Source organism: Aquarana catesbeiana, linkage group LG01 (genome assembly GCF_042186555.1).
Source record: "Aquarana catesbeiana isolate 2022-GZ linkage group LG01, ASM4218655v1, whole genome shotgun sequence".
NCBI classification, from domain to species: Eukaryota; Metazoa; Chordata; class Amphibia; order Anura; family Ranidae; genus Aquarana; species Aquarana catesbeiana.
Genome location: NC_133324.1, coordinates 241,675,082 through 241,927,380, shown reverse-complemented (window position 1 = coordinate 241,927,380; position 252,299 = coordinate 241,675,082). Strand labels below are relative to the sequence as shown.

General features: G+C 43.5%; 3 protein-coding genes and 1 long non-coding RNA gene across 7 annotated transcripts in view; 3 read left to right on the top strand and 1 right to left on the bottom strand.

Annotated features, from left to right (window-relative positions):
* The first annotated feature begins 35,920 nt into the window (after nucleotides 1-35,920).
* Nucleotides 35,921-108,096, top strand: MORN3 (MORN repeat containing 3). The gene is made up of 6 exons (XM_073626690.1): nucleotides 35,921-36,224; nucleotides 44,736-44,891; nucleotides 49,801-49,958; nucleotides 57,503-57,662; nucleotides 66,200-66,384; nucleotides 104,026-108,096. The coding sequence occupies exons 1-6, from the start codon at nucleotides 36,143-36,145 to the stop codon at nucleotides 104,089-104,091; spliced, it is 807 nt and encodes a 268-aa protein (XP_073482791.1). The 5' UTR covers nucleotides 35,921-36,142; the 3' UTR covers nucleotides 104,092-108,096.
* Nucleotides 54,310-54,852, top strand: LOC141127461 (uncharacterized). The gene is made up of 2 exons (XR_012241560.1): nucleotides 54,310-54,448; nucleotides 54,533-54,852. It is a non-coding gene; the product is annotated as an uncharacterized lncRNA (long non-coding RNA).
* LOC141140003 (calcium release-activated calcium channel protein 1-like) lies at nucleotides 107,845-164,692 on the bottom strand. The gene is made up of 2 exons (XM_073626706.1): nucleotides 164,358-164,692; nucleotides 107,845-112,910 (listed from the first exon to the last, which is right to left on the bottom strand). Exons 1-2 carry the CDS (start codon nucleotides 164,583-164,585, stop codon nucleotides 112,362-112,364), a joined length of 777 nt encoding a protein of 258 aa, XP_073482807.1. The 5' UTR covers nucleotides 164,586-164,692; the 3' UTR covers nucleotides 107,845-112,361.
* A 31,643-nt stretch (nucleotides 164,693-196,335) lies between these two features.
* Nucleotides 196,336-252,299, top strand: part of KDM2B (lysine demethylase 2B) — a 209,119-nt gene continuing 153,155 nt past the window's right edge. Inside the window, exons 1-6 of one of the 4 annotated variants that reach the window (XM_073626678.1) lie at nucleotides 196,336-196,366; nucleotides 210,587-210,731; nucleotides 218,534-218,612; nucleotides 218,883-218,929; nucleotides 223,679-223,857; nucleotides 226,256-226,362. In XM_073626678.1, the coding sequence (XP_073482779.1) occupies nucleotides 210,719-210,731; nucleotides 218,534-218,612; nucleotides 218,883-218,929; nucleotides 223,679-223,857; nucleotides 226,256-226,362 (425 nt within the window). In that variant the 5' untranslated portion in view covers nucleotides 196,336-196,366; nucleotides 210,587-210,718. Of the gene's footprint in view, nucleotides 196,367-201,330; nucleotides 201,757-210,586; nucleotides 210,732-218,533; nucleotides 218,613-218,882; nucleotides 218,930-223,678; nucleotides 223,858-226,255; nucleotides 226,363-252,299 lie in introns of those variants that run through there. The other 3 variants (XM_073626654.1, XM_073626645.1, XM_073626661.1) reach the window with 3 other exon arrangements.

The following is a 252,299-nucleotide window of genomic DNA, read 5'->3' as shown; positions in this document are numbered from 1 at the left end:
AAAAAATTTACAAAAAGTTGTCACTACATGATATATTGCTCACACAGGCCATGGGCATATGTGGAATTGCACCACAAAATATATTCAGCTGCTTCTCCTGAGTATGGGGATACCACATGTGTGGGACTTTTTGGGAGCCTAGCTGCATACAGGGCCCCAAAAACCAATCACCGTCTTCAGGATTTCTAAGATTCTAAATTTTTGATTCACTCCTCACTACCTATCACAGTTTCGAAGGCCATAAAATGCCAAGATAGCACAACAACCCCCCCCCCCCCAAATGACCCCATTTTGGAAATTAGACACCCCAAGCTATTTGCTGAGAGGCATGGTGAGTATTTTGCAGCTCTCATTAGTTTTTGAAAATGAAGAAAGACAAGAAAAAATTTTTTTTTTTCTTTTTTCAATCTTCAAAACTTTCTGACAAAAAGTGAGGTCTGCAAAATACTCACCATACCTCTCAGCAAATAGCTTGGGGTGTCTACTTTCCAAAATGGGGTCATTTGGGGGGGGGTGTGGGTTGTGCCACCTGGGCATTCCATGGCCTCCGAAACTGTGATAAGCAGTGAAGAGTGAAATCAAAAATTTACACCCTTAGATATCCTGAAGGCGGTTCTTGGTTTTCGGGGTCCCATACGTGGCTAGGCTCCCAAAAAGTCTCACACATGTGGTATCCCCGTACTCAGGAGAGGGAACAGAATGTATTTTGGGGTGTAATTTCACATATTCCCATGGCATGTTTGAGCAATATATCATTTAGTGACAACTTTGTGCAAAAAAAAAAAAAAAAATTGTCTTTTTCCCACAACTTGTGTCACAATATAAAATATTCCATGGACTCGACATGCCTCTCAGCAAATAGCTTGGGGTGTCTACTTTCCAAAATGGGGTAATTTGGGGGGGGGGGGTTTGAACTGTCCTGGCATTTTATGCACAACATTTAGAAGCTTATGTCACACATCACCCACTCTTCTAACCACTTGAAGGCAAAGCCCTTTCTGACACTTTTTGTTTACATGAAAAAAATTTTTTTTTTTTTTTGCAAGAAAATTACTTTGAACCCCCAAACATTATATATTTTTTTAAAGCAAATGCCCTACAGATTAAAATGGTGGGTGTTTAATTTTCTTTTTTCACACAGTATTTGCGCAGCGAAAAAAAACACACTTTTTAAAATTTTAAGGCACTAAAACACACTATATTGCCCAAATGTTTGATGAAATAAAAAAAAGATGATCTTAGGCTGAGTACATGGATACCAAACATGACATGCTTTAAAATTGCGCACAAATGTGCAGTGGCGACAAACTAAATACATTTTTAAAAGCCTTTACAGGTTACCACTTTAGATTTACAGAGGAGGTCTACTGCTAAAATTACTGCCCTCGATCTGACCTTCGCGGTGATACCTCACATGCATGGTGCAATTGCTGTTTACATTTGACGCCAGACCGATGCTTATTTTTTTGCTTTTTTATCTTTTTAAACTGTTCCTTTCATTTTTTTTTTTAAATCATTTTTATTGTTATCTCAGGGAATGTAAATATCCCCTATGATAGCAATAGGTAGTGACAGGTACTCTTTTTTGATAAAAATGGGGGTATATTAGACCCTAGATCTCTCCTCTGCCCTCAAAGCATCTGACCACACCAAGATTGGTGTGATAAAATGCTTTCCCAATTTCCAAATGGTGCTGTTTACATCCAGCGAGATCTAAGTCATGAAATGCTTGTAGCTTCCGGTTTCTTAGGCCATAGAGATGTTTGGAGCCATTCTGGTCTCTGATCAGCTCTATGGTCAGCTGGCTGAATCACCGGCTGCATTCTCAGGTTCCCTGTTGGGACAGGAGAGCCAGAGAAAAACATGGGAGACAGTGTGGGGGGGGGGGGGCATTCCCTCCCACTGCTTGTAAAAGCAGTCTAGAGGCCAATTAGCTGCTAGGATTGCTTTTACATGAAAGCCAACCGCTGGCTGAAAAGAATGATACCAAGATGATACCTAAACCTGCAGGCATCATTCTGGTATAACCACTCAAAGTCCAGCAACATACCAGTACGTTGCTGGTCCTTGTTGGGCATATATTGTACACTTTTTTTGTTCATGCAGCCTGTGGGCTGAATGAAAAAAAGAGATTGATCGGTGGGTATGCCCACCATTAGAAAACAATCCTTCATCCACCCACTTCTAATGATGGGCATACATGCACAGTTTATATATGCCAAAGCATGGGGGCATCCGCCCCAAAAGGTAGGAGCAAATCGCTCCTCCGTCCCTGCTGCCCCCATGCTTTGACATATATGCTCTTTTTTTTAACTGTGGTGGTGAAATCACCTCCTACAGCGCTGGAGTCACGGCTTTATGTATCGTGGGAGCAAACGCTGTTGCTGTCCAGATAAATAAATCCGCACTGCAACTGAATGGCATACCTGCTAAGCAAATGATGGTTAACAATAAAACAAAGTAACATTACAGTATAACAGTAAGACTTACCATACCTGCCAAGCAAATAAAAAAAAAAAAAACATAGTGAAAAATAAAACATTTAATGCAACCTGTGCCTAAAATATATATATGCCGAAGCATGGGGGCATCCTCCCGCATAAGGTAGGAGCAAATCGCTCCTCCGCCCTCTGCTGCCCCCATGCTTTGGCATATATGCTGAAGTATGTAACTGTGGTGGTGAAATTACCTCCGACAGTGCTGGAGTCGCGGCTTTATGTATCGTGGGAGCAAACGCTGTTGCTGTCAAGATAAATAAATCCGCGCTGCAGCTGAATTGCGTACCTGAAAACAAAAAAGTGGTTAACAATAAAACACAGTAAACAGTAAAGTTTAAAAAAATTGCATATCTGAAAAGCAAACATGGTAGAACATAATAACAATAAAACATTGCAGAATAGAATAAAGTAAAAAAGAGCAGAACAATAGAGAGAGAATAGAAAGAGAGAGAACAATAAAACAACTATTTTTGTTTTTTTTATTTTATATATTTTTTTTTTGTCTTTTTTTTTTTACTTTTTTTTTGTAACTATAACTTTTGTAACTGGTACCAGGTTCGGGTCTCTCAAAATGCGATGGTATCTTGGGAGACCCTGTGTTAGTGTGCCTAGTCTGTGCAGTGCTGTACCCTACGCTAATACTCAACTAGTGAATGGTAGTGTTCAAAACATTCACCAATGCAAAGACCAGGATTGTCAGGACGGGAGGGATAATAATAGCGGGTGTCACGCCTATATCCGTGCTTGCTGCAGACACGACATCTTCTTTGGGGGGCTCGTTGGGTAGGGGTACTCAGGAGGACATACGGAAAATGCCTCTCATGCAGCCGGCTTACTGCATTTGGTTGGGGAAGGTGAGGTGGAGCACCGTCTGGAAACAGAAGGGCTCTGACGATCTCTTCCTGGAATTTAAGGAAGGATCCAGTCCGTCCTGAAGCTCTGTACATGAGCATTCAGCAAAGCCAATTGAAATAAATAGACACTTTTTTGTACCAGCGTCTGGCCTTACAGGCAACTAGGTACAGCACCAACAAATGGTCGTTGAGGTCCACCCCTCCCATGTTAAGGTTATATTCGTGGACACAGAGGGGTTTCTCCACAACACCAGTCGCCGTAGGAATTTGGAAAGTCGTGTCTGCATGAAGGGAGGCAAGAACGAAAACATTCTTATAACCCCTCCACTTCATAGCGAGCAAATTATTACACTTGAAGCAGGCTCTCTCCCCCAGCCTAAGACGGGAATCTACAAGCCGCTGGGGAAAGCACCGGCGATTAGGTCGCACGGTGCCACATGCTCCAATCTGATGATCAAAAAGGTGACTAAAAAGTGGCACGCTCGTGTAATAATTGTCCACGTACAAGTGGTACCCCTTTCCGAATAAGGGTGACACTAAGTCCCACACAATCTTGTCAGCGCTTCCTATGTAGTCAGGGCAGTTTGTCGGCTCTACGTGACTATCTTTGCCCTCGTAAACCATAAAACTACATGTATAGCCTGTGGCCCTGTCACAGAGCTTATACATCTTGACCCCGTATCTGGCACGCTTGCTGGGAAGGTACTGTTTGAATGACAAGTGGCCAGAAAACTTAATCAGGGACTCATCAACGCAGACAACTTGATGGGGAGTAAACAAGTCTGCAAAACGTTGGTTGAAGTGGTTTACGAGGGGCTGAATTTTGTAGAGCCGATCGTATCCATGGTCTCCACGAGGACGACAGAGTTCATTGTTGTTGAAGTGCATGAACCGCAAAATCTGCTCGTATCGAACCCTGGTCATGGAGGCAGAGAACAAGGGCATATGGTGAATTGGGTTAGTGGACCAATATGACCGCAACTCTTTTTAGTTATGCCCATGTTGAGGGAAAGGCCCAGAAAGATCTTAAATTCAGAAACCGTAATTGGTTTCCAATCTCTGGCAAGGGAGGACTGGGGAATAGTGGCGATGTGTTGACTAGCGTACAAATTGCTTTGGTCCACAATAGATCTATAGAGATCTTTGGTGAAAAACAGCGAATAAAAATTAAGTGACGTAAAATCAACTGTTTTATACCTGAATGCCGGGTTGGCCAGTGAATGGGGGAAGTACGGGTGCTGCAGAAGTGGTGGATTCCCATTTAGGATTGGCGAATGCAGCAGGAAGGGCACTATGGGCACCACGGGTCTGTGTACATCTTCTTGGTGGCAGCGGGACACTACTTGTGCTTGCCACCTCACCAGCTTGAACTGCACTTATGGGACTCGTCACGTCACCAAGTGTTACTGCAGTGCTGGATGTACGACCAGGGTGTACTAGGCCGCTGGTGCTTGCCAGTTCACCAGAAGAAATAGCGGCGCTAGTACTGCTCTGCTCCATACGAGGGACCTGTGATTCTTGCACCTCAACAACAGCAGAAGAATATCAGGGTCTGGTACGCCTGACCTTGGCAGGGACCACAACTCCGTCGTCAGAGCCATCTGTCATGGAGCCGCTGCTGTCTACAGGTTCGTATTCTGAGCCTGAATCTGACAGATGAGTGACTTCCTCTTCACTATCTGTCATGCTCAGAAACGTGTAGGCCTCTTCACTAGTGTACCTTCGATTTGCCATTTTGGGCTCTAAATTTAGTGGTACACTAGTGAGACTCACCGGTAAAACAGCTCCTGACTATTAGCGACAGTATCAAAACGCTACCAAAAAAACTGTTAGCGATCGCAGGGATCAGGCCTGACTCTGCGAATGCTGCAGTTATGTGTGTTTATTGTTTTGTAAGTGACAGTGATCGATCGATACTGCACTTGGGTGGGCTGGGCAGGGCTGGGTGGAGGGGCAAAACGCAGGTGCTAGCAAGTATCTGGGCTGATCCCGCTAACACTGCGTTTTTGGGAACCCTAAACTGCTGGGGACGCTAGTATAGATCTGATCGGATTAGATATTGATCCGTTCAGATACTATACCACTAAGGGAGGTGTATGCTGCGTGCGTGGGTGTTAGCGGTACTGGCGCTAACCTGACGCTGCCTGGGGCGACGCAGACCCTATCTGACCCTAAAACCTAACTTATATCACCGCCGGGCGATCAGGGGGTTAAACCTTTATTAGGTAATAAACAGCGGGTGCCCTGAAACTATAAAAAATAAACTAACTAACCAGCGTCACCCATAACAGTTATACGGTGATCACTGGTGAAAGGGTTACTAGGGGGCAATCAGGGGGTTAAAACCTTTATTAGGTAGTATATGGGGGTCCCTGACGCTATAAAAAGCTGACGGCGAACCTATATACTTACCTCCCTAACTAGCGTCACCAGTGAAACTAATACAGCAATCAGAAAAACGATCGCTTAGTGACACTGGCGAAGGGGGGTGATCAAGCGGTTAACCTTTATGGGGGGGGGGGTTAGGGGGGTATCCTAGACCTAAAGGGGGCTAACCCTAACTGCCCTACCACTTATAACTAGAGGTCGACCGATATGGGTTTTTCTCTGGCCGATGCCGATGCCGATATTTAGAAATCGCAGTGGCCGATATGTGATGCCGAATTTTTTGGGCCGATATATTTGGCCGATTTTTTTTTTTCCTTTCTTTTTTCCCTTCATCTCATAAAATCTAACAGTTAGACCCCTTTCACACTGGGGCGTTTTTCAGGCGCTTTTTGGGCTAAAAATAGCGCCTGTAAAGTGCCTGTAAAACGGCTCCCCTGCAGTCTCAGTGTGATATCCCGAGTGCTTTCACACTGAGGCGATGCGCTGGCAGGATGTAAAAAAAAGTCCTGCAAACGGCATCTTTGGAGCGGTGTATACCGCTGCTCCACCACTCCTGCCCATTGAAATGAATGCGCACCGCTGCCGAAGCGCCTGCAAAGCGTTTTGGCAGCGGCGCTTCAGGGGCGCATTTAACCCCTTCCTCGGCCGCTAGCTGGGTTATAAGCGCCCCGCTAGCAACCGAATAGCGCCTCTAAAATGACGGTAAAGCGCCGCTAAAACTAGCAGCGTTTTACCATCAACGCATGCCCGCTCTAGTGTGAAAGCAGCCTTAAGTAATACAGAATTTTTTTTTCATTTAAACATTAAACAAAACAAACCTTCAATCAGTTCACTTGTATGTATAATTTAGAAAAAAAAAAAAAAAAAAAAAATATCTTAAATAATAAATACACAAAAACAGGTAATCAAAACTTTTGGACGAAAAAAAATGGGCTAACGTTACTGCTTAGGTTTTTTTTTTTAATTCATTACTGTATTTTTTTTTTTTTAAATTGCGTTTGAAAGACCGCTGCGCAAATACCGTGTGACATAAAATATTGCAACAATCACCATTTTATTCCCTAGGGTCTCTGCTAAAAAAATATATATAATGTTTGGGGGTTCTAAGTGATTTTCTAGCAGAAAATACAGGATTTTTACTTGTAAGCAACAAGTGTCAGAAAAGATTTAGTCTTTAAATGGTTAAACTGAGAGCTTCTACACACAGAGTTCAGTCTATTGATAAAAAGAACCTGAAAGATACAATGTATCTTCTTATCAGACTTGGCAGGCTGCCCAGAGGAGGAGAGAATCCTCTCCACAGATAACTTAAAGGGGTTGTAAAGTTAATTTTTTTTTTTTTTTTAAATAACAAACATGTTATACTTACCTTCACTGTGCAGCTCGTTCTGCACAGAGTGGCCCCGAACCTGGTCTTCTGGGGTCCCTCGGCGGCTGTTTCAGCTCCTCCCCGCAAGCATTTACCACCTTAATGCGAGCTCCCTCGCACGGCGGCTATAGCCACTCGCTGTATCACTCGGCCCCGCCCCCCGGCGCGCCGCGTCATCGGATGTGATTGACAGCAGCGCGAGCCAATGGCTGCGCTGCTTTCAATCCATCCACTGCAGCCAATCAGCGACCAGGCTGAGCTGCAATGAAGATGACGAGGACGAGCAGCGAAGATTTGAGGCGTCAGGTAAGTAAAACGGGGGGGCTGGGGGCGGCGGTACTGTCAAAAGTTTTTTCACCTTAATGCATAGAATGCATTAAGGTGAAAACATTTTTACCTTTACAACCCCTTTAAGGAAACTTGCATTAACTTCTATTACAGAAGTCATTTGCAAGTCGCGGCTGAAGTTATAATCGGCCTTTTTTATCAGCACAATCGGCCAATGCCGATTAAGTAAAAAACGCCAAATATCGGCCGATATATCGGCCGGCCGATATATCGGTCGACCTCTACTTATAACTGTCACAAACTGACACCAATGCAATAATCAGAAAAAAAACAAAAAACTGCTATTGGTGTCACTGTGACAGGGGGTACAGGGCGGTGATTGGGGGGTGATACGTGTGCCTAGAGTGTTCTACTGTTAGTGTGGTGTTTGGTGCACTTACTTGATGTCTTCTCTCCTCGGCGCCGGAACGGAAAAGACCGACTCGAGGAGAGTTGACATCACTTCCTCTGCCGCTGTTTACACTTCAGAGGCAGAATGTCATTGGCTGGGAGCGATCGCGAGGGGGTGGCCACGAATGGATGGCCTCCCCCCACCTCTGATCGCTCGGGGAAAGATGCCAACTGCCTCGGGCACCGGGGGGGGTCCAATCAGACCCCCCGCCCGCGGGAGGCAAATAACGTACCCATACGTTACTTTGCCTGCCCGTGCCTTTCTGCTGCAGTATATCTGCGTGAGGTGGTCGGCAAGTGGTTAACCACTTCAATGCTGGGCGCTTTTACCCCTTTCCTGCCCAGGCCAATTTTCAGCGCTGTCACACTTTAAATGAAAATTGTGTTGTCATGCAACACTGTACTTATATGAAATAGAGCTTTCTTTTGGTGGTATTTAATCACCTCTGGGATTTTTTCTTTTTTTTTTGCTAAATAAACAAAAAATAAACAAAAATTTTGAAAAAAAAAAGGGTTTTTCTTTGTTTCTGTTATAAAATTTTGCAAATAAATAATCTTTCTTCGTAAGTTTAGGCCAAACTGTATTCTGCTATTATTTCTTTGGTAAAAAAATAACCCAGATCAGTGTTTATTATTTAGTCTGTAGGAAAGTTATAGAGTCTAAAAACTATGGTATATATCTGAAAATTGATCAATCCTGATGTATTGACGACTTATCTCATTTTCTGAGGCCCCAAAAATGGCAGGACAGTAAAAAATATTCCCCAAATTACTCTTTTTTTGTAAAGTAGACAGTCCAAGGTATTTAGTAAGAGGCATGGTGAGTTTTTTGAAGTTGTAGTTGGAAAATAAAGGAATTAAAAAAAAAAAAAATGTTATATACGGTCATCAGCGCAGTACAGCGTCACCATGTAACTGGTGTGGTGGTGATCAGGGGTACTGACTAGTGACAGTGTGACAGTATGTAAAAAAAATAAATAAATAAAGTGCATATTTAAAAAAAAAAAAAAAGTTTACTTTTTTTTTTTTTTTTTTTTTTACAAATTTTGTTTTTAATATACTATGACCAGAGCAATAGTGTTACCATAATAACATTGTACTACTTTTTTTACACACTGATTGCTTATACCAGTGAATTTAACTGTTATAAGCAACCGTGTTTACGGAATGAAATGGATTAACCACTTGACAACTGGGGACTTAAACCCCCCTCATGACCAGACCAATTTTCAGCTTTCAGCGCTCTCACACTTTGATTGACAATTACTCAGTCATGTAATACTGTACCCAAATGAATTTTTTGTCCTTTTTTCATACAATTAGAGCTTTCTTTTGGGGGTATTTGATCACCTCTGAGTTTTTTATTTTTTTGCGCTATAAATGAAAAAAATTTTGATGACACTGATGACACTGATGTGGCACTGATGACAGATGGCACTAATACGTGGCACTGATGACATGTGACACTGATACATGGCACTGATAACAGATGGCATGTGACACTGACAGGTGGCACTGATGACAGATGGCACTAATATGTGGCACTGAAGACAGATGGCACTAATATGTGACACTGATGACAGATGGCACTAATACGTGACACTGATGACAGATGGCAGTGGGGACAGATGATAGTGACGTCACTTTTTTTTCGTTTTTTTTTTTACTCACCGCTGCAGCGGTTAGCTCTCCCTCCTCACACGCTGTTTACATATGAGATTATCTCTCTTTGGCACCGCCAATCTCGCAGAAAACGGCCACTATGATTGGCCGTTTTCAGCGATCTGTGTCCAAGGGACACGGCCAGCACAGAACTTCTCCGATGCGCGCCCGTGGGAGCGCGCATCGCGGAAGTAAACAGGTGGACGTCCAGGGACAGCCTCCCAGCAATTAGCGTCCCCACTGCAGCCGTCTTTTGGCTATAGCGCGGGCGCGAAGACGTTAATTCAGTGTTTACTATTGTGGTTAGCAGTGACTGGCTACAGGTAATCACATGGTACAGATAGACTGTGATTAGCCCCATCTGTACCATGTGATCACTGTGACAGAGAGCAACACAATAGTACACAACAGATAGCATGAATGAAAGCCATCTATTGTGTACAACTGTCATGTGATCTGCTGTGATAGCGGCCAGTACACTGATCGGCCATCTGCTATGTCTGGTGGACACAGCAGGTGACAGATCAAGCTGCTTTGCAGCCCGTGGAGCACATACGACGTGTGTTCTGGGGAGGACATCATACCCCCTGTCATTTTTCTATATGCCGGTTGCGAACTGTTTAAACTGAGAAGATGTACAATTTTAAGAAAAAGTAAGGTCATTTTGAAATTATTTGCAGCAAAACGTCTCAAAAAAGTTGGCACAGGGCCATGTTTACCACGGTGAAGCATTCCTTCTTCTTTTAACAGCACACTGTAAACATTTGGGAACTGAGAACAGTTGCTGGAGTTTTGGGAGAGGAATGTTGTCCCATTCTTGCCTGATATAGGAGTCTAACTGCTCAACAGTCCTGGGCCTTCTTTGTCATATTTTTTGTTCTAAGATGTGCCAAATATTTTTAATGGTGAAAGGTCTGGACTGCAGGCAGGCCAGTTAAGCACCCAGACTCTTCGCCTATGAATCCATGCTGTTGTCAGTCATGCAGTATGTGGTTTAGCATTGACCTGATGAAATATGCAATGCTTTCCCTGAAATAGACGTTGTCTGGATGGGGGCATATGCTGCTCTAAAACCTGGATATACAGTATTTTTTAGCATTGATGGTGCCTTTCCAGATGTGCAATTATGCTCATTCCACATACACCAGCATCAACATACCTCACAACTTTTTTGAGATGGGAACGAGGGACACCTATTAGCAAAGGTATGTAGGAATAGGACATAACCCTTGGCACACCACAACTATTTCTTTATACTGGATTTTAAAATTTACAAAAGCAGCAATTTAGAAATACGATGAAAAGTTTAGCACTGGGAAACACATTTTGAAAGAAAAATAGTGTATTTTATATACAGCTATATAGATCAGACCAAAATGAGGGACAAATGAGCAGGAAAGAGGGTTAGAGGGACTTTGTTTCAAATTAGGGACAGTCCCTCAAAAATCAGGGACAATTGGGAGCTATGCCATCAGAGATGCAGTTTTCAGTTTGTCTAACCACAGAACAGTTTTCCACTTTGCAACAGACCATTTTAACCCTTTCATGACCAAGCCCATTTCTGACATTTGTTGCTTGCAAGTTAAAATCTGTATTTCCTGGCCCACCTCATGTCAGCACACAACGTGTTAACACCTCCTCCGAAGCCCCACATGACCACCTGTATCTAGCTCAATAAAAGACACCCCCTCCCCCAACTAGGATGTTCTTCTTTTTTGGTTTGCTCCAGACCACCTGTTGATAAGTCATTAGTTTGCTGCAGCCCCCCGCCGAACCTACCCCCTCCATGTTCAGCCTCTCATGGAGTTGGAAGACCCTGAATGCTGAAGGTAAATCTTTCTAAAAACTGGGTGTCTTGTGCCAAGGCCGTGGCCAAATTATGCTTAAACAGCATTGATATTGTACAGGTGTGGTATTATAAGAGCTCTGCAATGTCATCATTGCCTCTCCCTTTGGTTTTTTCCCTGTCTTTTTATATGCAGCACACCACACTGCTCTTCTGGCTTTATTGTCAGTCTGAGAGCGGCTGTGAATGGTGTCACAGAGTGTGGGGAGATGGGTAGCACAAGATGGGAACCGCCAGACTAGGGTTGCCACCTTTTCTTTAAGCCAAACCCGAACACTTAGTAATGCAGTGCACATAGCGTGCTGCAGCAAAATGTAGGTGTGGCCAAATTGCTTTTGCTAACATCATCACCCTGCCCCCCAGTGATGCCGAACCTGCTGCCAGATAGCTGCCCGCAGCTCCCGGATGGCAACAGATTTGTGTGTGACTATCTTGGTTACTTGGGGAGCCACAGCCCAGTCTAAATAATGTGTCCGGGTTTCAGGTGGACTGAAACCCGGACACATGACTCAAAACCCGGACTGTCCAGGTGAATCCCGGACAGGTGGCAACCCTACGCCAGACACCATGCAATGGTGTAAATGATTTTGGAGGTCTGCAGTTGGGACGGCTTCTCTCCCTCTCTGCAGTCCTGCCAGGTAAAGGATTTACCTCAGATTCTGACTGAGTCTCCTGCCTATCTTTGGATGTGCTGCCCTGGCTCCCTTGCTATGCTGTGTACTTCTGTGGGTTTGACAGACGGGTTTTTGTCTCAGACTCTGTGTCTGCTGCCTGAAGCTCACCTGCTGATGCTTTAAAGTGAGTGGATGAAGGCAGATGGGTCTTAAGGGTTCCATGTTTTTTGGTGAGAGGTAATATGCTTTTCTCCATATATTTTGTGCAAATATGAGCTTGCCACACCTGTTAGTGGCACAGATTAACAAAGGTAGGAGGGGGCGACGTGGGACATGGTTCTTAACCACTTCCCGCCCAGTCAATAGCATATTGACGTCCGGGAAGTGGTTGAGTTATCCTGACTGGACGTCATATGACGTCCAGCAGGATAACATGCCGGCGCGTGCCCGCGGGAGCGCGCTGCGCGGCGATCGGCGGCGGCGCGTGTCCCTCGGACAATTCTATTGGCTGTTTACCCCGTGATCGGCTGTGTCAAAGTCACAGCCGATAACCTGTCACAATAAACTCGGCGGCGCGCTCCCTGCGCGCCGCCGAAGGCATCCAGAGTAGTGATCGAGGAAGGCGAGTGTCCCTTGGACACAGCGCTTCCCCGATCGGTAAACAGCCAATGAAATTGGCTGTTTACCAGGTGACCGGCTGTGTCCAATCACAGCCTGTCACAAATGTAAACAAAAAAGTTGCTGTTACTATCTGATCCCTGCTCTCTCCTCACACACCGATCGTGAGAGGAGAGAGCAGGGATCAGTGAGTTATTCAGTGTCTGTCTGACAATACTGTTTGTACTGTACTTTGCACAACACGGCCCCCCCCAATAAAGAGGACCTGTCAATCAGCCCATCTGTCAATCAGCCCATCTGTCAATCAGCCCATCTGTCATTCAGCCCATCTGTCATTCAGCCCATCTGTCATTCAGCCCATCTGTCACAGGCCCACCGCCATCGGTACCGCCACACAGGCTACCAGTACCGCCATCGGTACCACCACCAGTAACGCCACTAGTACCCACTACCAGTATCGCCACTAGTGCCGCCATCGGTACCACCACCACCCATACCACCGTCAGTACCGCCATCGGTACCACCACCTGTACTGCCATCACCACCTGTACCGCCACCACCACCCGTACCGCCATTGGTAGCACCACCACCTGTACCGCCACCACCACCTGTACCGCCATCGGTACCACCACCACCCGTACCGCCACCGGTACTGCCACCACCACCGGTACCACAATCACCACCTGTACCGCCACCACCACCTGTACCGCCATCGGTACCACCACCACCCGTACCGCCACCACCACCACCCGTACCTCCATCGGTACCACCACCCATACCGCCATCTGTACCACCACACAGGCCCGCCAATAAGAATTGCCATAATGTCCCAAAGGCTTTACACACCTGAGGAGGCATATGAGATTCTTACCATGTCGGATGATGGGAGCAGCGGGGAGCTCACATCATCTGGTTCGGAATACGAGCCAGTGGAGGATAGTGGATCAGAGTCCGAGTCCGCGGAGGAAACCGTCCCTCCCAAAAGATTGAGATCAGGACCAAGATCAGGAGATCTGCCCATCACCAGCAGCGCCAGACCCCAGGAAGAGGAAGAGGAGCCCAGTACAAACACTGGAATTACCACCAGCAGCGCCAGACCCCAAGAAGAGGAAGAGGAGCCCAGTACAAGCACTGGAATTACCCGCCCAACCTGAAGAACCCCGCCCCAGTCCTACCTTCCCGATGCCCTGGCAAACCCCTTATGGTTGCCTGCCAACTCAGGACTTGCTATCATCCCCCCTTTCACCGCGCAGCCAGGTGTACAGCCCGACACTACGAATTTTTCTGAATTCGATTATTTTTCTTTATTTTTCCCCCAAGATTTTCTGCAGAATATGGTGGATCAAACTAATTTATATGCATCCCAATTTATTGCTGCCAACCCCAATTCTTCCTACGCCCGCATGTTCCAGTGGCGATGTGTCACACTGGATGAATTTCAACTGTTTTTGGCCTAACTTTTAATATGGGGCTTACAAGAAAGAATGAAGCCCATGCATATTGGTCCACCCACCCCATCCAACACATGCCCATATATTCCGCTGTCATGTCCAGGACAAGATACGACATGATTATGCATTTTCTCCACTTCAGTGACAATTCCCAGTGCCCTCCCCGAGATTATCCCAGCCATGACAAATTGTTCAAGATACGCCCCCTAATCAATTCCTTTTCCCAGCGATTCAAAGAAGTTTTCATCCCAGACCAAAAAATTTGTGTGGACGAGTCCCTCATACATTTCACTGGCCGACTGCACTTCAAGCAGTATATACCAAGCAAGAGATCCAGGTATGGGGTGAAGTTAAATAAATTATGCGATCGAGCCACTGGATATATCTTCACATTCCGGATCTACGAAGGCAAAGATTCCCAGCTCCAGCCCCATGATTGCCCCACATATATTGGAACCAGTGGGAAAATTGTCTGGGAGCTGGCATACCCCCTATTCGACAAAGGATACCATTTATATGTCGACAACTACTATACCAGCCTGCCCCTTTTTCGTCACCTTTATAATAAAAAAACCCCGGCTTGTGGTACCTTAAAAAAAAAAAACGTAAGGGATTCCCACGAAATCTGTTGGCAAAAAAATTAAGAAAGGGAGAATCGGCATTCATGAGGAATGAGGAGGTGTTGGCCATGAAGTGGAGGGACAAGAAAGATGTCCACATGCTCTCTACCATCCACAATGACACCGTGGTGGAGATCCAAAGAAGACGCGGCCCCATTGTAAAGCCCGAATGTGTCCACGACTACAATATGTATATGGGGGGGGTGGATTTAAACGATCAGATGCTACAGCCCTACTTATCAAACAGAAAGTCCCGTTACTGGTACAAGAAAGTTGCCTTTCACCTTTTTCACATGGCCCTTTTTAATTTGTTTGTCTGCTACCAAAAAGCAACTCAAAACCAACAAGTCACCTACCTCAAGTATTTTGAATCGATCGTCACTGCCCTCATTTACCAACAAGGTCCCGCCCCAGGAAGCATTCGCTCGGATGCTGTGAGTAGACTTCACGAGCAACACCTTCCCTATAGCATTCCCCCCACAGAATCTGGAAGAAGACGCCAAAAGAAATGCCGTGTATGCAGCAGAGGAGGAGTAAGAAGAGATTCCAGCTATTATTGTCCCCAATGTCCCTCCCAACCTGGCCTGTGCATCGGAGATTGCTTCAGAAATTATCATGCATTCATCCAATATTAGTTCCCTGTATTATTACCAGACTGCCATTTCCCCATTTGCCTGCTACCATGTTAATTAACTGACCCTGGCCTGTTTACTGACGATGTCTTTGCTTGCCGTTTCTGCACGTTTCTGACTTGCATGTGTACCAACCTCAGCCTGTTTACCGACGATGCCTCTGCCTGCCGATTTAAACCACGTTTCTGACTTGCACGTGTACCAACCTCAGCCTGTTTACCGACGATGCCTCTGCCTGCCGATTTAAACCACGTTTCTGACTTCCACGTGTACCGACCTTGGCCTGTTAATCGACCATGTTTTTGCCTGCCACTTGGACTGATCTTTTGGCCATCTACTTTAGTACACAGGGGTCTCACATATGTGAGGGGCTTCAGAATAGCGTTCTGAGTAGAGAAAACCAGTTTTTCGTTTTCTGTGCTCCCAGAACAGGGTCTGGTTGCCCGGAGGCTTCAAAGCGATTTGGGTGGGAGAAGCCTCTACCCCTGTCCCCCTGGCCCTAAGCTTGATGTTCCTTTCTGCTGCCTGGACCAATACTTTGGCTGTGCTGACCATATTGCTGCCTGTAAAGACCCATGACATTATGGACCATGTTTCTTCCTGCTGTTTGGACTAATACTTTGGCTGTGTTGACCATATATCTGCCTGCTGCCTCTACTGACTTTGGACAGTATTTCTGCCGGGACACCTCTGCCTGCTACCTGGACCTGTGCTCTGGCTGTGCTGACAGTATCTCTGCCTGTATGAACTATGGACAGTATTCCTGCCTGCTGCCTGGATGATTGCTTTTGCTGTCGCTGACCTCATTCCTGCCTGCTGCCTGGACTGATGCTCTCCTCTGTGGACCACTGCACTTCTAAAACCACAGGTAATCTTTTGTTATTTGGTATGTACCTGCTATGTGTTAGAAATATGAAGGGCCTGCAAAAATGTGATCGGTAGTCAGAAAATGATATGTGTAATTAATGCTGCTAGAATGCCTGGAGGTGCTACTTGGATTTTGGGCCTCTGTATGTGGCCAGGCTGTGTAAAAGTCTCAAACATGTGGTATCGCCATACTCAGGAGGAGTAGCAGAATGTATTTTGGGGTGTCATTTTTGCTATGTACATGCTATGCATTATAAATATCTTATAAATGGACAACTTTGTGTAAAAAAAAAATGCATTTTCATTTTTTTTCCACATTTTCCAAAAACTTCTGGAAAAAAATGAACCGTTCAAAAGACTCATTATGCCTCATAGATTATACGTTGGGGTGTGTGCTTTCCAAAATGGGGTCATTTTGTGGACAATTCAATTGTCCTGGTGCTCCAGCGCCTTCAAAAGTGTAATAGGTGGTTGAGAAAGGATATGTGCAATTTATGCTTGTAGAACGCCTGAAAGTGCTACTTCAGTGTTGGCCCTTTGTATGTGGCCAGGCTGTGTAAAAGTCTCACACATGTGGTATCGCTATACTCAGGAGGAGTAGCAGAATGTATTTTGGGGTGTAGTTGCAATTATGCATATGCTGCGTGAGAGAAATAACCTGTTAATATGACCAGTTTGTGTAAAAAAAAAAAAAAAAAAAAAAAAAATTTAATTTTCCCAAGAATTGTGGGAAAAAATTACAGCTTCAAAAAACTCCCCATGCCTCTTAGTAAATACATTGGACTGTCTACTTTCCAAAAAGGGGTAATTTGGGGGGTATTTGTACTTTCCTGGCTTGTTAGTGTCTCAAGAAATGAGATAGGCCTTCAGGTGAGATAGTACATCAGTTGTGATCAATTTTCAGTGATTGGCACCATAGTTTGTAGACTCTATAACTTTCACAAAGACCAAATAATATACATTAATTTGGGTTATTTTTACCAAAGATATGTAGCAGTATACATTTTGGCACAAATTTATGAAGAAAAATGACTTGTTTGCAAAATTTTACAATAGAAACTAAAAAAAAGTACGTTTTTTTCAAAATTATCGCTGTTTTTTTGCTTATATCGCAAAAAATGAAAAACCCAGCGGTGATTAAATACCACCAAAAGAAAGCTCTATTTGTGAGAAGAAAATGATAAACATTTTGTTTGGATACAGTGTAGCATGACTGAGTAATTTTCATTCAAAGTGTGAGAGCGCTGAAAGCTGAAAATTGGTCTGGGCGGGAAGGTGCATAAGTGCCTGGTATTGAAGTGGTTAAGAGTGTCCAAGGAAAATATGCAAATTGAGGTGTTTTGCATTATTTTAGGAGCAGAAACCCTAAACGCAAACGCTCCAAAAAACATAAGACCCGCCAACGATCACAGGATGACGACACCTAACAGGTTGTCACATTCATTAAGCATGTGGTCAATACACTCTAAAGGAGTTGTTTCCACTTACCCTGTGAATGGACAGAATCCAGGAAATTGGCACATGCGTTTTATGCCAGCATGATAGAAGATGCCTTGCCAAGCTCAGGGTGCATTTTGGGCCTGCATGCAGTCTGCAGTGGCAGAGCAATGAAACAGGTTGCCTCACAAGTAGAGTTGCCACCTCATCCCTTTAAAACCGAACACATATTGATTACACAGGTTCTGTGGCTGATTAAGGTGATAATTAAACTCACTTGGTGCCTTATCTGCACTAAATTAGTCTCAGAACCTGTGTAATTCATATGTGTTTGGGTTTAAAGGGATGAGGTGGCAACTCTACTCACAAGCATGTGGCTGTGCAAAATTTTATGGCCTCTTAGGGCGGCTATAGCAGAAAGTATGCTGAAAATATCCACGCGACAAGCAACACCCATAACGGTAGAGCGTGAATCTTTTCCTATTGTGGCAGAGCGTAAATCGCTCACGATGGAGGATGGTCTTTTCCCATAGTGGCAGGGCGTAAATCGCTCACGATGGAGGATGGTCTTTTCCCATAGTGGCAGGGCGTAAATCGCTCACGATAGAGGATGGTCTTTTCCCATAGTGGCAGGGCGTAAATCGCTCACGATGGAGGATGGTCTTTTCCCATAGTGGCAGGGCGAAAATCGCTTGTTAATGAAGGATGACCCAGACCTTGTCAGAAGACAGATTTACAGTAACAGGTTCTCTGAACTTTATCCAAATAGGATGGCTGATGTATGTTTATGCACTGCACTTCCAGGGGTGGATTCCGCCGTCTAGTGTCTGGGACAGCAAGTGTCTTTGCCTTTTTATAACTTGGTTGTCTTCAGAGATCCTATGGATGAGAAAGTGGACTTGTTCACACCAGATGCAGTCCAGTGCGTTTTTTATTCTGCATCAAGAACGCATGGACAGTGTCTAGCTTTGATTCCAATTACTTAGTTCACATCAGTACAGCACATTCTAGTGAAGTCAACAAAATAGAATGTTGCATTGTTTCTATATGGAACACATCTGGAAAGTGTCAAAATGCACTGAGAATACATCAAAAACACTCAAGCAGAAACACATCTGGAATATAGAAATTGTGGTGATCTGGCCATCAGACTTGCACAGAATGTATACAGTGACAGATTTTGCCTGCCAATCAACAACAGAGTTAACTTCACTATATAAACTTCAGAAATGGTATTACATTCAACACAGGAAACTACAAGATTTGGCATAGTTTCTGGAAAGAGTGGAACCTAGCAACTGACTTTTGGTCGATGCTTTTAATAGACCTAGTACAAGCGCTGGCACACTCAGTCACTGCTATGAGGCCATTATGGTTATGCCACTGGAGGGCAGTGGTAACTTCTACACAAGCCTTTGACATTTCCTATAATGGGAGGTTATTGTTTGGCCAAACACCTGAACAATGCTAATGACAGGAGGAAAAGTCTGGACGGTGGCCACAGACTAGTAAGAGGAAGCCGCCATCCTTCAATCAAGCCTACTGAACTTCAGAGGGTGCAGGACGCCAAACCCTTATAGGACAGGCTACAGATTTAAAGCAGGAGTCCGGCGAAAAATTATTTTTTTTAGATGTCAGCAGCTGCAAATACTGCAGCCGCTGACTTTTAAAATAAGGTCACTCACCTGTCCCGGGGTCCAGAGATGTCGGCACCCGAGACCGAACCGTCCTTCGGTCCTCGGGTGCTGCCGCCGCCATTCTCAGTGAGGGAATCGGGAAGTGAAGCGTTGCGGCTTCACTTCCCGGTTCCCTACTGCGCATGCGCGAGTCACGCTGCGCGTTCTCAATGGTCCCCGCTATCTCCTGGGACCTGTGTCTTTCCCAGGAGACAGCGGGGGAGTGCGGGAGGGGGCGTGACTCCCACGGGAGTCTATTCCCGGAAGTGGGTGCAGATACCTGTATTATACAGGTATCTGCACCCCCCTCCCCCCTGAAAGGTGGCAATTGTGACACCGGAGGGGGGGGAGGAATCCGATGAGCGGAAGTTCCACTTTTGGGTGGAACTCAGCTTTAACAGATCACAGTGGAGGTGTTTCAAAGTTACTTAGGGGAGGTGTCTCAAAGTTACTTTTGACATGAAATCAAGTCCAGAGCAAGCTGCTAAGATGGCTTGAAAGTCTTTTGAAGGTGCGTCCAACCAGTCTCTTCCAGTTGGGACCAGGGGGCCTGAGTGAAATTGATGGTTGCAGCTGCCATCTGGAGGGTTTGGACGACAATCATCAAAGACCAGTGGGCCCAGAAGACAGGTGGGAGTACAATGGAGAATTCCAAAGTTGACCATTGAATTCCTTTAATTTATGTTCAACAGATCTCAGAAGAGAAAAAATGTTTGCAAGATTTTTATACTGCTACAAGGCCATCATGCATGATGCCGGAAACATAGAATCATCTGTAGGCCTTTCTCCCCAGTTTTTCTAGTACTTAAGGCAGGAGACTTCTGGCCTGTTTCAGTTTGAAGGAATCTAATGTGCTCATACACGCCAAGAGGTTTAAGATGGAGTCCATGCAGACAGTCACAGTGACAGTTCAGCAGGAGAACCAATTGGTATCAATCGACCGGCCGACTCATACTGCCATGTACTGACCAATGCCGAGCACCAGAGCCGTGTGAGATTTGTGGTGGCAAGATGTCAGTTCCAGTTCAGGTGTCTGCCTTTTACAGAATTTGCACAGCCCCAGGAATCTTTTTGAAAATCTTGTTGGAAGTGGTGGCACCTTGGGCCAGGTGGCACACAAAGGCGTTTTCAAGTTGCCTTCTTTAACCTATGAGCTGGGCTGTCTATGAATCAGAAAATCTTTGTGCCTATACAAATTCAACAAGAACTGGAATTTTGAACATCGGCACTGTGCTTCTTTGGGAGGCATGCCTCTCAGCCCAGGAGATGGGCAAGGCCATTGGAACGCTGTGAAACGCAGACTCCCCAAGTATGGAAGGAAGCCCTTTTCTAGCATTGCAAGCCTCTCAGGATCTTCCAGGGGGCTGAGTAAGGTTGACAACAAGACTGTAGTAGCCTGCATTGCCTGACAAGAGGGCACAAAGTCTTTTCTTGTTACATCTTGCAAAGAAACTTTTTGTGGGGCAGAGAACCACTTAGTCAGTTAAGGTTGGTCTTCTTGCCAGGGAAGCAAAATCAAATTATTTGTTCGGTAGAATATCTTTTTTTCTACAAGTGCCTCATACCAATATTGGCCCTATGGGGCATACTGGCAGTAGTTCTCAGGGAGACTTCACTGAACATGCAGCTTTTGATATTTGGAACAGGATACCAATGTGAAGACTCCGTCATACAAGATACATTCACAGCGCCTTGGAATTTTCTGTCTGATCTTTTGTCTCTGGCCGAATGAAATATATTATGGCAAGATCGCAGATGGGTGCAAAAGCCAGCGACCAGATGCTTCTTCCAGATGACAATCTATATATGACCTTGAGGGATATCCTTGTTCCCTCTGTGGGACTTGGGCTTGGTTCTGGGGGCAACCCGTTGCACTAATAGGTTTCATTTCCATTGAAGTACCTCACGGTAAAACTAGTTCTCCTGACAGCAACTACTTCAGACAGAAGGATGTTGAAGATTGCAAAACCTTGCTGCAAGGGCCCTTTTGTGTCTTTTCTTTTTTACAAGAGATAGGGATACCATGTCTATTTCCAAAGTTCAATTTTTTAAAGTGGTATCCAGTTTCCAGAAAAATTTGGAAGTAGTCCCTCTGAGTTTCACACAGGAGTCACTGAGTGCACAGCAGGAAGACTTCAGTTTTCTTACACAGGGTCGAGTACTTGTACTTAGTCAAAAGAGGAAAGTGTACAATCCTTTTCATTTAGCCATCAGGCCCTCAAGAGTCATCCACTCTTGGGTTACCAGCATAGCTCCCGACTATCCCTGATTTGGAACAATGCCCCTATTTCCTCGTTTGTCCCTCATTTTGGTCTGATCTATATAGATGTCTATAAAATGCACTTTTTATCTATCAAAGTGTTTTCCAGCACTAAACCTTTAATCCAATTGCTGCATTTGTAAATTTCAAAAGCCAATATAAAGGAATAATAGTGGGGGAAAAAAAAGCACTTGTGGGTTTAACCAATCCTTCTTTTTTTTTTTTTTTTTTTTTTTAAGGGGGTGTGGCAAGGGGTGTCTCCTATGCCTGCATACTTTTGTTGATAGGTGACCCTCATTCCCATCTCAAAAAGTTGGGAGGTATGGTTACCAGGGTGATTAGATTGGCATGCAGGAAGTACGCTTTTTTGCTCTGAAACCTTTGCAAGCCTATTTGACTAGAGGGGTGGCAGCCTTTGGGACAGTTATCCCAGGATTGCTTGGAAGATATAGGTAAGGATTAGCTTGAAGGTCTGCTGCTACCTTCATTCAACCTTACAAGCTAAATATGCGACCAGCAGGTTTTGGGACAAGAGAGATCAATTCTTTCTGGCTTTAGCAGGTTTTCTTTGATTGTCAGTGTCTCTTTTCATTTGTTCTCTCCCGCCCTATATTAGCTTTGGTATATCCCGTTGTGTGCTGATGTGAGGTGGGCCAGGAAAAGGGAAAATTGTTATCAAATTCTTACCGTAATTTTCCTTTCCTGGCCTATTCTCACGTCTGCACAGTACTCCCACCCTGGTAGCCTGTGGCAGGCTAATTTATCGAACATCCTAGTTGGGGGGAGGGGCTGTCTTTTATTGAGCTAGATACAGGTGGTCATGTGGGGCTCTGGAGGAGGTGTTAACTCGTTGTGTGCTGACGTGAGGATGGGCCAGGAACGGAAAATTACAGTAAGTAATTGTTAACAATTTTCCCTTTTTTTTTGCTAGAAAATTATTTAGAACCCCCAAACATTAAATATATTTTTAGCAGAGAATCTAAAGAATGGCGATCGTTGCAATCTTTTATGTCCCACTGTATTTGCGCAGCAGTCTTTCAAACGCAATTATTTAGGAAAAAATACACTTTCATGAATTAAAAAAATACTAAACAATAAAGTCAGTCCATTTGTTTTGAATAGTGTAAAGGATGATGTTACACCGAGTAAATGGATACATGTCATGCTTTGAAATTGCGCACACTTGTGGAATGGCGACAAACTATAGTACCTAAAAAATCTCCATAGGCGGCGCTTAAAAAAGAGGTCTAGAGCTAGAATTATTGCTCTCGCTCTGACGATCATGGTGATGCCTCACATGTGTGATTTGAACACCGCGAGTTTGCGGGGACGGGGGGGCACTTTAAAAATTAAATTTTTTTTTTTTTCATTGTCACTTTAGAAAAAAAAAAAAAATTGATCACTTTTATTGCTGACCCCAAATCCCTCATTTTGCACTTCAAAGTATTCAGATCGCCAAAAACAACGATTCTGAATACTGTAATTTTTTTTTTAAAATGGCGCCATTGGCAGCTGAGTAAACTGGAAGTGACGTCGCTACAGTGTTTACACAAAGGAGACTGGAAGAGCCGACCGCCCGCTCTAAAGAACGGTACCGGGATGATGCATGCATGTATCATCCTGGCATAACCCCTTAAAGCCAAGGCCGCATATGTGTGTACGGTCGGCGCTAAGGGGTTAAATAAGCTTTGGCACAGAGACGGTGGCATTTCTGGATCATGTTCAGATATGGCTTCTTCTTTACATGATGTAACATGCATTTTTGGATTGCACGGTGAACTTTGTTTATGGACAGTGATTTTTGGAACTATTTCTGAACCCATGCAGTGATGTCCATCACAGAATCATGACTGTTTTTAATGCAGTGGCATCTCAGGGCCCAAAGAACATGGGCATCAGTACTGTGTTTCAGCCAGGGCATTTTTTGAGCCGGAACATAGCAGAGCAGAGTTCTACCAACTGTGATCCTCAGTTCCCCTCTCACCACTGTCACTAATACAGAAAATACAGAATACTGAGTTTACAAGTGACAGCTTGTGTACCATCAGCTCCCACAGGTAGACCCCTAAACTCTGCACTCTGTGTGTAGCGCACCTCCCCTTCCTCCTCTAGGCTAACAGACTGGTCTGGAGACTGCACTGTCCACTGTTAACTCTTTCCTATGAAGACCAGAAGTTCAGAGAAGCAGCACTGAGAGCAGGGGACAGCAGCACTAAAAGATGTAAACTACTTTGAACACAGAGTTTGCTGGTGAATGTTTATTTTTTTGTGCCCAATGTGTTAAGTTAAAATGCAGGGAGGGTTTAATGCTGCTCCATTTCTGAGAATTGGTCCCCCAATGGAGTTGCCACCTCATCCCTTTAAACCCGAACACATATGAATTACACAGGTTCTGTGGCTGATTAAGGTGGTAATTAAACTCGTTGCCTTATCTGCATTTAATTAGCCTCAGAACCTGTGTAATTCATATGTGTTCGGGTTTAAAGGGGTGAGGTGGCAACCCCCTCCCCCAAGCCCACCGCTTTGCAGAGAACAAATCACTTGAAGTCCATTGAGAAACCAACACATCCGGGAGTGTTGATCTCTGGAGTCCTGCACTGGTTCCTCCTACTGACTTCCACGTCATTACTCTCTCCCACAGGTACATGGAAGTCAACGGGAGGAACTAGTGAAAGCTGTAGGGTAGCATGGAAAATCAACACCCCAAAAATGTTGGTTTTCTAGTGGACTTCAAGTGACCAGTTCTCTGCAATGCAGTAGCATTGACCACGGAAGACAATAGGAAATTAAGTATGTTAACCCTTCATTACATGTCTTTAAAATTATTGTGACAGAGTGTCTTTAAATCAGATCCTCACTCATTTAAATTATCTTCCTCTCACCTCACTTCTACCCCTCCCCCATCCCCTTTTTATATAATCGCACCCAGTTTTATTTTATAGGAAAAGTTAATACCTATAAATTGTGTTTTATAGAGTGGAGTAGTCCTCCACTTCCTGATTTCTTGCCTAGGTAAGGATAACGCAGGATCGCCCATGCTGCCTCTAGGGATGTCCATGTCACACGTCCCAGGAGGCAGAGCTTCAGTGGGGAGCACTTTCCCACTACAAGATACCCATAACAACTACGAAAACAAAACTTTATGACACGGATCTTCAAACTATGGCCCTCCAGCTGTTGCAGAACTACACATCCCATGAGGCATTGTAAAACTCTGACATTCACAGACATGACTAGGCATGATAGGAATTGTAGTTCCTGAACAACTGGAGGGTCATAGTTTTGAAGACCCCTGCTTTATGATATTCATAACATGAATTGATTTAGCTGCTTGACGACCAGCCGCCATAATTTTACTGCGGCAGGTCTGCATGATCCCACGAGCCGTCGTAGCAATACGTCGGCTCGTGGGATCGGGATATCGGGGGTGCCGATGCTTGTGGCTGACGGTCGCAATGACCGCCGGGCACGAGAGGCAGAACACGGAAGTGTGAGTGTGTGTGTGTAAACACACAAATCCCTGTTCTGTGAGTGACAGATTGTGTGTTCCTATTAGCTAGGAACCACGCTCCTTCACTTCCTCTAGTCAGTCCCCTCCCCCTTCAGTTAGAAACACGTTGCAGGGAACACAGTTAACCCCTTGATCGCCCCCCTAGTGTTAACCCCTTCCCTGCCAGTGACATTTTTACAGTAATCAGTGCATTTTTATAGCACTGATCGCTGTATAAATGCCAATGGTCCCAAAATTGTGTCAAGTGTCCGCCATAATGTCGCAGTCCCGATAAAAATCGCAGATCGCTGCCATTACTAGTAAAAAAAAAATAAATAAATGCTATAAATCTATCGCCTATTTTGTAGACACTATAACTTTTGCGCAAACCAATCAATATACGCTTATTGCGATTTTTACCAAAAATATGTAGAAGAATACATATCAGCCTAAACTGAGAAAAAAATTAGCTTTTTTTTTTAAAAAAAATATTTATTATAGCAAAAAGTACAAAATATTGTGTTTTTTTTTTTTTTTTTAATTGTCGCTATTTTTTGTTTATAGCGCAAAAAAAACAAAAAAAAACGGTGAGTTGATCAAATACCACCAAAAGAAGGCTCTTTTTGTGAAAAAAAAAAAAAGACGTCGATTTTGTTTGGGTGCAGCTTCGCACGACCACGCAATTGTCAGTTAAATCGACGCAGTGCCAAATCGCAATAAATGACCCGGTCATTCAGCAGCCAAATCTTCCAAAGACTATGACTATAAAACTAAATCAGAATGTGACCTCATAATTAAATGAGAGCTAACAAGCACTTTCCAAGAGGTCTATTTACAAAAGCTGGGAAAGGCCATTTTCCCACCTATATTTATGCGGCTTGCAGGAGTTTTTTTCTTCTCCTGCCAGCGCACCGCTTCAGTGTGAAAGCCCTCGGGCTTTCACACTGAACAAACAGTAGAAGCTGTTTTGGGTCGGTTTGCAGGCGGTATTTTTAGCGCAATAACGCCTGCAAACGTGGAGGATTGCAGAAAAAGTAGTGCTTGCACTACTTTTAGCAAATCACTGCAACAAATCGCTTGTTATTGTGGTGCCATGCGATTGGTGCGAACAAATACACAGTTTTTGCAATCTACATGTGGGGCATTGTTAGCTATACATTGGCACTAGCATGCAGATCGTAAGTGCGTAAGATCAGTTTGAAATGCTTCTGAAAGCTTTCAAAATTAATTTACTTTTGACCTGTTTTATTGCTTGCCGACCAGCCACCGCAGTTACACTGCGGCAGGTTGGCTTAGCTGCGCAAGTCATATCGGTACTGTGGTCCCTTTTAAAGGCTATAGCAGGCTCTCATGTCGCCGGAGCCGATGCGCATGTCCGCCGGCCACCTGCGATTGCTCCACAGAGAGCCAGAATGGGGATCTGTCAATGTAAACAAACAGATCCCCATTTTGTCAGGGGAGTAGAGCATAATCTCTCTCCGTGGCTGAAGTGGTTAAATGGGTTTTTCATTCCTATATGGGAAAGTAAAGCCCGCTTGAAGCAAAAAAAAAAAAAGCCCGTAGCCACAGGTCCTAACAGTTGCCACTGGATATTGTTGCTGCTTTATAGTGGCATGTTGATGTACAAATCTCCTAAAATTTCTAATCTTATTCTGATAAAATGTTGGGAAATTTGGGATGTTAGGACATTTTTTGGAAGTGATGGATAGGGTAAGTGTGCTGATACAGGGGTTGCATTCAAGTTAGAGCCCTTGCACACTGGGGCGGGTGGCGGCGTCGGCAGTAAAACGCCGCTATTAGCGGCGTTTTACCGTCGGTATGCGGCCGCTAGCGGGGCGGTTTTACCCCCCGCTAGCGGCCGAGAAAGGGTTAAATACCACCGCAAAGCACCTCTGCAGAGGCGCTTTGCCGGCGGTATAGCCGCGCCGTCCCATTGATTTCAATGGGCAGGAGCGGTAAAGGAGCGGTATACATACCGCTCCTTCACCGCTCCGAAGATGCTGCTGGCAGGACTTTTTTTACCGTCCTGCCAGCGCATCGCTCCAGTGTGCAAGCCCTCGGGGCTTGCACACTGGAATGAAAGTAGCGGCACTTTCGGGGCGGTTTGCAGGCGCTATTATTAGCGCAATAGCGCCTGCAAACCGCCCCAGTGTGCAAGGGCTCTTAGGGGGAGCCATGTGCTCCCTATATCCAAAAGCACTTATTTTAACCATGGCTCCAAGCTGTGTGGGAGGGGAGTAAGTGGAAGGTATGTATCTCCTCTACTCCAAAGCAAATGTTATTTTGCCCTGAATGGGTAAAGTACAGGCCAGGTCACTTTAAAGTAGGGAGGTAGAAAGTGTAAAGGTTACATTTTAGGATTATGGGCAAATAAAAGATCTCTTTCTAAAAACACTGGATATTCAAGTTTTTTTTTTTTATTTTTAGGTAGGGGGAGTGCTTTTGGTTGGCTATAAAATCAAATTGGCCAATCAACAAATTTATTTCCATGCCAGAACAGTCTGACCACTGGGGCTACTATAATAGACTGTAGTAGCATTAGCTACATACAGTAAGTAGCACTGTGTTCCAGCAGCAGTATGAGACACTTCCTCTCTTTAGCCGTGTTGGAAATTGTGACATCATATTCCTACCTCTCCACCTCAGCCAATCAGAGGAAGCCTTGTATACAATGATAGAAATTGTAGCTCCAGCACACGGCCTGTGATTGACAGCCTCAGCTCTGCTCCTGTGTGCTGTATGAAGGGGATGTGTCCCTTCCCTCCAGTCTGCTCTCCTCACTGAGCTCTGCAGAATGTAATTTCAGCTCTCCACCCCCTGCTTTCTGAAAGCTCACGCAAGCTGCATAAATTCTGGACTTTGAACGGATATAGAGAAGAGAAGATGGCAGATAAACAGGTACAATTTATATAGAAGAATTCTGTATACAACCTGAGGCCAGTCACTTCACTGCATATATGAAAGAGTTTATAATTTATTAACCACTTCAGCCCTGGAATGTTTTACCCCCTTCCTGACCAGAGCACTTTTTACAATTTGGCACTGCATCGTTTTAACTGGTAATTGCGCGGTCATGCAATGTTGTACCCAAACAAAAATTTGCGTCCTTTTTTTCCCACAAATAGAGCTTGGGCTCTGTTTTCAGGGCCGAATTCGGGCATAGATTCATTCCTGAAACGGGGAACAGGGATGCACAGTGCTCCTGTGCGATTCGAGGCCGGTTCCAGTGTGAACCCGGCTTGAAAGTGCGGGTAAACTTTCAAGAAAGGGCAAGTCCAGTTTAATGTGACAAACTACTAATGGTGCCCCCTAGGGGTTAATTTACGGATATCTATTTAAAGCACAACTATAAGAAAAAAAGGAAGCTTTCAATTTGTGCATAAACTGCAAAGTCACAGGTGCATGGCATGTTAAGTGACAATATAATCCTTCTACTTTCTAAAGAGATAAAGGTAACAATCACAGTGCTTGATCCAAAACAAAATTGCTGTTAAATCAGCAAATGATATTACCTTCAGGATGTGAAATTGCCTCAGCAGCCTGCGAGGTCTGGACAGTAGACCAAAGGGCCTACAGTCCAAAACGTTGCTGCCCACAAAGCACTTTGGTGTACAGAGCTGTACATCGGGGGGGGGGTTACGTTTCATTATATTACACTATTCTTTTTTTTTTTTTTTTATATTATTACCTTGAAGTGTACAGTGTGACACTACATTTATGTCACTGCACACATGATGCATAATGTTGCACAGCTCTGGAATGCAGTAACACACCGCATTCTGGTCTAAACATGACGCATAAAAATGTTTTCTGTCCCAGAGATGAGAAAAGAGGTAATCACCCACTGTGATGGAAATTCTTCTCTTAGCAGGTGTCCCCATTTGAACACCCCCCCCCCACATCTTTTTCTAGGGACCCCTACAATTTGGGATTTTCCATCACTGTCTTTCTTGGTCAAAGAGGTCACTAGTACAAATAGAAGGGGAAACAGGCCACAATAACAACTGGACAGGCGATCTAACTCTTCTCTACTCTATGCAAATTTTAAAGTACATAACTCCCAACTGTCCCTGATTTGGAGCAATGTCCCTCTGTCCCTCTTTCCTCCTCATTTGTCCCTCATTTTGGTCTGATCCATATAGTTGTATATAAAATGCACTTTTTATCTTTCAAAAAGTGTTTCCCAGTGAAAAAACTTTCATCCAATTTCTAAATTGCTGCATTTGTACTTTTACATTTTAAAAGCCAATATAAAGGAATAGTAGTGGTAAAAAAAAGTCCTTGTGAATTCAATCCTTTTTTTTTTTTTTTTTTTGGTTAATTCTCCTTTAAGGGGGTGTGTCCTATGCCTACATACATTTGTTAGTAGGTGTCCATCATTCCCATCTCAAAATGTTGGGAGGTATGAAAGTAGAACTTTAGTCAAAAAATGAAGTGGTTGCGATCTTTCCTGAGCCTGGACTGGCTCTGCGATGGCAACCAACAGCAGGCTTTAGCCCACTGTCAGCTGAAACCAAGTCACAGGAGTGCAGAATGCTCTGTGATCCACAGGAAAAGTACAGCAAACAAGCTTTGGCTGTACTTCTCCTTTTAACCGCTTGCTGATCAGCCGCCGCAGTTATACTGCGGCAAGGTGGCTCAGCTGCGGAAATCGCCGTAGGTGTAGGTCGGTTTGTGCACTAACTTCTGTGGGCACGTGGCCAGCGGGGGGAGCCAATCAGCGGGTCCGGCTGACTCTATGTCCGCCGGCGATCGTTCCCCGTGGAGACAGAATGGGAATCTACCGAAGTAAACAAGGCAGATCTCCGTTCTGACAGGGGATTACACCGAAATCTTGTCTTAATGCTATGCAGAAAGACAGATTTGTGTGTTGTCCCAGGCAGCCCATCCCCCATACAGTTAGTAAACACCCAGGGAACACAGTTAACCCCTTGATCACCCGTGTTAACCCCTTCCCTTCCAGTGTCATTAGTACAATGTCAGTGCATATTTTTAGCACTGATTACTGTAATAATGTCACTGGTTCCCAAAAAAGTGTCAAATGTCAGTTAGGTGTCCGATCCGTTTGCCGCAATGTCGCAGTCCCACTAAAAATCACTGATCGCCACCATTACTAGAAAAAAAAAATAATAAAAATGCCATGAAACTATCCCCTATTTTGTAGATGCTATAACTTTTGTGCAAACCAATCAATATACGCTTATTGGTGTTTTTTTGTCAAAAATATGTAGCAGAATACATATTGGCCTCTAAATTGATGAAGAAATTTTTTTTTTAATTTCTTTATTGGGTATGTTTTTATAGCAGAAAATAAAAATTATTATTTTGTTTTCAAAATTGACAGTCTTTTTTTGTTTATAGCGCAAAAAATAAAAACCGCAGAGGTGATCAAATGCCACTAAAAGAAAGCTCTATTTGTGGGAAAAAAAAGGACACAATTTTATTTGGGTACAGCGTCACACGACCGTGCAGTTGTCAATTAAACTAACGCAGAGCTGTATCGCAAAAATGGCCTGGTCAGGAAGGGGGTAAATCTGCATCACTACTATGCTGGCGTTGAACGGATCAAGTTGGTTCCTTATTCCACATTTTATGGAGTTGTAAAAATCTGACCAGTTTCTGGAACTCGATATCCATCTTTATTGCCTCTCACAGGCAACTTGTTAAAACTATCACCTGCTATGGCCCTTTTAGGTATCAACCTTGACACTTTCCCATTTCAATACAGAATATTAGTGGCGAATATTCTTATAGCGGCTAGACTTACCATAACGAAAATGTTGAAATCAATTGCGGCCCCTAACCTGTGTGATGTTATTCTTAGAGTCAACACCCAGGCGAACTATGAATTACTGTTAGCACTTAAAAATGATAACGTAATTTACTTTAACCACTTGACAACTGGGCACTTAAACCCCCTTCCTAACCAGACCAATTTTCAGCTTTTGGTGCTCTCACATTTTGAATGACAATTACTCAGTCATGCAACACTGTATCTTTATGAAATTTTTGTCCTTTTTTTCACACAAATAGAGCTTTCTTTTGGTGGTATTTAATCACTGCTGGTTTCTTTATTTTTTGCGCCATAAAAGAAAAAAGACCGAAAAATCTGTAAAAAAATACATTTTTCTTCATTACTGTTATAATATTTTGCAAATTAGTAATTTTTCTTCATATATTTTGGCCAAAATTTATACCGCTACATATCTTTGGTAAAAATAACCCAAATCGGTGGATATTATTTGGTCTTTTTGAAAGTTATAGAGTCCAAAAGCTATGGTGCGAATATCTGAAAATTGATCACACCTGAATTACTGACGGCCTATCTAATTTCTTGAGACCCTAACATGCCAGAAAAGTACAAATACCCCCCAAATGACCCCTTTTTGGAAAGAAGACATTCCAAGGTATTTAGAAAGATGCATGGTGAGTTTTTTGAAGTTGTCATTTTTTCCCACAATTCTTTGCAAAATCAAGGTTTTTTTTTTTACTTTTTTTTTTTTCCACAAAATTGTCATATTAGCAGGGTATTTCTCACAGACCGCATATGCATACCACAAATTACACCCCAAAACACATTCTGCTATTACTCCTGAGTACGGTGATACCACATGTGTGAGACTTTTACACAGCGTGGCCACATACAGAGGCCCAACATGCAGGGGAGCACCTTCAGGCGTTCTGGAGCACCCAGGCCAATTCTGACATTTCTCTCCTACATGTAAAAATCATCATTTATTAGCTAGAAAATTACTTAGAACCCCAAAACATTATATATGTTTTTTTAGCAAAGACCCTAGAGAATACAATGGCGGTCGTTGCAACTTTTTATCTCGCACAGTATTTGCGCAGCAATTTTTTTAACGCGTTTTTTTTGGAAAAAAAACTGTTTTGTGCTTTACAAAAACCAAAATAATAAAATTAGCCCAATGTTTTTGCATAATGTGAAAGATGAAGTTACGCCGAGTAAATAGATACCCAACATGTCACCCTTCAAAATTGCACGCGCTTGTGGAATGGCGCCAAACTTTGCTATTTAAAAATCCCCATAGGCGACGCCTTAAAATTTTTTACTGGTTACATGTTTTGAGTTACAGAGGAGGTCTAGGGCCAAAATTATTGCTCTCGCTCTACCGATCGCAGCGATACCTCACATGTGTGGTTTGAACACCGTTTTCATATGTGGGCGGGACTTACGTATGCGTTCGCTTCTGCATGCGAGCACACAGAGACAGGGGCGCTTTAAAAATTTTTTTTTTTTTTTATTGTTCATTTTACTTTATTTTAGTTTGATGCTTTTTTCCCAAAAAAAAAAATTTTTGACCACTTTTATTTCTATTACAAGGAATATAAACATCCTTGTAATAGGAATATGGCATGACAGGTCCTCTTTACAGTGATATATGGGGTCAATAAGACCCCACATCTCACCTCTAGGCTGGGAAGCCTGAAATTAAAAAAAAAAAAAAAAAGATCCTGGCTTCGATCGTAGCGGTGAGTCGGTAGAAGCACCGCAAGGCGGCGGGAAGGGGGGACGTCCCCTCTCGCCTCCCGTAAGAACGATCAAGCAGTGGAACAGCTGCTATGATCGTTCTCATGGTGTAGGGAATCGCCGGCTGAAAAAGCTGATATCTGAATGATGCCTGTAGCTGCAACCATCATTCAGATATCTCCGCACAAAGTCAAGGACGTTGTATGACGGCGGGCGGGCGGGAAGTGGTTAAAACGCTTTTTTTTTTTTTTAACACAAAGTTGTCCATTTATACAATATTTCTACCACATAACATGTACATACCAAAAATGACACCCCAAAATAGATTCTCCTGCTCCTCCTGAGTACGGCGATACCCCATGTGTGAGACTTCCACAGCCTGGCCACATACAGAGGGCGAGTACAGCTGAGCATGGCTCAGCATGGCAGGGTATGGCGGGGTATTGCGGAGTATGGCGGGGTATGGCAGGGTATGGCGGGGTATGGCGGGGTATGGCGGGGTATGGCGGGGTATGGCGGGGTATGGCAGGGGCATGGCAGAGTATGGCGGGGGCATGGCAGAGTATGGCGGGGGCATGGCAGAGTATGGCGGGGGGCATTGCAGAGTATTGTGGGGGCATTGCAGAGTATTGTGGGGGCATTGCAGAGTATTGCACAGCATTGCAGAGTATTGTGGGGGCATTGCAGAGTATTGCACAGCATTGCAGAGTATTGTGGGGGCATTGCAGAGTATTGCACAGCATTGCAGAGTATTGTGGGGGCATTGCAGAGTATTGCACAGCATTGCAGAGTATTGTGAGGGTATTGCAGAGTATTGCAGAGTATTGTGGGGGTATTGCAGAGTATTGTGGGGGTATTGCAGAGTATTGTGGGGGTAATGCAGAGTATTGCACAGCATTGCAGTAGTGAGGGATGGCTGAGCATGGATGGATGGATGGATGGATGTCTCTGTGCAGCGCTGTGGGCACTACACATACAGCCCACAGCGCTGCAGACATCCATCCATCCCCCTCCCCGCTCACTGTGTACCGATCGGTACACAGGAGGGGAGGAGAGGAACCGGCGTCATCAGATGACGCCGGTCTGTTTACATGTGATCCCGCCGTCATTTGACGGCTCGATCACATGGTAAACGGCCGCGATCAGCGGCCATTTACCGGGATCCGTGATGCGCCGGGTCCCCTGGACCCGGCGGTCACGGATGTGTTCGGGTGCGCGCCCCAGGGGGCGCGCAAGAGGGGAATTCTGGGAGGACGTCATAGTACGTCCACCCAGAGTTATCCAACCGCCCTGCAGCCGTCATTCGGCTATGGGCCGGTTGGTAAGTGGTTAAGAAGCACTGGCATGTATGGATCATACATCCTAAAGCAGTGATGGCGAACCTTGGCACCCCAGATGTTTTGGAACTACATTTCCCATGATGCTCATGCACTCTGGAGTGTAGTTGGGCATCATGGGAAATGTAGTTCCAAAACATCTGGGGTGCCAAGGTTTGCCATCACTGTCCTAAAGCATCTACGGTACTAAGACTTGTACACTCAGTTTTAACTACCACTAGGTAGCCTGTTGGTATCACTTATTCCTTGTAGAGACTTATGCTGCTTTAATTTCCTGATTGGTTTGACTCGCTAGAATACATTGATTTACTAGACGACATCCTGTTCTCTCTTTTGTTTATTCATGTTAGAATAGACCTGTTCAGTTTGCTCCCCTAGGGGTAATTAGGTTTATTCTTGGAGGTTTACTAGCTAGAAACTGAATTTAAAGATATGAATTTGAGGGATTATTCACGATTATTATACTGATTAATGTACCATATATACCCAAATATATATAAATATATAACACCTAATTTTACCACAAAAAACTGGGAAAACGTATTGACTTGAGTATAAGCCTAGGGTGAGAAATGCGCATCTACTGTAAGTGGAAAAGAGGGTCAACAATGCCCATTTGCAGCCATAGGTCCCCCGAACTTCAAACTCAGTATTTAAGGGTTCCTAGATGCCCCCTAGCTGCAGATAAAATTTGGGGTCTCGACATGACATTGCTGCAGATGGACACAGTTGACCGACTTTGGGGCCCCGTATCTCGGGGCCACTTAGTGCTAGGAACCCCAGCTTTGGATATGTTGTATGTGCTAATTCCCCTGGGTTTGCACACATAATTTGGGGTTCTTAGCACCAAGTGACCCTGAGATATGGGGCCCCAAAATCGGTTCGGAAAATGTAATTCTCTGCTGCAGAAAAGTGCTTGACTCGAGTATAAGCCGAGGGGGGCATTTTCAGCACAAAAAAATGTGCTGAAAAACTCGGCTTATGCTCAAGTATATACGGTATTTATCAAAAATGCATTCGCTATACTATGTAACTGTAATGGTGTGAATCCTGTTATACTTTTCTTAATGTCTTTATTTGTTATTTTATGTCCCGATAACTAAATAAAAAATTGAATGTTAAAAAAAAAAAAAAGAAAAAAAAAAGATGGGGGTAAATCCTTCTGGTCCTTAAGTGGTTAAAGAAGAACTAAATCTTCCTGTCCTTTACAGCCAAGGACGCTGCTTCTGTTTGATCTGCAACTGCCATGGTGCTGCACATGTGATCAGTTATGACACCAGCTGTTTGACAGTTTGGTTTAGGACACAAGCAAATGTGACAATTGGCAATCCCGGCATTCCAGAAATGTAACTTTTTTTGAAACCGTTAAATCGATGGGTTTATTTCCACTTTGTTTTCCTGCTGTTCAGGGGCTCTGGGCTTCAGCAAAATGGCAGCCTCCCACAAGGAGAAACGGGCAATGCTGGAGGCAATTTACAGCACACACTAATTTTGGTAGCATCATTATTAACGTGGAATGTAGGTTTCTTGCTAAAGAACATTATTTTTATCAAGCTGTTATGGGTAAAGTTACGCTTTAAAGTCCAAAATACCTACTTCTGCTACAGTGATCCGATTGCCGGCCTTCTCCACAGCTTTTTCTAGGTCCTGGCTTTCCACCATCTTGATTGGCCGATGCCCTCATTCCTGTGCATGCGCAGGAGTGCAGTTGAACACGGAGCTGTGTATGTACACCTGCGTGTGTATTCTATAGAAGACTGTGTGAGAAGGCAGGTAGGTTTATTTTATTGTAGACACTTGTCTGTTCTGTAATAAAGAACATGCCTGCTCAGTTTTTTTCTTTTTAGACCTGCTTAAAAAAAAAAAAAAAAAAAAAAAGGTTTGAATAGTTACACTAAAAACAAAGTTTTGTGTATACATAAAGTTTTACACTACAGACATAACATTTCCTCGAAGTATCAAAATGACTGTGGTGGTATTACAAGTACAAAATGTATAAAGCTTTATTTATTTCCAGAACCACAGGACAGCAGCATGCTCTATTGTTTTGTGATGGCGCCACCTAGTGGCATACTGTGTGAAGTGTCATTAGGAAAGCATGTCGCCAAGACGAAGCAGTTCTTTCCCAGGCAGAGAATACCGGCTGGGGATGTTGTGTCACCGATGAAGTCAGCCAGAGTAGAATCGTTCACTTGAAACGTTATAGGGCTGCGGTGGAAAAGTAGGATTTGTAGCAGGTCATCGGGTGTGCCGGGTTTCCGGCCTAGCTGAGCGGCCTTAGCGTCCCGTTGCCATGGTTGCCGGAGTTGTGTTGTTGCTGTTCCAGGCGCGTTCTTGTTTGTCTCCTGGTAGAAGAAGTCTACACATTGGAGAAGGTAGGGGGGTCTATGGCTCCATGTGTGATGGGGGATTACTGTGTGTTTGTGTGTGAATAAACATTGTCCATGATGGGATCTGATCACAGCCCATACTAGAGGTACACTAGGGGCTCTTCCAATCACTCCCATTGATAACTGAAACAGCGATCTCATGTTATTTTTGGGGTAAACGATATCGGCAGAGGGTGGAGGGTACTACCTTTTGCTGATAGCAGCTGCCTGATTATCTGTGGGCTCAGTGTGACACTGCTGACCAGGTACAAGCATGCAGAAAGTGAAGTCAGAAGGATTGAGCTCAGAAGGGGCGTAGATAAGGGGGGGTCAACGATTGGCCGTTACTGCGATTTACATGATCGGGAGATCATCCCACCAGATTCCAATCATAAACTGTGACCAGAAGCTGTCAGTCACAGTGCTGGGATAGCCAAGTGATCACACCCCGGCACAGAACAGCAATGCCAGCCTGATTGCATATACAATATGTACACAGTGTAAAAAACCATCGACACATACACCGGCCACTTTATTAGGTACACCTTGCTAGTATCGGGTTTGACCCCCCCCTTTTTACCTTCAGAACTTCCCTAATTCTTCGTGACATAGATTCAACAAGGTGTTGGAAACATTCCTCAGAGGTTTTGGTCCATACTGACGTGATAGCATCACAGAGTTGCTGCAGATTTGTCAGCTGCACATCCATGATGTGAATCTCCCATTCCACCACATCCCAAAGGTGCTCTATTGGATTGAGATCTGGTGACTGTGGAGGCCGTTGGAGTACAGTGAACTCATTGTTCAAGAAACTAGTGGTGAGATGATTAGTTACATAGTTGGTAAGGCTGTAAAAAGACACCAGTCTATTCCGTTCAACCTGTAGTGTGTAAGGAAAAAACAGGGAGGGGGAGGCACCGACCTGAGTGTAGTATTAAAATGATGACTTTAATAGGAGAAGATTAAAAACACTTACAAGGTGATTGAAGATGCATGCTTGTCAAAGTAAAGTGCAGTCCTGGCATTCCACATGGCTCTGTGGGTCCCACCGCTGTAGTTGCCAATAGAAGGAGCAGTCAGCTCTGAGCACGTATATGTGCAAAATAATTCTGCGCTGCTCACAAAAGAAACAAAAAGCAGCTAACACAACCAACAAAGTATATATGGGAAGAAACAACAAAAAAGCTCTGAGCACGTAACCTTTCATCACTGCAGCCCTGATTGACAAGATTCCAGCCCTGCCTAGGTCCAATCAGATGCCGGTGACATCACTTCCTGTTCCATGGTCCATGCTGGTCTGTGTGGAGCTGCTTGGTTCCTTTGCTCCTGGAGAAACACTGTGATCCATTCCAGCCAGCTGCTCAATCCTTTCCAGCTATCTGGAACAGCAGTGGGACCCACAGAGCCATGTGGAATGCCAGGACTGCACTTTACTTTGACAAGCATGCATCTTCTATCATCTTGTAAGTGTTTTTAATCTTCTCCTATTATAGTCATCATTTTAATACTACACTCAGGTCGGTGCCTCCCCCTCCCTGTTTTTTTCCTTACAAGTCTTGCAGAGTTCTGGACACATTCTGAAGGATGGGTGCCTTCCTTTTTAACCCTTAATACCCCTTTCTATGGATACATCACCATCCAGCTAATACAGCCACAGACTATACCCCTAAGATTTACTCCATCTGGAGCGCCAGATAAACACTGACTATACTGCCTACCTGTAGTGTGTGTGTGTGTGAGTGTGCTTATGTCAATAGTACGTGCCCATCTAATCATTTTTAAAACTATCTGCTCCCTGCTGATACCACTGCTTGTTGAAGAGAATTCCACATCCTTACTGCTCTGAGAGTAAAGAACCCTCTACGCAGTTTAAAGGAGTTGTAAGGAAATGCATTGTATGCATTAAGGTAAAAAACCTTCTGTAGTGCAGCATTCGCTCCGGAGCCCCCCTTTTACTTACCTGAACCGGATTGTACCAGCAAAGGGGATGAGCACAGCATCTCCAGCCGCTGTCTCGGATCCTCATTGGATAGATTGATAGCAGCAGGAGCCATTGGCTCCCGCTGCTGTCAATCAAATCCAGTGACGCGGGGGGTCCTGATCCTCCTCTTCTAGGGTTCCCCCGCGCCCGCAGAGTGGTCCCGATCCTCCTCCTTCTAAAGTTCCCCCACGCCCACACTAGTGCCCCCCAGGGAGAGTGGATCTCCGAGGGGGCACCCGAGAAGAGGAGGAGCCAGGAGCGCCGCGGGGGAACCCTAGAAGAGGAGGATCAGGACCACTCTGTGCAAAACCCCTGCACAGTGGAGGTAAGTATAACATGTTTGTTTAAAAAAAAAAAAAAAAACCTTTACAACCCCTTTAACCACTTGAGGACCGGAAGTATTTGCCCCCTTAATGATCAGGCCATTTTTTGCGATATGGCTCTGCATCAACTTGCTTTAACTGACAGTTGTGCGGTTGTGCAACATTGTACCCAAACAAAATTTTTGTCCTTTTCTTCCCACAAATAGAGCTTTCTTTTGGCGGCATTTGCTCACTTCTGGGGTTTTTATTTTTTGTGATATAAACAAAAAAACTGATAATTTTGGAAAAAAAAAAAAATTTTTTTCTTTTTGCTATAATAAATATAAAAAAAATGAATTAAAAAAAATTTCTTCAACAGTTTGGGCCAATATGTATTCTTCTACATATATTTGGTAAAAAATAATCGCAATAAGCATATATTGATTGGTTTGCGCAAAAGTTATTGCGTCTACAAAATAGGGGATAGATTTATGGAATATGTATTTATCTATTACTAGTAATGACGGCGATCTGCAATATTATTTTTTATTTTTTTAGCGGGATTGCGACATTCCGGCGGACAGATCGGACACTTTTGGCACCTTTTTTGGGACCAGTGACATTTATACAGCGATCAGTGCTAAAAATAGCCACTTATTACCTTCTAAATGTCACTGACAGGGAAGGTGTTAACAGGGGGCGATCAAGTGGTTATATGTTCTCTAGGGAGGTGTGTCTAACTGTGGGGGCAGTGTACTGACAGGAGGAGGAGAGAGATCGCTGTTCCTGATCACTAGGAACAGCAGATCTCTCTACTCCCCTGTCAGAATGGGGATCTGTCTGTTTACATTGACAGATCCCCTGTTCTGGCTCTCTGAGGAGCGATCGCGGGTGGCTGGCCACGTGCGTCAGCTCCGGAATTGCGCTGTACCCCTTATTGCTCTTAAAGCAGCCAACATACACCTACGGTGATTCGCGCAGCCGTGCCAACCTGCTGCAGTATAATGACGACGGCTGGTCGGCAAACGGTTAAGGTTAAACTGCTTCTCTCCCAATTTCAGTGAATGGCCATGTGTTGTTTAAAACTTCTTTTCACTAAAGTTTTTTCCCTATGCTAGGGTCATCAGTACGGTATTTGTGCATCGCTATCATATCCTCTCTCAAGCATCTCTTGTCCAGAGAGAATAAGTTCAATGCTTGTAGTCTTTCCCCATAGCGGAGATCCTCTAGTCCCTTTATTAGCTTTGTTGCCCTTCTCTGGACTCTCTCCAGTTCCAGCACATCCTTCTTGAGGACTGAACTGGACGGCATACTCAAGATGCGGCAGGACCAGAGTCTTGTAGAGTGGGAAAATTATGATTTGAGCTTTGTGACATGGTGTATTATCCTGCTGGAAGAAGCCATCAGAAGATGTGTACACTGTAGTCATAAAGGGATGGACATGGTCAGCAACAATACTCAGGTAGGACGTGGCGTTTAAACAATGCTCAACTGGTACTGAGGGGCCAGAAAATATCCCCCACACCATTACACCACCAGCCTGAACCATTGATACAAGGCAGGATGGATCCATGCTTTCATGTTGTTTACGCCAAATTCTGACCCTACCATCTGATCACAGCTGAAATCAAGACTCATCAGACCAGGGAACGTTTTTCCAAACTTCAATTGTCCAATTTTGGTGAGCCTGTGCGAATTGTAGCCTCAGTTTCCTGTTCTTAGCTGACAGGAGTGGCACCCACTGTGGTCTTCTGCTGCTGTAGCCCATCTGCTTCAAGGTTCAATGTGTTGTGCGTTCAGAGATGGTATTCTGCATACCTAGGTTGTAACGAGTGGTTATTTGAGTTACTGTTGCCTTTCTATCATCTCAAACCAGTCTGCCCATTCTCTTCTGACCTCAACAAGGTATTTTTGTCCGCACAACTGCCACTCACTGGATATTTTCCTTTTTTGGACCATTCTCTGTAAACAATAGAGATGGTTGTGGGTCAAAATCTCAGTAGATCAGCAGTTTTTAAAATGCTGCAGACCAGCCCACCTGGCATCAATAACCATGCCACATTCAAAGTCACTTAAATCCCCTTTCTACCCCATTCTGATGCTTGGTTTGAACTTCAGCAAGTTGTCTTCACCACATCTAGATACCTAAATGCATTGAGTTGCTGCCATGTGATTGGCTGATTAGCAATTTATGTTACCAAACAATTGAATAGGTGTACTTAATAAAGTGGCCGGTGAGTGTATAAGTGTACAGCCAGTACTAAGGGGTTAAAGGTGTACTTGTAGTCTCCTTTGGAATCCTGTACAAAAAGGTGACAACACAGGAGCACAACTGGGAGTCATGGACAGCTTGTTACCTTATAAAAGGAAGTGCCTGCGGACTTAAAAAAATGAAAATTTACTTTTAAAATGACATTAACATGTTAAACTTTTTATGAGAAGTTAGGGATTGTGTTCACATATACTTTAAGGGCTCTTTCACATGGGGGATCCGTATGTCCGTTTTTCATCCTTCCGTTTTCGGATGAAAAACGGACATACATGTATCCCTATGGAGCGTCGGATGTCAGCGGTGACATGTCCGCTGACAGCCGACCCGCTCCGATCCGAAAAGTGTAATGGAGGAAAACCCTACTTTTCCATCCGTGATCGGATCGGGTGACAACGGACTCTACGGTCCGTCATCATCTGATCCCCCATAGGGGAGAGCGGCGCTCTGACAGGTCCGTCGCTGCACAGTGTGCAGCGACGGACCTGTCATTTTCCTGCTCAGCGGGGATCGGTGGAGCGATCCCCGCTGAGCAAGCGGGTGTTCACGGGGCAGATCATCACTGATCCGCCCCGTGTGAAAGAGCCCTTAGGCTGTTCACACCACAGTGAGTTTTTCTCTGCACGTGTTCTGCAAGGGTACAAAGAAAACAATTGTTCTCTATGTGCCCTGTTCACACCACAACACTGGTATCACATGCAGATTTTTTTCTGCACAGAAATCTGCAGCGTGTATTAGGCCTCATGCACACGAGACGCTGTTAAACTCGTGTTCAGAGGCAGTTGGACACTTTTTTCAACTGCCCCTGAACCCATTCAATGTTATCTTATGTGTCCATGTACACAGTCTCGTTTTTAGGCAGTTGCGTTTAACCTCGTTTTTCCAGAAGCAAAAAAATGGGTTCAGACGCAAGTTTTCCACGTTTCAGACGCTAAACGCCGGTACCGCATTTAGCCGCGTTTGCGTTTATAAGTGTTTTTTACAACCTGATTTTGGGGCCCCATATCTCGGGGCCACTTGGTGCTAGGAACCCCAAATTTGGTATGCAAACACAGTGAAACTACACTACAACATATCCAAATTTGGGGTTCCTTGCACCAAGTGGCCCCAAGATATGGGGCCCCAAAATCGGGTCACAAAATGTCATTCTCTGCTGCAGAAAAGTGCTTGACACTTAGTGCTAGGAACCCCAAATGTGGTGTGCCAACACAGTTGGACTAACACTATAACATATCCAAATTTGGGGTTCCTAGCACCAAGTGGCCCCGAGATATGGGGCCCCAAAGTCGGGCCACAAAATGTCATTGTCTGCTGCAGAAAAGTGCTTGACATTTTGCGACCCGAATTTGGGGCCCCATATCTTAGGGTCACTTAGTGCTAGGAACCCCAAATTTGATGTGCTAACACAGTTGGACTAACACTAGGGCTGCAACTAACGATTATTTTCATAATCGATTAGTTGGACGATTATTGTTTCGATTAATCGATTATTCGGTTAATAACCGTAAAAAAAAGTGTGGTGTATAATTTAGTTAATGTGTAAGTTTTTTTAAAAAAGGTAATTTATTCTTAAATATCTCTATGCAGTGATAAATATAAATAACCAACTATATGGTTAGGGAGCAAAATATCGAATCCACTCTGAGCATAACAGACAGAAGAGATATACTGTATATACTATTAGAGGAGATATACTGTATATACTATTAAAGGGTGAATCTGGTAAATGTCATCACTTAGTGATCACATTTTTTTATTAAAAACAAAAACAATGTCTTCCTTCAAAAAAAATGTCATTTTAAGAACGTTCGTTCTTTCATTCAGTGAATGTACAAAGATTTTTCGTCTGAATATTCTCATCTGAAAATTGATCCATGTGGCCAGCATAAGGCTCAGTACACACCTGTGCAGTTTGCTTTTCATCTGTTTCTGCAGTGCTTTTTGCTGTGCGTTTTGATTTTTGTGCAAGTGATTTTGCTGTGATTTGCGTTTTTGTATTTGTTTGGCCAATTTGTTGTTGGGAAGATTAAAAAAACACAAATTGCTGCAAAAATGACATGCTTTTCTGCAGCTTCTCTATTGAAGTATATTGAACCAAAAAAGCACCGTTTGGCGTGAACGTGTCCCATAGGAAACCACGTGAATGAACTGTAGTGCGTTCTGCAAAAAGCACCAAAAAACACATAGATGTGAACCAGGTCTAAGACGTTTAGTAACATAATGGGGTGAAAAAAAACTAAAATTAGCCCTTTATAGTACAAAAAAAGCAGATAATCACTACTGTAAGGGGTTAATTTTTTTTTTAGTGTAGAACTGTGAAAGTAATATTTACAGTAGCGATTATTTGCTCTTTTTGTACTATAAAGGGCTCATCTTAAGTTTTTTTTTTTTTTAACCCCATTATGTTACTGGCCGATTAATCGATTATGAAAATAGTAATCGATTAATTTCATAATCGATTAGTTGCCGATTAATCGATTAGTTGTTTCAGCCCTAACTAACACTATAAAATGTCCAAATTTGGGGTTCCTAGCACAAAGTGGCACCAAGATATGGGGCCCCAAAGTCGGGTCACAAAATGTCATTCTCTGCTGCAGAAGTGCTTGACATTTTGGGGCCCCATATCTCGGGGCCACTTAGTGCTAGGAACCCCAAATTTGGATATGTTGTAGTGATAGTTCCACTGTGTTAGCACACCAAAGATACGGGGCCCCAAATTTGGGTCGCAAAATGTCATTCTCTGCAGATGCTTCTAGACGCAAACGCGGCTAAACGCGGCATGCAAACTCGGCAAAATGGGCGTTTCTAAACGCCAGTTTCAGCTTTTAAAAACCTGTGTTCAGCAGAGTTTGCACCAGCGTCTCATGTGCATGAGGCCTAAAACTATCTGAAACGCTGATGTAAACTTGTGTCTCCAAGTAAAATCTGCACTTTTTTTAATCAGTTTTTCTGCATGTATGATGTGAACGAGGCTTAAAACACTTGACAGGCGTATGAACTCTTTGCAAGAAATAATTTAAAGACATTCAGAGTAGGCTACCTTATGAAGATGATCATGTTGAAGGGTTTGCTATTAGATTGTAAGCACTAAAAAGTAGGGCCTAGAAACTCTCCTGATGTGTTCTGTAGTGGAAGTAAACCCTCCTATCATTTTCAGCCAAGGAAGCTGCCATCTTGGCCTCTGTTTGATCTTCAGTTGCCATGATGCTGCCAAGATGCTGCACATGTGGTCAGCTATGACACCAGACATTTGGTGGTTTGACAGTTTGGTTGAAAGCACAAGCAAATGTGACAGTTACATTCCTGGCCTGTGCCAGGAATGTAACTGTTTTTGAAACTTAAAGTGATTGTCATTTAAAAAAAAAAATTAACAAACTTTTCATACTTACCTGCTCTGTGCAAGGGTTTTGCACAAAGCGGCACCGATCCTCCTTTTCTGGGGTCCCCTGGCTGCGCTCCTCCTCTTCGGTGAATGCCCCCACGTAGAGCCGATTTCTCTGGGGGCACCTGTGGGGGCACATTAGCGAGTCCTGCTGCTGCGTCGATTGACACAGCAGGACTCGCACCCCCCCCCCCCCCCCGGTTTCTGTGTCACTGGATTTGATTGACAGCAGCAGGAGCCAATGCATGGCTCCTGCTGCTATCAATCTATCCGATGAGAACTCGGGACAGTGGCTGGAGCTTCTGGGCTTGTGCTTGGCCCTAGAAAAGTCAGGGTTCAGGTAAGTAAAGGGGGAACTGGGGGGCTGCTGCAGCACAGGTGGTTTTTCACCTTAATGCATAGAATGCATTAAGGTGAAAAACCTTGAGACTTTACAACTCCTTTTTAAATTGATGGGTTTAGTTTTGCTTTAACAAGGTATGTGCATGTACTGCCTATGCAAACAGCACTATGATGTGATACAAATAAAAATGATACATTGTGTAAAAGTACACCATGTAATGTATGTATGCATGTATTACAGGTGCTAATGACATGCCTCTTACAAAACATCCTAGAGACACAGAACCTCCTTGGAGGGAATGGGACAGAAAAGCACAGAAATCTGGCTTGAGACATAGCGTGTACTGTGTAAACGGGGATCAGTACACAGGAGAATGGCTGAACAACTTAAAACATGGTAAGATATTTAAAAATACAAGGTTTGATTGAAACTCCAAAATAACAAACCTGTTTACTCAATACCACAAATCATGGTAAAGATGTTGTATGTGAACCTGTGGCCAGGCCATGAACATCAAAGTTTTTACATATTCCTTACACTCAGTAAATGTCTTCTAAAACGAGCCTGCACTGACCTATGTAGCTACAGGCACTGTGGAGCAATTCATCCCTTATGTCCACAGCAGAGCACTTAAGTCATTCAAGTTGTTGCACCACAGCATCTGCAGCTACAATATACAGGTGCATCTCAAAAAATGTAAATATCATCAAAAAGCTAATTTACTTCAGTAATTAAATTCAAAAAGTGAAACTCATATTTTATATAGATGTGTTACACACAGAGTGATATATTTCAAGCATTTCCCCTTTTGATGATCATGGCTTACATGGGAAAACCCAAAATTCAGTATCTCAGAAAATTAAAATATTACCAATACCAATTGGACCAATAAAAAAAGGGATTTTTAATACAGAAATGTTGGCTTACAGAAAAGTATGTCCATGTACAGTATAGTATTCACTCAATACTTGGTCGGGGCTCCTTTTACACAAATTACTGCATCAGTGTGGCGTGGCATGGAGGCGATCAGCCTGTGGCACTGCGGAGGTGTTTTGGAAGCCTAGGTTTCTTTTTATAGTGGCCTTCAGCTCGTCTGCATTGTTGGGTCCGGTGTCTCATCTTCCTATTGACAATACCCCACAGATTCTCTATGGGGTTTAGGTCAGGCAAGTTTGCTGGCCAATTAAGCACAGTGATACCCTTGATATAGACACGTGGTTGATGACAAAACGTGTCGGGGCGGAGCTTGTGACGTCATCGCCCACTATCAGGAAGTACACAACCACCCACGAGGGAAGCAGGGCCGAGGACTTGCTGATGATTCTTTGATCCCAGGGGCCTAATCCCTAAAGTATAGAACCCATCACCTGCATGGAGTGGAAACTTTTTTTATCTTTTAATTGTGGTTTTACAGTACTACACCATGTCAGTTTCCTTTATACCCCTATGTTACCAATGCTTATGAGCGATAATGTTTAAGAGAACCATAACCAATGGGACATTTTTTACCTTAAACTGGTTGTAAAGGCTTAAGGTTTTTTACCTTCAAGCATTGCATTGAAATACCACAAAAAGAAAGCTCTATTTGTGGGAAAAAAAGGACGTCAATTTTGTTGACGACCGCACAATTGTCAGTTAAAGTGACGCAGTGCCGTATCGCAAAAAATGGCCTGCTCATTAAAGGGTTTGTTAACCCATATAACTCAAACACTGCCAAGCCCTCTATTAGAGCCTGGCAGAGTACATTGCATTAGTCTTTTAGAAAAACAAGCGCTGTAAGTACCTATTTAGCGCTAGGCCGTTGTACAGCTCCGATGGATGAATACTGCAGGAGGGGCTGTGATCTCCCACTGACGTCAGCCGGGGAGATCACATGGCCGCTCAGCCTCTCCTGCAGTAGCCATGGAAACCGGCCGAGAGTCACGTGACCGGCCTGAAGACAGTGCTCTTTTTTTTCTAAAAGACTAATGCAGTGTGCTCTGCCAGGATATGAAAGAGTTGCTTGCAGTGAGCATAAAACATTTAAAATTTTACTAGAAGCGTCGCGGGGGGGTGGGGGGGTGGGCAAGAGACGGGGACACAGACATTAGCTGACATGTAGTAGGAAAGAGGGAGTGAGGGGGGAGAGAGGAGAGCAGAGAGGATAGCAGCGTATGATGAAGGAGGGACGCAATCAGACAACGGTGGTCAGGGCGGAGCAGCCCTAATTTTCGTGGTCAGCGCAGAGAAGGGATACAGGAATACCAGTTTCAGGGAGGTTTTTTTTTTATAGTTTAGAGGGGGCCAGATTACACAGCACAAGCACTGTGCTGTTTAATCTCCTTTTAAGGTACCAGGGAATCCTTTTTTTTTTTTTTTTTTTGGATCAACAAATGCTTTAGGGGGGAAAATCTTCCGGGGCTGAAGTGGTTAATTTGATATCAGCCTCTTGCAGTTCCCTGTACAGTAGGGCTGGAGGGTTAGAGGAAGAAGCAGCACAAAGAGCCATGTGCTGACCAGAGGTATGATGATAGGAAGAGATAGCAGAGTGGCAGAGAGATGAGCTCATCACTGCTTCGCCTTTCACTCTCCAGTAACTGGCTGGGGTGGGTCCAGTGGGTTAAATGATGCTGACCATCAGATTGGAGACATCTAGCAGCAGACAAAAGTACTGCAGGGGCAATCTTTGAATTGAATGTGAATATATCAGGGAAGCTGGTTCTGTTATTTTATCTTTTTAATTGGACAATTCATTTATTTGTGACCAGAGATCTGCATTTAGCAAGAGAGAACTTTTCCATTTAAAATGAGAGATTCTTTTAGGGTCTAATATGCTAACCTCTGTATTTAAAGGGTCAATCCACACAAAATTGTTATATTAGTTACAGGTGGAACCTTGGGTGTTATGTCAGCTCCTGTCCTGTTATATGTTTTGAATACTTCAAAAGTGAGATCTCCCTGCCATCATTTTGCAAATGTTCCTCTCCATCTAGGAGTTTTTGGTGTTCATGCTCAACTTTGTGTGTACAAGCTCCACTTGTTACATTCTCTATAGTATAACATTAATTAAAACAGTAGTTGGGGGGGGGGGGGGATTATTGAGCAATAAGCTCACCTATAGCATCCCCAAGAGATAAACCACCTGACAGTTTTTTTTTTTTTTTTTACTCTGTCATCTACCAAACACTGAAATATTGGATTTGGCTAGAATGACCCTTAAAAGTATAACTCTACCAAAAAAACTAAAAATCATTATCTTTCAAACAAAAGTGCAGCATTTAATGAAAGAGTCTCACTAGACTTCTTAAAGTTTTAAAACTTTTATATAACCTTTCATGGACCAAGTGCATGTAGAATTGGTTCCGTTTGAATCTGTCATGTCGTTGCTAAGCAGCGTGGTCAGACAGTTTCTCCAACGCTGCTAGGAAGGAGATGGATTTGTGAGTGATAGTTTTGGTCTCTGGCAGCAGGGGCCGCTCTGGAGATCAGTGCTCCAATTCACAAATAATCACACAGTTTGTGGTGCATTGTCTATCAGCAGCTGCTTGTACATATACACAAGCCCAGCTGATAGATGAGTAATCTTTTGCTTTTATGAATGAACAGACATTGTGGGGCTGAGTTGTACAGGGCACTAGTCCCGACTGCTGATTGTTCATTAAAGCTGAAAGATCACACAATGCTGCAGGACTATGTGATCCATCACAGGGGCTGTGTATGTATGTGTGCAAGTACTGGCAGATAGACCACACAGAGCCGCAGAGGTGAGTGGTCTTTTACTATTATGAATAAATGATTGTTCATTCCTAATAGTAAAAGAACAGTCATCTTAGAAAGAGACTCAGTACTGGCTGTACCTCCCCCCACAGGAACTCAATAATTTGGGTTTAAGAATGAGCTAAAGCCATCCAAAGAGGGACTTTTAATCCCCAACATGGCCACTAATCCAAACAGAACCAAGTTCTATACTCGCTTGGTTTCCTTTTGGGATTAAATTGGTATTAAACCCAAAAGCATACATTTTATTATGTTGCAGCCTTACAACTCTAAGATATGGTGGCTGTATTAGTTTTTCTTTTTTAGCTTTTCTTTCCTTTAATTTCATCCAGTGATTCAGCCAGTAAGTCTGTTTTTCAGTAGAACAAGCTATTCTGCAAATGTAGCAGTTAGTGTCGAGGCAAACCATGTATCGCTGACAGGGGTTCTTATAGTCAACTTTCTATTTAATCATGTAAAATCTTTATCTCAAAAGAAAAAAAACTGTCGCTGTAGCTGCTTATGACATATTAGCTGGAGTTTGGCTTCAGTTTATAAGTGTATCTAAATCTGCTAGTCCATCCAACACACCCCCCACCTAGATTGACAATGCTGCTGTCCAAAGGTGCCCCTGTGCTCCTACATCCGGAGTGTAGGCACTCTAATACAGTAGGTGTGTTACTGGCCAGATCACCAGGTGAAAACAGAGGGGATAAAGCCTAAGGAAAAAGACAACTAATGCAGCCTCCACATCTGATGATTGGCAAGCTGCAATATATTACAATTTTGGGTTTATTGCTGCTTTAACCAGACCACAATGAAATCCCCACCCGGCTGTCAATCTGCTATAGGCGGGGTGGGGCTTTCATTGTTCTGAGTGGACATCATAGGACGTCCTTCAGAGCGGCCGCTCGTGTGCGCTCATCCTATCACTTCCCATCACTGCCAATCAATCCAGGACACACATCCAACATGACATGAAACATTAGATGGAAGTGAAACACTGGGGTTGATTTACTAAAACTGGAGAGTGCAAAATCTGGTGCAGCTCTGCATGGTAGCCAATCAGCTTCTGACTTCAGTTTGTTCAATTAAGCTTCGACAAAAAAAAAAAAAAGGAAGTTGATTGGTTTCTATGCAGAGCTGCACTAGATTGTGCACTCTCCAGTTTTAGTAAATCAATCCCAGTAAGGCTGCATTTGCACAGGTGCAACACTGTAAATTCCGGCGCCGGGAATCTACTGATTCTTACTGCTGGGTAAAACAGCAATGACAGGCTGCCAGTGACCACAGCTATTTGAGGCTGTTCGCCCAGTCATATATTACCTGTGGTGATCATGGCAGGATGCGCTTTGCGTGCTAACTACACAAATGTCAAATCTCTCAATTTCTGCACAATTGTGGGCACTCTAGCATTCACAAACACTATTTACAGCTTTTCACATTTTCTGTTCTGTGGTCTTTCTATGGTCTTTTAACCTAATTGCATGTCTGAAATGAAAACTGCCTTCTTAGTCATGACATTCAAAAACCTTTGAGTTCTAATTTTCTGTTTCTTGTAATATTTCAGGTAAAGGTACTTACATATGCAAAAGTGAAAAATCCATATTTGAAGGTGACTGGCAATATGGAAAGAGAAGTGGTTTCGGAACATACAGTGTCCAGGACCCAATCACGGGCGAATATATAAAGGTTTATTCAGGATGCTGGAAGAACAACAAACAACATGTACGTTTTAGGTTTGTATAGATGAAATGATGATAGGTAGGCCATTATTACTATTGTGGTGATATTATTAAATTAAAGTGATTGTAAAGTCTAGTTTAAAAAAAAACAACAAACATGTTATACTTACCTCCTCTGTGCAGTTGGTTTTGCACAGAGCAGCCTGGAATCTCCTCTTCTCGGGTCCCTCTTTGCTGCTCCTGGCCCCTCCCTTCTATTAAGTGCCCCCACAGTCAGCAGCTTCCTATGGGGGGCACCCAAGCCGAGTCAAAGCTCCGTGTGTCCATTCAGACACGGAGCCCCGACCCGGCCCCATCCCCTCTCTCCCCTGATTGGCTAACTGACTTTGACAGCAGTGGGAGCCAGTGGCTCCACTGCTGTGTCTCAGCCAATCAGGAGGAGTGTCCCGGACGGCTAAGACACATGTGGACATAGCTGGAGAGAGATGGGGCTCAGGTATGTAATTAGGGGGTGTTGGGGAGGCTGCTACACACAGAAGGTTTTTGTATCTTAATGCATAGAATGCATTAAAGCGTTTGTTACCCCCACAGATTCTGTTCCTTTAACCACTTCAGCCCTGGAAGATTTTACCCCTTTCCTGACCAGAGCACTTTTTGCAATTTGGCACTGCGACACTTTAACTGACAATTGCGCGGTTGTGCGACATTGTACCCAAACAAAATTGACGTCTTTTTTTTAAATTTTTTATTTTCCCACAAATAGAGCTTTCTTTTGGTGGTATTTGATCATCTCTGCGGTTTTTATTTTTTGCGCTATAAACAAAAAAAAAAAAAAAAGAGACTATTTTGAAAAAAAAAACACAATATATTGTACTTTTTGCTATAATAAATATCCCCATTTTTTTTTTTTTTTCTTTTAAAGCTATTTTTTTCTAAGTTTTTAGGCCGATATGTAGTCTTCTACATATGTTTGGTAATAAAAATCACAATAAGCGTATATTGATTGGTTTGCACAAATGTTATAGGGGCTAGATTTATAGCATTTTTATTTATTTATTTTATTTATTTATTTTACTAGTAATGGCGGCGATCTGCGTTTTTTATCGGGACTGCGACGCAGACAATTTTGGCACATTTTTTGGGACCATTGGCATTAACACAGCGATCAATGCTATAAAAATGCATTGGTTACTGTAAAAAGGTCACTGGCAGGAAAGGGGTTAACACTAGGGGGCGATCAAGGGGTTAATTGTGTTCCCTAGTGTGTGTTCTAACTGAAGGGGGAGGAGACTGACTAGGGGAGATGACAGATCGCTGTTCATACTTTGTATGAACAGACGATCTGTCACTTCTCCCCTCAGAGAACCGGGATCTGTGTGTTTACACACAGATCCCAGTTCTCACCGTGTTACGGCGATCGCGGGAGCCAGGCGGTCATCGAGACCACCGGGGACGAGCTGCGGGCGCGCGCATGTGCCCCTAGTGGTCGCCTTAAGGAGCAACGTAACATGACGGCGATTTGCCTGCCCGTGCCATTCTGCTGCAGTATAACTGCGGCGGCTGGTCGGCAAGTGGTTAAAGCATGTTACACAGCAACATTTTGATGGCCAAAAAGTTCAATTTTGGTCTGCTCAGACCAGAGCACCTTCCTCCATACATTTTGGGAGTCTCCCACATGGCTTTCCGCAAACTCAAAATGTGCCATTTTGTTTTTTGCTGAAAGTAATGGCTTTCTTCTGGCCACTCTGCCATAAAGCCCAACTCTATGGAGTGTCCGGCTTATTGTCGTCCTATGTACAGATACTCCAGTCTCTGCTGTGGAACTCTGCAGCTCCTCCAGGATTACCTTAGGTCTCTGTGCTGCCTCTCTCTGATTAATGCCCTCCTTGCCCAGTCCGTGAGTTTTGGTGTGCGGCCGTCTCTTGGAAGGTTTGCTGTTGTGCCATGTTCTTTCCATTTGGTTATGAAAGATTTGATGGTGCTCCTAGGGATAATCAAAGATTTGGATATTTTTTTTATAACCTAACCCTGACTTGTACTTCTCAACAATATTGTCTCTTACTTGTTTGGAGAGTTCCTTGGTCTTCATGGCAGTGTTTGGTTAGTGGTGCCTCTTGCTTAGGTGTTGCAGCCTCTGGGGCCTTTCAAAAAGGTGTGTATATGTAAGGACAGATCATGTGACACTTAGATTGCACACAGGTGGACATCATTTCACTAATTATGTGACTTATGAAGGTAATTGGTTGCACCAGAGCTTTTTATGGGCTTCATAACAAAGGGGGTGAATACATACGCACATGCCAATTATCAGTTTTTTATTTCTGCAAAATAGTTTTATGTAAATATTTTTCTAATTTTACTTCACCAACTTAGACTATTGTGTTCTGATCCATCACATATAATTCAGATTTTAAAAAAATGAACTAAAGGCTGTAATGTAACAAAATAGGTAAAAAGCCAAGGGGGTGAATACTTTTGCAAGGCACTGTATATTAGGCCCCTTTCACACGGGACGGATCCGTGTTGATCCGCCCCGTGTTTATCCGCTGCTCAGCGGGGATCGCTCCGTTTTCCCCAGCTGAGCAGGCAGATGACAGGGCGGGACCCGCACACTGTGCAGGGACCGCCCTGTCAGATCTCCGCTCTCTCCTATGGGGGATCGGAGGAACACGGGACCGTCTGTCCGTGTTCGTCCAATCCGCTCTGCAGACGGATAGAAAAATAGGATTTTCTTCCGTCCGCAGAATCGGACGAGAGTGGAGCCGGACGACATCGGGTGTTTGCGGCTATACATCCGCTGACACCCGCTATCCCATAGGGATGCATGTATGTCCGTATTTCATCCGAAAACGGATGGATGAAATACGGACATACGGTCCACATGTGTGAAAGGGGCCTTACAGTACTGATGTGATGTTTTTATATAAGTGGGTTAACAACCACTTTAAGATAAAAAAAAAAAAAACCTTCTGCCTTTACGACTCCTTTTAATATTAAAGGTAATACACCTGACCACGTACACCTGGCCACCAAGCCTCATTTTGGTTTAAAGACGATAAGCCTTTCCATGCTGGCTGAATGCTGCTCACAAAATATCCCCTCCCTCTGTAACTGTACTTGTAAAATGCTGGGTACAGGATTGACTGTAATATATGGTCTGTTTCACAGGGGTTTCAGCTTGTGTAAGAGCAGTGTGCACAGCAAGCTATAAAAAGCATTTGCAGAGCTTTCAGCAAACTCTGTTGAAGTTTTTAAAGCACCAGTTTGTAAATGTTAAACACAGCTCCTAATGGGAGTGTTGATTGTCACTTTAAACAAGCTGCAAAAGGAGAGGGGATTTTGGGACTTTGAGTAAAAGCACATATGTGGTGTGCCTCCATCCCTAATTCGAAAGTAAAACTGGGAAGGTTGGGACTTTAAGTGAGGCCATGGATATAGTGGAGGTGATTTGGATGAAAGTACATATTTATTGATCATAATGAGATGTATAAAGCAAAACAAAAACCACATATAGGAAAGACATTATAATAAATATCATCATTTCATAAGTATTTACAAACACATATGTATGTGCATATGTAATACGGACATCAAGGGTACATCAAATATATAACAACTTGGCGCCACATAGTGGTCTCAACTGATGGATTATACATTCAAAAATTTCATATATGTACATGTGACATTATAGCAGCACTTGTGGAGGGAATAAAATATAAAGAACACAGTAAAACCATGATTGGAAGGTGAGAGGTGTTCTGCATTAATGGTATACAATAAACATATGTCTGCATCCCAGATATGCTGATGCGTTTCGTGTAAAAAAAAAACACTCATCAGGGGCGGATGCTCTAGAAAATATAATGAAATATGATTAATCTAGTTGTAACTGATCATGACAGGGAAAGGCGGGTGAGCCCACCCTGAGTACTTACATAGTCAGTGAAATGAAGTATAGCGGGTGTGGAGCCAGGGCCAACAGGGGTGTCTGTCCCGGGAGCTGAGGTATTTTGGGGCTGCGTGCTAGCGGGGCGCATACACAGAGCCCCGCCTGGACACAAGGACTCAGGTTGCTGGTGTTCATGGTAAGACAAGGTGCTACGCCAGTGGTAACTACCTAAGATAAAGGGATGCATAAATCAGTGTATCAAAATATGCCAATAAAATGGGGAAAAAAGGGAATTGTCCCTGCTGAGTTTTTCTATTTTACTAATTTCCACACCAGACTTTACTATGTTTTGGATGTGATTATATCTCCATTTTTTTTCTATCTACACAGACTTCTGATTTTCAACATTACCAACAGACATATTATTTTTATACTTCTTTTTTTTTTTTTTTTTTTCATTTTATTGGCATATTTTGATACACTGATTTATGCATCCCTTTATCTTAGGTAGTTACCACTGGCGTAGCACCTTGTCTTACCATGAACACCAGCAACCTGAGTCCTTGTGTCTAGGCGGGGCTCCTGGGACAGACACCCCTGTTGGCCCTGGCTCCACACCCGCTATACTTCATTTAACTGACTATGTAAGTACTCAGGGTGGGCTCACCCGCCTTTCCCTGTCATGATCAGTTACAACTAGATTAATCATATTTCATTATATTTTCTAGAGAATCCGCCCCTGATGAGTGTTTTTTACACGAAACGCCTCAGCCAATCTGGGATGCAGACATATGTTTATTGTATACCATCAACGCAGAACACCTCTCACCTTCCAATCATGGTTTTACTGTGTTCTTTATATTTTATTCCCTCCAATTGCTGCTATAATGTCACATGTACATATATGAAATTTTTGAATGTATAATCCATCAATTTAGACCACTATGTGGCGCCAAGTTGTTATATATTTGATGTACCCTTGCTGTCCGGATTACATATGCACATACATATGTGTTTATAATAAATATTATTTCATAAGTATTTACAATGTCTTTCCTATATGTGGTTTTTGTTTTTGATTTGTTTTATGCATCTCATTATAATCAATAAATATGTACTTTTATCCAAATCACCTCCACTATGTCCATGGCCTCACTTAAAGTCCCAACCTTCCCAGTTTTACTTTAAGCAAGCTGCTAGCAGGCTTCAGCAGGCTTTCAACAAGTTTCAAGTAGTGCTGAAAGGAGAACTTTTTTGGACAGAGTAATTGATAGCAAAAAGTGAGGACCTGTATGTGCCCATTATAGCAGAAAGAAATGAGTGAAAGATGGAGAATTAATTGCCATCACATCAGATCGCCTTCCCTCCCCTCCTGAAACTTCAGAATTTGCTGCCCAAAGAGGGATAAGTCACTGCTGATGAGTCAAACAATTGAAGGTGTAAACTGTAGTTTGATCTATGGAGTGTCACAACAAATGGTTGGTTTTGTTTTCAAGAGGCTGTAAATCCAGATTAAATATGTGAACATGAGCCTAAAGCTTAATCTGCTGGCTTGATACAGTACTTCATAATAATTACATACAGTATTCCATATTTCCCCAGTTACCTATGGACTGAGCCTACTTGGTGAAGAATTGATCATCTGGGATGGCTTTTTCTACCTTGTCACTGATGTTTGCCTGCAGTGCGCTACTTTTCTCTCCTTTGGCGCAAATATGCTAGTTTCCCCCAATATAAATTTTCCCCCAATTCCTGCACCACCAGGCCTCGGATAAGCCCCAATTCCTGCACCTCCAGTCCTCAGGTCAGCCCCAATTCCTGCACCTCCAGTCCTCAGGTCAGCCCCAATTCCTGCACCTCCAGTCCTCAGGTCAGCCCCAATTCCTGCACCTCCAGTCCTCAGGTCAGCCCCAATTCCTGCACCTCCAGTCCTCAGGTCAGCCCCAATTCCTGCACCTTCACACCTCAGATCACTGCACCCCCCTTCTCATCTGTCCCACCACTGTAACTCACCCCCACCCCCCCGTGTCTCACTGACACTGCTCTGCTGATGGGGAGGGAGTCATGTGCTGACAAAAGAGGCTTTGCGTGCTGCTTGTGGCACTTGTGCCGGGGGTTGCCTACCCCTGGTCTAGGTTCACACTGCTGCAATCAGAGTTTGATCCGAATTTCAATGCAATTATATGGTGCAACTTGGATGGGGTTTACATATTCTTTGGGGCCAAAATTGCAGTGGAATCGCACCAAAGTAGTACAGAAACCTTTTCCAGCTGAGTTGCATTGATACGAATGGGCACCATTGAAAACAATGTGATTTCCATTCTCATGCGATTTTTGTGCAACTCAAGTCACATCTGAAATTGCACCATTGTGAACGGAGCCTAAAAAAAAACTATTGTCTGCAATTTGGACCATGCACGCACTGCCACATGCAGTCTATGGTATGAAGGCACCTTTGGAGTATACAAGAAAGAGAAAACTTTTTACAGTTCACCATTTGTGGTTGATTAAAAACCCTAAAGGGAAAGTGTAAAATATATACAAAATAGAAAAAACTAAAATTTAAAGCCCCCCCCCCCCCTCGTTCCCATGTACTCGCACGCAGAAGCGCCCGTATATGCAAACAGAGTTCAAACCACACATGTGAGGTATCACCATGAACGTTAGAGCGAGAGTAATAATTCCAGCTCAAGAGCTCCTCTGTAACTCTAAATATGAAACCTGTCAAATTTTAAAGCGTCGCCTGTGGAGATTTTTAAGTACCAAAATTTGGCACCATCCCACGAGTATGCGCAATTTTAAAGCGTGACATGTTGGGTATCTATTTACTCAGGGTAACATCATCTCTCACAGTATACAAAACATTTGGGCTAGCTTAAGTGTTTTGTTTTCTTTAATTCATGAAACATTTAAAAAAGAAAAAAAAAAAAAAAAAAACGCGTTTAAAAAATTGCTGCGCAAATACCGTGTGACATAAAAAGTTTCAACGACCGCCCTTTTATTCCCTAGGTTCTCTGCTAAAATAAACATATATAATGTTTGGGGGTTCTGAGTAATTTTTCTAACAAAAAAATGATTTTTACATGTAGGAGAGGAGTACCAGAATTGGCTTGGGCTTGAAGTGGTTAATATTTTGTAACCCCCATTAGAGCCTGCAGTAGAGCAAATACACATAACTGCCCTTTTGTAAAAAGCTTGTTGTTTCTATAGCTCAAACTAAACTTAACACACAGAGGAGTAATGCATCCCTTACTGAATGGCTGCATCTGAGGTTTTAGTGAGCTATAGCTGGGCTGTCTTTTTAGCTAGCCCATATTGCTCTGGGAATCATTTTGTCATATAGTAAACTGTATCTCTGGGTAAAACTATAGAGAAGAAGGGTTAGAACCTCTGTTAGATTTTTCCTGCTTCTGAGACTAAAAAAATGATAAAAACCTAACAATTAACAATTATCACTTTTTTCTTTTACTTTTGTGAAAAATCAAAAGTTGTGTAAATAATTTAAATTGAATTTCCCTTATGGTGTTTTTTATTATTGTTTTGTAAATATGGATTATGACAGACAGGAATTTTGCATTGCAACATGGCATATAAGAGAAATTGAACATGTGCAAGGTGCTGCATAGGAAGTGTAAGCGCGTAGCCAATGCAAGCAACATACATGACATCATATTAATTACATTGTGATTGCTTTATAGGGCTACGGAACTTATTTCTACACAGACACAGAGTATTATGAAGGAGACTGGAAGGCTGGACAAAGAAGTGGCTGGGGTAGAATGCACTTTGCCAATGGAGATCTATATGAAGGAGAATGGCTGGAAGATAAGCACTGTGGGCAGGGAATGTTACGATTAGGTGTGTACTATGTGTATAATTACAGGATTTGTTGTGTATTTATGCAATGTACCTCTCACCAAACCACTTTGAACTATTTTGAAGGTTAACCACTTGACCCCCTGGAAGAATTACCCCCCTTCATGACCAGGCAATTTTTTGCTATACAGAACTGCGTTACTTTAATTTACAGTTGCACTGTCATGCCACGCTGTACCCAGCTAAAATTTATGTAATATTTTCTCACAAATAGAGCTTTCTTTTATTTTATTATTTATTTTTTGCGCTATAAACAAAAAAGACCGACAATTTTGAACAAAAAAATATATACCGCAAGGTAACCCCCTTGGGAGAGAGCTTCTCTTAGGGGGCTATCTGATGCGGGGAGGAGCCGCGAGAGCCCCCGGGGGACCCCAGAAGAAGATGTTTGGGGCCACTCTGTGCAAAACGAGCTGCACACTGGAGGTATGATATGTTTGTTATTTAAAAAAAAATAAATAAAAAACGATCCTTTACAATCACTTTAAAGTACATTGTCTCTGCAGCAAAGAACTCTGTAGTATGCATTCTGTGTAGCCATGCTTCAATACTTCTATGGGGAAATGTTATTAGAAATGCTTGAGAACTTACTGCCCTGTACACACGGGCGGACTTTTCGGCAACAAAGGTCCGACAGTCTTTCCGATGGACTTTCGACTGACTTTCTAACGAACGGACTTGCCTACAAACGATCACACCAAAGTTTGATGGATTCGTACGTGATGACGTACACCGGACTAAAATAAGGAAGTTGATAGCCGGTAGCCAATAGCTGCCCTAGCGTTGGCTAGCATACAGACAAGCGGATTTTTTGACCGGACTCGAGTCCGTCGGACAAATTTGAAACATGTTCCAAATCTAAAGTCCATCAGATTTTCGACCGAAAAAGTCCGCTGCAGGTCCGATGGAGCCCACACACGGTCAGATTGTCCACCGGATTCAGTCCGTTGGACCAGTCCGGTCGAAAAGTCCGCTCGTGTGTACGCGGCATGAGTTTTTTTTTTTTTTTTTTTTTATAGTTTTAGTATAAATGCTCTTTCATGTTTCAAACATTGAAATGGCCATCTGCTATCTGTAAACCTGAAGAAACTAGAGGTGAAATGGAAAAGACTTGGTCACACATAAACAAGTGCTAAAGTCTAAATATTTTTTGCTGACATTTAGTAGCCTTTTATTTCTCAGTTATTACTGTAATGTGGGTTTAATTTGACTTAAACTGGCCATAATCACTAGAGGGTTGTTGGATCTGAGTGCCCTTAGGGGTATAGAAAAGAATCATCCCCCCCACCCTTTTAAAATAATCACATTTTGTTGCTTTACAGCCTGAAATTAAGACAGGTACAGTTTTCGTTTAATCCAGCTGTATTTACTCAGTGCAACGTATAACATCCAAGTGAAAGATATAACCCCAACATGTTGGAAAAAAATAAAAAATATTCAAAAACAGAATCACTGAGTTGGAAAAAATCACCCCCCCATGTCAGTATTTTGTTGACCCCCCCCCCCCCCTTTTGCTTTAATTACAGACTTTAGTCTGTTGGGATATGTATTTACTAACTTTGCACATCTAGACTTTGTAATATTTGCTCACTCTTCTTTGCAGAGCTGCTCAAGTTCTGTTAAATTTGATGTTGACCGTTTGTGAACTGCAGTCATTCCACAGATTTTCAATGGGGGTTTAAGTCTGGGCTCTGACTAAGCCATGCAAGGACATTCACCTTTTTCTCCTTCAACCACTATGTGGTCATTTTTGCTGTGTACTTTGGGTCAGAGTCATGTTGGAAGGTAAATCTTTTTCCCGCTGACAACTTTCTGGCAGAGGGCAGCAGATTATCCTCAAGAATTTGATGGTATTTTGCCCGATCCATTTTTCCTTCTATCCTGACAAGTGCTCCAGTCCCTGCTGCAGGGAAACACCCTTATCAAAGTATATTACCACCTTCATGCCAAGCTGTATTGGATTTTCACCAGACATATTGTTTGTTGTTGAGGCCAAATAATAAAATATCAGTCTCATCTGACCATAACACCTTTTTTCCACGCGGCCTCAGAATTTTCATGTTGTGTTTAAGGTGGTCAGATGAGACTAAAATTGAAATATTTTGCCTCAACACCAAACAATCTGTCTGGTGGAGTCCAATACAGCTCATCATCCAAATAACACCATTACTACAATAAAGCAAGGAGGTGGTAATATCCTGTTACGGGGATGTTTCAGACTAAAAAATCTAATTTAAACAAAATGTGGTCCAACAATATACTGACATAAAGGGGGGTGATCCTTTTTCCAACTTGGTGATTCTAATTTTTATTTTTATTTTATTTTTTGCTGACATGTTGGTGTTATATCTTTCACTTATAAGTTATAAGTTGCAGTAGCAAAATACAGCTGGATAAAACTGTGTCTGTCTTCTTTTCAGGCAGCAAAATGTGATAATTTTAGGGGGGTGATTCTTTTCTATACCCGCTGTATGTTTAGGACAGCCCTGAACATGAATGGTTGAATGGATTCATAGTTTGTGTAGTCCTATGCAGACAGGTTAATGGGGGAAACCTTCACAAATAGACATGGTTTCCTAATCTAAGCACTTTAACCCAATAAGCTTCAGCCAGGCTCTGTCTATGGGTGCTTCAGACATAAGAATGACAGGCTCAGGACACTGTTACTAGTTGCAAGTCTATGGGAATATTTACCCCATGCATTGGACTGTTCATTCTGCATTCTAATGAAAAAGTGCTAAAATATCAATTACAATATAGACAACACGTGATATTCAATCATACTGAAAGACAAAAAAATGTAGAGTTGGGAACCACAAAGGTGCTCATAGACATAACTCTAAATAGCATTCTCGCTATTCAACCATTTTTGGCCACAACGGATGATGATCCATATAGAGTTAGGTCCATATATGTTTGGACATCGGCTTTTATTCAAGGGGTTGAACATAAATATCAAGTACAAATTTTAGGAACTGCAACCATTTTTATAACCCCCCCCCCCCCCATTTTCAGGGGCTCAAATGTAATTGGACAAATATCATAAATAAAATGTTCATTTTTAATGTTTTGTTAAGAATGCTTTACTGGCAATGACTGCCTGAAGTCTGGAACCCATGGACATTACCAAAGACTGTGTTTCCTCCTTTCTGATACTTTGCCAAGCTCTAACTACAGCTGTCTTCAGTTGATCTTTCTTTGTGGGTCTTTCTGCCTTTAGTTTTGCCTTCAGCAAGTGATATGCATTCTCAGTTGGGTTGAGATCAGGTGATTGACTCAGCCATTGCAGAATATGCCACTTATTTTCCTTCTAAAGCTCCTGAGTTGCTTTTGCAGTGTGTTTTGGATCATTGTCCATCCATCTGTACGGTGAAGAGCCGTCCAATCAACTTTGCTGCATTTGGCTGAATCTGGACTGACATTATATCTCTAAACACTGCAGAATTCATCCGGCTGCTTCTGTCACATTATCAGTAAGCACCAATGACCCAGTGCCACTGGAAGCCATGCATGCCCATGCCATCACACTGCCTCTACCATGTGCTTTGGATCATAAGCTGTTCCAAGCCTTCTCCACACTTTTTTTTTTTTTTTTTTTATTTCCCGTCGTTCTGGTACAGATTAATCTTGGTTTCATCTGTCCAAAGAATGCTTTTCCAGAACTGGTCTAGCTTTTTTAGATGTTTTTTGGCAAAGTCTAATCTGGCTTTTCTATTCTTCAGGCTTATGAATAGGTTGCTTGTGGTGAACCATCTGTATTTGCTCTCATGAAGTCTTCTCTTGATTGTAGACTTTGACAATGATTTGCTCACTTCCTGGAGAGTGTCCTTCGCTTGTCTGGATGTTGTGAATGGGTTTTTCTTTACCATAGAGAGGATCCTGCGATCATCTACCACTGTTGTCTTCCATGGACATCCAGGCTTTTTTATGTCGTTGAGCTCACCAGTGCGTTTTTCTTATATTTGTACCAAACTCTTGATTTGGCCACTCCTAATGTTGCTGCTATCTCTCATGTGGATTTGTTTAGTTTTTGAAGCCTTAAAATGGCCTGTTTCACTTGGATGGGCAGCTCCTTTGAACGCATGATGTAGGTTCACAGCAATACATTCCAAATGCAAATACCACACTTAGAATCAACTCCAGACCTATTACCTGCTTAATTGATGGAGTAGCCAACACCTGGTTATGAAACAACGTTTGATTCAATTGTCCAATTACTTTTGGTCCCTTGAAAAAAGGGGGGTGGCTATTCTTAAGGGCTGTAATTCATAAACCCTTCCTCTGATTTGGATGTACATAGACTCAAATTAAACCCGTGAGTGTGCACTTTCAGCCCATATCCATTATATAACTATAGCTTGAATGTGTTTTGGTAAATATCTGAAAAAAAAATCTAAAATTGTGCTTGTGTCCAAATATATATGGACCTAACTGTATATACTGCAGCAGGCTGCTGCCCCAAAAAACGTGAGATCCAGGATTGTCTGTGTGTAGCTTTGCCTCTATCTTCTATTACACTAAACAGTCACGTACATGTGAATAGAGCGTTCTTGGTTAGTGCAGAAACTGGACTTTGCCAGATACACATACATGCATGATTTGCATATCTGTTCACTATTATCCATGGCCAGCTATAAAATCATCATAGACCAACAGATATCTCACTGAGAATAAGTGACAAGGGTACATTCATGATCTGATAAAACGTTAGTTTTCTTCTTATCACACTTCAGCTGACTCCCACACTGCCCACTCCAAACTGTTGCCTTTTACACTTTAATCTTTTTCATCACTTGAAGCTGTCAGGCTGTGTATGCTTATAATCGTGAATTAGCCACTGCCTATATAATGAGCACATGTGGCTTTAAATGCACCTATATATCAACTATACTTTGGAAAGTGTTTAAACCAGGGGTCTCAAACTAAGGCCCTCCAGCTGTTGCGGTACTACAATTCTCATGAGGCATTGCAAGGCTGACATTTACAAGCATGTCTCCCATAGGCAGAGGCATGATGGGACTTGTAGTTCCGCAACAGCAGGGCCGCCAGTTTGAGACCCCTGGTTTAAACCAATAACACGCACAAACAAGCTGGCCATATATTTATACAATTTTCTAGTTTGATTTTCTTAAACTATGTAGTACAAGGGTCTGCCTGACGGCATACAACTTTGAAAGTGTTTAGATCTGACCTCCATATTATATGGTTTGGGCAAAGCTAAAGGAAAATTGTATAATGTATGGCCAGCGTAGGCTGATTACAGCTTCAGGCATAGGGTGACCATTCATGTGCGTTTACTGTGCAGGTACCTCCTATGGAAGAGTAGCAATGATGATTGACTTGGAAACTCTATTCTTGCTGATGATTCTTCCCCACCAAAAAAAATGGGTTTGAGTGTGTCTGCACAGGTTAGGAGTAGCTTACAGATACTGCATAAGTTCCCACTCTTAGCCAATTGTCCAAGAGATTGTTCAATCTCTCGGTCTGTGGTATCTGGACTTTTGCAACCTGTGTTATCCATTAAAGTATGGAACACGCAGTAGAGCATACAGAGTTCAGTGGTCCACTGGATGTAAAATATAAGACAGCGTACAGCATGTAACATGCAGCACAATGTACAGCTAATCTACTGTATACCACATGCTGTAGAGAGCAGCATTCCTAAGTATGTAACATACAAGGTGTACAGAGTTCATTGGTCCACGTTATTTGACATAAAATAAAGCATGGGTTGGGTCTGGAGTATGTAACATACAGCACAATGTATTAAGTATGGTAGTCTGTAATGTAAGTACGTAAGTAATGTACATAACAGTGTAGCGCGTGCAGTTTAACCACTTCAGCCTTTTGAAGGATTTACCCACTTCCTGACCAGGCCATTTTTTTGTGATCCGGCACTGCATCGCTTTAACTGACAATTGTGCGGTCGTGCGACACTGTACCCCAACAAAATGTATGTCCTTTTTTTCCCACAAATAGAGCTTTCTTTTGGTGGCATTTGATCACCTCTGCAGTTTTTATGTTTTTCACGATAAACAAAAAAAGAGCGACAATTTTGAAAAAAAACACAGTATTTTTTACTTCCTGCTATAAATATCCCCAAAAAATTAAAAAAAAAAACAAATTTCTTCTGCGTCTGTGCCCCAACCCCCCCCCCCCCCCCCACAAAGCACCTTGTCCCCTTGCTGATGGGTACAAGGGCCTCTTCCCGACAACCCTGGGCCGTGGTTGTCGGGCTCTGCGGGGGGCTTATCGAATTCTGGAAGCCCCCTTTAACAAGGAGGCCCCCAGATCCCAGCCCCCCCACCCTATGTGAGTAAGGGGTACATTGAACCCCTACTCATTCACCTAAAAAGGTGTCAAAAAGAAATAAAAACAGTGCACAGGTTTTTGACATGGTCCTTTTATTAAAGCAGTTAATACTTGTCTTCTCCCCTCTTCGGTTCTTCTCCCTCCTCCGGTGATGTCTTCGTTCTTCTCCCCTCTCTGGTTCTTCTCCCTCCACTGTCTTCTTCCTCTGGTTCTCCTGCTGACTCCGGTTCTTGTTCTTCTGATGTCTTCTCCCGATCCTAGCTCCTGCAGTTATGCGAGCTCTGCTCTCTGCCGGTTCCTTTAGAGACACAAGGTGTGGCCATCCGGTGGCGTCATCTGGAGACCCCACCCCCTTGTAGTGTCACTGCCCAGGGCATGATGGGGTGGTGATGTCACAAAAGGCAGAGGTCTCCGAATGAGGTCACCGAATGCCCACACCCTGTGTCTATAAAAGAATCGGCATGGAGCGGAGCTTGCATAACTGCGGGAGCTAGCATCGGGAGAAGACATCAGAGGCAGAAGAAGACAGTGGACAGAGAAGAACTGGAGAGGGGAGAAGACCTCACCGGAGTAGTGAGAAGAACTGGAGAGGGGAGAAGACCGGAGGGAGAAGATACGTTGGAGTTGCTTTAATAAAGGACCATGTCAAAAACCTGTGCACTGTTTTTATTTATTTTTGACACCTTTTTAGGTGAATAAGTAAGGGTACAAAGCGATCAGTGGTGGCCCGCACATTAGAGGTGCATGGGTGCCGCCCCCCATCCATGCGTCTGGCCCCCTGCCCTACATACAGGGTGCTGGACCATGGACTCCAATGGGGGGGGGGGTGTTTTTAATTTTTTTTTTTTTTTTTTTTTTTTAGTACATGATTAGAGCCGGAGGCTCTAATAGGCTTCAAAAAAGGGTGGGATTGGGGCGCAGAGCACTGCGCTCCGAGCCCACCCAGTTGTGTGACAATAGTGAATGAATAATCGCTATTGCCACACTAATCCTTCTCCCAGCCAATCAGGAAGCAGGTCTTGAGACCCGTCAACCGATTCACTGAAAGGACGGGTGATCCTATGGGACTGGATGCCTAGGAAGAGAAGGGAGGAGAAGCGCGGCGGAAGCCGCCATGATGCAGAACAGGAGAGGACACAGGAGCCCGTAACAGCACTCCCTGCCTGCAACCTAGATAGGGTAAGACAACCACCACCCAGGGTTGTCGGGAAGACGCCCTCGTGTCCCACAAGGTGCTGTGGGGTGGGGGGGTGCAGAGCCCCCCTGCCCCAAAGCACCAGTTCCCCCCCCCCCAATGTTGAGGGCATGTGGCCTGGTATGGGCTGTGTGCTCGGATAAGGGTCTGGTATGGATTTTGGGGCGGGACCCCACGCTGTGTTTTTTTTGTTTTTTTTTTTTTATATTGGCATGGGGGTTCCCCTTAAAATCTGTACCATACCGAAAAGGTCTGGTATGGTTTGGGGGCGGAGACAGGGACCTGACACAGGTTGTTTTTTGGCGTGGGGTTCCCTTTAAGATTCATATCAGACTCAAAAAGCCTGGTGTTCTCGGGATCAAAGTCGGATCCCGTTCATTGAAGTCAGATGGAAGTCGGACATGAAGTTGCAGGGCAAAGTCGGCTCCACAGTCGTACGACTCTCGTGTCGTACCAGTGTGAACCCGGCCTAACAGAATATGTAAGGTATAACGCAATATACAAAACCAGAAATGTTCAGAGTATGAAATGTACAGTGTAAGGAGTGCAGTAGATATGAGTAACATTTTGGGGGAGAATTACAAAAACCGGAGCACACAGAATCTGGTGCAGCCATGCATAATAACCAATCAGTTTTTGACTTCAGCTTGTTCATTTAAGCCTAGAAGCTGATTGGTTACTATGCATGGCTGCACCAGATTCTGTGAGCATCAGTTTTAGTAAATCTCCCCCATAGAGTGCAGTTATTCAAAATATGTAATCTGGCCTACTTCCCAATACCTGGGTACAGTGGGCTCTGTGCCACCCCCACATTTGCCTTCTTTTCGCACTACTGACCTGCAGAGATCCATTCATTTCTACCAGACAGACACACATTGGGCATCTGTGTAATTGTGGAAAACCCTCTCTAAGGGCTGCAGTTTGCAATAAGAGCCACTTGTTGCCCGTTTTGTGAAGCCTGAATCTGGAGCTCATTTGTTTTGTTTTTTTGTTATTTTGTGTCCATTAACAGCAAATGAAAATCGTTATGAGGGTTCATGGAAGAATGGGAAAAAACACGGCTGTGGAAGGTTTTATTACCTGGATAAGGGGCAGATGTATGAAGGAACATGGGTGGAAGATATCCCTAAATGTGGAACGGTGGTGGACTTTGGACGTGCAGAAGCATCTATGCCAACAAAGTATCCTATTCCCGAGGTAACTTTTTTTATTGATATTTATATTACATGTCTTCTGATTTGTCTACTTTTATCTGATTCAGAATTGAAAGGCTGTGCTGTAAGCCTAGGTTCACACTAATGCAGTGCGGAAAACCCCGCAATTCATGCGCGTTTCCTGCATCACATTCAGATCGCACTGCCCTTGCGATCTGCAACAGGTGTCAGTGCAATCTTAGCGACACACCAAACGCAGGTCGCAAATGCAGTGCTTTTGGCTGCACCAGTTTGCCTGATCCAGTTGCAGTGCAGTTCCAAATTTAGTGCATGCATGCATGACTTTGGTGCGATTTGAGCCCATTTAAAATAAATGGGCTCAAATCGCTCCACACTGAATTGAAGAGGCATGTGGTGCGAGTCATGTGCGATTCACATGCAGCTCATAGTGTGAACCGAGGCCAAGTTATATCATGGTTGCCCTAGAGCTAAACTCGACAACATTTTTGCACAGCAAAATGTTTTCTAATTGAAAACAAGCTGAAATGATGGGAAAGCCCTTGTGAAGCTGCGGTACCCAAGACTTGTCTGAGAAAGCTTGTGGGTTCCCACTGACCTTTACCAAATCCTGTCATTTCCTCTGAATAGGCCAACAGTCCTCTAATACCCATGGGTATTTTTACAGTTTTAAAACAATACCTTTGGTGACATGGCCACATTTATGTGCTGTTGTAGACCTCATAGGGTGTGCCTGTATAAACAAAATATGTATCCTTTCCAGATGCTCATATCATGAGAAATGGGAATGTTCTACTAACATGAATTCTGAAAACGTGTACAGAATTTCCCTGGTCCAAAGAACTTTGTCAAAAATACCATCTGCTTCCTCTGGTTCTTTGCCTGTATCCTGTTTCCGCAACTTACATACAATACTTAAAATGTACAGTCTTACCACAGAGCTGACTTCTATCCAGTGTAATGCACAGGAAAGAAATGCTTTAGAACAGCTTTTGTGAGCCGGGCATTCACTGAAAAATCAATGCACACCAGCTGGTACATCAGAGTGCCAATAATCAGCTAAAAATGTTGGGACATACTAGATTTTAGTCTAATCTAACTGAAATACAATGGATCTAAGGATTTAATGTTTGTATACACTTACTGGCCACTTCTTTTTTTAGGTACACCTGTTCAATTTCTTGGTAACACAAATTGCTAATCAGCCAATCGCATTGCAGCAAGTCGATGCAATTGAGCATCTAGACGTGGTAAAAACGACTTGGTGAAGTACCGAGCATCAGAATGGGGAAGAAAGGGGGTTTAAGTGACTTTGAACGTGACACGGTTGTTGGTGCCAGACAGGCTGGTCTGAGTATTTCAAAAACTGCTGATCTACTGGGATTTTCATGCACAACCATCTCTAGGGTTTACAGAGAATGGTCCAAAAAAGAGAAAATATCCAGTGAGCGGCAGTTGTGTGGAGGAAAATGCCTTGTTGATGTCAGAGGAGAATGGGCAGACTGGTTTGAGATGCTAGAAAGGCAACAGTAACTCAAATAACCACTTGTTATAACCAAGTTATGCAGAATACTATCTCTGAATGCACAACACATTGAACTTTGAAGCAGATCCTTCCAGCAGCAGAAGACCACACTGGTTGCCACTCCTGTCAGCTAAGAACAGGAAACTGAGGCTTCAATTCAAACAGGCACACCAAAATTAGACAATAGAAGATTGGAAAAATGTTGCCTGGTCTGATGAGTCTCGATTTCAGCTGTGACATTCAGATGGTAGGGTCAGAATTTGGTGTAAACAACATGAATGCATGGATCCATCATGCCTTGTATCAACTTTCAGGCTGGTGGTGGTGTAATGGTGGGGGGGGATATTTTCTTGGCACACTTTGTGCCCCTTAGTACCAATTGAGCATTGTTTTAACCACTTGCCGACCAGGGCATGCCAATATACGTCAGCACAATGGCACGACTGGGCAAATGGGCGTACAGGTACGTCCCCTTTAAAAAGCAGCATTGTGGGCTCGCGCGCCGCATGCTCTGTGACCCTGACTGCGGGTACCACAAGCTCTATGTCCGCCGGGTGCCCGTAATTGTGTCATGGAGTGGAAGAACAGTGGGGATGCCTTTGTAAGCAAGGCATTTCCCTGTTCTGCCTAGTGACATGACAGATTACTGCTCGCTGTCATTGGGAGCAGTGATCACTGTCAAGTAAGTAGTAGCCCATCCCCCCCACAGTTAGAATCACTCCCTAGGACACACTTAACCCCTTGATCGCCCCTGGATGTTTAACCCCTTCCCTGCCAGTGCCATTTACACAGTAATCCGTGCATTTTTATAGCACTGATCGCTGTATAAATGACAATGGTCCCAAAATAGTGTCAAAAGTGTCCGATGTGTCTGCCATAATGTCAGTCAGGATAAAAATCACAGATCGCCGCCATTACTAATAAATATTGCGAATTTTAAATATGTAGAAGAATACATAGCGGCCTAAACTGAGGAAAAAAATTTGTTTTTTTTTTATATATATTTTTGGGGGATATTTATTATAGCAAAAAGTAAAACGTATTGCTTTTTTTTTTTTCAAAATTGTCGCTCTTTTTTTGTTTATAGCGCAAAAAATAAAAACCGCAGAGGTGATCAAATACCACCAAAAGAAAGCTCTATTTGTGGGGAAAAAAGGACGTCCATTTTGTTTGGGTGCAACGTCGCACCACCGCGCAATTGTCAGTTAAAGTGTCGCAGTGCCGATTCGCAAAAAGTGCCAGGAAGGGGGTAAATCCTTCCGGGGCTGAAGTGGTTAAACTCCACGGCCTACCTGAGTATTGTTGCTGACCATGTCCATCCCTTTATAACTACAGTGTACACATCTTCTGATGGCTACTTCCAGCAGGATAATGCACCATGTCACAAAGCTCAAATCATCTCACCACTGGTTTCTTGAACATGACAATGAGGTCACTGTACTCCAATGGCCTCCACAGTCACCAGATCTCAATCCAATAGAGCACCTTTGGGATGTGGTGGAATGGGAGATTCGCATCATGGATGTGCAGCCAACAAATCTGCAGCAACTGCGTGATGCTATCATGACAATATGGACCAAAATCTCTGAGAAATGTTTCCAACATCTTGTTGAATCTATGCCATGAATAATTAGGGCAGTTCTGAAGGCAAAAGGTGGTCCAACCCGGAACTAGCAAGGTGTACCTATCAAAGTGGCCAGTAAGAGTATATTGGGGAGAGTTAGGGTAGCAATATACACATACAAACAGGATGGATGGAGGAATCTGCACTGCCAACTATTATATTCAAACAGCTGCGACACCCTGGCTGTCTGAATATCCCAACAGTAACTGCATCTGCCACTGCTGCGAGGCTCAGTTGATCTTTTAAATTGAATTTTGTCGAGCTGGGTAATGCTGACAGAGCCACTCATGGCTCAGATTTTGTCCCGCAATTCCAGCTATGGCTAGCTTTACAATCTTTGTCACATTTTATTACTGTCTTTGTCCCCTTTGAGGACATTATCTCTCACGTTATGTCCTGGTAACACACAGGGCATTGGTGTGAACTGAAAGAGGAATTAAACCCTTCTATCCTCTGAGGACGATGCCACTTTGGTCACTACACACAGTCGACAGCTATGACGCCAGCCATCGGAGTGCTTGAAATTCCAGTTGAGAGCTGATATAAGTATACTGGGCACTATGAAAATTATCACCAGAGGCATTCTAGAATGTAGAGTGCACTGCGCATGTGCAAGTATGCTGAATGTAGATGAAAATATGGCAGAAAACATACATACGTATGTATGTAACATTTGATAACACTTATAACTTGAGCTTTTTTAAGGAACAGTTCAATCTATTAGCAAGTTATTGAATAATGCGCTTGGAAGCTTGTTGTATGCAGAGAATACTTTACTTTCATGGAGGATTAGCAATACATGTCTTACAGGAAACAGGACAATACAAGTACATATATTGAGGAAAGACAAGCACTTCCTCTGGTTACCTTACCATAGAATACACATTATAACACTGCAGTGCCACCTGCAGGATAGAAAGGTATAGTGTGTATGTATGAATTAATGACTGAATGTGTGTATGTATGTGTGTGTGTGTGTATATATATATATATAATTACAGTTCCTCATATTTTTGTAAATTTTTATTATATCTTTTCATGTGACAGCACTGAAGAAATGACACTTTGCTTCAATGTAATGAAGTGAGTGTACAGCTTGTATAACAGTGTAAATTTGCTGTCCCCTCAAAATAACTCAACACACAGCCAAAAGTGAATACACCCCTAAGTGAAAATGTCCAAATTGGGCCCAATTAACCATTTTTCCTCCCCTGCTGTCATGTGACTCGTTAGTGTTACAAGGTCCCAGGTGTGAATCGGGAACAGGTGTGTTAAATTTGGTGTTATCATTCTCACTCTCTCATACTGGTCACTGGAAGTTCAACATGGCACCTCATGGCAAAGAACTCTCTGAGGATCTGAAAAAAAAAGAATTATTGCTCTACCTAAAGATGGCCTAGGCTCTAAGAAGATTGCCAAGACCCTGAAACTGAGCTGCAGCACGGTGGCCAAGACCATACAGCGATTCAACAGGACAGGTTCCACTCAGAACAGGCCTCGCCATGGTCGACCAAAGAAGATGAGTGCACACGCTCAGCATCATATCCAGAGGTTGTCGTTGGGAAATAGACATATGAGTGCTGCCAGCATTGCTGCAGAGGTTGAAGGGGTGGGGGGGGGGGGTCAGCCTGTCGGTGCTCAGACCATACGCTGCACACTGCATCAAATTGATGATAAAGATGATGCACAAGAAAGCCTGCAGTTTGCTGAAGACAAGCAGACTAAGGACATGGATTACTTGAACCATGTCCTGTGGTCTGATGAGACCAAGATAAACTTATTTGGTTCAGATGGTGTCAAGCGTGTGTGGCGGTAACCAGGTGAGGAGTACAAAGACAAGTGTGTCTTGCCTACAGTCAAGCATGGTGGTGGGAGTGTCATGGTTTGGGGCTGCATGAGTGCTGGGGAGCTACAGTTCATTGAGGGAACCATTAATGCCAACATGTACTGTGACATACTGAAGCAGAGCATGATCCCCTCCCTTCAGAGACTGGGCTGCAAGGCAGTATTTCAACATAACAACCCTAAACACACATCCAAGACAACCACTGCCTTGCTAAAGAAGCTGAGGGTAAAGGTGATGGACTGGCCAAGCATGTCTCCAGACCTAAACTCTATTGAGCATCTGTGGGGCATCCTTCAAATGCAAGGTGGTGGAGCGCAAGGTCTCTAATAGCCACCAGCTCTGTAAGGGGTGTACTCACTTTTGTGATATAGTGTGTGTGTGTGTGTGTGTGTGTGTATATGTGTGTGTGTGTATATATATATATATATATATATATATATATATATATATATATATATATATATATATAAAATATATTAGAAAGCTGCTTTACATTACATGTTGCTGTTTCTTTTAACATAGTCGGTGGGTTTAGTTCTGCTTTAACCGATTCCTGCCTGGCCTATGGTCTGATGACACTAGCCTCTCATCCATCCAGGTGGATGTCATATAATGTCCTCCTGGATCGCGCCCTGCTCATTGCAGGTACCATGTGACCGCCGTGACGAATCACAGCAGGTCACATGACAATTGTACACAATGAATGGCTTTCTTTCTTGCCATCCAATGTGTACAACTGTGTTGCTAGCTGTGATTGGTCAATTTGATCACATGGTACAGACATGGCCAATCACAGCCCACCTGTACCATGTGATTAGCTTTGACCAATCACATCTAATCACAACAAAACAGACTGAATCAATTTAATTCAGTAAAATGCTTGCTTATAGCAATGTAATGCACTGCTATAAGCAAATATAATGTGTAAAAAAAAAAAAAAAAAAAATCCTGATCACTTCCCCAGAGGAGTACAATGTTACAATGGTAACATTATATTACTCTGGTCACAGTGTGTTTAATTAAAAAAAAAAATTTAATTTTTTTGGTACCATTAACAGTCAGTGTCCCTGATCACCTTCACACAGTTATATGATGACGTTGTACTGCACTGGTGACAGTATTTAAAAAAAAAAAAGTAAAATTGTGAACATTTTTATTTTTTCCTAATTTTCCCAAAAATTATGACAAAAATTACAACGTCAAAAAACCCGCCATGCCTCTTACTAAATACCTTGGACTGTCTACTTTCCAAAAAGGGGTAATTTGGGGAGTATTTCTACTGTTCTGGCATTTTAGGGCCTCAAGAAATGAGATAGGACACCAGTACAGCGGATTAATCAATTTTCAGATATATAACCTAGTCTGTGGACTTTCACACAGACTAAATAATATACATTGATTTGAGTTATTTTCACCAAATGTAGCAGAATACATTTATTTTATCTAGCAAAACATAAAACTAAAGCTCTAGTTGTGTGAACAAAATGATAAAAATGGAATTTGGGTACAGTGTTGCATGACCCTGCAATTGTCATTCAAAGTGCAATAGTGCTGAAAGCTAAAAATTGGCCTTGGCAGGAAGGGGGTAAAAGTGCCTGGTATTGAAGTGGTTAGAGAGCCTGTGATGAGAGAAATTTGGGGGGTGGCCACTGCTGACCTCTTTCTAAAAGGCTGGTTGCCTGACCTGGAACAAGTATGCAGAACAGAGAAGCCAGAGGTCCTTATTGGTGTACTTGTAGGGTATAATTTCTAAGTATTCGAGCCAATGGGTCAACAATCAGCCAGGCAAGCTAGCATTTTTAGATGGTTAAAGCGTAGTTCCACTCAAAAATGGAACTTCCGCTGGTGTTGGTGACCCCCTGACATGCCACATTTGTCATGTAATTTTTTTGGGGGGGGAGCGGGTACCCTGTTTTTGAGGCACCCAGCTCCCACTTCCTCCCCTGGCACCGCAGCGCCGGAAGGAAGATCACCTCTCCCTCCTCCCTCCCTGCAATCTTCTGGGACACGTCACAGATCCCAGAAGATTGCTTGGCCATTCACAGCACGCACCGTGGCTCACGCATGCGTAGTGCACGCCCGGCTGTAAAGCCACAGCCGGGCGCCCACATTTAGAATCTCGGTGCGGCGGAGAGGAGCGGGGCTTCATGTGCCCACATTGCTGGACCGTGGGACAGGAAAGTGTCTGATTATTAAAAGTCAGCAGCTACACTTTTTGTAGCTGCTGACTTTTAAATGGGTGGAACTCTGCTTTAAGGTCAGCAAAGCAGCCTCCTCATTTATTTTATTGTAATTCCACTTCCCCTTTAGAATGCATGTTCCATATTTTTGTAAAGACTATATTAGGCAGCCAGTGACACTGTCCAAGCTCCAAATGCACTCTCCAAAATAATATATGGACAATACACTCTTTTGCCTTTGGTTAAATTGTACACTGCTGAGGGAAGGTGCAGAAAAGCATGCAGATATCAATGCCCATCATGCTTGGATATGAGTATATACACAAGAGTATCTTTAACTGCTACACTCCCTGACATTTTTACCCCCATCTTGCCCAGGCCAATTTTCAGCTTTCAGCGCTGTCACACTTTGACAATTCATGAGACACTGTACCCATATGACATTTTTATAATTTTTTTCACACAAATAGAGCTTTCTTTTGGTGGTATTTAATCACCGCTGTTTTTTAAATTTTTTCCTAATTAAATGAAAAAAGACCAGAAATTTTGGAAAAAAAACAAACTTTTTTATTCGTTTCTGTGATAACATTTTGCAAATAAAAAATCAATCTTTCTTCTTAAATTTAGGCCAAAATGTATACTGATACATTTCTTTGGTGAAAATAGCCAAAATCAGTGTATATTATTTAGTCTTTAGGAAAGTTTTAGAGTCCACAAACTATGGTATATACAGGTGCATCATCAAAAACGTATTTCAGTAATTCAATTCAGAAATGTGAAACTTGTATCTTACATACAGTAGATTCATTACACACAGAGTAATATTTTTCAAGCAATTCTTTCTTTTAATTTTGATGATTATGGCTTACAGCTAGTGAAAACCCAAAATTCAGTATCTCAGAAAATTCTAATATTGTGAAAAAGTTCAATATTGTAGACTCTACACAATCATGGGGAGGAATGCTGACCAGACCAATACTTGTCCAGAAGTCAGTCTTTGACACCCTCCGCAAGAAGGGTACGTCTCAAAAGGTCATTGCAAAAAAAGCTGGCTGTTCAGAGTGCTGTATCCAAGCATATTAATGGAAAGTTGAGTGGAAGGAAAACGTGTGGTAGAAAAAGGTGCACAAGCAACAGGGATAACCGCAGTCTTAAGAGGATTGTGAAGCAAAAGCCATTCAAGAATTTGAGTGGAAGGAAAACGTGTGGTAGAAAAAGGTGCACAAGCAACAGGGATAACCGCAGTCCTAAGAGGATTGTGAAGCAAAAGCCATTCAAGAATTTGGGGGGGATTCACAAGGAGTGAACTATGGCTGGTGTCAGTACTTCAAGAGCCACCACACACAGACGTATCCAGGACATGGGCTACATCTGTCGCATTCCCTGTTTTCCAGCCACTCCTGAACCAGAGACAATGTCAGAAGCATCTTACCTGGGCTAAGGAGAAAAATGACTAGACTGTTACTTAGTAATTAAAGTAAAATTTGCATTTCATTTGGAAATCGAGGTCCCAGAGTCTGGCGGAAGAGTGGAGAGGCACAGAATACAAGTTGCATGAGGTCCAGTGTAAAGTTTCCACAGCCAGTGATGATTTGGGGAGCCATGTCATCTGCAGTATGTAAAAAATAAATCAAAATGTAATTTTTTTTTTCAACATACAGTGACCGGAGCAATACAGTGTTACCATAGTAACACTACTATTCTGTGGCGGTGATCAGAATTTTTTTTTTTTTTTTTTTTTTACACTCTGCTTACAGTTAATGTACAAGCAACCAATTTTTTCTAAATGAAAACTATTAATTGTTTTTACTATTGTAATTAGCTGTGATTGGCCCTGTCTGTACCATGTGATCACTGTGACCGATCAGAGCTCATCACAATACTGCACAATGAATGATATGAAACAAAGCCATTCATTGTGTACAATTGTCATGTGATCTGTTATTGGCCACAGTGATCACATGGTACCGGCAGCGGGCTGCACCAGTGATCTGCTATCAGCTGTGTCTGGTGGACACAGAGGGTGACAGATCATGCCAGTGTGTGGCCCGTGGGTGGCGTGATCCTCGGAGGACATCATATGATGTCCTCCGGTACAGGGTTCAGTGATGGTCACAACACGTGTGCCACATTATGTAAACTTGTACCTAGGGGGTAGGGAATGTGAAATATGGTTAGGGGAGGATTTCTCTAAGCATCCAAGCATATTAATGGAAAGTTGAGTGGAAGGAAAACGTGTGGTAGAAAAAGGTGCACAAGCAACAGGGATAACCGCAGTCTTAAGAGGATTGTGAAGCAAAAGCCATTCAAGAATTTGGGGGGGATTCACAAGGAGTGAACTATGGCTGGTGTCAGTACTTCAAGAGCCACCACACACAGACGTATCCAGGACATGGGCTACATCTGTCGCATTCCCTGTTTTCCAGCCACTCCTGAACCAGAGACAATGTCAGAAGCATCTTACCTGGGCTAAGGAGAAAAATGACTAGACTGTTACTTAGTAATTAAAGTAAAATTTGCATTTCATTTGGAAATCGAGGTCCCAGAGTCTGGCGGAAGAGTGGTGAGGCACAGAATACAAGTTGCATGAGGTCCAGTGTAAAGTTTCCACAGCCAGTGATGATTTGGGGAGCCATGTCATCTGCAGGTGTTGGTCCACTGTGTTTTATCAAGTCCAAAGTCAGCATAGCCCTCTAGCAGGGAATTCTAGAGTACTTCATGCTTCCCTCTGCTGGCCAGCCTTTTGGAGATGCTGATTTCATTTTCCGGCAGGACCTGGCACCTGCCCACACTGCCAAAAGTACCAGCACCTTGTTGAATGATCATGGTATCGCTGTGCTTGGTTTGCCAACAAACTCACCTGACCTAAACCCCATAGAGAATCTGTGGGGTATGGTCAAAAGGAAGATGAGACACCAGACCCAACAATGCAGACGAGCTGAAGGCAGCTATCAAAGTAACCTGGGCTTCCATAACACCTCAGCAGTGCCACAGGCTGATCGCCTCCATGCCACGCCGCATTGATGCAGTAATTCATGCAAAAGGAGCCCCGACCAAGTATTGAGTGCATACTATACTGTACATGGACAAACTTTTCAGTAAGCCAACATTTCTGTATTAAAAATACTTTTTTTTATTGGTCTCATGTAATATTCAAATTTTCTGAAAAACAATCAATTCTGATGTACTGACAGTCTATCTCATTTCTTGAGGCATGAAAATGTTAGGACAGTACAAATATCCCCCAAATGACCCCTTTTGGAAAATAGACAGTCCAAGGTATTTAGTAAGAGGTATGGCGAGTTTTTTGAACTTTGATATTAAACTTTTTTTTTTTTTACAATTTATTACATTTCTTTACATACTGTCACCAGTGCAGTACAGCGCCATCATATAACTGGGATCAGGGACACTGACTGGTGACAGTATGTAAAAAATAAATCAAAATGTAATTTTTTTTTTCAACATACAGTGACCGGAGCAATACAGTGTTACCATAGTAACACTACTATTCTGTGGCGGTGATCAGAATTTTTTACACTCTGCTTACAGTTAATGTACAAGCAACCAATTTTTTCTAAATGAAAACTATTAATTGTTTTTACTATTGTAATTAGCTGTGATTGGCCCTGTCTGTACCATGTGATCACTGTGACCGATCAGAGCTCATCACAATACTGCACAATGAATGATATGAAACAAAGCCATTCATTGTGTACAATTGTCATGTGATCTGTTATTGGCCACAGTGATCACATGGTACCGGCAGCGGGCTGCTACAGTGATCTGCTATCAGCTGTGTCTGGTGGACACAGAGGGTGACAGATCATGCCAGTGTGTGGCCCGTGGGTGGCGTGATCCTCGGAGGACATCATATGATGTCCTCCGGTACAGGGTTCAGTGATGGTCACAACACGTGTGCCACATTATGTAAACTTGTACCTAGGGGGTAGGGAATGTGAAATATGGTTAGGGGAGGATTTCTCTATGTACCTGTACCATTTATTATCATGGCACAGATACATAGATGACATTTTAATCCTTTGGACAGGATAAGTTAGTTGCAAGAATTTTAGACAATTCTGTATCATAATTAATATAACCTCAAGTTCACTCAGAGGGACAATGAGAAACTGTGCTTTTTTAAATGTGAAAATGTGTAAGGATATAAAATGATAAATTATACAGTATACCATGATTACTTTGGTGGGAAACACAATTTTTGAGGTGGTGCCCACTCTAAGGCCCCAGATAAAAAGCATACCATATTGCCAGTATTAATGATTTGCAATGAGGACTTTAAAAGGGAGGTAGGTGGACTCATGAACTGCCTAAAAAATCAAGGATATAAAGACAGAATATTATGTGAAGTGAAATCGAAGAGGCAATTCTTCTCACAAAGGAAGAAAGAACAAATGTTAGGATTGAGTTCACCTGCTGGTGGCACTGTCCTGTCCTGTTCTGGGCTGTTTGCTGCAGCTCCAGTGTCCACCAGCAGGTGTCTCCCAGGAGCCAGCAGGCTCTAGTAATCGGGCACATTAGTGTTCAGCTGCCGGGGGGGGCTACTCCCTTCCCCTGGCATGTCATGATTCTGATCCCTTCCTTGCTAACAGTTTGTTCCTGACTGCCTGATCCAGCCTGCACTCCTCTGCCTTGCTCTTGCCCCCCTCTGCCTTGCTCCTGCTGAAGTTCCCAGCCTTGATCTCCTCTACCTCACATCCCTGTACCCTTAGCAGTATATTGTATATACAGTGCCTTGCAAAAGTATTCACCCCCCTTGGCATTTTTTGTGTTTTGTTGCCTCACAACCAGGAATTAACATGGATTGTTTGAGGATTTGCATCATTTAATTTACAGAACATGCCCACAACTTTGAAGATGGTGTTTTTTTTTTTTGTTTTTTTGTTTTTTTTTATTGTGAAGCAAACAACAAATAGGACAAAATAACAGAAAAGTCAATGTGCATAACTATTCACCCCCCTAAAGTCAATACTTTGTAGAGCCACCTTTTGCAGCTATCACAGCTCCAAGTCTCTTTGGATAAGTCTCTATGAACTTGCCACATCTTACCACTGGGATTTTTGCCCATTCCTCCTTGCAAAACTGCTCCAGCTCCTTCAAGTTGGATGGTTTGCGCTTGTGAACAGCAATCTTTAAGTCTGACCACAGATTTTCTATTGGATTGAGTTCTGGGCTTTGACTAGGCCATTCCAACACATTTACATATTTCCCCTTAAACCACTCAAGTGTTGCTTTAGCAGTGTGTTTGGGGTCATTGTCCTGCTGGAAGGTGAACCTCCGTCCTAGCCTCAAATCACACACAGAGTGGTACAGGTTTTGCTCAAGAATATCCCTGTATTTAGCACCATCCATCTTTCCCTCAACACTGACCAGTTTCCCAGTCCCGACTGCTGAAAAACATCCCCACAGCATGATGCTGCCACCACCATGTTTCACTGTGGGGATGGTATTCTTTCGGTGATGTGATGTGTTGGGTTTGCGCCAGATTTAGCGTTTTCTTTGATGGCCAAAAAGTTCAATTTTAGTCTCATCAGACCAGAGCACCTTCCTCCATACATTTTGGGGGTCTCCCATATGTCTTTTCGCAAACTCAAAATGTGGCATTTTGTTTTTTGCTGAAAGTAATGGCTTTCTTCTGGCCACTCTGCCATAAAGCCCAACTCTATGGAGCGGATGGCTTATTGTCATCCTATGTACACATACTCCAGTCTCTGCTGTGGAACTCTGCAGCTCCTCCAGGGTTACCTTAGGTCTCTGTGCTGCCTCTCTGATTAATGCCCTCCTTGCCCAGTCCGTGAGTTATGGTGTGCGACTGTCTTGGCAGGTTTGCTGTTGTGCCATGTTCTTTCCATTTGGTTATGATAGATTTGATGGTGCTCCTATGGATCATCAAAGATTTGGATATTTTTTTTTTATAAGCTAACCCTGACTTGTACTTCTCAACAACATTGTCCCTTACTTGTTTGGAGAGTTCCTTGGTCTTCATGGCAGTGTTTGGTTAGTGGTGCCTCTTGCTTAGGTGTTGAAGCCTCTGGAGCCTTTAAAAAGGTGTGTATATGTAATGACAGATCATGTGACACTTAGATTGCACACAGATGGATATCATTTCACTAATTATGTGACTCTTGAAGGTAATTGGTTGCACCAGAGCTTTTTATGGGCTTCATAAAAGAGGGGGTGAATACATATGCACATGCCAATTATTTTATTTCTGAAAAATAGTTTTATGTATATAATTTTTCTAATTTTACTTCACCAACTTAGACATATTTGTGTTCTGATCCATCACATATAATTCAGATTAAAAAAACATTGAACTAAAGGCTGTAATGTAACAAAGTAGATAAAAAGCCAAGGGGGTGAATACTATTGCAAGGCACTGTATTTGTATTTCATTAGTAGTTATATTTATTAGTTATTCTGGTTCTTGTGCTTTGGGGGTTTGGTTCTTGTTTGTCGGTTGGGGTTGTTCATGTTTGTTGTTTGCTGTGTTCATGGTTTGCTGTGTGTTCACTGTAAATAAATATCACTTAAAGCGGAGTTCCACACAAAAATGGAACTTCCGCTTTTCGGAACACCCCCCCCCCCCCCCCCGTGTTACATTTGGCACCTTTCAGGGGGGAGAGGGGTGCAGATACCTGTCTAAGACAGGTATTTGCACCCACTTCCGGCATAGACTCCCATGGGAGTCTACGCCTCTTCCCGTCCCCACCGCGCTGTCTCCTGGGAAACACACAGCTCCCAGGAGAGAGCGGGGACCACTTGGGACGCGCAGCGTGACTCGCGCATGCGCAGTAGGGAACCGAGAAGTGAAGCCGCAACGCTTCACTTCCTGATTCCCTCAACTAGGATGGCGGCGGCAGCTGCCGAGAACCGAGGGGGTTCTTGGAGTCGCCTGCCGACATCGCTGGACCCTGGGACAGGTAAGTGGCCATGTATTAAAAGTCAGCAGCTGCAGTATTTGTATTTTTTTTGGCGGTGTGGGTGGACCCCCGCTTTAAATGATAAATACATTTTTTGTCTTAATTCCCTTAGGGCCCTTTCACACTTGGGCGGTTTGCAGGCGCTATTGCACTAATAGCGCCTGCAAACCGACCCAAAAGTGCCGCTGCTTTGTCTCCAGTGTGAAAGCCCCGAGGGCTTTCACACTGGAGCGGTGCGCTAGCACGACGGGAAAAAAAGTCCTGCTAGCAGTATCTTCGGAGCGGTGAAGGAGCGGAGTGTATACCGCTCCTTCACCTCTCCTGCCCATTGAAATCAATGGGACAGCGCGGCTATACCGCCGGCAAAGCGCCTCTGCAGAGGTGCTCTGCGGTGGTTTTTAACCCTTTCTCGGCCGCTAGCGGGGGTAAAACCCCCCCACTAGCGGGCAAATACCGACGGTAAAGCGGTGCTTTACCGCCGACGCTGCCCCCGCCCCAGTGTGAAAGGGCCCTTATTGTGGCTACGTGTCTGATATCCTTAGCCCTTGATACCTGACGTAATCGTGACGCCCACTAATGACCAGATCTGCTACACTGGGAACTGAGAGCCAGTTGCTTGAGTTTTTAGCCTTTGTCAGAATGCTGAGCGTGAAGGTTATTTGTCGTGTGCAGCTTGCGGTAGGGGATAAAGATTTGTGTTCGCTTTTGGCAGGATCTCACTGAGGAGGAGCTGTTGGGAAGCATTCTGACAGCACATGCTTTAGCTGTTGAGGGCAGATTCTCCCTTACCTACGTGCAACCCTTGATTCAGGTTGGTTCTGAGCTACTATTCCAGTGTATCTCTCAGGGCCATGATGTTTTCACTTCCGCATTTACTATACACCATGCTGGATTTTTGGGATGGTTGCTGAAACATTGTGCAGGTTCTTTTTTCCAGCAGTATTCAGCCTATTCACAACAGGGGGTGTTGGATTGTATTGCTTCTCTGCCCTGTTTAATTGAGCAATGTGAGCAAGGGAGAGACAAACTGACTTTAGTTTAACCTCTGCTTCAAGTTTGGTCAAAGATCATATCCCCAGTGTAAGATGAGTCCCATAAGGTCAGATCTGCTGCAAAAAATCAAGAATCCCTTCCTCTGTTACCCTTAGCAATCACAGCTTCTACTGAGGGTTCTTTACTTCCTGTAGATCAGTATGCTACCAGTAATCACACTTCCTCTGTATGCAATCCATTGAAGGCTCCCCCTGCAGTGCCGTTACCCATAGCAACGTATCGGGCCTCTTCCTAGATTTCTGCTGCTCTTCCCTTTATTCTCCCCATTACTGTTACTACCTCTCCATCAGCAGTACACTCTGGTCAGCACAATGCAACTACATGCAGGACTCCAGTATCTAAGCCAAAAAGAAAGAAACAAAACTTTTCTCCTGCTCTAACTCTGCCACTATCCATGTTGCCTGTGGATCCTGTGCCCACTGATCCAGTGCCCGCTGCCCAGTCTGCTGATCCGGTGCCTGCTAATCCGGTGGCCGCTGTCCAGTCTGCAGTACGAGATCCAGTTCTCTTTCATGCTGAAGACTGCTGCCGATGCGATCCAGTCCTCCATGCTGATGACTGCTGCCGATGGTGTCCATGCCTCCTCCATGTTGCCGCCTGCCGATGGTGTCCATGCTTCCTCCATGTTGCCGCCTGCTGATGGTCTCCATGCCTTCTCCATGTTGCCGCCTGCCGATGGTGTCCATGCTTCCTCCATGTTGCCGCCTGCTGATGGTCTCCATGCCTTCTCCATGTTGCCACCTGCCGATGAGTTCCATGCCTCCTCCATGCTGCCGTCTGTTGTCAGTCCTGCCACGGGTGACCTGCAGCCAGCCGCCCCACTGCATTATGCCGATTCCGGGGCCGCCGCCCTGCTGGACTATGCCGATTCCGGTACCGATGCCCTGATGGACTACGCTGATTCCCGGGCTGCTGCCCAGCTGAAGTCTGTTGACTGTGTTAAACTTCTGCCTGCTGATGGGTCTGAGGCTTCAGTAATTCCATCTAGCCAGTTTTGCGACCCCGGTGGTGGGATCCGTACCAAGCTTCTGGACATTGGCAGCGGGGTGCCCAGTCGGCATGCAGACCCCAGTGGTGGAGCAATATGGAGCGTCCAGAGGCCGCTCTTTAAGGGAGGGGGGGGGTACTGTTAGGATTGAGTTCACCTGCTGGTGGCACTGTCCTGTTCTGGGCTGTTTGTTGCAGCTCCAGTGTCCACCAGCAGGTGTCTCCCAGGAGCCAGCAGGCTGTAGTAATCAGGCACATTGGTGTTCATCTTCCTGGGGGGGCTACTTAAGGCTGCTCCTCCCTACCCCCGGCGCGTTGCGATTCTGCTCCCTTCCTTGCTATCAGTTTGTTCCTGACTGCCTGATCCAGCCTGCACTCCTCTGCCTTGCTCTTGCCCCCCTCTTCCTTGCTCCTGCTTAATTTCCCAGCCTTGATCTCCTCTACCTCACATCCCTGCATTCCCTGTACCCTTAGAAGTATCTTGTATATATTTTGTATTTCATTAGTAGTTAGGTTTGTTAGTTATTCTGGTTCTTGTACTTTGGGGGTTTTGTTCTTGTTTGTTAGTTGGGGTTGTTCATGTTTCTTGTTTGCTGTGTGTTCACTGTAAATATCAATTAAAGGATAAATACATTGTTTTGTCTCAGATCCCTTGTGTAGCTACGTGTCTGGTCTCCTTAGCTGCTGATCCCTGACAACAAAAGAAGGATGATCTGGTTAGACTTATAATCACATATTGTATGCCGCAATAGGACTTGCAAAAAATATTGTCCAAACACTGGGCTAATTTGAGGAAAAAGCACAGAATATCAAAGTTTGTCATTCATAAATTGCAGATAAAACAAGGAAGGGCAAATTCAATAAAGAATAAACAGGTCTATATAGTGAGTACAGTAGTCTGAAAAAATGATGTTCTGCACCTAAAGGCACCTTGCACATAAGGGCATCTTCTAGTGTCCAAAGTGAAGGCACCTTGCACATAAGGGCATCTTCTAGTGTCCAAAGTGTAATATTGTATATCCAGAGATAGTTACACAGATGGGCAATATAATTAAAAGCAAACATTGTGTGTATATCTTCCTATATGAATGTAACATGTACAATGACTGTAAGATAGATAAGAAAAATGTTGGACAGAATCTCCAACAATTGATATGATGGGGGATCCTGGAACTTTATGTCCCCAAGAGTGGAAAAACACAGTTATTTTATCCTGGGGCTAGAGTACCTAAGATGAAATGGGGGCAAACTTTTATTACAAAGTACAGATGGATCCATTTAACTACTTCAGCCCCGAAAGAATTTACAACCTTCCTGACCAGGCCATTTTTTGCGATACGGCACTGCATCGTTTTACCTGACAATTGCGCGGTCATGCGACGTCGTACCCAAACAATATTTATGTCCCTTTTTTTCCCACAAATAGAGCTTTCTTTTGGTGGTATTTGATCACCTCTGCTGTTTTTAGTTTTTGCGCTATAAACAAAAAGAGCGACAATTTTGAAAAAAAAACCACAATTTTTTTTACTTTTTGCTATAATAAATATCCCAAAAAAAAAAAAAAAAAAATGTCTTCAGTCTAGGCCAATATTTATTCTTCTACATATTTTTGGTAAAAAAAATTGCAGTAAGTGTATATTGATTGGTTTGTGCAAAAGTTATAGCGTCTACAAAATCGGGGATAGATTTATGGCATTTTTATTATTATTTTATTACATATATAATTTTTTTTTTTTTTTTTCTACTAGTAATGGTGGTGACTGCGACATTGCGGCGGACAGATTGGACACTTTTTTGGGACCATTGACATTTATACAGCGGTCAGAGCTAAAAATAGCCACTAATTACTGTATAAATATCATTGGCAGGGAAGGGGTTAACACTAGGGCGATCAAGGGGTTAAGTATGTTCCCTAGGTGTGTTTCTAACTGTGAGGGGATGTGACTGACTAGAGGAGAAGCCAGATCGTTGTTCCTACTTAGTAGGAACAAACAATCTGTTTCTCCTCCCCTGTCAGAACAGGGATTTGTGTGTTTACACACACAGATCCTCGTTCTGGCTCTCGTGCCCGCGATCACGGGTGGCCACCTGCTATGGCTGTTACAGGAGCCACCGTACATATACAACGATTCACGCAGGAAAGCCATCCTGCCGCCGTATATGTACAGGAGCCGTTTGGGAAGTGGTTATTAAAAGCCTTTGAAAAACCCGTAGTAATATGGCTAGATTTTTTTTGTAATGGTGAAAGTACACACATTTTCCCTTAATAGTGTCCATGGCTCCCCCGTAAACGTTATCATTGTATTTTATTCATAAGACTGTTGGCTTTGCAACCCTGTGAAAGAGTCTCCACAATAAACTTGTAATTTTGTGTGTAATAATATCAATTACATTAGTGTTTACTATAATATTAATAAAACAGATGAACTATTATTGTGTATGATTGGATTCAGCTGATGGCAGAGACTCTTTCTTGTAATACATGGAAGATTAAAATTTCTATTATGATATACAATGAATGTTGCACATTATGAAATACTAGTTTTCTGAAAAGGAGTATTATTTGAAGCATACATACATTGTAATTTTTGGAACACAGCGCAGTTTGGTATGCAAAGCGTGGTGACATCATTTGGGGTGGGAACCTCCTGGCTTACTGTTGAGTAGTGGAGGAGGTTGAATGCTGTCACATCCCTCCAAGGAAGTCCTGACTTGGGAAGAAGCATGCCCGAGTCCCCATAATTCCAGGAATGCATAGCACTGTGACAGGGAAGACAGGCGTTTTGTCACTTCGGAATTTGTCCAGAGGGGGACGAAGTCTGATGTGCTGAAACGTGTTGGGGCGTGGCTACACAGCAATGCTGAGACGTGACTCCACGTGTACGAAGGAAGCTATGAGGAGATCTCAACACTGAGTCACCTGGCATGTTTGAAATTTTAACACAGCGATTTTGAATCTTTTATGATGTAAGTGCATTACTTCTAATAAACCGATTACCTTAAGGTGTTTTTACACTATTGGAGGCTCTGTCCCAATTTCTATCCTGTCTTTATTAACTTGAATGGAGATTGGCGAGTATAAGCGGCTCTTCAATAACATCTAATAAGGTGATATTTGCCAAACACAAGAGTGAATGGCAACAGCATCTGGTGAGCTTTATTCTTAAAGGAGTAGAATTGGCACACATCACTTTGAAGGATTTTGGTGGATCAACAAGATTTTGTTTCACTATCTTTTCATCACTTTAAGTTAGACTGTATTACCATATTGCTTTGCATATGTTGGAGCATATATATTTTTTAGGATATGCCATATAGACACTTTTCATTATGTATGTGTGTTTTATGTTGATCATTTCACAATGCTAATATTTAGGAGATTTGAAGATTAATTAGTGCACTACTGTGGAATTATCTCTGTGTATTTTTTACATTGACATTTGTTTCACCTCATTCGCAATGTTACTGACCTGTTGCCAATTAACCTAATTAGGTGCAAAATGTTCTTCCAGCTCTTACATGTTAGTACCACTTACTTGGTCAACTTTTCGTTGCCCTGTCTCAACTTTTTTGTTGCCATCAACTTCAAAATTACCTTCTCTTTTTCTTTAAAATGGCCAATTTTCTCAATTTAAACATTTGATATAAGCAGTAAATTTATCACAAACAGAAGATAAATAGTAGCGCTAAAAATGTAAACTATTTAACACCCAGTGATGACAGAGTGCTAATGGTCATAGAGTCCAAATGTGAATACATCCACGGAAAGTAGCATGTAAGTCAGTCCATAAAAGATAAATCCAGATAATGTCCCATCCAAACCATGTGCCACACATGTCACCGCTCCCTGATAAGATCAGGGTCGGTGTTACCATTAGGCAAACTAGGCAGCCATCTAGGGCATCCGCCCGCTGGTGTTCCTACTCTTCTCTCTCTGCAGCAGGCAACTAAGTCTCAGCAACTAAGACTGAGGATGCCTCCCCCCAGTTGGTCTCAGCCCATGGCCCTGTCACCTATACTCACAGCTTATCTGTAAGTTACCTATGGGTGATCTATGGATATCACCCTCATTATTTATACCAATCTCTCTTCCACTCCCCCCCTTATTTGGCAGTTACATCAATTAATGTTACATTATGTTTTATAGATTGTTGCATCTGCTCCTGAAGTTTGGAGGTTACCCATGAAATGCATCGAGCTATATAGATGCCTTCATTAATCCAAGAGTGATATCAAACAATATGTACATTATCATGTTGGTTTTATTGGCTTATACCAAGTTGTCATGGACCTGTTACATTATGTGAACATAGATTTTAGAATCTGGCGGTTTACTTTTTATCATGTTGTAAATTTTCATGTTACTATGTTATCTTCTTACTATGTGATTCATATGTAATTAAATCATATAATCGGTTCATGTTATGTTACTATGTACATGCCATAACACTATGCAATTAGGTTATCTATCATTGTATACCCAACAGTCACTCTTTGTTCATGTTGTCCAATTCGGTCAAATTAATAGGGATGGAGGCACTTGACGGCTCATGTCTTGGCCTCATACAAAGTCCCAACCCCCTTTTCTCCATAAGTAAGTCTCAGCAGCAGCAGGCAGCTGCCGCTCTGTTTCCATGGCGGAGGACTGTGTCTGTGCCCTTACTCCTGAATTAATGGAAGCAATCAAACATCCCCTGCTGCGCCTTTGCGCTCCTCTGATCAGTCATCAGTGACCTGTGATTGCTGTCTGTGATGTGACCACAGCCAGCCTATTTTCCTTTCTGCCCATACGCGATTCCTAATCCTGTGACCCTTGGCCCTGCTCCCCCCCCCCCGTCGTAGAGGCTGCTCTCGCTCCTGGCTTGTCCTGAACAACGCCGGCAATGCCACTCAAGTGCTATAGTGCCTGGCGGTGTCGCGCGCTGGGCTTGGTGACAGGTGGAGTCTGCCTGGAGGAGGGACACAGAGTTTAAAATTGTTCCTCGCACACGCTTGGCAAGGTTGCGTCGGATGGATGCAGAGCAGTCTGCAGAGCCCCAGACCTGCTGAGTGAAATACTGTCACTGTCTGAGATTACATTATTACAGATTCGCATGTAATGTATTTGGTGTATAAAGACTGATCTGTCCATGTACCGAGGGGTCGGTAGGCTGCATTGATAGGTGCTGGTGAAGCTACATTTGATGTACGCTTCAATAAAAATAGGCAGCTAACGTGTATAAAAGACATAAGGAGGAGACTCCAATAGTGCATAATCTTATCTTGAGAAGCTTATCCTGTCTCCATCTAACAACTGCACTATTTTCTCCATTAGCTCATCCCCCAAAGCTATTACCCTTTTGTATAACTTGACCCTCCCTCCTAGATTGTAAGGTCTAAGGAGCAGGGCTCTCTGATTCCTCCTGTATTGTAATTGTACTGTCTGCCCTAATGTTGTAAAGCACTGCGTAAACTGTCAGTGTTATATAAATTCTGTATAATAATAGTGCAAAATTGTCTGATAAATTTATTAAAATTTAAATAAAAACAGCCCACAGGCATTGCACTCATATGTAGTCAAGCTAAAGTAAGCATATGGTAGAGAACTAGAGAAGCAAGCATAACATGACCGCGGTGGGCCCAGGGCATAACCTCTGTATCTCACCCGACCAAGAATGTTGTCCTAGCGAGATGTCACTTCCGTTGCTAACGTGTGAGATCACTTCCGTTTGCCATACAGCCACGTTCCATCGTTACAACTTCATCCTGGGATTGGCTTACGGTACGGCAACCATTCCAATATATGCCCTCATATGCAAAGGATGTGTCATCATGCCAGCATTAGCACAATGTCCCCGCGGCCATGATATGCAAAGCCTGCACTCTACAAACATCACCACAGAGTATAAATGACATAATGGTTTCAAAGATGCAGATTGAAAAAGAGACCGATCAAAACAAAGGGGGTATTACATGGGATTACCCACATAGATCAAAACTATAATGTAATGACCACCCCTATTTTACATCTGCAATCCCTACATCATCATAAATTAAAGAAAAAAAAAATCCATACTATGATAAGCTGGGAACCATCATACAAATACAGATACAGTGGAACCTTGGTTAATGAGTAATGCGGTTAACGAGTGCTTTGAAAGACTAGCAACTTTTTTTTTTTTTTTCAAAATCCTGACTTAGTTTGCGAGTGTCTCGCAAAAAGAGCAGATTTCAAGCTAATGTGGTCTGCAGTACCGCATTTGGCTAGAGGTGCGAGGGCGCAGGTGACACTCGGAACGGTTCGGAGCTGTTCAGAGACACTCGAGAATACGCCGTTCCTGAGTGTTTTCAAGTTCAAACGAGCTGTCCCCAAGTATTTCCGAGGCTCTCTGGCGCCCCCCACCTCTGGCCACATACGGTATTGCATGCATTAGAAGTCAATGCGGAACAAATTATCTTCACTTCCATTGACTTCTATGGGGAAACTCGCTTTGATATGCGAGTGCTTTAGATTACAAGCATTCTCCTGGAACGGATTATGCTCATAATCCAAGGTTCCACTGTAACACTAAACGTCAGTAAAATATATATCACAAAAGTGAGTACACCCCTCACATTTTTGTAAATATTTTATTCTATCTTTTCATGTGACAACACTGAAGAAATGACACTGCTACAATGTAAAGTAGTGAGTTTACAGGTTGTATAACAGTGTAAATTTGCTGTCCCCCTTAAACTAACTCAACACACAGCCATTAATGTCTAAACGGCTGGCAGCATAAGTGAGTACACCCTTATTGGGCCCAATTAGCCATTTTCCCTTCCCGGTGTCATGTTATAAGGCTATAACCTATCATACCATGTGTTATGTATGGCTTGCTGGCTGCAGGATAAGGGGTGTGATTTATGTTGAAGTGGGCGAGTTCACATTTAAAAAAAAAAATGTTTTAATCTTTTTATTTTTGGTAACAAACACACAGACATTACAAACGTACAACAGCAAGAGGTCATAATGAAGCATTACAGTATCAAGAGCTGCTAGATTACGTATGAATAACAAAGTATGTCACCATCAACTATCTGGCCTGGCTCAAGCTCCAAGGTTGGGCCGACAGTGAAATAGCTCACCTGAATTATCGTGCTATCAAGGACTGATCTATTAGGTCCTGAAGGGAGGGCGTCAGATATTAGGAAGGTTTCCTAGTCTGCTGCAGCAGTAGAGGGTTCTGCTAACCACTTAGCCCAGACTCTGGGGGGGTCTTCAGTAACCAAAACTGCAGTGTTTATCCTTATGACACATCAGAGGAAGCACCAATATTTAAAAAAGGGCCAAAATACATCCCTGGGAATTACAGACCAGTTAGCCTAACATCAATAGTATGCAAGCTTCTGGAGGGGATGAGGGACTATGTACAAAATTTTAGTAATGAAAATGGTATCATTAGCAGTAATCGGCATGGATTCTTGAAAAATCATTCTTGCCAAATCAATCTATTAACCTTGGATGAGGTGAGCTGTCATCTAGATAAAGGAAGGCCCGTAGACGTGTATCTGGATTTTGCAAAAGCATTTGACACAGTTCCCCATAAACGTTTACTGTACAAAGTAACGTCCATTGGCATGGACCATAGGGTGAGTACATGGATTGAAAACTGGCTACAAGGGCGAGTTCAGAGGATAGTGATAAATAGGGAGTACTCGGAAAAATGTAAAATAATGCATTTGGGTGGCAAAAATATAAATGCAATCTACTCACTGGGGGGAGAACCTCTGGGGGAATCTTGGATGGAAAAGGACCTGGGGGTCCTAGTAGATGACAGGCTCAGCAATGGCATGCAATGCCAAGCTGTTGCTAACAAAGCAAACAGAATATTGGCATGCATTAAAAAGGGGATTAACAAGAGATAATGCGGTATTTCTCCTATTCTACAAGACTCTGGTCCGGCCTCACCTGCAGTATGATGTCCAGTTCTGGGTACCAGTCCTCAGGAAGGATGTACTGGAAATGGAGCTAGTACAGAGAAGGGCAACAAAGCTAATAAAGGTACTGAAGGGTATTGGTTATGAAGAAAGGTTGCGAGCACTGAACTTATTCTCTCTGGAGAAGAGACGCTTGAGAGGGGATATGATTTCAATTTACAAATACCACACTGGTGACCCCACAATAGGGATAAAACTTTTCCACGAAAGGGAGTTTAACAAGACACGTGACCACTCATTAAATTTAAAAGAAATGAGATTTAACCTTAAACTGCAAAGAGGGTTCTTTACTGTAAGTGCGGCAAGGATGTGGAATTCCCTTCCACAGGCGGTGGTTTCAGTGGGGAGCATCGTCAGTTTAGAAAAACTATTAGATAAACACCTGAACGACCACAACATACAGGGATATACAATGTAATACTGACATATAATCACACACATAGGTTGGACTTGATAGACTTGTGTCTTTTTTCAACCTCACCTACTATGTGACTAGTATCTGGAGCCATGGTCACAACGCCAGCACTCCGGGGAGAGCGAAGACCTCATCCTGTACACCCAAGTGGGAGTGAGGTATGCCCTATGGACAATCTTGTATTGAATGAGGCGGTCTCTCAAGGAAACAAGTACCTTAAATAGGAAGTGCCACACGTCCTTGGGGTCCAGCTCCGGAACATCCCGGCCCCATTGCTGATGAAGCCTGGTTAAATCAGGAGATGAGACTCTGAGGAGATGTGCGTATAGCATGGAGGTGGGTTTCTCTGTACAGTCAAAGCAAAAAATCCGCTCCAAGTCAGATTGCACCAGCTGCCTCTCCCCTAATGGGAACTGAGCCCTGAAAGCATGGGACAACTGCAGATATCTGAAAAGGGTCAGGGCAGAACATTATGTTGAGACGTTAAGTGATCAAAGGAGAAGATTAAGAGGTCTGAGGTAATGTCTGAGAGTATTTTAATACGGCACTTGGCCCATACCACAGGGTCCGGAATTTCGAAGAAGTGCTGTAGGTTGGGATTGTTCCAAAGAGGGTGTTTGGGGATACCCCAGCTAGAGGGTACTTTTCACAAGGCAGTCTCTCCCTCTAGGCCCTAAGGGTGGTACGCATGGAGGGGGTCAGGTCGTATGGACCTCGCAGAGGAAGATTCGACAAAGCCTCCACAGACCGTAACACCGCAGCCTCAGTGGCCAATGCCGAGTCGGATCCATCCAGAACAAGCCACCAAAATGCAGTGACTAATTGAGCTGCAATGAAATATTTGTGGAAGTCCAGGAATGCCAGCACCCCCCTGCAAACTAGGTTGCATTAGAGTGGTTAACTTGAAACGGAGAGGACATAGGCCCCAAAGAAAGGAGGAGAAAATTATTTGGGAATCCATTGAGGGGAATTACGCAACAAATATGTAAACGTGGGAAGGATTTTCATTTTGATGAGGTTAATATGACCCAGCAAGGAAAGAGGAAGATTCTCCCATGCTTTCAGCTTGGCTCTGACTGAGGTGACTACTGGGGACAAGTTCAGTGGAATGAAGTCAGCCACATCTCTCGAGATACGTACCCCTAAATAGGTAAATTTGTCTACCCGTTGTAGCTGAAGAGCAGCCGAAGCCTCTCTTTTAGCATCAGCATCAATGGTAAGCGATTGCAACCTTGACCAATTAACCCTAAGCCCCCTCACTTCTGAGAAGTTATCTAGGACAAACAACGCCCCTTGCAGAGAGGAGCCAGCCTCATTTAGGAAAAGGAGGAGGTCATCTGCGTACAAGGCCACCCTCTCCTCCAGCCATGCCAGTCTTAATCCTTTAATGTGTGGCAAGACACGTAATGCCTCAGTCACTGGTTCCATGGCAATGGCAAAAAGGGCCGGAGAGAGAGGACAGCCCTGCTGTGTACCCCTGGAGAGCTTAAAAACGGGAGATAGACAACCCCCCAAACAAATGGCAGCCGTTGGCGAAAGATAAATAGTCTTCAACCATTGTATAAACACTAGGGAGAAACCCCATCCTCTACAGAATCTCCCACAGGAAAGACTCAATCGAGTCGAAAGCTTTCTCAATATCCAGAGAGGCAACCACTCTGGTACCCTGATTGTTCACTAACCTTCATGCAAGACATGACAATCTATGAAGGTTAATAGCCGTAGACTTGTGGGTCGTGAAACCATTCTGATCCGAGTCTATGATGGAGGGAAGTAAAGGGTTAAGTCTAGCAGGGAGGAGCTTAGTTAGAATTTTGAGGTCATTATTAAGAAGTAAATATAAAATAACAAAAATAATAGTGTGCTAGATTTCAAAATGACTAATTAATTAACAATATCCTCCAGTGAATAAGTGACACACTATATTAAGGCCCGTACACACGATCGGACTTTTTGACAACAAACATGCAAATTAGCTGTTTTGGAGCAACATCCGACCGTGTGTACGCTCCATCGGACAAACTTTTTCAGTTTCCATCGGACTTTTGTTGGCTGTGCGAACGGACAAACTCTCCGGCAACAAAAGTCCGATGGAGCAAAGTCCGATCGTGTGTGCACAAAGCCATCGGACTTTTGTACAAACTACAGTACGCAGCCGTGAGAATGTTTCCAGCACGATCGGATCGCACTGGTTCTCGGCGGCAGGTTACTGTACATCTCGCGCTAGCTGCAATAGGAAAAACACATTTTCCTACTGCGGCGGGCGTGAGAGGGAATTCCCCTCTGGAGAATACCAAGCCCTTTGGTCTGGTATGGATTTTAAAGGTAACCCCCTATGCCAAAAAAAGTTGTGGGGTCCCCCCCAAAATCCATACCAGACCCTTATCCGAGCACACAGCCTGGCTGGTCAGGAAAGGGGGTGGGGATGAGCGAGCGCCCCCCCTCCTGAGCTGTACCAGGGCGCATGCCCTCAACATGGGGGAGTGACGGCTTTGGGGGAGGGGGGCGCCCTGCAGGCCCCCCCACCCCAAAGCACCTTGTCCCCATGTTGATGAGGACAAGGGCATCTTCCCGACAACCCTGGCCGTTGGTTGTCGGGGTCTGTGGGGAGGCTTATCGGAATCCGGGAGCCCCCTTTAATAAGGGGGTCCCCAGATCCCGGCCCCCCACCCTATGTGCATGAGTAGGGGTACATCGTACCCCTACCCATTCACCTAGGGAAAAAAGTGTCAATAAAAAACAGTACACAGGTTTTTAAAGTAATTTATTAGGCAGCTCCAGGGTCTTCTGCCGACTTTGGGGGTCCCCTTCTGACTTCGGGGGTCTTCTTCCGACTTCGGGTGTCCTCTTCCGACTTCGGGGGACTCAGACAACAATAAAGAAGTTGACCAAAGGGTGGTGGTAAAGAGCTGAAAAACCACGTGATTTGGTGAAAGTTGGCTGGAAAAGTCGTGTCGTCTGTATGCAAGACAAACTTTTGGGCAACGCCCTTTGTACAAAAATCCAAGGGAAAGTTTGTACAAAGTCCTATCGTGTGTATGGGGCTTTATACATGCACAATAATCAAACAAGCTCTTGATTGCTGAAAAAACTTCAATCCAAAATGATACGTTCTCCGTGACAGTCTTTACAAAAAATGTGTGCATACAGATGATCACCACCACCTCGGTGTGCAATGCCTGCTCACCTCAATTCAAGAACCCCTTGGGTTTAATGACACTTTTCAATAATAAGGCTCAGTGATCAACCCGCGAATACTTTGGTTCCAGCTAATAACTCCCGGTTTGAAAAAACTTTTCCACAACCAGCTGATTCCTCCAGGTTCAATTTCTCAAAGTAAATAAAAACAACATCATTGCGCAAGATTGCTAAGAAATATTTGCTTTTACTAGATAAAAATGTGTACTCACAATGGCGCAGTGAAAGAAATGCATAAAATGATCAGTTAGCTTTGAAACAGCTCTCCTCACTACACATCCAGAGTAACGAGATACCGGAAGTGTCGTCACCGGCTCCTTCTTATAGTGGTATATAAGGATTGATAAAACCCATGGAAAGCTTGCAAAATGGCCCCCAGAGAAGAGATGGCCTCACCTGTGGGAGAGGTAAGTTCAGGAATCACGGTAGTAGGAGTGTTATGATGGGACATCATTGCCAACAGTCTGCCATTCCTGCCCCCCTGTTAAAAGAACTTTTGCTTCGTATTATACAATTTCAAGCTAGTAACCTCTGTTAAGTGAAGGTGTAGACTGCGTTTAGATGCTTGCAATGCATCAAAGTTTGAGGCGGAGGGATGCAATCCATATTGGTTGGAAACCAACCTCACTTCTCTCTCCAACGCAGTTGTGGTAGCAGCTTGTTGCACCTTAACCGCCTTGATGGCCGAGATGTAATGGCCACTTGTAAACACCTTGAAGGCATCCCAGACTCAGGAGAAGATGACCCCTCATTGTAATACCAATAATCACTTAGGGCTAGGGGGGTCTGCTCAGTAATATCAAGTTGTGAAATCCATTGAGCGCCGAGAGGCCACATGGACCCACTACTAGAAGAGGCGGGTGATCTCTAGGGGGCTATGATGAGACAGACCACTGGGTAAATAAGATGCGCCCAGAATGTCTGTCAGCATGGAGGGGTTAGCAAAAGCATAATCAATTCTGGAATATTCAAATATGGACTGTGCTTAATGGTCTAATTATTATATGTATGCTACCTTGTACTAATGTTACCAGAAATATGTATGTTTACAATTCAGTTTTCAAATAAAATTCCTTTTATTCATCCTATTATTCTTTTGCTGCCATGTGCTTCACACAAAGTCCCACTCTCCCTGTAAATATACCTTTTCTCAATTCTGGAGGTGGTTTTGTAAGAGGTAGAAAAACATGAAAAGGTTTTGGTGGATGGAAATTTCCACCTCCAGACTTTTGTCACACCAGCAGATAACGCCCAATTGGACAAGTCCCTGGTGAAGGACTTGGGTGGTAAGGGGCTATCCAAATCTGGGGAAAGAATGGCATTCAAATCGCCCAGTAGTAAAATTTTTGCAGGACAATAGGAAGTGATCTTCTCCAATATAGTGTATAAAATGTCAAACTTAAAGGGCAGAGGCACATATTTACCAGCGAAGACGTATCTTTGCTGCCATAGCGTAAATACCAGTATCACAGATCTACCCAGTGGATCAGTGTGAACCGCTTCTATGACGCACGGGAGAGACTTATGCACCAATATGGAAACTCCCCTCGCGTACGTTGAGTAAGAGGCATGAAAAGCTTTCTGTACCCAGGGCCTTTTCAAGGCCATTAGCTTAGTGGCCACCAGGTGCATCTCCTGCATAACTAAAACAGCTGGACTATATTTGTTGACATACTGAAAAAAAGGGCCCTCTTATACTTAGAGTTGAGGCCTCGCATATTCCAGGATACCACAGAAAATGTATTCTGATCAGGTGATGCTATAGTCACTTCGGCCAAAATAATTAGAGGAGACTAAAAATTGTCGAGCAGGTGACACCCGGTGAGCAGCAGTGGAGCATGAGCCAGTGTACGTTAAACACAAAATATACATATATAAAAACACATCAACCAGACTGAAACTACCCAAGCACTAGGTGCTTATCTTACCATTACCTAGCCCAGAACATCATGGGGGAGGTCGGGAAGCGGTCAATACCCAAAAACAAAAAAAACAATGAACAAACTCAATTCAACTATAGAGTTACAGCTGACCGCAGGTGGAGCCGCAAAAGCTTACCACTCTACAATCAGCGGCGAGCCAAAATCCCTACCGGCCGGAGAAACCAACAGTTCCAGTCAGTTTTATTCCCTAAACTCAAATTGGTATTTAGCAATTGTAAAGTCACTCTAGGTTAGTGGAGAAAAGCAGTTGGGTGTGACTATTGTAAAGTCCCTCCAGGGGAGTGGAGAGTAGCAGTTCAACTTCTGTTGATCTCTACTAAGTCAAGTCGCGGGGGAGGTGTAAAGCTAACGTAGGGTTACTCTTGAGGCAACTCCGGTGCTTGTAGCAAAAGTAGTAGGATAAAACATGTCAGGATGTGGAAAATCTGTGCATCAGATGAGATCAAGAAATAGGAGAAGTTTATCTCAAAGCAGTCAGCCAGTCGTCAGCATCCGCCGGAGTATTAAAGAAACAAATCATCCTGGCATGTTGGATTCGGAGTCGGCTGGGGTAAAGCATACTGTATTTAATACTTTTATCTCAAAGCCGTTTACGGACATCACCTCGGACGAGAAATCAGGGAAGAGGAGAATAGAGGTATTGCCGTATTTGAGTGCGGGGTGCTTGCGAGCTTCAGAAAGGATCTTATCCCTGTCTTGGTAATTTAGAAAGTGGACCAAAAAGGGTCTAGGGACCTTACCCAGGAATGGCTCGGCCCGTGGGGACTCAATGGGCTCTTTCAATCACATAGGAAGGGGGGCATCTAAATCCCAGCAGGTTTTTAAAGAACTCTTCTGCAAATTCTGCCGGGTGGTCCCCTCTCATCTCTCTCCAGCAGACCGAGAACTCTAACATTAGTTGTAGCTGGTTTTCAGCATCAAGGGTTTGCACTGTACGTTGCAATTCAGCAATGGAGGTAACATGGGTGGCAGTAAAGTCTTCAGTAGCAGATATTCTAGACTCAGACTCTGTCATTCTCCCCCTTATTTGTCTAGATGGTTTTGTATAAGGTTGCACTCTTCGGCAAGATGATCTATGTGCACCAGCAGTGAGGTTCTACTCCGTTCAATCGCAGCCAGGATCACAGTTGTACTATCTTGAGGCAAGGAGGCTGACGTCTCCTCCACCGGAGCCTCCCCAGGATCCATTTCCAATTCAGCCAGCAAGGCCTGAAGCCTCCCAACCAAGATGGCTTCCGGCCGCAGTGAAGGGGCCGGTGGCAACTTATGTGGTGTGACTTAGTGGCTTTTTCTTTAAGGACATCTTCCCCGAGCACTCCCCAGAGAGGGGTTACTAGTAAGGAGAGCAGCCTGCATCTGTGAAAGCACTGATTAGGAGGGTAGGAGTACCAAGATGGTGACTGAAACCAGGCCTCAATAGATCACGACCGGGGTGGGCACTTAGCTGTGGCCCCACAACCCCCTATGTCACTGCAGGAATGTGGGTAGGAGGAGGAGGAGGCAGCGCAGTCCGTGCGCCATGAGGGAAGCAGAGGCTGCAAGATGGCGGCTGTCACTAGGCCCCGATAGGATCAACAGTCAATGTCGGCCTAAAAGACCTACTACACCATGGCAGGGAGGCAAGGAGGTGAGGGGGATGGACGAGGCTGGCAGTCCCTCGCTCCGGATCGTGGAGGAGGCGCAGCACGCTGGCGAGACCAAGGCCTGGAAGATAGCGGCGGCCGTGAGTGTGTGTGCTCAGTGGCAGCCTGGATATCACCGTGGGCAGGTAGTAACACCACTCAATATCTGGTCCAGGGCAAGACAGGGGATGTGGAGGAACTATCTGGGGGTTGTGTTTGTGGCTCACCAGACCAGTAAATGCATAGATGGTCAAGGATTATGTTCAGGATGCCCGGAGCTCCTCTCCAACACATCCGCCACTGCTCACATCAGGACATGCCCCCCCCCCCAGACGAGTTCGCGTTTACATTTACAAGCCTAGTGTACCTCCCACATTCACTCCCATCCCAAGGATTCATGGGAAATGTAGGCTGATTACAGTTAGAGAGAAAGAAGATGATATGATACAATTGCTGTTCTAACACCTCCTGCTTGCCAGAATACAGGCTGCATTATTTGAATTACAAAGCTGACTTCCTGAAAATTAAATCAGACATATCTCTTAAATGGTAAGAAATTTCATAAACGTAATAACTGTTTAGTGTTTTGTGTGGGGGGTGTACTAAGGGGGGATTTTTTGAAAATCCTAGAGTTCTGTTTTAAAAGATCTACCTTCCATGTTTGTGAACACAGTACGGCCATTATTACTAGTTTTTACTGTCCTACACGAAATACATTTACTACATGCATAGAAGCCTTGCAAAAGTATTCACCCCCATTGGCATTTTTTGTGTTTTGTTGCCTCACAACCTGGAATTAACATGGATTGTTTGAGGATTTGCATCATTTAATTTACAGAACATGACCACAACTTTGAAGATGTTTTTTTTATTGTGAAGCAAACAACAAATAGGACAAAATAACAGAAAAAGTCAATGTGCATAATTATTCACCCCCCTTGCGGCTATCACAGCTCCAAGTCACTTTGGATAAGTCTCTATGAGCTTGCCACATCTTACCACTGGGATATTTGCCCATTCCTCCTTACAAAACTGCTCCAGCTCCTTCAAGTTGGATGGTTTGCGCTTGTGAACAGCAATCTTTAAGTCTGACCACATATTTTCTATTGGGTTGAGGTCTGGGCTTTGACTAGGCCATTCCAAAACATTTACATGTTTCCCCTTAAACCACTCAAGTGTTGCTTTAGCAGTGTGTTTGGGGTCATTGTCCTGCTGGAAGGCGAACCTCTGTCTTAGCCTCAAATCACACACAGATTGGTACAGGTTTTGCTCAAGAATATCCCTATATTTAGCACTATCCATCTTTCCCTCAACCCTGACCAGTTTCTCAGTCCCAACTGCTGAAAAACATCCCCACAGCATGATGCTGCCGCCACCACTGTGGGGATGGTGTTCTTTGGGTGATGTGATGTGTTGGGTTTGCGCCAGACTTGGCGTTTTCTTTGATGGCCAAAAAGTTCAATTTTAGTCTCATTAGACCAGAGCACCTTCCTCCATACATTTTGGGAGTCTCCCACATGCCTTTTCTCAAACTCAAAAAACGTGCCATTTTGTTTTTTGCTGAAAGTAATCTTCTGGCCACTCTGCCATAAAGCCCAACTCTATGGAGCGTATGGCTTATTGTCGTCCTATGTACAGATACTCCAGTCTCTGCTGTGGAACTCTACAGCTCCTCCAAGGTTACCTTAGGTCTCTGTGCTGGCTCTATGAATAATGCCCTCCTTGCCCAGTCTGTGAGTTTTGGTGTGCGGCCGTCTCTTGGCAGGTTTGCTGGTGTGCCATGTTCTTTCCATTTGGTTATGATAGATTTGATGGTGCTCCTAGGGATCTCTGACCCAATAAAGTTCTTTTTTTCATTTGTTGTGATTTAGAAGGATGAGCTATGCCCATGTACTTGGCAAGATGTTGAGTTTAGGATTTTTTTCCCCCAGATAGTCCCTTGGAAACAGTTTAGGTAACAATTTTTTTTATCAACAGCATCCATCTTTGTTATGATCACTGCTTAGCAGTCTCTGAACCGTTAAATTTCAATCTGAAAACAAATTTTATCTTATATTGCTGAAACCCATTTAATTTAGTGCACCAAGTGGCTACCCTCCTGCATAACAGGGGCTTGCTAACTCAAAACAAGCCCCATTCACAGAGCACTTTCTCAATAAATGCAAGCATTCTCTGATTGGATGAGGTGGAACAGTGACATCATGATCTCCACCTAATCCAATCAGAAAACACCTTGTTCTCACTGAGAAAAATAGAATACATTCTCTGAATGGTGTAGAAAAATAATCAGCACTCCGGTTGTTGCTTTTAAAATGTCTTCATTTTATTGAATAGCCACAGTGGACAAACGCAGATTAGGTCAGTTGACGCATTTCAGCCTATAAGGCCTTAGTCATGGGTTACGACTAAGGCCTTATAGGATGAAACGCGTCAACTTACTTAATCTGCATTGGTCCACTGTGGCTATTCAATAAAATGAAGACATTTTAAGAGCAACAACCGGAGTGCGGATCATTTTTTCTACATTACTCTACTCAGCCAGTGACTGTGGATCGAGCACCTGGGAGCTCTGCTATCTATGTGATGTATGGGTAGTAGCACTGACTTTTCTGTTTATACTTATTCTCTGAATGGTGCCTGTGCTTAGTATGCAGTAGGGCAGCCACTTCACCTGGGATAATGAAGACAGCAAGAAACACTGTTGTAGTGGCGGCTGCTACACTATTCTCTTGTGTAGGGAACGGTCAGGTATGGATAATGCATGCCTGCATAGGTCCATGCTGGACCAAGGTAACTATGCAAACACAAACATACATGGATTTCAGCTTTAAATTATCACTGCACTTATGTCTAAATGTTTACTATGACATTAGCTGAAACTAATAAGTATAACAATTTGTAGTTAGCCAATCATGGGGTTCAGTTTTCTCGAGACATTCCATCTTGTTTTTATTTCCTAAACCCATCAAGTTGGTAGGTTAGGTTTTTAGCACTGAATAATGTATGGGATAGCGCTCCCACTCGCAATGCAAAAAAGAATATATATTTATTTATTTATTACAGGTACCTATACAGTGCTGTCAATTTTATGCAGCACTACACACACTATGAGTTACAAACATCCGACTCGCACTTTACAAACGGAGGGACACAACAGGAAGTGAGAGGAAATCTACCCCTAGGAATGGGAAATTCACTCCTGTAAGAGTTATTATGGGAAAAAGGGGTCCCCACTGAAGCTTTATCACCAATCTTTATTTCCACAACAACCCAAAATTTCAAAATTCAATTGTCACAGGGACAGAAACTGAGGTGAATTCTTCTGAACAGGGGTACAGACAGCAAAACAAATTGTATAGGGGTGTTAATCCCTATGATATCCAAAAAACGTAAAAATAATTTTTTGGACTGGAGTTAGACTTAAAAAATGTATCTGTTCCAACGTACATACAAATTTATCTTAACCCTCTTAATGACCAGGCCATTTTTTGCGATACAGCACTGCGTCGCTTTAACTGACAATTACGCGGTCGTGCGACGTTGTACCCAAACAGAATTGATGTCCTTTTTTCCCACAAATAGAGATTTCTTTTGGTGTTATTTGATCACCTCTGCGTTTTTTGTTTGTTCTGTAAAGAAAAAAAGACAATTTTGAAAAAAATAAATTTATTTTTACTGTCAGCTATAATGCTTATCAAAAAAAAAAAATATATATATATATAAAAAACTAATTTTTTCATCAGTTTGAGCCAATATGTATACTGCTACATATTTTTGGTAAACAAAACAAAAAATCGTAATAAGAGTATATTGATTGGTTTGCACAAAAGTTATAGTTTCTACAAAATAGGGGATAAATTTAGGGACTTTTAATTTTTTTTATTGTTTTTACTAGCAATGACGGCAATGTACGATTTTTCAGCGGGACTGTGACATTGCGGTGGACAAATCTGACCCCAAGTTACACTTTCCGGGCGCCAGTGACATTATTACAGTGATCAGTGCTAAAAAAAAAAATGCACTGATCAATGTATAAAGGACAGGGAAGGGGTTAACTGTGTGGGGGGGATGGGTTTGCTGGGACAACACAGAGATCGCTGTTCCTGATCACTATGAACAGCAGATCTCTGAGTTGTCCCATCAGAATGGGGATCCGCCTTGTTTACATGGGCAGATCCCCGTTCTGCCTCTTTGTGCATTGACATTGAGTCCACAGGAGCATGCCCACAATACCACATGCATGGACCGATGAACAGGTACGTCGCTTTGCGCAGCCGAGCCACCTTGCCGCAGTATATATATGCAGAAGGCGGTTGGCAAGTGGTTAAGAACAAACCTACAGAGCCTATCTTGTTTGTAACTTGAGGACTGCCTATATATATTTTGTACATTCACATCAGTCACTGCCCTCAAGGAGTGTGTGTGTATATGCACACACACACACATATATATATATACATATATATATATATATATATATATATATATATACACACACCATCAGCCATAACATTATGACCACTGACAGGGGGAATATCTCGTTACAATGGCATCTGATGAAAGATGAAAATTTGTGGGCTATATTAGACAGCAAGTGAACATGTTGTCCATGAAGTTGATGTGGTGAAAGCATTAAAAAAAAAAAAAAAAGTGGGCATCGCAGTTTGTTGTGTATGGAGCTGTGAAAACCATAGTGACCCATGTCCACAGCCAAAAGTTTCTACAATGGTCACATGCACATTAGAACTGGACTACAGAGCAATGGAAGAAGGTGGCCTAGTCTGATGAATCACCATGTGGACAGCCGGGTGCGTGTGCGTCACTTACCTGGGGAAGAGATGGCATCAGAATGCGGTATAAGAAGGCAAGTTGGCAGAGGCAGTGTGATGTTTTGGACAATGTTCTGTTGGGAAACCTTGGGTCCTGCCATTCATGTTGATGTTACTTTGGTGTCCATGCCTCATTGGGTCTCGGCTGTTTTAGCAAAAGGGGGTCATACTCAATATTAGGTAGGTGGTCATAATGTTATGGCTGATCGGTGGGGGGGTGTGTGTGTGTGTGTTTATATATATATATATATATATATAAAATATATAGTATTTTTAAAGCACTGGACTCAACGCTGACAGGCTCAGTTACCATTATTCACACTTAGCTCAAATATGTTGATTTGTATTATGTCACTCATCATATTTAGACCAATTGCAAATATAGAGGGGGATTTACTAAAACTGGAGCACTTCTAATCTGTTGCAGCTGTGCATGATAGCCAATCAGCTTCTAGCCTCAGCTTGCTCAATTAAGCTTTGACAATAAAACCTGGAAGCCGATTGCTTTCTATGCAGAGCTGCACCACATTTTGCACAGTGTAGTTTTAGTAAATAACTCCCATAGTGTTACTGTAACGTTGCTACAGAAACTCCAGGGAGACACCACTCTAGAATTCCCTATATAGATAGAACCATTGCTTGCCAGACTTTGAGCATCTGAGATTCACTGGGTTCTTTAAACTTATTAAGAACATTTTGAAGTACTTTTTCAAAATGTATTGCTGCATTTAGCTTTTTCCTGACCTTACACTTAGTTAACTGGTTAGGGTCCTAAAATCAGTTCACTGGGAGAAGACACCTTTTCCGTGCCTTGAGATGCAGGCATCTGTCACCTATAACCCCCTGTGTAGCACTTTGTCCTGGAACACTAAGGCACCAGCAATCCAAGGCCCATCAGTATCAAGTCTGATGATTCTGAAAGCATCCTCTAATGCTGAGAAGGAGAAGAGAAGAAAAGATTGATCGCACACTTGAATCCAAAAGATGCTGTAGAAATGTTTTGTCATGAGCCAGACAAAATTGCAATGATGGTTTACGCGTTTCACACGAAAAGAACCGTGCTTGGTCACGGTGAACAACCACGGTTCTTTTTGTGTGAAATGCGTCAACCATCATTGCAATTTTGTCTGGCTCATGACAATAAAGAAATTTCTACAGCATCTTTTGGATTCAAGTATGCGATCAATCTTCTCTTCTTGATATTGCCTACGGTGATGAGCCAAGATTAGCACCTTGGATCGGGTGTGTCCGTTTTTTGCCTGGTGGTGTGTGCACCCTTGTTTTGTATCATCTAATGCTGCAGGACATCTGGGGGAAGGGTGTAAAAGGGGGAGAAAAAAAAAAAAAAAAACAACACAAAACAAACCCTCATAGTCCTTAAGAGGTCCATTTTCGGTACGGTGGACAGACATCAGTAAGCACCTACTCCCATAGACAAATGTGTTTTGGTGAGCATGTTGTAAATAGGTGTGAAGTCTCATGAAAGTTCTGACATGCTGGAAATGCCGTGATCTTTTTTTTTTTTTTTTTTTTCCTCGCAGGTGAAAGTAGCAGATCCTGAAGGAGTTCTACAAATGGCCAGATCATTGCTTGAAAAACAAGAGTAAAGCCAAAAGCTCTGGCGAAACCTACAGCTTTAAGAAGCCAAAAAAAAAAGAAACCATTTTTTATACATGTGTGTGTAAATATATATATATTATATGAAAATATATATTTTTGTGAGTTGGCATCAGTCCTGCTTCCAGAGAGAAAAGAAACACTTCACCTTCCAAGTACAACTTCCAGCCAGCAGATATACCTAAATAAAGAAAAAAAAAAAAACTGTCCCCCTTCTCCCTCATTGTTCTGAAGGGGTTGAACACCAATCTCCTATGTAGATACACTGCTTGGCTAACCCATGTGCAAGCAATGTTTACATGCTGCAGCTCTGGCTTTTTGTGAACCGCTTATACTAATTTCCACAAAGCAAGGCTTGATAATGTGCATTAGCAGGTACACAGAAAAAGCTGTGCTTAGTCCTGGGGTACAGTTAAGAGTCTAGGCATCATTACGTCACGGGGACTTGTGGAATCAGTGCACAGAAAGCCAGAGACACGGACTGTAAACACTGCTAGGCTCTAGGGTTAAGGACGGGCTTTGAGTGGGGGGGTGAAACAACTTTGCTCCATGGCCAAAAAAGATACTTTTATATGAACACCAGTACTAATTTATGAATAAATATTAATTAGTTTGTAGCCTTTGTTATTACATGAGCTGCTGTCAGTGCTCCAGCTATACAGAGGAGAATCCAGCTGTCAAAGCCCAGCCCCACAGATTACAGGTTCCGCACTCCTGGTGAAATCTGCAGGGCTCCGCTGTCACTTGAAGCCTAGTACACACAGGCCGAATGTCAGGCATCATCGGCCGGTTTATTAAAACCAGCCGTGTATAAGGCAGATGGCCCGACAGAAGCTTTTGGCCAGCTTGTCAGACAAGCATGCTGGAAAACCTGCGGCTGACCAGCTCCTGCGCCAGTAGCGCTGACAGTGTTCTGGCTGGGGGGGGGGGGTGTGTCCCCCTGTCAGAACACAATAGAACACCAGGGGAGATTGCTGTACAAACCTTATATCGTTAGTACAGCAGCTCTGACTGGAGCTGTCAGTTTTTTCTTCATGTAAGTTTTTATTGAACAGGCCGATATCGCCCAACATTTAACCCGTTAGTACTAGGCTTTAGACCAGTGGTTCTCAACCTCAGTCCTCAAGTGCTCCCAACGGGCCTTGCTTTGGGAACTTCCCTTAGATAAAATCACTGTTATCAATACCATGTCACTGATATTGATTGAACCCAACTGTGCAAAGTAGAGGAAAACCTGAAAACATGGCCCGTTGGGGGTACTTGAGGACTGAGTTAGAGAACCACTGCTTTAGACAACTGAACCCACTGTGTATTGTGAGTGCTAGTAGAAGCTCTTGCTCCCCCATCAGAACAATATCCAATGTGCAGTTCATCCAAAATGTTTTTGTGTACATAGTGAAGGAAGTGGTACTAGAGCCAGGAAAAGGGTTTTGGGGAAGGGGGAGGGGTTATTAAGGTAAAAATTTGGGCATTCACTACCACCTTAACAGGTTCCCGACCGGCTCCTGTAGATATACATCGGCAGAAGGGCACGGCTGCGCAAAGTAAGGTACCCGTAGGTTACTTTAAATTTGCCGCCGTGTGCGCGCCTGCCGCAATCTCAGTGAGTCGGGCCGTGGGCATGGCCGCGATCACCTCACGGAGAGGCAAACGGGGAGATGCTGTTGTAAACAGCATCTCCCCGTTCTGCCTAGTGACAGTGTCACTCGATCTCTGCTCCCTGTCATCGGAGCAGAGATCAGTGAAGTCACACACACTGCCCAACCCTCTGACAGTTAGAATCACTCTCCTAGGACATACTTAACCCCTCCCCGCCCCCTAGTGGTTAACCTCTTCACTGCCAGTGTCATTTACACAGGAATCCGTGCATTTTTATAGCACTGATTGCTGTATAAATGACAATGGTCCCAAAAATGTCCGATGTGTCCGCCGTAATGTCGCAGTCACAAAAAAAAAAAAAAAAAAAAAAAAAAAATCGCTGATCGCCGCCAAAACTAGCAAAAAAAAAAAAATTATTATTAATAAAAATGCCATAAAAAACTATCCCCTATTTTGTAAACGCTATTTTGCGCAAACCAATCAATAAAATTGAGATTTTTTTTTACCAAAAATATGTAGAAGAATACGTATTGGCCTAAACTGAGGAAAAAAAAATGTTTAATATATTTTTTGGGGATATTTATTATAGCAAAAAGTAAAAAATAATGCTTTTTTTCAAAATTGTCGCTCTTATTTTGTTTATAGCACAAAAAAAAAAAAAAAAAAAAAAAAAAAAAAATCGCAGGGGTGATCAAATCCCACCAAAAGAAAGCTCTATTTGTGGGAAAAAAAAGGACGTCAATTTTGTTTCGGAGCCACGTCGCACGACCGCGAAATTGTCAGTTAAAGCGACGCAGTGCCGAATCGCAAAAAGTGCTCTGGTCAGGAAGGGGGTAAATCCTTCCGGGGCTGAAGTGGTTAAACATATAAAAAAACTGTAGGAAAAGCTAGATTACTAGAGTCTAGCAAAGCTGTTTTCCTCCAGATTCCTTAACCACTTGCCTACCAGGCCAATTCTGACATTTCTCTCCTACATGTAAAAATCATATTTTTTTGCTAGAAAATTACATAGAACCCCCAAACATTATATATATTTTTTTTAGCAGAGACCTTAGAGAATAAAATGGCGGTCGTTGGAACTTTTTATCTCGCACAGTATTTGTGCAGCAATTTTTCAAATGCTTTTTATTTGGGGGAAAAAAGTTTCAGGGTCAGGGGCGCTTTAAAAAAAAATAAAAAATGTTATTGTTAAATTTCACTTTTATTTTTCTAGTTTGATACTTTAGATTTTTTTTTTCATCACTTTTATTCCTATTATAAAGGAATTTATTTCCTTGTAATAGGAATAAGCATGACAGGAGCTCTTTACAGTGAGATCTGGGGTCAATAAGTCCCCACATCTCACCTCTAGGATGAGAAACCTGAAATAAAAATAAAAATGATCTTAGCTTCCCAGCCGAGGCAGCGCCATTTTTTCAAATGCAGAGGCCGGGCGTGACGTCCTAACATCAAGCCCAGCCTCCGAACGATCAGAGGCTCCGGGACCTGAAAGCTCTATTGTCAGCATCCAGCGCCAGCGGTTCCCTTCTCCAACACACCGATAGAAGGGGTAAGTCGGTAGAAGCATCGGAGGGCGGCAGGAGGGGGGATGTCCCCTCTCGCCACCTGTAAGAACGATCAAGTCGCTGAACAGCCGCTATGATCATTCTTATGGTGTACGGAATTGCCGGAGCTAAAAGATAATATCTGAATGATGTCTGTAGCTGCAGGCATCATTCAGATATCACCACTGAAACCCAACAACGTCATATGACATGCGGCAGGTGGGAAGCGGTTAAAGAAGGTTCGAGATGTAGAAGATTACCAAATGTTAGAAACCACAATGGCCCATTCCTCAATTTTGAGGGCAAGAGTCTGAGTATTAACTCACTGAGAAATGGAGTTTATTTGACCACAGAGCCAGTTATTTCTATGTATACAATGATAAACAATTTAAAAAGCAGGGAAAATGTACTTGTCATGGTACCACTGGAACACACTAAAGCTTGGCCGCTGTAAGTTTTAGGCATCTGACGAGTGTTGTTCAGCGCTGGTTTACCCTCTTGTGCCAAAGCAAATAAACAACACACAAAGACAGATATAGAATTTTCAAACTTTTCAGCCAACCTCCCTTTATTAAAAAAAAAAATGTTCCACAGTCTGAATAACCGTTAAGTGCTAGAAATACATTCTGCAAAAGTTTCTTTTTTTCCTTTATTTTTTACAGTGCTTGAACTCAAGTTTACAGGAAATAACCTTTGCATCATCATGTGCACTTTGTAAATACTGTATCCTGTTCCAGGTTAGAATGAAAGAAAAATATATATAAGTTGTCCATTAAAACATGATAAACCTGTGTGCTGAAGGTACAAATGTATATCACTGTTCCCTTTTTCTGAGCATTGGTTTCACAATTACAGCAAGGAAACAAAACATCCCGAATACAGCTTATACAAAACTAGCATATTATTGCTTTGAGTCTTGCAGTATTTAATGCACATATCACAGTTCACACCTTAAGATTTATTTTTACAAACTTTAACAATCATACATAAAATATATATAATATAGCTGACCTTTGCATGTTTTACTAAGACCATCTCTCAACATGAAGAAACATTTCCTTATGTTTTCTTTAAAAGGTCAGTGACAGTCCATCCAAAAATGATGTTCTAATAATGAGAAATGAGCAATCACCAATTGGCTTGTGACATGATTATGGATTACTGGACAGAGGATCTGGTTCTGCCAAACTGAATGAGGATATCCCAGTTCTCCTGCTGCAATCTCTGTAACAAAAACAGTGAGGACAGTACATTTTTGACTAGACTCACCCTTTTTAGGAGCGGAGCAGTCCAGGAAGTTTTTATCATAACTTTTTGTTTAAAAAGGTAAAAGGGAAAAATACAACCAAAGCTCGTTTGGCTGAACTTCTCCTGTGGATCACAGGAGTGCAGTATGTTCTGCACTCCTGTGACCAGTTTTCAGCAGAGAGCGGGCTGAAGCCTGCTGATGTCACAGAGTGGGTCCAGGCTCAGGAAAGATTGTGACCATATGTTCAGGATCTGCCCACATGCCTGGACCGGGACCCAGCTCAGCCTCTCAGCACCCTCCAGAGCCCAGCGCTCCGGTGACCGACAGTCACCAGTTCTCTGCTCACAGAGCTGCGAGAACCGAGCGATCGGTGATGTTTGATCGCTCGGTTCTCAGTGGTAGAGCTGGCAGGGGATAGATGTAGCATTGGACCAATGCTGCATTCAGCTAGGCAAGTATGTTTATAAAAAACAAAAAAAAAAACAAAACACCACAACATTTCCATACTTTTCTTAACTAAAAGGTGACCCTGCATCTGCCCTTCTCATAATCCACAACAATACCCAATTCTCACCATTTAAATTTTGAGGACAGAGTTCAGATCCTAATTACACAACTGCTTAGAGAAGGACCTGGCAGGTATATTCTGAAATAATTAGTCCCAGTCTTAAAAAAAAAAAAAAAATGCTGCTGTGTTATTGAATATGTTCATGCTCATAATTAGAGCCCATAATAGGTCTATAATAGGTCTATAATGTTGGCACAAGTGACTTGCAGTATCTATTGCTGGTTCAATTACTTTCCTAGACAGCCTCATTGAAGAGGCATTTATTTTTTGCATTGCACCATTAGGATCTTATTTTGAGGTGCAAAATGAAAGTTCTTCTGTTAGAACATATAATTTCTCAGTCATCTAAGGGGTTGGTTTATATGAAATTCTTCTGAAAATTGTTTAAAAACAGACACAGGAGGAACCATGGGGTTTATTTCTTAACATAAAAAAATTAATAGCTGCATGCCATAAATCAATTGTAGCTCTAGTAGTTACATTACACCAAGTGCCCCAATTACTTTATAAAACAAGACCTTGGTATAAGTTTTTAAAAACGGCTTGAAACTTATTTTGTAATACAAAAAAATATATATAAAAAAAAAAAAAAGGCTTGGCTTCACAGAATATCTTATTAAAGATCAGTAAAAGCACAGGCACGGAGGACAGGACACAAACAGTCAGGTCTGCATTTGTGCTATACTTTCCCCTTCATATGTGAAAACACACACAGCCAGTAGTGATGAACACATAGTGGCAATGTTTAACAACCACACGATCGTTTATAGCTAGATTACGATCACGGAAATATCTAAAAAACCCGGAGACCTTACATTTGTCCCCATTTACAGATTCTTCATGAAGAAGAAGAGTAGCCTTTCTAGATAAAGGGGCTCATTTTAAAAAGATTTCCTTCAAAAATTAAAAATACCAATCTGACCAATCTCTGCAAGTGTAATATGGAGAGATCCCCACCACCTATACAGCAGCAACACCCATTCCTACTGCTGCTCCTTTTACACAATATTTTGGAGGCCATGAGGAGTGAAAAGGTAATGTTCAAATACAGAACCACCATTTTTAATGATCATGGCGCTATACCAGATTTTACAAGGTGCACACACAGGGTTCTACTTCTGGAAATACCAAAATTCCTGGTTGTCACAAGAATTAGATCTGATTCATAGAGCCAGAACTAGTTGGTAGAATGGGAGCTCTAGTTTTACTGGCAGATTGTTTCTTCAAGGTCTGACTCAAGGGGGTTAAATTACTAAAACTGGAAGGTGCAAAATGTGGTGCAGCTCTGCACAGAAACCAAAACAAAAAGAGAGGGAGCGCACAGACTCATAGTGCAGTTACCTTTACACTATGAGCCTATGCTCTCTTTGTTTTTTCTTATCTCCAGTACCCACTGGTGTAGTGAGAGCAGCTAGGTTCTTTTAGGATTCAGCTACCCACACTTTCTTTATTATATTATCCAATTGACTGTGGAATCGTACATGCCGGCTACTTTTGGCATTAGCACAATCGCTAGCTGGTGGTGGTTATAGAAACCAATCCGCTTCCAGGTATCTTTGTCAAAGCTTAACCACTTGCCAACCAGCCACAATACATATACTGCAGCAGGTTGGCACCTGCAGGCAAAATCACATACACACACGTCATTTTGCCACAGCGGATTGCAGATTCCTGTACTCGGGGGTCCAGTGATCATGTGATCGCTATGCGATCACATCAACAAAGCTGTTATGAATGAATTCTTTAATAACAGCTGTGTTGCCGATGCTGTGATTGTTCCAGGTACCATGTGATAGCTGTGGGCCAATCACAGTACCATGTGATTAGCTGTAGCCAATCACAGATTACTAGTGATCACAGCTGTCAAGAATGGTTAACCCATTCATGATAGTCAAACACTTTGCTGTTACAATGATCTTCATTGTAACGACAAAAAAAAAAAAAAAAAAAAAAAAAAAAAAAAAAAAAAAAAGGGGTGACCCCACCCCCCTCCCAAGTGTAGTAGGGAAACACAACTACTCTGAAGAAAGTATGAAAAATAGCATGAAATGGGAAAAAAAATTATGTAAAAAATGTTTAGTCTTTTTTCATTTATAAAATGCAAAAAAAAAAATATAAAACCCAGTGATGATCAAATACCACCAGAGCTGAGGTGGTAATTGAACAAGCTGAAGTTAGAAGCCAACTGGACCAGATTTTGCACTCTCCAGATTTAGTAAATCAACCCCAAAGTGTTGAATACTATGATGAGCCAGACATTTTGAGAAGCATCTTCATTCCTCTCAGTACAGTTTCCTGTGGGGGAGATTACCTTTATTACTACACATTGGAACTCGAACAGCATGGGATTTCCTATTTTTAAGAAAATTCCCCTTGAAAAGTGACATCTCCACATAGGAGGTCTAACAGTCCACTGCTTGTTCTAGCAATGGAAAGGTTTAAGGGATGTCTGTTCATAATTCAGTACAGAATACAATCTGCATACAAAATTTAGCAGATCAGAGATACATACAATGCATCACCAAAGATACATTGGAGGCACTTAAAGCGGTATGGTAAATTTACTTAAGAGTAAAGACCAACTTTGAAATGTGTGATTTGTAAATGTAAAAAATGTTGATCAAGGTCAACTATAAAGAGTCTTTGCATATATATATAAATCTTCTGTTAAGCATTCAAAGCATTCCAGTGGCTCACACATAGGTAATTGTGGCATGCATTACAATACATTTCTGTCAGCTCCCTACATGCAACACTTCTGTGACAAGCAAAGCAATCCAACACCCACTCCATACCCTGGGTAAGGCTGCAGTGTTCTTTGTGACAATCACAAACAGCAAAAAGGACAAGCATTCTGCAGGATAAACCATGACAAGTGCACCCAACCAACCTGCTGAAAACAAAAAAAAAAAAAAAAAAAAAAAAAAATCTAACCTGGACTGGTCCATAACCCATCTTACCCACAGTAAACCAATCATAACCGTTATATTTACAGTGGGTAAAAGGTTTCCAGCAGCTTGTGTGTAGACAGAATCCTTCAGCACATATGTCATGCAAATCCCTGCATAGATCTACATTCTGCTCTGACAGACGCATCCTAGACAAACTGATAAAGACTTGCTTTCCTCTCTGCAAATGCAGGATGATACTAGAAAGTCCTCTAATTGATGTCTGCCTCTTGCCTGACTAGAATGAAAGTGCATTCTTAGTACAAAATTACCCCTTCAAGAAAACGTCTCACTTGTGTATCAAAAATACTGTAAGACAGGAGAATGTAGCCCTTTATTTAGGGAATAGAATCTATGCAAAATGATCAGGGGATTGGATTGATTGCCCTCTGTGGTCCAATTGTTCTTGAAGGTAAGCAAGTTCATTTAAATCCTCAGACTGTCTATCTGTTTTGTGGCTGACCAGTGACCTATAGAAATGAATGGCAAATACTATGAAGATTATTCCAAATGGAACCATGATGGAGGTTGAGGCAATAGCTGCTGCCTTGCCAGGACTGATAGAAGAAGTGTCGTTGACTGTCGACTTCGGACTGTTCACTGGAAGAAACTTCACCCAACAAAGCAAGACAACTTCAGCCAGGAATAGCAGTGTCCCAATGACTGTAGAGAAAGCCCATGCTAGTTCGATGTGACGGTGCATTTTTTCATGAGGAGACTCTTTCACAGAGTTCAGATTATGGACATTGCTCACTGCTTCAATGTTGGGAAGGATGCAGGTGCTGATCATTAGTGCAAATAAATGTACAGCGACCAGAACAGTAGTACAGGCACTAAAAGCAATCAGGAGACCAGTGGGATAGATATGATCTGCTTCCAGTTGTACTTCTACCATTGCAACCTGAAAAAAACAAACACAACTGACTTAAAGGACCATAAAAAAAAAAAAAAAAAAAGCCACAAAAAAGGATCACTGATTTTCAAGCACATGGCACAAATCACAAAAACAGTTGGCAAAATCTGTTAAAAATGTATGCAACGTGGGTCTATATGTAGTGTTCTACTTTTACAGACCCTTTGTGAATATCCAGTGCAATGAAGATGTTCTGGCTCTTCTAGCTCCCCTTCATGGTTCTTCCCACCATGACTCAAAACGGTCCTTTTAGGTAATAAAGCTCTAGAGTCAATGATTTCCTAGAAATAGCCCTATTCTTTTCTTTGTCATCATAAATTTGTTTTTGCATGGGTCACTTTACATGTCATCTTGGCTTAATTTGCAAAGGTCATGGCACACTACACAACTGGTTTATGGCATAAGCAGGAGCAGGTGGTCAGCCTAATGTAATTTTTGTGTAATGAATATTGCTCGATCCATTAATCAAATCTCTCACAATTGTCCTACCAGGAAGCAAAGCAAAATGCAATAACGAAAGTCTACAATGTGATGACAAAAGGTAGGAGGGTGGTCCTCCCACAACAGGTTTGTGCCTAAAAAGATATTTCTCACAAACTTGGGGTCCAACGCCTAAAACAGGGGTGTTCAACCTGCAGCCCAAAACAAAATCGTAAACTTACTTAAAAAATGACCTTCTTAGGAAATTTTTGTAAAAATTTACATTTAGACTCAGTTCACACTGCTGTGACATGAGATCCGACTTGTGAGACCCCAAGTCGCATGTCATGTCAAATTAAATGTTTCCCTATAAGAGCCGTCTTAACTGATACTACACAAGTCAATCAGACTTTAGAAAAGGTTGCTGCACTACTTTGGTCCGATTTCAGCTGTTGTACAGGATGCTAAATAGCATGCAAGTGGGATTAAGTCGAAAGGAAGTCGCAGGGCAAAGACGTATGGCTTTGCCGTCACAGCAGTGTGAACCGACAGCGAACACATGCGGCCGCAAAAAAAAGTTGACAATGTCTCGTTACTGGACTTTTATAAATGTTATCTTTCCAAAGAAAAATATTCCCCTCTTCACAATCACACCTTATTCACGGCATCAGATTTTGGCAGCACCTATATTTGTGGGCAACTATTTTCAAGGATAAAGCACAGGAATTAGAAAATTGGAACCAAAATTTCAGATGAGCACCATGAGATTTCATTGTGAATTGCTACTACGCCCATTGAACCAGAGGTTGATGCATTAGTTTATCAAAAATAGTGTCAAATATCACACTAGTTTTAGGTTTCCCTCTAATATACACATATATACTTTTTTTTATTAAGTTTTATTGCTTAAACGATAGATACATTATCTAGATTAGTGACCGTTAACTTGTGATCTGCCCGACTTTTTCTGCTCATCAGCTATCCTTATTGTTAGTGTATTTTATGTGTGGCCCAAGACAGTTTTTCTTCTAATGTGGCTCAGGAAGGTCAAAAGGTTGGACACCCGTCTTAACCACTTCAACCCCGGAAGAATTTACCCCCTTCCTGACCAGTGCGTTTTTTTGCGGTTCGGCATTGCGTCGCTTTAACTGACAATTGCGCGATCGTGCGACGTGGCTCCCAAACAAAATTGATGTCCTTTTTTTCCCCACAAATAGAGCTTTCTTTTGGTGGTATTTGATCACCTCTGCGGTTTATTTTTTGCGCTATAAACAAAAAAATAGCGACAATTTTGAAAAAAAAAAACTGCATTAATTTTTACTTTTTCCTATAATAAACATCCCCCAAAAATATTTAAAAAAAACATTTTTTTTTCCCTCAGGTTTAGGCCGATACGTATTCTTCTACATATTTTTGGGGAAAAAAATATGCAACAAGCGTTTGATTGGTTTGTGCAAAAGTTATAGCGTCTACAAAATAGATAGTAGGATAGGATAGTTTTATGGCATTTTTATTGATAATTTTTTTTTAACTAGTAATGGCAGCGATCAGCGATTTTTATTGCGACTGCAACATTATGGCGGACACATCGGCATTTTTGGGATCATTGTCATTTACACAGCAATCAATGCACTGATTCCTGTGTAAATGACACTGGCAGTGAAGGGGGTAACCACTAGGGGGCAGTGTAAGGGTTAAAGTATGTCCTGGGGAGTGTTTCTAACTGGGGGGGGGGGGGGGCATGGCTACGTGTGACACGTCACTGATCTCTGCCCCCGATCACAGGGAGCAGAGACCAGTGACACTGCCACTAGGCAGAACGGGGAGATGCTTGTCTACGCGACCCGACTCACGGAGCTCTCAGCCGGCGCGTGCGCGCAATGGCACGAAGGCAAATTTAAAGGGATGGGTACGCCCATTTGCTCAGCCATGCCATTCTGCCAACGTACATCGGCATGCGCCGGTCGGGAACCGGTTAAAGCATTGATTGTAAATTTAAAATATAAAAAAACCCTACTCCAACCTTTAGGGGTCATTCACACTGCTGTCCAACATATTTCTGCGTGTGGTAAGGCCAAGTGTTTGCAATCAGCAATGGCTGCCCAGCCTGTACAAATCAAGACAGGTCCCCACAACAAATTGCATGTAATCGCATATGGAGTTCACAGAGTCATTACTTGCAGATAGGGACAGAAGGGCAGCCCTGCATGCAGACAGTTTGGGTCCAGAGCTGCTCTTTTGTCCCTAACCATATGTAATCAGTTTAAATTGCAATTATATGTGAACAGCCACAAACAGTGTCAGACTATCACTGATTTGTAAAGGCTGTCCACAACTGAGCGCAAGCAACTGGCGGTACCTGCCCCAGAAATATCCTGATCTGGGCAGTGTACAGCCCTGGATAGCAGTGTTATCGAGGCCTAAAGCTGAAGGTTAAGCTGCTTATATTTTTCCTTCCCCGATTCATCTCCCTCCTCCTTCATTAATGTTCTAATAAATGTTTTAAATAAAACCGATTTTCATTACATACCTTATTTTAAACCCAGCGATCACTAGGTCTCTGCAATTTTCTGTGTAATTTAAAGTGGAAGTAAAATCGCCACAAAAAATAAAAATAGTTAGGTACCTGGTAACTCTTTTTCTAAGAAGTCTTCAAGGGCAGCGTCCGAGAGATAAGTGAACAAATATTAACAGCGCTAGTGGAGTGATTTAAACATATACAATCACAATATAAAGTGCAATAGTGATACATCAAATAATAACGTAAAAATAATTATTGATGACAGCAAAAAAAAAAAAATTAATAATTGTTGAGAACGGTAAAAAAAATCCACAACCAGGTGATAAAGAAACCTCAAGGACCACACCTCAAAGACACGCTCCCCTCCTGAGACCCCACTCACCGGAAATCATGGACCCTCAGCTTTGCAGTCTGGGGGTCAAAAACGCTTAATGGGGTTGTGATATATTAAAACCAGAACTTGGAGAGGCTTTTCCAGGCGATTGGAGTAAAAAGAATGGTGAGGCTACCACAAACGATTTCCATATGGACCGCGGGGGATCACACATATATATATATATAAAAAAAAAAAAAAAAAAAAAAAAAAAAGAAATATAACATAGTGAAGTACTGCCGGCACTAAGACACTGCGCATTGACAAACGTCACTCACGGGACAGATAAGAAAAACAGGCATCAGTGTGTTTCTGGGTTCGCATCGGCTGCATGCGTTCCACTGACACCAGAAGTTGCGTCACTGGTATGTAAAACGGAAATGCGTCGATGTGTTTCGCCCCTCCTCCAGGGCGTCATCAAGGGCATCACTTCCGGTTCTCATGAGATGTAATTTATATGCAAGAGAGTAGGTGTCACCCATTGAGATGGCCAATCATGTGTGAGGAAGACCTTCTGGTATGAGTGAACAACCACTTCCCTTTGTTCGCATCACTTTCTGTTTATAAGCCATACAAATAACAAAACTTTAATAACATACAAAGTCTGTAACAAAGTTATTATAAAAGAATAAAATAGCCTGATTAAAATAGAAGTTCATAAACTATATTAAATCATTAGCGTCATATAGGTCAGTAAAAATAGATTTGAGATTTGAAATAAAATAAAAAATGAAATTGAAATAAAAAAAGTGAAAAAAAAAATATTAAAAAAAAAAGAAAAATGAAAAAATATAAATAAAATGTAAATAAAAATATATAAATAAAAAAAATGAAAAAAAATAAAATGTAAAAGTAAATAAAAAATAAAAAAAGCTGAAAGAAAATGAAAATATATATACAAAAAGTAAAGTAAAATAAATAATAATAAAAATAAAATAAAGACAAAAACACTGACCCCCTACCAATTAGACAAAAAACAATTCAGATCTAATTCGATGTTTAAACCATGTGGACTTAAAGTGCCCAACCTAAGTATCCACTGGGTCTCGTTCTGTGAAATAGATTTTTTGAGGTTGGAGCACCTCCAATGTGCCTCCATCCTATCTATTCCACAGAACTTGAGACCCCTAGGATCCCGGTTGTGGCACAATCTGAAATGGTTGGACAAACTATGGTGTTTAAAGCCTTTTCTGATTCTGTTCACATGTTCTCTCAGGCTAATGCCCAATTGCCTAGTGGTTCTGCCCACGTATTGGAGACCGCAAGGGCAGGACAAAAAGATAGGTGGCATGGGTAGTTCCACACGTGATGAATTTTTTGATCTCATAAAATCTACCTTGGGAGAATGAGGTGAAATGTGCTGTTTTTCTAATTCTGTGTTTAGATGTTCGACAAATCATGCATTTGCCACAACTAAAGAAACCCGTTTGGTCTAAAAACGTAGAAGTTTTTTTAGGGGGTTAGATCACATTGTGTGCCAATTTCATCCTGAAGGTTGGAGGTTTGGTGTAGATGAACTGTGGCGCCGAGCTGGTAAAATATTACATAGATTTCTATCTTTGAGTAGCAAAGGCCAGTGTTATTTTAGAACCTTCTCAAACTGTTTATATTGTCTTGTGAACCCCGTTAGGAAGGCCACACCGTAATCTCTTTTTGTGTGATTTTTTTTTTTGTTGAACAGAGATTTCCTATCCATATTTCTTATATTTTCTTTTGTATTATTGAGATCACCAATCCTATGCCCCTTTTTCTGGGACCTATCCACAATGATTTGCGACTGGATATCATAGTCTTTAATTTTATTACAATTTCTTTTTACTCGAAGCATCTGGCTTTTTGGGATGCCACTCAGCCATTATGGATAGTGGCAGCTACCCAATGGTATATAACCATTTCTGTCAACCTCTTTAAAGAAGGTGCGAGAAAATAACTTGCCACCCTCCTTAACAATGATTAAATCCGAAAAATTGTCCTCGGTATGATTTGCCAAACATCTAAACACAGAATTAGAAAAACAACACCATTTCACCTCATTCTCCCAAGGTAGATCTTATGAGATCAAAAAAATCATCAAGTGCAGGTGACCCATTTCACCTATCTTTTGTCCTGCCCTTGCGGTCTCCAATACGTGGGCAGAACCACTAGGCAATTGCGCATTAGGCTGAGAGAACATGTGAACAGAATCAGAAAAGGCTTTAAACACCATAGTTTGTCCAATCATTTCTGATTGTGCCACAACCGGGATTCTAGGGGTCTCAAGTTCTGTGGAATAGATAAAATGGAGGCACACTGGAGGGGCTCCAACCTCAAAAAATCTATTTCACAGAACGAAACCCAGTGGATACATAGGTTGGGCACTTTAAGTCCACATGGTTTAAACATCGAATTAGATCTGAATTGTTTTTTGTCTAATTGGTAGGGAGTCAGTGTTTTTGTTATATATATCTATCATTTTCTTTCAGCTTATTTACTTTTCTATTTTAATGTCATTTTTTCATTTTTATTCATATATTTTTATTTACATTTTTTCATTTTTATTTATTTTTTTTTTTTTTTTATATTTTTTTCACATTTTTTATTTCAATTTCATTTTTTATTTTATTTCAAATCTCAAAACTATTTTTACTGACCTATATAACGCTAATGATTTAATATAGTTTATGAACTTCTATTTTAAATCAGGCTATTTTATTCTTTTATAATAACTTGGTTACAGACTTTGTATGTTTAAGTTTTGCTATTTGTATGGCTTATAAACAGGAAGTGATGTGAACAAAGGGAAGTGGTTGTTCAATCATACCAGAAGGTCTTCCTCACACGATTGGCCATCTCAATGGGAGACACCTACTCCCTTGCATATAAATTACATCTCACGAGAACCGGAAGTGATGTCCTTGATGACGCCCTGGAGGGGCGAAATGTATCGATGCATTTCCGGTTTACATATCAGTGATGCATCTTCCGGTGTCCGTGGAACGCATGCTGCCGATGCGAACCCAGAAACACACTGATGCCTGTTTTTCTCATCTGTCCTGTGAGTGGCATTTGTCAATGTGCAGTGTCTTAGTGCCGGCAGTACTTTGTGGTCCGTATGGAAATAGTTTGTGGTAGCCTCAACATTCTTTTTACTCCAATCATCTGGAAAAGCCTCTCCAAGTTCTGGTTTTAATTGATCACAACCCCATTAAGCGTTTTTGACCCCCGGACTGCAAAGCTGAGGGTCCATGATTTCCAATGAGTGGGGTCACAGGAGGGGAGTGTGTCTTTGATGTGTGGTCCTTGAGGTTTCCTTATCACTTGGCTGTGGATTTTTTTTACCGTTAATATTTAATAATTATATTGTGATTGTATATGTTTAAATCACTAAACTAGCGCTGTTAATATTTGTTCACTTATCTCATAAGGTTTTAGCACCTTTGCTAATAGCAGCTGTGGTTTCCACATTATTTCACTCTTTATTCCATTAGCGCTAGTTTTAGTTTGTTTTATATAGCATCCGAAAGATAGGCTCCTCCTCCCTGAAAAAGGAAACACATTAGTCCACCATTATAAATTTCACAGTCTTACCTGCATGCCTCAGTTGTATTAAAGCACCAAAGGAAAACTCAGTAAGCTTAAGGGCCCTTTCACACTGGGGCGGTTTGCAGGCGCTATAATAATAGCGCCTGCAAACCAACCCGAAAGTGCCGCTGCTTTAATTCCAGTGTGAAAGCCCCGAGGGCTTTCACACTGGAGCGGTGCGCTACCAGGACGGGAAAAAAAGTCCTGCTAGCAACATCTTCGGAGCGGTGAAGGAGCGGAGTGTATACTGCTCCTTCACCGCTCCTGCCCATTGAAATCAATGGGACGGCACGGCTATACCGCCGGCAAAGCGCCTCTGCAGAGGTGCTTTGCGGTGGTTTTAACCCTTTCTCGGCTGCTAGCAGGGGGGTAAAACCGCCCCCGCTAGTGGCCGTATACCGATGGTAAAGCGCCGCTAACAATAGCGGCTCTTTACCGCCGACGCCGCCCCCGCCCCAGTGTGAAAGGGCCCTTAAGCTCCCCCATTGTACCTGGTATTTGTCGTTTAAGGGTGGGAACTAGTGCTGCCCTGGAAGACTTCTTTGAAAAATTTACCAGGTACCTAACCATTTTCTCAAATCGCCTTCCAGGGCAGCATCCGAGAGGATGTATCATGCAATACTTACTAGGGTGGGGGTAGAGACTGGAGCACCTTGCAACCAAATGCCTGGTCTTGGTCGGACAGCTGGTCTATATGATAGTGTCTTGCAAAGGTACTGAAGCGCGACCATGTCGTTGCCCTGCAGATCTCCTCCGGAGTCGCCCCTGCTTTCTCTGCGACTGAGGGTGCCCAGGCTCTGGTTGCATGTGCTCTGATCCCGCCTGGAGGAGTGAGGTTTTGTGCCTCATAAGTCGTCTGTATGGCCATTCTTAACTATCTGCTGATGGTGATGATGCCTGCTTCCCTTTGTTAACTCCCGCATAGGAGGACAAAATGAGAGGTCGTTCTTCACCAATCCTTCGTTCTTTCGAGGTATGTTATGAGTGTGTTTCTTACATCACGTTTGTTGCAAGTGTCTTTTTTTGCTGTCCATAGTTTTTGGAAGCGAAGGGATGATGATATTTTGGGTTCTATGGAACTTTGAAGAGACCTTGGGTAGAAAGGCTGGGTCTGGCAAAAAAATTATTTTGTCTAAATGTATTAGGCAGTATGGTTCCATCATAGACAGGGCTTGGATTTCTCTCACTCTTCTGGCCGATACTAGGGCCACAAGAAGTGCAGTTTTTAGAGTGAGGTTTTTGTCTGAGCCATCTTCCATCAGTTCGAATGGAGGGGAGAGAAACCCTCCAAGCACCGTGTCCCAAGTTGGAGTTTTATTCATCTTAGCCAGTCTAGCTCTTTTAAGTGACATTAGGAATCGCTACATCAGCGGATCCTCTGCGAGTCTGGTGTCCATGAACGAGGAGAGTGCTGCCACTTGTACCTTCAGCGTCCCTTGGGAGATATTTTTGTCTGCTCCATCTTGCAGGAAATACAGAATTGTTGAGATTATCCCTCTGTTGGGAATCGGTTTGTTTTTGTTCCAGGAGACTAACTTTTTCCTCACTTTCTCGTAGATTGCCCTAGTCACGGGCTTCCTGCTGTCTAGGATGGTATTTATCACCTTGTCTGACAGCCCTTTGTTCTGAAGTTTTACCCTTTCAGTAACCAAGCCGAAAGCTTCAGGATTCCGTGGTTCAGGTGGCTGACTGGGCCCCTGTGATAAGAGATCTGGCCGGTCTGTCAGTGTCAGTTGAGGTTGGATGCTGAGGTTCTTCAAGGGGCTGAACCATGCCCTTTGGGGCCAGCGCAGTGCTATTAGTATCACCGTTGCTCTCTGTGCCTTTATTTTTTTGAATCACTATTGGTATTATGGCAGTTGGAGGGAATGCATAGCATAGTTGACATCCCCAGCTTTGGCTGAAGGCATCTACTCCGCTGTTGCCATCTGTGGGATCCAGTAAGAAGAATGTTGATGATTTTGCGTTCGCTTTGGAGGCGAACAGATCTACCTCAGGTACCCCCCCCCCCCCCCCCACACTTTTGAGTGTTTGTGCGCAGGTCATTTGGTTCAGTATACACTCCGTCTGTTAGGCATCCTGTAGGTCTAATGTCGCCATAAACGTCTCCCGTGGTAGGATGTTTCTGATCGAGTTAATAGACTCCATTCTGAACTTTTTGTATTTTATTCCTCTGTTGAGTAGCTTGCCTGACGGTTTTTTCTTTGCAAAAGATATGGGAATAAAACCCCCCTTTATTCCTCTGTTTAGAGGTACATGGTGAATCACTTTCTGATCTAGTAGATTCTCCAGGGACTCTAAAAAGGCCTTTGTTCGATCTTGGTCCTCTGGTAGCATGGTTACTAGGCACTTGGTTGGGGGGGGGGGGGGGATTCTATTGCGTATGATGAATTTGTTTTTTGTTGCTTCCATCCATTGGTGGGAATGGCGAAAGGGCTCCTTCCCTTGTCTTTTTGGTTTGGGGAAAACCCTTATTCTTTGCTGCGGTCCTGTCCAGTACCGTTTCTAGTTCAGGCCCTAACAGTAGGTCTCTAGTGACTGGAATTCCGCACAGTCTGTTCTTAGAAGGGATATCACCTCCCCAAGATTTCAGCCACAGGGCTCTTCGGGCTGAGTTGAGTAGCACTGTGGCCCTTGAAGAAATTCTGACGGTTTCAGCTGAGGCATCTGCTAGAAAAGCTGCCGCTCTGGTTAGTGTAGGGATGATTTTTATTAATTCTTCCCAAGGTGTGTCACTTTCCAGTAGTTCCTGAAGCTGGGTTAGATTAGCAAGGTACGGGCTGTGCAGGTGGAAGCTATTGCTGGATTCAGATTTGCAGCCCCTGCTTCCAGGCCCTCTTTAAAAGGGCTTCTATTTTCTTGTCCATGGGGTCACTTAAGGTACTCACGTCGTCAAAAGCCAAGTCAGATTTATTTGTGACTTTTGCCAGAGAGGAATCCACTTTGGGGCATTTAGCCCAGGTTTTGGTGTCTGTCTCTGCAAATGGATATCTGCGCTTGACCGCAGCTGGTATAAAGAGTTTTCTCTCTGGGTCTTCCCACTCTTTTTTGATGATATCTTTAAGAGTTTGGTGTACAGCAAATGTTCTAGGTTTCCTGGGTTGTAGCCCTTTATACATCTTGTCATGTAGCGTGAGCTCTGCGGTTTTTAGCTCTTTAATACCTAGCGTGTCTGCTATAGCTTTGAGAAGGTTATCTGTGTCTTCTGAGAGAAATAAGTTGCCCTCTGAAGTTGGATCTTCCTCCTCAGAGTCTGAGCAAAGTCCATCCTCCGATCCGGACTGTTCGGATTCGTCCGAATCCTCCTCCTGTTCCTGTCGTTCTGCCTGTTCCCTGAAGAAACGCATGTCCCGCTGGTAGATGGGGTACTGGCCTGACTGGCATTTGTTGGCGCTTCTAACTTCTCAATTGCTGAGCGCAGTGGTGCCATGGTGCTCTTTATATCTTTTTTAAAAGAGCTGAGCAGATCTCTCAGATAACCTTGCGACTCTTTGGCCACCATTTTGTCTATGCATTTTTGGCATAGGGATTTTTTCCATTCAGGTGAAAACCGGTGGCTGGACGAAGCAAGTTTTGTTGCTTTTCGTTTTCCTTTCCTCTGGGGTCCTTGCCTGAAATCCAGCACAAAAAGGTCCCTGTGAGGAAGGTGGTTAAAGACTGCCTGTAATTGGGCAGTTTTTTCAGTGAGGTTAAGACAGAGGTGAGCCTGGAGTATTCTGGCATGCAGGATCTGCAGGGCAGGGTGGAGAAGCGTCAGACATGGTCAGCCACCAGGATCCTCTGCTTAGAGGAGCCTTTTTAATTGCTTCCTGCTTAAGCTCTGGCCCCGTCCCCAGCTGATCCCGTGCAGGTTGGTGGACGTACCTGCACATGCCGCTGTCCTCCTTCCTGAGATTTCATATAATGTGGAACCTTGTATTTTGAAAAATCCTAACTCTGTTTGCGAGTGTTGTCTCGCAAAACGAGCAGGATTCAGGCCAAAGAGGTGTGCAGTACCGCGTTTGGCCTGTGGGGGGGGGGAGCTGGAGCCGAACTGCGACGATCATAGCAGTTCGGAAAGACTCGGAAATACTACGTTCCCGAGCCTTTCTGAGGTTTGCCGAGGTCAGCAGAGCTGTCTTCGGTCCTTTCGGGCTGTTTCTGAGGCTCTCCGGCGCCCCCCCCGCCTCTGGCCGCATGTGGTATTGCATGCCATTGAAGTCAGTCAATGCGGAACAAATGATTTTCGTTTCCATTGACTTCAATGGGGAAACTCGCTTTGATATGTGAGTACTTTGGATTACGAGCATTCTCCTGGAACGGATTATGCTCGTAATCCGAGGTGTGTGTGTGTGTATTTTTTTTTTTTTTTAAATTCCCGCCTCCCGGAAGTGATGCCACAGGAAGTGGCTGCTCCGTTTTTCCCCTAGAAGTTTCCAGACTCCGGGAAAATGGCCGCCAACCGGAATCGTGTGACCGGAAGTGGCGTTTTCCCGGCATCATCTTGGTACACCCTGCAGAGCCTCCACGAGTAAAGGAGCCGGCTCTGCTGGATGCGCTGGAACGCCGAACGTGGCAGTAACACGGTAGAGGCAATCAGGCGGACGGTAGGTAGAGTAAAAAACTGACACCTATCCACGCGGCGCCATGTGTGGGATCCAATGTGGCCTGTGGTCAGGGGCAAAACAGATCACCAGCAATGCCAGAATGAAGCAGCAGGAGGTCCCTCCAGCATGCGGTATGGGGAAAAATGCCAGTGCATTTGTTTCAGATTGGGGGGATGATTGCAGACCCCTCTGTAGGGGTGAAATCACAGACAGAACAAGTTTCTTGCTCAAATTTGCTGCTCCTGCTCGCCCTCCCAAGGCCCGCTGGGCTGAGTGGGATGCTGGCAGGGGGTCTCCTGCAACTAGCACAGAGACAAGGTAAAATAATAAACGTTTCTTTGCAGCTCCTGTGCGTCCGGAGGAAACACAAACAACTGTGGCACGCAGGTAAGACTGTGAAATTTATAATGGTGGACTAATGTGTTTCCTGTTTCAGGGAGGAGGAGCCTATCTCCCGGATGCTGCCTTGGAAGACGATTCGAGAAAATAAAAAAATCTGGCCCCCTGCAGGTTTAAGTCAAAATGTACTAGTATGCACCACATACTAGTACATTACGACAGGCTTACCTGCACATAATGCCCTCCAGCGCAGCGCTGTCATGGCTCTCCATCGCTTCCATCTTCATCCAGTCAACCTTCCAGGTTTGCGGGCTCTGGCTGTATCAACAGCCCGGGCCACGATGATGTCACTCTCGCACATACATGCGTGAGGCCCTGGCAGGGCACGGCCCTCTGCATTTCGCAACACACTGTAGGCCCTGAAAGCAGGATGTCACTGCGCATTCACAGATGACGTCATGGGCTATGGCCAATGTGAATATCTCCTAAACGGTATGCATTCAGGAGATATTCATTGTACCTACAGGCAAGTCTGATGGTAAGATTACCTGTAGGTTCAAGTTCAAACAAAATACCGCTTTAAGCAAATCATGGCTGGTGGGAGGGGCTGCATATAGCTTTCTAAAAACAGCAGTCAGCCCTAGGTAAGGTCCACATGTGATGCTGAGCTGTCACTATTGACAGAACTGAAATCCAATGACTAAAAGAGGTGGGCCAGGGACAGCTCAGTTGGGGAGGAAAGGGCTAGATGATGCTGGATATCCTCTAGTCAGAAAACAAGGCAGGTTCTGTCTCACAAATTCGAATGCACTTTGTGAGATATTCAGTGTGCAGTGAAATCAGCATAAGCCGTTTCAGTACAGAAGAGAAGCCTGTACAACTGTGCAAAAATTAAAATAAGGCTGGAGTTCAATTTTACATAAAATCCTGCTAGGGTAGATATTTAATAACATAATCAGGAGATTATGTATATTAATATGGAATTTACGGGATTACCAGAGAGAACATATCCCTTAACACACAAAATTCCCTTCTTGGCAACCTGTTTAAAGTGGATCCGCAGGAAAATAAAATTTAATACACCCTTTACAGTGCTGTTCTCTAATAATTAAAACCAATGAATGGATATTTTGGTAAATGTTTAATAATTTCATGTTTTTTACAGTGCTTTCCATATTTTCCTGCATAACAGAGAACAGGCCAAGTGTAAGTGTTAGAGGAGCAAGCACAGGAAGAAGAGCAGCGCCATCTAAGTGCAGCAATGTGGGTACTTTAATGTAGTTGTTTAATTCCAAGCAATAGAATAAAATCACAAGATAAAAAGGATGTCAGCGCTGCAGCCGGCGTCACATCCGGATGTCAGGTGGAGTGGGGCGGTGCTACTTCGCTCCACCTGACATCCGGATGCAACAATCGGCCGGCTTCTCCAGAGTGCACATGTGGACCAGAAAGCACTGGGAGCAACCAGCGCAGCCATGACCAGAGGTGCCTCTCCACACGCTGCAGACCGTCCTCCCCCTAGAGCGGATGAACACATTACATCTTCTTACATCTGCTGACATCACTTTTATCCTGTGAGTTTTATTCTATGGCTTGGAATTAAAGGAGTTGTAAAGACAGAAGGTTTATCTGAATGCATTATATGCATTCAGATGAAAAACCTTCTGTGTGTAGCAGCCTCCCCAGAACCCCCCCCCCCACCCCATTACCTACCTGAGCTCCTTCTCTTTCCAGCGATGTCCACGATCCCCTCAGCCATACAGGACACTCCTCCTGATTGGCTGAGACAGAGCAGCGGCACCATTGGCTCCCACCGCTGTCGAAGTCAGTAAGCCAATCAGGGTAGAGAGGGGGCGGGACCAGATCGGGGCTCAGTGTTTGAATGGATACACGGAGCTCTGACTCGGCTTGGGTGCCCCCTATTGCAAGCTGCTGGCTGAGGGGTACTCAAAGGAGGGAGAGGCTAGGAGCAACGAAAAGGGAACCAAGGAGAGGAGGATCCAGGCAGCTCTGCGCAAAACCAACTAAACAGGAGGAGGTAAGTATGACAAGTTTGTTGTTAAAAAAAAAACAAAAAAAAAAAAACAAAAAAAAACAAAAAAAAAACAAAACACCACCACACAAAAAAACCAAGCCTTTACAATCATTTTAAAGTACCCACATTGCTGCATTTGGATGATGCTGCTCTTCTTCCTGTTCTTGTTTCTGCAGAGTTCCTTCTAGGTCAGTCTGAGTCAGCAGCCGTTCATAGCCAGCAGTTTACCTCAGAGACCTTGTTTTAATATCAAACTTTTACACCTATTGTCTGTGTCCATTCCATCCAGAAAAAACAGTGCACCGAAGACTGTTTGTCCTTTTTGTGGTTAGAGGAACAAGCCAATGGAAGCAGAAAGGCGGCGTCGACCTCGGAAGGTCTCAGTAAAGGTTTGAAAAGAGCAGGTAGTCAGGAGTAACTGCAGGGGTCAGAGTAAAGCTGGTCATACACTGTTCAACTGGCCAAAGGAAATTAAAAAAAAAAAAAAGGAAGAAGATTCCTTTTTCTGCACAAGCAAGATGGATGGATGGATGAAGCCATCCACAACCCCACTGGGTCATTGTATTCCATCAGCGGCACCTGCTGCTCTCAGAATATACTTATTAGCGGCAGCAGAACTTTTCCAGCAAGTCCCTTCTGTTGAGCGGGGACGGCCACACACTCTGAATTTGGTCGGTCCCTGCACAACTGGACTAATTTCGAACAGTGTATGGCCATCTTAAAGCTTTTTTTTTTGGGGTAACAAAGGACCCTGTTCCTTTAAAAACTTGCTGACCGCCTCACGCAGATATACTGCGGCAGAATGGCACGGGCAGGCAAAAATCACGTGCCCGAGGCGGTCGGCTTCTGTCCGAGAACGATCAGAGGTGAGGGGGAGGCCATCCATTCGTGCCCCCTCCCGCTCCCAGGCAATGAAATCCTTCCTCTGCTGCTGTATAGTAAACAGCGGCAGAGGAAGCGATGTCATCTCTCCTCGGCTCGGTATTTTCCGTTCCGGCGCCGAGGAGAGAGGACATCGATGTGAGTGCACAACACACACAGTAGAACACGCCAGGCATACTTTTCACCCCCCGATCACCTCCCCCCCCCCGTCACGATGACACCAAGCAGTTTTTTTTGTTTTGTTTTTTCCTGATTACTGCATTGGTGTCAGTTTGTGACAGTTAGTGTGGTAGGGCAGTTAGTGTGAGCCCCCTTTAGGTCTAGGATACCCCCCTAACCAAGTTTTAACCCCTTGATCACTCCCCGTCGCCAGTGTCACTAAGCGATCATTTTTCTGATCGCTGTATTAGTGTCACTGGTGACGCTAGTTAGGGAGGTAAATATAATGGTTCGCCGTCAGTGTTTTATAGCGTCAGGGACCCCCATATACTACCTAATAAAGGTTTTAACCCCTTGATTGCCCCCTAGTTAACCCTTTCACCAGTGATCACCGTATAACTGTTACGGGTGACGCTGGTTAGTTAGTTTATTTTTTTTATAGTGTCAGGGCACCCACCGTTTATTATCGAATAAAGGTTTAGCCCCCTAATCGCCCAGCGGTGATATATGTTAGGTTTTAGGGTCAGATAGGGTCTGCGTCGCCCCAGGCAGCGTCAGGTTAGCTCTAACACCAGTAGCGCTAACACCCACGCACGCACCATACACCTCTCTTAGTGGTATAGTATCTGAACGGATCAATATCTGATCCGATCAGATCTATACTAGCGTCCCCAGCAGTTTAGGATTCCCAAAAACGCAGTGTTAGCGGGATCAGCCCAGATACCTGCTAGCACCTGCGTTTTGCCCCTCCGCCCAGCCCAGCCCACCCAAGTGCAGTATCGATCGATCACTGTCACTTACAAAACACTAAACGCATAACTGCAGCGTTCGCAGAGTCAGGCCTGATCCCTGCGATCGCTAACAGTTTTTTTGGTAGCGTTTTGGTGAACTGGCAAGCACCAGCGGCCTAGTACACCCCGGTCGGAGTCAAACCAGCACTGCAGTAACACTTGGTGACGTGGAGAGTCCCATAAGTGCAGTTCAAGCTGGTGAGGTGGCAAGCACAAGTAGTGTCCCGCTGCCACCAAGAAGAAGACAAACACAGGCCTGTCGTGCCCATAATGCCCTTCCTGCTGCATTCGCCAATTCTAATTGGGAACCCACCACTTCTGCAGCACACGTACTTCCCCATTCACATCCCCAACCAAAAGCAGTCGGCTGCATGAGAGCCATTTTCTTTATGTCCTCCCGAGTACCCCTACTCAATGAGCCCCCCAAAAAAGATGTCGTGTCTGCAGCAAGTGCGGAAATAGGCGTGACACCCGCTATAATTGTCCCTCCTGTCCTGACAATCCTGGTCTTTGCATTGGTGAATGTTTTGAACGCTACCATATACTAGTTGAGTATTAGCGTAGGGTACAGCATTGCACAGACTAGGCACACTTTCACAGGGTCTCCCAAAATATCATCGCATTTTGAGGGACCCGAACCTGGAACCAGTTACAAAAGTTAGTTACAAAAAAAAAAAAAAAAAAGTGTAAAAAACAAAAATATATAAAAAAAAAAAAAAAAAAAAAATTAAATTAAAGATTAAAATGGTGGGTGTTTCGTTTTGTTTTTTTTCACACAGTATTTGCGCAGCGATTTTTCAAACACATTTTTTTGGGAAAAAACACACCTTTTTAAATGTTAATGCACTAAAACACACTATATTGCCCAAATGTTTGATGAAATAAAAAAAAGATGATCTTAGGCCGAGTACATGGATACCAAACATGACATGCTTTAAAATTGCGCACAAACGTGCAGTGGCGACAAACTAAATACATTTTTAAAAGCCTTTAAAAGCCTTTACAGGTTACCACTTTAGATTTACAGAGGAGGATTTAAAGCTCCGGGTCAGGATGGATTTCCCACAGACTTTTATAAAGTTTACATGTCACAACTGGCCCCTAGGATAAATAAGCTTTTTAAATACAGTCAGCAACGGGGGTCCTTGCCGGCCTCCATGATGGAAGCCTATATGGTCCTTCTTCTGAAGCCCGGCAAGGACCCATTAGAGTGCTCCTCATATCGCCCAATAGCGTTACTCAATACAGATTTGAAGATTCTCGCTAAGGTGCTCGCGTCAAGGTTGGCCAGGGTTATTGATACCCTGGTAGACATTGATCAGACAGGCTTTATACCGGGCAAATCGACAGATACAAATTTGCGGAGACTGTTCACACACTTACAGTTAGGTACCACAGAGTCCCCGGCCAAGGTCGTAGTCTCTATAGACATTGAAAAGGCCTTTGACTCTGTGGACTGGCAGTATATGCACAAGGTTCTGGACGTCATGGGGTTTGGTCCAGGTTTCTGTCAGTGGATAAAGTTATTGTACAGCACTCCAAAAACAGCAATTCGGTTAGGAATGTATGTCTCTATTTCCCAATAAGAAGGGGTACTAGGCAGGGGTGCCCGCTCTCCCCTTTGCTCTGATGATGGAACCAATAGCAAGGGCACTTAGAAGATCTGAGCTGGTAGGTGCGATTCGGGTAGGTAACATTGATGGTGTAGCCTTATATGCAGATGATCTGCTCTTATTCCTTCAGGATCCGGGACCGTCACTAAAATCAGCCCTGTCGATACTGGATAGGTTTGCTACTTTCTCGGGCCTACGGGTAAATTGGAGCAAATCATCCATTCAGCCATTAGGTCCGGAAGCTAGAAAGCTTCAGGATGACACACTACCATTGCAATGAAATGAAATGAAGTTTCTCCCGGTTATGCTATATTTTATACGTCACTCCCCTTTATGGATCCCAAATATTTTAAGTTCTTTCTTATGGTCTCCACAGGCACCTCGTATTAGTATCAAAATATTTCAGGAACCCTGGGGTCAGGGGGGTTTAGCTTTACCCGACTGGCATAAATATTATTTGGCGGGCCAGATGGTGGTTGCCAGGCGATGGCAGATGACGGGGACTCCACCACGGTTTTGGAAGCTGCGCACTTGGGATCCTATGAGAGTCTGAGATTGGCCCTCTACAGAGGCCCGAAATTCTGTCTGCCTTTGACTACCTCGATGAAAGCGACTATTAGGGCATGGGAAGTCACCACCACCTTGATGTCCCCCAGCTATTTCTGAGTTACCCCAGACATAATTTACCAAATTCCTTCTTTTTCCGCTATTTGCAACTGCGCCACGCATTCCAGGCGCAGTTCGATCACAAAAGAATAGAATCAATACCATCAGCGCTAGAGACTCTTTTGACTGAGGAAGGGCTGGTTAAACCTTTGTCAACAGTGTATAAATCTCTTTTCAAAAGAACACCACCAGGTATAACCAGATGTAGGGAACATTGGGAGAAAGAAATTACTGATATACAAGGGGAGGATTGGGAGGATATGTGGGATCATCCCTTTCAATACTTAGTGTCCGCAAGAGACCGCCTAATTCATTTCAAGTTCCTTCACCGTATTTATTTTACCCCTGCCAGGTTATCCCACATATACTCATCCGCTAGTAGCCAATGCTGGAGATGCACTCACTCCCCGGCTGACACAGAGCATATTTTTTTTGGAGTTGTACTCATATTCAAACTTTCTAGTTAGGGATTACTGAATGCCTCTCGGAGCTTCTTAGTATCCCAGTCCCCTTGACTCCGAGGGTCTGTCTAATTGGGTTGGTGGAAGAGGTAGTTCCATCTAGAGCTCACCGCACCCTGTTAAATATTACATTGTTTTATGGTAGAAAGGCTATTCTATTAAAATGGAAAAAAACAATCGCGCCTTCATTACTGTACTGGAAGGGTCTGATTAACTCTGCAATACCTTTATACAAAGCAACGTACAGATCCAGAGGTTGTGAAAAGAAATTTAAAAAGGTGTGGCAGACTTGGCTGGATTCTTCAGATACAGTGGGCTAAATCAATACTACTGAGAAATTTTGTTTATACTGGAAATAAAAGATATGTTGATAACATAGGTAAATACTATTGTTAGTGTTCCCCTCACGAGACACAAAAAATGTAACCATGTTCCTGAATATGTAACTATCTATTTAAAGCGGGGTTCCACCCAAATTTTGAACAATATCTGTATGTATTCTCTTCCTTGCCTAGATGCTGACATGCCATTTAAAAAAATTTAAAATCGCCCTAATTACCTTTTATTTTTCTATTCTTCTTTGCACTTCCTGGTTCTCCTCCCGTGGGAGTAGGCGTGTTTCTAGCCTCTCCCAGACTCCTGGGAGCTAGTCTCAGGCTTCCCAGGATGCCACTGAGCATGTGCAGGAACGAGCGGTGAATGCTGGGAGCACAGCATTCACCACATCCAGGAAATAAATGCTTGTGGGCTTCAAATGCCCACAATGAAGATGGAAACCGCCTGCAGTGAATAATATAAGTTATTCTTTCCGACGAAATCTGACACAGGTGGACATATTACACACAATATGTGAGTATGTAATGCTGAGAAGAAAAGTTTGTGAATGAACTAAAAAAAAAAAAAAAAAAAAAAAAAAAAAAAAAAAAAAAAAAAAAAAAAAAAAAACACACGATAGATAGGTGGACCCCCGCCTTAATAAGAAAAGAAAAAAGGCATGATACATTTTTGTAATAGTGTTAAGGTGCGTATATATATATATATACACATATGTACACCTTGGTCAGTTGGGAGGGGGAAATGGGATAGGAATAGATTGAACTATGTTAGTTCTTGTTGTTGGCCCTGTGAGGCCAACCCAGGTGGCATGTTGCCTGCTGGGTTATTGTGTTGTGTGCAAACTTAATAAAAAAGAAATTAAAATAAAATATATATTATATAACTATATAAAAAATATGCAAAAAAAAAAAATTTAATGTAAACAAAAAGTGTCAGAAAGGGCTTTGTCTTCAAGTGGTTAGAAGAGTACGTGATGTGTGACATAAGCTTCTAAATGTTGTGCATAAAATGCCAGGACAGTTCAAAACCCCCCCAAATGACCCCATTTTGGAAAGTAGACAACCCAAGCTATTTGCTGAGAGGCATGTCGAGTCCATGGAATATTTTATATTGTGACACAAGTTGCGGGAAAGACATTTTTTTTTTTTTTTTTTTGCACAAAGTTGTCACTAAATGATATATTGCTCAAACATGCCATGGAAATATGTGAAATTACACCCCAAAATACATTATGTTGCTTCTCCTGAGTATGGGGATACCACATGTGTGAGACTTTTTGGGAGCCTAGCCACGTACGGGACCCCGAAAACTAAGCACCGCCTTCAGGCTTTCTAAGGGCGTAAATTTTTGATTTCACTCTTCACTGCCTATCACAGTTTCGGAGGCCATGGAATGCCCAGGTGGCACAAACCCCCCCCCCAAATGACCCTATTTTTGAAAGTAGACACCCCAAGCTATTTGCTGAGAGGTATAGTGAATATTTTGCAGACCTCACTATTTGTCACAAAGTTTTGAAAATTGAAAAAAAAAATATATTTTTTCTTGTCTTTCTTCATTTTCAAAAACAAATGAGAGCTGCAAAATACTCACCATGCCTCTCAGCAAATAGCTTGGGGTGTCTACTTTCCAAAATGGGGTCATTTGGGGGGGGGGGGGGAATGGGGTTGTGCCACCTGGGCATTCCATGGCCTCCGAAACTGTGATAGGCAGTGAAAAGTCCCACACATGTGATATCCCCTTACTCAGGAGAAGCAGCTAAATGCATTTTGGGGTGCAATTCCACATATGCCCATGGCCTGTGTGAGCAATATATCATTTAGTGACAACTTTGTGCAAAAAAAAAAAAAAACATTTGTCACTTTCCCGCAACTTGTGTCAAAATATAAAATATTCCATGGACTCAACATGCCTCTCAGCAAATAGCTTGGGGTGTCTACTTTCCAAAATGGGGTCATTTGGGGGGGGGTTGAACTGTCCTGGCATTTTATGCACAACATTTAGAAGCTTATGTCACACATCACCCACTCTTCTAACCACTTGAAGGCAAAGCCCTTTCTGACACTTTTTGTTTACATGAAATTTTTTTTTTTTTTTGCAAGAAAATTACTTTTTGTAAATTTTTTTTTTTTTGTCATTATTCAATCACTTGGGACAAAAAAAATAAATATTCAATGGGCTCAACATGCCTCTCAGCAATTTCCTTGGGGTGTCTACTTTCCAAAATGGGGTCATTTGGGGGGTTTGTACTGCCCTGCCATTTTGGCACCTCAAGAAATGACATAGGCAGTCATAAACTAAAAGCTGTGTAAATTCCAGAAAATGTACCCTAGTTTGTAGACGCTATAACTTTTGCGCAAACCAATAAATATACACTTATTGACATTTTTTTTACCAAAGACATGTGGCCGAATACATTTTGGCCTAAATGTATGACTAAAATTGAGTTTATTGGATTTTTTTATAACAAAAAGTAGAAAATATTTTTTTTCAAAATTTTCGGTCTTTCTGTTTATAGCGCAAAAAATAAAAACCGCAGAGGTGATCAAATACCATCAAAAGAAAGCTCTATTTGTGAGAAGAAAAGGACGCAAATTTCGTTTGGGTACAGCATTGCATGACCGCGCAATTAGCCATTAAAGTGACGCAGTGCCAAATTGTAAAAAGTGCTCTGGTCAGGGAGGGGGTAAATCCTTCCGGGGCTGAAGTGGTTAAAGCATGAATAACAGCACAGTGCTTGTGCTGTGTAATTTGCCCCTTTTATCACCTGAAATACCTGGCCGATCCTGTCCTCCCCCCTGTAAACTGACCACGGTTTATCATGGCTGCTGAGCCCTGACATTGTGGTCAGTTTATGTGCCTCCGTCATCTGCAGCTCACCTCTGTCTTCCTCTCGCCCGCCCTCCCTCCCTGTCATCTCCTGTGTGAGCCGCTCCACCCCTCCTAGCACCGTTCCGAGCAGTATAAAAATTACTGCTCACAATCACTGCCAGCCCCTCTGCTAGGATAACTTGTACTATACAGTGTATGTCGTTTAAAATTCTTCTTCCAACTGCCTTATTTCTCCTCACTGATTAGCGGTCATGTGACCGCCCAGCAGATGTCAGAGGGAGACCTCGTTCCCTCCCTCTGTAGTACATAAGGTATTTAGAAGAAGGATTTTTAAAAACGAAACACACTATATAGTACATGTTATCCTAGCAGAGGGGCTGGCTGTGATTGTGAGCACTGACTTTACAACCCCTTTAAGTAATACAGAGGTCAGTAGCATGCAACACAGAATGCAGAAGTCAGATGTAATTCACACACTTGTTTGCTGTTTCACGGGTGCACACAGTTTTAAAAGGCACAACACATTTGGTATCTATTTTCCTCAACACAACCTCATCTTTATATTTTCTATCAAAAAAAAAAAAATCAGGGATCATATTACGTGAAAAATGTCAGTGACCATCTTTTTATTCTACAGGACTCTCTGCTTTCAGATAATATAAAAATATTCTGGGGTTTTAGATAATCTTCTAGCCAAAAATATAGATTTTTATGTGTGTGAAAAATGAAAAAAAATTTACTCAAAAGGGGAAGCGATCAAAAAATAGGTTAAGAAAGATAGGTTAAAAGTGATATTACAAAATAAGTCATATTTTTTTTACCTAAAATGCTAAAAAGTTTATACTTGCCTGCTCTGTGCAAGGATAATGCACAGACCGGTCCCTTGCCTCCTCTTCTGAGGTCCCCCGCTAGCGCTGTCCAATACTCCTCTTCTGTGTGCCCCCATTGCAAGCTGTGTGCCATGGGAGCACAAGTACAGGCACGCTCCTAAATCAGGCTGTGGATGTCCATAGACAGACACACACATCATGGCTCGGCCTTGACCCCCGATCCCTCATCTGATTTGATTGACAGCAGCAGGAGCCAATGACTGCCAATGCTGCTAACCTGTCTTGAGAAGAGGAAAAAGACCAGCGCTGCTGCAGACAGGTACAGTGCTGGGGATTGGTGTATGACCCAGGTATTTGGTTGGGGGGGGTGGGGGGGTGAGGAAATCCCTGTAAATTAAGGTAATCCCGGTGCGTGGCCTGACCTTGATGGAGAATGGCAGCTTAACTTGTTAGCTCCCGCCGACAGAGAGATTCATCTGCCTGAAAAGGAGGTTTCTAACCCACTACTACCCCCAAACGCTATGGGGACCTCTTCCCAGAGCTCCTCGGCTTACCGCTCCAGGTCTCCCCGTGATTTAACTGGGCGGGTGAGTCAGAACATCCCGGAAATGTTCCGCACTCAGGCCAGCAACATGGCGACCTCCCGCGGCCTACTCCACACGCCAAGCCTGCTACCTAACCCAGACTCGCAGATCCCCTCAGAAACTGCCGGGATAGTCCTCTCGCCACAACCGCCTCCAAGCTTCCATGATCTCCACTCAGTAGCAACGGACATCAAGAACACCCTTACGGCAGCCCTTACGGCCGCGATATCAGACCTAAAAATTGACATCCAAGCGATCGCCGGCAGAGTACACGAGGTGGAAAAGACCACGGCTACACATACCTCTGTACTCCGCCGCTCGTGCCAAGTGATAGACACACACACCCTGCAGCTACGCGATCTTAATCGCCACATCGAGGACTTGGACAATCGCGGCCGGCGCCACAACTTACGCATACGAGGACTACCGGAATCTGTCGACGCAGACCACCTTCAAACAGAAGTAACAAGTTTGTTTAACACCCTGCTGGGGAAACCCGACACAACATCTATTGGGATGGAACGCATACATCGCGCCCTACGTCCACGGGGGAGAGACTCTGGTCCTCCCCGGGACGTAGTCTGTTGTGTGATCGACTATCAACTAAAAGAAGAGATCCTACGGAATGCCCGTACTAACGCTCCATTGACACACAATGGCACAAAAATTCGCCTCTTCCAGGACCTTTCAACCATAACGTTACAGCGTCGAAGAGAACTGCGCCCTCTGCTGGAAATTCTACGTACCAACGGCATCTCGTATCGTTGGAAGTTCCCTTTCGGCCTGTCAGCCTCCAATCAAGGGCGCTCTGCACTCCTCCGAGTGCCGGAAGATCTGCATCACTTCTGTGAGACTCTGGATATTCCCTATACGGAAGTACCCGAATGGTACTCGGAATACCGGCCTCCCGCCAACAAAGCCTCATCTCGCAACGAGCCCATGGAAACACAAGCTCATCATTTCAGGAGGCAAAGATCACCTTCCGATCCCCAGGAACGCCACCGAACCCCAGACCAGGATCACAGATCCAGCCCGTTGAAAGCTCCGCAGACCAGGAGGGCGCGTCGCGACCGTTAAGTAACAGCACGCGTCTCCTCACCCTCAGCTAAGTTACCTATGTTAATCTCTCTTTCTTTTCTGTTCTATATGACTTTTTTTTTCTCTTTGGCTGAACCCCACCTGCTCCTCCACACAGCCTGCCTTCTCTCTCTGCTGCCACACAGTCCTTCTATAAAAGTACTGCTGGTCTCTCTCTCACCCGCTAGGATTGCATGAAGCTTGCCAACTTTCAAACTCACTGCTCTTTCGTTAGGTGCACACTAGTATATCGTATCCTACCACTGACTGCCAAGAAACTTCTTCAAACGTTACCCCTCAGAACCTTTCAGTGCTGACTGTAACAGACAACTGTCAAGCTGGCTCATAACCCCTTCTTCCCACCTATGAATCATTTTTGGGTTTGCTTATTCCTTTCTCTATGGTCAAAACCTTTCTCTGCCCCCCCCCCCCCCCCTTTTTTTTTATATATATATATATACGCCTATTCTACTGCTTGCCTACGCACCCTCTACGATGCTGATATAACTTATGAGCATGCATGATACCTTTCCAGCAAACCTCATCTACCTGCAGTGGGGATGATGATCCATTCGGCAATTTAAAACTTAAAAATTAAACATTTTAAAATTTAAAATGCTCCAACTCTTCTGACATAGATATCCCTTCCTGCCTATAGATCCAAACAGTATTAGGACCGCCTACCTGAAATGTTGGATCACCCGCTGGTCCACATGCCAACATCACATCATGCCAGATCCATTTCAGGTATGATCTCCCCCCTTTCTCGACCATCAACCTATTCCACATGCTCAATCTAGACTCCCATAGTCAAGGAGTATATCATAGTGAACAAAATGGATCATCATCCCACCACTACTTGATAAGTACGCTTAGGAAACTCACTAAATATAATGTCTTACTTAAAACCTGTACTTTATAACAACTAATGTCCTCCATGTAGATTTATGCCTCTTGGATATAGTCGCAGTTCCAAGGAGTAACTTAAGTTTCATACTCCCAGTATTATCAGACAAGTAACCAGACATGCATAGGGTTGTTACTACTCACACATAGGTCACAGGTTATCCTTACGAGAACAACACGGACCCTGAGGCTGTCGATTTGCCCCTTAGGAAAGGAAAGAGGAAGAAGAAGGAAAGAGGAAAAGGAAGATCCATAGAAGATTCAACATACCATCCAGCTTCAGGTCTTGGCTCTTTTCTCCTTACTCCGCGCACGCACCGCAGCGACCACAGCAGGCTATGCAGGCACATCACCACTCAATACTGGGGATAAAGCCAAGTTGGCTTAGAGAATGTTTTTAGAATGTTTGTGTACTTAGGTTCTTCTTATTGAGTACCTCAAGCCTGATAGGCATGCTCTGTTAAGCAATGTTTTTCTTCTAGTACGAGATATTCCACTGTTAGCTTAACTTCTCTATAAGTTACTTTCTTAACCCATGTCCAGCAATCACACACACTAGGAGAGATCACAGACTAATCTTTTTCCTCTTCCACATAGACACACTACCCATCCTGGAAAACACTATACTACTCCATTTCAACAATCTCCTGCACTACCAAACCCCCCATCACATCCATTCGTTCAATTGACCTAAAAATATCCCGTATAGCATGAATCAGCTCTCTTTGCCCTCCTCCTACCACACTAACACACCTCTCTCTCTGTTTGGCGGGTAGTAATTACCCGCTCTACCCCCTCACTCTCGGTCATCTCTGGTTACACCCCACTCAGTGGTTATCTGTATACATCGGTACTACGGTCCGACTCCTCCTCCTTCACTATCCCCCACTGACCTCTTTCGGCTCTTCTGGGATACAGACACACAGTATCCTTGGATTAGCAAGCAGGTTCTTGCTAATCTCCGATATCGATCACCTATAGACAGAAGCCCTTCCCTCTCTCATTGATACGGATTCACCTCCAGTGAAACATATCATAGACCTCATCCATAGCCCTTTCACCGCACTCTCCCCCCCTTTTTTAGTCAAATCACCAACACCTCTTCCACAGACAACGCCCTCGCGTCTACCTCCTAACCCCACTCGTCGTCCCTCGCAATCCCTATTCTCATCCACAACAAGTATCTATACCTGCTCCTTTTCCTCTCTTTGCTACATTAACTTCGGACCCTCCTACACACAATGTCACAACCAACTAACAAACCTAACAAATCTAACACTAAAATTATTTCCCTCAATGCACGGGGACTTAATCTCCCAGAAAAACGCTCTCAAGTCCTCCTCTCCCTACACAGGAACAAGGCCGATATAATTTTCCTCCAAGAGACACACTTCAAAACAAACTCCGTTCCAAAACTCTCCAACCAACGCTTTCCAATAGCTCTCCATGCAACTAATCATGCAACAAAAACCAAAGGTGTATCAATCCTCATTGCCAAACAATGCCAATTTCAAATTACGGATACCTACGTCGACGGAGAAGCACGGTTCATCTTTGTAAAAGGCACTCTATATGGAAGGCGAATCACCCTTGCCAATATATATGCCCCCAATGCCAGCCAAGTAGCGTTCTTTAGAGCCACATTGCAAAAACTTTCCTCATTCCAGGAAGGCCTCCTTATTCTAGGAGGGGATTTTAATGTTTCCCTTAATCCTCTACTGGATACCTCAACAGGCACCTCCACCATGCCATATAAAGCATTAAGGGCAATTAAAACAAAGTTACAGGAATTAACATTACACGACGCATGGCGGACACTTTATCCAGACACGAAAGATTACACCTTCTATTCAACACCCCACAATCGTCACTCGAGACTGGACTATCTTTTCCTTTCACAAACAGATTTACCATGTTTGACCGCGGCGTCTATTGACCCCATGTATCTCTCGGACCACCATCTCCATGATCTTACAACTCACGAACGCCCCCCCCCCCAAACAAACTCCAATCTGGCGCCTAGACCCCTCTCTTCTTACAGATCCCGCCATCGCTTCTAGCATTGACGAACGACTGGTACTATACTTTCAAGAAAACAATTCCCCAGACATATCACCTATGATGAGATAGGAGGCCCACAAAAGTACTATACGTGGTGAACTCATATCAATCTCAGCCACACGCAGAAAAGAAAGAAATGCCCATATCACAAGGCTGACAGCACGTATTCTAGAATTAGAACGTACGCACAAAAACTCCCAAGCAGTAGGAACCCTCCCAGAACTGATTCAAACCCGAAAAGAATTGTTGGAGACGCTTAACAAACGAATAAAAAGAAATTATATACTCTCCCAAAAAACTTTCTATGAATACGGCAACAAATCCAGTAAACTCCTGGCAAGGGCTCTACAAGCTAAAAAGGCCTCCATGACTATCCACTCACTTACTGATGGTAAAGGACAAAAAATAGTCTCCAACGACCAAATAGCTGAACAGTTTATTCGCTATTATTCCCAGCTGTACAACTTACGCACCACAGACCCTCTGACCGACAACACCAACAGACTACAACTAATCAGAGATTTCCTCAGTAAATACTGTCCTGATCCCCTATCGGCTGAATTGGCCAACGATTTGGAACAACCTATATCGTCCACGGAAATCGATATGGTTCTTAAACAACTGAAACCCGGTAAAAGCCCTGGCCCTGACGGACCGACGACGGGTTATTACAGAACTTTCATTCACACGCTTAAACCTCACTTTTTATCTGCCTATAACTCCCTCTCCTCCGAAAACCCACCACCACGAGACCTACTCACTGCACACATCACAGTAATCCCTAAACCAAACAAAGACGCGTCATTAGTGACTAACTACCGCCCGATCTCATTGTTAAATGTTGACCTAAAAATTTACGCCAAGATCTTAGCCAATCGTCTCTTACCTCTCTTAACCAATCTCATCTCATTGGATCAAGTAGGCTTCATTTCAGGTAGAGAGGCAAGAAACAACACAATCAAAGCCATCAACATTCATAAGTGGCTGACCTCCTCCCAGCAACAGGGTTTCTTTCTATCCTTGGATGCGGAGAAGGCATTCGACAGGGTGGCTTGGGACTATATGACTGAAGTGCTCAAAATGATGGGAATACGAGACCGTATGCTTCAATTCTTTATGGCCCTGTACTCCACCCCTACCACAAGGGTCAGGATCAACGGTCACCTGTCGGATGCCTTCTCCGTGTCCAATGGGACTCGTCAAGGCTGCCCTCTATCCCCCTTAATTTTTGTCCTTTCCATTGAACCCCTACTCCAACGTTTAAGATCCAACCCGGACTTCAAAGGAGTGTCAATAGCAAATACTACACACAAGCTCTCTGCCTTCGCAGACGACATTCTCCTATTTCTAACAGACCCGCACATCACTTTACCTAACCTACTTAAAGACTTTGACACGTTCAACACCCTTTCAAACCTACAAATTAACTTCGCGAAGTCAGAAGCCCTAAACATTTCACTAAGTAAAGAAACTCTTACGCTATGCCAAACCAATTTCCCATTTAGATGGTCTCAGAACGCCATCACTTATCTAGGAATCAACTTAACATCCCAACTCTCTGACCTATATTCTAAAAACTACCTTCCTGTCCTCCAAAAAATTCAGAAAGACCTGAAGGCGTGGTCAACAGGCATGCTCTCATGGTTTGGAAGGGCATCAATACTTAAAATGAATATCCTCCCGAGAATACTGTACATCTTACAAACTGTCCCCATAAAACTACCGCAAGCCTTCTTTGCCTCGTACCGCAGAGCATGTAGTGAGTTCCTGTGGGGCAAAGATCGTCCCAGGCTGAGCTTTGACCGTCTAACCCTGCCTAAACTCTAAGGAGGCATTGGTCTACCGGACATTGCTAAATACCACGAGGCATGCCAATTGACGAGAATAGTTGACTGGTGTGTCCACTCTTCCACGAAAGCTTGGGTTACAATTGAAAACAAATTCTCCCAGATACCAGTGCGACAACTACCCTGGATCACCCCAAATAATATCCCCACGTCCTACACACAACACCCCCTGATAAGTTGCACTCTCCAAACCTTTCAGAAGGCTTGCAGACACCACCACATCTCCTCCACGCAAAGTCCGCTGACACCAATTCGACACAACCCGGAATTCCCAACGGGCATGACTGACACGTTTCTTACAGATCTCTGGCCTCACACAGACATACACGCTGCACACTTCTTCTCTGGAGAGACCTTCCTACCACTCACCAATTTACATACGCAATCAAACGACCGACCATTCCCGAGGTGGATTTACCTCCAAATCAGACACTTTCTTAACCACCCTCACAAACGGGCCAATTACGCCAGACAACTCACGCCGTTTGAACAATTATGCACCAAATCAGAACCACAAAGACACTTAATCTCAGTTATCTACTCTCTCCTATTTTCTGACCACAACCCTAAGTCTAACAAAGCTACCCGCAACTGGGAAAGAGATTTATCAACTGAATTGTCGGAAGAAGAATGGGAAACTATCTATACACACATTCATAAGGGTTCAACTAATGTGTCTGCACAAGAGAATAGCTTTAAAATCTTCTCTAGGTGGTACAAAACTCCGGCAAACCTACACAAAATTTCCCCCGCCTTATCTTCCAAATGCTGGAGATGCTCTGACGGAGAAGGCTCCCTACTACACATATGGTGGTCATGCCCATCTATCCAGCCATTCTGGAAGGAGGTACATCGCATCACTTCCAACATCACCACCTATCAGATAGAATTTAGCCCTGCACAAATGCTCCTACACCACTCCTCTATCCCAAAACGAAAATACCAGCGATCCTTGACGCTACACTTGCTGAACGCTGCAAAGATGTGCATCCCGACCCTCTGGAAATCCCCCAACCCCCTACCACCGCTACTTGGCTTAAACGTATAGCAAAAATAGCAGAAATGGAGGAACTGATACACCAATCTAAAGATACACCCATAAAATTCAGGACAATCTGGTCCTGCTGGCAACATTATCAGACAACAGACGAGTATACGCATCTACTCTCAAAAGAGTAGGAAAGGATCCAAAAGGTCTATAACATAGAATAGGAGGCACGATCCATCGCTCACAACCCCCATCCTATACCCCCCTACTCCCCGTCCAACAGGACTCACCACCCACACACCACAGATTAGGACGCTATACAATCCCTGAAACCAGAAAACCTCCACCCACTCCTCACCTACTCTTACTCACAACACCACTTTCCCCGAGTCTCCATCTTTCTCATACTTCCTGATTTCTGACTTCACGTCTGGTAGGATTTGCTGGTGGTCCGTAATCAGCAAACTAGCTGTCTCCTGTACCACCAGGTCTAAAGAGCCAGGTGACTGTCGCCACACGTATACAAACACGCAACAACACCAATTAAATATCTCCTATCTCTCCTCCCCTAGCAGTGAATCCACATACCCGAACTGTAGCCACCAAACTATATACGAGCCCACGCTCCCCACTTATATGCTTTTAGCAAAAACGGGCCACAGGCTTAGAATCGCATTAAGCGGTGAACAGATTCCCTTGAATGTATCGAGATATCTAGCTACAGACAATACACATACCTGTCCAGAAATCCGTACAATGTTTCAAACACTTCGTTAAATAAAAGGCTCATTACCCCTGTTGAGTTTTTGATTATTGGTTATATGTTCAGGAATTATTCCTTTCCTTAAACTCGACTTATATAAATCTACAATGCTGTTTGATCATTGTTGAATACTGTACTTCCTACTCTGTATTACCATGTTGATACAAGCTTGTAACACCTTTCCTATGTATTGAGATTGTGTATTTCAACATGTAATTCAACTTGTTTGAACAATAAACTTTTTTTTTTTTTTTTTTTTTCGGAAAGCAAAAAGGTAATCCCTTCAGGCCCCCCATATCACCAGAAATTTGTCCCTATTGGAATTATTTTCCCTCTATTACTTTTCTGGGGACAACCCAAAATTTGGGGAGTTTAACTTTCACTAACAGCAAATAGAGAGGGTGAATCTCCCAAATGGGGGCAAAGACAGCAATTAAAACCTTATAGGTGTTCTAATTCATCTCAAATCTATGCAAAACAAAAAAAGTTTTGCTATTAGTTATACTTTAAAGAAAAAAAAATCTTTTGATATTAGAACCACTTAAAACAATGCATTCAACAAAAGGTTAAAACACAAAAAAACTGCATAACTAAAAGCTAGGCAGATTGTATCAAATTGCCATTACTTTATAAAAATGAGTAATGCATCCTTAATGCAGTTCATAAATGCTTGGCACAAAACAAATAGTTTAAGGATTTTCTTTTTTATTAAGAAATTCCTGACTGCTACGGGGGATGTATTAGTTGAACATTTGCTACCAGCTCAGTGTTTGCAGCCAAGTAACGCCCCTGCTTAGGACAACAATTGTCCATTTATTACATACTTCATAAAAGCTTGCACAAACAAAATGTGACCGGGTGTAGTCCTGTTCTAGGACAGCACAGGTTAAAGAAAGGTATTGTACAGATTAGAACCCAACAACCGCTAACATTTTGCATAAACAAGACCTTTATGAAGCAGAGAGAAAACAAGAGTCACTTAGTTAAAGTCCATGACTTGTTCAGACTGCACACATGTTGTGGATGTTCAAAGAGTCCCTTTTATCAACTTATAAAAGAATGCAGGTAAAAAAGGTACAGAAAAATAGGATTTTTATAACAGCTTACCTGTAAAATCCTTTTCTTGGAGTACATCATGGGACACAGCCTTAAGTAATTATTTAATGGGTTATAGGCCACCTTCAGGTGATGTACACTGGTATACCCAATCCAAGAAGTTCACTCCCTATATAACCCCTCCTCCTTACAGGAGCACATCAGTTTTTGTAGCAAAGCAATATACTTAAAATCCCAAAAAAGAGGGGAGGGACCTCTGTGTCCCATGATGTACTCCAAGAAAAGGATTTTACAGGTAAGCTGTTATAAAAATCCTATTTTCTTTATTGTACATCATGGGACACAGCCTTAAGAATTAGTTAATGGGACGTCCCATAGCAATGCTACTTGAGGGGAGGGAGACACAACCCGGAGGGTACCCCCAGACTTGAGGACCTATACTGCTGCCTGCAGCACACTGTGCCCGAAGGCGATACCCTCCTACCTCCTTACATCCACCTGATAAAACTTGGTGAATGTATGCACTGAAAATCAAGTTGCGGCCTTACAGATCTGAGCCATGGAGGCCTGATGACGCACTGCCCAAGAAGCACTAACCGACCTGGTAGAGTGCGCCTTAACTTGAAAAGGGGGAATCTTACCCCTTAAATCATAAGTTTGAGTTATAACTTGCCGAATCCACTTAGCAACAGTGAATTTCGACGCTGCCTGTCCTTTCTTAGGACCCTCTGGCAGAATAAATAAGACATCAGTCTTACGAATCTGAGCAGTTGCCTTTAAATAGATTTTCACTGCTCTCACCACATCAAGACAATGTACTGACTTTTCTTCGCTGGAACATGGTTTTGGAAAAAGCGATGGCAGTACAATATCTTGGTTCAGGTGAAAACCTGAGACCACTTTTGGTAAAAAACCTGCACGAGGGCACACCAGCACTCGGTCCTCATGAAAAATCAAATATGTCTCTTTACAAGAAAGAGCAGCCAATTCCGAAACCCTCCTTGCTGAGGATATAGCAACCAAAAATACCAAAGGAAAAGGCAAGAACACCTTTTCCTTGGCTGTGTCTATAATCAGACCCAAGTACTCCAGCCTTTTTAGCGGTATTAAGGAAGATTTCTCTAGGTTGAGAATCCAACCCAAACTTTCCAATTGGTTGTAGTGCGTAGGCTTTGCTCCAAACGAGCCACCGACTGGTCTATGTTTTGATCTGTGCCCTTAACCTGGCTAGAGGTGGGGCCATCACTTTTGTGAACACCCTGTGCCCTTAACCTGGCTAGCTATGGCTAGCCCAAAGGGCAGGGCTACAAACTGGAAAAGCTGCTGTTCTAACTCGAACAGCAGAAACTTTTGGTGAGCGGGAAATATAGGAACATGCAGATATGCATCCCTGAAGTCAATAGATGCCAGAAGTTCTCCTCCTAGAAGGATGGAAACTACTGACCCGATTGTCTCCATGCGAAAGGAGCAGATCTTCAGGAACCGATTTAGATTTTTTAGATCTAGAATGGGTCTGACATCTCCATTTGGTTTCGGTAACATAAAAAGGTTTGAATAGAACCCCAAACCTTGTTCTTTTGCAGGGATCTGTATGATCACCCCTTGAGAAATGAATCGGTCTAGTGCCTGAAACAGAGATTGTCTTTTCTCTGGATCTTTGGGAAAGCTTGACCTCAGGAAACAAGACGTTGGAAGTCCCGAAATTCCAGCTTGTACCCCAGCTTTACCTTGGAGATGACCCATCTGTCCTGAATTTCCTCTTTCCAGACTTCTGAAAACTGCAGAAGTCCTCCCCCCACCTTGGTGAGAGGGTTGCCTCTTCATGACGAGGCTTTAGGATTCTGCTTTGCAGGTTTCCGACCCCAGGATTTCTTTTGAGCCTGGGTCTGACCCTGAGATTTTCCTCTAGAGTATGCCGGCGGAGGCCGTCGCCACTGCCTACAGGCGGAAGACCCTGGTGCAGGGGAAAGAGCATTTATACTTTCTTTTGTCTGGCAAAAGAGTACTTTTCCACTAGAAATTGTTTGGATATATTTGTTCAAGTCTTCTCCAAATAGCCACTCCCCATGAAAAGGGAACCCAGTCAGGAGGTTTTTACATGGTGCTTCAGCTGACCAATGTTTTAACCACAGGATTCTACGCATATGCATAAGGCGGGACACCTGGTGAATAGAATCTTTAATGGCATCTATAGCAAAGCATAATGCTTTTGGTAGTTCAGCCAAATCCCAAGCTTGTTGTGCAGGAAGCTCTCTAAAGGCCTGTTTAAATGGGTCCTTTAGGGATTGATAGACGCCTATTGCAGCGACTGCAGGCTGAGTAACGACACCTACCATTTAAAAAGTAGATTTTAACAGGGATTCCAACTTTTTACTGTTGGATCCTTAAGCATTTGTGCATTGTCTACAGGACAAGTTAGGCCTTTATTCACACTGGACATCGCAGCATCAACTGCTGGTACTTTCCATCTTTTGGAGAATTTCTCCTCCAGGGGATAGAGAATTCTCTAGGAGGGAGAAAATGCTTATCCGGGTGATCCCATTCAGCAAAAATAAGCTGTTCCAGTAATGCATGTGCAGGAAACACATACAAAAGGTAGAGAAGGTTTTAAAGGAACCCAAGGAAGAAACAGAGCTTTCAGGAGACTCCGTAAGGGGTAGCATGAAAGTGAAACGAACCATCTCCGCAAGAGATTGTATCAGCAATTTCTCAGATTGAGAGGCTGAAAAAGGTTAATCTACAGTTGTTTCCTCCACAGAGGGTTTGTTTTTCCTCCTGATCGATTGAGGGTAACACCTCATCCTGTGCCCACTGTTCCCCTTGCAAAGGTTCTGAAGTGAGGGAGGGGGATCTAGCATGCTTCCTATCCATTTGAATGGAGGATGCGATTAAAGTCGCCAATCCTCTTTTCAGACCCTGCAGGGTGGAGGAAAGGACATCTTCAGTCACGTATACAGGGGCTGAGATGTGAGAAGCAGTTGCACCATCAATTTGTTCCAATGGTTCACCCTGGCTTGCCATAACTGGTAATTCAGGGGAGGATGACAGCGTGGAAATGCTTTTTTGGTCTTTGCGGTGTCTTTTTGGTAGGCATAGTCCTAAGCACAAAAACAGAGGCACTATACCAGGGATATGCAATTAGCGGACCTCCAGCTGTTGCAAAACTACAAGTCCCATCATGCCTCTGCCTCTGGGGTGTCATGGTTGTGGCTGTCAGAGTCTTGCTCTGCTTCATGGGACTTGTAGTTCTGCAACAGCTGGAGGTCCGCTAATTGCATATCCCCGCACTATACAATTTGCACTTAATCGCTGAACATAGTCATGACATTTAAAGCCGCAATAGAGTTCAGCCTAATGCTGGGAAAAAGTTTCCTTCCTGTATCAGGAATGCCAGCTTGCAACCCTCACGTGTCCCTCAGCTCCTGTGTCCCTGTGTGCAGGCGGTTTGTGTCCTCCTCGTCAGCCGAGGAGAGACTGTCATAGCTGTAGTTTTATCTGTTTATGCCAGCCGTGCGTCCTCGTGGACGTTCATGGCACCGCGCTTAGACCCCGCCCCCTCCGAAAAAATTCTGCCCCTTTTTACATTTAAAAATGTTCCCGCGCTGCGTTTTCGGGTCTACAGACCCAACACGAGGGGGGAAGGGAGGCAGAGACCTGTTTGTAGCAGGCACACACAACAGTAACAGCAGTCAAAAGTAAACAATATTAGCAGTACCAGCGGGCCCGCGGCAGGGGTAATGTAAGGGGGGGAGGGTACACCGTTGATGTCCCCCTAACCCCTGCTCCCTTCAGGGGGGAGAAAAGAAAACATTTGGCAGATGTCTTTTACCTGAGAGGAATCCCCCTGCACATGCTGCTGCGGCCACACACAGACTGACTGAGCTTTACAGTGAAGACAACAGAGTAAGGTATGTGCATAGACTCCCTCTAGTGAAGAATTAAGGCATGACAACATTTTTTCCCTAATGGAAGAATACATAGGTGTTTTTAGTACCCAAGTTTCTTCCTTTACCTTATCCCTGCTTCAGGATTTGCTGACTTAACAGACAATCCAACCTTCACCCATCACGGCGGGCTGCGTTTAGCAAACCTTCAAGGACCGTACAAAAAGGCGTTACAGGCAAAACCTCGTGCTTCGGATACGAGGCCCCAGGTACCATCCTTTTAGGCCTCAATGGCACTTTGGATGGATCTGGTCTATGGAGGCTATTTAAATCCAGCATGGATCCCTCCTGGAGCTCCTCAGAGCACATCTTCACTTGTGACCAACACCTTAGACACGTGGGTTTCCTCCGGGTACTCTGGTTTCCTCCCATATACTCGAGCATAAGTCGATCCGAGTATAAGTCGAGACCCTAATTTACCACAAAAAAAAAAAAAAAAAAAAAAGGGAAAAACTTATTGCCCCGAGTATAAAACGAGGGTGAGAAATGCAGCATCTACTGTAAGTGGAAAAAGAGGGTCAACAATGCCCTTCTGCAGCTGTATACCTCCCTGTGTCCTGTGCATGTGCATGTGTCCATGCGCGTCTGTGTCCTGTGCATGCCTCCGTGTGCCGCTCTGCACTGATCAGCATGTGCTATTACTATTCGGCGGCCATTCACTGTTCAAAAGCCGCGCATCCTCCTCGTCCATGATAGGTAGAAAACTCCATTTCCCAGCAGTCAGCGGTCAGCCTATCACGGACATTCTCTCATCCTCATACCACGGACGAGGATGAGAGAATGTCCGTGATAGGCTGTACACTGACTGCCTATCACTGACGATAATGGCAGCACCTAGGAGTAGTCTCAGTGTTTTTGGAAGAGAGGCTTTTTACGAGTAAATAGGCATAGAATATCTTAATGCACATATAACCTTATGGGAAAATTGTTATGATCAATAGTCTAGCGCAGGGTTTCTTTACGTTTTTTTTTTTTTGTCAAGGCACTCTTTAAACTACACAGTTTGAAGCACCCCATTCAAGAAGTTAAAAAAAAACTGAATCGTTTTTCACATCGCAGCAGCATCCACACATAGGACAACATTAGAGGCGATTTATTCTTACAAAGCAAATACCACATTGTATACCCGTACTGACTAATATTTCAGCATTTCTCTTCTCCTTCACTCAGCTAACAAGAGCCCAGTGCTGACAGAGGGGTGGGGGGATGAACAAACAAGGATGTTGTAGAACGTCTAGAAGTCCTCCTTATCAACTGATGACATCATTGGTTGTTAGAACGCCGGCGGCTGGCTCACAGTGCCCAAGGCTGTAATGCTGCATAATAAAAACCTTTATCTTTGTGTAACAAAAAGGCAGGCTTGATCCACCCACCAGCTTGACAATTTTTGGGCAATTTTTAGGTATTTTGCCATGGCACCACCGAAGAACTCAGAAGGCACCTCAATTAAAGGCTGGTCTAGCGACAGGGTCTCCAAAATGTCACTAAACTGAGGATAGCTCTGCAAATTAAACAAGGGAAGCAGCTAATAGAATTGTATATCATGCCTTTTTAGTGGTTTGCTTGGAGTCTCTTTAACAGGAAATTAGTCAGGTTTTTCTCATGCGAGTAAGATTACTACTGGCCATACAAATTCATGCAGAATTCAGGAGGAAGTATCTACTTTGAGCCTCAATTGTTATGCAACAGATTTTTCCAGTGTTCTAGTGAAGAACACCTGCATGCATGTTAAGGACATTTCAATTTTAACCCCTGTGTGACCACAATACAAATCTAAACCTTGTAGCATAGAACTTGGAATCTCGCAACTCTGTGTGTTACTAGTTTTTGTCCCAGGGAGGGACATTTCCTGAAATAGACTGACAACCAGGTTTTGGGCCACCGATAGTGGAGGCCTCCCATATGGGGCTCAGGCTCAGTTGGGGGGGGGGCTGAGTCTGTGGCTCGCATGGCTGGCTGCTGTACACAATCTGCCTGGAGTGCCTGATACACCAGAGCGCTGGATGGTACAAACTTCTTCCCTGCTCTCCGAACCTTGGAGCAACCGCTTCTTCCCTCTGCCTTTGGCTTCCTGCATGGCTCCAATCAACATGTCTAGGGGCCAGGACATCACTGCAGTCTGACTGCATGAGTTGCTAGCAGCTGCTACTTTCTGGCAAGGCCCTGCCCGAGTGCCATCATGAATGCAGTGAATGGCAGACTAGCAGGCCTAATAGAATGGCAGGTAATGATAGTCCCACTCCTATCCCCAGAACCCCATGGTTCATGTATAAATAAAAAAAAAATAAAAAATAAAAAGTTAACTTCTAGCATTGCTACTTGACAAGCTTTGAGAGTCACGGACCAAAAGCTAGGTAGTATGCAGCTAGTGAGGACAGAACTCTTTGTCTACATACCGCTAGATCAAAAGTAATTGGATTTCAGAGGAAGAGGTTAGCAATTTTTTCCATCACAAGTTTCCTTTAAAGTAAATCTGTAGTAATAAAATATGGAGGCTGTTGTGATCCAATGTACCCTCTAAATTATTACATGGTTAGCGCCTAAATTTATCTTCAAAAATTAAAAATAAAATATAAAAATTGGACAGTTTTCTAAAGAGGTATATTAAAAAAAAAAAAAAAAAAAAAAAAAAAAAAAAAACACACACCTCTTCTCTTTAACATCTCAGCTATGTAATATACAGTATATGGGCTTGATAAATGCTTGTGTACGTGGCAATTGTCTTTCTGCATCTGGCTTGCTCTTGAAGCACATTTGAGACAGACTGCCCTCCAATCCGTGCATTGGTACTTCACAGATGTACACTTCAGGTTCAGCTGCTTTGAACAGGCTACCTGAACGGAATACCTGTGCATCCCACGCACGTGAAATCGGACTGGTATGCCTATTCATTCTGAAAAATTGGCACTTCAGCAATGTATGAAATGCCTCGTACACACGTTCCGAATATCGTACGTCCGATTGTACGACCGTTCTCGCTTAATAGTCGCAAGTAGAAATTGAATAGCTAAATAAAGTCACAAAAATTCTCGTACGACAGACAAAATAAATAAATAAATAAATAAATAAATAAAATCGGAAGTGATGTCATGTGTTTGTATTGTATTTTCGGACGGCAGCTATACTGACTAAACGAAAATCGTACGAGCTGGAATCGTACGAGGAAGATTTTCGTGTATGTCCGATCGAATAATATCGGATGAATGGTTGTGATCGGCTGTCGAAAGTAGTGTACACACGATCTGAATATCATACGATCCTTCCTCGGACGACTGTTTTCGTAAGATATTCGGATTGTGTGTACAGGCCATAAGGGCTTGTTCACACTTGCTCAAAATATTGACGCTTATCAAACAAGCCTATAGGTGCGTTTGATAAGCATTTAATGAGTGATAAAAACGCTCCCTTAAAAGCCCTATGTCTGCAGCGTGGTTGATGTGCATTTCTGGGGCGTGCAAACTGCAATGATGATGTGAAAGATGATGTTACACAGTGTAGACACCTAACATGTTATGGTTTAAAACTGTGCACAGTCATGGAATGGCGACAAACTACGGTACTTAAAAATCTCCATAGGCGGCGCTCCAAATTTTTTTTTTTTATGGTTACCAGTTTAGAGTTACAGAGGAGGTCTTTTGCTAGAATTATTGCTCTCGCTCTAATGATCGCAACGATATCTCACATATGTGATTTGAACATTTGCGTTTACATTTGCGGGTGCGTCTTACGTATGCGTTTTTAATTTTTTACACTGTCTCTCTAAATAAATAAAAAAAAAAAATGGATTACATTCCTTGTGACTGCAATGAAAGTGAACGCTTGTTAATGTCACAAGGGATGGTGACAGGTACTCTTGTGAGAACGACCGAGTGGCTGCTGAGCCGCATCGGTTATCAGAAAGCCGACCGCCAGCTCTAAAAAACTGTACCGGCTCACCCCGGTACAACCAATTCCTCAAAATGACATACAAGTACGTAGTTTTGCGTGAAGTGGTTAAGTGTAGTGTACTAGTGCACCGCAACCGAGCCACAAACGCATGCGTTACCATAGACTTGATATGCTTCAACTCCTTTCGAGCTTGACGTGAAGCATCAATTTTGAAGTGAAGCAATGCGAACGCCTCACGTTTTAATAATATGCACCCATCAGCCCTTTAAAATGATATTAAAAAGGTAAATTTTTTTATAATAACAAACATGTTATGCATACCTGCTCTGTGTAATGGTTTTTCACAAAATAACCCCGATCCTCCTCTTCTCAGGTCCCCTGCCGGCGCTTTTGGCTCCTCCTCTTCTCTGAGTGCCCCATAGCAGGCTGCTTGCTATGGGGGCACTCGTACATGCTCTCTCCCAAGCCCCGCTCTGTGTGTCCATAAGACACAAAAAAAGGGGCTCCGACCTGCCCCCACTCGCTCCTCATTGGCCGTTCCTGTTAACGAGTAGGCAAAGACCTGGGAGAACAGCTGCTCTCATGCACATCGCTGGACTGCGATTGGGCAGCTATAAGGGGGAGCTGCATACTGAACGTTTTTTACCTTCATGCAGAGAATTCATCAAGGTAAAAAACCTTCAGCCTTTACAATCACTTTAAGCTGCCCATAGATAGATAAAAATACAGCAGGTTCAGCAGAGACAGACCAAATTTTGATTTATGCATGGCCACTGTGGTTAAACAGAAGTTGATCTGCTGATGGACTTTTGTGCAACCACCCTGCTGGAAAATTTCATCTCGATCAAAGGAAGACTAATGTTGCTCACCATATATTATTTCAATTAAAAACAAAAAAAAAAACAAAACAAAACAAAAAAACAAAAACAAACTTGTATTTCCTCCTACTGAGGAAGCCCTATTGGGGGGAGTAAAGCATATAGGAGTAGAACCTGTTTATGTTGCCATCACTCTATATCTGGGAACTGGAGGTGAGCTGAAGTATCTATAGGATATAGGAGTTTTTTACTTTAGGTGTGTGCGTTTTTTTAAATCTTTTTCTTATAATACATGGTGAGCACTAGTCTTCCTTTCTATTTTATACTATCCCTACTGCTGTGATTTGTGGAGGATGTATGCTGGAGGAGCAATTACCCAAAGCAGATTAGAATAGTGGACCCATACATGGATAAAGTTGTTTTGACCTTTGAGGTCTAATACGGAGGTGAGCAGACCTACATATCACTGGGTGGACTGTGTGTGATTACACATACAGCTTGGCTCTGCTCCACTGCCCAGCCACAAAATTTGACTGACAGCAGCGGGAGCCATTCTCTGTCCTGGGGAGAGGGAGAGGGAGAGAGACACAGACAGCGAGAGAGAGAGACAGCGCGAGAGAGAGACAGCGAGAGAGAGAGAGAGAGAGAGAGAGAGAGAGAGAGAGAGAGAGAGAGAGAGCGCGAGCGCGAGCGCGAGCGCGAGAGAGAGAGAGAGAGAGAGAGAGAGAGAGAGAGAGCGCGCGAGGTAGAGAGGTAGAGAGAGCGCGAGGTAGAGAGATAGAGAGATAGAGAGATAGAGAGATAGAGAGATAGAGAGATAGAGAGATAGAGAGATAGAGAGATAGAGAGATAGAGAGATAGAGAGATAGAGAGATAGAGAGATAGAGAGATAGAGAGATAGAGAGATAGAGAGATAGAGAGATAGAGAGATAGAGAGATAGAGAGATAGATAGAGAGAGAGAGAGAGAGAGAGAGAGAGAGAGAGAGAGAGCGCTCTCGGGCACAGTGCTGGATAGAGATCAGGCAAGTATAAGGGAGGCTGGAAGGATCCTAATAACAGAAGATTGCATTAAAGTGTTTGTAAAGGCTGAAGGTTTTTAACCTTCATGCATTCTATGCATAAAGGTAAAAGACATTCAGTGGGCAACTCCCTCCTCAGCCACCCTTATACTTACCTAAGCCCAATCTCGATCCAGCTATGTGCACAAGACCCGAGGCTCTCCCGGGTCCCTCCCTCCTGATTGGCTGAGATGCAGCAACAGGAGCCATTGGCTCCCGCTGCTGTCAACCACAGCCAGTGAAGCGCGAGTGGTGCCAAGCCATGCTGTGTGTCTTATGGACGCAGAGAGCAGGCTCGGGAGCGAGCACGCACAAGCACCCCCACAGCAAGCGGCTTGCTATGGGGGCACTCAGCAAGGGGAAGGACCCGAAAAAAGGAGAATGTTTGAGGCTGCTTTGTGCAAAACCACTGCACAGAGCAGGTAAGTATAACACATTTGTTATTTTTATTTTTTTAATAAAAGGATTTCCTTTACAATCACTTGAAAAGGTGATAAATCTTAAGCATTAAGAACCACTTTAAATCCCAATAGAGGGTGGGAACTAGGAATGCTGCCCTGAAGAGCCCTAGAAAAACCATTGCCAGTAAGACTAGCAGGGAATTCCCTCAAGTAAACAAAAGCAGGGTTGGAAGACATGTTGCAGAATACAGTGCATGCGGAAAGTATTCACAGCGCTTCACTTTTTCTGCATTTTGTTATGTTACAGCCTTATTCCAAAATGAATTAAATACATTATTTTCCTCAAAATTCTACAAACAATACCCCATAATGACAAAGTGAAAGAGGTTTGCTTGAAATCTTTGCAAATGTATTTTGCCAGGCGAAAACCTGGTGTTTCCAAACTTCTTCCATTTACGGATGGAGGAGGCCACTGTGCTCATTGAGGCCTTTAATAATGTAGAACTTTTTCTGTACCCTTCCCCAGATCTGATACAATCCTGTCTCAGAGGTCTACAGACAATTCCTTGGACTTCATGGCTTGGTTTGTGCTCTGACATGCATGGTTAACTGTGGAACTTTATATAGACAGGTTGTGCCTTTCCAAATCGTGCCAAATCAACTGAATTTACTACAGGTGGACTCCAATCAAGTTGTAGAAACATCTCAAGGATGATCAGTGGAAACAGGATGCACCTGAGTTCAAGCTTGAGTGTCAAGGCAAAGGCAGCGAATACACAACATCGAACGCACCGCGCATGAGCGCTTTCAATTTAAACAGCGGTAGTGTTGTTTTTTATTATAATTGATGTTTTATATCTTATTTTGCCAAATAAACAAGCCAAAAAGTTATTTGCACCAGTGGAGCATCTCCCTCTGTTTCTTTTTTAGCATCACAACACCATTTTTTTGTGCTGGATCCGTGGATGCTACTATGATTGCCCTATGAAAGGATATCCCAGGATAGGATTGTGGAAGGTATCCATAGCTGCTGTCGGCTGGCTGGCTGCCCGGGAAGGAGTCCTGATGCATTGGCCCAGTGGTGTCCTTTGAAGTATCCCTGTGGTGGTCCACTTACATCTGCTAAGCTTGTTTTGACCCCCCTGAATAAGGGCGGTCACAGGCTTTCTGGTAAGCCTTCAATTTATCTATCCGGTGGTGGGCAAACACTGAATGGTGAAGATTCATCCCTGAAACCTGCATAAAGTATTTCACACCTAATACACCGTTTTGGACTTTTATATATGCTTTTTCATATTTTATATATATATTTTTTTCACCCATAATATATTTTTTTCACTCATTTTTTTTTCACTTATTTATAGTTTGTGTGTTCATGTACTGTGGAGCACTTTATATTGTTATCATGAATGATTGTGATTTTGTCACGATTTTGTTCTATTGATTAGGAGAGTTCCTCACTATTCAAAATAATTGGTTTATTAATTTCACTATTTACATATATTAATTAGTCCAGCGCTGCACTTCTTATATTGTAGCGAATACTTATGTACATGTGTTTTTGTTTTTTATTTTTAATAAATTTACAAAGATTTCAAGCCAATTTCTTTCACATTGTCATTACTGGGTATCGTTTGTAGAATTTTGAAGAAAATAATGAATTATATCCATTTAGGAATAAGGCTGTAACATTACAAAATGTAGAAAAAGTGAAGTGCTGTGAATACTTTCCGGATGCACTGCATTTTGAAGGCTGGCTCTTGCTGCAAAAGAACCTCCACTCAAACGTTTGATGAAGCTGTCCTGCTTAGAACATGTAGCATCTCTGCAGATTTGGTCCACTGATGCGATTGCTCAATCTGCCCATGAGGTTGCCAAAGAACAAGTGGGCTGTACCTTAAAGCTGAGCTTTTTTTTTTTTTTTTTTTTTTTTAATTGCAGGAGAGACATGCAATATCTCTTCTGCAATAAAATACATTCACATGCCTATCTGCAATGTCCCCTGGCATGTAAACGGAGCTGCACATGTGCTGGCCCAACTGCTATCTAGTCAAGGAAGAAAAACAACATTTCAGTATATGCTTAGATGTCCAAAACCGTAAAAGAAGCAGACAAGCAGGGTGCGAGGGGGTTTTAACCACTTGACTTCCATTTCCTGTAGAGGGAAGGACCAATCAATTCTCATGTTGCTGTCCTGGAGGGGGACTGGGAGAAATATGAAGATTAGTGAGCAAGTTGATCAGAGAATATATTCTCCAATAACTATCTGACCAGTTGGGAACTGGAATTTAAGCCTGTGAATAGTGTCCTGGAGCTATACAGTATGTGATCATGCAATATTCGAGTTCCTATATCCCTTACTAATCTAAACAGCCTGGAAAGTAACTACACTTCTGACAGGCTGAATGCTTTTTCGCACATGATGACATTTCTAGGAAGAAGTCGCTCTTTTTCACATGCATTTCTCAAAAGAAAATGTCACCTTCTCTTGAGATCCTCATCTTGTAATGACAATCAAGTCCCAAGCAGCAGTGTAGAAATGTCCTAATCTATTAATAATTGCATTTCATAATCCTAAACTATGCACAGGCTTAACTGCTAAACCTGGGGCTAGAACGCTTATCAGAGGAAAAAAACTCTAAATACATTTACAAGGAAATACTTGTTTGCAAAAAGTTTTGTCAAAAACAGTTGACAGGAAACCCAGCTTTAACAGTGCAGATAATTTACCATATGGAAAGCGTTTACACTGGAAATAAAAAGAAAATGCTGCATTAGGGACCCCTTCACAGTAATGCATCTCTTAAAGTGGTTGTAAAGCTGAGACATGAAATATGAGCAAAGCCTAGCCATCTATAGTGTGTACTTGTCTCAATTAAGAGCTCTACATGTCACTTCTGTCTGCTGCTTCGTTTTTCTATCAACATGAATGACTGCTGGCAAGTTTTCCTGACACCAATAGACAAAAGGTGAAAGGGGAGGAACCTCCAGTTGACTGACAGACTAGGCTATGTTCCTGTGTGCAGGGGGCATGTCCCTTTCCTCCAATCAGTTCTCAGAGCTCTCCTCCCTGAGCTCTGCAGAGTGTAACTTCAGCTCTCCGACCCCTTTTTTCTAAACTCTCAGAAATGCTATAAATTCAGCACTTTGAACATCTCTAGGGAAGAGAGAGCTACAAATAAACAGTTACAACTTATGTAGGAGGATTTGTTTCATCTGCGTATCACCTGGGGCCAGTCACTTCACTGGGTATATGTAAGTTTACAACCACTTTAAGGCATGCAGGTAACACGTGTCTTTTTTGCATTAAAAGCATACTGTGTTAAAGCAACCCAATAATTCTCAATACCACAACAGTGACTGCATCTGATAGGATACAATTACTGTTTGATCAATACTTTTCAGCTCGGCATAATCAACTTTAAAGTCAACTTTTGTTGAACAAATAGGGCCACCCACTCCTCTAATTTTGTCACATTCAGCAATACAGCCAAGATTCAAGATGTGAATGGCCGGCTTAAAATTCACTTGCTGTGACTCTTCATGGCTGACACTTTGGTGCAGTTTCTCATACATACTTATGGACTTTCCATGTGTTCATGGCTAAACCCCTCATCCTTCATTTATGTTTATTGTTGCCATTTTCATGTATACTGCCTATGATGACCGTTCCATTTTGTACTTGAATTTGCTATTTTATAGTGATTTTTTTTTGTTACATGAAAGCTTAATAAAAAGATTGAAACAGAAAATCCAATTGCTGCAAACCAAATAAAAAAAAAAAATGTAGTAAACAGGATTTCTACAGTATGCATTACACTAAATGCAAAGCAGTGAACTATGCCTAATAGTTTTTATCTACACCTAGAGGCTGGGTAACACACAGACACTATGGGAAATTCCTAAACTACGTGATACAAGAGTGGAGCCTCTTAAAAGAGAAGTATGGATTTTATTTTTTTTTGGCTATTCATACCTACCTATGTGGATGCAGCATCAGACTGATGCTCCATCTGTCCCCCTTCAACTCCTCACTGAGAACCGAGCCACCGAACACCACTGATGACTCGGTTCTCTCACCTCCCCGAGCGGAGAGATGCTGCCTGTCATTGGAGCGCTGAGCTGTGGAGGGGTGGGGAGCGGACATCTCAGCGGCTTGCTGAGAGGCTGAGACTGACATCAGTCAAGGCAGCTGGTAGATCCAGACTTCGGAAGTTGGGATGACGTGGTGCCTTGACTGATCCTGGTGACGTCAGTGGAGAGCGGATTTCAGACCGCTCTCTGCTGGAAACGGGTCACAGGAGTGCAAAACGAATTGCACTCCTGTGACCCAGAGGAGAAGCCCAGCCTAAAAAGCTCAGGCTGGACTTCTCCTTTACAAAACCAACCAGGTTTTATATTTTAAATGAAATAAATACTAACACATGTTTATGTTGAAAACAGCTCAGCTTTCCTTTGTTTCTGTTCTCATAACAATGCCAATGTTAGGGTCAATGAAAAAACTAACAAAGTCAATTATAAATACCATCCTGAACTCCAAAAACTCGCAAGACATAATGCGTATACAGCTCATCATTGACAACCTGGGGATTTACCCTTCCCCTAAGATGTGTTAGGCATCCAAAAGTGACGCACAACCTTCAGGCCGAGTTCACACCTATACAAATTAGATGCAGGTTTCCCCGCATCCAATTCACATAGCAGGAGAATGTGACTGTCTCCCTATGGAGCCGGTTCACATATCTCCGTTGCGGCTGCGGAGTGCACTAAACAAAAACACGATGCACAGCGCTCCTGTGCGACCCGCAGTGGGTTATAGTGTGAATCCAGCCTCAAAAGATCTTTATTTCTCAAACTGACCACCCACAATGCCTCAATTTCAAAGGCTCCTTAAATTGGGGGCTATTGAAAAGAAATCAAAGCATGACTTGGCTGTGTAATAATTAGACATGATAGTTCAGCATGGAAAATGAGTAGGTTCACACAAAGAACACAACTCTTTTATGAGACATGCTAGAAGAACAAAGAACAATCTGAAACGTCAGCAGTAAATGGAAAATGTAGGTGACAGGTTTAAGGAACACAAGCAATTTGTATGTGGGATGGGGGTGGTGTGGAAAGTTGTGGAACCTAATCTAACAGCACAGCAGTGTGTACGCTGGTTATGTGACTTCCCATTAAGCAGTGTAAGCAGCCAGTATTGTGTGACATGATGAACGGCATAACATGCCACAGAAAAGCAAATGGAGGCAGTTGTAGAGGGTCCAAATCCTAATTACCACGGACCTTCAAAAAAAAAAAAAAAAAAAAAAAAAAGTAAACTTTTATTTGCCAAACATGCTATATGACCCTGGGCTTACAGACCATCACAAAGGCTTAACAGAAATAGGTTTTCTTGATTTGAATGCTTCCTTGGCCTCATACATGACTGCTCCTGTTACAAAGAATGGTTGACAACACAGAAATGCATCGTTCTACTGAGGATCTATAAAAAGCTTGAGCAGCCAGCGGCAGTTACCGCAAGGAAGTCAACAATTCTGAAATGTTTGAGATACAGAACTCTACCCTAAAAGGCACGCATTGACTGTATATGACTTTCTTGAATTGACTAAAAACAATTTAATATAGCAACAAAAACAAAGGTCGGCGACTGTTCCAGAGTAATGTCAGTCCTGCGTAAACAAATCACAAGACCTTTCTAGTGCCTATAGATCTGTATCGCCTGACGTATTGCTGTCCTTGGTTACCATCATAAGCCTGTCTATATGGAAGTCTTGTGAATGCAAACATTTTCACATTTCCATTTCCTTTAAGGTGATCAAATCACATTTAATACACTAGTGGGTCCCTTTCTTTTAGTTAAAAAGAAAAAAAAAAAAAAAGGTGATGTCTACAGCAATGGTGGACAGGATCACCATGGGGCCCTATGCGATACCATTTCTGGGCCCTCCATGGAGTTAGACTGAGGGGATTCAGAAAAAAACGTGAGGGGAATAACTAAGACAGACAGAGTCTAAAACAGCTGTGCATGGCAACCAATCAGTTTCTAGCTTTAAGCTTTCAAAGGTTAAATGGTAGTAAAGCCCCCCTTGTTTACTTGTACCTACAGGTAAAGCCAATAGTAAGGCTTACCTGCAAGTACAGTAAATCTCTCCTAAGCTTGTACAGTTTAGGAGATATTTATTATAGTTACAGCCGGCGACATCAATGGCGCACACGCACTGCGCTCTCAATGGATGGCATGCTATTCATTCAGAGAGGCGTGCTGCGGCCGTGACATCATCACGGCTTGGCCATTCAAACAGCCGGGGCCTACGAACCGAGAAGGAGGACCAGGTGAAGATGGAAGCCCTGTCAGCGATGACAGCGCACTGCTGGATGGCTTCGTTCTAAGGTCTTTCATAATGTGCATGCATTACATAACTAGCCCAATATGCTATTAACCTATGCTATTTTTTTTCGGGTGGGGGGGTTGTGGTTTACCACTGCTTTAACCACTTCCTGCCTGCCATATGCAGAATGCTGGCCGCAGAACAGTTGTGTTATTCTGACTGGGCGTCATATGATGTCCAGCAGGATAAACCGCTCGCAAGGCATTCAGAGCGACAATCGGTAATGCAGTGTGTAGCTCTGACACACCGCATCTCCAATCTAGGTAAAGAGCCTATGACATAGGGTCTTTACCATGTGATCAGCTGTGTCCAAATCACAGCTGATCACACCGTAACCAGGAAGCGCTGTTTATAGGCTTTTCCTCTATTCGCGCTGACAATGCCCAAGTTGAGGAGAGACGATTAGCGGCTTTCCTGATGGGGTGTCTGCGCTGATAATCAGCACATTGATTATCAGTGCAGACCCATCAAGGCTGCCCACTAGAGCCCACCAGGGATGTCAGTGCCCATCAGTAATGCCTGTCATTGCCGCTTCATCAATGCCGGTCAGTGAAGGAGAAAACTTACTTATTCACAAAATTTTATAACAGAAACAAAAGATAACATTTTTTTTTCCCCAAAAAAATTTTCAGTCTTTTTTTTATTTGTTTAGCAAAAAATAAAAAACCCAGTGGTGATCAATATACAACCAAAATAAAGCGCTATTTGTGGGAAAAAAAATAAACATTTTGTTTGGGTACAGTGTTGCATGACCGCGCAATTGTCATTTAAAATGCGACAGCACTGAAAGCTAAAATTTGGCCTGGGCAGGAAGGGGGTGGAAGTGTCCTGTATTGAAGTGGTTAAAAGGTTAAGCTGGCCATAGACAGTTTTTTTTGGACTTTTGGCTGAATGAAGAAAAGCTAACAGATTTCTCCATCCATCTCGTTTGTGTGGGTGGAGGAATCTTAGTTTTTTTGCTCCACCCCCAAGGGCATGTGAAATCCTCACTTTTGTGCACTGTGTACAGAATTTTTCCAATGCCTGAACTGCTACACAGTGTCATGGGTGGCAGAAGATGATAATCAAAGAAGCAATGTGCATTGATGACCAGAGGATGGGGGGGGGGGGGGGGGATGCTATGAGTTAGTTCCCCTTTTTGTTTATCCTGAAAAGATGACTCAACACTTTAACTCAGGGTTACTAGGGGTTCCTTGAGCTCCGCTGATCATCACACTAATGTATTATGAGCTGTAGATATAGTATTTATCAGGGGTTCCCTGAGACCGGAAAGGTATTTCAAGGGTTCTTCTGTGTTGAAAAGGTTGAGATAGTCTGCTCTACTAAACACACTGAAGATACAAAGTTGATTGGTTACCATGCACAACGGCTCCAGATTCTATCTGTTCCACTTTTAGTAAATTCCCCCTAGTGTATGGATTGAATGCTGGATAAAAGTAAGCAAAATCCTGGTCCATGTGACAAAGACAGGGTCCCAGCACTGACAACTAGTAGAATGATCAACAGATTCCAGAGGGACATGTCCATCCCTGGTCAATGGGACATGAGCTGAGGCTTGTCTAGGGAAAAGACATCAGAAAGCCTTGTCCTGCCGCTGTTTGAAGAGATCTGCAACACACCTTCCCAGGGACTCTTATAAACAAATTGGCTGCTGTGCCTATGCAAAGGGAGCTGCACCACACACTACCGTAGATGATAAAGGCTTTGTTCAGACTTGCAATTAGGGAGCAGTAAAAAAGCATGGTTGAGCCACATTTTTGTTATCCACCAACTGCCACCCCCCCACTTAAGCTGCACTAGACAGTGGACATCCTCAGCAAAGTTCACCCGACACCTAGCAACCAGTGGGCGCAAATTACTACAAAATCAAGCAAATGGGGAAGCAATGCAAACGTGTACGATGTACAGTTAAGGTGTGTTTGTCTGCAAAAATTGGGGTTAAAAACAGGCAGTAGAGGAGGCATCGCCTCCTGGTTGCCTGTCAGTAGCCTCTGAAATGGAATCTGAACACAGATCAGACTTCAGAGGCAAGGGAGATTTAGACACATGTCTAACTATACCATGAGTGTTGAAAAAAGTGTCGTTATTGGTGTTTAGAGGCCTGGCAGCCAACAGAGGAGCTGGATGGTGGGCAGTGTTAGCAGGATGTCGGAGCCGTGTGCCTGGCACTCATCAGAAGAGATGGATGGTGGGCAGTGTTTGGATGTAGGAGCCCTGTGTCTGGCACTCAGAGGAGCTGGATGATGGGCAGTGTTGGCAGAATGTAGGAGACCTGTGCCTGGCACCCATCAGAGGAGCTGGATGTGGGCAGTGTCGGGGTGTAGGAGCCCTGCGTGCCCGATGGTGGGCAGTGTCGGGGTGTAGGAGCCCTGCGTGCCCGATGGTGGGCAGTGTCGGGGTGTAGGAGCCCTGCGTGCCCGATGGTGGGCAGTGTCGGGGTGTAGGAGCCCTGCGTGCCCGATGGTGGGCAGTGTCGGGGTGTAGGAGCCCTGTGCCTGGCACTCATCAGAGGTGCTGGATGGTGGGCAGAGTCGGGGTGTAGGAGCCCTGTGCCCCATGGTGGGCAGAGTCGGGGTGTAGGAGCCCTGTGCCCCATGGTGGGCAGAGTCGGGGTGTAGGAGCCCTGCGTGCCCGATGGTGGACAGTGTTGGGGTGTAGGAGCCCTGCGTGCCCGATGGTGGACAGTGTCGGGGTGTAGGAGCCCTGTGCCTGGCACTCATCAGAGGTGCTGGATGGTGGGCAGAGTCGGGGTGTAGGAGCCCTGTGCCCCATGGTGGGCAGTGTCGGGGTGTAGGAGCCCTGTGCCCCATGGTGGGCAGAGTCGGGTGTAGGAGCCCTGTGCCCCATGGTGGGCAGAGTCGGGGTGTAGGAGCCCTGTGCCCCATGGTGGGCAGAGTCGGGGTGTAGGAGCCCTGTGCCCGATGGTGGGCAGAGCCCTGTGCCCGATGGTGGGCAGAGCCCTGTGCCCGATGGTGGGCAGAGCCCTGTGCCCGGCACTCATCACACTCCGGATGTCACCAACTTCTTTATGTGGAATGTCAATGTACGCCTCCCTCACATCCTGTCATCACACATCCTTCCCCTCCATATACAGAGACATTTCTATCCCTCCTCATTATCTATATAGAGCATGTGGTGTGCATTGAGATGAATGTATGAAGTTTCATCCTAGCAGAGCACAGACCCCCCCCTCCCTCCCCCAAAATGACAGCTGTAACCTTGAGGCGGCACAGCCCGGTCCCCTCTTACCATGGCGAAGCCGGAGAGCAGAGCCGAGGTGCGGCTGGAGGCTTTGAGCTTGGCCCGGCTCAGGTAGAGCTTCCTCCAGGACAGCGCCTGCATCGAGTGCTCGTCCAGACTCATGAGCTCCACGTAACTCCGGCTAATCCACTCCGTGTAGGGCAGCTCCTCCTCCTTCACCTCCTGCTGGGGACGCGGGCGGGATTTCTGTGGCACCGCACTGCGCTCCGGGACCATTTGCCCGTCACCTACAACTGCGTGACCCCCCTCCTCAACCCACTGCCAGACACCCGTCACACAGTTACTGGAGCAACACAGACTCCGAGCGCAAGAGGGCGTCACCTGCCAATTCCCCACACTACTACAGCTCCGCCTCTTCTAACAACCGCCAACCAAAAGTTGCCTGTGTTTCGTCAGATTAGGCGACCCGTCAGAATGTGTAACGGAAGTGACGTTCCGTTTCCGCCATCTTTCTACACCCGCACTCCTCTATAGTAAGGATACACTGAGAAGGGGAAAGCGGATACCTTGTTACACCAACCGGAGTTTTGCATTTTACACTTATTTTTAACAGGAAACTGAGGTTATATCGTGCAATACAGTACTTAGAACTCCGTGTTTAGATGTTGAATTTTAAAAGCAGCTACAAGCCTGCTGATCTCACAGGTTTGCTAATCTGACAGAAGTTCACTGTTTTTAAAATTCAACATCTAAAACATTCCCACGGAGTTCTAAGTATTGTATTTCACAATATAACCTCAGTTTCCTGTTAAAAATAAGTGTAAGATGCAAAACTCCGGTGGGTGTAGCAAGATGTCCACTTGCCCCTTCTCAGTGTATCCTTACTATGGAGGAGTGTGGGGTATAGCAAGATGGCGGTGACGGAACGCCACTTCCATTACACATTTTGACGACTCGCCAAATCTGATGAAACACAGTTTCAGATATGGCGACCTGTCAGAATTGGTAACGCAAGTGACGTTCCATCACCACCATCTTGCTACTCCCCACACTCCTCTACAGTAACGATACACCGAGAAGGGGACAAGCTGACATCTTGTTACACCCACCGGAGTTTTGCATTTCACAGTTATTTTTAACAGGAAACGGAGCATATACGGTGAAATATAGTATTTGGAAATCCATTGGACTGTTTACATGTTGAATTATAAAAGCAGTGGTGTTCTGTCACATTAGCAAACCTGTGAGATCAGCAGGTTTGTCACTGCTTTTAAAATTCTACATCTAAACAGTCTATCGGATTTCTATATACTGTATTTCACCTTATAAGCTGCGTTAAAATAACTGTGATATGCAAAAAGGGTGGGTCTAACAAGATGTCCATAGCTCATAACTGTCCCTGATGTGGAGGGACTGTCCCTGATTTGGAATAATGTCCCTCTGTCCCTCTTTCCACCTCAATTGTCCCTCATTTTGGTCTGATCTATATAGTTGTATATAAAATGCACTATTTATCCTTCAAAAAGTGTTTTCCATTACTAAACCTTACATCCAATTTCTAAATTGCTGCATTTGTGAGTTTTAAATGCCAATATAAAGGAATAGCAGTGGTAAAAAAAAAGGACTTAGGTTTAACTAATCTTTTTTTTGTATAATTTTCCTTTAACGGGGTGTGGCAGGGGGTGTGTCCTATGTCTGCATACTTTTTCTTATAGGTGTCCCTCATTCCCATCTCAAAAAGTTGGGAGGTTTGAGATGTCCGCTTGCTAGAGTTGCCACCTCATCCCTTTAAACCCGAACACATATGAATTACACAGGTTCTGTGACTGATTAAGGTGGTAATTAAACTCACTTGTTGCCTTATCTGCATTTAGCCTCAGAACCTGTGTAATTCATATGTGTTCGGGTTTAAAGGGATGAGGTGGCAACCCTACCGCTTGCCCCTTCTTGGTGTATCGTTACTGTGGAGGAGTGCAGGGTGTAGCAAGATGGTGGTGATGGAAGGTCACTTCTGTTACCAATTCTGACAGGTTGCCATATCTGATAAAACTGTCAGAATTTGTAACAGAAGTAAGGTTCCATCACGGCCATCTTGGTACACCCCGCACTCGGCTGCAGTAAGGATAGTGAGAAGGCGGCAAGTGGACATCTTTGTACACCCACTGGAGTCTTGCATTTCACACTTCTTTTTACCAGTAAAATGAACTTATATAGTGAAATACAGGATATCAAGATCCATCACACTGTTATGATGTTGAATAATAAAATCAGCAGTGTTTTGTCAGATCATCAAACCTGTTAGATCAGCAACACGCTTGCCGCTGCTTTTAAAATTCAACATTAAAACAGTCAGACGGATTTCAAAATACTGAATTTCCCTATATAAGCTGCGTGTACAAGTATAAATAAGTATGAAATGCAAGACTTCGGTGGGTGTACAAAGATGTCACCACCTTCTCACTGTATCCTTACTGCGGACGAGTGTAGGATGTACCAAGGTGGCCGCAGCAGAACGTCACTTCTGTTACAAAATGTGACGGGTCACCTAATCTGATGGAACACCAGCTCGTCTTACTTCCAAACCACAATCTATTTTCAAAAAATATTCTAAATAACCGCACTCAAATTTAAATAATTGAACACCTATAGAGTTTAAAATAAGTGAAATAATTAAAAATCACAAAATATAATATAAAATAAACTTCAGTGATAATGTTAAAGAAAAAGTCCCAAATCCATATCCTTGATGGATAACTAGCATAAACCATCAAAAATATGTGACTAAGTCCATAAAAAGAAGACAAAAAATCCATGAAGAAATGAACACTGTGCACACAGTGATGAAGTTATCAACGAAAAACACCCAGTGAGGAATCCACCACCTATAAAATTATGCGCTTACCAGAGGCAAGCTATGTAACAGCTTGTAAGATTAACCACTCTTGGGGGGACCTCACATTGATCTCCGTTAGAGAGAGGCAGACAGGAACCCTCCTTGTATCCACGTATTCAATGGAGAAGACTCCTCTGCCGCCAGTTCCTGCAACTTCTCCCTCCTTGTATCTTCTCCCTCCTTGTATCCACATATTCAATGGAGAAGACTCCTCTGCCGCCAGTTCCTGCAACTTCTACCATGTACCCCATACTCATTCACATAGGGTGGGGAGCCGGGATCTGGGGGCCCCCTTATTAAAGGGGGCTCCTGGATTCCGATAAGCCCCCCGCCCACAGACCCCGATAACCAACGGCCAGGGTTGTGGGGAAGAGGCCCTTGTCCTCATCAACATGGGGACAAGATGCTTTGGGGTGGGGGGGCCGCAGGGCCGATAAAAGCGGTGAGATTGACTTCCTTTTCTAGTCCCGTCGTACCTGGGTCACATTCAAAATGAACGGACTTGGCCATGTGTGGGCAAGTCCGGTCATTCGGAAAGTCCGCCGTAACTCCGGCGAAAGTCCGTCGGAAAGACGGGCGGACCTAGTCTGTCGGAAAGTCCGGTCGTGTGTAGGCAAGTCCGTCCGTTAAGAAAGTCCGGCGGTAGTCCACCGGAAGTCTGGCAGCAAGTACGTCGGACCTAGCTTCCCAGAAAGTCCGACCGTGTGTATGAGGCATTAGTTACTTATGTAAAGTCCATCTAAATCTTCTAGTTAATCATCTAACACTACCCTTTCCATGGATTGACAATGTCGCTGTCCAAGGGTGGCTGTGTTCCTCCTTCAGAGATACAGAGGAGGAGTAAATGTAGCCCCTCTAAGACAGGAGGTGTGTTACTGGCCAATCACCAGGTGAAAATAAAGGAAAGAAGCTTGAAAATAAAATGGAAAACTAATGCAGCCACCACATCCAATGATTGGTAAGATACAATATATGATTTTTTTTTTTTTTTTTGGGGGGGGTTAGTTACGCTTTAAATAATTTTAATTAATATCTTAGTGGATTAACCACTTAAGGACAGAGCCTCGTTTTGAGATTTGGTGTTTACAAGTTAAAATCGTTTTTTTTGCTAGAAAATCACTTAGAACTACCAAAAATTATATATTTTTTTAGACACCCTAGTGAATAAAATGGGGGTCGTTGCAATACTTTATGTCACACTGTATTTGTGCAGCGGTCTCACAAGCGCAATTTTTTGGGAAAAATACACTTTTTTGAAATAAAACAGAAAAGCTAGTCCAATTTTTTTTATATTGTGAAAGATAATGTCCGAGTAAATTGATACCCGATATGTCACACTTCAAAATTGCGCCCCCTCGTGGAATGGCGACAAACTTTGACCCTTAAAAATCTCCATAGGCGACGTTTAAAAATTACTACAGGTTATCAGTTTTGAGTTACAGAGGAGGTCTTGTACTAGAATTATTGCTCTCGCTCTAATGATCGCGGTGATACCTCACATGTGTGGTTTGAACACCGTTTTCATATGAGGGCGCAACTTAAGTATGCATTCGGTTCTGCGTGCGAGCTTGGCGGGACGGGGCGCTTTACATTTTTAATTTTTTTCTTATTTATTTTACTTTTTATTTTTTACACTGTCTTTTTTAAAAAAAAAAAAACATTTGGGTCACTTTTATTCCTATTACAAGGAATGTAAACATTCCTTGTAATAGAAAAAAAGCATGACAGGACCTCTTAAATGTGAGATCTGGGGTCAAAAAGACCTCAGATCTCATATTTACCCTAAAATGCAATTAAAAAAAAAAATTAAATGTAATTTTGTTTTTTTTGTTTTTTACAAAATATTTTTTTACCCCTTTAGACCCCCTTCACACTGGAGGCGTTTTTCAGGCACTTTAGCGCTAAAAATAGCGCCTGAAAAAAGCCTCAGCTGCAATCCCAGTGTGAAAGCCTTTCACTGCTTTCACACTGGGGCGCTGCGCTGGCATGATGTCAAAAAAAGCCCTGCAAGCAGCTTCTTTGCAGCGCTGTAGGAGCGGTGAATACACCGCCCCTAATGCGCCCCTGCCCATTGAGATCAATGGGCAGCACCGGCAGTTTTAACCCTTTTTCGACAGCTAGCATGGGTTAAAAGCTCCCCGCTAGTGGCCGAAAAGGGCTAAAAAAACGACGGTAAAGCGCCGCTAAAAATAGCGGTGCTTTACCACTGACGCCTGGGCGCTGGCAGTGTGAAAGTGCCCTTAAGAACCCTCCAGTGCTATGGAGCCGAGTGGGGGCCATCTTTCTCTCACTTGGCATCCAGGCTGTAAGGGGAGCAGACATGACAGTCTTCGCCGCTACCGCCGGCCTTGGTAAGCGGCGGAGACGACCGGAGCGCGGCAGGAAGGGTGCCCTCTCCCTCCCCCGATAGAAGTGATTTTGTGGCGAATCCGCTGCCGAGACCACTTTTATCTGAAAGCTGACTGCCTGCTGAAGAAGAGGATACTGGGGTTATGGCAGCTAGCTGCTGCCATATTAAACAGTATTCCTCTTCAAATAGCCGCCATATAATGACGGCGGGCAGTCGGCAAGTGGTTAAATTAAATCGGAACTGTACTCACAGCAATTTGATAAAAAATTATGTTCTTTAGCAAGGAACATACATTCCACATTAATATTTATACTACCAAAATTAGTGTGTGCTGTAAATTGCCCCCAGAATCACTGATGTGGCAAAGTATAGAGATACAGTATAAACTTCTACCTGTTCCTGTTTCTTTTTGACGGAGGCTGGCATTTTGCTGAAGTCCAGAGCCCCTGAGCAGCAGCAAATCTTAGGCTGTCAGCAGATTGGCCTCTAGTGGCTCTGATTTTCGGCACAGTGTAAAAAATGTAGAGCAACTGAGCATGTGCAGAGCATGGTGAGACAGTGTATAGCTGGATTTTAAACAATATAGACACTTTTTTTTAATGTTTTACATAGCTATACCTCCACCTTGCACGTTAAAGTGCAAACGTCCATGTGCAATATGAATCAAAGTGCAAAGAAAACGTGCCATCCACTTGTGTTATAATTCTTGCAAATAAAAGTAACTTGTGCTTTTATTCAACACCACCAGTGTCCCCTCCAGGGACCGAACTCACCGACAGTTGTTGACTCCCCTATGCATATATCTGGGAAGGTCAATATAGCTTTATATCATAGACTCTCTGTACAAGGTATCCCATCTACCTAGGACCAATACTTGGCTGGTTTCTCCATTCATCAATTGAAAGGAAGCCAGAGAATAGCATACATAGCGTAAAAACTTTTATTTCAAATTCCCCACATTGAATGTAAAATTTGCCACTCACAGCGCTTCGCCCGCCACCAGCAACGATCTGCCGAAATGTTTGTGTGATGCTGCCGCTCCGGGCCTCGTGGGAGCCGTAAGCAGGCATTGCTGACCTCTCTTCAGAAAATGCTAGGTTCCTGGTCAGACATCCCAACCTGCAAAAACTCATTTTAGGGAGGTGGCAAACTCATTTCAGGGAAGTGCCGATGCCAAGCACCCCCCCCCCCCAACTAAATGCAGCCTAACCAGTGCCAATTAAATGCAGCCTTACCAGTGCCAATTAAATGCAGCCTTACCAGTGCCAATTAAATGTTGCCTGATCAGTGCCAATTAAATGCAGCCTTACCAGTGCCAATTAAATGCAGCTATATCAGTGCCACAGAGCTTCACATGCTGTTAGGAGATGGAATATAATATTTGCATGACTAAAAAAATGAAGCTCCAACCCCCCGCAGCAAAAAAAATAAATAAAAGTCAGCAGCTACACATACTGTAGCAGCTGACCTTTAATATTAGGACACTCACCTGTCCTGGAATCAAGAAATGGCAGCACCCCAGCTGATGTTTCCAACAGCTCTTGGGTGCTGCTGCTGCCGCCATTGCCTGTGACAAAAACCGTCAGTGATGCCTTGCGGCTTCACAGCCAGTGTCCTAGTGCACATGCGCGAAGTGCGCTGCGCTTTCTGAATAGCCCAGTGGCGGGCAAGAAGGAGGGGGCCGAACTTCCGAGTGATGTCGCCACAGCGACATCACCCGAAAGTGGGGACAGGTACCTGTCAAAAACAGGTACCCGCTCCCCCTTCCCCCCAAAAGGTGCCAAATGAGGCACCAGAGGGTGGAAGAAGGCAGATAAGCGGATCCTTCACTTTTGGGTGGAAATCCACTTTAGGATCAAGCTTACCCCTATGCTTTGTGGTAACACGCATGTTACTGCAATGCAAAGTAGTATATTAACCAGTTGCCAACCGCCGCACGACAATGTACTGTACATCGGCAGAATGGCACGGGCAGGCAAAAGGACTTACAGGTACGTCCTTGCCTGCCCGTGGGTGGGGGGTCCCCCCCCGGTGCCTGCGGCGGTCGGATTCAGGTCAGGGGCGATCAAAGGTGAGGGGGAGGCCACTTATTCGTGGCTCCCCCCTCGCGATCGCTCCTGGCCAATGACGGGCTTCCTCGGCTTCTGTGAATGTAAACAGAAGCGGAGGAAGTGATGTCACTCTCCTCGAGCCGGTCTTTTCGTTCTGGCGCCAAGGAGAGAAGACATCCAAGTAAGTAATAACTAACAGTAGAACACGCAGGCACACTTGTCACCCCCCTGTCACCCCCGAGTCACCCCCTGATCACCCCCCTGTACCCCCTGTCACACTGACACCAATAGCAGGGTTTTTTTTTCTGATTATTGCATTGGTGTCAGTTTGTGACAGTTATAAGTGTTAGAGCAGTTAGGTTAGCCCCCTTTAGGTCTGGGGTACCCCCCTTTAGGTCTAGGGTACCCCCCTAACCCCCCTAATAAAGTTTTAACCCTGTGATCACCCCCCGTCGCCAGTGTCACTAAGCGATCGTTTTTCTGATCGCTGTATTGGTGACAAAGGTGACGCTAGTTAGGGAGGTAAGTATATAGGTTCACCGTCAGTGTTTTATAGCGACAGGGACCCCTATATACTTCTAAAAATAATACTGCGCCAACCCAAATATTTGAAGCAGCCGACACAACAATCAGACTAATTGTGGATCCATAATTAAAATTAAAATGCGGCGCTAAAATAAATAAATGATGTTCATTATTGAGCACGACCTGCCAAAATGAAAATCTGGGGGTCGGATGCTGCACAATAAAGTATTTATTGAAACAACACTTCTATTAATTATATGTGAAATTTAAAAAAATATGACATAATCTGAGTGTCTGCGGAGTGATCTAAAGTATAACGTGTCAAATAATACGTGAAAATCATCAGATACACAAAAGATTGTCAAATGCAAAGAGCATCCATGCAATTAGTGTTCCAAACAAAACGTGAAAACAAATATGTGTTCAAAAAATATAAATAAAAGTCCGTGATAAATTCATATGACATATATCTGCAGCGCTAGCCCATTAACATGCATTGCAACTTGATCATATGGGACTCCCGTGTCTGGGACAAGCTTCAGTATGGTGTGGTGACCAGAATTATGGTACAGGCAAAATCAGGTGAAAATACCCTTACCGGAATTGGTGGACTCACCAGCCAGCGGCTTGGGAGTCAAACAGGCTTACAAAGGGACTGGAGATGACGGATGCAGCACTGTGTCCAGAACCTCACTTTTTAACCCACCTGGCCCCACTGCCCCTTCTATTAAGGTCTTTCGTGATCTTGTATTACAAGATTTAGACAAATTGCCAATTAAAAAAACTTTCAGTAATCCCAATATAAAAATCGGACTCAAACAACTATGTGAGCAGAAGGATTTAATTATCCGACCCGCCGATAAAGGGGGAGGGATAGTCATTCTGGATAAAAATTATTATCATCTAGAAATGACTAGAATTTTGAGCGACACTGAAACGTATTTAAGGATTTATAATAATCCCACAATTTCTTACAAGAAATCACTCATTGATTTGGTAGATACGGGATTCCAATTGGGGATTCTGGACAAAAAAGAAAAAAACTATTTAATTCCAGTTGCTCCCAAGATCCCGGTAATATATTATTTACCAAAAGTGCATAAAAGCGTCACCCAACCACCAGGCCGCCCCATCATCAGCGGCATTGATTCTATCACCTCCCGCATAGGGAAATATATAGATTTTTTCCTCCAACCTATTGTACAATCTGCACCTTCATATTTTGAGGGATACCAAAGATACCATTTCTAAGTTAAATAGTATAATTTACAGTAAAGATTTGCTTTTAGTTACGGCTGACGTCACGTCGCTATACACTTGTATACCCCATAATCTAGGACTGGCGGCAGTTGAACTCTTTCTATCTAGAGAGGAGTCCATCCCAAGAACCCAACAAAGATTCATTATGGATCTGTTGAGGTTCGCCACCAAACATAACTATTTTTGGTACAATGGAGACTTTTTCATCCAACGGAAGGGAGTGGCTATGGGCGCTAAGTTTGCCCTGAGCCTGGCGAACATTTTCATGGCCCGATGGGAGGAGGATGTTGTCTATGCCCTGGACCCCCCGGAGTTAGTCCTTTGGGCCAGGTACATAGACGACATCCTCCTCCTGTGGAGAGGAAGTGTAGAGTCCTTACACTCCTTCCTTTCTACACTAAATGACAATGATATTGGGATTGAGTTGAAGTATGAGGTCAGTTCTTCTGTTATCCATTTTTTAGATTTAGAGGGTTAATCAAGTTGCAATGCATGTTAATGTTAATGCTCCGATGTGAGGGGGAGCTCCGCTGGGGACACTTGATGTGAGGGGGAGCTCCGCTGGGGACACCTGATGTGAAGGGGAGCTCCGCCGGGGACACCTGATGTGAAGGGGGGCTCCGCCGGGGACACCTGATGTGAGGGGGGGCTCCACTGGGGACACCTGATATGAGGGGGAGCTCCGCTGGGGACACCTGATGTGAGGGGGAGCTCCGCTGGGGACTCCTGATGTGAGGGGGGCTCCGCTGGGGACTCCTTGTGTGGGGGGGCTCCGCTGGGGACTCCTGGTGTGGGGGGGGCTCCGCTGGGGACATCTGATGTAAGGGGGGCTCCGCTGGGGGCACCTGATGCAAGGACAGACTCTGCTGGGACATCTGACGCAAGGACGGACTCTGCTGGGACATCTGACGCAAGGACGGACGGCTGGTGGCAGGCGACGTGGCTAGTGACACGCTCAGGGATCCCACTGATTCTGCATTATGGTGAGTTGAATGATTTCATTTTATATTACAATGTAATAATAGAAATAATGCACTTCAATCATCCTGACACCATAACAACCATGGTGCCGGAATGATTGAAGTGCTAACACCAGGTGTTTGGAGTATCTTTATCTGCTGATTGTTAAACTTTCTAGAATACACATATTTCTATTGTTGTGTAGGATCTGGGGCTGCTGTCCCGTCATTTCCCTCTCCCCCTCTAATCCCTCTCCCCCTCTAATCCCTCTCTCCCTCTCCATCCCTCATTCATCTCAGACTCTAACCACACCCTCTTGAGCCACGCCCATTTAAGCCACGCCCACTATGTCGCGTAAACCACGTGCGCCGCACTTGTATATTTTTCCTAAGCCACGCCTATAAACGAATGCCCCGCCCCCTAATTATTCTACGGGTCCGCCTATAGCCACAAAAGTGTCCCACATTTTTTTTTTACAATGTTGGCAACTATGCAATAGCAGTATGAGAGATCCATTGGCGTTCTGGACTGCTTGCGGCAGGAACCGGGGGATACAGCAGAGACTCCAAAATGACATCTCACAAGCATGTAAATAAAAAGGAACTGGCCATAGTGTAATACTGATAAAAACGATTTAATAGATAAAGGTAGAAAACTCACATGAGTATGTAAAAATACAGCAAACAGCCGGCCGCTATAGCGAGCACCCGTCCAGACTACGCCATTTGTGGTGAAACGTACGTCGGGAGGTTGACGCTCTGACGTCATCGCCATTTTCAGTGTGGACGGGTGCTCGCTATGCCGGCCGGCTGTTTGCTGTATTTTTACATACTCATGTGAGTTTTCTACCTTTATCTATTAAATCGTTTTTATCAAAGCAGTTTAGGGTCCCCCAAAAAAACGCAGTGTTAGCGGGATCAGCCCAGATACCTGCTAGCACCTGCGTTTTGCCCCTCGGCCCAGCCCAGCCCAGCCCACCCAAGTGCAGTATCGATCAATAACTGTCACTTACAAAACACTAAGCACACATAACTGCAGCGTTCGCAGAGTCAGGCCTGATCCCTGCGATCGCTAACAGTTTTTTGGTAGCGTTTTGAATCAGTCGCTGACAGTCAGGAGCTTTTTTGCCTGTGAGTCTCACTAGTGTACCCCTAAATTTAGAGCCCAAAATGGCAAATCGAAGGTACACTAGTGAAGAGGCCTACACGTTTCTGAGCATGACAGATAGTGAAGAGGAAGTCACTCATCTGTCAGATTCAGGCTCAGAATACGATCCTGTAGAGGACAGCGGCTCCATGACACATAGCTCTGACGACGGAGTTGTGGTCCCTGCTAAGGTCAGGCGTACCAGACCCCAATCTTCTTCTTCTGTCCTTGAAGTGCAAGAACCGCAGGTCCCTCGTATGGAGCAGAGAAGTACTATCGCCGCTATTCCTTCTGGTGAACTGGCAAGCACCAGCGGCCTAGTACACCCTGGTCGTACATCCAGCACTGCAGTAACACTTGGTGACGTGGCGAGTCCCATAAGTGCAGTTCAAGCTGGTGAGGTGGCAAGCACTAGTAGTGTCCCGCTGCCACCAAGAAGACGAACACAGGCCCGTCGTGCCCATAGTGCCCTTCCTGCTGCATTCGCCAATCCGAATTGAGTACCCACCACTTCTGCAGCACCCGTACTGCCCCCATTCACTGGCCAACCCGGAATTCAGGTGAAAACAGTTGCTCTTACGCCACTGGATTTTTATTCACTGTTTTTCACTGAGGATCTCTATAGATCTATTGTGAACCAAAGCAATTTATACGTTGGTCAACACATCGCCGCTAATCCCCAGTCCTCCCTTGCCAGAGATTGGAAACCAATTACGGTTTCCGAATTTAAGCTCCTTCCGGGCCTTTCCCTCAACATGGGCATAAATAAAAAGAGTAAGTTGCGGTCATATTGGTCCACTGACGCAATTTACCATATGCCCGTGTTCTCTGCTTCCATGGCCAGGGCACGATACGAGCAGATTTTGTGGTTCATGCACTTCAACGACAATGAACTCTGTCGTCCTCGTGGAGACCCTGAATACGATCGGCTCTACAAAATTCGGCCCCTCGTAAACCACTTCAACCAACGTTTTGCAGACTTGTTTACTCCCCATCAAGTTGTCTGTGTTGATGAGTCCCTGATTAAATTTTCTGGCCGCTTGTCATTCATAAAGTACCTTCCCAGCAAGCATGCCAGATACGGGGTCAAGATGTATAAGCTCTGTGACAGGGCCACAGGCTATACATGTAGATTTATGGTTTACGAGGGCAAAGATAGTCACGTAGAGCCGACAAACTGCCCTGACTACATAGGAAGCACTGGCAAGATAGTGTGAGACTTGGTGTCACCCTTATTCGGAAAGGGGTACCATTTATATGTGGACAATTATTACATGAGCGTGCCACTTTTTAGTCACCTTATTGATCATCAAATTGGAGCATGTGGCACCGTGCGACCTAATCGCCGGGGCTTTCCTCAGCGGCTTGTAGATTCCCATCTTAGGCTGGGGGAGAGAGCCTGCTTGCAGTGTAATAATTTGCTCGCTATGAAGTGGAGGGACAATAAGAATGTTTTCGTTCTTACCTCCCTTCATGCAGACACGATGGTCCAAATTACTACGGCGACTGGTGTTGTGGAGAAACCCCTCTGTGTCCATGAATATAACCAAAATATGGGAGGGGTGGACCTCAACGACCAGTTGTTGGCGCCGTACCTAATTGCCCGTAAGGCCAGACGCTGGTACAAAAAAGTGTCTGTATACTTATTTCAATTGGCTTTGCTGAACGCTCATGTGCTATACAGAGCTTCAGGACAGACTGGATCCTTCCTTAAATTCCAGGAAGAGACCGTCAGAGCCCTTCTGTATCCAGACGGTGCTCCACCTCACCTTCCCCAACCAAATGCAGTAAGCCGGCTGCATGAGAGGCATTTTCCTTATGTCCTCCAGAGTACCCCTACACAACGAGCCCCCCAAAGAAAATGCCGTGTCTGCAGAAAGCGCGGATTTAGGCGTGACACCCGGTATTATTGTCCCTCCTGTCCTGGCAATCCTGGTCTTTGCATTGGTGAATGTTTTGAACGCTACCATACACTAGTTGAGTTTTAGCGTAGGGTACAGCATTGCACAGACTAGGACACACTTTCACAGGGTCTCCCAAGATGCCATCGCATTTTGAGAGACCCAAACCTGGAACCGTTACAGTTTTAAAAGTTACAGTTATTAAAAAAAATGTAAAAAAAAAAAAAAAAAATTACACAAAAAAAATATAAAATAAAAAAACCAAAAATAGTTGTCGTTTTATTGTTCTCTCTCTCTATATTTTCTCTCTATTGTTCTGCTCTTTTTTACTGTATTCTATTCTGCAATGTTTTATTGTTATGTTTTATCATGTTTGCTTTTCAGGTATGTAATTTTTTTATAGTTTACTGTGTTTTAACCATTTTTTTGTTTTCAGGTACGCCATTCAGCTGCAGCGCGGATTTATTTATCTTGACAGCAACAGCGTTTGCTCCCACGATACATAAAGCCGTGACTCCAGTGCTGTCGGAGGTGATTTCACCACCACAGTTACATACTTCAGCATATATGCCGAAGCGTGGGGGCAGCAGTGGGTGGAGGAGCGATTTTCTCCTGCCTTTTGTGGGAGGATGCCCCCATGCTTCGGCATATATATATTTTTGGTAGGCACAGGTTGCGTTAAATGTTTTATTTTTTACTATGTTTTTTTTTTGTATTTGCTTTGCAGGTATGGTAAGTATTACTGTTATACTGTAATGTTACTTTGTTTTTTGTTAACCATCATTTGCTTAGCAGGTACGCCATTCAGTTGCAGCGCAGATTTATTTATCTTGACAGGAACAGCGTTTACTCCCACGATACATAAAGCCGTGACTCCAGTGCTGTCGGAGGTGATTTCACCACCACAGTTACATACTTCAGCATATATGCCGAGGCGTGGGGGCAGCAGTGGGTGGAGGAGCGATTTGCTCCTGCCTTTTGCGGGAGGATGCCCCCATGCTTCGGCATATATAAACGGTGCATGTATGCCCATCATTAGAAGTGGGTGGATGAAGGGAGGTATTCTAATGGTGGGCATACCCACCGATCAATATCTTTTTTTCGTTCAGCCCACAGGCTGCATGAAAAAAAAGTTTACAATATATGCTCAACAAGGATCAGCAACGTACTGGTATGTTGCTGGACTTTGAGTGGTTATACCAGAATGATGCCTGCAGGTTTAGGTATCATCTTGGTATCATTCTTTTCAGCCAGCGGTCAGCTTTCATGTAAAAGCAATCCTAGTGGCTAATTAGCCTCTAGACTGCTTTTACAAGCAGTGGGAGGGAATGACCCCCCCCCACCGTCTTCCATGTTTTTCTCTGGCTCTCCTGTCCCAACAGGGAACCTGAGAATGCAGCCGGTGATTCAGCCAGCTGACCATAGAGCTGATCAGAGACCAGAATGGCTCCAAACATCTCTATGGCCTAAGAAACCGGAAGCTATGAGCATTTCACGACTTAGATTTTGCCGGATGTAAACAGCGCCATTGGGAAATTGAGAAAGCATTTTATCACACCGATCTTGGTGTGGTCAGATGCTTTGAGGGCAGAGGAGAGATCTAGGGTCTAATAGACCCCAATTTTTTCAAAAAAGAGTACCTGTCACTACCTATTGCTATCATAGGGGATATTTACACTCCCTGAGATAACAATAAAAATGATTAAAAAAAATAAAAATGAAAGGAACAGTTTAAAAATAAGATAAAAAAGCAAAGAAATAATAAAGAAAAAAAAAAAAGCACCCCTGTCCCCCCCTGCTCTTGCGCAAAGGCAAACGCAAGCGTTGGTCTGGCGTCAAATGTAAACAGCAATTGCACCATGCATGTGAGGTATCACCGCGAAGGTCAGATCGAGGGCAGTAATTTTAGCAGTAGACCTCCTCTGTAAATCTAAAGTTCTAACCTATAAAGGCTTTTAAAGGCTTTTAAAAATGTATTTAGTTTATCGCCACTGCACGTTTGTGTGCAATTTTAAAGCATGTCATGTTTGGTATCCATGTACTCGGCCTAAGATCATCTTTTTTATTTCATCAAACATTTGGGCAATATAGTGTGTTTTAGTGCATTAAAATTTAAAAAAGTGTGTTTTTTCCCAAAAAAATGCGTTTGAAAAATCGCTGCGCAAATACTGTGTGAAAAAAAAAAATGAAACACCCACCATTTAAATCTGTAGGGCATTTGCTTTAAAAAAATACATAATGTTTGGGGGTTCAAAGTAATTTTCTTGCAAAAAAAAATAATTTTTTTAAGTAAACAAAAAGTGTCAGAAAGGGCTTTGTCTTCAATTGGTTAGAAGAGTGGGTGATGTGTGACATAAGCTTCTAAATGTTGTGCATAAAATGCCAGGACAGTTCAAACCCCCCCCAAATGACCCCATTTAGGAAAGTAGACACCCCAAGCTATTTGCTGAGAGGCATGTCGAGTCCATGGAATATTTTATATTGTGACACAAGTTGCGGGAAAAAGACAAATTTTTTTTTTTTTTTTTTGCACAAAGTTGTCACTAAATGATATATTGCTCAAACATGCCATAGGAATATGTGAAATTACACCCCAAAATACATTCTGTTGCTTCTCCTGAGTACGGGGATACCACATGTTTAGGACTTTTTGGGAGCCTAGCCGCGTACGGGACCCCGAAAACCAAGCACCGCCTTCAGGCTTTCTAATGCCCCGTACACACGGTCGGATTTTCCGATGGAAAATGTCCGATCGGAGCGTGTTGTCGGAAATTCCGACCGTGTGTGGGCTCCATCGGACATTTTCCATCGGATTTTCCGACACACAAAGTTGGAGAGCAGGAGATAAAATTTTCCGACAACAAAATCCGTTGTCGGAAATTCCGATCGTGTGTACACAAATCCGACGGACAAAGTGCCACGCATGCTCAGAATAAATAAAGAGATGAAAGCTATTGGCCACTGCCCTGTTTATAGTCCCGACGTACGTGTTTTACGTCACCGCGTTCAGAACGATTGGATTTTCCGACAACTTTGTGTGACCGTGTGTATGCAAAACAAGTTTGAGCCAACATCCGTTGGAAAAAATCCTAGGATTTTGTTGTCGGAATGTCCGAACAAAGTCCGACCGTGTGTACGGGGCATTAGAGCGTAAATTTTTGATTTCACTCTTCACTGCCTATCACAGTTTCGGAGGCCATGGAATGCCCAGATGGCAACCCCCCCCCCCAAATGACCCCATTTTGGAAAATAGACACCCCAAGCTATTTGCTGAGAGGTATAGTGAGTATTTTGCAGACCTCACTTTTTGTCACAAACTTTTGAAAATTGAAAAAAGAAAAAAAAAAAATCAATTTTCAAAAACAAATGAGACCTGCAAAATACTCACCATGCCTCTCAGCAAATAGCTTGGGGTGTCTACTTTCCAAAATGGGGTCATTTTGGGGGGTTTTGTGCTATCTTGGCATTTTATGGCCTTCGAAACTGTGATAGGTAGTGAGGAGTAAAATCAAGAATTTACGCCCTTAGAAATCCTGAAGGCGGTGATTGGATTTCGGGGCTCCGTATGAAGCTAGGCTCCCGAAAAGTCCCACACATGTGGTATCCCCGTACTCAGGAGAAGCAGCAGAATGTATTTTGGGGTGTAATTTCACATATGCCCATGTCATGTTTGAGCAATATATCATTTAGTGACAACTTTGTGTAAAAAAAAAAAAAAAAAATTGTCACTTTCCCGCAACTTGTGTCACAATATAAAATATTCCATGGACTCAACATGCCTCTCAGCAAATAGCTTGGGGTGTCTACTTTCCAAAATGGGGTCATTTGCTGGGGTTTTGTGCCATCTGTGCATTTTATGGCCATCAAAACTGTGATAGGTAGTGAGGAGTGAAATCAAAACTTTACGCCCTTAGAAATCCTGAAGGCGGTGCTGGGTTTTCGGGGCCCCGTACGCGGCTAGGCTCCCAAAAAGTCCCACACATGTGGTATCCCTGTACTCAGGAGAATCAGCAGAATGTATTTTGGGGTGCAATTCCACATATGCCCATGGCCTGTGTGAGCAATATATCATTTAGTGACAACTTTGTGCAAAAAAATAAAAAGTTTGTCATTTTCCTGCAACTTGTGTCAAAATATAAAATATTCCATGGACTCAACATGCCTCTCAGCAAATAGCTTGGGGTGTCTACTTTCCAAAATGGGGTCAATTGGGGGGGGTTTGTGCCATCTTGGCATTTTATGGCCTTAAAAACTGTGATAGGTAGTGAGGAGTGAAATAAAAAATGTACGCCCTTAGAAATCCTGAAGGCGGTGCTTGGTTTTTGGGCCCCCGTATGTGGCTAGGCACCCAAAAAGTCCCACACATGTGGTATCCCCATACTCAGGAGAAGCAGCTGAATGTAATTTGGGGTGCAATTCCACATATGCCCATGGCCTGTGTGAGCAATATATCATTTAGTGACAACTTTTTGTAAATTTTTTTTTTTTTTGTCATTATTCAATCACTTGGGACAAAAAAAAATAAATATTCAATGGGCTCAACATGCCTCTCAGCAATTTCCTTGGGGTGTCTACTTTCCAAAATGGGGTCATTTGGGGTGGTTTTGTACTGCCCTGCCATTTTAGCACCTCAAGAAATGACATAGGCAGTCATAAACTTAAAGCTGTGTAAATTCCAGAAAATGTACCCTAGTTTGTAGACGCTATAACGTTTGCGCAAACCAATAAATATACGCTTATTGACATTTTTTTTTTACCAAAGACATGTGGCCGAATACATTTTGGCCTAAATGTATGACTAAAATTGAGTTTATTGGATTTTTTTTATAACAAAAAGTAGAAAATATAATTTTTTTTCAAAATTTTCGGTCTTTTTCCGTTTAGAGCGCAAAAAATAAAAACGGCAGAGGTGATCAAATACCATCAAAAGAAAGCTCTATTTGTAGGAAGAAAAGGACGCAAATTTTGGGTACAGCATTGCATGACCGCGCAATCAGCAGTTAAAAGTGACGCAGTGCCAAATTGTAAAAAGTGCTCTGGTCATTAAGGGGGTAAATCCTTCGAGGGCTGAAGTGGTTAAGCACACCTATTAGGTTTCCATTTATTTTAAATGACACCCAAATGCAGTAAAAGAATGCACCTGAGTTGCAGATCACCACAATAGTTGGTTGTTGTGCTTTGGCAGGGGCTATTTAAATAACTTGTCTGCCTTAATGTGCATGTATTATTATAGGTCAAGTGCTCTGCATGCCTGCCGGGAATTGAGCCCTCAGCTAGAGCTGCCCGCACTCCTGCACCGCATCCCACAAGCCCTTCAAGCCTCTGAAGATCCTCGCCATGCCATGCCACAGCCGCAGAAACTGTCAGGTTTCCTCCTAACAGTGAGCCGGCGGCTACAACAAAATGGCGGCAACTCCCAAACACTGCAAGTTGCTGCTAGACCTCCAGAGGTGGATCGCAGCCACAGCGCTTTCCAGAATATGAGGTGGCCACAGCCACAACTCAAAGCGGCCCCAGGACAGAAATTTCCCGGTAGGCCAGTCCGGCCCTGGCCGGGAGATACCCGTCGCTCGCAGGTGTCTGTGAGCCCACAGCCAAATGCAGGAGGCTACTGCAACTCGTGGGAGACTTGGGATGTCTGCATGACTGATGCTTTTACACTTCTGAATCTCAGATGTGGCAAAGTATAGAGATACTGTATAAACTTCTACCGGTTGTCTGACCATTTATTAGTTACAGGCTTGCTCTCAGCTGTGTTTTCAAAATAATGAAATCAGGAACAGGTCAGGTAACTCCTGTACTTTTCTCATGATGGGTGTGCTTTAATAAAGTTCAACTCTCCAAGAAACCTTCTAACCCTCCATTGCAGTGGGGCTGCACCTCCACTGCCAGGGTAAATGCTTGCTTCTGTCTAGGGTACAGAAATGCATTTTTACTAACCTGACTCTTCACTCCCCCAGCAGATGATTCTCTCCTATTCTCTGGAAGTGGACTGTCCCTTGGCATCCTCATGTCCATTTCAGGGTGTAATAGTGAGAGTCCCTGTGGAAATGGAGCAAAAATGGACACAACGTCTGCATGTCGGAGGACTGCAGAGCTACAGAGCGTACATTTGAAAAGGAGAGAACTGCTCTGAGAGAACTGCAGCTCTCTCCGGATCTTGCTAGTTCTGGATGGGGCTCTGTAGTCTGGAGATCCCTCAGAATTTTGGGTGCGACAGGATCTCTAACCCTGTGTTCAGGTGTTGTGGACTGCCAGCAGGGTGTGTGCCCAGGTGCATATAACGAGGGGCTGGTGAGAGCAGCGAGGGGAGGAAGGTGGAGTGTGAGCAGCTTGCTATTGCTGAGTGAAGACAAACCTGTGTATGGGGAGTGGTCTGCCCTGTGGGAGACTGCAGCCCTTTTAAGAGGGATTCTTTGCCCAGGGACTGGGAAAGGCTGACCAGCCTTGAGAGTCAGGAAGACTACAGAAGCCAGTGAGTCCAGGGGGCTGGAAAGAATCAACTCTGTTGAGAGCAAGCAGAGGAACTGCTGACAAGAGAGCCAGGTGGCTTGGTATGTTTTCATTTATGAGTGCTGAATGAAGTTAAACCCCCTGCATGGGAATCCTGAATGGACCTTTTTGCTTTCGTTTTTTCACTTAATAAACGTGGGCTACCAGGCCCTTAACCATAACACCTGTCTGAGGTGGACTCACTGCACAGAACAACGCATCTATCACTTGAGCTAAACACCCCAATATCACAAGGGGTATAATGTCTTGATGATGTTGGAGGAATTTAGACAGCTGCAGTGCCAGATTTGGACCTTGGGAGGCCCGAGGCACTTCAAGTTTGAGGGCTTCTCAACATAAATATAAAATTATATGACTGTAGCAAGGTCCCTGGCCTTCTTTAGTCTAATGAGAACCTCCAGAGCCACGGACAGCTGACATCCTTCTGTATAGAATGGGTTGCAAGGCATAGTGGGTGTAATGCAAGGTAGATTCATGGGTGCCAGACACTTCTTGAATGCAAAGAGATTTATTTTCTCTTGAACAGAACAGTGGGAGAGAGGGTTTAGGGCCAGGACACCCTTAGGTAGTTGCGATGTTAATTGACAGACTCCGAGACTTCTACAGGTAGACAGCTATGCAGGGAAAGGCATCCAGCAAGACACCACATCTGCATGTGTAGGAGCACTGTCCCCTTTCTGTGCCTAACACAAGTTGTAACAAACTTCTTTACTTTTTATACAATCACTTCTTGTAGATTCTCAGCCCACTGAGCTCCCAGTATCTCTCACTCGACTTGCTGATTCACTGCCACTGAATCCTGTGAGCACTTATAATCTTCTTACTTTAGTATCTTCCTCAAGCGTCACCCCCGCTTCCCTGCTGGGTCCCTGGCTTGGCACTCCAGATACTCCTCAAGCGTCACCCCACTGGCTGGGTCCCTGGCTTAGCACCTGCTGAAGTCTCCAGATTCTTCACCGTTGGTGAAAATACTGCTCCGGGACTTGCTTCAGCTACTGTCACTTCTGGTTGGACTGCAAGCCACAATCCCAACCCTACGCTACTCTCTTGCTTCTGGATAGGTCCTCAGACAGCCTAGCAGCCAGCAGCCGGGATAGGCCCAAACTCCGACAAGACAGCCGTCCAGGTGGCACAGAACACCGATCACCTGACCCCACCCAAATATATAGGTTCTCCCAGCAGGCCAAGGGATCTAAGAAAACCCCTGCCTATTGGCTGAGATACCCAATATACTTCTAATCTGTCCTTGCTTTGCCCTGGTCTTATCTAATGTCACTAGTAAATTTAGAAACAACCCTGCCTAGACATAAGGGAGCTACATCACAAATAAAGTGAACTGAAATTAAAGCAGAGTTTCACCCCAAAGTGGAAGCTCCGCTTATCTGTCTCGTTACCCCCCCTCGAGTGCCACATTTGGCACATTTTGAGGGGGGGGAAGGTACCTGTTTTTGACAGGTACCTGTCCCCACTTCCGTTGGACCTCAACGGAAGTGGGGAGGCAAGGTACGCCAGAAGTTCGGCCCCTCTCCACCTTCCCCGCGGCCGGGCCCTTCAGAAAGCACAGCGCGTTTCACACATGGGAATCGGCTGGGAAGCCACAAGGGTTCACTGTCAGTTTCCCTTACAGGCTGTGGCAGTGGCAGCACCCGAGGGCTGATGGAAACATTGGCTGGAGTGCAGACATCGCTGAATTCCAGGACAGGTAAGTGTCTTAATATTTAAAGCCAGCAGCTACATAATTTTTCTGTGGGGGGCTGGAGCACCACTTTAATGATAGACTGCATTTGTTCTAAAAAAAAAAAAATGTGAGACACTTGTCTGATTTTTTTTTTTTTCTCAATTTTATTGACTGTTAATCCCCTTTCACACAGGCTCTCTGACCCCATTGCCGCCACTTCTTTACAGCGCTGTTTTTTAATGGATTTACATGTGAGTGTATTTCTTTATTTTTAATAAATTCCATATTTGTTTACGGATTCACACTATGTGGCCTTCCTTCCTTTTTGCCATCACCACTACTTGGTTCCTAACATCGTTCCGAGGGATACTACAACCTACGGTTCATTCCATAAACATCACCCCTCCGGGCCATCTACAGCCACTGACCACCTAAGCTTTGTCTGACCCAACCCGGCGTATGCCCCTTTGGGTCCATTCAATCTGGTAAGCCTCTTCAATGTTGGTGGTGGTGTGTCTGTCTTCACCTTTGATGTCATACACCTACTGATTTGCTCTGTGTTTAAAGTCATATACCTTCAGAGGACTTTCTAACATCGGGATTAATATATATGGATGATTTCCTCCCATATGTTTGGGACTGCTGGTTCACTTTGTTATCTCTGATGTTGGATATTTTTAAACCTATTTAGCGCTACACTTATTTTGTTCTCTCTTTACTTGGCATATATCTTGTTGGCCGTGTTAGCTGCTGTTTTCTCTTTAGGGCAGCGCAGAATTATTTTGTATATTTTTTCTCTGATCAGGTCCCCCTGTCAGACTTTTTTTTTTTTTTTAAGCGGACCTGATCGGGCCCTCCATTACCTCCTATGAAGTGGCGGATGTCAGCAGTGACTTGTCCGCTGACATCCGCCACTATCTGATCCGATCCTGTCCACCAATTCCAGACGGACGGTGGTCCTATTTTCCATCTGTCTGGCAGATCGGATGAACACGGACAGATGGTTCGTTTTCACCCGATCTCCCTATAGAGAAGAAGCAGGACTTTGTCCATCTCTGCTCTGCACAGTAAGCGGAGAAAGACCTGTCATACACCTGCTCAGCGGGGATCAACGGAGCAATCCCCTCGTTGAGCAAGCGGAGTCTGTCCAACCGAGGCGCACGTGTGAAAGGGGCCCAAGAATGCACATTACAATATTTAACAAAAATAACAATAAACCTGCACTTACGGATAACAAGCAGCTTGCATAATATCACACCATCAATTGGTCTACAAAGTATTACTGCCCACCTATACCTTGTTACCCACCACTGCGAATGATGGTGGACACCAGGAACGAGTGACGCGAAGAGAGATGAGTGTCGCGGTCCAGCCTACCAGGAAAGGGGTGATTGGGCGAGCGAGGAGTATTATCCAAGTTGTTTTACTGTGCTGTGCATTGGAGTGCAGTGTGCTGTGGAAGTTTTACTGTGCAATTTTTGAATTTTAAAAGTGTGAGTTTAACCATTGAAGATTTGGCATGTGTGTTTTTCATTAAACTGGTTGTACGAATTACACTATTGGAGCATTTCTTTCATTCACATGTGGAACGGGTTGTGCACTTATATTTGGATGGCTGGCTTGTCGCTATAATCCTTCCTGTTTGGAAACAATAAGCATTGCAGCCTTACACGCAAGTGGGGGCAATTGGAGCTGGTGAGTGAGTTTTTCATTGGGAGTGGGTCCACTCAACACTTGGGTGTGGTGGAAGTTGGAAAGAAGACATCACTTTTTGAAAGACTTTATCACAACAACCTAATGAACATTTTTTGCTGTTAAATGGTTTTTTTTTGTCTTGGATTAGATCCTTGCAAATTAATGAGTTGCAGTGGAATTTTTTTGTGTGATAAATATTTTTTTTGAATAACTCGTTATGTGATTTTCACTTATCACCTGGTGTTCACTATATATATATGTATTTACATTTAATTTACACTTTATTTACACTTTATCAGGTGTATAATTAGTTTAGTTAAGGAGTCACTGTAAGAGTGTAATTTTTTGTTTGAAGTAAGCGCCACTGTTTTATTCCACGTGTTGTTTACACTTTTTTACACGTTACAGAAGCTTGCATAATATACTGGCAGCAAAAGGTTACGTGTAAGCACAAAGGCGCAGCGCTAAAAAAATAGGATTTTTAAAACAGCTTACCTGTAAAATCCTTTTCTTGGAGTACATCACGGGACACAGAGCACCATAGTAATGACTATCTCGGTTATATGCTACCTTTAGGTGATTGGACACTGACAACTAATAGTAAGAAGGCTCCTCCCATATAACCCCTCCCATACAGGAAGTACCTTTAGTTTTGTAGCAAGCAAAGAAGATCCCAGAAAAGAAGGGTGGGACCTCTGTGTCCCGTGATGTACTCCAAGAAAAGGATTTTACAGGTAAACTGTTTTAAAAATCCTATTTTCTTTATCATACATCACGGGACACAGAGCACCATAGTAATGACTATCTGGGATGTCCTAAAGCAATGCATTTGAGGGGAGGGAACACAGTATTCTTAGATCCCCTTCCGGCCCAGGACTTATAAAGTGAACGTATGAACTGAAGACCAAGCGGCCGCTTTGCAAACCTGAGCCATAGACACCTGCTGGCGCACTGCCCATGATGTACTAACTGCTCTAGTAGAGTGAGCTTTGAAATATTGAGGTGGAACCCTACATTTTAACTCATAAGCCTGGATAATGAGCTGGCGAATCCACCTAGAAATAGTTGAACTAGTTGCTGCCTGTCCCCTCTTAGGACCGTCTGGCAGGACAAAAAGGGAGTCAGTCTTCCGAAAAGGAGCTGACACGTTTAAGTAAACCTCGACCGCTCTCACCACATCCAGTGAGTGAAGTGACTTTTCCTCTTTAGACTTAGGATTTGCAAAAAAGGAGGGTAGAATGATATCCTGATTTAAATGAAACCTGGAAACCACCTTCGGTAAAAAATCTGGATGTGGGCGCATCACCACCTTGTCCTGATGTAAAAATAGAAACGGTTCTTTACATGAAAGGGCGGCCAATTCAGACACCCTTCTAGCCGAAGTTATGGCTACCAGAAGAACCAATTTCCTGGTCAACAGGATTAAAGGAATATGCCTAATCGGTTCAAAGGGCTGAACCTGCAGAGCTGATAGCACCAAGTTCAAGTCCCAAGGGCTTAAGAGAGGCTTAACCGGTGGTTTTAAGTGCAGTACCCCCTTGAGGAAGGTTTGCACCAAGGAATGGGATGCAATTGGCTTCTGGAAAAAAACTGATAAGGCCGAAATTTGTCCTTTAATGGTTCCTAAAGACAAGCCTAAATCAATTCCTGATTGGAGAAAGGCAAGGATCTTCCCAATCGCATACCTGCGAGGATGCCAGCAACTTGAACGGCGGGAAATCTTTTCCACCAGTAACCTGGAAAATAGTAACTACGGACGCCAGTCATCTGGGCTGGGGAGCAGTATTGGAGGAGGCTTCCTTCAGGGATTGTGGTCTCAGGTAGAGAGGACCTTACCCATCAATCTGCTAGAAATTCGGGCAGCTCGCTTAGCTCTCCAATTTTGGACATCCAGACTGCAGGGGTTCCCTGTCCGAATCCAATCCGACAACTCCATGGTGGTGGCATACATCAACCACCAAGGGGGCACCCGGAGCCAGGCGGCCCAAAGGAAAGTAGATCACGTTATTAACTTGGGCAGAGAGACATGTACCGTTTCTGTCGGCAGTGTTCATCCCAGGGGTGGACAATTGGCAAGCAGACTATCTAAGTCGCCAGCAGTTACTTCCAGGAGAGTGGTCTGTTCACCCCAAAGTTTTCCTTCAGATTTTCCAGCATTGGGGGGTGCCAGATGTGGATCTTCTGGCATCCAGATTCAATGCCAAGGTAGACAGGTTTGTGTCCAGGACCAGGGATCCACTTGCTATCGTAACGGATGCATTGGTAGTTCCCTGGGACAGGTATTCCCTGATTTATGCGTTCCCTCCGATCCAGTTGCTGCCGCACTTGTTGTGCAGGATACAGAGGGAGCAGAATACAGTGATCCTGGTGGCCCCAAAGTGGCTCAGGAGGTCCTGGTATTCAGAGATGGTGAGGATGGCGGTGGAGGACCCGCTGTGTCTCCCAGACGTCCAGATCTGTTATCTCAAGGCCCCATATACCAACCTTCTTTACGGTCGCTGAATTTGATGGCATGGCTGTTGAGACCAGGGTACTAAGGGACCGTGGTATCAGGGGTTCAGTCTTATCCACTCTGATTAATGCTAGAAAGCCAGTTTCTAGAAGTATCTACTATAAGGTATGGAAATCGTATATTTCCTGGTGCGAGAAAAAAGGAATGGCATCCTCGCAGGTATGCGATTGGGAAGATCCTTGCCTTTCTCCAATCAGGAATTGATTTAGGCTTGTCTTTAGGAACCATTAAAGGACAAATTTCGGCCTTATCAGTTTTTTTCCAGAGGCCAATTGCATCCCATTCCTTGGTGCAAACCTTCCTCAAGGGGGTACTGCACTTAAAACCACAGGTTAAGCCTCTCTTAAGCCCTTGGGACTTGAACTTGGTGCTATCAGCTCTGCAGGTTCAGCCCTTTGAACCGATTAGGCATATTCCTTTAATCCTGTTGACCAGGAAATTGGTTCTTCTGGTAGCCATAACTTCAGCTAGAAGGGTGTCTGAATTGGCCGCCCTTTCATGTAAAGAACCGTTTCTATTTTTACATCAGGACTTACTCCGCCTTAGTAGGAAACATTGCGACGGTCCGTTTCCTAAGGTTGCTAGGCTGGATTCTAAATATGGACAAATCGGCCCTTCGTCCAGCTCAGGCCTTAACATATCTGGATCTGATCTTGGACACAACTCAAGAAAAGGTATTTCTACCTCCCTTAAGAGTCAGTTCTATAATAGAGCTAGTTCGGAAGGTCAAGAGGACAGAAGGTCCTTCGATCTGTCTATGCATGAGGCTTTTGGGCAAGATGGTGTCATCTTTCAGCGCGGTTCCCTATGCGCAGTTTCACTCCAGGATGTTCCAAAGAGCCATCCTGGAAGCTTGGGACAGGTCAATTCAATCCTTGGATCATCCCATGTATCTATCCCTACAGGTAAAAAGGGAACTCTCTTGGTGGTCATCCAAGGATTGAATTGACCTGTCCCAAGCTTCCAGGATGGCTCTTTGGAACATCCTGGAGTGAAACTGCGCATAGGGAACCGCGCTGAAAGATGACACCATCTTGCCCAAAAGCCTCATGCATAGACAGATCGAAGGACCTTCTGTCCCCTTGACCTTCCGAACTAGCTCTATTATAGAACTGACTCTTAAGGGAGGTAGAAATACCTTTTCTTGAGTTGTGTCCAAGATCAGATCCAGATATGTTAAGGCCTGAGCTGGACGAAGGGCCGATTTGTCCATATTTAGAATCCAGCCTAGCAACCTTAGGAAACGGACCGTCGCAATGTTTCCTACTAAGGCGGAGTAAGCTTGATCCCTCAGCAAAAGATTGTCCAGGTATCCTACCACCGTGATTTTCTGGGACCTTAGGAAAGCCAACACTGGGGCAAGAACCTTTGTGAAAACCCGAGGGGCCGTGGCTAGACCGAATGGAAGTGCCACAAACTGGAAATGATACCCCTGTACTGCAAACCGCAGGAATCTTTGATGTGGGGCAAAAATCGGTACGTGCAGGTATGCATCCTTGATGTCTATGGACGCTAAAAAAATCTCCTTTTCTCAAGGAAGTGATTACTGAATGAACCGACTCCATGTGGAAGGTTCGAATGTTTAAAAAGGAATTGAGGGATTTGAGGTCCAAAATGGGCCTTACCTCTCCCTTTGGCTTTGGCACTGTAAATAGGTTTGAGTAGAACCCCTTGAATCTTTCCTTTTGTGGAACTTTGATGATTACTTTCTGCCGTTCCCGTTGTTCTAAAGCCAGGAATAGGCTCCTCTTTTTCCTCGGGTCTGATGGAACCCTGGATACCAAATACCCAGTTGGGGGAAAATCCCGAAACTCTATTTTGTAACCCTGAGAAATGGTGGAAATGACCCACTTGTCCTGAACCAATTCTCCCCAAGCATCTGCAAACCACCGCAGTCTGCCCCCCACTTGCAGGAGTGGGGGCGCCCCTTCACAAGGAAGTTTTGGAATTGGTCTTGGCTGGTCTTTTTTGACCTTGAGGCTTCTTAAAGGTAGGTGGCTGAGGCCGTCGATACCTCTTAGGGGAAGAGGCACTCGGCCCAGGAGCGTTGGGAATTTTAAAGGAAGGCTGCTTACCCTGTCTTTTAACCGGAAGCAAGGAGCTTTTCCCACCTGAGATTTTTTGGATATATTTATCCAAATCTTCCACAAAAAGACGCTCACCGTGAAAAGGAAAAGCCGCTAGTAGCCTTTTGCATGGCGTCTCGGGCGACCAATTCTTTAACCACAGTACCCTGTGCATATGGATTGAGAGTAGTGCAAAATGAGACATCTGCTGAATTGAGTCTTTTAATGCATCTACCGCAAAACATAAACAAGATATTTGGGGGGCACACCTTCACATTAAAGCTGGTGCAGCCATAAGACCATACAATAGAAGAAAAATATTACAGCGCACACATGCAAAAAAAAAAAAACATTCACCTCCAGCAAGGCTAGTTTAAAAACACCTAAGCATTCTCAAAAAGACATTTTCAAAAATATGGGGATTTGGTCACACTATATTGCTATATGGTCTAAGCCCACTTACTGCGACAAAGTACCCCATGATTAGTGGGTCCTACACTTTCCATAGATTTGTGAGATCCTGCTTCTCTGAACCATGAGAGCTACACTCTTCTAAATGGGAGAATTTAAAGGTCTACACCTATGACACAAGTGGACACTAATGAGAGGTACTTAATGAGGGAATAGGGTGCTCCTATCCCAAAAGGATTTGGTCAGAATCCATACAATGAATCCATTTTTTTTTTGCATGTGTGCGCTGTAATATTTTTCTTCTACCGCAAAACATAAGACGCGAGGAAGTTTGTCAGAAACTTCCTCTGGAACAGGCAGGTTCCTGACCAATTTCTTAAAACGGTCCTTCAATGCCTGACAAATACCGATAGCTGCCACTGCCGGTTGTACTGCTGACCCAGCTACTGAAAAAGAACAACCAAAGGTGTATCCCACTTCTTCCTGAATTTTTCCTCCATAGGATATAAAAAAGAAAACCTTTTAGGAGGCAAGTATGTCCTGTCCGGGTGGTCCCAGTCAGCGTAAATTACCTGTTCCAATAAAGGATGCAAAGGAAACGCCTGGGGACCTGGTTGAGGACGCAAGGACCCTAATGTAGAATAGGAGGGTCCCTGTCCCTGTACTGAAGAAAATTAAAATCCAGCTCTCACCATCTTGGTCAAGGATTGGATAAACAACTTTTGGGATTGGGAAGCTGAAATTGGTTCTTCAGAACCTGAATCCTCAGCCGAGGACTGTTCAGCCTCCCCTTCCTCTTTGTCTTTAACGGCCTCCTCCTCCAAATCCTCTGCCCATTCTGGATCCAAATCACAGAGACCCATGCCAACCGGGTCCTGGTGCTCAAGTGTTTCATCACTGGGACCAGGCTCAGGGGAGGGAGATCTATGACGTTTCTTCCCTCCCTGTGTTACTGTAGCAATCATACCTGCTATTTTGCCTTCCAAGCCAGCAAGGGCTGATGCTAAATCATCCTTAGTAACATAGGCTGAAGCAGGGATATTGGTAGTGGCCACTATGCCTGACAACTGTAATGGCTCAGCCAGGCCAAATGCCGCAGGTCTTTCAGGGGAGACTGATGCTGCAGCAACCTGAGGTTGATCTCCTGTTTTTGAAGGAGTACCTTTAACCCCAGGACTTGCCCTGCTCCCCACACCTCGTTTCCTGGAAGACATTGCTTACAAGTTTGAGGAAAAAAAGGCACTCCCTCTGAGTTATCTAGCTGGGCCCAGCGCACAGCCGCCACCACAGCTATACCAGCCTTCAACTTGTTGCAAATGTCCAATTTCAAAATCCCAGACCTGTGTGTCCCACCACATATGGGGCCCTGCTGAGATTAACTGACTAGCAGCAATGAAGTATCGGAGCGTACCTCCCTTTATTCCGTGCGCCGCCCCATGACGCATGCACGGCCGAGCTTCTACCGCACATGCGCACCCTGTACGATGCACAGACACACACACAGGCACGCCCCCGCCCGCGGAGCGACCTCATGCACACACGCGGCGTGCGCTTTCGACGCACGCGCATGCCCTGCGCACGCACGCGCAGCACCCGCCGCCATGTGCAGGAGATACAAACATAAGCTGCATCTGTCAGCTTGCTCTGTAACAGAACCACCTGCCATGAGACACAGGGCTTACATAAGGCATTTATACTGGAAACAACAGAAAATTGATAGGCCTCCCAGAGGGAGTACTCACCAGTCCTCGCTGCAGGACCCGATACAGGCCCAATCTTCCCCCATCACGGTGGGTAGCGCCTCTGAGGACTTTCAGGGACCGGGTCCCCCATTGGACCTGTAAAGCACCCTTTTGGTTCCCTTGGGCAAATAAAGACCAGGGATACCATGTACCAAGGGTCCAGCGCCTAAAAAGGACACATTACAAGCAAAACCTTGTTCTTGAACCAAGGCTCGGGTACCATCCCTTTAGCTTTTAATGCCATCTGAATGCATCCGATATAACATCCTCACTGGGACATTATTGAAGAAAATTTGAAGAGCTTCCACAGCCATGACCATCACCTTCAAGACACTGGCAAAAAACTAAAGTTACTTCCTGTATGGGAGGGGTTATATGGGAGGAACCTTCTTACTATTGGTTGCCAGTGTCCAATCACCTAAAGGTAGCATATAACCCAGATAGTCATTGCTATGGTGCTCTGTGTCCCGTGATGTACGATAAAGAAAAAGGTTGTTTTAAAGAAGAATTAAAAGTTCATAATAATAAGAGTCCAGATATTGTGATTCTGAATGATGGATAAGAAATCTTGTGAGGAATACTCAACCAGCAGGTATGCACACACTCCCTCTTATTGTAAACTGTGGACCACCCTATAAAGTGGTCACTGGCATTCTTTACAAATCAGATCACTCCAGGTCACTCCGATATCAAACGCCAAAAGACATCAGACAGACTCCGCCAGATTTATAATGTCAACAAAGCAGATAGACATCTCATGGTGCAGTATGTTCCAAAAGGGGGGTTTATTAAAACAGTTTCCAAAATACACACTCACCATACAGAAGAAAAAACATGCATGTGAATCAATATAAACACAGAGCTGTTTCCAACCAACAAGATGGCCGACCTCGGTGGGCGGCGACGTCACGTGATCCTAGCTTCACCCAACGTGTATTTTTATAAAAAGGGTCATCAGGGGCCTTGACAAAGTCAGGTGATAGTAATGCAACGCGTCGGGGGGAGCCGGGTGGTGTCATTTCAGGTCGCAGCCAAGAACAAAGTCTATGATTTATCGCTGCTGAACATTTCAGTCTTGATATATAAGTTATTACTTTAAAATAAAATCATTTTTACTGAATACTACACTATGGAGATTCCTTCTATTTCTATATATGACCCTTGAATTGGAGGAGAGCTAGAGAGAGGGCTATAAGAATGTGAACCATATAGGAGAAGAGCCTTTCACTATCTGCAGCTACAGCCGTTTCTCCGTTTCACTGTGCCATTCCTAATCAGAGAGGAGAGGAGTGGAGAGCATAGCTTCCAACTGTCCCTGATTTCAAAGGGACTGTCCCTGATTTGGAACAATGTCCCTCTGTCCCTCATTCCTCCTCATTTGTCCCTCATTTTGGTCTGATCTATATAGTTATATATAAAATGTACTATTTATCTATCAAAAAGTGTTTCCCAGTGCTAAACCTTTCATCCAATATCTAAATTGCTGCAATTGTAAATACTAAAAGCCAATATAAAGGAATAGTAGTGGTAAAAAGCACTTGTGGGTTTAACCAATCATTTTTATTGTACAATTCTCCTTTAAGGGGGGCGTGGCAGGAGGTGTGTCCTATGCCTACATACTTTTGCTAATAGGTGTCCCTCATTCCCATTTCAGAAAGTTGGGAGGTATGGGAAAGTGCCACTGAGGATCACACAGATGTGTGATTAGACCCATTGGGGTCTTCATTGGAGGTGAGAGGCTGGGGCACACCGTGTGCGGATTGTGAAAGAGGGCAACAAGTGTGTTCACATCACCCTAAATTTTCTCTGCACTTGGACACTTTATGCACCATTTTGCACACTCTTAACACATTCGAAGAGACTATTTATATACACTTTTATGCACTGGATTTAATACCTATATTGATAGAAATATTGATTAATAATTGCACATTGATATTTTTTATACACTTTTGGAAACAGCTTTTTATTGTACATCTATTGATTATTATTCATGCACTTTACTGTGATATTGCAATTTGATTATTTAAGTCAGAGCCATATTCAGCTATATTTGCAATCTATTTACATTGGTGTATTTATATAGCGCTGCTCTGTCTCATTTATTTAAAATTATCATTGGTATTGGTGACACTACAGGAGCTTAGCAGCTTTATATTCACAATTGCACCTTATTTTTGTTATCTTTGGTAATCCACACATTGAGTTGCACACAAGTACCTTTTCTATTCTCATTTTTACAGCTCCGAACTACATTTCCCAGAATGCAAGGGTTTGTATGGGGAAAACACTAAAAAAAAAAACTCTCCAAAAATTTGTGAGTGAGCTGCTCACCAGAAGAACGGGTGTGTCAGGTGGGTCGCATGTCAGGGAGAAGCTACTACATCCCAGATATCATTAGGGATGAGGCATGTAGAGACCCCAGAAAAATTAGGAGAATAGAGGACTGCTGAATACATGTAGTATGCTGCGAGTATAGGGGATGTATGGGGAATGCATGGATTGTACAAGGAGTATAGGGGGTGTATGGGAAATGCATGGAGTGTGCTGCAAGTATAGGGGGGTATGGGGAATGCATGGAGTGTGCTTTGAGTATAGGGGGTGTATGGGAATACATGGAGTGTGCTTCGAGTATGGGGGTGTATAGGAAATGCATGGAGTGTGCTGCAAGTAAAGGGGGTGTATGGGAAATGCAAGGAGTATAGGGGGTGTATGAGGAATGCATGGAGTGTCCTAGGAGTATAGGAGGTGTATGGGAAATACATGGAGTGTGCTAGGAGCATAGGGGATGCATGGAGTGTGCTGCGAGTATAGGGGTTGCATGGGGAATGCATGGAGTGTGTTGTGAGTATAGGGGGTGTATGGGAAATGCATGGAGTGTGCTTATATTAGGTCATTTTCTGCTGTTTTTATAAATTTTGAAGTGTTATTATTTGGGGGGGGTGGTGCAAAGGGCTGGTTTTGCCTAGGGCACAGAATAGTCTGGCACCGGCCTGTGGCTATCAGCAACAGCTGTCAGATTTGTTGCTTATACAAATCCAAGGCAGGCGCTGCCTCTGATCAACTCCGGATAGGGGGCGATAATAGGTGGCTGAGCTGCGGTTTCACCTCCACCCGACTTCCCACCTGATTACTAACATTACAGCCTGGCAGAGCTGTACACTTGCCCGAACCGTGTACCTTTTCTTCATAGCGCAAGAATTTTAACTCAGGCTGGTGGTACTGCCTGTCAAACTCGCTTACTGAGATCAATAGGGACGCATCACAACTGCGAACCAAACGCTTGGATCGCAGTAAGGGTGTGGTCCTGCAATGTAAATATATTCTATTTGGCAAGTTAAAACAAAACAAAACAAAAAAAAAAAACAGGCACCAGGAGGTGGCAGTAACACCCCCTGAATGCATGCCAGCCACTGCTATACCACCACGGTTGATCACTTATCAGGGGGTGGTAAGTGTTATCGCCAGTGTGAAAGAGCAGTGCTATACACCTGCCCATACATGAAGCCTTTTGCATCTTAATTACATATTTACAGTAGGCAAATCTTGCCACTCCTTGTTCATGCTGCAGCCAACTCTTCTCTTTCCCATAAGTTTACTAGCAGGAATTCCTTGAGATAAAACAAACCAGGAAATATTCTATTATGATTGTCCTAATGCCCTTTCCCGTTGAAGTATAACTAAAGGCAAATTTTTTTTTTTTTTTTTTTTTTAGTATTGAATAGAGTGGAGAGGGATTAGAACACCTGTCAGGTTTTTATTGTTGTCTGTGCCCCCATGATGGGGGTTTAACAACTCTTATTTGTCCTCATGACTGTTACTACTGAAAGTGTAAGAAAATTCTAAATTTTGAGTGGTCACCACCAGAACAGGAATAGAGGGGAAACCTGGACCCTGGTGACAACCAGTCTTTCCCTCACTTTGGATGGGGTTTCCTCTCACTTCCTGTTTTGGCTATGGAACAAGAAGTGAAAGGAAATCCCCCAATGGGACACAGATGGGAAAGAAAAAAAACTGACATGGGATTATAATCCTCCCGTACTCTATCCAAAATAAAAAAATAGGTTTTCCTTTAGTTCTACTTTTAACTATAGATTGAAAATTACCATCGTAGTTCCATCATGAGATCGCATGGTGGAAACAGGTATGCGACTGGTAACTTGCTATAGTTTCTTAATGTATAACTTAGGCCCCTTTCACACTGGGGCGGTTTGCAGGCGTTATTGCACTAAAAATAGCACCTGCAAACCGCCCCTAAACAGCCTCCGCTGTTTGTTCAGTGTGAAAGCCCGAGGGCTTTCACACTGAAGCGGTGCAATGGCAGGAGAAGAAAAAAATCTCCTGTCAGCCGCATCTTTGGAGCGGTGTATTCACCGCTCCTGCCCATTGAAATCAATGGGACAGTGCGGCAATACCGCGGCTATAGCCACGCTATACAAGGGGTTTTAACCCTTTTTCGGCCGCCAGCGGGGGGTTAAAACCGCACCGCTAGCGGCCGAATACTGCGGTAAAACAGCGCTAAAAATAGCGCTGTTTTACCGCCGACGTCCCCTACCACCCCAGTGTGAAAGGGGCCTAAAGGAAAAACTTTTTTTTTTTTTAGTTTTGAATAGAGTGTAGAGGTGTTATTAACCCTGTCAGATTTCTATTGCTGTTTGTGCCCTCATAAGGGAGATTCACCCTCTATTTGTCCTCTATACCACTATCACCTAACATGAAAGTGAAAGACATTTCCAAATTTTGGGCTGGCATCAGAACAGTAATTTTGGAGGGGGGGAAATCTTCCAATGAGGGCACTAGTTCTGGTGACCCTGGTGGCTCCAGGAATTTCCCTCTCATTGAAGGGATTTCCCCAAACTTCTTGTTTTGGCTATGGGACAGGAAGTGAAGAGAAATCTCTCCAATGGGACACAACAAAGATTTTAAAAAAACTGACCGGGGTTATAACCCTCCCTTACTCTATCAAAAATAAAAATTGCCGTTAGTTCTCCTTTAAAGTGGTTGTAAACCCTTACATATACCCAGTGAAGTGACTGATCTCAGGTGATATGCAGAGAATAAACAAATCCTCCTCCAAACCCCAACTGCGCATGTGCTGATTTTCGGTTTCCCGCTCCTAAATCTGTAATGCCGGATTCCTTGCTGAGGTGGTTGCTGCATCTGGTGGTTGTGGTGGCAGGCCACAGTGACAAACTGCATCTGGTGGCAGGCTACAATAGCAAGTGACAATCTGCTATATGGCCAGTTGAACCATTTCATTATATATTACAATGCAATAATAGAAATAATGCGCTTCAATCATAATCATCTTAACACCGTATCACCCATGGTGTCGGGATGATTGAAGCACTAACACCAATGCATACCCCCTGTGAAAAAAAATCAGGGGCCTCCAATCTTTCTAATAAAGGGCCAGTTTGCTGTGCTTCAGATTGGGGGGGGGGGGGGGGGGGTCAAACCGTGGCCATTGGGAGTAGAAAATGTCACAGCATCAGTGGGAGTAAACAGTGCCCCATCTTTCGTATTAGGCAAATTATTAGTGCCCCATCATTGGTGCCAGTGGAGGAATAGTGCCCCATCATTGGTGCCAGTGGAGGAATAGTGCCCCATCATTGGTGCCAGTGGGAGGAATAGTGCCCCATTGATGTCAGCACAGGAATTATTGCCTTATTGTTGGTGTCAGTGGGAGGAATAGTGCCTCGTATGAGGAGGAGGAATCGTGCCCCAAGGGCCAGATAAAGGCAAGTAAAGGGCTGCAGTTTGGAGACCACTGGCATAGAGAGTAGAGTGGAGTGTAATCTGAGATCTGAGTGGAAGGAAGGGACTCGTGCAGATAGAGGAATGACAGAGGAGGCAGAAATCACACTTGGTGCTTTGTATTGAAGCAAGTACAAGCTATAGAAGGATATATTGTGTTCATTTCAGAGGTTTACAACCACTTTAAAGAAGTATGGCCAAAGCTATTTTGGCTATGCTTTTTCTGTAGGTCATAGGAGTGCAGTCCATTGTGCACTCCTGTGATTCCTTTTCAGCCGACAGTAGGCTAAAGACCTGTCAGCTGATGTCACTCAGCTGGTCTAGGCTCGGGAAAGATCTCGACTTTATAGTCGGAATCCACACAGATGCCTGGACCGGCAGCTGGATCAGCCTCTCAGCGAGCCGCTCCCACCCCCTTCACAGCTCAGTGCTCCAGTGAGTGTTGGAGGGCCAGAGCAGGGAGTCACTGGCTCTCTGCTCAGGGAAAACAAAGCAATCGGTGGTCTTAGCGGATTGATGCTGCATCCACCTAGGTGAGTTTTTTTTCTTTCCTAAAACCTGAACGTCTCTTAACTATAGTTCAAAAAATTATTGATCATTTTGCATCGATCTGGAGCACTGAATACAATTTAATTGCCCTTTAGCCCTGGTTCACACTGATGCAATGTGGGAAATGCACATGATTTGCTGCATTTCCTTGCACCGCTTGGCAATCACACGGCATCCTTGCGAACTGCTGTGGGTGTCAATGTTAGATTAACGACACCCTAAAACAGATCGCAAAACGCAGTGTGATTGCCAGCATTCAGGCACAGGTAAAAAAAAAAAACAAAAAAAAACAAAAAAAGGGTCCTGCACCATTCTGGCACGGAATGCGAATCGAGCCATACAAAATGTATGGCTCAAATCACATCGCACAGACATTGCATGCGATGTGCACAGGAATGCGATTCTTGTGCGAATCGCATGTGGTCCGATTCCTGTGCGTTGTTTTGCACGCACCAATGTGAACCTAGGCGGAGATAGTAAGACTTCCCCTCTATTTTAAATTCTGGTGTCAGCTGAAAATGTGGGATTCTCTTTTACTTTCACTTTTGATGATCATGGTAAACAAGAAATAGAAAAGGTGAATCTCTCTAATGGGGACACAGCCAGCAATAAAACCTGACATGGCAGGTGTTCTACTCCCTCTCCACTCATAACCAAAAAAAAAAAAGTTTTGCATTTTGTTACTTTCACTATAAATTAAAATCCACTTCCTAATATGCGGCATAATGATCCAATGGGTTGTTGACTACTGATCGATTAGGGGGAGGGAGTGATTGGGGAAATAATTGGCTTAGTGAGTGCCACCATTAGGTGGGACGTTTCCTTTGTGATGAGGAATAATGAAAGTTCCCAGCCATGTCAGCCTGCTGTCACCCAAAGGCTGTAAACAAAAAAAAAAGGCTGAGAGCAGGCAGAGACAATCATGCGGAGGGGGCGTGTCTGGCCCCGCCCACGCCCTCGCTGAGTGGTCGGGAAAGTCCAAGCTGAGTAGTGCAGACTTCATGCAGCAGTCATAACAAATAAAGAGCAGAGCGTGCACGGCGCATGCGTACAAGGCAGCCTATCCCCCGCCGCCGACCCAAATATTAATATGAGAGGCTCCCGAGTGTCAGGAAATGTCGGATTCACTGGAAGCAGCCCGGCGGCCACGCGCCTGTGTTGTGGGGAGTTGTGAGAGTTGCCTGTCATGTGGCGGTCGGTGCTCCCGGGAACGATGGTACCTACTGTAGATCATGACGTCACCGAACCTACTACTCCTCAGCCTGCTAGTTTATAGAGAGGAGCCGGAGATTGTCGCCCGACACAGAAACTTTTCTTTTACGACCGTTCTCCGACATGCAATGCAAGAATAACTGAGGAGAGCTCCTCTGCAGCCTTTTCCTCCCCCCACACTCCTCTCATAACCATGGAGGCAAAGAAAGGCTCTGGAAGAAGATTGGTGTGTAGATCGGGCTGTGGGGGGTGGTGAGGGTGAAGATCGGGCTGTGTGGGGGGGTGGTGAGTGTGTATGTGATGAGTAGGATCCTCTGTGTCCTTTGTGCAGATGGCACATGTAGGGGGGCAGATCCCCGGAGTGCTCCTGGCATGGCTTTGTTATGATCTGTGAACGTGCAGCTCTCCGTGTCCCTGCTGGCTGCTGTCTGCCTGAGCAACAACTTTCCTCTGTGCGAGGAAACCATATGATCGTGCTGCTTCTCTCTTCCCCCATACAGGGCCCGACACCACCGATCTCCCCTCCGACACCAACCATCCGGGCACTGACACCTCGCCTGAGCTCCCCCCGATCGGGCACAGCTTGCCCCCTTTATTGTCTTCCCGGCCGCAGCCAGTCCTCCTCCTCCTCTCCAGCCCACCTCCCTTGTTTATATACACAAAGCTGCACATGGCATTTAAATGTCCTGCCTGGGATCGGCAACCTGAGCAGAGCCCACACCTTCTACATCATCATCATCATGGAGACACTGTGCCTTCTAGATTTAGGTCAGATCAGGTTCATGGAGCATATGGTACATCCTAATAACTTTACATTCCACGATACCGGCCACACACACTTCAATTTTATTATCCGATTAATGTCTGATCAAAGGCCTTAAAGTGATTGTAAAGGATCGTTCTTTTTATTTTTTAAAAATAACAAACATATCACACTTGCCTCCACTGTGCAGCTCATTTTGCACAGAGTGGCCCTGAACATCCTCTTCTGGGGTCCCCTGGCGGCTCTTGTGGCTCCTCTAGGGTTGCCACCTCATCCCTTTAAACCCAAACAGATATGAAATACACTGAGGTTTAATTTAATACTGATTAGGCACGAAGTGAGTTTAATTACCACCTTATTCAGCCACAGAACATGTGTAATAATTTTATGTGTTTGGGTTAAAAGGGATGAGGTGGCAATCCTAGGCTCCTCCCCGCATCAGATAAACCCCCCCTAGGAGAAGCGCTCTCCCCAGGGGGTTACCTTGCGGGCGCGCTCCTGAGTCCAGCATTTGCGTCTACGGACATGAATGCTGGACTCTGCCCCGTCAGCCGCGTCATTGGATTTGATTGACAGCAGCGGGAGACAATGGCTGCGCTGCTATCAAGCTATCCAATCAAGAGCTGGGATCCCATGGAGAGAGGGACAGCGCGTCCCACGCCGCTGAGATGAAGAGGCTCAGGTACGTAAAATGGGGGGGGCGGGGCGGTGACTGCCAGGTGTTTTTTCACCTTAATGCATCCTATGAAACAACCCCTTTAACTTTCCTTCCAGTCAGATTTAGCCCCGGTTCACACTTCTGCAGATCAAATGCAATCTGAAAAGCACAGATTTGCATGTCATGTAAAAAGCATTATTCCCAATGAAGGCTGTTCACATATATGTGGTGCAAATTTGATCCAGTTCAAAAAAGGGTCCTGTGCGAGTTTAGTGCGGTGCGAATTTCAGCTCCATAGACCTTTATAGGACTGGATTGAATTCGCAGTCCAGTGTTCACATCACTGCAAGTTATGATTTTTTTTTTTTTGCCTAGATTTTATAGAAAATAAGGCTGGGTTCACACTGCTGCGGTGTGGGAACGCTGCAAATCGCATCGCACCGACTCGCACGGCAGTTCACACTGCCATATGCGAACTGCTGGGGAGTGTCATACAATGTTAACGCCACCCCCAGTTCAGCTCGCATATCACACTGCGAACTGGCAGTTCGTACATGAATCGGATCTCATAGGTGTGAACACCCATGCGATCCGATTCTGGTCCGAACAAAAAAAGGGTCCTGTGCGCGTTTGGACCGAATGCGGTGCGATATCAGCCATACTATCTGTATGGCTGATATCGCACCGCACAGACATCACATGTGATGTGAACAGCAGTGCACTGCGAATCACATGCGATGTGTGAACCCAGCCTAAAATTGCAGATGTGACCCACTCCCCTCAGACATTGCCACTTAGGCCTGGTTCACACCTACGCAGGTTGCAGTTTGCATATTCCAGGTGCATTTAGCTTTTTCAATACACATTTTTGATCAACTGAAATCTATGGAACCAGAAAAAAGTCCCTGGCCTGGTCCATAAAATGCACAGATGTGAACTACATCCATAGGAAGCCATGTTAAATGGACTGTAGTGTGTTTCTGCAAAACTGAAAATGCACTAAAAATGCATAGGTGTGAACAAGACCTAAGGGCCGGTTCCCACTTGTGCGATGTCCGACATCTCAATTGTATGAGATCTCTGTGTGATGCGATTTCAGCCATACAGATAGTGTGGCTGAATTTGCATCGCATTTGGACCAAACTTGCACAGGACCCTTTTTTGGTCCACATTAGCTCACCCATGCGATCCGATTCATGTCCAAATTTGCAGTTTGCACTGCAATATGCGACCTGATTTTGGGGGTGTCATTAACTTTTAATTGACACTCCCAGCAGTTTGCATAGGGCAGTGTGAAATGCCGCTGGGAGACATGCGATATGGGAACCCGCAGTGTATTTGCAGGGTTCCGGCATCGCTGCAGTGTGAAACGAGCCTTCGCCCTTGTTCACATTGAATGCGGCTTTGAAATTGTGCAGTATGAATTTCAGCTCCATAGACTTCTATGGGACCGGATTGAATTTGCAATCCGGTGTTTACAACACTGCAAAATTTTTACAACTTGGATAGGGATTAGGAATATGGGATGCCCATAGGGTAAGTTATTGTCATCCTATTTAAGGATTTAGTACATTCTGAATAAAGTTAGAGCCAGAAGATTGAAATTGCAAATTGAATTGGATATGAATCTCCTCCTGCATCTCCATGCAGACTGTTGCTCCTCCTACAGCTCAACCTCCGCAGACTATAACATCTAAGTTCTTACCATCCGACTGTGTGGTGGCAGAGATATCACTAATGACCGTGTAAAAGCAATGTTCTTAGATCTTTCACCTCCTGCCCATAACTTGAAGTTACTGTATTGAAATTTGACACATCCTCTTCTATTAAATAGTAGGGGCCCACTCTGAATAGGCCTCTCTACTGTGACTCTGGTTGCTCGCTGCCACTAGGCCTGAGGCCCAGTGGGTTAAAAGCATATCTTCTAGGAAATATGGACTACTGTTCCCAGCCAGCCCAACTTGCAAATCATGTGCCCACAGGCAACATCGACATGACACAGATCCCCACAGTCTCTTTTCTGCTTCAGGACTCCCTATCATCCACCATGTGTATTGATGAAGACTCCACTAGTGACCGTGTACTAGCAGAGTTCCCTCAGACTCCTTGGCACCTCCTGCCCCACTGTGGTAACACTCACCAACCTTCAAACAGCCCTGAGTCCTTGATGAGGAACTTTGACTGGACCATGCGTACCGACAGTTTCACCTTCCCCTCTGCTCCAGGAGTTCCCTGCCACCATCCGACCGTGTGGTGGCAGAGACATTGCCAATGACTGTGTAGAGGCAATGTTCCCTCACAGCTCTCTCTGGGCCTTCTCCTGCGATCGGCGCACCCCCCCCCCCTCAAAAACACAGGCCTAGCGCGCAGCATAAGCCTGCCTAAATTTACCTGTGCTGGATAACCTAGTAAAATAAATGTTACTAGCACCGACTTATTGGTAGAGAGTGCTATACCTAGATTTTATAAAAAAAAAAAAAAAATCGCAGATGTGACCACTCCCCTCACTCATTGGCACTAAGCCGCCGTACACGTTGAATGTGGCTTTGAAATCGTGCGATGTGAATTTCAGCTCCATAGACTTCTATGGGACCGGATTAAATTTGCAATCCAGTGTTCACATCACTGCAAATTAATTATTTAGCCTAGGTTTTATAGAAAATAAAATTGCGGATGTGACCACTCCACTTACAAATTGGCACTAAGCTCTCACTCGCATTGAATGTGGCTTTGAAATCGTGCAACTTTGTCTGAAATCGCACAATTTCAAAGCTGCATGTCAGTGCGACTTGGGAGACATCTGTCCGGCTTCATGCACAGATGTCTATCGCGCCCGTAATCGCCAAAAGCAGTGCAGGAATTACTTTTTCAAATCAATATGGCACCGCAAAGTCGACGCACCGATTTGAACAGTGCAATTGCCAACAATGGGGTTCAACTTGTCATGTGATTTGACCTTTCCAAATCACATGACAGCTCCATTGCGAACGGGGGCTTATGCGAATTCTATGTGGATCAGATGCGATCTGAAAAGCATAGATGTGCAAGTCATGTAAAAAAGCATTATTTTCAATGAAGGCTGTTCACATATGTGGTGAAAATTTGATCCTGTTCAAAAAGGGTCCTGTGCAAGTTTAGTGCAGTACAAATTTAAGCTCCAAAGAATTCTATGGGACCGTATTGAATTTGCAGTCCAGTGTTCACAACACTGATATTTTTTTTTTTTTTTGTAGATATTATAGAAAATAAAATCACAGGTGTGACCCACTCCTCTCACAAATTGGCACTAAGCTTTTGTTCACATTGAATGCGGCTTTGAAATCGTGCAACTTCTAAAATTGCACGATTTCAAAGCTGCATATCAAGATGTGTGCGGCTTCATGCACAAATGTCTATGCAAGTCGCACCCTAAATCGCCAGAAGCAGTCCAGGAACTTTTTTTTTTTTTTAAATCAATGCGGCACTGCAAAGTCTACGTCGCACCAATTTGAGAAGTGCAATTGCCAGCCATATGGTGCAATTTGTCATACGATTTGACTTTGTCAAATCAAATGTCCAGTCACTCCAATGTGAACAAGGGCTAAATTCGCATGGAAACTGCACATGCTTAGCAGAATTCACGTTGCAATGTAAAAAAATCACAATGCGAATTCACACCGCATCAGTGTGAACTGGGGCTCAGTCAAACTGAGTCCATTGGCCAGAATAGAAAATTGTGTATGCATCAAATGGCAGTGCTGAGATACTTTTTTTTTTTTTTTTCTCACTATAACGATCATATTTTGATTGTGAGATTGCATGGTGGAAACAGATGTGATCAATAATTTTAAATTGGTAAGTTATGATCATCTCAACTATCAATCAAAATCTACTTACCAGTGTTTTAGCATATTTAATCAACTGGGTTGTTGGCTATAGATCAATTATTCCTGCCAGGAAAGGAGTCAATGTGTGTTTTGAGGCGTGAATGGTCACCATTTTCCAGTTAAAAAAAAAAAAAAAAAAAAAAAAAAAAAAAAACCTACTTGAACAAGATGTAAACAGATGATAATCCGTGGGCTCATAGGAATGAATAGCTAGACCATTTTTTTTTTTTTTTTTTTCATCCGTCAATGGATGGGTGAAAAACAGATGGAACGTCCGTGTGATAGGACCCTTTGATCTTTGCATGTGCATAAAGATGCATTTTTTTTTTTCTTTTCAAGTATAGGCAGGTGCATTTTCATCTGTCGGTGTGCATTTCCTGTGTGTGTGTGTGTGTGTGTGTGTGTGGATTTTTTTTTCCCCTTTTTGTGTTGTGATTTCCACATTAGGATTTGGAGTTGATAACAGTTAAAGTGGTAGTAAACTGCATCCAAAAAAAGAAATCTAAATCTGACCCTGAGCATTTTGAGTCATAATGTGCTAGTATGCAGCACATTATGACAGATTTGCCTGAAAACGAAGCCCTTCAGTAGCGCGATGTCTCCACTAACGGTGCTTCCATCTTCACTCGGTCTTCTTTCTGGGTTTGTGGGCTCAGGCGATTGTCACGCATGCGCGTGGAAGTCACGGTTTACAGCACAGCTCTGTGCCAGTGACATCACTGGCTGCATCCAAAGTAAATCTCTCCTAAAAGGTGCATGTTTAGGACATTTTTACAGTACCTATAGGTAAGCCTTTTTATAGGCTTGCCTATAGATAAAAATTATACAAGGGAGTTTACTCCTACTTTAAAGTGTTTTCTCATCTTTTGTAGAATAAATGAAAAGAACTAGGCTTATCGCCGAAATGCGTCTGCCACTGTCTGTGTACTCACTGGTATGGCAAAATAAAATACTTGATGACTATGGAGTTGCCAGCTGTCCTTTACTCGATAACTACTAACCTTGTAAATTATCCCAACCCAATACCCCATACTCCGGTCCCTGCGGGACTTACTCTGGGGATGCTGAGCTATCAGATCCTAGGCATCTGTTCCAGAAGGCCAGGGATTTATAGTGCAGCGCTTCTCTGTGCAGCAAGGTGTACAGTGTTCACTTGTTTTTTTTTTTTTTTTTCCTTTTCAGTCGAGGTAAACCCTTTTTAAATTGGAACCTCCTGGGGCAGATCAGAGCGATCCTGATTGGTCAGTGCCTGCATAGTGAATCACTCTGGACCAGTTACATGGAGTCTGACAGTTGATCATCCCCAGAGGGAAGTCCAGCAGGGGCTGGCAGGTGGGGAGGGTGTACAGTGTTTCCATTTTTTTTTTTTTTTTCTTTAAATTATAACTGAAGACAACGTGTTTTTTTTTTTTTTTTTTTTTTTTTTTTTTTTTTTTTTTTAAATGGGTAGTTGAGCTGCGATTTTACCACCCTCTGACTGCCCTGTTAACCTAACATAGCAGGTGGAGTGGGTTGTACACATGCCATGGCTCTGATGCTTTGCTTCATGACCATGCCAAAATGTGTACCTCCTGTCACATCAGGCAGGCAGTGCTGCTACTGAATGTGACCCATTGAAATAAATAGAGCTGCAGTGCGGTGGCTTTACCATCGGTATTCGGCTGCTAGCGGGGGTGGTTTTGCCCCCCGCTAGCGGCCGAGAAAGGGTTAAAAACCACAGCCCACCACAAAGCGCCTATGCAGGCGCTATTATTAGCGCAATAGTGCCTGCATACCGCCCCAGTGTTGAAAGGGCCCTTAAACACAAGTTCAATTATGTTGTCATGGGAATTTTATAGAGACCTAACATGTCAAATTATATTTGAGGCTTGTGTGTTTTTTTTTTTTTTTTTGTTTCAAGGATTGCAACCTTGTCATGTTTTTTATTGCAGTCTGTGTCCCTGTTGTGGCCCTTTCACACTGAGGCGCTTTGGCGCTAAAAAAAAAGCACATGAAAACCTATTCCCCTTAAAATCAATGAATGCTTTCACACTGGGGCGGTGCACTTGCGGGGAGATGAGAAAACTGCAAGCAGCATCTTAGGAGCATGTTTGGCGTTATCAAAAAAGCACCCCTCTTCATTGAAATGAATGGGAAGCACTTCAAAAGGGCCTCAAAATGGTTCCTGAAGTAGTTTGAGTCACATGACCTTCAAAAAAGCACATCGCTAACAGCACAAAAGTGCTTGAAAAGCGTTTGGCGTTTTATGGGAAGTTTTTAAGCGCTTTAGTGTGAAAGGGCTTTTACCCTGAATTGTCCTGGTGACCATTGTGCTTGGGTCAGAAAGTGTTATAAAATCCAGAATTTTACAGTTGGCGCAAAGACAATTTTTCCAATGGGGGAACTGTTCTGACGTCAATTGCCAAGTTGGGAGCTCCTTTACTTGCGAGAGATTTTTCTCCCATATAATTTCCCAAGGGGACACAGAAAGCAAAAAATAAATGCATTATTTTAAAAAAATGTGTGCATATGTTTTAATATCATAATTTTTTTTTTCTATAAAACTTGAAAAAAGATGTACTTTTTTTATGTGAATTGAAATACTAGTTTTGTCTGACCTGGAACTAATTTCAAAGTATAGATCTGCTATTTTATTTTAAACATTTAGACCCCTTTTACGCTGAGAGCGGTTTCAGGCGTTTAACGTTAGAAATAGAGCCTGTAAAGTGCCTGAAAACCGCCTCCCATTAATTTCAGTTTGACTTTTCACACTGGGCAGGTGCGCTTGCGGGACGTTAGGAAAAGTCCTGCAAGCAGCATCTTTGGGACGGTTTGAGAGCGCTGTATCTATTGAAATGAATGGGCAGCGCCTGAAAAGCACTTTGGAAGCGCCGCAACATGGGTGATTTTAATCCCTTTGTGGTCAAAAGCACCCCGAAAACTGCCACTTAAACAGGCATAAAACGAGCAGCGCTTTAGCGCTAACGCGGCCATGGCCCCAGTGTGAAAGAGGTCTTAGAAATTATTATCAAACCTTTTGGATAATGTACCATTTGTCTGGAGTTGCTACTGAAAAACAGCAGTACATGTCTAGGTATATGAGTATGCCTAGGCATTCTACTCCAGTGCCTACAGAGTTCTAACTGTATATCTGCCTCTGACTGCTAGTCTCTGAAGATTCAGAATGCTATTAGTCATTACTGTGCTGCTCACTGTTCTCTTTGCTGGAAGGTTTGACGTGGGGATGAAAACCCTGCCTCTATAAAGATGGTTGCTTCCATACATAAATACTGTGCAGAAAAAGGCATGGTTGATCACTAAAAGGGAAAGATCTGCTGCAGGAAGACTTTATGCAACATTTTTTGGGGAAAGCTTCCAAAGTCCAGTTCTTCAAATTTTAGTAAGCATGCATTAATATGGTAAGAGAGAGTATTTAAGATCCTTACATTGATGGTTAATAGAATGCAACCCTTAAAGTGGTGGTCAGAATGCAACCCCTATAGCCAGCCAAAGGACTATGCAGGTACCGCACCATCAGATGGTAAGTCAATCAGCCACAGCTCAAGGAACCCCTAGCAACCTGTGGAGGAAGCCTGGGGTTCCACAGAACACTGGTTGAGAATGATTGCAATAGGGCCATGGTAAAAAAACAAAACAAAACCCTTAAGTGATTCATGTGTACATATCTGACGTTTACGAGGGCTATGGTATTTGTTTTGAGGACTCTGTATAGATTGGAATCCTTGATCCCAGTAGATTGTGACTATAGCCCTATATGTTCTCCCCACAGCGTGCCATCAGTCGGACGCAGTACGCCGAGCATGAAGACCTATCGGATGTGGAGGATGTGGTCAGTGTTCGCGGCTTCAACCTGGAGCAGAAGGTCAGCAGCACCAACTACCGAGGGGACTACGTGCAGGTCATGGAGGGCAAAGGTAGTGACAGATGGCTGGTTTATGTACTTTAGTGTTGGAGGGTGGCCACTGAATGAATGAAGTATGACAGTCCAGTCAGTGTAAGCTTTCTGCATTGATTATGTAAGAGACATTAAAGCCTAAATGTTTCATAAAACCGATAATATAACTTGCATATATTTGCTGTTTTTTCTTAATTCAGAGGATTTTTTTTTTTTTTTTTTTTTAAGTCTTTTGAAAGTGTACTTCCTGTGCAGCTGGGACCCATGGTCCCCTCTGTTTGCACTCCTGCTCTGTAGCACCTATGCAGCATTCCAAGCACCACTCACACGGGCAAAAGCCAGTGTCTCCTGCTCCTCCACATCGATGACTGACAGTGGCTCTCTTGCTCTCGCCATGCCTGTGTGTGGCACTACAGCCTGTCATTGGCATGAATTGCTGTTCCACTGTAGTCGTGTATACAGCGGTGCTATCATAACCATAACTACAGCATACGCGCGTTTCCAAAAAAACAGAACATTTTCTATTCTTTTGCAAACGTTCATACACTGTACTTGTGCTTAAAGTATCAAAGCCATATACACGTATAAACAACCAGGGACTTTCTTGTTTTTTGGGTTTTTGTTTTGACTATGAGACAGGAAGGGAAGGGAAATCTCCCCAATGGGGGACACAGGTGGCAAAAAAAAATTAAGTGTTTGTAACCCTCGCAAAACAAAAATTTTCCAGCACTCTTAGCAGCTGGCCTGCAAAATAACCAAACTGACCCTGTATAACAATTTGTGCGCAATTAAACTCTGTTTTAACATGCACTTGCAAATATATGTGGAAGCCACAGTGTCTGACAAAACTCCTCTCTATACTGCAGTCCTAACTCAAGATGAGTCTCCAAGTTGGAGCATGTATAGAAATTGATAAATGAAGAAGTGGGCTCCCTTCAGGCATACCTGCCCTTAAAGGCACAGGGGCACATTGGACCCCAAGCAAGAGCACAATGGCAGCTGAAGGCACCCAGTGTGTCCCCACACCAAATCCAGTTAACACGCTACACAAAAAGATGGCATATGTGGTTCTGTGTTTTTTTTTTTTTTTTTTTCTCTCTATTTGCTCATGTACTCTTTGGATGTGAGGAGCAAAGACAAGAAGCCCTGTGTAGGTCAAAGCACCCTCAGCATTTCTAGTCCGTCATTGTGAGTAAGGGCAGATGAATCATTTAGCAATGTACTTCAGGAATCCATCTGTCCTTAGAGCAGGCATGCCGGCAGGAGGATGTGCTTAGCCGACAAAGCTCCTCCTCCAGGTGAAATAAAAATGCCCATGAAGTCTCCTGAGATTTGACATAATTTGGGTCTAAGCTAATAATCACGAAGCAACTGAAGAAAGGTAAACATTTCAAAAAAAGTAAATATAATATACTTTCCCAAGGCGTCTTTCAGGACAGCACCTGAGAGATAGCGACTCCACCCACCGGAACAGGAAACACCTTCTTCCTCCAAACTTTAAAGGGAGGCGCCTCCCCACCATACCTCAGTTTTTGTGTTTCCTCCGGCCTGGAGGGAACATCTTTTGAGGGGGAGTCAGGTTCTCTCAGGTGCTCCTGGGAGACGGGGCTTCCTTTCTTTTTTTCCTCCTTCAGGGACCCGCTGTCCTCCCGGCCTACCCAAGCCTCGGCAGCGGTAGCAAACGGGCTCCTCTTCCCCTCCTGGTGCTCGGTGAGAGCCGTAGACCCGGTGATCCGCGCGGTCATAGGGCGGCGGTGCGCGTGCGCCGCCGCCATGTTTTTTGGCCGGCAGGCGCGGCGGAAGTGACATGGCGGGGTCGCTGGGTCAGCAGAAGCGTCATTTCTGGCGTGGATGCAAGGGGGGAGGAGGGAGGACAGGAACTGGCGCCTACTTCCGCTTCCGGTCCGGTGCAGATGCACTATGGGAGTCCGGAAGCGGCTTATAAAGCCACAAGTGAGGAGCTGCACACCAGAGATGGAGGACTCAGCGTCTGCAGCGGTGGGGACAGGCACAGGCGCCAGTAAAGCTCAGGTAGGAGCAGCAGTTTAAGTCTGCCTTTCTTCCTTTCCTGGGTTTGGTCTATTTTCTTTTTTCTTACCCCCTAGTGGCAAGGGGCCTGTCTGGGCACTAGAGGCTGACTGGTTTCTTCTTAGTGCACCTGTGGGTGATTCTTGTGTAGCTGAGACCGGGTCTCACTAAAAGGTCCCCTGGTTTTTTTCCCTTTTTTGTTTTTTCTCTCACAGGCTAAAAGCTCTGACCCAAAAAAGAGATGTCCTTCTTGCAGGGCCAAAATGGGAGAAAATTGGAAAAAAGTCTTATGCAGTACATGCATCACTTCTTTAGTTAAGGAGGAATCAGCTTCGGTTTGTGATGATCTGGTTGCCTCTGTAAAGAAGGAACTATACGCCACGATTCAGACTTTTCGTGACTCTTTAGTTAATCCAGCTGCTAGTCAGCCATCCACTTCTGAGGCTTCCCAGGGTTCTATTTCTTTCCCCATGGTAGAAGCTTTACCTGAAGGCCCCTCTATCAGGGAAGAGCAGTCCCCTACTCCTTCCGTTAAAGATTCGGAGGAGGAGGGTGAGGAAGCGGAGGTGGCTCCTTCCAAATTTAAGCTTTCCCTAGAGGAGGTAGACGGACTCCTTAAGGCTATCCATGTTACACTTGGCTTAAGTGAGGAAAAGAAGGAGTTATCTCTTCATGACCGCATGTATGCAGGGTTAAATGAGCCTAAGGGGCGAACATTTCCGGTTCATTCGGTCATTTCTGACGCCATTACTAAGGAATGGCAAGATCCAGAGAAAAAGCCCTTTTTTTCCAGAGCCCACAAAAGGCGATTCCCTTTTGAGGAGGACCCTTCTGCGGTGTGGAATAAGGTGCCCAGGTTGGATGCGGCCTTTTCACAGGTCTCAAGATCCACAGACCTGTCTTTTGAAGATATGGGTGTTCTAAGGGATCCAATGGACAAACGCATGGATCTTTTGCTCAAGAGATCATGGCAATCAATCATGAGCAATTTAAAACCAGCAATGGCCACAACCTGTGTAGCCAGGAATCTGGAATACTGGGTGAACCAACTTAGATCTCATATAGTGGCAGATTCCCCCAAGCAGGAGATCTTAGATTCCTTTCCTACCCTGATTTCTGCTGTTGCTTATATTGCTGATGCTTCGGCTGAAGCTATCAAAATGTCAGCTAGGTCTGCAGCTTTAGCAAATGCTGCGAGAAGAGCTTTATGGCTAAAAACCTGGCCAGGTGATACAGCTTCAAAGAGTAAACTTTGTGGTATTCCCTTTTCAGGTGACCTTCTTTTTGGCCCTGATCTAGATAATATCCTAGACAGAACTGCCGATAAGAAGAAGTCCTTTCCGGTCAAAAAGAAAAAGCAGACCCCAAAACGTCTTTTTCGACCTCAAAAAACTCAACAGCAACAGCAGGAAAATAAGTTTCAGGGCAGGAGAAAAAATTGGTCCGCGCAAAAGGCGAAGGGCAAAGGCGGAATTCTCTTCCGTCCTCCTTCACAGGCCGAAAACTCACTATGACTCATCTCTGCGGGTTGGCGGAAGATTACGAGAGTTTCTTCCGCAGTGGTCAGTGATAACTACAAATCAGTTTATTCTGACCACTCTCTCGCAGGGTTATACTCTCGAGTTTTCCAGAAGCCCCCCAAGAAGGTTTCTGGTAACAAATGCTCCTCGAGATCCAATAGGGGCCCTGGCCATGAAATCCTCTCTGGAGGAACTGATGCAACAGGGTGTAGTAATCCCGGTGCCACCAGAGGAATGGCACAAGGGTTTCTATTCTCATGTCTTCCTGGTAAAAAAACCAACAGGAAGATTTCGTTTAATTCTAAATTTAAAGCCACTAAACAGAGCCATCAAATACAGAAGGTTCAAGATGGACTCAATTTTCACCGCCAGAAATCTTCTGACTCCAGGTTGTTTCATGGCGTCAGTGGATCTAAAGGATGCATACCTGCATATTCCAATCTCATCCCAGTCCCAGAGGTTTCCCAGGTTGGCGGTAAGGTTGGAAGGCAGAATTCAGCATCTGCAATTCAGAGCCCTGCCCTTCGGGCTATCATCCGCACCCCGAATTTTTACCAAAGTAATGGCAGAAGCCCTAGCTCCGCTGCGTCTTCAGGGAATCGCAGTAATTCCTTACTTAGACGATCTGCTATTTTTCGCCCCCTCAAGAGAGGAGTTGAGGAGCAATTTAAGCAGAGCATGCAGCCATCTGGAGTCTCTCTAGGTTGGATCCTAAATCTCCAAAAATCTTCCCTGGAACCATCTCAGGAGATTCGGTTTCTAGGGTATATAATAAATTCGGTAAGCCAAAGAATTTTTCTTCCTTCAGAGAAGAAAGGAAAAATCCAGGATACAGTGTCTTTTTTGCAGACCAACCAGCAGCTGACGGTAAGGTTGGTCATGTCAGCCCTGGGTGTTCTGACTTCGTCAATGCCAGCTGTTCAGTGGGCAAGACTGCACTTCAGACATCTGCAGGCTTTTCTTCTGAGATCTTGGGATCACAATTTGGAATCCCTAGATTCAGAGGTAGGAGTTCCAACCCAAGTGAAGAGGTCACTATGGTGGTGGAAAAGGCAGGATATCCTATCGGAGGGGTTAGTCTGGGCCTTTCCAATCGGAAAAAGGCTGACAACCGATGCCAGTTCCTGGGGTTGGGGAGCCCACCTAGAAAAGGGTTTCACTCAGGGAAACTGGTCCGGGAAAGAGGCGACCAAGTCCTCAAACTGGAGAGAGCTCAAGGCGATCGACTTGGCTCTGAAGTCATTTGCTCAGGGGCTTCGGGCCCAGCATGTTCAAATACTAACAGACAATGCCACGGCCGTGGCTTACATAAACAGGCAGGGAGGTACAAGGAGCAAATCGCTGCAAGTACTAGCCATGAGCATTCTCCGTTGGGCAGAAGGACACCTGCTGTCTTTATCAGCAGTCCATCTAAGGGGATCCCTGAACAGGGTAGCGGATTTCCTGAGCAGAAACCCCATTCGGGAAGCAGAATGGTCGCTGAACCCAGAGGTTTTCGCCATGATTGTCGAGAAGTGGGGGCTGCCAGAGGTGGACCTGTTCGCCTCAAAGGAGAATGCCTTGGTTCCGCAATTTTTTTCCCTAAGTAATCACGACGGGTCACTAGGAACAGATGCCTTGGCGTATCCATGGAGATTCCATCTCTGCTACGCTTTCCCCCCATTCCAGTTAATTCCCTTAGTTTTAAGATAGATTCAAGGGGAAACAGTACCGGTTATCCTAATCACGCCTTTTTGGCCAAGAAGGGCTTGGTTTTCAACCATTCTGAAAATGGCGGCCAGGCTTTGTTGGCATCTGCCCCTCAGGCACGATTTACTATTTCAGGGGCCAGTAAATCACCCAGAGGTAGCCACTTTGGCGCTCACAGCCTGGTATCTGAAGAGCAGCTCTTACGGAGCAAAGGTTTTTCCAACCGGTTAATCTCTACGCTATTATCCAGTAGGAAAAGGGTGACTAGAAATATCTATTCCAAGGTCTGGAAGGTTTACAATACATGGTGTTATTCATCTGACCATGACCCAGGGAGTCTTGTTTCCATTCTGGAATTTTTACAGGTTGGTGCTGACAAGAGACTAGCAGTTAGTACCTTGAAGGTGCAGGTAGCTGCGATAGCAGTGTTCCTAGAAAAATCGGTGGCCTCAGATCCGTTGGTAACCAGATTTTTCAGATCCCTTATGAGATCCAGACCAGCACCACTTAAGTTGTTTCCAAAATGGGATCTGTCGATAGTCCTCCAGGCTCTAACAAGGAGTCCTTTTGAACCTTTGGAAGAAGCACCACTCAGATATCTCACTTTTAAGTCTGTGTTTCTGATTGCCATGGTCTCTGCACGCAGGATCAGTGAGCTTAATGCTTTATCAGTTAAGGAACTCTATTTATCTATCTTCCCAGATAGGGTTATACTTAGAACAGACCAGAAATTCTTACCAAAGGTAGCTTCAGTACAAAATCGTGTTCAGGACATTGTACTTCCGACCTTCTGCCCCAACCCAGTAGGGGAGAAGGAGACTTGTTTTCACATGTTGGATGTTAGAAGAGTTTTGTTATGTTACTTGGAAAGGACAAAGCTCTTTAGACGTTCAGATTCTCTGTTTGTGCTATTTTCGGGCAACAGGAAAGGTTGCCAGGCTTCTAAAATCTCTTTAGCAAGGTGGCTGAAGTTAGCCATTTCAGAGGCTTATTCGCATGCAGGTGTGTCTCCTCCAGCAGGAATTTCTGCACACTCAACAAGAGCATTAGCGGCCACTTGGGCAGAGAGAGCTGGTGCCACCCCTGAACAAATCTGCAAGGCGGCAACATGGTCGAGTTTTCACACATTCGTGAAACATTACAGGCTGGACCTCACATCTGCTAATGATCAGGCGTTTGGCAGAAAGGTCCTGCAAGCTGTTGTCCCGCCCTAAGGGGGTAAGTCTCTGTTATCCTCTCAGGTGCTGTCCTGAAAGACGCCTTGGGAAAAACCAAGTTAGACTTACCGGTAACTTGTTTTCCAGAAGTCTTTCAGGACAGCAACATCCCGCCCTATTGTATTGTATATACTATGCTGTGACTAACGTATGTGTTTATGTGTTCCGGCCGGAGGTCTTCTTTACTACAACTGAGGTATGGTGGGGAGGCGCCTCCCTTTAAAGTTTGGAGGAAGAAGGTGTTTCCTGTTCCGGTGGGTGGAGTCGCTATCTCTCAGGTGCTGTCCTGAAAGACTTCTGGAAAACAAGTTACCGGTAAGTCTAACTTGGTTTTTCCTATCTATTTACGAACAGAGCAAGACAGACTCTAGTTCTGCTTTAAGTTGCAGTTAACACTTTAAATGAAACCTCATGAACGAAGTATGGAGGCTGCCATTACTGGCCTTTGTCTGAAAAGTTACGTGTCTAACTTCAAACTTCACTCAGTCACTAAGGGCTGGTTCACACTGGTCTGACATGTGCTCTGGAAGTCGAAGCACAAGTCTCATCACATGTCAAAATGAATGGTTCCCTATGAGAGCCATCTTAACTGGTCAGACTTGTGTCTGTCCGACTTTGAAAATGCTCCCTGCACTACTTTGGTCCAGCTTGGGCACGATTTCAGCCCATTGACTTCAATGGAAGTTGCATCTAAGTCGGATCATCGCCTTAACTGATCCGACTTGTAGCATGCGACTTGTGCTCTGAGGATCTTGAAGGGGAACCCCACGTCAAAATAAAATTTAAAAAAAAAACGGAGTGGGCCCCCCGCCCCCCCCCCCCCCCAAGACTTTATCCGAGCATGCAGCCTGGCAAGTCAGGAAAGTGAGCGCCCCCATTCCTGGACCATACCAGGCCAAATGCCCTCAACGTGGGGTGCTTTGAAATCAATGGGCTAAAATCTCCTCCAAGCCGGACCAAAGTAGTGTAGGGAGCATTGTTGGACTGACACAAGTCGGACCAGTTAAAACTGGTCTCATAGGGAGCCATTCATTTTGACATGTTGGACCAGTGTGAACCGGCCCTTAGTGATTCATAAGTTTGAAGTCAGACACTGCCAGGCACGTAACTTTTCAGACAGAAGCCAGCAATGGCAGCCTCTATACTTCGTTCGTGATGTTTTATTTTGGTATTGGGGAAGATAGAACCTCTGTCAGGTTTGTATTTGTAGTATTTGTAGTCTATGTCCCCACTGAGAAGCTTTCCCCTCTCTCTCCTGTTGCAATAGAAATATGTGAACTTAATTTGAGCGTTCTTTTCCGTTTGTGTACAGCTTATAGTAAAACATGTCATGTGTTTGTTGTTTTGTTTTTTTTTTCTCCCAATAGACTTTACATATGAATATGTTCAAAGAGAAGCCCTTAGAGTTCCTCTTCTTTTTCTCAGCAAGGATGGGCTAGGTATTAAGTAAGTCCCGTATTTTGCATCATACATTATTTCCACATATCTATTCTTTTTCTGTTGCTGGTTTATATAAATGCCTATTTATGGAGGTGCCAACCTTCCTCAATGTGACTTTGGCTCTGCTTTTTTTTTTTTTTTATTAACCTGACACGGCATATCTTTGTAAGAGTAAGCCAGTCATTTTGTTATTACCAATCACGCAAACTATGTCTGTCTTCCTTCTCATCACATATACCTGCATGGATTATACCCATTTTGCTTTTCCTATTGTAGGATGCCAGATCAGGATTTTACTGTCAGGGATGTGAAACTACTAGTCGGTAAGTGGTCGTTTTTTTTTTTTTTTTTTTTTTTTGTGTTTTTTCACTTTCAGTAGGTCTTTATTAAAGTTTTGGAAGATGCGTGATATTACCTGTACAAATGTTCACATGTAATCAACATTGTAAAAAGGTACCAAGTGTGGCTGTGAGCCATAGAAAACAGTAATGGTTATGATACAGATTAAGTATGGCATAATATAAGTTGGGTTTACAGTAACAATAGACTTGTTATGAGCTACAGGAATAGGTCCTGGCTCTTTGACTGAGCAGATATTTTCCTGTCTGCCATTCCTAGAGTGAGAGCTTGCCATATATGTGCAGGTTAAAAAAGTTATTTATTTTTTGCATATGGCAAAGAATATAAAGTTGTCTGCTATTAACATCCATTCTCTGCCATTATTGTACAGAACATGGCCACTGTATGCAGGAGAGCCTGTGATTGTGTTCATGGTTGCCACCGACACCCTCAACTCTCACCCTCAACAATAAAGAGCAGACCCTGCATTACCCACTTGCTGAATTCCAACTTTCTATTCACTGGAACTGAATGGAATGATTAATCTCTGCCTACATCATACCTCTGTACTATGTTGCTCTGTTGCCTGCAGATCCTCTGATATTCTGGGTTTAGTTGTGGCTTTCTTACAATGACACTCTGTATAACCTGCTGATAGACTCTGTCCCTTCCACTGCCACTTCCTGCAGCAGCCAGAGTCTATAACATTCCCCTGGTCCCATGCCTTTTTTTTTTTTTTTTTTTTTTTCAATGATTTTTATCTGTATTGCTGGACCCGACAATTCATTATAGCCGCAAGTACTTTTAAATGACTTTTTCCCTTTTTTAGAAATGTCATTTTGTGCAGGGACTGTTCTAAACACGGGAAACATGCACCACTTTACAGGCATACTATAGACACCCCCCCAGGTACAATATTTAAAGGAATATTTCACTTTTATTGTTTCACTTTAAACATTATTAAAATCGCTGCTCCCCAAAAAATGGCCGTTTTTTTTTTTAAATCGTTTTTTTGCATTGATACATTTCCCCTGGGGCAGGACTCCCATAGACTTTTAACCGATTCAGCCCCGGAAGATTTTACCCCCTTCCTGACCAGAGCGTTTTTTGCGATTCGGCACTGCGTCGCTTTAACTGACAATTGCGTGGTCGTGCGATGTGGCTCCCAAACAAAGTTGACGTCCTTTTTTTTTTCCCACAAATAGAGCTTTCTTTTTGTGGTAATTGATCGCCTCTGCGATTTATTTATTTATTTTTTTTGCACTATAAACAAAATAAGAGCAACAATTTTGAAAAAAACGCATTATTTTTTACATTTTGCTATAATAAATATCCCCCAAAAATATATAAAAAAAAAATTTTTTTTTTTTCCCTCAGTTTAGGCCGATCGTATTCTTCTACATATTTTTGGTAAAAAAAAAATCGCGATAAGCGTTTGGTTTGCGCAAAAGTTATAGCGTTTACTAAATAGGGGATAGTTTTATGACATTTTTTATTAATTTTTTTTTTTTTTTACTAGTAATGACGGTGATCAGCGATTTTTTTTTTTTTTTTATTGTGACTGCGACGTTATGGCGGACATGTCGGACATTTTTGACACATTTTTGGGACCATTGTCATTTATACAGCGATCAGTGCGATTAAAAATGCACTGATTACTGTGTAAATGACACTGGTAGTGAAGGGGTTAACCACTAGGGGGCGGGGAGGGGTTAAGTGTGTCCTAGGGGAGTGATTGCTAACTGTAGGGGGATGGGCTGTGTGTGTGACGTCACTGATCTCTGCTCCGATGACAGGGAGCAGAGATCGAGTGACACTGTCACTAGGCAGAACGGGGAGATGCTGCTTACATCAGCATCTCCCCGTTCGTCCTCTCCGTGAGGCGATCGCGGGTATCCCCACGGCGATCGAGTCCGCGGGACCCGCGACCCGACTCACGGAGCTCCCGGCTGGCGCGTGCACGCAATGGCACGGCAGGGAATTCAAATGGACGTACCTGTAAGTCCATTTGCCCAGCCGTGCCATTCTGCCGACGTACATCTGTGTGCGCCGGTCGGGAACTGGTTAAAGGAATTTGCCGCAAATACCCCAAATGGTTCGCTATTCGGCGAACACCCGACGTTCGAGTCGAACGTAATGGCATCATCCCTAATAGCATCCAATCGGAATTAATTTGTCACTGGTCTGATTTATTTAGGATCAAATCTGTTTGGATGCTCTAAGTTACTGCATTTGTGCATTGATCACCAGTCTGCATTTTTGTTTTTTTTAACATCATAGTGCCCTCTAGTGGTACTTCTTTACAATGCTCTCTAAGCCAAATAATCACATCTTTCAGTTACAGGGGGTCCCCTAGTTACAAACGACTCCTACTTACAAACGGAGGGAGACAACAGGAAGTGAGATGAAATCTACCCCTAGGAAGGGAAATTCACTCCTGTAAGAGCTATTATGGGGAAAAGGTACCTCCACTGAAGCTTTATCACCAAGGCTTGTTTCCACAACAACCCAAAATTTTCAAAATCCAATTATCATTGGGACAGAAAGTGAGGTGAAATCTTCTGAACAGGGGCACAGACAGCAAAACAAATGTTACAGGGGTGATAACCCTTCCCTATCCTATCCGAAAAGCTTAAAAATAGTTTTTTTGGCTGGAGCTACACTTAAAAAAATGGACCTGTTCCGACTTACAAACCGATTCAACTTAAGAACAAACCTACAGTCCCTAACTTGTTTGTAACCCGGGGACCCCCTGTATTATTATTTTACAGAATTTATAGATCACCAACAGTTTACGCATCACTTTACAATATAAAATGGAGACAATACAGTTACAATAAAATAAATGAGGATTAAGAGGGCCCTGCTCAGAAGAGCTTACAATCTAATAGAGTGGGGCAGGTGGTATAGAAGGTTATAACTGTGGGGAATGAGCTGATGGAAGTGGTAAAAGATTAGTTGGAGGTGTGATAGGCTTCCCTGAAGAGGAGTTTTTAGGGATTCACACGGAGACTGACGCTTTTGGGGGTCAGATTTAAAATGAGCAGTTTTTATGATTCATAACATAATGTTCTTTTTGGGGGGAAAAAAAATTAAACTCTTAGATTCGCACACAAGTAGAGATGCTGATTGCTCTTCTACTAAAATGTTTTATTGAGAAATGTTGGTTGCCTGACTTTATGCTGATTTTTCTGCCTTCAGTTCTACCTACAGTATGTTGCCGACCTGGAACATGTGGGCATTTCACCCTTTTGTTCTACAATTCTCGTACCAGATCAGTGATTTTGAGATTTTTGGTGCCAGGCAACTAGATATAGTATATCAGTTGTTGCGGCCTTAACATTTTATTTCAGGACAAGTTTCTTTTCTTGTGTCAGAAGATATTGTGAGACTAATGCCCTGTACACACGATCGGACATTGATCGGAGATTCCGACAACAGAATCCATGATTTTTTTCCGATGGATGTTGGCTCAAACTTGTCTTGCATACACACGGTCGCACAAAGTTGTCGGAAAATCCGATCGTTCTGAACGCGATGACGTAAAACACGTACCACGGGGCAGTAACCTTTAGCTTTCGTCTCTTAATTTATTCTGAGCATGTGTGGCACTTTGTGCATCGGATTTGTGTACACACGATCGGAATTTAACCGATCGGATTTTGTTGTCGGAAAATTTTATAGCCTGCTCTCAAACTTTGTGTGTCGGAAAAAGTCAGATGGAGCCCACACACGATCCGAATTTCCGACAACATAATCCGCACTTTTTCCGTCGGAAAATCCGACCGTGTGTACAGGGCATTATATTTGCACTTTTTTTTTTTTTATGACCAAGTTTTTACATTCTCCTTCTTCTTTCTTCTTCTTTTCTTTTTTTAAAATTTTTTTTTATTTACCATTCAAATGTTTGGTTTGGCTACTGGCAGCAACCAATCTGTTTGTCCGCTGTAGTCACTGTGCTTTATTGGCCAAGTTACACATGCACACTCATCTCCACCTGTCTATAGATTCATTTTCTGCAAGTAATAGACAAACAGTGTTTCTCTTGCTGATATTTCTGTCTGGAATTACTTTGCAGTATAAGGAACATGCTTGGTCATATTCATTCATATCATGCAAAATGTTAAGCAATCTTAAAGCCGAACTCCAAGCAAACAGCTAAATACACATATAAAATACACATAAGCTTGCAGTTTTAACTGCCAAACTGTTTGCTTTTGTATATCTCTTCCGGAGATTTACTGTATGCCTCATTGCACACCAATCACTGTCAGACTGTATTTTACTCTGCAGTCCAGTAACATTTACAGATCCTGTCCCTCATCCACCCTGTGGCTAGACATTGAAAAGAAAAGCGGAAGACCAATGAGCTAATCTGTCACTCTGCTCTTTCTTATCTGCATGCTTCTTGCACTGCAACACTTCTAATTGGCTCTTTGTGCTGCTCCTCCCTTTCCCAGTCTGAACTTGGTTGTACAGTGACTGCAAAAGACTGATACCAGGTCAAATGTAAATTAAAAAAAATAATAAAATACTTGTATTAATCATAAATAGTTGCATTGTGTATATTTTTATCTTCTATAAGTTTGGCTTTAATAGACACCTCATTCTTTCATAGCATCTCATCTAATGTCAGTTATCTTTTTTTTTTTTTTTTTTTTTTTTTTTGCTGTATGTCAGAAAATGAGTCTGAGTAGCTGAATGACCATGCAGTGTCTGTATTTTTCCTGTAGGAAGCCGGCGTATAGTTGATGTGATGGATGTGAATACACAAAAGGGTACAGACATGAGTATGTCACAGTTTGTTCGCTACTATGAGACACCAGAAACTGAAAGGGAGAAGCTGTACAATGTGATCAGCCTGGAGTTTAGCCACACCAAGCTAGAAAAAGTAGTCAAGAGGCCAACTGTGGTATGACTTTTTTTTTTTTTTTTTTTTTTTTTTTTTTTTTCTTCTAAGTTATTACAAAAAAAAAATGCTGAATAACTTGTTCCACTACAGGATGGAGTACTGACTTTACTTGTAACAAGTGTGTTTTCCTATTCTACAAATGCTTTTACTGTTATAACTTCATTTAGTACAGGAAATAGATTTCCTTTTATTTGATTATATGTATAAAAATCGCAGCCTGTTGACACCAATCTGCATTTTCAAGTGGATTCATTAACTTTCTGTGTCTCTTGATGTCTTCAGTGGTGAGATCCTCCTGCCTCTCAGACAAATAAGTCTCACTTTTTTTTTTCCCCTCCATTCTTCACAATGTACAGTAAGGGTTCATTCAGATGGGTGCTGTCAAAGTTTGATATTCAGCTGCTTCTGTGTAGCCTCGGCATCCGCGCAGCCTTGGCAGGTTGCCTGGGCACAGCTTGGGGTTGACGCAGGCACAAAAACAAAGATAGTCTGCACATAGGATGGGTGCCAGCAGTCTGAAGGAATTATTAAAACACATGCTTTATTTACTACCGCTTTAGCGGTCCAGGTCCCTTAACTGTGCTGGTACCTTCTCCCCGGGTGCTGGTCTTCGGGTATCTACATTGGCCGGCCTGGGATGACATAACTGCTGCACATGTACAGGAGTTGGTTGTCCCGGCGCACAAGGACAATACCACTGATGTAACCTGAACTGTGGGTTCAGTTTATATGCCGCAGAAGACTGCAAGAAGGGACAGGTATAGTGAGGTGTAAAGTATTTATTTGATCCCCTGCTGTTTTTGTACGTTTGCCCACTGACAAAGAAATTATCAGTCTATAAATTTTTGAAAAGGGAAATAAAAAAAAAAAAGTGTTTTTTTTTTTTTTTTTTTTTTTTTTTTTTTTTGGCAAATTGTTACACAACACACATCAGGTAGGTAGAACACATCTATATCAGTATGTTCAGTGATTCATTCTATTGGTATCATCCTCAGTATTTCTGTTTAATAATAAACATTCTAAAATCTCACTCCTACCCTATCGGTCTATAATTTTAATGGTAAGTTTATTTTAACAGTAAGATTAATAACAAAAATATCCAGAAAAATGCATTTAAAAAAGTTATAAATGGATTTGCATTTTAATGAGTGAAATAACTATTTGATCCCTTTGCAAAAGAGGACTTAGTACTTGGTGGCAAAACCCTTGTTGGCAATCACAGAGGTCAGATGTTTTCTGTAGCTGGCCACCAGGTTTGCACACATCTCAGGAGGGATTTTGTCCCACTCCTTTGCAGATCCTCTCCAAGTCATTAAGGTTTCGAGACTGACGTTTGGTAACTCGAACCTTCAGCTCCCCCATATTTTCTGTAGGATTAAGGTCTGGAGATTGGCTAGGCCACTCCCTTGTTGCCAGACCCATTTTCAGTGCCCTGGATGAGGGAAGGAGGTTTTCACTTAAGATTTGATGGTACATGGCCCCGTCCATTGTCCCTTTTGATGTGGTAAAGTTGTCCTGTCCCCTTAGCAGAAAAAACACCCCCAAAGCATGTTTGACGGTGGGAATGGTGTTCTTTGGGTCATAGGCAGCATTCCTCCTCCGCAAAACATGGCGAGTTAAGTTTATGCCAAAGAGCTTGCGGCTGCTGCTGATCATTAACCAGATTCTCCTGTGTAGTTCGTTGAAACTCCATGAGCTCTCTTTTTGAGGCGCCGCGATTTCAGCTGAACTCGCACGATTTCAAACCTGCCCTCATTGTGAACGTGGGCTAAGAGTGATTCTAATCTCAACTCATTACCTGTATAGAAGACACCTGGGAGCCAGAAATCTTGCAGATTGATAGGGGTCAAATACTTATGTCACTCCATTAAAAAACAAATCGATGTATAACTTTTTTTGAAATGTGTTATTTTTGTTATTCGGTCTCACTGTTAAAATTTGCCATTAAAATTGTAGACTGATCATTTCTTTGTCAGTGGGCAAACGTACAAAATCAGCAGGGGATCAAATACTTTATTCTCACTTTAGGTGTTTTTTATCACAGAAGAGATTTGCAATGACTGCATTTTTATTGCAGAAAACAAATGCATTTTACAAGAGACTGTGAGCAGTCAGGCTGTTATCACAGAGGAGTTATGTAATGCCTGCCTGCTCAGTTGTTGTGTTGTGTGTGTGTGTGTGTGTGTGTGTGTGGGTTTTTTTTTTTTTTTTTTTTTTTTTATTCATGCAATTCGGCTTGATTGAGAACTCCTGCAACCATTTAAAATGTCTTTCACCTAGTGAAGGAATGGGAACCTTTTAAGGGGTGAGGCAAACGCAACTAACTGGAACTTGTGTGAATTATTTCCCCTAAATGTGATTTATTTGTGATCTAATCCAGATTTTACATTTTATATAGGTAGACACAGTTGACTGGGTAGATAACATGTGGCCTCAACATTTAAAGGTGAAACAAAAAGAAGCAACTAATGTCTTGTCTGTAATGAAGTATCCCAAAGTTAAAAAGTAAGTTGTGTGTGTTGGTGTGTGTGTGTTGGTTTTTTTTTTTTTTTTGTGTTTAAAACCTTTACATTTTTAGTTCTCCTTTTTCTTTTAAAGTGATGTCGTGAGTATGTAGTAATATTGTATTATAATTAAACTTTGTCTTTCCGAGAACTAATATTTTTCAGTAGGATCTACATTGTATTTTTAAAACCTTTATTCTAATGTACCTGACCTGTGCAAGCACTGGAGGTAACAACTGTGCCCAATGAGAAATGTTCAGATTGTGCTCAGTGCCACACAGGGGCTGCCACTATCTACAGTTTTGTGTATAGAATGCCTGTTTTAAAGTAAATGTGTCTGCATAAAAACAATTCAAACATGAGGTTAGAAGGTCCCCATTGGTGTTTGCCCTTACCTGTAGTTGAAGCTGAGAATGCCATTCTACTGCTTGGGAATCCACCTGAATCGGGACATGCACTGTAATACAGATTTTGACTTCTGTAAAATAGAGCTATTTGATACCTCCCTCCTATCCCTTAGTGCCCTTGGGTTAGCTTTTGCCCCTTAATATGGAAACCAGTGTTTACCAAATAGTATAGGCCCATTCTTAAGCTAATTTTTAGCAGGTACTGGCTGAATTTAAATGCATGTGTGGCTTGCCCCTGCTTGAAAGAAGTTTGTTTGTTTTGCTCAACTTCTGTTGAAGGGATATGCTGGAAAACTTAAGTGGATCATGACAGCCGACTGGCTGAATGCAAAAAGACTGTCCATGGTCATCTGTATAATGTACTCCTGCATAAAGACCACCAAGAATACTTGCCTAAATCACCCCAGGACTCCATGGATTCTAAAAGACCTGCAGCATTGTCCTCGCCCACAGAAAGGGCCCTCAGACAAAATTGCATGGTTCATCTGGGACGCAGCCTAAAAAGGGAACCAGAAGGCATGCAAACTGTGCACACAAGGAGGAAGCAACGACCAAGCGATGCCTCTCTTGGGAAGCAACACCACATACAGAGGCATCTCCTCAATATCAATGCTTTACTACTAAGGATGGAGGAGGACCCAGAGTAGGAGGAAACATCCCTGTTGCAAATTATGGCGGCTATTCGGCAGCATTGAAAAGGAACACCAGATAACTGTTACGTTTCTTCTATGTCTGCTGACATCTGGGACTGACTTTAAGACTCGGCAGAAGAAAAATCCAAAATCGGGAACATGAAGGAGAGAATGTGCCTTAACATCAGATTATTTGGCATTTTCTAAGGGCTTTGAGGCATGTGACTAACATCTTAGAGGAGTGGTTTAAAACTAATACAGGCTACAGCATCACTCCAACATTTTCCCAATTGAAGAGCTCACAATTTTCCTTCCAAACCACCTCTTCTGGAAGCTGCACCAAGGTTTTTGATCGCCAAGATCCTAAATTTCTGTGATAGGGATGCCATCCTTAAAGTGTCAGGAACCAATCACAGATATGCTATGCAACAATAACAGAATTTTTTTGTCTGTTTTTGAAAGGGTTGCATGAGTATAGTTTACATAGCATGATGTATCCTGCTAGACTCCATGGAGGCAAGGCCCACTTTTTCAATACTCCTAAAACTGATCGCTGGCTGGTACTTGGGATGGCGGTCACCCCACATACACCATTAGATGCTTATCCTTTCTCTGTAGATGTGACTGTAAAGACACTCTCAAGCCATGTACAGTGGTTATAAAAAGTCTACACACCCCTGTAAAATGTCAGGTTTCTGTGATGTAAAAAAATTAGCCAAAGATGACTAATTTCAGAACTTTTACCACCTTTTTAATGTGACCTATAAACTGTACAACTCAATTGAAAAACAAACGGAAATCTTATAGGTGGAGGGAAGTAAAAATAAAATATGGTTGGATAAGTGTGCACACCCTTAAATTAATACTTTGTTGAAGCACCTTTTTGATTTTATTACAGCACTTTCAGTCTTTTTATGAGTATGAGTCTATCTGCTTGGCACATCTTGCCTTGGCAACATTTGCCCACTCTTCTTTGCAAAAACACTCCAAATCTGTCAGATTGCGAGGGCATCTCCTGTGCACAGCCCTCTTCAGATCACCCCACAGAATTTCAATCAGATTCAGGTCTGGGCTCTGGCTGGACCATTACAAAACTTTAATCTTCTTCTGGTAAAGCCATTTCTTTGTTCCTTTTGGATGTATGCTTTGGGTCGTTGTCATGCTGAAAGATGAAGTTCCTCTTCATGTTCAGCTTTCTAGCAGAAGCCTGAAGGTTTTGTGCCAATATTGACTGTGTCAGAAACCATGAATCAGACCGAGACAGAAGTACAGTTAATCACACTTGTTTAATAATAAAAAGGTAAACAGAGTAAGCCTAGTCAATACATAGCTAGAGTTCAGTAACCAGATCGGGTAGTCAGCCAATGTCAGAGAGCCAGAGATCAACGTAGTAGTACAGCAAGCAGGATCAGGAGCCAGAAGGATGTCAGCCGAGCAAGTCTTCAACAGGAACACAGGAGAAAGTCTCCGAGATGTGACCAAAGGCGAAGGTAGAGATGAAGTGAGCTGGACGGCTTTAAGTAGCCAGGACTGACGAGCAGATCATAAACAGCTGCGTCACTGTGGAGAGAAAGGAGCTGGCAATTAGCCGACAGCTGAGCAGCTAGCTCAGAGAAGGAATTGCTGAGCCCAGCCCAGACAGACTGGTATTTGGAACTGTTCATAATTCCCTCTACCTTGAGTGGAGCCCCTGTTCCAGCTGAAGAAAAACAGCCCCAAAGCATGATGCTGCCACCACCATGCTTCACTGTGGGTATGGTGGTGTTTTTGTGTCAAACATATATCTTTTGGAATTATGGCCAAAAAGTTCAACCTTGGTGTTTTATCAAACCATAACACATTTTCCCACATGCTTTTGGGAGATTTCAGTTTTTTGAAAAATTTAGCCAGGCTTGAAAAGTCTTCTGTCTTGCCACTCTACCCCATAGCACAGACATATAAAGAATATGGGAGATTGTTGTCACATGTACCACATAGCCAGTACTTGCCAGATATTCATGCAGCTCTTTTTAATGTTGCTTTTGGCCTCTTGGCAGCCTCCCTGACCAGTTTTCTTTATGGTGGGTTTTTTTTTTTTTTTTTTTTTTTTATTACAATTCTTTTGTATCCCTTTCCTGATACTTTTTAACAATGAGATCCCTCTGATGCTTTGGAAACTCTCTGCGGACCATGGCTTTTGCTGTGGGATCCCACAGAAGAAAATGTCAGGAAAGACCTACTAGAACAGCTGAACTTTATTTGGGGTTAATCAGAGGCACTTTAAATGATGGCAGGGGTGTACTGACTCCTATTTTTAACATGAGTTTGAATGTGATTGTGTTTAATTCTGAACACAGCTATGCCCCCCCCCCACTAAAAGATTTCAGTTTGTTTTTCAATTGAGTTGTACAGTTTGTAGGTCACATTAAAGGATGATATTTTTACATCACAGAAACCTGACATTTTAACAGGGGTGTGTAGACTTTTTATATCCACTGTACATTGTCTGAACAGTTCAGATACTTAGGTGTTGATGTCCAAATCCCTCTCTAGATACTTGAACAATTTATAGCCAGTCAATTTCTTACTGGCAGAAACTGCTGATCTGTGTTTACTCTACTCCTAACTTTTTTTTTTTTTATAGCGGAAGTAGAATACTGTAACTTTTTAAATGGTACATTTGGACTAAGCTGGCCCAATCCAATTATTTATTTCGCTATCTGCTGCAGTGGCTCTCAGCTACATACAGTGCTGTGAGACAAGACTCCTCTCACACTCAGAACAAAATAGTCGGCCTGAGTGGCATTCAGTCATTCATAGACAACTTTTATATTCTAAGCTTCCTCTGATTTGGCTTAGGTGGAGTTCATGACATCAACCTGCCTCTCCGCCTCAGCCAATCCGAGAAAGCTTTGAGTCAATTCGTAGAATACAAAATTGCCTATGAATGGCTGAGCGCCTCTCAGCCCCACCCTATGTTTGGTTGTAAGGCGGGAAGATCGTATTTCACAGCCAGAACACAGCACTGTGTACTGTATGTAGCTGAGGCTACAGGGTTCATACAGCACTGAGAGCCACTGTAGCAGTTGGTGAGAGAAATGGTTTGTTTTGACCACCTTTTTCTGTAATTAACTATTTAACCTGTAGATCAGCTTTAGTTTATACACTTGGCTTAGCACTTGAGAACCAAGTCACTGACAATGTTGGTATTCTCCAGGGTACCAGGGAGGGATGCCCCCTCTCCCTGTTAATATTTACCTTTTGCAATTGAGTCTCTTGCCAGGCTTCTTCATAGCTTCACAAGTATTTAAGGATGAAGATTGGGAACTTTTGAGGAGAAGGTGTCACTTTATTCAGATGATAGGCTTATATTCATTCCATGTAAATAATTCCAGGACAGCCCTCAGCCCTTGAGATGGGAGCTTCTACCACCGGTACAGAAAACACATTGCCACTAGCTCTTTAAAAGGAAGTCCCTCAGGCATCTGGTCAGTTTCTTGTGTTTCTTCCAAGACATGTTGCCAAAGCAGTGCTCAGAGTAATTGCGGCCTTTCAGAATCAACTCGGGGGGGGGGGGGGGGGGGGCGCGCGCAACACTTACAAATCAGATCCAACAACAGTATGTCAGTGGCATAGCTAAACAAACCAGGGGGGGGGCGCGCAAGGAGTCCCATCTAGATTAATTTGGTTCAAGAGATATTTTCCTGGGCGGAAGGGATCTTAGAATCTCTCAGCACTTCACCTCAGTCGAGGGCAGAACAGTCTGGCCGACTTCCTGAGCAGACAGCTAATTTCACAGGAAGAATAATCTCTAGATCCAGAAATGTTTGTTTCTAGTGTCCAAATGGGGCCTTCCAGAGATGCATGTTTGCCAGCAAATCGAACACCAAACTACGGAATTTCTTCTCTATAAATCCATGGGAATCGGCCGGTGGCAGTGGATACCCTCCAGAACTTAATGGGCCTTCAGTCTGCTATACCTTTCTTCCCCTACACTTAATTCCAAGGGTCCTATCAAAATTCAAGACAGAGCATACATCCATAATTAGTCCTATTTTGGCTAAAAAGAGCATGGTTTTCTCTTCTACTGTCACTGACCGATCAACCTCCATGGATGTTGCCTTCCAGTCAGAATCTGTTCTCTCGGGGACCAATCCTCCATCCCAATCCAGCCATGTTAAATCTGGCGGCATGGTTTCTGAATCGGGGTTTCTGAAGTCCAAGGGTCTCAACACTCTAATTCAAAGCTGTAAACTGGTCACAAGAGCCATTTATCAAAAGGTCTGAAGGAAGTTTAATTTTTAGTTTTCAGAGTTTGGAAAAGAGAGCACCAACTCCCCAACAATTCTGGAAATTTTACAAGAGGGTATAGACAAAGAACTGACCTTAAGCACAAATAAAGTACAGATTGCAGCCTTATGGGTTTATTTACAGCAGGATCCACTCATAAGCAGATAAAGGCAGCAATGCCTTTATCCATTACTACGGGGTTCGGCAGCCCACGGGCCGCATCTGGCCTGCCCCTGCTGAATGTCTGGCCCATCAGTACCCGTGATTAATTCACAGGCATCCGGCCCATGGACATTTTTGCCGCTGTCCTCTTCATTAGACAGTGGCGAGTGGCTGTTTTCACAGGGCTGGATGGGGACGGGTAGTCGGGAACTGCTGGAATTTACTCTTTCTTTAAACAGAAGGTGATTGGTTGCCGGGCAATCCTAGCAACCAATCGCCAGCCTGTTAATGTAAAAATGTAACTTCAGCAGTTCCCGCCCGCATCCAGCCTTGTAATACCGATCTCTGCTCTGCTCGTTGTACACCTGTGTAAGGTTGGAGAGTGCTACCTACACAGTGGGGTTGATTTACTAAAGGCAAATCCGCTTGGAAGCGCAGTCATTTTAGATCTGAGGGGAAACTCTGGAATGAGGGGAAGCTCAGCTGATTTTATCATCCAATCATGTACAAGCAAAAATGCTTTTTTTTTTTTTTTTAAATTTTCCTTGCATGTCCCCCTCAGATCTACAGCAAGCGCACTTGCAAAGTGGTTTTGCCTTTATTAAATAAACCTCCCCCCGTGTGTATGTTTGTGGGGTGGGGGACAGAGGGCGCTACAGTGGGGGGGGGGGGGGGGAGTGCAGGGGACAGAGGACAGAGGATGCTACAGTGGGGGGTTGCAGGGGACAGAGGACACAGCTATAGAAGGGGACCCGATCTCGCTTGGGGAAGGGGACGCCATTTTCTCTAGGGACAGGAACCCCATCTCCAGACCATGTTGGCTAGCAGGGCTGGCATCAGCCACCCTTGGGTGCCAGGATGGGGGAGGTGGGCAGTAAAATCCGAATCCCCAGCTACATACTCCCTCGGTGAACTGGCTTTGTATTAGTTAAGCACCTTTTAAAATGAGGTTAACCTGTACTGTTAATATTACCGTTTAGGATTTTTATTATCTTCATTTATTAGCAGGTGAATGTGGCCCCTCCATGCATTCACATACATTAAATCCGGCCCTTAAGTGGAAAAAGGTGGCTGACCCCTGCATTAGTATCTCCTATTGTGTTTGCCACAATTGCATGTATACCTTTTTTTTTTTTTTTTTTTTTGGGGGGGGGATTTTTTTTCCACCGTTTAGTACGTCTCTGCTTTGCCAATTCTCTAGTCCAGGAATTGCTAAAAGGCGGGTGTTGGCACAGTACCGGTCCTTTCACCAGCCCCCCAGCCTTTCCCCAGGGGGAGCGAGCTGTCCCAGTTAACTCCTCCAAATTAACCGGCCGCTTGTTAGGATGTAGGGCGTACAAATATATATTGAGTTTTTTTTGGTGGGGTGGAAAAAAAAATCTACAAAACGGCTCTGGCAGTTAAAAGGTTAAAAAGGTGAATTTACTTAAATTGCTATGTTTTCTCAAATGTAACCTTGTATAATAGCTAACAAATTGTCTGCAGGCTCCACACTCTCTACCAGTATCCTACTTGTGGGGCAAATCCACTTAGACTATCCCCTCCCCACCCTCTGCTGCTCTTCTAAACCTACAACTACAGTGGGGCAAAAAAGTATTTGGTCAGCCACCAATTGTGCAAGTTCTCCTACTTAAAAAGATGAGAGGCCTGTAATTGTTTTCATAGGTATACCTCAACTATGAGAGACAAAATGTGGAAACAAATCCAGACAATCACATTGTCTGATTTTTGAAAGAATTTATTTGCTAATTATGGTGGAAAATAAGTATTTGGTCACCTACAAACAAGCAAGATTTCTGGCTCTCACAGACCTGTATCTTCTTCTTTAAGAGGCTCCTCTGTCCTCCACTCATTACCTGTATTAATGGCACCTGTTTGAACTTGCTATCAGTATAAAAGACACCTGTCCACAACCTTAAACAGTCACACTCCAAACGCCACTACAGTGAAGACCAAAGAGCTGTCGAAGGACACCAGAAACAAAATTGTAGACTTGCACCAGGCTGGGAAGACTGAATCTGCAATAGGCAAGCAGCTTGCTGTGAAGAAATCAACTGTGGGAGCAATAGTTAGAAAATGGAAGACATACAAGACCACTGATAAACTCCCTGGATCTGGGGCTCCACACAAGATCTCACCCCGTGGGGATCAAAATGATCACAAGAACGGTGAACAAAAATCCCAGAACCACACGGGGGGACCTAGTGAATGACCTGCAGAGAGCTGGGACCAATGTAACAAAGGCTACCATCAGTAACACACTACGCCACCAGGGACTCAGATCCTGCAGTACCAGACGTGTCCCCCTGCTTAAGCCAGTACATGTCCGGGCCCATCTGAGGTTTGCTAGAGAGCATTTGGATGATCCAGAAGGGGATTGGGAGAATGTCATATGGTCAGATGAAACCAAAGTAGAACTGATTGGTTGCAACTCAGCATTCTCTCTCCTCCAAACACGAGTTGTGTTTCTAACAAAGAACACCATACCTACTGTGAAGCATAGGGGTGGCAACATCATGCTTTGGAGCTGTTTCTATGCAAAGGGAACAGGATGACTGATCCATGTACATGAAAGAATGAATGGGGCCATGTATCGTGAGATTTTGAGTGCAAACCTCCTCCCATCAGCAAGGGCATTGAAGATGAAACGTGGCTGGGTCTTTCAGCATGACAATGATCCCAAACACCGCCCGGGCAAAGGAGTGGCTTCGTAAGAAGTATTTCTAGGTCCTGGAGTGGCCTAGCCAGTCTCCAGATTTCAACCTCATAGAAAACCTTTTGGAGGGAGTTGAAAGTCTGTGTTGCCCAACGACAGCCCCAAAACATCACTGCTCTACAGGAGATCTGAATGGAGGAATGGGCCAACATACCAGCAACAGTGTGTGACAACCTTGTGAAGACTTACAGAAAATGTTTGACCTCTGTCATTGCCAACAAAGGATATATAACAAAGTATTGAGGTGAACTTTTGATATTGACAAAATACTTACTTATTTTCCACCATAATTTGCAAATTCTTTCAAAAATCAGACAATGTGATTGTCTAGATTTTTTTTCCAGATTTTGTCTCTCATAGTTGAGGTATACCTATGATGACAATTACAGGCCTCTCTCATCTTTTTAAGTGGGAGAACTTGCACAATTGGTGGCTGACTAAATACTTTTTTGCCCCACTGTATACTATCTTGCTTCCCAACTGGTATACATTTTAAGGGTGGATGAATCCAAAAGAAACAGAGCTAGTACTGCATTGGGGATTACTATTGTCAACTCATTTGATTCCCTAATTAACATAATTTGCAGACAACTTTCCATACACAAAATGGTATTTCTGTCATTTCAAAAATCTTTAACCAAGCAGCCAAACTATTGATTTCATCCACTCTAACATACTCCCCAATATTCCTCTCTGGCACAACCCAGAACTCTCTGAGCTTATAAGAATGGAGGAGGTTGCTCCATGGTAGTGGAATATTTACATCATGTATGTGACCAAAACCTCTTTAAAGGGTAACTAAAATTGACAAATAAAAACATAGCGTATACAATTGTGATTCAAGTCATGTTGTAATTGAATATTATTAAAAATTACCTTTTTTTTTTTTTTTTAACCATATATAATTTTTTTTTTTTCTGCTGTAGTTTTCTGTAAAATGTAATTTGGCTACCTGGAGGCATTCTGTACACAAATTTTATACAAACTGCCCCTGAGATGTCATTCCCTGCTTGAGTGATTGGTTTGCTGATTTTTCCCGGAAGGCTGCACTAAGATACAAGTCAGATTTTGAGCATCCCCTGCAACAATAATGTTATTGTTTTTGAAAGATACTCCCAAAGGGAAATCATGTCTAAAAGGATGCAGACCCTGCAATTTCCTCATTGGAGCCCTGCAGGTGCAGTAGCTGATTGCTAATTATAAAACCACTCCCATTACATTCACTTGGCATATGGACACAGACAGACAAACTGCTTTTCGTTCAGAATAAGGCCCCTTTCACACATGCGGACAGTATGTCCGTATTTCATCCATCCGTTTTCGGATGAAATACGGACATACATGCATCCCTATGGGATAGCGGGTGTCAGCGGATGTACATCCGCTAACACCCGATGTTGTCCGGCTCCGCTCTCGTCCGATTCTGCGGACGGAAGAAAATCCTATTTTTCTATCCATCTGCAGAGCGGATCGGAGGAACACGGACAGACGGTCTGTGTTCCTCCGATCCCCCATAGGGGAGAGCGGAGATCTGACAGGGCGGTCCCTGCACAGTGTACGGGTCCCACCCTGTCATCTGCCTGCTCAGCTGGGGAAAACTGAGCTATCCCCGCTGAGCAGCGGATAAACACGGGGCGGATCAACACGGATCCGTCCCGTGTGAAAGGGGCCTAACGAAAGGTAGGAAAATGCAACAAAGTTTGTTAAAATTCTTGCAATGTACACAGATCACCCAGAGGGGAATGTGGTGTGTGTTTTTTGTTTTTTTTCTCCTCAAAAAAAAGGACGTACTCCTTTTTAAATGTCTTGCAGTTCCAATACCACCTCCACAGTCTTGGTTCTGTAGAGACTTGCAGATGCAGCATACAGCTCACACCCAAAACAGATGGTTGTTCAGAAAGATTATTAAAAACTGATTTCACAATATTATTGTAAGCTTAACCTTTTTAAAGATACAAGACTCCAAGGACTCCTTTATGCTTTGGCACACTGACATACCATTTCTCATCCATAGTGGGAAGAGGTTCTGAATACTTTCTTGCTCAGTTATCCCATCCAAAGATTAGATGATTCTGATTGGGTACATCATATTTACTATACAGCTGGAAGATCATACAAGATGGGAAATATGCCAGATAACCTTTTGTCTTAACTGCCATAAAGAACTAGGAGAGTCCGTCCATATGGTTTTGGGTTGCACTAAACTTGGACCATTTTTTGGATACACAGAGTTTTTCTACAATCTCCTAGATATAACAAAAAGGAGAACAGTTGGGACTTTGAGGTGGTGACCTGGTAAGGTCAATTGCCTCCATCACTATTTAGGTCTCAAAAAAAGAGGGGGCAGGGGTTTGGGACTTTGAATGAAGCACGTAGGTATAAAGAATTCAGTTTATTGTATCAATTAACATCCAAACGTATAATCGTGAATAAGTGTATATCCAATACAATTATAACTCGTTGCCACATGACAATAAACGATTAATATCAAAAACTCTACATACTGACAGATATCAATTGAATCTTAGGGACACGGCATATAATAGCTCTATGCATTTCATGGATTCATCCACTCTTCAGGAGCATGCCGTGAGTTCAATAAAATATAATAGGAGTTGCTGTATGGTCTGATCCTACCCAAGGAAAAAAAAAATCATAAAAAATAAAATAAATCCAAGTATAAAAACCCACTCTCTACCATACTTACAGGGTTGACTATATAATAAAAGTGCGGCACTGTAGATCAGGGACCCCCAAAGGGGGGCATCTCCAACGGGAGCTGAGGTGGTGTGAGTGGCCTGCTGCCCAGCAAGAAAATCTCCTAGATATCCCTAACATCTGTAATCCAGCTGTTTTGTCTTTTGAGTAGTCTGCCAGAATATGACATAGCCAGTACCACTAAGACAATTCTATAGTCACGTATTTTCTGTGCTCGAAACCGATTGCAATGCATTGAAAATTCAAGTACTTACAATATGACTGAATAGATAGCAGCCTTTAGACTCTTCCTTCCAATAAAAATCACATATGAAGCTGGGGGGGGGGTTTATCTGCACAAATTCTCCAAAATCTGCTGTCCATGGACTATATCACAAATTACTGTTCCTTAATATCTGTAGTGCAATAACTTCTTTTTTTTTTTTTTTTTTATAAACCCATGATTGTAGTCCACTATAAAATTTTGTCTCAACATTACCGGGTCTGAGACTTTTTTTTTTTTTTTTTTCATTGTATGTGATTGCGCATTCTTTCTGTTCTATGCAAAGCAAAGCGTTGCCTCATTTACTATGAGCAACTACACTTGCAAAGTTCACAGTCCTAGTTGCCTTTAGTAAATCTTGGTCAAGGTGTTTATCTGCACATGCAGAACTAAACCCTCCTATCCTTTACAGCCAAGGAATCTGCCATCTTCGCTCGTTTTGATCTGCAATTGCATATGTGATCGGTTATGACACCAGACATTTCAGTTAAAAGCACAAGCAACTGTGACCATTCTTCATGATATGCCTTGAATGGAACTGCTTTAGGAAATTGTTAAATCAGTGGGTTTAGTTCCCCTTTTACATGTCTGTATGAAAGAATGATTGCATCCACTAGTTATGTTTTATGTTTGTTTATTTTTTTGGGTTTATATAGGTTTATATAAAACTAACAAAAAACTGTTTTATACCTGGTACACATGATGAGAAAATTTGGTTGAAATATTGTTTGGGGTTTTTGCATGCTAATCTCCAATTGTACATGAGTGCTACTATGCGTACAAAAATTCATAAGATCCAGTACAACTTCCCGTGTGCATAGTTACGTACCAGTGTGTAATCGGAAGTAATGTAATGTACACGTGACCCCTCTGCTTGCCACGCCTTTGTCTTTACCCTTTTGGGATTTTCGCTGTGTATTCATGCATTAGTCTGCACTGAGATTCGTTCTCCGTACGTAGATATGTTCCCAGTCAACGTTTGCATCATCCAAATGGAGTACTTTAAAAGTTGTTCTCTCATTTCTGGTCATGCGCGGTCTTTGTCACGTGAAAATTTTATTTTACTTATGGATGACTACTATTTGATTAAACAAATCTTTGGCCCTTGGGATATTATTGCATGAACATTGTGATTGGCTTGCGAAAGCTATAAGTTATTGAAAAATCGCTCCAAATGCGTGTGGGGTGTTTTTTGTTTTTTTTTTTTTTTTCTCTTCAATTTTCTCGTTATGTGTCCTAGGCATTAAAGAGGAAGACCAACACATTATAATTACACTGCTGTGTTATCTAGAACTTGAAATGTGTAATGTAGAAAACTGTTCGATGCTATCCAATACCTGCACTATATGAATTGCACGCTCTTAAATTCAGACAGATAAAAAAAATAGACATTTTGGTTCTGGCGATAAGTGTGCTTTAGACTTGAGTGTGAACCTTTCTCATTTGGCACAAAGGATCCTCCAAGCCTGTACCAGCATTACAAGTAATGAATATGTTGATGTTGTTAATTTGTTTAGCTTTTTGACTTAAAAGACTAAATTTGTCATTGCACGTGGTAAATTGTATTTGGTTATTTTATGTTTTTTGTTCTAGCAACGGGGGGCAAAAGTGTGCTAGGAGTAGAAAGAAGTGGTCTCTCTTCAGATCAGACAAAGGAGCTAAATCATAGAGATAAAAAAAAAAAATGGAGCTGTGGCTCCTAGCAACCAGTAATATTATTTGTTGCTTTATTTTTGCAAATGTCCCCCAAAAAAAAAAAGTCACTAAATATTTAAATTGGACGTGTACTCCAAAAGAAAAAAATGGCTATGTGGCTGGTGATTTTATTACCTATTAATAACTCCCTTGCTTATTTCCTCCTATGTGCCTTTGATTGCTCGTATAAAATTTTAGCTGGATCTTGGTGAAGGTGCAACAGGCGACATCCTTGAGGCATAGCCTCCTTTTTCCGCTATTAAACGCTCAGGACCTCATGCTTAGGAGGTCATCTGAATCTGGGAAGGATATAATGTCCTACAACATGAATTGGACCCAGCATTACATGTATTATCACCGCTTATTCACATTATATGTGGAACTTATTGCTCTATAATAGTTGCATTTTTATATAATTTGATGCATGGTTGTATTGTTCATCACAAAGGTATTTGTGTGAATTCTTTTATATATTCTAAGCCCAGAGCTGGCCCAAGACATTGTGCTGCCTGGGTCCAAGAATGAAACGCTACCCCCCCCCCAAAAAAAAACAATCACACCCACCAATAGGTCCCCACATCCATTATTTTATATCATGTTAATTATATACTCATCAATGCCCACCAGTGCAGCCTATCAGTGTCCAATGAGTGCCACCTCATCAGTATCCACCAGTGCAGTCTATCAGTGCCCATTCGTTTCCATCAGTACCACCTCATTAGTGCCCATAATTGCAGCCTATCGGTGTCCATCAGTGCCACCGCCCACCCCACCCCCCCCCACCCCCCCCAGTGCAGCCTATCAGTGCAGCTTATCAGTGCCACCCCATCAGTGTCCACCAGTACGGCCTCGTCAGACAATCCACACATAAAATATAAAAACAATGCCGCTTCATAGCTAATGTCAGAGCGCTGCTCAGCGCTCACGTCACCACCTGGGGCTCTCCTCCCGGCTGATAACAGCCGGGTATTCTCAGCCCTGCCTGCTGTAGCTGTCAGATCAGCGGCAGGTGGTCATATGAGTGCTGAGCGGCACTTTGAAATTAGGTATGACATGGCATTGTTTTTATAAATAACATGCATTGGGGCACATACTAGAGCTGCACAATTAATCGTTAAAAAATCATGATCTCGATTCACCTCCCCTGACGATCTCTCCTGCTGAGTTTGACGATTCTTTCATATAAACAAGTGGAGAGATTATCTGCTCACTCAGCTGTCAAAAGAAAACATCCAGGCATTCTGCCAAGTTTAGAACTTGAAACATTGTATCTAACTTCCTTCTTAGATTAAATGGATAAACTTCTCTGTGTAAACAAATAACCTGGACAATCTGCCAAGCTTTAAACAATGTGTAAATGCAGGAAGTTTAACCACTTAAAGTCTCTAAATCTTTTTCTGACACTTCTTTCTTATGTTAAAATCAATATTTTTTGCTAAAAAAAATTACTTGGAACCCCCAAACATTAGAGATAAAATAAATATATATATATATATATATATATATATATATATATATATATATATATATATATATATATTTATTATAATATTTTATAATACGGAATAAAATGGCAATTGCTGCAATATTTTATGTCGCACTGTATTTGCCCAGCAGTCTTTCAAATGCAATTTTTTGGGAAAAAATACACTTCAATAAATAAAAAAAAAGAAACAGTAAAGTTAGTGCAATTTTTTTTTGTTTTAATGTGAAAGATGATGTTACGCCGCGAGAATCGTGAGAGAATCGTGATCTATCCTCTAAGCAAAAAAATCGTGATTCTCATTTTAGCCAGAATCGTGCAGCTCTAACACATACTGTAATATAACACTGGGGATTGTAGGAAGAAAAGTGACTTTACAACCACTTTAATCGCTTACAACCAGCAGCTTAATACACTGGCACAAAATAGAAATGGAAAAAATATATATCTATCCTAAATGTGTTCAGGTGGTATTGTGTACTTCACAAATAAACTAAGTGAAATGGTATTACATCAATTTCTCTATAGGTCAAAGATAATTGCATGTAGCTATACTGTACATATATTAATACACTGGGCCATGTTCTCTGAGGAAAAATCTCCCCACAATGCCACACTTTTTAATCAGAGCTGGGCAAGGCAAGTCCCTCTCGGGCACTCATGTCTCATACAACTTGTGATGTGTGTACTTGCAATACTTGGATTCAGACTCCTGCAGACAATGCTGCTATGGGGAACTCGCATGTAGAACAGCTTGGTGGCAGAATGGACAGGGTGATGGTCAATGCAGAGCCTCCAGAACATGGACGCAGTGCCAGGCTGCAACACCTCAGGCAGCGGCAGGTGCTGTGCAGGTGGACTGTAGCCAAATGCTCAGCTCGCACGGTCAAAGCTCTCTTCAGACGTACTCCCTTCCCTCAGGCTCTAAGCCACGCTGAAGAAGATGGAAGAGGTGGGTGGAGCTAATTGACTAGGTGGCGGAGCGCTCTGAATGCTGGGGTGGCCTCTGACGTCACTGGTTGCTAGACGGCAGGTGATTCTAGCAACCAGTGCAGCAGAGGCAGCCAGGCATTGGAGTGTGGACCAGACGACTGATGGTGCAACAAAAGGGGTCTTGGGGCGGCGCCGCTGCTTCATGAATCATTAAGTCAAGTCAGCTTCAGTGCACCTCCTCTGCAGCAGCTTGCGGCGCCTGGACACGGTGCATCCGCCCAGGATCGGTCCTGCTGCTGACTGAAATCCTCCCTCCTCCTGACAGGTAGGGCTACTCAGTGGTGGCGGCCGGCGGGTCCTCCTGCTATGGATGCCTGCGGGCTGCGCTGTGCCCTGCCTGTGCTGTTCCATGACCTGGAGTCTGAACTGCTGCACCCCCGCTCCGCTCCTGAGCCCCGCCCCATTCCCCAGCGCCAGCACAGCAGTACAACATCATGCTGCCTGCAATGATGCAAGTGAAGCATGATGACAAGTCACTGCATGCTCGGGCCCGTGTTGCCGGCTGCCACCCCTATTCAAGTGCCGCCTGGGACCCATGGACCCGCTGGAGCCCATGGTAGGGCCGGCCCTGTCTAAGCCCCTTTTCACACTGATGGACCGATCGAGTCTGACCGGTTAATTTTTCAGGTGGACCTGATCTGACCATATATTGCTCTCTATGGAGCAGCAGGTGTCAGCGGACGTGTGTCCACTGACACCTGCCAACATCCGATCCAATCCTGTTTGCTAAAAACGGATGGATGGGAATCTGTTCTTAGGCCCCGTAGGCTTGCTATGGGGGCACTTGATAAGGGGGAGGATTGGGGATGTTCTGTACAAAACCACTGCACTGAGCAGGTAAGTATGATATGTTTGTAAAAGGGAAAAACTTTTACCTTAAAGAAATCACAATCACTTTAAGTATAGCGAGTAGAGCCATTCAAGTTATTATGTTATGCCTTCATTTTTCAACTGTTTCCAGACTTACTTTGCTGTAGCAGGGATAGTATGGTTGTCATAGCACAAATACAGGTTAAAAATTCTAGTTCTATCTCTACCAAAGTGCACAGAGCGTTTGATAGGTTCCAAAGTGCCATAAGACATAGATAAACAGGGGGAACATGTACTGCTCACTTCAGAAGTATCATCTGGGGTTTTTTTCTTGTTAACACTTTTTTTTTTTTTTTTTTTTTTTTTTTTTTTTTAATATAAAATTTCCAAAGGGAAGTCCATGGAAAAGTGAGATGGGATTTTTCACTGTGCAGCAACTGCAAACGAATTGAACATTTCAATGCAACACTTAAGACAGATTTTTTTTTTTTTTTTTTTTTAAACTTCTGTAGGCCCCTTTTCACACATCTGTTGACAGATGAAAAATGGACATCAATGCATGCAAATCTCTATGGAAAAACGGATGTAAACAGTCTATTTTTGCATGTAAAAAATGGCTCTGGGATTGGCGGATGTAAAAACGGCTGACAAACTGATGTAAACTTCATCTGTTTTTTCTTTGAAAAAAACATGACTGAACTGATGAAATGCACAGTCCATATGTGTGAAAGGGGTCTTGCAGTTAAAACGCCTTCTGCCAGAAGTTTTAAAATGTGACTTTTTTGGCGCAACATGAGGCACATAACAGCTAAGTTCACATATATGCGGGGGGGGGGTGGTAGGCATCAGCTAACAAACTTGCCTACTGAAGTTAATCAGACTACACTGCAGCCACATGCCCAATACAGCTATGGGGGTTGTGGTGCGGCAGAACAATGTAAAATCCCCAGTGGGATTGAAGGAAAAATGGCAGCTGCAGTTGCACCTTGTGAATTCCTCGAACTGGCTCTAAACTGCCTCTGAAAAAGCAGTCCACTGTAGATTGCTTTTCAGAAGGGTAGTAGAGACTGCTGCTTCTGGAACAAGCCCTTTAGAGGCCATATGTACATATGCCCAGTTTACAGATGCATCTGAAATCATGCAAATGCATTTGTTTCCAAGCTACAGCCTCTACAAAAATGACAAGGAAAGGCAAAGGTGGAAAAACTACAAAAGAGAAAGTCAAAGATCAACCAAGACTCTTAACAGGATCCATTTACAGGCTTCAACATGACTAAGTATTGACTTGACACCACCGTGCCCTAGTGTCAACAAAAGTTGTACGTCCTGAACACCACACAGCTGTAATGTATTTGACAAGGCCACAAATGAAAAATCTTGGTACATCATTTTTTGGAAAAAGGTGCAGTATTGTGTACAGAAACTACCGACGCCAATACTTGGAAAATGGCAAAATTACACTGAAAGTGAATTTTTATTCTACCTAAAATTTGAGTACAAAAATTGTATATATGTGGGTGCTTTCATTTTTATAACTTCTATAACAAATTGTGTTCTCAAAAATATTCTTCTTAGATTCATATTGTAGTTGGCTTCTAGATTTTTAAAAAGATTTGTCCAGACTTGATATAATGGAAATTTGAAGAAGTTATGGGATTGGCACCCCATGTTACAAACCTTGTGCCCTCATGATAATCTTATAAGCATGGAGCATAATGCCCCCTTGAATGACATTATTTATAGAGCAGTCTTCTGAAAACCATAGTTTTTTTGGGTTTTTTTTTTTTTTTTTTGGGGGGAGAGGGGGGGATATAGCAATAAGGGAATTCAAACCCTTGTGAAGTTTATACAACCCCTGGCAAAAAATATGGAATCACCAGTCCCTGAGGATGTTCCTTCAGTTGTTTATTGTTGTAAAAAAAAAAAAAAAGCAGATCACAGACATGGCCAAAAACTAAAGGCATTTCAAATGGCAACTTTCTGGCTTTCAGAAACACTAAAAAAAATGAAGAAAAATAATTGTGGTGGCCAGTAACAGTTAGATTTATAGAACAAGCACAGGGAATACATTATGGAATCACTCAACTCTGAGGAAAAAATTATGGAATCATGAAAAACAAACAAAATAACACTCCAACACATCACTAGTACTTTGTTGCACCACCTCTGGCTTTTATAACTGCTTACAGTCTCTGAGGCATTGACTTAATGAGTGATGAACAGTACTCTTCATCAATCTGGCTCCTTCTCTGATTGCTGTTGCCAAATCATCTTTGCAGGTTGGAGCCTTGTCATGGACCATTTTCTTTAACTTCCACCACAGATTTTCAATTGGATTGAGATCCGGACTGTTTGCAGGCCATGACATTGACCTTATGTGTCTGTCTTCAAGGAATTTTTTCACAGTTTTTGCTCTATGGCAAGATGCATTATCATCTTGATAAATGATTTCATCATCCCCAAACATCCTTTCAATAGATGGGATAAGAAAAGTGTCCAAAATTTCAATGTAAACCTGTGCATTTATTGAAGATTTATTGATAGCCATCTCCCCAGTGCCTTTACCTGACATGCAGCCCCATATCATAATTGACTGTGGAAATTTGCATGTTTTCTTCAGACAGTCGTCTGCATAAAAGAGATAAAAAAAAACCCAAGGAGAGGGTTAACGCTGCGCTAGAACAGTGTAAAATGGTATGTGAAGTGTAAAAGCTGCCAGCACTAAAAAAGTCCAATACTAAACTCCAAACACCAAAAAATACAAAATAAGTGCAGCGCTAAAACTAAATGAATGAATAAAAGTCGTCTGCATAAATCTCATTGGAACTGCACCAAACAAAAGTTCCAGCATCATCACCTTGCCCAATGCAGATTCGAGATTCATCACTGAATATGACTTTCATCCAATCATCCACATTGCCTTTCCTTAGCCCATTGTAACCTTGTTTTTTTGTGTTTAGGTGTTAGAGATGGCTTTCTTTTAGCTTTTCTGTATGTAAATCCCATTTCCTTTAGGCGGTTTCTTACAGTTCGGTCACAGATGTTGACTCCAGTTTCCTCCCATTTGTTCCTCATTTGTTTTGTTGTACATTTTCTGTTTTCAAGGCATATTGCATTGACGCTTTCATGTCTTCCTTGGTCTACCAGTATGCTTGCCTTTAACCACCTTCCCATGTTGTTTGTATTTGGTCGATGTTTTAGACACAGCCGACTGTGAACAACAAACATCTTGTGCAACACTGCGTGATGATTTACCCTCTTTACCTACATACTAACAAGCAGATTTAATCTGATGCAGGTGTTAGTGTTTGTAATGACAATTTACAGGGTGATTCCATCATTTTTTCCTCAGAATTGAGTGATTCCATAATTTATTCCCTGTGGTTGTTCTATAAATCTAACTGTTACTGGCCACCACAATTATTTTTCTTGATTTCTTTTAGTGTTTCATAAAGCCAGGAAGTTGCCGTTTGAAATTTTAGTTTTTGGCCATGTCTGTGATCTGCTTTTTTTTCTACAACAATAAACAACTGAAGGAACATCCTCAGGGACTGGTGATTCCATAATTTTTGCCAGGGGTTGTAATGTGGTTTGTGTCTATGCTGGGGAGGAAATTCACCTCCAATTGGCCTGACGACCATTGCCACTAAGACAGAAAGTGATGGGAAATCCAATATTTAGGAGTTGGCAACAAAACAAGAGGTTGGAGCAAATCTTCCAATGGGAACACCTGTTTAATTGGAATTGTCCACTTGGACAGTTGTCACCACTTTGTAAAGATTTTTCTCTCGCTTCCTGCTGCATCTCTGATTTTAGCTACTTCCTGACTATATGCTTTCAGCCCAGTGATGGCTGCATTGCATTTTTCAGTGCAAGTTTTTTTATTGTAATAATTTTGGACCATGCCTGCATAAAAATGACGAAACAACCACTTATAGGGGTGTATTTTCTAAAGGCAAATAGACTGTTCAGTTGCGCTAATTTTCCCCAGAGCGTAATTTATGCGGTGGAACTTCACTTTGTAAAGCATACCCAATCAGGTGCATGGAAAATTTAAAAAATAATAAAATTTGATAAATTTGCCACAATCACTCAAGCTCTGCAACTGCATAGGCTGTTTGCAGTTAGTAAATCAACCCCATAGTCCCATTTGATGAGACGGGGGTGACAATACAGAAGCATAACTGGGAGATGGGGACATAGAGTGGTCATCTTATGACAGGAAGTGCCTGAACAAGGAGTGGCGGGATCAACAGTTTAATGAAAGCCCCCCCTCCCCCCAAAGAAACCAAACCAAAAATTCAGAAATTAGGTTATGTGTAATAAAATTGACCCTGGGTTCACACTAGTCCGATGCGAGAACCAGCACGATTCCAGCGCCGCTTCCCGCATCGCTCCTCTCCCGCAGGCAGTTCACACTGCCTTGTGCGAACTGCTGTTAGTGTCATCATCCCCAGTTTAGTTCTCGGATCGCAGTGCAAACTGTGAACTCGCACAGGAATCGTATCGCATAGGTGAGCACACCCATGTGATCCCATTCTAGTGTGGGGAAAAAGTCCTTGCACTATTTTCTGTGCAAATCCAGTGGGAGTTCTGCCATACAACTGTATGGCTGAACTCGCATTGCTCAGAGATCGCATGTGATTGGCACCTGAGGTGCGGGTGCAAATCACATGCGATCGCTGAGATCACGCTTGTGTGAACCCAGGCTAAATGACACAGGGAAAAAGTATTGAACAGCTGAAGAAAAGGATGCGCAAAAAGGCATGGCAAGATAAGAAACCAGCTGAAATCTATCAGTAATTAGAAAGCAATCCTGCTCCTTGTCAGTGCAAATTAATATTGTCTGGTTCATTTTCAACTGATGGCCTATAAAAAGGTGTCTCATTACCAAGGTTTCACACAGGAAACATCTCATGATGGGTAAAAGCAAAAAGCTCTCAAGATCTTTGCAACCTTATTGTTTCAAAACATACCGATGGCATTGGTTACAGAAGGATTTCCAAACTTCTGACTGTTCCAGTGAGCACTGTTTTGGCCATAATCTGGAAGTGGAAAAAACATAATTTCACCATAAACCGGCCTTGACTAGGTGCTCCTCGCAAGATTCCAGACAGAGGAGTGAAAGAGTTGTCGAATAGCCAAGGACCACTTGTGGAGAGCTTCAGAAAGATCTGGAATTAGCAGGTACAATTGTTTCCAAGAAACACGGCCTGTATGCATGCTGATCACGCAAGACTCCATTGCTGAAGAAAAGCATGTTGAAGCTTGTTTAAAGTTTGCTGCACAGCATTTAGACAAGGCTGTGAAATACTGGGAGAATATAGACTGGCCAGATGAGACCAAAATTGAACTCTTTGGATGTCATAATACACACCATGTTTGGAGGTCAAATCGCACTGCACATTACCCCAATACCAACCAAGTTTGGAGGTAGGAACATCATGGTGTGGGGCTGTTTTGCAGCATACGGTATTGGCAAACTTTATCACATTGAAGGAAGCATGAATGGAAAATGTACCAAGACATTCTTGATAAAAAAATCTGCGGCCATCTACCGTACCAAGATGATAAAGATGAAACGAGGGTGGACATTTCAGCAAGACAATGATCAGAAACACAAAGCCAAGGAAACTCTCAATTGGTTTTAAAGAAAATCAAGCTGCTAGAATGGCCCAGCCAATCACCTGACTTGAATCCAATAGAAAATCTATGGAAAGAACTAAAGAGCAGAGTTCATAGAAGAGGCCCACACAACCTTCAAGATTTGAAGACACTGTGTGAAAGAATCGGCCAAAATCATACCTGAGCAATGCATGTGAATAGTTTCTCCACACATGAGGCGTCTTGAAGCTATAATTACCAACGAAATATGAAATTCAATTCAGTTAGCGTGTTCAATACTTATTCCGTCATTCAATTTCATTACACATAACTTTAATTTCTGAATGTATTTGTTTTCTTTGTATGTATGGATTGCACGGATTGTTACTGACGTGGTGAAAATTTTCATGTCAATAGCACCTTTTTAGAAGTATATTTACCTAGAAACATGGTGACGTGTTCAATACTTATTTTATCCACTGTATACTTTAATTTAAAAAGCACAATGAGTTGCTACGTATTGGTGACGTGATGGTGTTTAATTGAGTGGCACCTGGGGAAATGTGATAAGCCCTTTGATGCTGTATCTAATACAAGGACACTTAAAGAGGTTCTTCAGTCACCCCCCCCCCCCCCCAAAAAAAAAAAAATTAAAATTAAAAGTCAATAGCTACTAATACTGTAGCTACTGATTTTTTTATTAAAAGGACACTTACCTGTCTAATGATCCAGCGCTCTCCTCACCCTGGCCGGTTGTTAATCAGTCTTCGGGTCCCTGGCACTGCCATGCTAACTTGTGGCTTCACAGCCGGCTCCTCACTGCGCATGTGTGAGCCGCTTTCGCCCTGTGAATAGTGAGCAAAGCAAAAAAAATCAAAAATAAAGACTCTTGGGTCCGGCGCTATGACAAATGACTTACAGCAAAAAGCAATGGACACTATTCTGTACTCCTACTTCTGGACCTTTTGGCTGCCTTTGATACAGTTGACCACCCCCTCCTCTTCAAAAAAAAAACTTTACTCCTTTGGTTTCTGTGGCTGTGCTCTTAGCTGGCTCTCATGCTACCTGTCCCACTGCTCCTCCAGTGTCACTTGCAATTTTACTTCCTCCACTCCTCTTCCTTTCTCTGTCGGGGTCCCCCAAGGTTCTGTTCTTGGACCTTGCCTATTTTCAATCTACACCTCCTCCCTGGGTCAGCTGATAGCCTCCCATGGCTTTCACTATCATTTTTAGGCCGACACTCAAATCTATCTCTCCACCCCTCAGCTCACTCCATCAGTCTCCTCACACATCACTAACTTACTAACAGACATATCTGTCTGGATGTCACACCACTTCCTCAAACTCAACTTGTCCAAAACCAAGCTTATATTATTTCCTCCCCCACTTACCTCTTCCCCTGATTCTCTGTCAAGTGCCATGGCACAGCCATCCACCCATCCCTGCATGCCAGGGTGCTAGGTGTTATCCTGGACACTGAACTCTCCTTTCGGCGGCCCCACATCCAATCACTTTCCAAGGCTTGCCACCTCAACCTCCGCAACATCTTTAAAATACCTAACCTTCCTAACCAATGAAACCACAAAGCTCCCTATTCACTCCCTGGTTATCTCTCGCCTCAACTACTGCAACTCCCTCCTCATTGACTTACCTTTAAATAGGCTATCTCCTTCAGTCCACCATGAACGCTGCTACCAGACTCCTCTACCTTACAAACAGCTCAGCGTCTGCTACCCCTCTCTGCCAATCCCTCCATTGGCTTCCACTCACCCAACTAATTAAATTAAAAATACTAACAATCACTTACGAGGCCATCCACAACTCTGCCCCTAGCTACATCACTAACCTAGTCTCAAAGTACCAACCAAATCGTCCTCTTCATTCCTCCCAAGATCATCTGCTCTCTAGCTACCTCATCACCTCCTCCCGTACTTGCCTCCAGGACTTCGAGCCTCTCCTATCGTTTGGAATTACCTACCTATCCCTGAAAATTTTCTCTTCAGAGAAGCCTATTCTGCCTCCACCTAACAACTGTACTTTTATTTTCTTCATCGGCTCATCCCCCACAGTTCTTAACTTTTTTGTATCACTTGACCCTCCCTCTTGGATTGTAAGCTCGAACGAGCAGGAACCTCTGATTCCTCCTGTATTGAATTGTATTGTAACTGTACTGTCTGCCCTAATGTTGTAAAGTGCTACACAAACTGATGGAGTTCTATAAATCCTGTATAATAATAACAGTAATATACAGTCCTGCTTCCTGCTAGTGACGTCCCCTGGCTCTGTGGTGGAAGTGGGAGCCAGTACCTGTCAAAACCCCCACCCCAAAAGGAAAAAACTTTGTGCAAATGTTGAAGAGGTGTGGGGGAGGAGGCAGAAATATAAATATATATATGGCCTCCGTCACGCTCCATTATACAAAGGATATAAACGTATCTCTCCTGCCTGCACCCGGTGACTTGTTAGAGGATGTCTTGCAACTCCCTGAGGTTTAAGGGCCACACCAAGTGCAAACACTCAGCTTGACCATTAAACCTTATGCGAGGGTAAGGAGTACATCCTTTTTAACAGGCAGTGAGGTTTGGAGGGGATACAGAATTCTACATTTTCATTGCATTTATACATTGTGTTGACATCTTAGGTTGAAATAGCGGTTTTTGTTGCTTACATTTGAAATAAAGCCACCCTGCTGCTTTAAGGCTACCCTGTAAAGTGTGACCCCCCAACTTAAAACTTTCTAAGTTCCCATTCTTCTATACTGTATACAGTATAGAAGAATGCGTACATAGAGAGCAAACCTACCTGGACCCAGCCCCTTTTCATCCTTAAAGGTGCCGCAACACACCAGAAACCCAACATCGCTTTTAGTGTTTTTCCACTTTTGCAGTTCAATTGCTTTATATTTGTTACATGTTCACATACAGTGGGGAAAATAATTATTTGATCCTCCTGGAGATTTTGTAAGTTTGCCCACTTACAAAGAAATGAAGGGTCTCACACCAAAAACGTCATGCGTTGCAATGCTTAGATCTGAACAAAGCATTAGCCTTAGGCACCCAGTCACATTTGAGCATATTTTTGCTGGTTTCCCTAAGCCTGACTGTGCTCAACATGAAGACTCCCATTTCTAGTGCAATCAGATGTTTTGGCCCCATGTTTGGAGGAAGAAAAAATGCTGACTCTGACCCTGAGAAGACCATCCCTACAGTCCAGCTCGGTGGTGAAAACATGATTGGGGCTGTTTATCTGCTAAAGGTACAGACCCACTTTGCCGCATTGAGGGGCCATGTATTGTAAAATCTTGGATGAGAACCCTCTTCCCTGAACACTGAAGATGATTCGTGGATGGGTCTTGCAGCATGACAATGGCTCAAAACATACCACCAAGGCAACAAAGGAGTGGCTCAAGAAGAAGCACATTAAGGTAATGGAGTGGCCTAGTTAGTCTCCAGAACTAAATCCTATAGAATACTTATGGAGGGAGCTGAAACTTCAAGTTGCCAAGAGACCGCCAAGAAACCTTTAAGGATGTAGAGAAGATCTGTAAAGAGTGGACCAAAATCCCTCCTGAGAGTGCAAACCTGTCACTAACTACAAGAAATGTCTTACCTCTGTGCTTGCCAGCAAGGGTTTCTCCACCAAGTACTAAGTTGTGTTTTGCTTGGAGATCAAATACTTATTTTCCTCCCTGAACTACAACTTAATTTATAGCATTTGTTTTATGTGTTTTTTTTTCCTGCATTTTTGGTTGATATTCTGTCTCGATCATTAAATACACCTGTGATAAAAATTATAGACCCTTTATTATTTTATCCCCTGCAGATTTTATAAGTTTGCCCACACAAAGAAATGATTTTCCCCACTAACTTAAAAAAAAAATTAGGTAAAAAAGGTAAATGCCAATTTTTCAATCTCTCTATTATATATGTAACAGTAAGGAGGGGTTGGGAAATTATGTTTACCATAATTAAAGTGATTCTAAAGGCAGAAGGTTTTGCATCTTAATGCATTCTATGCATTAAGATACAAAACCTACTGTATGTAGCAGCCACCCTAATACTTGAGCGTGATCTTCCTCCAGCAATGTGCACGAGTGCCCTCGGCCGTTCTGGGCTCTCCCTCCTGATTGGCTGCTGTCAATCAAAGTCAGCCTATCAGGAGAGAGAGGGGGCGGGCCGAACCGCAAC

Excerpts from the sequence above, each read along its gene's own strand:
- MORN3 (XM_073626690.1), top strand. The coding sequence starts at position 36,143 with ATGGTTGCCGGAGTTGTGTTGTTGCTGTTCCAGGCGCGTTCTTGTTTG. Across the intron at positions 36,225-44,735 it reads AAGTCTACACATTGGAGAAG|GTGCTAATGACATGCCTCTT; the intron begins GTAGGGGGGTCT and ends CATGTATTACAG. Across the intron at positions 66,385-104,025 it reads CAAAGTATCCTATTCCCGAG|GTGAAAGTAGCAGATCCTGA; the intron begins GTAACTTTTTTT and ends TTTTCCTCGCAG.
- LOC141140003 (XM_073626706.1), bottom strand. The coding sequence starts at position 164,585 with ATGGTCCCGGAGCGCAGTGCGGTGCCACAGAAATCCCGCCCGCGTCCC. Across the intron at positions 112,911-164,357 it reads TGCTCTCCGGCTTCGCCATG|GTTGCAATGGTAGAAGTACA; the intron begins GTAAGAGGGGAC and ends TGTTTTTTTCAG.